The 288,358-nt window shown below is 43.8% G+C and overlaps 4 protein-coding genes and 1 pseudogene across 4 annotated transcripts; 2 read left to right on the forward strand and 3 right to left on the reverse strand.

Annotated features, from left to right (window-relative positions):
* The first annotated feature begins 16,116 nt into the window (after positions 1-16,116).
* Positions 16,117-31,618, forward strand: E2f6 (E2F transcription factor 6). The gene is made up of 7 exons (XM_021628292.2): positions 16,117-16,450; positions 21,628-21,682; positions 23,774-23,990; positions 24,959-25,114; positions 26,890-27,004; positions 29,310-29,457; positions 30,242-31,618. Exons 1-7 carry the CDS (start codon positions 16,343-16,345, stop codon positions 30,259-30,261), a joined length of 819 nt encoding a protein of 272 aa, XP_021483967.1. The 5' UTR covers positions 16,117-16,342; the 3' UTR covers positions 30,262-31,618.
* Positions 31,619-105,448: 73,830 nt separating this feature from the next.
* Rock2 (Rho associated coiled-coil containing protein kinase 2) lies at positions 105,449-200,339 on the forward strand. The gene is made up of 32 exons (XM_060366174.1): positions 105,449-105,927; positions 136,612-136,693; positions 138,824-138,924; positions 150,434-150,571; positions 152,748-153,008; positions 158,933-159,077; positions 161,176-161,314; positions 162,952-163,043; positions 164,043-164,202; positions 165,541-165,601; positions 168,045-168,124; positions 168,281-168,329; positions 168,859-168,994; positions 169,085-169,176; positions 169,395-169,641; positions 170,423-170,529; positions 172,638-172,797; positions 177,147-177,307; positions 177,806-177,990; positions 178,678-178,747; positions 180,324-180,427; positions 180,683-180,869; positions 183,161-183,254; positions 183,341-183,435; positions 184,766-184,945; positions 185,124-185,292; positions 187,001-187,071; positions 187,657-187,745; positions 188,258-188,336; positions 189,925-190,186; positions 190,272-190,485; positions 197,023-200,339. Exons 1-32 carry the CDS (start codon positions 105,787-105,789, stop codon positions 197,024-197,026), a joined length of 4,155 nt encoding a protein of 1,384 aa, XP_060222157.1. The 5' UTR covers positions 105,449-105,786; the 3' UTR covers positions 197,027-200,339.
* Positions 200,340-201,157: 818 nt separating this feature from the next.
* Slc66a3 (solute carrier family 66 member 3) lies at positions 201,158-212,354 on the reverse strand. Its single transcript, XM_021628238.2, has 7 exons — positions 212,050-212,354; positions 209,879-209,961; positions 209,738-209,807; positions 207,815-207,872; positions 205,176-205,296; positions 204,100-204,141; positions 201,158-202,339 (listed from the first exon to the last, which is right to left on the reverse strand). Exons 1-7 carry the CDS (start codon positions 212,190-212,192, stop codon positions 202,248-202,250), a joined length of 609 nt encoding a protein of 202 aa, XP_021483913.1. The 5' UTR covers positions 212,193-212,354; the 3' UTR covers positions 201,158-202,247.
* A 4,863-nt stretch (positions 212,355-217,217) lies between these two features.
* On the reverse strand, positions 217,218-218,462 carry LOC132653018 (uncharacterized; annotated as a pseudogene).
* On the reverse strand, positions 218,122-224,192 carry C1H2orf50 (chromosome 1 C2orf50 homolog). The gene is made up of 4 exons (XM_021643430.2): positions 223,619-224,192; positions 220,503-220,542; positions 219,208-219,425; positions 218,122-218,259 (listed from the first exon to the last, which is right to left on the reverse strand). Exons 1-3 carry the CDS (start codon positions 224,116-224,118, stop codon positions 219,234-219,236), a joined length of 732 nt encoding a protein of 243 aa, XP_021499105.2. The 5' UTR covers positions 224,119-224,192; the 3' UTR covers positions 218,122-218,259; positions 219,208-219,233.
* Positions 224,193-288,358: the final 64,166 nt, after the last annotated feature.

Here is a 288,358-nt window from a genome sequence, read left to right on the forward strand (position 1 = left end):
TCGGCAGCTGCTGCCTCCACTCTCCAGCCTGGCTTTCCTTCACCCCTATGGTGTCTTTGCCCAAACTGATCCCCACCCACAGAGATAAAGAACTGTTTCTGAGCTACCATGGCTGGCCCCTTGGTGAGAGGCCACTCAGCAGGACAGCCCTGGGGAGTCCAGATGCCTCTGGAGTCATTTTCTCACTGAAGTTCCCATCCCAGGACAGGGATATGAGTCACAGAGGCTGGATGGTGGTGGTGTCCCATAGCAAACCATTTTCTTAAATAATTTATTTTTCTCTATCTTATGTGCATTGGTGTTTTACCTGCGTGTGCATCTGTGTGAGAATGTTGAATCCGCTAGAGCTGGAGTTACAGACAATTGAGGGTGAGTTACACACACCCATGTGGGTGCTGGGAATTGAACCAGGGTCCTCCTGGAGAGTAGCCAGTGCTCTTAACCGCTGAGCCTTCTCCCCATCTTTGTCTCTCTCCAGTCAATTATCTAAAGAATCCCAATACAGTAACAGAGGCCGGAACAGAGGTGCAAGGCTTGGGCTTGGAAAAGGTGACAGCACACAGTTACTGCTCATAGGTCCTGGGTTCCTCTGAGGGTTATAAAAAAAAGTTCTGGAACCAGACACTGGGAAAGCTGTACAACTCTAAACTTATTTTCCTTTTAAATTGAATTGTGTACATTACACAATTCACATTAAATGTACACATTTACATGCAATGTAAAATATGATTTTAAAATATTTACTGTGGAGCCAGCAAAATGGTTCAGTGGGTAAAGGCGCTTGCTGCCAAGTCTGATAACCATACCCACATGGTGGCAGGTGGAAGAAGAGAACCAACTCCTGCAAGTTGTTCTCTGACCTTCACATATGTGCCGTGTCAAGGTGTGCACACGAATAAATAAATAAATGCAAAATTTTCAGTGCATACAAAAAAAGAGCCGAATGATATAGCCCCAATATAGGCACACTTTGGTACTGGTGGTCTTGGAGTGGGGAGTTGGTTTTTCTCCTTGAAAACTCTTTTATTGAGATATCCCTAACAAGCCACCTAAGCCTGCTCACTATAAAATACAAATAGCAGTCACAACTTTGCTAGGCTGTAAGGCCAAAGAGAAGTCACCGTATGGTCAATGCTGACAAAGAGGCAACTCATCCGCTTTAAGTCAGAAGGCCACTCAGTGAAGCAACCATGATGAGTAAATGAATTACTTTCATGGAACAAGCTTCTTGTCGATGATCTTCTCTTGCCATTCCATACTTTCTCTCAGGGTCTAGGACATCGCTAAACATACAAGAGACGCTTTAAGGTCTGAGAGATGACTCAGAAGAGCACTGACTGCACTTCTAGAGGACCTGGATTCATTTCCCAGCCCCCACATCAGGCAGCTCACCAGTGACACCAGCTGTGACACCAGCTCCAGGGAATCCACCATCCTTCTCTCACCTCCATGAGCACAAATCCCTACACATGAGACTGAACTGAATGATATTTTTGGCTCATACATAGGCAAGACCTCAGAGGTAAGCCTTTAATTTCTTTTTAGCTGTTGCTGCCTGTGTTCCAGAAGTCCCAGGCAGAGCAAATACTCATTGAGCTCCTACTGCGAGCTAGCCACTGCATAGGGTGGGTTACCACATTGAGCAAGGGATGCTTGAGCTTCTTCAGTGCTTCTTGTGGGCATCCTAGAGCAGCTGTTCTCAACCTGTGGGTCACAACCCCTCAGAAGGTCAAATGACCCTTTCACAGAGGTCACCTAAGACCACTGGAAATATTAGATATTTTCATTGAAATTCAGAACAGTAGCAAAATTACCATTATGAAGTAGCAAGGAAAAAATGCTATGATTGGGGGTCACCACAATATGAGGAACTGTATTAAAGGGTCTCAGCATTAGGAAGGTTGAAAGCCACTGGGCTAGAGGAAGGGGGATGGCAAACAAACACCATTGCAGATGGAGGTGTCATTGTAGTACGACTCAGCCTTTTAGTTTTGAATGAAACTGCCTACCCAGACTCCAGTCCAGAAATACTGCATCTCACAATTGCTCTCCCAAATCCTTACAAATCCAGAATGTGTCAGTTCTCAGAGTTCCTGAATGATGACTGACCCCTACCGCCTGTCATTTCAGTCAGAAGCACTGTATACATTTAACTTATACATTTATTTACCTTATGGGCCTCCATGCATGGAAGGGAAGAAAACATATACTGTTCAGGAGAGTCCAGGAATTGAACCCAGGTCCCCAGGCTTGCAAGGCAAGCATTTTACCAACTGAGCTATCTTCCTAGCCCTGGTTCTGTTCTTACCTTGGCTAGGTTCATGGGGTAATGGTTCTTAAACCTGACTGTTCATCAGAGATACCTGAAGTCACATTAAACCAAAAGTTTCTGGGTAGTTCTAGGTGGGGAGACCCAAGAACCCACATTTTGTAATACTAGTCCAAGCACTACAGTTCATGAGTTGTCACTGTAGCTTACAGGGCAAAGTTTACAAAAGGCCATTAACAAAGTTAAAGTCAGAAGGAAGCTTGTAGGTAACCTAGAGCAACTTCCTTAAGAGACAGATGGAAACAAGTGTCTTAAGAGAAGAACCAGGTCCCTCAAGGTCAAAGTGAACAGTAAAGCAGGTTCTTTGACTCCAGGACCTGGACCATTCTGTTACACAACCTCGTGCCCAATTTACCTCTGTCTACTTATCAGGGAACACTGATCCAGCTTCATCCACATTTATAATTTTACATAATAAAGGGTCATGAGAATCAATTATATCAGGATTCATACTGGGAGGCAGAGAGATGGCTCAGAGGTTAGGAGAATGATGCTCTTGAAGAGTCCCTGAGTTCTGTCCCCAGAATCCACATCAAGCCGCTCACAACCACCAGATCCACATGATACAACACCCTCTCCTGGCCTCCACAGGTAACTACACTTATAGGAATAGACACACAGGCAGGCACACTTTCTGCCCCGGAGACAGAGTTTCTCTGTGTAGCTTTAGCTGTCCTGGAACTCACTATGTAGACCAGGCCGGCTTCAAACTTATAGAGATCCACCTGCTTCTGTCTCCCAAGTGCTGGGATTAAAGGCATACACACATTTTTTTTTAAGTCTCATTTTTAAAAAAGATTTAGATTGTGTGTTCCCAAGAGAGTTTAGTTTTGCCATACAAACATTGAAATATATCTCTTCTACTCAAAAGAAAGCATAACAAAAACATTACCAACATCTATATCAAACCAAACTCTAGTAGATAAAATTAGGGCACAAGTTTTCATCCCCAAAAACTCTTAATTCAGCAGCAGCATAAATAAAATACAACTTGAATCCCATATGTCCTAGAGATGGACCGGGACCTAAAAGTTGGTTTAAAAACTAATTATTTCCACAGAGACTAAGAAAGCCAACACTAGTCTTCATTCATTTCACCTCTTGTCCCAAAAATTAATTGTTTTTTGCCACCTCCTAAGAGCAGGCAAATTTGATATACATTTCTTACCATCAGTCAGGGGTGTTTTCTCATTGTGGAAAAAATACACATAGGAAAGCTGTAAGAAATTGTTATTGAAATGGTAAAGGTATAATTTGTCTACACAATAAAATATACAATCATTATTTATAACAACAGTATAAAAATAATATAGCCAATATTCATAATCATTATGTAGAGAATTCAGATACAAAATTATATAAATTGAATATCTTACAATTTTGGCCAACTTCTAGGTGTGGTGGCATATGACTTTAATTCCAGCACTCTGGTGGCATAAGTGGGCAGATCACTGAAAAGTTCAAGGTCAGCCTAGTCTACACAGGAGTTCCAAGACAGTCGGGATACACACTGAGACTTGTCTCAAAAAAAAAAAAAAAAATTACCAACTTTTAGGAACTACTGGAAATTCATCTTTATGCCAAGAAAACATATGCCAAAGAGTTCAAGCAGTTAAATGAAGATTATAATTATAATTTCTGGTTTGCTTTTTTAATTCCTTTGCCTATTGGGGGTGGGGTGGGGTTGAGATAGTGTTCTCAGCCTTAGATGTCCTGGCACTCACTCTATAGGCTAGGCTGACCTCAAGCTCAGAGATGTGTCTGTCTCTCCCTCCAGAGTGCTGGGATTAACAGCGTGTGCCACCATGCTCAGCTCCCCTGCATATTCTTAAAGTTTTGGTCACAATATATATTGTTTCTGCAGTAGCCTTCTCCTGCCATATTTTCAGTATTATTAGCTTTCAAGTACTACAGTTTAGCACTGTATCTAAAAAAGCCGAAATTACCCATTAAGCAATGTCTGGCTGACAGGATTAACTGTGCCTTTACGGCACAGACTCTCCAGAAGAGCTTCCCTAGTCCTGACTCCACCAAGCCCACAACATCTCTACAGGCATCCTTGCCACGGCTAGCGCACCGAGCCGGGACGGGAAGCTCCCTTCTGAGGATGCAGTGCCATCAATAAGTAGGCTAGTTGTCAACCCCTGGTCCCAGTGGTTCGATTATCACACCTGAGCATAGGGCAGAGGGCAGCAGGCTTACTTCTCTCTGTCACCCTCTCCTTTCTTTTCCAACCTCTGCTTGGAGGTTGCCTCAGAACCTCTAAATAATTCAAACACTGAAGCCCCAAACTGGACACAGTAAAAGGGAAACTTCTAATGTCAGATGAAATAGTAGGGCCAGACGGAGCATGAGTGAGGTCGGACAAGCTCAGTGAGTGGTTTCCTGAATGGAAGAGCAATCAATGCTATAGTAATCACAGAAACTTTAGCTGGAGTGGAAGATTACAACGCCTGGTTAAAATTCTTAAACAAGGGTAAAGACACAAAGCCACATGAAGGATAATTCCAAATTACCCACCAGTCCAAGATTCCAACTGTTGTCCCCGAGTTTAAAACATTTTAAGTCAGAAGCTACATTAGCCACCTTCAATATCAAGAAGGGCCAAAGTGGGATGCCAATTTCAGACTAAAATAACTTCTAACTCCATGAAGAATACAGAATGAGGAGGAACACAACACCTGGAGCAAACGTTGTGGGGTAACCAAATGTCACAGATCCTACTGTAAACTCTAAATGAACCAGAGTTCGCATGGGGAGGGAGAAGGCAGACGCATTCCTTCACCCACCAAGGTGTTTTACATTTAAATCTAGTTTGCTTGTTGTAAATAAGCTTCAGAGCAAGCATCAGAAATGCCACCGCTGCGAGGTGGCAGAGAGGTCTGGAAAGCTGAAGAAACGCTAAGAAAACCAAGATGGAATCTAAGTGCTGTGTAAAACTCCCACCAACATCATTCCACCAAACACTGCAAACCTAGACCGGCGCGTGTCTTCTTGAGACTAAGTTCAGAATCCTCCTGTGAAACTTTTGCCTTTAAAGGCAAAAGAATATCCTTGGTGAGAATAAATGAGAGTTTGTTCAGGTTAAATTTACACATTCATCATTTTAAAGGGCTAAAAAAAATAATTCACTTGACTCTATAATGAAAGTTGATTCAAGAAAAACTTCAATCTATTAAGTAGGTAATTTCTTTTAGCTCCTCCTCAGGGATCAAATGAAGTTTGACAGCAAACTGACCCAGTGTTTTTCAGCGTGGAGGGTCTCCTGGCCTTCCCCCACAAACCCACCCCTGATCCCTGGTGGCCTGATGGGCAAGCGCAAGCTCTCTCTCTCTCCTCTCCCTCTCTCTCTCTCTCTCTCTCTCTCACACACACACACACACACACACACACACACACACACACCACTTACTTTCTCTCCGACTTCAGAACAGTAGCCTTTGTTTCAGGTTCCCAAATGGGATCCAGTAACCAAAACTCCTTAACCAGTGATCACCACCGTCACCAGCCTTTCATGGGTGTTCCCTAGCCACTCTGGGAAGAAGTCTGGTTTCTCCCGCGTCTCACATGCTGCAGAAGACACGGCTGCCATGGGGGAAGGGGGTCAGTGAACGACAAACATCCTCCCTAATTCGGAGCCGAGGCGCACTCAACCCGGAGCAGCCCTGTCTTTTTCCTAAAGTTCTTACCTAAGCAGCAGGAGCGTTCAGCATGTGCCAAGCGCACTCAGACTCTGGCTCTGCCTCTCCTTCTGGCTTTGGCTCTGAGTGTCTGCCTCACTCATTCACATGCACACACATGGACAAGGACGCCTCCCACAGCCCTTGGCGCACGACCGCCCCGCGGCCACCCTCACCTCGCGCCCTTTGTCCTCGCCCTGCGTCCTCGGAGCCCGCGCTGGCCGAGCCGGCGCTGCGCAAAGCCCGGAGCCGCGGAGCCGTAGAGTCCGCCCGTCCGGGTCTTGCGGGCCGCCGTGCTTGCGGGGGACCTGAGATGGGGCTGCGGCTCCGACCAGGTGTGGGCGGAGGAAGGGGGACTGACCAGCTGCGCGGGGGTCGCGCTCACTGCGTCCCGTGCCGGCTGCACGCACCCACGGCTTCGCTGCGCTCTCACGGGGTTTGCGGCTTGGGAGGGGTCCGCGCGGAAGTCGGAAACCTCCGGGGACAGAGGTCATTTGTTGCTTGGCCGCTGTTGACCGAAGAGGAGGAGGGGTTGGGGGAGACGCGCCAGGGAGAGAGAGACCCCCTCCAGAGGGCTACACCCGGCGCAGGGCGTGTCTGTGGACTGCAGGAAGACACCCTGGCGGTTCAAGCAGACAGAGGTAGGGGACTGGGCTCCCCAACAGTGAAAGCTGATTAAGTCCCCTACAGTGTGAAACCTACCTAAGACGAGCCGGGGAAGATTTTAAAACCCTGGACACCCGAGGGTGTAACCTGAACTTTCTCTGGTGCGAGTGTGGGTCAGAAGGATGGGTGCAGGAGAGAAGGAACAAACCTGCATTGCCGTGCAGACCTTTCTGGCCCCTGCAACCCAGAGGTGGCCACTAGCAGCCAGCAGAGGAAGTGGGGGAAATCCAGGAAGCTAGACAGCAGAAGGGCCCCATGACCATCATCCTCACCTCCTCTCTACCACCTCTATCCGGGTAGCCCTTGTGCCTTCAGAACTTGCCAGAGACATCCCAGCGCCTGGTACCCTCTGCCGTTCAAGAACCCCAGCAGGGCTAGTGAAATAGTTCCGTGGGTACAGGAGCTTGCAGCCGAAAACTGAGCCCCAGTGTTGGATACCTGGTACTCACATGAGGAAAGGCTAGAAGCAATTCCCGAAAACTGTCCTCTGACCTCCAATCTGCAGCAAACACCGATTTTAAAAAATAAGTAAATAAAACAATTTAAGGATACCAGCAGAGGGCTTGAGCCAGTCTTTAGAAAAACAGGGAGATGGTTTAGCTAAGAGAGGGAGACAACGACAACAGGAGAATGAGAGTCAATCTCTGACAAAAGTGGGCAGGTTGAGAAATGCTCCCTCATCCCCATTTTCAGAATGGCAGAGGTATCAGCTTCCTTTTCTTAATTAGGAAATACTCCAAACACAGGCTAGACTAGGGACAGTAACATGATGAGCCCTGTGCCTACGACCCAGCCAAGCCTAACTGGCTGCAGATGTTTCTGTAATAAATTTCAAGATGTTGGGACTGTAGTCCTATTGATAGAGTGCCTAGGACACAGAGAGTTCTACATAAGCGTAAGTCAAGCCTGGTGGCCCATGCCTGTAAAGCCAACCCTCCAGGAAATGGGAACTGGAAGATCAGACATTCAAGGTCATCTTAGGCTACGTTGAGTTTGAGACTAGTCTGGACTAAGTAAAACTGCAGCTCAAGAGGGGAAAAAAAGGAAAAACAAACAAAAACAATTTTTCCTGTACACTTGGAGCCCCTGGACAACCCTCTAGGCTGCAGCTTTTTCCTCCCAACCCAACCTTCCATACTGTTCCAAATGGTACTTCCACAGCTGCTGTAAGGCAGGCACAGCCCTTACCAGCACTGCAACTCTCCGTGTGGAATCACACTGCTGCAGTTTGTAACCTGCACCCTTTGTTCTGTTTCGCTCACGAGAATGCTTACAAGATTTACCTGATCTTACAGGCAGAGCCAGTTCCTTCATCAGAACTGCTGAATAATCCCTGGCATGAGCCTGGGACAGTTAATGTTTCTATTCTTCGGTTGATGGACATTTAAACTTCTCAAGAGTATGAACAAGACTGAAATGAACACTCTCAAGTTACAGAGTAACTGTTGCATTAATGGTGACCAACATGTTCACCTTATGGTTTGGGTCAGAAACTGCAGTTGTTTTTAAATTTTTGTACATTCATATAACTTTTTTATGTATAGTTTTATATGTATATGCATATATAACATACTTTGGTCATATTCTCCCATCACAATCTTATCGCATCTTCTTCCTCCTCATATTGGAATTCCTTCTTCATAAGTTCTCCTCCTGTTTTCATATCTGTGTGTGTCTGTGTGTGTGTGTGTATGTGTGTGTGGAATCTGTGGGTGTGTGTTCCTGCATTTAACTAGCATTGCCTGAATAATCCCTGGTTGACAGTTATTTACCTGAAGGCACCCTTACATTTTGACAGCTTATCTACCAAACAAATAACATACAGAGTGAAACTCAGCAAACGTTTTATAGAGGCAAGGAGTATTTGAAGTTTTCCCAGCTTAATTGAGGCAAAGTTCTTTTTATAAGTATTTAAAATGCAACCTTTTAAACTTGAGAAGAGGCTGGGTGTTGCTCAGTGGAAGAATGCTTGCCTGGCAAGTACATGGCCCTTGAGTCTATCCCCAATGCTGCAAAATAAACAAACAAATAAAGAAATAGCACCAGGCTTGGCTCATGGCTGTAAAAACACCCCCTAACAAAGCTGATCAGGCCCACCCGCCGCAGTCAGCTTGCTGCAGAAGAAAGAGACTCCAAATGGCTTCCTCTCAATCACAAGGCCGTCGCCACACACAAAAGGGCAATCACTTTCAATGAAGACAAAAGTACAACTGGGCTCAGCATTAAACTTAATATGACCACGGTGTTGCACTGAGATTGAAAAAAACAAAACTCACTCCTTCACACATATATCCCCTCTAGTCCTCATCCCCATCCTCACATATATTTCTTCCTCATGTGTCTATCTGTACATATCCAATGATCCCCAGCACATATAAGCACATGGATGCTGCCTGCAAACCTTCACTGGTTATTGTAAGGACTCTGGAAAAAAAAAAAAAAAAACAGAAACAAAACACTGCATCCTAACTTTGAAAATCTGTAATGAATTCTGCATAGACTCCTACCAATTAAGAATTAATTAGAAAACAAAGTGAGGCTCACTAGAAAAGGCATTGACTGTTTTCCAGCCTAATGAATCATGCTTGTTCCTAGTTCATTAACTTTAACGCCAGCACAAAGAGAAATGCTTTGGTTTAGTTTTCATGGGGCTGAACCTGACCTGTTGATTTTATGTCTTTATTGAACTTGAACCAAAACTTGAAAATTAAAAAAACAGGAATTAATTTCAAAATATATTCTTAAATGAAATGAGTCAACCTGATTTAAAATGTTACTGACAAGAATGGGGCCAAACCCAGATCTGTGTTGGTCAACTGCAAACTTACCAAGGAACTGTCACTCTCTGAGCCTATTCATCGATCTGAAGTCTTTCCCCAGAGGCCATGAGGTCAGCCAGGCAATTAGACATGGATTCTGGGCACCTTTGTCTCAGTGCCTAGCATTATCCTTTAAAAAGTCACACACACACACACACTCACTCTCTCACACACGCATTCCTCTCTGCCTCATTCATAACACTCCCATACGTTTCCTTCTTACACATCTATTCATGTGTGCTCCGCCTCCCAACACATACCTACATCTAAAAGTGCACAGAGCACAGTGTCCCTTTCCCACGTGCATCCATGGCTATCCATAGTATCTCTTTCCATACACACAGATGCTCTCCCACGTATCTTTTGACACAAACATTTCTCCATTTCATGACATCTTCTTCAGCTTGTGTTTCCTGTCCTCCCAGCTCCTCTCATAGCTTTTACTTTTTACCATGTACATGTTTTCACACCACTTTGCCAAATACAATTTCATTCATGCTGGTGTCTTCGTGTATTTGCATATCTGGACACAAGCACAGTTAAGTAAATATTTTTAAATAAATAGATAGAAATTAAGCCCTCACCCAGTTCCAGTTGTGGCAGTTATTTAAGCAGTTGTATCGGGCATGCAAGTGGATGTGGCTTTCAAAACCCCCAATTTGCCTGTCAAGCAGTTTAGAATCTTGTATGAGTTGCCTGCCACTTGTTTCCATACAAAGAAGGCTTTTAAATGGCTTGAGGGCTCTTGAAGTTTGTTCTCTGATGTCTGTAAATTGCACCCCATTTATGTAGTTAAACAGCATTCCCTGGGGGGAGAGTGCTTCTCTCCCCATAGAGAAATGCTTACATCCAGCTTCCTTAAATGATCCCAAGATGTAAGGGTGAATATTTACTTAGGCTGCCACAGCAGACTCACTGACTCACAGATGGGGACGAAAAAAGATCCCAGATCAAAGTGTGGGCAGATTGGGGCCTTCCCCTGGCTTCCAGGAAAATGTTCAAGCCCCTGTTGCTGGCTCTCTTCTTCCTGTGTTTCTTCACAATACTTCCCTCTAAACCCCTCTGTGTCCCAATTCCTTCTTATCATAATACTAGACATAGAGGAGTAAGTCCTACCCTCACAACCTCATTTGATGTTAACTCTTTTTAAATATCCCCTCTCTACATAAGGCCACGTTCTAAGGTACTGATATAACTGATGGGGATTTGGGGGAAGGGGCGACTGACCCATACATAGCAGCAGGCTTGTTTCTGCATTTGCTGCTTTACCAGCAAGAGGCACTAAACTTCACCTTAATAAGTCTAGGCTTATCTCAGCATCTCAGTAGGGTGCTTGTCCAGCATGCACAGAGTGCTCAGGTCAGTCCCCAGCGCTGTATTAAACCAGACAAAATGGTGCACACCATTCCCAGCTACACAGCAAGCTTTAAGGTCAGTCTGGGATCCAGGAGCCCCTGTACAAACAAATAGCATTATATCACGGCCTGATGTGGCATTTTCTCATTTAAACTTTAAGTCCAATCTAACTGAATCCCTTCCATTCCACTTCACACTACCACCTTTCAAGGGGTATAGCCCATCCAAAACAAAAACAAAGCATAACAAAAACCAGAGTGGGGGAGGGGTGGGCAGTTGAGGAAGGGAGAGGCTGAACTCCCACAGTGAAGTTGCTCCACCTGGTGGAGAGCCAAGGAACTTGATGGTGCATTTTCTGACCATGTGCCAGCTTGATTCCCAGTACAGGAGCACTAGATGGACAAGTGAAGAAATCAGAGGCAAAACCAGGATATACCCCAGAGGTATTGTGCAGAAAACTAGAAGTTAAACAAGGTATGTTTAGCAATAAACAGACTATCACCAAACGCACTAAAGCAAGTGGAACAGAAAAAGATTAACTCAACTCCTCTGACAAGACTTTCCTTCAAACTCTGGGTGCAGAGTTGATGAAAATCGCACTTCAGAACTGGACTTCCATAAAAGAAAAGTCACTCCAGTCTGAGCCACTGAGATTGCAAATTCCAGGGCAACCCGGGCTACATAAGGAGCTCAAGACTAGCCTGAGCTACATACACAGTGAGTTCAAGGCTCATCTGGGCTACGAGGTTTTAAAGAAAGAGAAGGAGCAGGAGGTGAGGGAGAAGAAGTAGAAAAAGAAGGAAGATAGAAAGAAGAGGAGGAGAGAAGGAAAAAGGAAGAAACTAGAAGAGGAGAAGGGAATTAAAGAGAAGAAAGGAAGGAAGAAGAGAAGAGAAGGGAGGAAGAGAGGAACAGGAAGAAGGGGAGGAGGAGGAGCAGGAAGGGAATATGGGGAAGAGAAAGTGGGGGGGAAGGAAGAGAAGAGCAAGAGCAGGAAAGGGAGGAAAGGGAAGAGGCAGGATGAAAGGGAAGAGGGAGAGGAGGAAGGGGAGAAGGAAGAGGGGAACAGGAAGGAGGGAAAAGAAAAGGAGGGAGTAAATGGGGAGGAAAAGGAGGAGGAAGTAAGGAGGAAGACAGGAACAGGAAGAAGGGAAAAGGGGAAGAAAGGAGAAGAAAGGGAAAAGAAAAGGGAGGAGGAATAATGTAAAGGTTTGAAGAAGGCTCTGTGTGTGCACAGAAACAACTCTGAAGTATTAGGCAATATTTAAGGACCTTTCTAGTTATAACAGTGGCTACAAGATAGCAGGAATGAATAAAACCCAAATGCTGTAAACACTCTCTGGGTGGGTGACCACCTTGTCATTCTCAGCATCATTCACTTGCCCTGTCTCCAAAGTATATTATGTCCATGACAACATGCCTGCTTAGTGACTGCACCCAGTTGTGTCCTAATTAGGAATACCATTTCTGTGATGAAACAACATGACCAAATGAAACGTGGGAGGAAAGGGTGTATGTGGCTTATGCTTCTATATCATTGTTCATCATCAAAGAAAGTCAGGACAGAAAGTCAGGGTCTTGGAGGAAGGAGCTGATGCAGAGGCCAGGAAGGGGTGCTGCTTACTGGCTTGCTCCCCATGCTCAGCCTGCATTCCCATAGAACCCACAGTGGGCTGGGCCCTCCCACATCAATCACTAATTAAGAAAATGTTCTACAGTTGGATTTTATGGAGGCCTTTTCTCCTATCAGATGACTCTAGCTTGTGTCAAGCTGACATAAAACTAGTCAGGACACCATCCATGTTTGTTCTAAACCTTTAATCCCCAAATATCACATCAGAGAAATTAACCTGGCTTTGATTTAACAAAGTATCAGTTTTGGGGACTGGGTGCTTGCAGAGCCAGGAGGCCCTAGTTTCCTACTTGGACAATTAGGACCAGACCATGACCCAGCCAGTATTTTACAGAGTACTCTCAAACCTCTGAGTTTTTAATGTGCTAGTTCTGGATAGAGCCATGGAACCTGCATTTTTAGCACCCAGCCCCCACTCAGGTAATGTCAATGTCGAACTCGTGACTCAATGAGATCTCTCCTGTGTTCTCATATTCTCTCTCTCTCACCCTTTCTTCCTCCCTCCGACCCCTTCTAGATCTCAAGTATCCCAAGCTGGCCTCACTACTCACTATTTAGCTGTGGATGACCCTGAACTCCTGACCTGCCTACCTCCACCTCCAAGGGCTTGGGATTAAAAGTGTGCTACCGCATCTGGTTTATATAGCGATGAGAATGAAATCAAGGCTTTGTGTACACTAGGCAAACACTCTGCTGATCTTCTTCATCCATGCTCCCTTCAGTGTCTCTTATAAGGACATCCCAATTCTTGAGAGGTTTTGCTAGTTCCCTTAACAACCAGTTCTTTGGGCACAGGTTTTAAGCACATGAATTTCAGAAGGGAATATGTGCATTCAGTCCCCAGTGACGAACACAAAGGATCCACTGGCTGCAGGCCCGCTGAGTCACCACAAAACCAGCCATCTAATCTTCCAGAGTCTCTGGACCTTCACTTACTGTCCCAGATCAGCCTGCTTTAAGGTCCCAAAGTCGTTTATTTTTCCCTCCTTCCCTGAATTGCCATTGTTAGACACGTTCAATTTGTTCTTATGCTTTCTCGTCACATATCTTCACCAACCTGAGAGCTCCTAGTACTCCAGGAATGTCCCTGTCAGAGTTAGGTGTCTCTTCAGCTCCTGACCTACTATCCACCACCTCCAAAAAAAAAAAAAAATGCAACAATACAGGAATGATTTAGACCTCAACCTACAGCCACATAACTGGGCTTCTTCTGTGACTGTGGGAAGATCGAACCCTGTTCTCCCTCTCTGCAGGCCAGTGCTCAAGGTCTATCCTTAGCCTCTCACCTGATATAAGCCACACCCCTCCTCTACTGGCCTAACTCCTTTTGACTGTAGAAGCATGGTTGGTCTTCAACAAGCTGCCCAAGGGTCCAAATACCAAAATGAATTATCCACGTGAACTCAAATCGCGTGTCTACCACTAACCAGCTGGCTAGCCCTGTAGGGTACATTTCATAATCTTACTGGTCTTCGATTTCCTGATCTGTAAAATCGGGAAGAAAACTGTCCTCGGAGTTTTGCTGGCAGTGGAAGTTTGATTTTTGTTGTTGTCCTGGTTTTTCAAGACATGGTTTCTCACTGTGTAACCTAGGCTGGCCTCCAACATCCCGTGGTCCTGCCTCAGCATCTAGAGTGCTGTTATTTCGAGCATACACAACCACACTTGGCCACACCCTTCAGATTTAGTTTGAGGTTTACATGAACAAAGGTATGCAGAGTTCTTCAACAGAGGGTGGATAAGGGGGCCTTGAAATTAGCCATTCCTATTCTCCAGCGCCGATCTCTCTGAGCTCCTTTCGGTAGAGGCACTCCTAGTTACTGTAAGAAACTCTCTGCCCTGCACAAAATGAGCTCTTCCTCTTCTAAGGATAATCCCCCCACAGCCGTATTCTATTTCTATCCTCTTTCCACCCATCTCTCCTTGCTAGCTGCCATGCTCCAAGTTAAATGCTGGAGTTCCTCAGACTACAGAAGACCTCTGAGCCCTAGAAGTGTATATAATCTAGTGGGGCCCAACTTCCTCCAAAAGTCCTCCCTGCCCTCACTAAGCCCCAGGTCTGACTCCTGCAGCTCAGGATCTTCCCTCCAGCCCCAAATTTCCACATTGCTTTACCCTTTCATTCAGACACACAGGGGATGGAGACATGGCTCAGTAGAGAAGAGCACTTTCTGCCCTTCCAGGAGGGCCAGAGCATTCACATCCAGAGGCTCACAACACATGCAACTCCAGCTCAGGGGGAACCCGAAGCCTCAAGCCTCCACAGGCATTGCACTCATGTGCATGTCCCCACACACATACACATAATTTAAAAGGAAGTAAATAGGGGCTGGAGAGATGGCTCAGTGGTTAAGAGCACTGACTGTCCTTCCAGAGGACCCAGGTTCATTCCCCAGTGCCGATATGGTGGCTCACAACTGTTTTTAATTCCAGTTCCAGAGGACCTGACGCCCTCAGTGCAGACATGCATGCAGGCAAAACACCAATGCACATAAGATAAAACTAAATAAAATATTTTTAAATGTAAATGAATAAATCTTTTAAAAAGTGTACATGTCTTACCAGGTACAGTGGCACACCCCTCTAATCCCAGCACTTGGGAGGCAGAGGCAGAAGGATCTCTGTGAGTTCAAGGGAGCTCCAGGATAAGCCGGAATACATAGAGAGACCCGGTCTCAAGCAAACGAAAAAATAGCCATCTCTGTTTAAGTAAATTATCCTTTAAGTCATTTTACATAGCGACTTGATTTGGTAAGAACTCCCTACTTAACAAACTAAGACACAGAGTCTTAGAAACTGGCTCGAGACCTTATGATTTGAAAACATACCTTATGGCTCCAGGTAACTTTTTTGTTCTAGTTTAGTTTACATGTATAGGTGTTTTGCTTGCTTGTATGTCTGTCTAACATGTGTGTCCCTGGTGCCGGTGAAGACCAGAAAAGGGCATTAGATCCCCCCCTGGGCCTGGAGTTAACAGATGGTTGTGAGCCACCATATGGGTGATGGGAATTGAACTAGGGTCCTCTGGAAGGGCAGACCATGCTCTTAAATGCAGAACCATCTCTCTAGGCCCCCAATTAAAAGTATTTTATCTATCTCCTCCACTGTCATATTCAAAACAGTATCTTCTTGAGCCCAGTCTAAAACCTGATACAATAAGGAATCAAAACCTGATACAGCAAGTGGAAAAATTTTTAAAAAAAAAAAAGGGGGGGTTTGTGGCTTTAGGACAAAGTCTGCTCCCACGGACACACTTCAGCTGGCTTCGATTTCAAACACGTGATCTTGCTGCCTGAGCCTCTATGGCGCTGGGCTTAGAAGCATGCGCCTTTTGGTCACTAGGATGGCTTGTTTACGAGCATGTGCTAGGCATCTTCAGATGCTTGATGGGTGCCCGACAGTCTCTCGGGACTCAGAACCTGCAGTCCGCCGGTGGGGATGTGGGAACGTCCGCTCCGGTCCCCCTGAATCCCTGCTCCACCTCTTTGTTTTCTTTCGCCATCCTTTCTGAGGATCCATCCTCCGGCATACCCGTGCGCCAGCAGCGGGCGAGGACTGGGGCGCGCGGGAGAGCGCCACGGAAGACAGTGCGCATGTGCAAAGGCCGGCGCACTGCGCATGCGGGAAGATGGCCGGCCCGGGAACCTGAGCGCCTCCGCGGTCACCCCTGGTCCCCTTCGCGCCTGAGCGCAGCGCTGGGCGAGAGGGGTCGCGGTGCTCCGTGGGTGGATCCGCGGCGCCCCGTGGGTGGAGCGGGCGGCCGGGGCGGCGCTGAAGGGGCTGCGGGGCCGGGAACGCGCGCGCCGAGCCCGCCGGGGAAGGCGGGAGGGCGCGTGGGGCGCGAGGGGCGCGGGGCAGCATGAGTCAGCAGCGGCCGGCGCGGAGACTGCCCAGCCTGCTGGTGGACCCGGCGCAGGAAACCGTGCGCCGCCGCTGCCGGGACCCCATCAACGTGGAGACCCTACTGGTGAGCGGGGGTCAGGGGCTACTGGGGGTCACGTGCTGCGGGGCGTACTCCTGGCTTCGGACCCTCTGCATCCGGTCGCTTGGTGCCCGGGGCTCAGAGCCCTGCACCTCCGATTCTTGAACCGCCTTGTGTTTTTTACTTGTTCCTATTCCATTTACTTACTTGGTGGAGGCAGGGGGTAGGTGCGGTCGCGGGTTCCAGGGAGTCGCGTTTAGAACTTGGAAGGCAACTTGGGGAAGTCTGTTCCTTGCCTCCACAGTGGTTCGCGGGCTGGAACTCAGGTTGAGTTTTTAAAGCTTGGTGGCAAGTACCTTAACCAACTGAGCGATTTTGGTGTTTGACAGGGGAAATGAAAGAGCGACAGTTCCCTCCGTTCTGTGCTTCCCACCGCTCTCAGGACCCCTGCTGGATCGTCCTTTGTCCATATCTCCTGATTTCTCTCCAAGGCAAGCAATATCCAAGCCATTCCGGCCAATCCTTGCCAGATAGTTCATGAGCTTTGCCTTGTCTGACTCCTCACAACAACCTTGAGACTGTTATTCTTGTCTTAAGTTTGTCAGAACAGTCTCAGAGATATGTGACTTGCCTGTGGCTAAGTAATGAGGAAACTGGGAGGAACCTCAGAATGACTGCAAGTGACAGCCTTTCCTAATTTCTTTCCCTTCTTTTGCTTTTTTTTTTTTTTAAGTGATTTCTATTCAGTTTCTACTTGATCGTACATTACCGCCAGCACTGTGCTGAGGATTTGGGTCCTAAGCACCCTCTAGATTACTGTAAACAAGATCACTGTAGGTTTTGTCAATGCTGGTATCAGTCTCATACCTTATCTTGTGTGGCAGCTAACCACTCACTCTTGGCTTAGAACTCTGTTGTGTCTTTAACAGCCACAGTGGGTCCCCTTGTCCCTTTCTCCTTTCTTTTCAGACATGTGGTGTCTCTCTACAGTTTGTTCATGTAGGTGATCTCTCACTACCCCTTAACTTGTGGCCTATAACCATGGAGTTTCTTGAGGATTTGATAGACACTTTACCTGCTCACACTGGTAAAACCACTTAGCTTTTCATGTTGCATGAGAAGATAAGGTCCTCCTAAGTCTTAGATATTCTTAGCCAATCTGGTGATATCAGTTGCTTCGAGGTAACTCCCAAATCTAATACATTTTTTTTTCCAGAGCATTCCAGCTGTAAGTTAGATGTCCCTACTTAGATATAAAACTTTTTAAACATATTATGTCTGTGTGTATGTACTGGTGTGTACTGTGTGTGTACTGGTGCCCACAGAGGCCAGAAGAGGGAGTCAGGTCATCTGGAGCTAAAGTTAACAAGTGGTTGTGTGCTGGCATGTGGATGATGGGAACTGAACTCAGCCCACTAGAACAGCAAACGCTTGTAACTGCTGAGCCATCTTTCCAGCCACAGATTTCAGATTGTTATATCCGATGCCAGATTCACGGTCCCCTTGCCTCATTCTCACTGTAATGTTGCCATGCCTGCTGTGGTGCCCAAGCATTGCTCTGTTACCTTTTCTCTCTTCAAGGATTGCCTCCAGATACCCAGGCCCACACTCATCTCAGGTCTCTGAAGTTATTGACATCAGTAGCTGTCATCAACTGCTATTCAGTGTTCTAATGCCATCTCAAGCAGTTTCCTGCCGCTGTTGCCACCCTTCACTGTTGTGTGTTTTTTTTCTCCCGTAATTGTCTCAAAAGAGTGTTTCTGATCTCATTTGGCCAAAGAATATAATTGTGATTCCTTAGTGCTCCCAGGACAGAGTAGAAACCTCTTAACATAATCTGGCTCCAGGTTTGTTGTTGCTAAATATTATTTTGTGTGTGTGTGTTTCCATACTCCATCCTTGGCCCTGTTTTCTCAAGTTAATATTGTCATCGAGGTGTCTGAAATCCAGATGTATAGATAACTTGTCTTTAGACGAGTATCTTTAGCCCTTCCTTAGCCTCAAGACTTGTTAGTCATACTCTGTGTGCCCTAGAGCAATGCTGTGCTTGACTGCTCCCTTCTCCGCAGAGCTTTTGTCTTTCTGTCCATTTCATGCTGTACTGAAGATCTATCTGGCCATGCACAAAATGATTAAGCAAAAAGTTAATAAAGTCAGAACTCTGTATTTTCTTGCCTGTAAAAGAGTGACTTAAGGCTGATGTAGTAACACACGCCTTTAATCCCAGCACTCAAAAGGAAGAGGTAGGTAGATTTCTGTGAGTTGGAGCCAGCCTGGTCTACAAAGTGAGTCCAGGACCTAGGGCTCTGTTAACAGAAGAAAAAGAAACTTGTCTGTCGTTTTAATTGACTAAGAAATGTGAAGATTTAATAAGCCGTTGTGCAGGGCAGTTATATGTCTTGCTGAGTTGCCAGGATAAATTGCTTAAACCAGATCTGGGCTTTGAGCAGGGAGACAATAGTGCTGGATGGAGGTGAACTTGGTTTGCACATTAGAATATAGGGAAGTTCTTGCCCAATGACATGAATGCAGTCACCTTGGAGCGGTCACCTTCAGTGAGCTCCTGAAGGAGCATTGCTCCCACACAGGGAGCTAGTACAGAGAGGCCTCTGCATAGAGAGAACTAGCTATTTAGGAGGCAGTGCCGAGGACATCAGTCTCTAAATGTCACCTTTTTATTTTTCTCTCCCACCTTTAAAGATTCTAGCCAGGTGTGGAGGCCCAGTTCTGTAATGCTAGTCCTTGGGCGACAGAGGCAGGAGGATGGTGAGTTAAAGGCCTATCTGGCCTGTGTAGCAAGCTCCAGGCCAACCTGGGCTGTACAATAAGATCCCGATCCCATCCTTATCCCATCCCTCCAAACAGAAGATTCTGAAGCTGCTCAAAGCTGTAGATGTAAGGGATGGGGCCCAGGGATGGTAGTGTAGCACTTTGTGTTCCCAGATGTAGGCACAGAGGTTTCTAGACGTGACAGTGGAGCAGCAAGGAAGTGGTTGGGAACATGTCAAATGTGCAACTCACTTACCGGATCACTGCTGAGTGTTCTCTGACAGTCCTGAGGTCTGTGATGGTATCCGCTGGGGTGGGGAGGGGTCTGGTCTTCTGCCCTTATGTCCATGTGGCCCCAAGATGGCTTTGTGGCTTCACAGAGAGTATTAGCCAGGCATGGTGAGCACACTTAAGTGTCCCAGCACTCAGGAGGCTGAAGCAGGAGGACGGCACGATTAAAACCAGCCTGACCTGCACAGGGACTTCTACAATAGTCAGGACAGGATAGCAAGACGCTGTCTTAGAAAGAGGAGGGATTTCATACCCAGGGGAGAAAACCAATGATGGTTTGGAATCCGTTTCCTGTGTCAGTGCAGCTGGTGTGTAATGGATCTGCATTTATTGCAGGTTGGGCATCCTTTCTCGTGTCTAATTGGAGTGCTGTCCCTGTACCAACCTGGGCAAGCAGAAGAGGTGCCCTTCTAAAGCAAATGGCCAGCCGGTAGGGAGGCAGTCTGTGCAGAGCTTGGCCTTGCTGCTGTACGTTAAGAAAGAAAGCTTCTGCAGCAGGTGGCTCTGAGTGCATACTTAAACCTCAGGATACCTGTTCACACACGCTTTTCACATCAGTGTGAGAGGCTGGGGTTATTTCTCAGTTCAAGAAACTTGCTTTGAGGCCAGAGTGTGTGCTCAGTTGGTAGTGTTTACTTAGCATACACGGAACCCTGGGTTCAATCCCTGGGACCAAATAAATGGGCATTGAGGCACACACCTGCAATCTTGGCCCTCAATGGAGACAGGAAACCCAAAAATTCAAAGTCATCCTTATGAACAGGTTGACTTTGAGGTTAGCGTGGGTGGTATGAGACCTTTCTCAAAAAGCCTTAGAGGCCAGCATGATAGCAAGGTAGGTTATGGCACCTGCTGCCAAGCCCGACAGCCTGAGTTCAAGCTTCCGGGAACCATATGGTGGGAGGAAAGAACCAACTCCACAGGTTGCCCTCTGATTTCCACATGTACACCATTGCACCTACACACACGAAATACATAAATGTAAGGGAGAGGGGAGCCTTGCTTCAATAGCTAGGCCCTGTCACAGTGTGTTTGGAGAAGGGTTACATGCAAAAATAGCAGTGACCATCGGTCACACTTGTCTGTGGTCGACTTTCACAGGACTGCTTCAGAGTTCTGATACTGGATGCCGTTGCCGGCAGAGTTGAGAGCTAGTCCCTGCCTGTGGGAGAAGCATCCATCTTCAGTGTTACACAGATTGTTATATCCGATGCCAGATTCACAGTCCCCTTGCCTCATTCTCACCGTAATGTCAGCAGGGGACGGGCTCATTTCAGTCCCAGACTGCCCTAAACTGCTTTTGTGGCAAGAAGTCATCTCAAGTGCACCTGCTACCAGATGTTCTCATCTTGTCAGAGGTGAAGAATCACCTACAGAGGCTCCGTAGCTCCGGTGTGAGCAGCTTCCCTGTTGTCCCCTGACTTCCAGCTGTTCCACTGCTGGCCTCCAGGTGCCCCACGCCTGGCCCTTTAACCAGCCTCCCATCCCATTTGTGCCACATTCATAGACCATGAGCGAGATTGTCATAGACCTTCAGTACGGTCTTTATGTGGTTGGTCCTCTTTCCAGCTGTGAAACTAGACTATTCCCACATGGCCATAGCGTGTACTTATGCAGGGAGCAAAAACAATTCGTAAATGTATCGCAAGTCATCCAAGTTTACTTATCTTCAGCAGCCTCCGAGTAGTCGGCAGCATGGCGAGAACAACACCGGGGCTGCCGCCAGTTGCCTGGTTGTTTCAGTAATTTAACAGTGTATTTACTTCTCTATCCATAGCACATACTGCTTCCCATTACTTCTTTAAGGCTTCTGACGGTTCGTTAATGGGGGTGCGTGGCTGACTGAGAGAGTTGGTGAGCAAATTAGCCTTCCTTACCGTCATTCTCCCCAGCGCCTGCATAGAGGAGTGTCTGTCAGAAGGTTCCCACTTACCATCTTCCGCCGGCCTTCCTTGAGTCACACGGAAGCACACGCAGCCTGAGAGGGTCCTTACAGGGGGTTACACCACAGACAAGGTGCAGCTTGGAAAGACCCTTTTTCTCACACCCTCATTACCTCAGGATGGGGGGGCTTTAAAAAAACTATCATTGAACAAAGTCAATTTATTTGCATTGCTGTTTATAAAATGTGAGTTAATTTTTGTTGGTTTTTTTCTTTCCAGCCATCAAAAATAAGGATTAATCTAGAAGAAAACGTACAGTATGTGTCCATGAGAAGTAAGTTGATTCCTAAGTAGGTTTGGATTTTATAGTTTGAGAGTCATGTGCTTGGTTTTGAGAAGTAGAACAGCAGCACAGGGTACCTTGGTGGCTGAAGTTGAGGGTGGATGGGGGTGTGGTGTCTGTGCCCCTCTCATAGTGCAGTGGCAGCACCACGTGGCAGCATAGCCTCCTGCCTGCATGCTTTCCTCTTCCTGGCTTTGCTCTGTCATGGGGTCTCGTTTAGGATACTGGATGATCTTTGTGCTTGGCGGCCCCTCCATTGATTTCCTCCTGATTTGGTCCTCCTCATGGGCAGATTTTTCCTTTATGGATGCCCAGGTATCTCTCTCAGAAACCATCTTGTGTTTGCCTGAGCATCTGCCACCATCTCCCCTGTGGCTGGTCAGTGAGTTGAGTCAGCTTGACCTTTGAAGTGTTTTTTCAACTGGCCCACACCAACTGATGATGACATCTGCATGAATGACCGATGCTTCAGAATACACCTGTGGATAGTCATTCATCATAAATGAGTAGGCCAAGCCCAGAAAGGTTAAGCAGCTCTCTCAGAGTCAGTGTTGCATCCCATGTGTACAGCTGTGGAGCTGCAGTCTTCATCCTGTCTGTATAGGCCGCACCTCTGCCTGTCGGCTCTGACTCCCAAGCCCAGTCAGGGCTCTGCTAGCAATTCTACCCCTAGTCTGGACGCCAGTGAGTGCCCAGTTCTCAGGTGTTACTTTGTCCCTCCTTGAAGTTGGGAGCTTCCCCTCTTCATCTTCCTGTGTTGCTCCCAACATCCTCCCAGTCCTCCACTCCAGCAAAGATTGCATTTCATGCTCTCAAGTGACTTTGAATACTGCTCAGCACATACCTCTGTTTAGAGCAGAGGTCCTTATCAGGCCCATGCAGTTCTCTTGGTTGGAGAGGTGTCCCCACAGCAGCCCTTGTTAGAGAGATGTTCCGTTAGATTTGTTCTTTATAAAATGGCTGACATTCTCGGAATGTGCTTATAACCCGAGCTAATAAGATTAAAATGTACCCAATAAACATCTAGCCAGTGAGTGAGTATAAAGTGAGAATACTGAAACCTGGCTTGTCTTGTGAGCACTATTGGAGTTTATGTACCCAAGTACTAGGATAACTCAGTAAATACTCCATGCATTTAGATGTGAAGCCATCAAGAATAATGAATTAAGCCAGGTAGGAGTGGTGCACCCCTTTAATCCCAGCACTTGAAGTCAGAAGCAAGCGAAACTCAGAGTTCAAGGCCAGCCTAGTCAACAGAGTGAGTTTCAGGACAGCGAGGGCAACACAGAAACCCTGTCTTGGAAAATGAATGAAGTATATTTGTTCATACATCATGATGTTCACAATAGTAAAAGAACATATTACAAAATGATACCTTCCTACTTTTGCTTTTAAAAACTGTATGTATGGATGCCTGGAGAGATGGCTCAGTAGTTAAGAGCACTTGTTGTTCTTCCAGGGGACCCATATTGATTCCCAGCACCTATACAGTGGCTCACAACCACCTGCAACTCCATTTCCAGGGGATCCTATGCTTTTTTCTGACCTCTGTGGATACTGGACACACACATGGTGTGCGCACATGCAAGCAGAACACTCTTATACATAAAATAAGTTGCTCAGTGATGAGGTGCTTGCCTGGCATCTGTGGGCCTGGTTCATGATGCCTCAACAACACCCCCAAGGAAGAATGACTAAAAACTGTATATTGTATTTTGGCAGATTACATGTATGGAACGAAGGCATTTAATTGTGAAATCATTTCTAGCCCTGTTCCTGTGTAGTGTGGAGATGGTTACAGAAATTTCTTCTCTGATAAGAGATACCAGACTTGTATAAATAAATACTAGTGGAAACAGGTAATTAGTGGAAACTCACACTGGCCTTTATTGAAACCTGATGCCTTTGCTTAGACCAGCTGAGGCTTTCATCCAGCTAGAGAAATGTTTCCATAGAAACTACTAGTGACGGATTATTGCAAGGGGGTTTCTGTGGCTGTCTGTTCTGATCCTGAGGGAATAAGCGTCTGATCAAGAGGGCTGAGAAGTGTGGGGTCATGTGGTCCTGTGTCCTCATTTACAGAAGCTCTGAAAGTGAAGAGGCCCCGTTTTGATGTGTCACTGGTGTACTTAACTCGAAAGTTTATGGATCTTGTCAGATCTGCCCCTGGGGGCATCCTTGACTTAAACAAGGTTGCCACAAAACTGGGAGTCCGGAAAAGGCGTGTGTACGACATCACCAACGTCTTGGATGGCATCGAGCTTGTGGAAAAGAAATCCAAGAACCACATACGGTGGATGTGAGTTGCTGCCCGTCATTCTCTGCTCCTTCCCCTTCTCTTTGAGTGAGTGGCAGTCCTGCCCAGCTGCTGCAGTGTTTGGGGATAGAAAGTGGAGTTGTTATGATTCTTCTCAGGCAAAAGTTGGTTAAGGTTTTCTTGTCTCACAGTACACTTAAATGTATGTGACTACTTAGGGGGAAATGGGAACATTAGCTGCAGAGTACTGTTCACATGCTGTGGAAAACCTAAATGGAATAAGGCAGTTAATTAGTTAATTTTCCCATTACAATCATAAAAATGAAACCACTGAGGGGATTTTTAAAATGGATTTCCTTAGTAAAAATTAGTAACTGAAGACATGATTCTCAAGAGCAGTGTAGTGCACAGCCCAAAAACCAGCTCCCCGGGTTGCAATTGGATCTCTCCAGGGAGGAGCAGGCATCTGCGTTCTGAGCGGGTACACTGGGTGACTGTGACGCTGACACACTGCCCTGGCTGTAATACCCAAAAGGCCCGAAGATAGGACATGGACGGAGCTGTGTGCATGCGCACACAGAAGAGAGCTGCAAACTTAGGAAAAAGAATTTCCGCATTCGAGTACATCAGAGATACCACAGGCAGATGTAAAACCCAAAGATCATCAGATGACTAAACGAATGTTAGAGGAAAGGGGTTCGTGAAGGACACTGGTTGAGGAAAAATACAGGCAACCTGATGCGACCATACTCCTTTAGGGTACTGTGTAGTCATTTAAATCCCAGCACTGGGGAGGCAGAGGCAGGTGGCTCTCTGTGAGTTCAAGGCCAGCCAAGGCTACATAGAGAGACCCTGTCCCAAGAAAAGAACAGGCATAACCACCCAGACAGTGTTAAAGGAAACGCAGACATGAGGTTCTAGCAGGTTTTCTCACTTGGCCAGCTGTCCCTCATAGACAGCCTTGCTCTCCTCCCAGCAGCTGCTGACCGTGTGTTTGTCTCCTTCTGCAGAGGCTCTGACCTGAACAACTTTGGAGCCGTACCCCAGCAGAAGAAGCTGCAGGCCGAGCTCTCTGACCTGTCGGCGATGGAAGACGCCTTGGATGAGTTGATTAAAGATTGTGCTCAGCAACTGTTGGAGTTAACAGATGACAAAGAAAATGAAAGATATCCTTCCATCCATACCTTTTTAGAATTTCTGCTTCCAAAGTAGATGATGTGTTAGGGAGAGCTTGGGGATACATATTCAGGATAGAAAATTAGGTCCTTAAAAGTTAGAGTAAATTGAAGTTTGGTGCTGTAACCTCAGACATACAGAAGCAATCATGTTGGTTGTAGCTTCTTTGTGTTTAATGGTTAAGTCATCGTGACAGTTGGCAGTGACAGACTCAGCTTGCTGTTGCTACTTAAATTAAGGAGTGTTTCTTTATTTCTGTATTTTCTGTCCTGCACAGTGAAGTGTTTGTCAGCTTTTGTGAAAGTCAGGTTTTCCCTAATCTGTGGGCTAATTTATTTCTAAAACATTGCCACTGCGTTAATGTCACCGGTTGTGGTGCAACACGCTGATAGAATTTGCTAAAAGAGGCAGAGGCAGGAGGATCACGAGTTCGAGGCCAGCCTGAATTAGTGTCTGAGCTCAGCACTCCACGCAGAAGCTCATGGAACAGGACCCAGAAGAGGCTGGTTGGTCCTCTGCGTCTGCTTCTCCCGGGCCCCAAGACTGTTCTGCTGTCTGTGACTTTCAGTGCCCTCTCTGAGTGCCTGTGAATTTGAGCTGCCCCTCGATTCATGCTCCCTCTACTCTGCACGGCAGCCAAATCCTATTACCACAGGACAGATGTTAGAAAATGGACGCCAAGGCTCGCAATGCCACAGCCAACCAGAGAGTCTGTAGTCTAAAAGAAAGGAAGCCAGAGAAACTGGATTGAGTGAAGCGTCCAGCAACATGTAGAAGGAGTTGAGAGGCATTGGATGATTGAAATGCTTTTAAAGGGAGATCACAGGTGCATGGCAGCATGGAGAACTTGCTTCCAGTTCTTCCTGTTCTGGAGACTAGTTTTCCCTGCCTTCTGGAGGATTCTTACCCAAACCCGGAGTGCTTTTTTCTCAAGTTCTCTTAGAAAGTGCTAGCATTAACTCTAGGAGTGAGAATGTACACTGAACGTACTGTAGGTGGGGATTTGAGCATAGTGGTCCCCCTGAACTGTGGTTTTGCTTTCTGTAATTTCTGCTGCCACAATCAGCTATGATATAAGAGTTTTAAGTCAAAATTCTAGAATTTGGTGTTTTTTTTAAATAATTTTTAGTATGCTCTATGTTGTAGCTGCACTCTTCTTATTGATTTCTTACCATGCCTAATTTATAAATTCAATCTTATTATAGAACTGTACTGTAGGAAAATGCACACTGCATGTTGGGTTTGGTATTAATCTATGGCTTTCGACGTCCACTGGGGATTTGAAACAGCTGTACCCAACCCTTTATGTTTAGGATTCAGGCTTTATTAATTTTTTTTCTCCAGGCATTGCTATAATCAGTATTTGGTATAAAGGAGCTCTTTGAATTACAAATATTATAAAACACCATAAAATCTTAATTCTTTTTTGAAATAATTATCATGAAGTTTTTTTTTGTTTTTTTTTTGTTTTTTTTCTGACTGCTTCCCTTCATTGTAAGGTTGTATCCTGTAAATGCTAAGCTATTCTAGTACCTGCATTCACTTAAGAGATGGTGATATGGCTGTGTGTGGTGGCACACACCTTTATTCCCAGCACTCAGGAGGCAGATAAAGGCAGGTCTCCGAGTTCAAGGCTAGCCTGGTCTATACAGTAAGTTCCAGGCCAGCCAGTGCAAAATAGTAAGACTTTGCCTCAAAAAAAAACAGGGACAGGGCTGGGGGTTGGTGATGCGCCCCTTTTGTCAGATCCTTGACCACGTTTCACACTAGCGTACGTGACCTATCAAGATATCCACAGCATTCAAGCTTTCCACGAACAGATTGTCATTGCAGTGAAGGCTCCAGAGGAAACCAGACTGGATGTTCCGGCTCCCAGAGAAGTAGGTAGCACTGTGCTGCAGAAAGGATTTTCAAAGGGAGGACCTGAGTTAGCTGCCATGTCTGTGACCACTACAGTCACGTATTAACTTTGTGCTTGTCAGACTATACCCCTGTTAGCTTAACTATGAGTGAGGTAGTCCTGGTAATCTTCTCAGAGATGAGAGAGCCAAGGACAGAGAGGGAGAAGTACTTCAGGAGCCCCCATGGTGACCAGCAGGACCAGGCATAGGACAGAGTTTGGCTTGCAAGCACTCTTCAGCCATGCTGCTGCTGATGGGCCATGGAAGCATTGGTCTTAAAGTTCTGAAAGTAATAGCTGTTACTGTCAGAGCTTCAGTGACCTCACCAAAGATCAAGAATGAGCTACGACACTGAGTCACAGGTGCACAACATTTGTAAGATCAGCCTTTGTGTCCACTGCCAGCTACTTCAGCAAAGTTTGTGTTGACAGTAATTGTCACCGGAAAGCTACTTGGTGAGGTGGCTTTCTGGGGTCAGATCCAAAGCCAGTGGCCCGTCTCAACACAGATCATGGAGTTCTGACAGCTGGGTAGCCCCCAGGCTGCACATGCCCAGCCCTTCATTGCGATAGTGAAGGATGCTCCCACCATCCTCCTTTCTTCTGTCCCCAGCAGAGCACTGTCCAAGTGAGACCCTGTTACCTGACAGTGGGTCATCAGTCATGAAGGAGCACTAGCTTTTCCCTCCGTCACATTCAGATGGTGACTTGATGGCATTCCCTAGTTTGATTCGGATTTAGGACAAGTATCCAAGTAACACATTTAGGATGAGTTACTCCACAGATGCTGAAACTCTTTCAAACTGACTAGCCACTAATCTTGCAGCACAGCTTTTCTTTGGGGTATGCTAATCCATCTACAGGAACCAATGGGGCTTGGTGTCTCGATGCTCTGATCTGCTTGACTGTAATTGCTAAATCGCTCTGAGCCTCTGAGCTCATCCTGAGCCTCTTTTGTTCCCATTTAGAACTCCGTGATTGAGGTCCTCCAGGCTGGCTGTTTTCAGCACTGTGCTGGGCCAGTGGATACTAGTGTGTACTGTGTGCCTGGTAGAGGGCTGGCACGGTGAACTTCAGCTCATTCTGGCTTCCTTCTTGTTCGTGTAAATAGTTTTGTTTAGATATCACCCATCCGCTTTTCTGCTACCATGGCAAAGTTAAGTAATTGTGACAGAGACGGTGTGGCCTAAAAAGTCCCTCTTTTTAATTTGTTTTAAAAGCTTCTGTGTAATCGTGTGGGGATATGTGCACCTCAGTGCAAATGCCCATGGAGGCCTCAGCGTTGGCTTCCCTGGAACTGGAGCTACAGGTGGTTGTGATTGTCATGATATGGGTGATCTTCCTCAAGAGGGACCAGTGAGCCATACCTTAGTTCCCCAGGAATCTGTTTACAGAATGATTTTGTGGCTGGCAAACTTTGAAGTCCTTTCTATTGACTGTCAGTTAGGAGCAACATTGTTTTCTTGCATTATTTAATGGTAAAAGGTTTCCCTGGCTCTCCAGTCACCCAACTTTTGTCAGTCTGTCTCAACTGTCTGGTACCAGGTCAGACATAAAGTTTAGAGTCTCTCTAAGGAACAATAACTCACCCATTTGCTTGGAGGAAACACCATAGTGGACAAAGAGCTGCAGCAACGGTGGTGTCTAGACCAACCTGTCCATGTGGATGTGGAAAGGGAGGGCTTGAGGAGAGCCAGGCCAGCTCCCAATGGGAAAGACAAGGAGTCGTAACTGAAAATGCCCCTTCCACGTTGAGCCGCTAAATACAAGCAAACACATTTTTAATTTCTTGTGGGAAAACCATTGGTACTTGCTTCTGGGTAAATTAAACTGAGGCCAGAGAACAACCATCATTTAACATAGCTCTCTTTGCACTTGATGTTTCGAATTACACAAGGCATGTTTTGATTGCATCCTTTCCTCTTACATCATTTAACTGGACAGGAGAATAGCCTTCCAGTGACCTCAGTACCTCTGCACTAGTTTGGAACCCAAAGCCCTTACTGTACAGCAGAGTTGGGTACTCCAGAGCTCTCTGCCACCAGAGGAGGAGCAGCTTCCGAGGACTCAGCTTTCAGTGCGGTAGCTCCAAGACCATTGCTGCTCACATGGCTAAGCAGAGGTCTTAACTGGGGAGTGGCCAGTAGTTTAAAATGTAGTGACAGTTGGAAGCATGCTTTTCTCAGATGCACAGTAGAAAGGAAACTACAAGAATTGAAGTTCATTGAAAAACTGTGATTAGTGGATGCCGTGCTCACCTGTATGGTTTCTGCATCCCTTGCTAGGATTCTATCACAGTGCATATCAGGAGCACCAAAGGACCCATTGATGTCTATCTGTGCGAAGTAGAACAGAACCACTCAAGTGGTAAAATGACCGATGGAATAGGAGCCTCTCCATCTAAAAGTAGACATCCGGAATGCCCAGAGAAAGGTAAACAGACCACTTTTACGATTAGAGAAATACCATGGTTCTAATACTTTGTATATAACCTGCAAACATATCTGTAAGGGTTTTTTTTTATGATTTATGTTTATTTTTAATTGTGTGTGTATGTGTGTCTGTGTGTGGGTATGTGCACATGAGTGCAGGTGCCCTTGCAGGCCAAAGAGACCCCCTGGAGCTGGATTACAGGCACTTGTGTGCTCACGTGAGTGTAGGTGCCATTGCAGGCCAAAGGTGTTGGCTCCAGTGGAGCTATAATTACAGGCGCTTATGAGATGTGGGTGCTAGAAAAGGAACCCTGATCCTCACGAACAGCAGTGGAAGCCCTTCCCTTCTGTGCCATTTCTCCAGCCTCTGTTTAAGATACTTTTGTGCATCCTATATCCCATGCACTCCTGAAATCCCAGCACTGGGAAAGCTAAAGCAAGAAGATCCAGATTGCAAACCAGCCTCAGCTACATAGAGGGCCTGACTCTTAAAAACTCTGTGACTGTGTTCGGCACCATTTTAGTATGGTGAAGAGAGCTTTAGAGTTGGTTTTGTGGGGGCACCAGCTCATGTACTCTGGGCAAAAGAGGCTGTCTGCATTCTCTAGCAGGTGCTTTCCAACCACAGGCTTGGAGTGCCTGTTGGTCTGTGAGCCTGAAAAGTTCATTTCTGCCATTGGTGTGAGAGTAGTTTCTTGACCAGGGGACTTCATTCCTTTTAAACTGCTGAATCATGTGCTCAGCTGCTGTTACAGCCACCACTCAGTCTCTTTGTCTTATTTCAGAAGACAAGCCTCCTCAGTGAGGTGAGAGGAACTACTCAGAGGGAGTGGCTGACAGCACTGCAAAGTGATGAAGGCTTTTGGAGCATCCTGCGTAGATGAATTATGTACCGATTTGATCCTCAGCAATAAGTCTCCGTGGAGTGCTCTTGTTCTCATTCTAAGTCCGTAGCAGCGTTGAAGGCCAGTAGTGTTCTCTAGTAGCTTCCTGCTTCAGTTCCTGGATGGTTTCCACATTCAAAAAAAGCGCTTTCGATAATCCTTCACTGCCTTTTGTCAGTGAAATGGACCTCTTGCCTTCTGAAATAATTTTATCACAAAGAATGTCACAAGAACAGACATCTGGCCAGCTGGCCGTGGACTCCGCCCTGCCCTGATGGATGGTGTTAGTTGCCTTACAGTGGTTCACATTTGCAGTGAGGTGCTGTGCGCTGGTGAGGCGCACACACGGGGCCAAATGTGGCACCTTTGTATATATCTGTATCATGTTTAGATTGCTTATGAAATGTGTCTGAGTGACACTTCTACCCTAAACAGCCAAAATAATGTATATAGGGAAAATGACAGACAACGCTCTACTTCCTCCGTACCCGTAACTTATTAGAACCCTCTGAATGGGGGTGAGAGGAGTTTTTTTTTAAAGTTTTATGTGAAGAAGTTTCACAGATGCCTGTACATTTAGCTTCATGTACTGAAAGTATTTTAATACGGTCCCCAGTGCTACAGTTGGAGTCAGCTACTTCTTGATTCTAAGCTGCCTACAGAGTCGTATGTCCCCGTAGATTGGTGGCATGCCTCAAGGCACTGGGGGAAACTACAGAAATGCCGTCTGGCAGTGGATCAGTTCACCACAACGTGAATTTGGTCATGGTGAAATTAAAAGCATTATTATGCTTCTTGTGAGCAGATCTCACAATGTGTTTCTGCGTGCAGCCTTGCTCCTCCACAGAGGGGCTTACCTCCCGTGCATTGTACCCTGCCCACACTCAACTCTCGTCCCGCCTTCCCAAGCACCCAGCTATTTCTACCTCAGTGGGTAAGTCATTTACCTCTCTGTGCCTCAGTTTACTCAGTAATCTTACCACTAGACTGTGAGCTCCGCAAGAGACCTTTTTCATAGTTGTGCTCAGTACCGTGCACCACGCCTAGTCCAGAACAAGTGCCCAATAAATGTCTAGCAAACAGGTGAGCGGGCGAGTGCGGCGTGGGGCTGATAGGACCTGGCTTGTTGTACAGGAGTCTGGGACGCATCATCAGTATGTTAAATCTCCCTTGCTTTACAAAAGATTTGAAGCAACTTGAAATAACAACTGTGTATACAAAAAAAAAAAAAAAAGATTTAAAATAGGGATCCAAAATTAAAATATTTTAAAAAAATAACACTGCCTGCCCTGTGTTCTTTATTCACAGTGAGCCCAGCAACCTGCTGGTGTATTTCAAGATTCCTCGAAAGTACCATTTTTGGCCTCCAGGTGTTCCCTCCTTATATATAAAAGGTTGTTGTTTGAAATTAGCCAAAGAAAGTCTTAGAACAGTGTTCTCAACCTTCCTAATGCTTCGACCCTTTCATACAGTTCCATGTTGTGACGCCTAACCATAAAATTATTTTTGTTGCTACTTTATAGCAGTAATTCTGCTGCTGTTATCATAATGTGAACATCTGTGTTTTCTGATGGTCTTAGGGAAACCCCTGTGAAAGGGTTGTTTGACCCCCAAAGGGGTTGCGACCCACAGGTTGAGCACTGCTGGCTTAGAAGGTACTCCGTTTCCTCATTGGACTAGTTGGTGGAATGATTTGATGAGACAGGGAATGCAAGAGAAACGGCAAATGGGTAACAGACTTTAGACACACATTTGATGAAGGGATAGTTCTGGCATCTGTGTATAGAGGCCTAAGCCCCCAGGAACTGCTGAGCTTTGTGGAGCACACTGGCAGATGTTGGTTCATGTGTGATAGTTAAAACCAGGAGAGGAATTCATCCAATGAGATACCACCACAGAGGAGCAGGTAGGTCTGGAGAATGTGGAAGAATGAGTAACAAAAGACAGGGCAAGCAGAGGGTGGTGGGTTTGGAGGAAGCATTAGCAGAGGTGAGCAGAGGTCTCTGACCTGTGGGGTGCAGCAGCTGCTCTGCTTTGCTCTGCACGAAATCCTGTGGACGGGAACTTCTCTAAGTAGTGAATGTCTATTCACTCCTGTCTTCTGCTGCTTGGCCTCTTCCTTTTAGAACTGATAAAATGGGGTTCTGCAGGTTAGTTTCCAGGGCTTTCCTCCGCTGGCCTCACGAGTATGCTACCTACTCTACTGCGAGTGACTGGGGCAACCCCCCTTTGAGCTCCAGTGAGTTCCTGAGTCTAGTCCTGAGGAGGTCTGTGGCCAAGTGTGCATGTACACTCGCTCCCTTCTTTCTCTGACTGTCCATCAGGAGCAGTGGCTTCATCCTTCCTCACTAGGGCCTCTCGGTCCCTAAGCAAGTGTTCACAGCAGCTCCAGGGAAATGGCTCTCTGTACAGAGACGTGTAGCAAAAGGAGAGAGCATTGGATAAAAACACCGTAGTGTTAGGTCTCTATGAAGAACTCTGGTATTACTCCTGCATCCTTGTCTTAAACACGCAAGAAAATGGCCTGGCCTCTCTGGTCAGTTTGAAGAAGGGAACCAAATGTTAAGGGTGCTATCGCTTTGGGCTAGTCTTTGAGAACTTCCTGCCTATGGAAATATACATTGTTGTTTTGAAGAAATAGTTTAGTTATTAAAGTGCCTGCTGCACAAACATGACCTAGATTTGGATGACCATCGTCTGCATGAAATGCTGGGCACCATGGTATATCCCTGTAACACCAGCAGAATCTGACCCCTGAAGCTCACTGACCAACTAGCCTAGCCAAACTGAGCCCCAAGTCCAGAGAAAGACACTATCAAAAGTAAAATGGAACATTACTGAGGAAGAGAGCCAGTGTCAACCTCTGGCCTTCATATTCAATACACAACACATTCACACATTTTTAAAAGCCATTCTTAGGGGGTGCATAGCTGTAGTTGTTGAGTTATTCCATACACACACACACACACACTTCGACATTCAGCAATGTCTAGAAATGCGTTGGATACAAGGCTAAGGTGCTACTAACACCTGGAAGGAAGTAGAGGACAGCATGTCACTGAACAATGTCACCAAACATGATAAACCTAGACAGTGGATTTCTCCTGTCCAAAGTGTCAGTGGCTTTGAAGATGAAAAGCCCAAGTTAGGGCAGAAACGGGCAAATATCCTGTCTAGCTCAGTGATGGCTTGTTAGGTCCATCTATCCACCAACCTGAAAGTTGATGTCCCCAGTCTTCTCTATCAGTAATGAGATTGTTTTCTGAGACAGGATATCTCTCTCTCTGTAGACCTGGTTATTCTGGAATTTGCTATATAAGCCATGCTGGCCTCAAACTAAAGGAGATCTACCTGCCTTGCTTCCCAGTTGCTGGGATTAAAGGTGTGGCTACCACAGCTGGCTTCATGATATCTTGACCCATCTCAGGCTTCTGTGTCTTAACAGTTGACGCCACACATGGAAGAGAAAGAAATGATTTACTGGAAAGGACTGTGACAGACTTTGTAGACACCCTGTACTACCAAGGACTATCTATATTCAGCCACTAGTAACAAAAGTCTTCAAATAACTGGCTGAAACTAGATTATATCGTGTTTAGGGAATCCAGAGTTGGCACTTTGTTCCCTTTAAGGCTTCTTCCAGGTGGTGTCATGCTTGTCTTCCATTAACAAGATTACTTCAGGGCTGGAGAGATGGCTCAGAGATTAAGAGCACTGGCTGTTCTTCCAAAGATCCTGAGTTCAATCCCCAGCAACCACATGGTGGCTCACAACCATCTGTAATGTGAGAGATCTGGTGCCTTCCTCTAGCACTCAGGCACACTAGGAGGCAGAAAACTGGATGGATGGATAGACAGACAGACAGACAGACAGACAGATCTTAAAAACAAAACAAAAAATCCAGGAAACAAAACAAAAAAATCCAGGAACACCCAGCCACTAGCCAGCTGGAAGGAGGAAGAGAAGAGGTCATGCTCTTAGGGCCCTTCTGCAGGCTCAAACTAACAGTGTTGACCACTTCTTAACCACAGACTTGGAAATGGAATCTTAAGGTGGACACAGCCATGTGTGGTAACAACCAGGAGTTAGCTCTGCCTCTGAAGAAGGGAGGAATAGATAGAGGGTGTAGTGCTCTTCCCTTCTGCGGACTGGGAGACGCATTAGTTTCAGGCAGTGGGCTGTGAGGCAGTTAGCTTCCACATCATGCATCTCCAAGACACAAGAGCCACAGCTGGCCTTGAGGCCTGACGGGCTGCATGGAACAGATCCTCTGCCAATCCCCACGAGGCATGAAATGTGTCAGATGTTCAGCTGCAATAATCTAGCCCATCTTAATGAATGTGTGCAGGGACAGCGGCCTTCTGCAGTCCAGAGAGGGAGAGAATAAGCCAGTCAGAATTTCCTCATCAAACTAGCGTTTAAATAAATCCCTTGGAGAACCTGGAACTGTTGTCATTTGCTTCTGATCAACAGGGTTGAAATAGTGGTCACTCAATAAACCAACTGAATCCAGTTGTTGTTCATAGGTAATATGAAAGGAATCCAACACAAGTCTTTGTGATTGCCATCTAGTGAGACATTAGTTATTCAGACTGAATTTCCTTTTACCTAAGTAGATATTGCTAGAGAACAGAGAATAACATGGCATAGATTGGGGGGGGGGGGGTGTGTTTGTTTTTGTTGTTTCTTTTGTTTTCTTTTGAGATGGTTTCTCTGTGTAGCCCTGGCTGTCCTGGAATTGAATCTAAGACCAGGCTAGTCTCGAACTCAGAGATTTGCCTTGCTCTTCCTGAGGTACCACGACACCCAGGTTACTGTGGATTTTCAACAGGCCTGTTCGGATAACATTTTGGTTAATGAGAGAATTGCCATGTAAGCCTAGGACCTATTTTATTTGATCCTCGGCGCTCATGTAAGAAAATCCCACTGGTGGGAGCCCTAGGACTCACTGACCAGCCAGCATAGCCAGTGAGCCCCCGGCCAACAAGAGACCCTGCCTCAAAAATCAAGGCGGGCAGCTCCTGAGGTGTGACACCAGTGGTTGCTCATACACACACACACACACACACACACACACACACAGACACACACACACACGTATACATACCCAAGAAGGGGAAAATGTGAGTATCAGACACTAGGGTGATGAGATAGCTCAGCTTCTTGCAAGCATGAAGACCTCAGTTTGGTTCCCAGTAACCACATAAAAAGGCTAGATGGGGGGGGGGGGGCGGTGGAGAGGGCTGGCACACGCCTTTAATCCCAGCACTTGGGAGGCAGAAGCAGGTGGCTCTCTGTGAGTTCAAGGCCAGCCTGGTCCATGAAGGAAGATTCAGGGCAGCCAAGGGTACATAGAGAAACCCTATGTCAAACAAAAGAAAGCAAAAGGCTAGATATTAGTGGTGAGCATTTGTAATTCTATTGCTGAGGAGAGAGATACAGGAGGATCCCTGGGGCTTGCTTGGGTAGCTAGCTTAGATTTCCCAGCAGGTTCCTAGCCAGTTAAAGACAGCACTTGAGACAATACATCCAAAGCTGACCTCTGCCCGCCACAATGCACATACATGTGCACCTGCAGACACACATGCACCTATACATGTATGACTACACGCACACACATACAAGAAGACAATATTCTGCTATAGTGGTTTGCCTGTTTCCCATAGGCTCTCGTGTTTGAACACCTCCTCCCAGCTGGTGGCGCTGTTTGGGAAGGTTGTGGAACCTGGGAGGTGGAGCTTTGCTGAAGGAAGTTATTGTTTGTTATTTTGTTTGTTTAATCAATCATGTATACAATGTTCTGCCTGTATGCCAGCAGGGGGCACCAGATCTCATTATAGACCCACCAAATGGTTTCTGGGAATTGAACTCGGGACCTCTGGAGGAACAAGCAGTGCTCTTAACCTCTGAGCCATCTCTCCACCCCTGAAGGAAGTTATTGATCTAAAAGTGACCACTGGGGATTTAGACTGAGTCTCACTCTTCCATACTGTTAGCTGATTGTCGATGCAATGTGTCCAGCCAGTGTCCTGCTCCCGTTCTCATGCCTTCCCCACCTGCTACCATGCCTTCAGCATTGTGGACCATAATATCCCCCTGGAAACTGGAAACCAAAATAAACTATATTTTTTCCTAAAGTTGCTTGTGGGGGGCATTTTATGACAGCAATAACGAAGTAACTAAGACACCTGCCTGTGAGCAGTTTTCTGTCCTTCAGAACCTCCTATGCAGAGACTTCGATTGTCACGTTGGTCTGTGACATTGGCCCTGTTGAACCGAAAGTAGCATCTTACTTAGATGTCTTAGTAAGACATAGACGGGCAAGAGGGCCACAGATAAATCCATCCCTGGTACCAAGTACTGTATCCTTCCAGGGGAAACCACAGATGGCGTGTTCACACGAGAAATGAGTTACTCAGAAGCTAGAAGGCTGTGGTAGCCAAAAGGGACATTAAGGTAACACATTCATAAATTCGGAAGTGGCTACTGCAAGGCTACCATAGCCCAGGTGTCAGAGGAAAGCCTCCGTACTGCTAGCCTTTAAACTCCAGGAGCAGAAGACACATAAGACCTTGGACCTCTGCTGGGAAAAACAGACTTTGTTATAGAGTTGGTGGTAGGTTGTGATTTTCTACTGTGCATGTCACTAAGAAGGCCGCAGTCAGTGGTGCCATTTCCAGTGGGTACCACAGCTACTCCTGCGGCTGCCAGGGGAATCTAGAAAGGAGCTGTCATTATCTTCTGTTGCCATGGGAAGACTGATGGAAGCTGGAGCTGAGAAGAGTGTTGCACCTCATGCCTTCCATTCGACTATTACTAGCTAGCATCCTAACCTGCAGGCAGCAAGGGAACTATAGGGGGTGTCTTTTGCAGAGCCCCAGTCCCACAGATCAGGAAGTAAAAGGGTGAACTTGGACATGGGAGACAGTAGGAAATATTCAGCATTCCTTTCCCACTCAAGATGGCTCTATGAAGTGTCAGTCTCCGCTCTGCCCCTGGCTCACTGCCACAGACACATCTTACAAATAGAAATGACAGATTTAAATGATAAAAATGCCTTTGCTGTTCTCATTCTGGAACCCTAAGTTGATTTTTCAGAGTGCGAATTGACACGGAAGTGAATGGTTTCTCAGAGATTTTTGTTCCCGTAGCATGTTGCATGACCCAAACTGCATGCCATGCTCTGAGCGACCTCGGCCACCTGCCTCATCTCGTTCTTCTCTATGATGATTGGTACAAGACTTGGCAATGACAACAGATGGTTCCCTCATCCCCAGGGTCGCCCTGCTCTCTGACTTTTTCTCAGCGCACATGCCCGCATGCCCTCAAACCACACCCCCCACCCTGCACACTGGGCCTCCTGGCAGTGCTGTCTACAAAGGTGGCAACCTCAGCTGTTTGCACTGTTCCGAAGCTCTATGCCAAGAACGCAAGCCCACCAGCCTTTAAGCTGGACGTGTCTCAACACGGAACCACAGCGCTCACAAAGGCAGTGGCCGCGCGGTCAGGGGCTGGGAAGTGAGCCCAGGCATTTTTGGAGCATTCCAGTCAGGGAGCTCAGCACCTATCATGCTGTGTAGGCGGAAGCAAAACAACCAGCCACCCTGCATCGGATGAGTATCCCCTTACTCTGCACATTTGTGCTAGGTGGCTAGCCCCCGAGGGCAGCGAGAGGGCCAAAGAAGTAAGCAGAAATCTAAAGAACACAACGAAATTAATAGGGGGAGGGGATTGTTCCAGATTTTTCTGAGAGGGTGCAGGGATTGCTTCCTCTAAGTGTTTGTTGTTGCTGATGGCTAATTTATTCAGAAAGGCAAGAACTGAGTCTGAAGCCCAAAGGTTGTTTGATTCATCTTATATTTGGGTTTCAGTCTCCCCAGGAGTTAACAAGCCTCCTTTTCAGTGTGTCTCTGGCTGCTCTTATGCTAAAAAAGTGCACAGGTTTCTGTTCCAGATCGAATTCTTGATTCCATGAAGGTTGTAGGGGTGGGAGCGAGGAAGCCCAGGCTCTGTGGTATTCACCGCATGTATGACGGGTCCCGGAACACACGTAAGTTGTCTTCACACTTTGTCATTTCAAGCGTTAATAATGCAGCAGTGATGTGTTTCTCCTGCTTGCTTGAGGTTTTTTATTATTGTATGTGAGGAAGCTGAGGGAGGCGTGTGGGCATGGGTGGGTGTGAAGGCCAGGAGACGACCTGAGGAGAGGGTTTTCTTTTTCCACCTTTACTTGGGTTTCAGGAATTGAACTCGGGTCACCATGCTTGTGCAGGAAGCACCTTTACCTGCTGGACCTTTTCACCAGCCTTGTATTTTTTTTTTTAAAACAGGGTCTAACTAAGTAGCCCAGACTGCCCCTTAACTAAGATGCAATCCTCCTGCCTGAACCTCCCAAATGTTGAGATTACAGGCATGAGCCTCTGTGCCCGGCTATATAACTTTCTTGAGAGACCAGAGTTATGGACTCAGAATGCATACTGTCCTGCTGTGCCAAGGCAAAGGGACAGGGTAGGGAGAGCACAAGAAACTTTGCTGGGTTTGAATGAGCAGCATCAGCGCTTCATGATGACGAGGACATCCTGCTGCTACGTGGGCAGCATCCTGGCTGTGATGCTGTGCTGGAATTTTCTGACTTCCCCAGTGGGGAAATTAGGTAACAGGCACACAGAATCTGTCCATATTCATTCCCAAAACCCCCGTGACTTTACAATTCCAGCAAACTAAGATTCAAACAGGAAAAAAAAAAAGGGAGAGAGAGAAGGCCTGAGGGCTTCTCTCATCTCTAATGAGTCTGTCTTCCAGGTTCCCAACCCTGTGGGTCTTCAGGCTTCCCTTTGAGACATTGCTCTTCTTCTCACAAGATCTTGGTATGTAACTACTGATTTAAAGTGGCCCTGTCCGTCAATTTTATTTGTAGCAATTTCTCTTTTTCTATTTCTTTCCAGTCGACTAATACAACTGGGGTCCAGTGAGGTGGCTCAGTGGGTAAGGTCACTTCCTGCCAAGCGTGACAACCTGAATTTCATACCCAACACCCACATTGTAGAAAGAGAAAACTTATTCTTAAAAGCTGTTCTTGATCGCCACACATGCACCATGAAATGTACATGTGTTGCAAAGGTGGGCACACACACAATAAATAAACAAATAAATAAATAAATAAATAGGTGGATTTAACAAATAATAATTTTAATTATCATATAATTAAATATATTAAATAATTATTTAATAAATAAATGTTTGTAGGTAGTCTAAGGATTCCAGTGTAAAAGCATAACAACAGCTGAGGAAAAACAGTGTAGAAAGTATTTTTCAGGAAGTTGGGGGGTCATAGCACAATTGAGTTCTTGCACAGTGCCCTGGGTTTGATCCTTGGCCCCACATAACAGCATGGTGGAACATGCCTGTAGTCCCAGCATGTAGGAGGTCAAGACGGGAAGATTAAAATTTGATGGTTGGGCTGGGAGATGGTTCAGTGGTTATAGCACTTACCTCAGAGTGGGAGAGCCCCAGAACCCATGTATAAAGAGGGTAGAGCAGTGTGCATCCATCACCCCAGCGCCCCTCCAGCAAGAAGGGAGCCAGAGTCAGGAGAATGCCAGAAGCTTGCACACCAGCAGACCTGGCATGCACAGTACTGAACAACAGAAGACCCTGCATCAAACAAGGGGGTCAGTGAGGACCGACCCATAGCCAAAGCTGACCTCTGACCTCCACACATGCCCTGTGCCACTGTGCGTATATGTGTATACCTACACTCACACTGCACACAACCAACATACTACACAACACCTACTAAAAGTTCAAGGTCAACCTGGGCTGCACGGTTAGTGCAAACCCAGCCTAAGACACATGAGACCCTGTTGAAGGAACAGAAGTAGGCAGAGGAAGAGGAGGAAGAAACGGAGAAGGTGGAGGAGGATGTGGATAAGAAGGAGGAGGAGAAATGGTCAGTCAATAGTGAAAATATATACATACATACAAACACAACCACTTTCTCTGCCCAACTCATGACCTCCCTCCATTGCACATGGCCACCTCACTGATGAAGATAACTAGAGATGAATATGTCAGCCATTCAGAGTCAGTATTCCTCATCTACATTCCTTCATTTCCAGGTCTGGTCCTCTCTTCCTCTTCACACTCCCTTAACTGATAGCAGAAGATCATGAGGACATGATGATCGGAGACCAATTAATAAGCTTTCAGGTTCCTTTTGTAAATGAGGATTTGCTTCTGTCTTCTCCCTAACCACAGCCTATAAGCTGAGAAAGACCTGCGGAGCCTGGACTTCAGTCCTGGAGAGGGCTGGGGCAGGAGGTACTCACAGTGCTTAGAGTCAGACATTCAATTTTCCTATCTTATAAAGCGCCATATGTCCTGGCTATTTCCTAAATAACTTCTGGTTGAATTAGGTGATAATATTAGGATAAATGAAAAGCTGTTTGTCCCTAGTGGGGAAAAATTAGTCTTCAAAGGAATATTAAAATGCTGCTCTGCTAAACCTCATTAAATGTGTTTCCATCGAACCATGCGATGGCTTATTCAATCACAGAGTCTAATGAATAAAAAAAAAATGCCGTTACTTGATGCTGAAAGCAAGGCAAGACATTGCTTGCCAGTTTCCTGGAGGAGCCAATCATCGTGTCCAGGATGTGACAAAAGTCTTTCAGAGCTTCTACCGATAGCGTCAGCCGAAAATACCCTCACACCCCTCAGCTGTCTGCAGACAGGCTCCATTTCACAGCTGGCTTAGGAAACCTATTTGTCAGTCTTCAAAGCATATTTATAACCACTTAGCTGCCCTGCTTCTCTGAGGCACAGCCAGATTTTGATGCAGAAAATTAAACAAGAGCTGGGGCTGTAGCTTCTTCCTACCACAGTGCTTGTCCAGCATGTGTGAGGCTGAGCGTACCATCTCTGAACCAGAAAAAAAAAAAAAAAAACCTCAAGAAGGAAGGCTGGGTTGAGGTAAATATATCCTGTTTAGACAGGTACTTGTAGCAGTTTCGGGCTACAATGCAATTGTACATTCCACAGCTGTTGAAACCATAGTCTACTTACAGTCACCACCCGCACTGATTAGAGCCACTGAATAGACTCAATTCCATCTTCCCACTTTGTCAGGGTAAGTACCACCATCCTTGTTTTAGAAAGGAAGGGTCCGAGGCTCTGGAGTACGAACAAGATGTTGCCCAGAGTTCCATGGCTGAGGAAGACTGAGTGCAGTGTGTACCCCCAAACAGGCAGTGTGATCCGAGAGCCCACACTCAGACCCTTTGAAAACAAAGGTGACCTCTGGTCAGACTATGTGATTTAAGGCTCTTAACACTATAGAGGAAGCCTTAAATTTCAGACAGTTCTTCATGAGTCGGGATGAAATGTTGTCTCTCTAACTGAGATACCCATGCTACCCATCCCAGTTTTCTGGCCACTGACCACTTTTCCATCCTGTAACCAGTATTATGAATACACATAGGAGGGGGAAGACAGGTAACAAGAAGAGGTGCATCAGTGGTCTAAGGAACACCCCCAACCATAAATTTATTTTTGTTGCTACTTTTTAACTGTAATTTTGCTGCCGAGCATTGTCTTAATTCCTAATAACATCAGAAATATGTGTTTTCTGATGGTCATGACCCACAGGTTGAGAACTACTGCTTTACAGCATGACTTCAGGAATCTGAAATGCTCCTGTTCATTAATATTCAAGGAGGGTATTTGATTTAAACTCTGTGGTACTTTAAGTAAACCACAGAAACTAATCTGCCACAGGACAGGGCGGAGGAGGGTTGGGGGTGAGCCCACTGAGAGAGCACTTACCTCCTATATGCAAGATCTTAGGTTTGAGCCCCAGTCCCACACAGAAGTAAGACTCTGCCACTGAGAATGTACAAAGTGGCCATTAATGCTCAGAGTAGGCATTTTTGCTTATTAATTCTTCGCAGCATCTCAAGTAGGATTCTCTGAACCTTGTGGAAAATATACAACCCAGTTTTGTTTTTTAAGAAGTTAAGAAAATTGGGGCAAAGGCTAAAGGAGAGCAGAAATTAGCACAAGGGGGGGTGGGAGTGGGGGTGAGCCCCGGAGAGCATGCTGTTGTGCCTATGTCACTCACTGCATTTTGGTCTAAAAATAACCAGCAGCACCACTTTTCTGAAAACATGGCTGCTGCTTTGGGAAACATTGTCCCCTTTGTCAGCCATGGACCCTCTTGTCCCCTTTGTACTTGGTTCTTTCTGGTCAGCATTAGAAAAGGTCCTCTTGATTCTGCCCTTTGTCTGGTTTCTGGTTTGGGGGAGGGGGTGGCCAGTGTTTTTGTTTTCCTCTGAGAGACTACCAGCAGCTGGGATGATGAAGAGTCGCTTGAGCTTTTTAAAACGAATGACCCTGAGGAGCATTTGAGGATTCATTTGTCAAGCGGAGTTGGAACGTCTTCTGTGGGCAAGCTCATGTTTCCAATTTGGGATTCCCGAGCAATCAGCTGCGGAGCGGCTCACATCCGCTTGACGTCAGCAGTGAGCCCTGTGGTATCTTTAGTAGCTCACTGTGCACAGTGACACCAAGGGATGAGCTGTCTCCTGAAAAACAGCCTGTTTGACATATGTTTATGGAGCTACAACTTGGCAGTGAGATCAGAACTCTCTTCTAGAAAACTCTACCACACACAATGGGCAAATCTGAAAGGGAGAGTTTCTGTTTCCTAATGGCCCTCCCTTTCCTGTTCGGGTCATTGCTACACCCTCGTGTAACCACAACCTAGGCTATACAAACATTGACAGCATTCCTTCCATCAGCATTCAAATAGATGAGCTGAACATAAAATAAAAATCAAAAAAATTTAGATATATACCAGTGTAGAGCCAAATTCTGTTGTACATAAAATGTCTCCTGTTTTCATTTTGTTTGCACAAATGAAAACATCAAAAACACCCAACGCAAATCCTAAAATCAATGTTATTTTGCCTTTAATAATGACTTTGGGATGTGTGTGTGTGTGTGTGTGTGTGTGTGTGTGTTTAAAAGTGTATGGGGTGTGGCAGTTGCATGAGCACAAATGCATGTGTGTGGGCATTCTTGTTGAAACTGCAGGAGGACCTCAGGAATCCCACTGACCTGGGGCTTTACGCTACAGCTATGTTAGCTGGCTTGCAGACCCCCAAGATCTGATCTGCCTACCTCACATCCCCAGCGCTGAATTACAGGTGGGCTGTATCTGGCTTTTGCGAGGTGTTAGGGATTGAATGAACGTCCTTATACTTACGGAGCAAGCACTTCATCTACTGAGCTGTCCCCCGGCCTCATCACTTTAAAACTCCGTTTTGTGGGAGCAGAGAGATAACCCTGTCTTGCACTTGTGTCTCATCACCTCTGCTCCTTAAGCTTCGTGGAGAGAAGGTCTTAGTCTGTCTTTGCTCTTGCTCTATCTAGAAGGCCTAAAGCAATGTACCATGTAGAGACTGCACCACTGCACTTATCTATCTATCTACCGTCTATCATGGTAGTCACTCAATGGGTGAATGAACGAGTTAACAAACTAGCATATAAAAACGCAGGGCAAGGCAGTCCGGTAAGATGGCTCAGCAGTTAAAGGTGTTTGCTGCCCAGCCTGACAAACTGAATTTGATCTCCAGGACCCACAGGGTGGAAGGGGAAAACCCCAAGTTGTCCTCTGACCCTAACATATGAAACATCGTCCTAGTACACACTCACATATACACATTAAATAATAAATGTTAGAAAAAAATAAAAAACGGAATGGTGGCAAATTTATTAGTCTGACCACAACAAGGACACACATGGTTTTGGCACAGGGCTTGGGTCGAGGCCATTTCAGCTGTGATGAGTTTAGCAAAGAGCTGCATTGCTCACAAAGGAAAGGAAAAACGTATTTTTTAATGTTTTCATGCTGGGAACACACTGTGATTTGGTTTCCCTTCCTGTTGCTATGATAAAGCAACTTAAGGGAGAAAGGATTTATTATAGATAGCAGTCAAAGCAGCAGGAGCTTGAAGCATCTGGTCACATCTAATCCACAATCAGAAAGCAGGGAACAAGAGCTGGGTATGGTGCACACACACACACACACACACACACACACACACACACACACACACCTTGGGAGCCAGAGGCAGGCAGATATTTTTGAGTTCAAGGCCAGCCAGGTCCGAATGGTAAGTTCTAGAATAGTTGGGAGTACATGGAGATACCCTGTCTTGAAGGAAGGAAGGAAGGAAGGAAGGAAGGAAGGAAGGAAGGAAGGAAGGAAGGAAGGAAGGAAGGAAAGAAGGAAGGAAAGAAGGAAGGAAGGAAGGAAAGAAGGAAAGAAGGAAAGAAGGAAGGAAGGAAGGAAGGAAGGAAGGAAGGAAGGAAGGAAGGAAGGAAGGAAGGAAGGAAGGAAGGCAAGCAGGCTTCTTATATAGTCTAGGATCCCTCTATCCAGGGAGTGGTCCCATCTACAATTAAGATGAGTCTTCCCATATAAATTAACATAATCAAAGTAACTACCCACAGGCCTGTCCAGAGATAGGTCATTCTAGATCATCCTGTCAAGTTGACAGTTGGCAGTAACCAGCACACTGGCTGTGTGCCCTTGCAGGTCCGTGGTTGACTGTTTCCTTGACCACTGGCATAGATCTACCAGATGTATAGCCTCAGACCTGAGACATCCTCAGGACTTGCAGAATGGGGGAACAATTCTAAGCACTTCATCTGCGATTACCATTTAGAGTCTCTCCAGAATCCATTTCACAGTGGACCTCCGGGAATGCCCAAGAAGGAATGAGCCCTGCAGGGGCTGCTAATGGCAAACATCCATTTTGGATCTCCTTAGTAAACCCAAGTCCAGAAATGGCTATGTCTTCAAGTGGAGTGGATTAAAGAGTCCATTGATTTTTATAATCAGTAATTTCTTACTCCTAAGAAAGTCAAAGATTCTTACAAGTCAGAATCTCAAGTGATCAAATTAGGTTTATCTAGTCTGTAGAAGACAGGATGCTATTGACTACCTCTGGGGCCACTTTCTCTTCATGTACAAATTTGGACATCCCTTTCAACCTTGTCTAAGGGCATGGCCAAGGTGGTGACTACAAATTATTTAAATGTAAAGGAAATAGTACCACACCTCTTCCTGGGAGAGCGTAAGCCAGCTCTCATCCATCCCTACGTGGAAACTGTGAGCTTGCTGAGAGAACCCCAGAACTTTGCTTCATGTAAATGAGCACCACACAGCATACAATGCGGTCCTTTCCTAGTAATACTAAACAAAGTGTGACTTGTTCCACTGGCCCTTTATTTACAACACTGGAGCTGGGTGACCTGGCTTGAATCTGCAATGCTCCTCTGGAGGCCCTGTGTTAAAGGCTTGGCTGCCAACTGATGGGCTTTGGGAAGTCACTGAATCCCGAGGGCTGTGATTTCATCAATAGATTAACCCAGCAATTGATTCATAATTTCCTGGCATTGTTGGGGAGTGATGGAAAGTAATAAGTAGAACCTGGTTGGGGAAAAGAGGTCCCTGGGGACATGACCTTGAAAGTATGGTCTGCCGTGAGGTGAGCAGCTCACCTGTGCCCTGCTGTGGTGTTTAGTTGTACTTGATTCAAGCTAAAGTCAACCTCAATTAAGAGAACGCCTCCCGAGGCCTGCCCACAGCCGTGCCAAGCATTGAGGCCCACCTACCTCCACACAACAAGAACAGAAGACACAGAGGCCAGTCCACTTCCATGCCACACAGCACGGGAAGGCAGAAGACACTCAGAGGCCCACCAGCCTTGTGGCCCACCTGCAGCAGGAGCCAGTGGGATGTGCAAGTATCTGGTGGACAGCTTGGGAGAGAAGGAGAAGTGGAAGTTTGAGCTTTATGAAGAGAGGCAGAACTGGAGATACCAGGGTGAAGAGGCCTGTTGTGAGTAGCCTGCCTGGCCCCACCTGAGATGGTGAGGTTCCAGCCCATGCTGCCACTGAAGGTCATGTTTGGGTTTGTGGCCATGCAACAGCAGGAGTCTGTGTCAATGCCCATTGCTCATATTGCCACTAAAGACCACGGGGCATCCCTTGTCTGGACTGGCACCTGGGACCCATGTTGATGTCCAAGGGCTGTGCAGAGCTGGCCCCGCCTCTTGCCAGCTGCAGCACTCAGGAGAGCAGCCATGCACCTCACCCGGGCAGCACAGCACAGCTGGCCTCGATGGAAAAGGGCCAGGGCTGGTGAGCCAGCCCCAAGGGTGCAAGAGCAGGAGAGTTGGTCCAACACTCAGGAGAGTAGTCCCCACCCCTCAACTGATCCTCACAGTACAGCTGCAGTCCCGAGGGCAGGAGAGCTGGCCCCGCCCCTTGCCAGCTGCAGCACTGGGGGGACTAGCTGAGGCAGTAATGGAGAGCTCGCCGTGGTGGTATGGGTGCTGGAGAGCTGGTGGGCTGACCGCTTAGCTACCACCTGGGCCCAGATCCAGGGCTTTGAGTAGGCCCACCCTACCATCTAGCCCATCTATGAACTGCTAGAGTGGCTGAGGTCCTGGGACCTACAGATCCAAAGCTGCAGGATCTCCATGGCACAGGGCAACAACACCTGAGAGGAGTCCCAGTGAAGATTTGGTATTGGTAGTACGGCAGAAGCCAGAGGCCTCAAACCATACTGATAACTCATTGAGGTGAACATTTGCAAATAAAGATGTGTGGACAAAAGGATATACTGTGGGACACAGTGTGACATTACAGCTTTCACGATGAGATTTTTGTTTTGTTTAATTTTTATTTTTATTTTCCTTTGATGGGGAGGTTGCAAGGGTGGAGGGCAGATGGGAAGGGATAGGGAAATGAGTGGGCTTGAGATGCATGATGTGAAACTCATGAAGAACCAATAAAAAGTTAAAAGAAAACAAAACAAACAACAACAACAACAAAAAGACGGTGCCTCCATAAGATTGGCCTGCAGGTAAGCCTGTGGGGCATTTTCTTAATTAGTGATTGATGGGGAAGAGCCCAGCCCATAGTGGGTAGTGCAATCCTTCTGGGTTCTATAAGAAAGCAGAATGGCGTCACAGATGTGAGCATCCATGTGAGTGCTGGGAATCAAATCTTGATCCTCTACAAGAACAAGTGCTCTAAGGCACTGAGTCATCTCTCTTGCCCCTCCGCACAACATTTTAAGGGAAGCCGGCAGGTAGATAATTGTGTGCCATTTTGTTTTAAGCCATGGACATAGATAGGTGGCCATTCTCTCATTTTCAGAGTCCGTATGAAATGATGGGCATTTTCTAAGCTTTAACACTACAGAGCGTATGAAATCTATTCCCAGACCTCTTGGGACTGCTTGGCTGGGCCATTGAGTCTACTTCCTCCACTGGCCTGAGGGTCCTTGTTTCTGTTGACAGCTGAAAAGGAAAATATGGGCTGTGATACTGAGACCATGCTGGAACAATGGCCGGCTCAGCACTGAAGCTCTAAGGCCTTACCTGCCTCTCTCTGCTGCCCTCGCTGGACAGCCCGTTTCCCCAGGCCCATCACAACATACCGAGCGCCATTCTTCCAACCTGAGCTGTTGAGAATTCAGGCAAGTCTTAAGAATTCATGTGGAGAGTCAATGGGATGGCGCAGTCGGTAAAGATGCTTGCTGTCAGGCTTGCGGACCTGTGTTTGATTCCCTACGACCTCTATGATGGAAAGAGGGAACCAACTCCCAACAGTTGTTTTCTGACTGCCACACAAAAAGACTCATTTGGAGAGGGATTCACAGCTATTTTCCCCCTTGGGTTTTTTGAAACAGGGTTTCTCTGTGTATAGCTTTGGCTGTCCTGGAACTTACTGTGTAGACCAGGCTGGCCTCAAATCACAGAAATCTGCCTGCCTTTGCCTCCCAAGTGCTGGGATTAAAGGCATGCACCACCACTGCCCGGTGCTACATTTTTTTTTTTTAATGAACTAAAACAACTACCAAAAATTACAAGAATTAAGAAAGTACCCTCAAAAAAAAAAAGAAAGTACCCTCAGCCGGGCACAGTAGCCCACATCCTGTAATCCCAGAACTCGGGGAGGCAAAGGAAGGCAGATCTCTGTCAATTTGAGGTGAGCCTTGTCTACAAAGCGAGTCCAGGGCAGCCAAGGCTACACAGAGATACCCTGTCTCAGAAAGGGGATGGGTGGAAGCAGTCATCTCAGTAGTAACACTAAATGTCAATAACCTTAACACTGCAATTAAAAGGCTATACTAGCTGATTGGGTTAAAAACAAGAGTCAAGATCCAACTGCTAGGGCTGGGGAGATGTTTCAGAAATTAGGAGTGCTAGCTGCTTTTTCAAAGCACCCCAGTCCAATTCTCAACATCACGCTAGCATCCGTAACTACCTCTGGAGGATACAGTGGCATCTCCTGGCCTCTGTGGGTATGCACACCCTGATACATAGATAAAAATAGTAAAAACAAATCTTTTTCTAAATCCAACTATTAGGAAGTTTGTTTTTTTTTTTTTGTTTTGTTTTGTTTTTTATTCAAAAACCAGGAATGCATACAAAACAGCAGGCACAAATGTACTGTGACTCAGCCCTGGAGGAAGATAACAGGTTTTAGATAGTTTCTAGAACCCTAAAAAGGTCATGGAGATGTAGCCCAGTTGGTAGTGTGATTGTCTGGCTGGCACCCTGGGTTCATGTCCACACTATATCAACCAGGTGTGGTGGGGTATGCCTGTCATCCTAGCATTGGGGAGGTAGTGGCAGGAGGACCAGAAAGAAGCCTAACGTTATCATAGTGAGATACATAGTGAGATAGGTGTTAGCCTGGGCTAAAAGCCTATTGCAAACAGACATCCTGTCCCAACACAGTTTAGGCTTTTGAGTTGCAGAGCCGGATTTGCACCTCGAGAACAATCTATGATGACTCATCTGAAAGGCTTTCTCCTGGGCCCTTGTCAACAGCTGAGTCACTAATTTGCTTGGACTGACAAATTGGACCGTGTCCCTTCCGAGCCTTTTCTATTCATGTGCCCCACCACTGCCAGACCATTGCTTTCCCCAGAAACAATGCCCAGAAGGCGTCACGTTAGGCTCTTTTTGGCTCAACTCTTTCCCAACACTATAAATAGCTGAAAGCAAAATTTGTAAATTCAGGGGTGTACTTCTGGACTCAGACTTACTGTGCAGCGAGTGTCTTTCTCTGCTTTAATTTGGCTTTCTTAGCTAGGCAAGACTTAAGACAGTTTGCTGAACTTGCATGCTCTCTTTGACATTTTTCCTTTTAAGCCAACACTCAAGGTGGGTGTTTAAAAATGCACCCCTGTGTCTCAGCTCTGTCCCATCCCTCCAAAGCTTTAAGCCAGAAATTTTCAACCTGTGGGTTGCAACCCCAAATGACCATCTGAAAACACAGATATTTACATTATAGTTTACAACAGTAGCAATGAAAATAATTCTGTGGTTCTGGGTCACAACCCACAAGGAACTGTATTAAAGCGTCAAAGCATTAGGACAGTTGAGAACCACTGCTTTAACCTATATCCGAAAAGAGAAGCAATCCTTCCTCTCTTCCCCATCCCTCATCCTCCTCACTTCCAAAGGCTTACCATGTCAAATGCCAAATTAAAGGCCCAGACTCAAAGGAGAAACTTTCAGCAAGTACTTCTTTCAAAGTCCTCTGTATATTAGTTATTCTCATTATTAGGAGGACAAGTCTCAGGACTGTGGAGATGGCCCAATTGGTGAAATACTTGCTACATAGCAAGCGTGGTGACCTGAGCTCAGACCCTGGGAATCCATGTGAAAGCCAGACACATCTGTAAACCCAGGCCTAAAGAAACAGAGCGACAGAAGGACCTTGGAGCTCATTGGCCAGCCAGTCTAGTCAATTGGGAAGTTCCAGTTTAAATATCTAGTTTCAAAAAAAATAAGGTGGAGGTGCTGGAGTGATGGTTCAGCAGATAAGAGCACTGGCTGCTCTTCCAGAGGACCCAGGTTCAATTCTGAGGAGATGGCTCACAATCATCTATGTCTCTGGTTCCAAGAGATCTGATGCCCTTGTTTTTCTTTTCTTCCTTTTCCTCCTCCTCGTCGTCCTCCTCCTTTTTCTCTTCTGGTTTTTCAAGACAGGGTTTCTCTGTGTAGCCCTTGCTGTCCTGGAGCTCATTCTGAAGACCAGACTGGCCTGGAACTCAGAGATCTGCATGCCTCTACCTCCCCAGTGCTGGGATTAAAGGCCTTCATCACAACACCACTACCTGACTCTGATGTTCTCTTTTGGCATCTTCAGGCACAGATATACATGCAGGGAGAACACTTATACAAAGTAATATTAAAATTAAGAGGTAGGAGAGACTGAGGAAGAACCCCAGTATTAACCTCTGGTCTCTACACAATGGGAACACACAGGCAAACACACAGACACACCTACAGATACAAAAGGACAGAGCTATGTGTGGTTCATAGGCAGAATGGGTGTGTATGGATGAATACCTATCCAAGGCTCAGAGGGGGACTGTTACAAATTGTTGGGTAGTTAGTTATTGTTCCTCCCTAGTGTTTTGGGGTACTACTCAAGTCCTCACACATGCTAAGTAAGTGGGCTTCTACTGAGATACATCTCAGCCCTTTTAAACATTTATTTTGGGGCAGAGTCTCACTACATAGTCCAGGCTAAACTGGTACTCCCAATCCTTTTGCATCTGCCTCCGGAGGGCTGAGAGGGTAGCTAGCCTTGCTCACACCATGATTTCCCACTTCTGGCTTCCAGAATTGTGAGAGAAATAAATGTTTGTTTTAAGCCAACTAGTTTGTGGTAATTTATTATGACAGTCCTCAGGCACTATCTTAATTCTCACCTGAACCTCCCGGCTTTGTCTTACAGTGAGCCACACCCTGGCCCACAGACCTCTAAACAGCAAACACTGACACAGACAATGAACTCCTGAGGCCTGAGAAGGGATCTGAAGTGAATGGATCAACACCCAGCGCGACCCACAGACACCCACTCAGTACCTCCTTCCCTGAGTGTCCTCACCACTCAGCCTGATGAGCCCCAGCTACCTCGGTTAGATAAGATTCATCCCACGAGCAGCCACAGGGACATCCTTATTCTTATTTCCCGGGTCCACACCCTACTCACCTTCAGGTTTTAGGTTCCACACCACCTAAGCAGCAAGTACACCTGACTCCATCCTGTATCACTGCATTGGGCATCTTTCTCATCGCTGCTACAACATTCCAGACACAAGTAACTTAAGCCAGCAAGAGTTTACTCTGCCTTACTACTGGAAGGTACAGTCACCCCTTCATGATGGGGAAAGCATGGAGGCAGGAGCAGGAAGCAACAGGTCACACTGTATCCACAGTCAGGAAGCAGAGAGAGATGAATGCTGGAGCTCAGCTGTGTCAGGTCCAAAACAAACTCCAGACAAATGGTGTCTAATGGCATGCCAAAGTGTCTGCTGGCCTCCAGACTCACTGACTACCTGTGGCTCCTTTCAGTTCTTCTCACCCAGTCCCCTATTCTAAACTCCAGCTCATGGGGTTCCCTCCCCCCTCCCTCCGTTTCTCATTCCTATATAATGCTGCCATTTTGACCATGCACTTTCTTGGCTTTTGGTTGCCTCCCTTGGCCCACTATGCCTGTGTTCTTTGCTCTGTCATCTTTTCCTCTCTCACTGTACCCCTCTCTCTCCTCTCATGGCCAGGTTCAATCTGCTGACCATGTTTAGTTTACTTCTTTCTCTCCCTGCTCTGGACTCTCCCTCGTCTCTACAACAAAAACCTTCTCAACCATACCGTGAAGCACCCATGTCCTCATGTCAACCAAGGTGACCTTCTCTTTTTTGTGCAGTCTGTTACCCCAGCCCGAGGAATGGTGATGCCCTTATTTGGAATGGGTCTTCCCAATTCAGTTGACTGACTCTAGGAATTACCTCCCAAACACACCGAGAGGCTTATCTCCCAGAAGCCTCTAGATCCTGTCAAGCTAATATTATTGCCAGGTGGTGATGGTGCATGCCTTTTATTCCAGTACTAGGGGGGCAAAGGCAGGCAGATCTCTAAGTGCAAGGCCAGCCTAGTCTACAGGACCAGTTCCAGGACAGCCAGGAATGCACAGAGAAACCCTGTCTAAGAAAAAAAAAAGGAAAGAAAGAAAAGGAAAAAAAAAAGAAAGAGAAAAAGAAAAAAAGAGTAATGTTAGAAATGTTAATCATCAGCATAAGCAAAGATGCTTGGTTGGGTTAGAACTCAAACAATAGGGGGATTTCTTGGCTGGTGGCCAAAAAAACAAAAAAACAAAAAAACAAAAAACCAAGGATAAGAAAACTTAGGCAAAAAAAAAAAAAAAGAAAAGTTAGGCATGGAAATGTCTAATGGGTCAGGAACTAGTTTCTGTCTGCTGTCTGCAGTTTGCAGTCAGCACACTGGAAATCTGTTTTGCCTTGTTAACAAACAGCTCTCAGCAGGTCCCGTGTCTTCTACCCCATCCACAACTCAGAGACCTTGATCTTCACTCTGATTAGTCCCGCTTGGAGGGTACAGTCACTTCTGGATCAATCAACTGAGCTCAGAAAGGACAGAGCGCTCTGCACACTCAAGCCAGCTGGGAGGAAGAGCTGCTTCTCTAGAACCATGTGCTCCCCCAAACAGAACCAGGCACAGTTGGACAGAATCGATGTTGGGATGCAACAACAGGACATCCATCTTGCCCACCCCCTCTTCTGAGTGCTTTTCCACTAAGACCCTGACCATCCTTGTCAGGTATTTTTAGTTCAATATCTGTACTTGCTCAGGAGACTGTCAGTCCCCTTGGAAGGAGTCTTTTGTCACATCTAGGCTTCAAATGGACCTTCACATGTGGCTGTTGTTCAATCAAGTTTTGTTGGAGGAAATTACATGGTGTGTGTGTGTGTGTTCTTTCATGTGGATGCAGGTGTATGATGTGGCAGAGTGAGGTCAAGTGAACTTGTTTGTTCATGCAATGGAGACCGGAGGTCAACCACAGATGTTCCTCAAATGCTGTCCACCTTGGTTTTCTGAGAAAGGGTTTCTCACTGCTCTGGAACCTGCCAATTGGACTAGTCTGGCTAGCCTGTGAACCCTAAGGATCTTCCTGTCTCTGTCTCTCCAGTGCCGGGCTTGAACTCTGGTCTTCATGATTGTATGGCAAGCGCTTTACCAAATGTGCTTGAGCCCTGAATGACATTTTAAAAAGGAAATAAAGAAAAGTTGTTTACATACTTCCAAACTCCCAGAGGACCCTGTTTCCCCACCCCCATGGTTAGTTAATCCCTTCTCCAGTAAATGAGGCTACTCACGGGCAACATTAGGCTCCCACGTGCTGGAACCTGATACATTCAGAACATTCCCGGCATTTTAAAATTAAGTCCAATGTCCCCTGCATTTTTTGTGTATGAATGTGTACAGATTTATAAATAGAAGTGGAAAAACAGTAAGCTATGTGAACTCAGTTGGTGGGGGCCCTGGATTTAGACCCCCAAATATAGCTGGCTGACAATTCACCAGGAGCAGGGTTTTTTGTTTTGTTTTGTTTTTTTTTTAGTTCAACTAAGCTCATCATTTTATACATTCTGAGCAACCATCCTGAATAGTTATTCAATAGTACATTTTTTTCCACGTTACTTTTTTTCCCCAAGTGTGTGGCTTTTTCTTTAAAAAAGAGATGAGAATCTCAGGCACAGATAAATATATACTCTCTGGCACTTGGCTATATTACAATTCTCTATAGGCAGTTTTGTCTCATGTCTGTGGGGTTGGTTTAAATTTGGAAACTTCCGGAAGGCCTAAGTCTCATGCTCCTTTTCCCATAACTTAAGTCAGTGGCAGGAGTCCTGTGAGTGAGACAGACAGAAAGAAGCTCAGCCCAAAGGTTCTCAAGGGCAAAGGCTTCAGTGGCACTTTCATTTATGACCCACCACAAACAGTCAAGCAGTTCCAGAACTTTCCCAGCATTCTCACACTTGTTCCACCTACATGGTTTGTTGTTGTTGTTGTTGTTTTTCCTTTGCTCACCCTGCTCCAAACCCCATACAGCTTCCAAGAGCTAGCCTTACTGCCGGATGTGACGCCACTGATTATAGTTGACTTAGGCATTTCCCAGCGTGCATTTGGCCCATGTTTAAAATGTCAGCCCTATCTCGCAACTTTTGCCATAAGTATCATGTTATTAACAAGGGGTTAGGTTTCTAGACCCTACACGTCTGTCTCAGTTTTTTTCCAGCCTCTATGGTAAAATACCCTGACAAACCAACTTCAGGGACAAAGGATTTTTTCTCACTCATAACCTGAGCTACAGTCCATCATGCAAGGAAGTCTGTAAAGCAGGATCTTGGAGTAGCTCTTCGAGTCACATCCACACCAGAAAGCAGAGAGTGATAAATGCCTGCTACTGCCCAGCTCCCACTTTCCATTTACTATTATTTCTCTCATGGCGTTTTGCCTGCATGTGTGTCTGTGTGAGGGTGTAGGATCTTCTGGAACTGGAGTTACAGATAGTTGTAAGCTGCCATATGGGTGCTGGGAATTGAACCTGGGTTCTCTGAAAGAGCAGCCAGTTCTCTTAGCCGCTGAGCTATCTCTCCACTTCCCATCCCCCCACCCCCACCCCTGCCTTTCTCCATTTATTCAGGCCAGTACCCCACGGGAAATGGTGCGACCACAGTAGGCAGGTCTTCCAACCTCAATTAGTATAATCAAGCTAATCCTTACCAGAGCTTCCTCAGAGGCCTGTGGCCCAAGTTGTTCCAGATCCTGTCAAATTGACAATAAAACTGACCATCACAGCATCCTTGTTGCCCAGATGGGCTAGGGGCACCCTGTGGGAGATTTGGGAAAGGAATGGACCGGGATAGTTTCATGTAGCCCTTCCTGCTCAGTGGTTCTTTCTTCCCATCACCGATGCTCGGTAGATGCCAAGGATGAACCACCAGGAATCAAAGGCTACAGATTTCTAAGTAGATGAAACAGTCCTGGGTTGGCAATGTCTAGGTCTCCTCATGAGGAGGAAAGTGGGGCTGGAGACATGGCTCAGTGGTTAAGTGCACTGGCTGTTCTTCCAGAAGACCCAGGTTTGATTCCCAGCACCCATTTGGCAGTTAATGATTATCTATACTTCCAGTTCCAGGGGATTTAACATTCTGCACACAAAGTAAAATTTAATAAAGTTTTAAAATATTTTTCAAAAAAAAAATCAGAAAAAGCTATTTAAATCATCCACCATTGCTTCCTATTTGACACAGCAAAGTACAGTCCTAAACTGACTCATGACATCTTTCCGATGCCATATTTTGGAGCCCAAAATATGTTGGTCATAAAGGAGCCATTGATTGACTTTACTAGTCCTCGTGTCCTTCCATGGCCATGCTCGGAAGGGGATAGAACAATGCAAAATCTACATGGATTAAGGCAGAGAAGCATTCAAAGGACATTCCCATGTTTTGAGACAGTCATGGGACACTAGAAATGTCCTCAAATACCCTCCTTTTCAGCTCTGGTGTCATCCCAGCTTCCCCCTGGCCATGAATAATCCATTAACAACTCTCATTATTATTCCAGAAGGTTGGAGCACTTGAGTCTCTATACCAGCTAATACAAAGCTAAGCCCCACCCACCTGCCCCTCATGTGCCTCCATAATGGAGTTCTAGTTCCTTTTCTTCAATAAAACACTATGACCAAACATACTATCAAGAAGGAAAGATTTATTTGACTTATAATTCTAGATTACAGTCCATCTTTGAGAGCAAGTCAAAGTAGGAACTCATGCAACAAATGGATCCTTGCTTACCTGCTAGGATGATTGTTTATGCTCAGCTAGTTTTCTTAATTTGTACAGTTCAAGACCACCTGACCGAGAAATAGTGCCACCAACAGGGTCTTCCCATATTAATTAACAATCAAAGACAAACATTTACAGACATGCACACAACTTGATCTAGACAATTCTTCAGCTAAGGCTCTCTTCCTAGGTGATTTCAGGTTGTGGTGAATCGACATTTAAAACTAATCAAGAGGTATGTGAGATAGCTCAGCCGTTAAGAGCACCCCTCCATGGCCTCTGCATCAGCTCCTGCCTCCAGATTCTGCCTTATGTTAGTTTCTGTCCTCACCGCTTCTGACGATGAACAGTGCTGTGGAAATGTAAAGCCAAATCAACCCTCTCTCCACGTTTTTGGTCATGGCATTGCATCGTACCAACAGTAACCATAGGACATATACATAAATTAAAAATAAAATAAATCATTAAGAAAACCTGATCACATATGGTTATAGACTGGTTATCAATTACTCCCTGCAAATGGAGCAGTAGCCCCAAAGATGGGACAAGGGCTGCTCTGAGGGACTGCAGCACAGACTTGTGCCCTCTATAGCATTTATCAAAGTGCACTAGCAGGACCTCTGAGAATGTTATGCTTTATCCAATCAAAGAGTTTCATCTGACAATGGCGTAGGACTTTTCAGGAAACAAAACAATGGTTTTGCCAATGAGCAAAGACTGAGTCACTGCTGTGATGTTGCTGGAGAGAGAAGAGAGGGAGCTGAGGGAGCTGTGGGCCCAGGCCATCTTGTTATTGTTTTTTAGTTTGTGTTGGAGTCAGTAGTGTATGTTTTTCCAAAGTATTTTCATACCACTTATTTGATTTTCACAATATCCCCCTGACATAGGACTGCCTTGGATATTCAATGAAGTCAAAATGAAAAAAATGGGGCTCAGAAAAGGATTATTGGCTGTGTAGGAGTCCATAAGAAAATCAGGCTTAATTTTCAAACTAAGTAACACCAGGAGCGATTGCCTTATGAGCATCCATGGCACTCTATAAAGGGGAGACTCATCACCACAGCCACCATACCCACACCTGCCAAAGCTGTCGCCACCTATACCACTACCATCACAGCCATCCCTGTCACCTCTTGGAGAGCGATGGAAGTGTGGCTAGGGCTAAGGGAACCCATGCAGGGAGCATGATGGATGGAGCCAGAAGAAACACAAAAAAAAATGTGTTGCCACCAATGTGCCTGGAGGAGCCAAAGGAGAAGATAGGGCCTGGACCCACAGCAAGAGCTCTGCCTGTAGGACAGGACCACTAGGAGAGAGCTGAGCGAAAGGCAAGAAATAGCTTCCTTCCTTCTGCCCTGTTGCACTTCCTGTTGATGCCTTCCATTAGCCAAAAGCAACTGGCAGCATTGAGTCAGTGAGATCAGCCCCCCACAGCCACAAGCCAGTGGATAAGAGCAGAACAGACCAGTCCAGAGGAAATGGAAGCTGTCCAAGAATGATCTACCATGCGCTCATTTCATGGCAGAGACTACATCAAGGAGTTTACACGGTGGCTTCCTGCTTCCTTTGTCCTCATCCTGTGCCATGGCTACGGACTCTCAGCTGCTCAACTCCAGCATATGAAAAGTGAAGCCTTATTTTTCTAGAATTTTATTTAATTTCTATATTGAACCTCCATGCTGGTGAATGGCAGAAACCTTATCTCCACCCACACATTAAAGCATTTTCGTTTAGTTTTGTTGTTTTAGGTGATACTAAGGATTGAACTCAATATCTCTATCCTTTGTGGCTTTGCCAGTGACAACATGAACACATAGTTTTACCAGGGACTTCATGGATGTTCACAGGGCTTTCATGGGATAGAGTCAACATTTGTTTTCATTCCCTTTCGACAGCAGCATCTTTCGAGGTGTCTTTGTTCTCATCTAGATTCTTGTCACTGGGGCAGTCATGATGACCTGCCTTGCTTTAGGACCTCTCTGGGCTGTATTCTCTTTCAGTCCTCTAGGGGACTCACTTGTCTATCACCCATAATATAATGAAGGTGGTAATTTAGGTGCTTATGGTTGTGGAGGTGCCTGTGGCAGAGGACACACAGGAGTAGGACAATGACTCAGGCTTTCACAAAAAAGCAAAGGGGGGGTGCAGAAAAAGAGAGAGACCAACTAATGTGACTGACCTTGAAGAAACTCCCACATAGGTTGACGGCCTGTGGGGTAAGAGCAGTCAGAGTAGGAAAAAACCAAGAAGGCCTTTGATCTGGTCTCTACCCAAGCCTCAACCAAGGGAGTATGAAATAAAAGCAGCTCACGTCCCAGGCATGGGGTGAGAATGTTCCATTTGTGTCCTTAAGTAACTCGAGGGTGATTTATTGTATCTCCATTTAACTGTCTGATCTGGGCCCTGCAGAATCCAGAGGGAACCTGGAGAAACACTGTAGGCAACCACAAACTCAGCCAAATATGGCTCCAGAGTGGCTTTGCAAGGGCCGAAATCACTGCTCAGGCATGTGGTCTTTGATTTAATGAGTGCATTCTTTTCCATGCCAATCAGACAGGATCAGAAACATTTTGTATTCACATGGAATAGACAAAAATATGCATTCATGGTTTCTCCTGGGTGCTATTTGGCGCACTTACTTTCTGTCATACTGCAGAGTAGGGAAGTCTGGATCAAAGGGGCCATGGAGCATTGTATTGACCCGTTTCATTGGTTCTGTTTTGTTTCTGAGACAGCGTCTCTCATTATGCAGCCCAGGGTGGCCTGGAACTCCCTACATAGTCCTGGCTAACCTCAAACACAGACAGTCCTGCTTCCCCTCCCAATCCTGGGATTACAAGTGTTTGCCCCAGCATATCAGTGATTCATTGCACTGATGGAGCTTTCCGCTTAGCAGGATGAGAAAAGGGTAAGTAGCCTGTGGAGGACTCAGTAATATCCATGTGTTCTTGAAGATTCAGAAACCAGCATGTCAATAAAGCCCCGAAAGAGGCAGTAGCCAGGAGAATGATGGGGTGCCGCTCCAAAGAAAAACAAAATTGCTGCACGTCATAGCTCCCATCACAAAGGAATCATGATGTTCCACAGCTGCCTGAGTGCTACAGCTAGAAATATGGACATGGGAGGCTGCTAACATTAAATGGTCCAAGAGGTCTGTAGCAGATTCAGGCTGTGGTGCAGCCCTCCCGCTTGGACCATGTAAACGAGCCAACCCTGTGGTGATGGAGGTGTTCATGGTAGAGAGGATGCATGCCTTTTGCCAAATAGTTCCTGCTATGTTATTGGGCCACGGTAGGAAGGGAGGAGTTACCTATGGAATGTCTCATGATCTGGGTATGTATCAGGTGATGAAAAGGTAGAAGGTAAAGCTGGAGCTGAAATAGATGCATCAGGAAAGGGGAACAGGCATCCAAACACCTGTATGTGATGGCTAATACTGTCAGCTTGAATGGGTCTAGAAGCACCTTGAGTACAAACCTCCGGGAATGTGCATGAAGATGTTTTGAGAGTGAGTTAACTGTCATGAGAAGACCTACCTTAAATGTCAGCAGAAGCTAACATGGGCTAGGGCCCCAGACTGCATCAAAAGGAGAGAGTGAGCTGGCATAGTGTCCATCTCTCTCTGCTTCCTGACTGTGGATGTAATGTGACCAACTGCCTCTCCCACTAGGACATCCTCAAACTGTGAGTCGAAACAAATGCTTCCTTCCTCAAGCTGCTTTTCTTGGGTACTTTATTACCACAATGACAAAAGTGCCAATTCACCTTGACATGCCCACAGTGGTGTCAGCTCGCCTTCCTCATCGCAGCATTTCTATGGCCATCCATTAGGTGGGAGAGAGTGGGAAGTCACAGAAGACTGGCTGATGGATGAGGAAGGGCCTGAATTTGATTTGCAAATGGGTTGCCTTTGCTTATGGATGCAAGCTGAATCTGGAGGACAGTTGCCTTATAGTACCTCTCCTGGATGGGCCATAAATGACCCTGGTAAGAAGTCCTCACAGTGGTGGACATCCAAGCAGTGTCCTTAGGCATGCACTGTGTGTATGTATGGGGGGAGGTGAGGAGGTGTGTAGGAGGAGTCATTTAGCAGAGGCAAGAAGAATATGATCTCATGGTAGTGGCAAATGTCCTGGCAGGCTGAAAGGAAGAGAAAGAATGGAGACAGCAGGTCTGGGAAAGGGACATACTCATAGCTAGAGTATATGCAAATGGACACAGAGAACCTAGGTCTTTGTATTCTGTTAATAACCAGGAAGCATTAATCATGGTATTAAATGCCCAAGTAGGAAAAATAGCTCCCCCATTGCAGCATGAGCCTGGAAACTGGCATCACAAATACACAAACAGATGGCCGCAGAGGCAGAAGCTCCGGGTGAGTTAACCACATCGCTCCCACTCAGCAAGCCCATGCCACCTTTGTGGACTGTGTTGTGCCTTCAGGAAAGAGCTTGTTCTCTGCTTCAAGAAGTGCAGTTGTGAGACTGAGGCTGAGTCCCCGTTCCCTGCAGCAGGGTCCTGAGCAGTCCTGCAGAAACTGAGCCCAAGAGACATTTCTGACCCTGCAGGACTCTTCAGACAGGCACTCTGTGCTCTGCAACCATCCTTCGGGCTGACTGTAAGTCCGTTCACAGGACCTGCACGGCAATGGGGAACTGTCACATCCATTTCTGCTCTCTGCCTTCCACCCTTGGCAGGTGTCACACCAGCTTGTCGGTCTGGAGACTTTTTCTGACCTCTTGATCTTTCACAAAGATGACTCCCCAGTGACCCAGCCCCCTTGCAACCTTACTCTGCTTCAGAATCTGCTTCTCAGAAGCTGTGACAAGATGCCATGGACCACGTGACCTGGGATTCCTTAGCAATGACATCAATAGGGCCAGCTGTTACAGGTTCCATGGAGGCTCCTGTCCCAGAGACCAGTGCACATTCTGGTGTGCAAATGCCTTGACCTGAATGTGGGCCAGAGAGCTACTTGCAGGGGAAACTGTAATTAGATCCTAGCTCCAGAGTGTATTAGGGTGCAAGCATGAGGCCTGCTGCAGGAGGAGGCAGCAGTGAGCCACAGTGAGAAGCCAGCTTTCTCATCTGACATAGCCTCACAGGAAATTCTGAGGATTCCGAGAATTCTAAATTTGAATCTGGCCTTTCAGGGTGTCAAGGTAGGTGGGTGGAACCTTATGTAACAGTGTCTTCACTTGACTGATAAGTTTCAAGTATTTATTTTAAACATTTAAACATCTGAAAATGTTAGGAGTCAGCCTTGAGATTAATTTCACTTGGGTCAGTGGGATGCAGTGATTGGTGCCAAAGTCACTGCAGTTATCACTGGCCATCCTGCATAGGGCTTTTGTGAATCCTCCTGAGATCTGTCATGACCTCTGACTGGGCACAGATACAATGTACAACTGAAATGTCACCTTGAAATGACCAATAGGTCATTAGACCCTAGACCAAACTAGGGTCTAAAGTGAAGTAACAAGTTATATGTTCATGGAAAAGTCTTCTAATAATGAAGACAAATTGAAATGTAAGCTGAAAATTTGTTTCTCAGACACATAATCAAAACTCTCAGAGCTGGGGGAGGAGGAGGGGAGTTCAATGGAAGAGAGCCTCAGTGGCATCTGCAAGTCCCTGGCCCCATCTCCAGCTCCACCAAACAGAAAACAATCAAAATCCCCAGACCTTCCAAGACAACCAAGGCTGTATAGCAGATCCTACCTAAGAAACAAACAAAGCCCCCTGGCTCAGTTGGTAGAGTGCTTGCCTAGCATGCATGAAACCCTGGGTTCAATTCCTAGTACCCTATGAAGAGAGCAGGGTGGTACATGCCTATAATCCCACCACTTACGAAGTATAAAGCAGGGGATCAGAAATTCAAGGTTAAAGGGCTTGAGGCCAGTATACTTGGTATACATGAGACCCTGTGTTTATGTCACCAGCCATACTGAGAGACTGATTTAACTTAATAAACTACATAAATTTTGCCTCATCATTTTCATAAGAAGAGGCTATCAGCTCTAAGCATCAGGCAATAATGTAGGGAAAAGTAAGAATGCTAGAGAAATGGCTCAGTCTTTAAATGCACTGGCTTCATTTTCAGAGGACCCAGGTTCGATTTCCAGCAGCCACACAGAGTGATTCAGAACTGCCTGCAACACTGCCTCCTGGAGATCCAATGTCTTCTTCTGGCCTCTGCAGTGACCATACACACACACACAAATAAAAATAATAGCCGGGTATGGTAGCAAGTGCTTTTAATCCCAGCACTTGGGAGGCAGGGGTAGATAGATCTGAGTTTGAGGTCAGCCTGGTCTACAGAGTCAGACCCAGGACAGCCAGGGCACAGAGAAACCCTGTCTCAAAAAACAAAAAGAAGGAGGAAGGAAGGAAGGAAAGAAAGGAAGAAAGAGAGAGGAAGGAAGGAAGGAAGGAAGGAGGAAGGAAGGAAGGAAGGAAGGAAGGAAGGAAGGAAGGAAAGAAAGAAAGAAAGAAAGAAAGAAGGAAAGAAGGAAAGAAGAAGGAAAGAAGGAAAGAAGGAAAGAAGGAAAGAAGGAAAGAAGGAAAGAAGGAAAGGTGTGTATTGCCACACACCTCCCAGTGCTCAGGAGGCAGTAGCGGGGGGATCTCGGCGAGTCTAAGGCTTTTCTACATAGCAAATGCCAGACTGCTCAGAGTTATCTAGTGACATCTTGTCTCAGTAATAATAATTACCACCATCATCTAAAAATTATTTTAAAATGATATAAGATGGTTATAAACATGGTTGTTTACTTTGGATGTGTTTTTATCATATTTATACTTACTATTGTGTGAGAGAGACTAGATGAGAGTGCGTGTATGCCATGGTGCACACGTGGAGGTCAGAGAACAGTGAGTCCTCACTTCCCACCTTGTTTCTGAGGAGATCTCATATTCTTTCCGCTGCTCTGACTACTCCAGCCTAGCTGACCTGAAAGCTTCCAGGAGACTCTCCTGCCTCCTCCTTCCATCTCACAGTAGGAATGCAGGAATACAGCTGTGAGCTACCACATCTGAGTTTCTATGGGTCCCAGGGATCAAACGTGGGTCCTCAGGCTTGCTCCTGCTGAGCCATCTCACTGATCCCATGTTTTCTCTTTATGATGTTCCTGCAGTTTGTTGTTGATGTCCCCTGAATAAATGCTCCTTTCAGGATTAGGACGTAGCCTAGCGGTAGAGAACTTGTTTAGCAAGTGCAGGCCCCAACCAAATCCCTTTAATGTTGTATTACAAATGTATCTCTTCTTTCTCTTAAAGGGCCCTCCATAGTGACTAAACCTCGGGCCTCATTACGCCTGGATTTACTCCTGAAAAACTATCGTGATTTTAGAAGGTGGTGTGGATTGTCCCTGGTTCACAGAAAAGCCAAGGGCTGGGATGAAGTTGCTTACTCACTCAGTCTGGTGGCTTTCTGCTAGACTCTGGCATTTCCAGGCGCCAGTCTGTGTGTGGACCCTCCATTTACTCCTACTCCACAAGTTCTCATAGAGAAAGCCAAAAGGGATCTTGCAAGAAAGAGTCCTCGATGAGCGAGCCTCGGCCAAGAGGCTATAGCATCCAGCTCTGCCACAGCCCACACAGAGATGTGAAGGTAGGGAGACAGACACCAGAACCAAATGACTCGAACAGCCAGCTTCTTCAGGAGCACAAGGCAGGTGCAGCCAGGAGTTCTGTGTCCCAGAGAAGGACCTCAGTGAAACACTGGTGTGGCTCCCAAACAATCGAGAGGGGGAAGGGCAGATGGCGGAAGGATTTCATGTCTGTACTTCCGGGCTCCTGAAACAGCCCAGCTTTGCAAAGAAATTGCTTGGCTGTGCAGGGCCAAGGCCACACCCAGGTTCAGGATTGCTGGCAAGGGGCCTGACTGACCAGTCATCTTTGGCCTTGGGCCTGTGGACACTCCTTTTGTTAATCAGGACTCTTGAGAATCACGAAGCATTGTCTATCCTGTGTAAACCCACAGATTTAGTCACTAGTACAGCAAACAAAATATATTTTGAAAGTAATAAAGTAAAATCACAAAAACATTGCCTTTGAGAGCAAAGAGGATCTAAATGTCACCGGAGGGTGTGACTCTTAAAGGGGGGACTCTGATAAAGTATTGACAAGGACAATGAAAATGTGAACAAGGGGCCAGAGAGATGGCTTAGCAATTAAGCACATCCTCACCTTGTGGCCCACAATCACCTGTAACTCCAGCTCCAGGGACCAATGCCCACTTCCGGCCTCCAAGCGTTCCTGCACGCACTTGCATATTCACACTTGAACTTACACACTTGCACGCACACATACATAAACAAGGGGCTGGAGAGATGAGTCAGCAGTTCCAAGCACTTTTTGCTCTTCCAGAGGACCAAGGTTTGATTCCCAGAACTCATTTGGGGACTCACAATCAATCATTTCTAACTCCAGTTCCAGGAAATCCGATGCCCTCTTCTGGCATCCGCAGTATGCACAAGGTATGCAGACAGATATGCAGGCAAAACGTCCATACACATAAAATAAAGTAAAAATAATTAAACATATATACATGTTACACTAAAAAATATTTTAAAAAGCATGTCAATGAGGATATTAAAGTCTTTTTTTCCCAAAAGTGAAGTGGACACTGTGAGAATCGCCGTCTCAGCTGAGGCTGGATATTGTTTCACTGATGTTAAAATCTCTTTTGTGAGATGGTGAAGACTGTGGTAATACTGGCCAGCAGCTGCTGGCTGTTGCCGTGTGCTGGGTGGACCCTGTGCAGTGTGTCTCTTTTAATCCCTAAAAGAACCTTAAGAGACAGACACTATTGTTAACCAAATTTTGCTTCTGAAGGAGCTGGTAAGCTTAGGGAGAGTCCCGTGCCTATAGCGTCACATCCTGACTCAGGACTTGAACCCAGCCAGTCTGATTTCATCAGGCATATCCTTAGCTGTCCCACCACTCTGCTGCAGTAGGTGATCTAAGATTTTTGTCTGTAACCCCCAGAAAAAGAAAAAGAAAAAAAAAAAAAGATATGGGACTGGGGAATATAGTTAGAGTGCTTGCCTTGTAGGCTCTGGATTCCATAAATAACCAGGTATGGTGGCACACACTGTAATCCCAGTCCTCAGGAAATAAAAGCAGGAGGATCAGAAGTTCAAGGTCTTCCTTGGCTACAAGGTTAGTTCAAGGCCAGCTTGGGATATATGAGGCCCTGTCTGAAATAACAAAAATAATGTTTTCTTCACAAAAGTTAGTATCTGGGACATCTGAAGGCCTGAGAGCTACTAATGCAGCCCATTCAAAGGCAGGACATTTAATGGGGGTAGGAGAGAGATGGTCTATTGTCATCCTGGCCAGATGGACGCAGTGTGAGATATAAAAAAAGACCTGTTTGGTGCATCTTCAGCATTTGTGAGACACAGGCATCTGGAGAGTTCTTCTGCTATAAGACAATAGCTGACTTTAGGAATGAATTCTGAAAATAATTCCAACCTGCATTCCCAGGGATATCCTGCCTTTGACAATGCGCTCTGTGCACACACAACCCCCACTCCCCGCCCCCCACCCCCCACCCTCGAGAACATGTTTGCATTCCTTTGCTCAGTGGGAATTTCCCGCACCAGGGCCTGGAGGCTCCACCTCCTCCCACTCAAGGTCTGGGCTTCCAGGTTGGCTGTCTCCATGGTGAAGGTGAGAAGAAGAGAGAGGTTTGATCATTTCCATAGCAACTACACAGGAGTGGTGGTTTCCTTGGCAACAGCGGGAAGGTAGAAGCAGCTGGGCTCAAAAGATCCCTCCCCCATCTCAGCTCCTCCACTACAAAGACCACACTGCAATAAAGGCGCAGGCAACTGGGATAGAAGGGCAGTGTCCTGTCTGAGATCAGAAAGCCAGTTGGGAACACATTATTTCATTACTTGGTTTCTCGTCTATTAAATGGTCTAAAAATAGGAGCAATTGAGTCGGATTGTGAGAAATGTCAACATGAACCTGTGCATGTGTGTGCTAAGGTAAATCATTGTTACTGTGAAGTACCTATGACTATCACACAGCGATGACCGTTATTGCTCAAATGCAGACAGGAGCAAAGCAAATTTTATGAAGCCATCCAAGAAACAAGGAGGCCTGGAGTCAGGAGCCAAGTGGGTCTTTCTGAGTCTTGCTGGAAAAAGCTGGTATTGGGGCTGGAAGCCAAGCAATGGAATTAAAGATTCAGTATTCCTCTTTTCCTTCCTCCTCTTCCTCTTCCTCTTCTTCTTCTCAAATTTTATTTTATGTGCATGAATGTTTTGTATCCATGTATGTCTGTGTGCCACATGCATGCCTAGTCTATACCACGGATGCCAGTGTAGGACCCCCTGGAACTGTAGTTACAGAAAGTTGTGAGCCACCATGTAGGTGTTGGGACTCGAACTTGGAACCTCTAGAAGAGCAGCCAGTGCTCTTAACCACTAACCATCTCTCCAGGCTCCCAATGTTCTTGCAACATACCCATGATCTTCACACTGTGGTCTCCCTGGCCTGACTGGGATGCCTTTGTTTCCGTACTTCAACCTTAACCCCAAAGCAGAGCTTCTACAGTGCTCCTTCCCCGCATCACCCAATCACCCATGGTTTTCACAGTAAAGGCTATGCAGGAAGTAGGTACAATAAGGGAGGAAGTCTCCCAACCCATCAACTGCTGATTATCAGTTTAGACCACAGTCTGGGCTGCCAGAAGATTAGCAGATACTCTGCTATGTTCCCAAGTGATGTGGCCAATATGAGCCTCTTGTGTCCTTCCTGAATCATGCACTATACGAATTACTATGGTTTTGTTCTGGCATCTATGTTGCTTAGAAAGTGAAGCATCACCCTGGAAAGACAAGCAGCTTTAGGAGCAACCTGATTCTTAGGATCCAATCTTAAATTCTGATACATCCTAGCAGTGTAGCTTTGGGTGACTCAGCTTCCCAAGCATCAATTTTCTGATATATAAATTTCTTATGCTGCTGTCCACAGATTTGTGCAGTTAAGAGATAGCATATATAGCTGAGCATATATATGTATATATACAAATATAGACACACACATATATATAGAGAGAGAGCATATATATCCGTGAATATATATGTACCATCTTTAGCTCCAGCACATCTTTAGTCCCATTATTCTAGAGGCAGAAGCAAGAAGATCTCTGTGAGTTTGAAGCCAGCCTGTGGGTATGTCTATGGGGGATTATCTTGATTTTTAATTGATATAGAAGGGTCCAGGCAGAACAGGTGATTCTAGGATATACATACATACATACATACATACATACATACATACATGCATATACACTTAAAGCTGGCTGGCTAAGCATGAGCCTGTGAGTGAGTGAACCAATGAGCGCCTTCCTCCATGGTGTGTGCTTCAAGGTTCTGCCTGAGTGTCTGGCCTAGTTTCTTTCTTCAGTGATGGACCGAGGACCTAGAGTTATACACTGAAATAAACCCTTTCCTTCCCAGGTTGCTTTTGGTCATGGTGTTTGTCTTGGCAACAGAATAAAACTTGAGGACATATACCCATGCTAATGGATACGCAGATGCAGAATTCCAGGACCGAGTAACTAGGCATATAGATGCATGGGTAGAATGTTTGAGCAGTGTACACAAACCCTGGTTTTGATCCCCACTACCGCATCAACCAGGAGAGTTGCTTCACACCTATAATCCCAGCACTTGTGAAATGAAAGAAGCAGGATCATAAATTCAAGGTCAGCCGTGGCTACATAGTGAGTTCAAAGGTCCCCTGGGCTACATGAGACCACATATTAAATAAATAAAGAAGAGGAGAGCAACCCATTAGCGTCCTAACTAATATACTTCCTTTTAGCAGAGAGGTGGTGAGGATGGGAAAAATGCTGCGCTCCCTTGAAGAACTGTAATTTAGATAGCCACTCCCCATCGCTGAGCAACACCAACGGGCCCTTCCCTCATCTCAGATCTCATCAGCAAAAGCACTCTACTAAAGCAGACAGGACCAGTCTTCAGGAATCCCAACCATCATGTCTAGTTCATTTTGAGCTTCCTTTGATGCCAGATAATCTTACACCCCTTGGGGTACATGTGGGGAGCAGATGAAGTCCTGAATGGATACGTGTTGTTCACATAAGCATGGCCATGTCAAGGATCCCAATGTCTCAGGTCCACGGAAATGGCAAAGCCCTCCCCTGGTCCATATGTGGATATTGACAGTGTGTACAAAAACTAGCAACTACAGCTTCCTCCTTTTGGATGATCACAACCTGACTGTGCTCCCCTACAAAGACACCTCCAACACACACACACACACACACACACACACACACACACACACTGAGATTAGCTAACCCTACCTTCTCATTTAGCTATAAATACAATACCCCCCTCCCCTGCCAAAAAAAAAACCATGCTGAGGGTCCTCAGTTTCTAGGCTTCTAATGGTGTGCCTCCATCAGAGGCCATGGGCCCACCCAATCCCAACTTTTCTATGTGTGTGCCTTTCATTTCTTCATTTCCTGCTACTCTAATGAACTCAATCCCTAAGCCACGTCAACAACATACATTCCCTGAGGAGTCCATCCATTCACTCCCTTCCGGGTGTCAACAACCCTTGGAAAGCCAGAGCTATGAACTCTCACTGCCTATGTGGTGAGGTTCTTTAGATTAAAGAAGTTCTTATGCTTCCTTAAGTGCCCAGAGCTGCTTGATGGACAGTCCCCATCATCAACGAGAACATCTCAGGCTCCTGGGACTGTCCCAGAACTCCATCTATCAACCCCAGTCATCCATCCTCACCATGCCCCCAGGGTTGTGATTCAGATGTCATAGGGAGAAGGGTAAGATGGCAGCCCACTCAGAAGCCAGAGCCATGCCAAGGGTGGAGGGGCTTGGAGATAAGGGAGCCTAGGGTTTTCTAGGCTCTGCAGGACCATGTGCCAGGGAAAGACGAGAATCCCTAATGTGTGTTCGCAGGCAGGGTGCTTATCAGGGACAGGGACCGGCCCTGGGAGGGGCATGGTAAGAGCAAGAACAGAGCACACAGAGAAGATGAGGCTCAGCCACACGTGATCAGGGGCTGAGATGACTTCGCCTTATCTAGCCTCGCCGGTTTACCTTCCCCGTGGGTACAGGTTACCCCAAAACATCATGACCTTGGACTAGCAAGCTATCCCGAGCTAATGTAAACCCTGAAAGGGGCAACAGGCCTTCCAGTAGCTTGGGAAGCAAGTGAGTCCACTAAGATTCCTCTTAAGAAGGCGGGGCAGAAACCAGTCAGAGATAAAACAGCAAGCCAGATGCTCAGCATAGCAGTCAGCGCTGGAACTCAGCCATTCGTCCTCTTGTTCAAATCAGGGATAGGAGGCTATCAGGCTGAGGTGGCTGCAGGGCCTCGTTCCTATGGAAACAAATAGAAATCCAGATCCAAGCAAAGTATTAAAAAAAAAAAAAGTTTCTTAAGCTTCACCAATCAGAGAGCACCAGCCAACCTCCACAACTCAGTTGAACCAATAAAATCTTCTCTTTGCCCTGCTTTTGCAAATACCTTGTAAAAGTTTGCCCACACCTCCGGGTGGAGCACCTGCAGCTGGGTGCTTCCCTGTGTGCTGATGACTGAAGGCTCTCATAAACTCTTTAAATTTATAATGTGCCCACATTTGCCTCTTAATGCTCTGAGCCCACTGGTGGCAGTAAGCCCTTTGCCCAGGCACCATACCAGCTAGCCTGTCCTCACAGGTGATAAGACATTTGAACACAGGGACAGGCCCTGCTCCTTTGTGCAAGGGCTATCTAACGTTCAGAGGAATGGGAGTTCAGGGCAAGGCAGTCTCTGAAATTGCCTAGGTGACACTGAGACACAATCAACAAATAAACCAAAACAGAAACTCATGCAGGAATGTTAGCTTAGTAATCAAAAAGTGTCCGATTGACGTTAGGCTTCCTGGCTGTGTGACCTTGGCCAAGTGTCCAAGCCTCTTGGAGCCAAATCTGAAAGTGATCACCATGTTATTTACTTTACAGGCTAGACATTCGATTTAAAATTAACACATGTTGCCAGGTGCAGTGGCACATGCCTTTATTCCCAGCACTCAGGGAGCAGAGGCAGGTGGATCTCTATGAGTCTGTGGCCAGCCTGGTCTACAGAGAGAGGTCCATGACAGTCAGAACTACATCGTGAGACCCTGAAAGTTAAGACATGTCACCAGCACTGTCCTTGACTGATGCAGAGACAGAGAGTGCTAGCCGTCAGCCTTTCCACCTGACAACCACTCAGCCACTGTGGGTATTGTGGAAAATGTTGTTCTGACCTGAGGGCCATTAACTCTGTTTGTTATGGCCTAATGAAGGCCAGGCGCCGAGTCCAGAACCATGGTGACTCCATGACAGTGGTTCTTGGTCTCTGCATAGAAATATCAGGCTATCCTGTGGTGGGCTCTGGTTTAGAGGTTGCCAAGGTCGGTCTAAACTCAGTTACTCCAAGTGACCCTGGCCACACACACACACCTGCATGCAATGGGGGAGGGTCGCACAACGAAAAGGCAATCAAACCCATATCAAGGGTGAGACCAGCCACTAGCAGCTCTCATAATTGGGAGAATTGGAGTCATCTTTGCCACCCAAGTTTGCTGAAAGTGGGAGGAAGCAGAATATTTTTATTCTTGGTAACCTAAAAAACGCTGTTATAAACAGAATAGCTGGAAGATTCCAAGCTACAGTCTTGTTCTACAGCTCAGGAAACCGAAGGCCAGAGAGGGTCTGTAGCTTGTCAAGGCCAAACAGACCATCTGTGGATGATTGAGGACTCTGCCCGCTGCATCATTTTATTTTATTTATCTATTGCTTTTCTTTTTTATGATTCTGTGAGGTTTTTGTTTATTCGTTTCTTTATTTTGAGATTAGGGCTTTTCCTTTTTTCCTTCTTTCTTCCTTTTTTTAAGTGTGTCTGTGATCTTCTAGCTCCCACTTTAAAAAGAGTTCAGAACAGCAAAGCGGGGTGGGGTGGCACTTGCCTGTGTGTAATCTCGGCCCTAAAGAAACAAATGCAGGATAAGCAGGCCTGTGGTTAGAGGGCAATGTGTGGGAGCTGGATCTCCCCTTCTACCCTGTGGGATTCAGCGGCCAAACTCGGGTCATCAGGCTTTATCTGATGAGCCACCTCCTCGGCCGGGTTGTTTCGTGAGAGACACAGTCTTACGGCTTAAGCTGGCCTGGAGCTCACTATGTAGTCCAAGGCCTCAAACTTGTGATTGTCCTGCACTTGCCTCCTTGGGGCTGGGATTACAGGCAAAAGCCGACACATCCAGTGTCACTGTGAGCTTGAAGAACACGGGCAGCCGTGCTCACAAGCATCGACAGCCCAGACTACCAGCCCCCCTGTGTCCTAACTCACTGACCTAGGCTCTTATAGATTTGAGAATGATAAGGAGAGATGGGGATGGAGGATCAAAAGTGAAAAAGCGGGGACTGGAAAGTGGTTAAGAGCACGTACTGCTCTTCTGAGGAACCTGGATTTTGTATGCAGTACCTATCCAAGCTTGTTTCCCAGCACCCACACTAATGTCAGGTGGCTTACAATTGCCTGCAATTCATGTTCCAAAGCATTGGATATCCTCTTTTTCCCTCCGTAGGTATCTAAACTCATGTGTATATACACCACACAGACAGTCAGACACACACACACACACACACACACACACACACACACACATATACTAAAATAAATTTGGGGACCTGGAGAAATAGCTCACTGTTTGAGAGTGTGTGCTTTCCTACAGAGGGCCCAAGTTCAGTTCCCAGCACCCATGTCAAGCAGCTGACAACAACCTATAACTCTAGCTCCAGAGAATCCCATATCCGATTCTGGCCACCAAGGGCAACTGTACACACATGGCAGAGATATGAAATACACATAAACAAAAGTAAATCTTATTTTAAAGATTTCATCGAAAAGGCAGAGTGCAAGTGATACAGTCTGCTTTTACTTAAAATCCCACAAATGGGGTGGCTTCATGACGGAAAGTTTATAGGCTGCAGCTGTCGCTCATTGGTAGAGCGCTTGCCTAGCATGTGTGAAACTCTGGGCTTAATAATCAGCACCTTAAAAACTGGATGTGGTGGTACTCACCCGCCATGCCTCCCTTCAGGAGCAAGAGGCAGGAGTATCAGATACTCAGGGGCATCCTCAGCTATACAGCATGTTCAAAGCCAACCTGGGATGTACCAGAACCCCTCCCAGAAAAACAAAACACGATAAAGCAAACAATCAAAATCAGAAATGTTCCTCTGCACAGTTCTGGGGGCTGAAAGCCTAAGATCTTCCTCAGTACCAGCAGACTCAGTCCTTCTGAGGGTCAGGAGAGGGACCGGTGCCATCATCCCTTCTTGGCGTGGGTGGATAGTTGCCTCCTCATCTACCTGGCCTACTCTGTATGTCTGCATCTAAATTTCCCACTTTATTAGGATACCCAGCCTCTGAGACTGGAGACCCACTCTACTCCAAGATCGCCTCAACCGAGCTAATCACACTGCAATAGTTCTGCTTTCAAATAAAGTCCCATTCTGAGGTACCAAGGCCAGGACTGTGGAGAACAAATCTGGAGACTAGTGGATATGCAAGTCAAGTTCTAAGAGAGTCTTTTCCTTCGAGAATTGGTTCAGAGTGACAAACCTTCATACTGCAGAGCCTAGACTGTACATTTAGAAGTTTGACATATGACATTGTAGGTCAATGAGAAAAGAGTGGTCTACTCCAGGTAGCCCCGTTAGTCTATCCTATGTCTGCTCTAACCGTATTTGGGGAATATGGTACCCAGTTGAATATGAGATTCATTCCATCATGGCTTCCATAACAAAACCTGTTCATGGGAGAAACAGCATAGATTAGAAGGAGGTGAACTGTGTTCCTCTAGAGTTGATAGCTGAAAACCTATATTTAGAGATGAAGACTTGGGGAGGTAACTGCTTTAGAATGAAGTCATTTGCATGGGCCCTGATCCAATATAATGAGAACCCCAAGTTTATTAGAAATACAAGATCATGTTAGAACCTTAAATCTGCAACAAGCCCTGGACAAAGAATAAAGTCACTATCGCCCAAACATCTCCCAGACTGAAGTTCTATTTGCCAGGGAAAAGGTTCGTTGGACATACACACTGCCTGAAAAGAACCTAGCAACCTGAGTTTGATCCTCACAAGACATGTTAAAACTAAAGAAACAAATGTGGCTCACATCTGTGATTGCTGCACTCCTGCAGGAAGACGGGGAGCTAGAGACAGGAGTGTTGCCCAGAAGCTCACTGGACAGCTATCCTGGAGTAGTAGAGCATGGGCAGAAACAAGAGAGACCCTTCTTCAACAAAGTGCAAGCCTAGAACACACTTCCATAAAGTTATTGTCACACACACACACACAAAAGAAAGAGAAGACAAAGGGAAGGAAGACATTAAAAATGAATGTATTATCATGCTCGGATGTATACATATAAAAATAATCACATTCTATTTGTTCCTTTTGTCTGTCACAATACTGACAGAAGCACTTTAAAGAAGAAAAAAACAAACAGACTTATTTTGGCTCACAGTTTCAGAGAGTCCAGCCCATTGTGTTGAGCAGACAAGGCAGAGAGATGGCAATGACATCATGGGGGTGGGGTGGGAATCAGAGAAAGGGGGGTGATGCCTGGCCCTCTATTGTAGGTGGGCCCTGGCCCACGAGCTGGTGGCACTCATATTTGGGTATATCGTCCTCCCTCAGTCTTCATCCCCTGCCCCCTAATTTTTTTGCAGTTCAGATTTTCTATAACACTGAACTGTCTTAATGGTAAAACTTAGCCAGCAACATGGCTCAGTGGGTAACAGTGCTTGCCACACAAGTCTGGCCTCCTGAGTTCCATTCTTGGAACCCAAATATATGCATATGTACATATGCAATACATATTATGCGTGTGCATATATGTATGCATATTTGATTGTCTTCCTTAAAGAAAACACTAGACATCCTCAATCATCGACAGACTGTGACAAGGAGATCCCCTCAGAGGACTCTGCTGAGGCTCTGCCATGTGGGCAAAGCAATGCTTTTGCTGGGCTCTTCTGTACTTGTCCTCAACAGCCAGGAGCAACACAGACTGGAACACTGGCCTTGAGCTGCAATCTTCCCCATGGCCTCTGCCTCTTTGTAAATGCCAAACAGCATTGCCTATTTGGACAGCGAGCATCTGTGCTTCTTTTGCAATACCACAGTGGAAGCCACCGGCCGTTCCATTACCCAGTGTCCTTTTTACAGGGACACACAGAGGAAGTTTTGGCAGAAGCTTCATTCCAGGAAAATGCCAGAGCTCTTGCGAATCGATTTGTATGCATTCTTTTGTCAGGAAAAAAAAAAGAAAAGTATGTAACTCAGTGTGTTCCTCCCTTCATTTTAGCTGCCAGGAAATGCAGACCCAAACTTGAGATCCCTTTAGAATAATCAGTTGTTAGGATTATGAGGTTCTAATACAGTAGGGCCAAAGACCATCCTCAGAACGCATGACCTGCTTTAGTACCTACAGAGAAGTCAAGGCTGGCTCCCTGTCTGTTGCTGCCTTTCTCAGGTGCTCAGTCTCCCTGTTTCCTTGAAATAGGCCTCTCTGAATCTATTCCCAAGTGTCTCCCTTTGCACTGTGGCTGCTGTGACTCTCCTGTGAATCCCCCTGTGTAACCTTAGACTTGTGCTACCCTGTACCAGAGCAGACAGAAATAGAAACAAAGTTGTGTTTTCCAGTAACCTACATCACAGCTGCCTTTCATGCAGATGCCATGCCTCTCTTAGACTGCCTCTTGTTTTATTTTACATTCTGTGCTGTTCTTGTGATATTTCCTAAATTCTCACAGCCCTAGGGACTCCACCTTAGCATGGCATCTTCAAGCCTTCCTGTTGTGTCTCTCTTCTTTCACAGAGGCCAGTTCCAGTTAGCTTCTGAGACAGTGAAGACTGGCTGTCCATGTGGACAACTGGTCTACCTCTAGAGAATTTCCCTTATATAGAACTTTCCAGACATTCCTTCTAACCCACGGTATTTCAAAATCCTAGAACACATATATCTGTGGGGTCTATCCTGCCCTGTGAAAATTATGTGAATGAAGGTAAGGAATATGTCTTTGGGGTCAGGGAGTGAATGTTTACACGTTTACATAAACATGGAGAAGCCAGAGATCAGTACTGGGTGTCTGCCTCAATCACTCTATACCTCCCCCCCGCCCTTTTTAAGGTATGGTCTCTCCCTGAACCTGGAGTTCACTGAACAGGCTAGGCTTTCTGTCTAGAAAGCCTCAGGGATCCTCTTACCTTTAGATACTCTAGTTTCTGAGGTTCCAGGTGCACACTAAGGCATCCAGCTTTCTTATGTGGGTCCTCAGTATCCAAATTCAGGTCCTCATACTTGTGTTTTCTAGTAACCTACATCACAGCTGCCTTTCATGCAGATGCCATGCCTCTCTTAGACTGCCTCTTGTTTTACTCTACACTCTGTGCTGTTCTTGTGATATTTCCTAAATGGAAAGCACTGTAGTGACTGAGCATCTTCTCAGCCTTGACATATCTTTTTGTTTTCGTATCCCTACAGCATCACAAAGCCTCCCTGCTGAGCACAAATTTACATGACATTTATTGAACAGAGAGTGATGGAAGGACTTCCTGGTTCAGGAAGTATACTCAGGCAGGATATGGGATGGGTCCACCTCCCTGGACTTTCCTCTATGAGGTCACAGCAAGAGATTGTGGCAGGTGAGAGGGAGCAGGCCGAAAACGTAGGCAAGAACCACCTAATTGCTTGCCAAGGCAGAGAGGCTTATAACGATGAGTCACCACTAATTAAAGGGCTGATCATTTGTTATCTTATTCAGTCTTTACCCCCAAAAAACTTAAGCCAAGAGGTACGCAGTTTGCTGTGTGATTAACAAATAGATCTAGAGAAGTTCAGTCTGATTATGAAACTCTCCAGTCCTACAGTTCAGGAGAAAGCCAGCCCAGGCCCCCTTCTTCTAGGCCACAGAAACTCTTCCCCAACTAGAGGCCTGAGGAGGACATTCTCACAAGGTGCAATGGCCATTTTGGGGGAAGGGGTCATCCTTCACACCACACAATGTAACCACGTGCTGCTACAACAAACATAGCTATTTCAGACACAGGAGACTTGAAAAAGCCATGGGAGGAAGGGCAGTCTAACACAGCTTGGGTTTATTTTTGTGAGTAGAATGACAGCCATAGATATATGACTGAAGGTTCAGGAGGTGTTGGAAAGAGAAATATTTGGGTTTTATCGCCAAACCCAGAAACTCCTGCAGAGTTCTAATCTTTGATGAATTCTGTCTGTTTAACAGGCAAAACTAATAATAATGAGGGGGAGGGCAGGGGACATTTCAACACATGACACATCAAACACCTGACCCCTGAGATGACTCCTCCACAGGCATAAAGCCTCTCTGGCTTCCGAGCCTGAGCACAGTTTAAATGGGTCATGTTTGTGACGCAGCAGCAAAGCGGAGGTACATACAGTTCTCCAGGGCAGTTGATGGCGAGGCACCTAACCAGAAAATGAATATGCCTTTCAACGGGCCACATTTTTCATACCTTGCCAAATGCTCTTATTTCCTTTGGTGGGTGTCTCTGTCTCTAACAATTCAAAAGTGGGCAAAAGTGGGCAGAAATGGAGAATTCAAAGAATATGACAGAGCTTTGGCCAAAAAGGTCAAAGAGAAAGAAAAGCCTGAGAAGTCAGAACCAGGTGAGGCTCTGAAGCCATGAATTCTCCTCAGGATACTATGCCAGGTGTTGGGAATATACAGTCTCACAGACTGGACTATTTTTCCAAAGGGTTTTAAAAATACAATCTTTTAAAGATACCTGCAGCTACTTTTTAAGATACCAGTCAACTACAGTTGGTACTCTAAAGAAATGCAAGGTCCTGATTGCTCCTGAGGAAACCGTAAGGTAGCTCTAAGCAAGGCAGGCAGAAAGGGAGGGGGATCCCATAGGTGGGGGTCCCACAGGTGGAGACAACTTCTGGGGAGAAGAGCCTAACAGGGGCAAACATACCCTCACCCCAACCCAACCTCTGCCCCCGACACTGTCTCTGAACTTGGTGCTTGCTTTGATCTTCCCTTCATTCCATTGCAAATCACTTCTGACCCACAGCTTTCCCAGCTTCCTAACAGCTCTTGAAAAGAGGCCATGAGGTTCTGAACAAAGCAAAGGCTTCCTGCACAGAGCCAGAGCTTCTAGACGAGGCACATTCTACTGAGGTAGGCTGCTTTTCCTTCTTGATTTTGGCACCTCAGTTTTGTTTTCTCATAAGGTAACATGCACAATGAAACACACACAGGGTAAGGTGTTCCCTCTTCATGTGTAGAGTTTCGTGTTTTTTTTGGGTAGTCATGGAGTTTGACCACCACTGTGTGGTGGTGGTGGTGGTGTGTGTGTGTGTGTGTGTGTGTGTGTGTGTGTATACCTATGTGCTGGTGTGCTCACCTGAGCTGTCATGTGTAGAAGCCAGAGGTCAACAATAGGCATTTTCTATTGTTCTTCACCTTAATTTTAGGTTTTGAGACAGGGTCTCTATTGTACCTGTGTCTTGCCTCTGTTTCAGCCAGACTTACAGGCTAGCCAGTCTTCTGGGATCTGCCTTTTTGGCCTGACTCCCTCAGTACACACTACCACACCCATCTTTCATGTGGGTCCTGGGGATCCAAACTAGGTCCTCCTTCTTGTACAGCAAGCACTTTACACTGAGTCATCTTCCCAGCCCATAATGCCAGAATATTTTCATGACCCTGTAAAGAAGTCCCATACCTATTTAGCAGTTGCTCAGCACCACACCCCTTCCTGGACCATCTTTTTTGATGGAAACAGCTGATTCTCTATCAGGTCAGAACTAGGACATCTTCCTGTTTTATAAATCCTAGGTGGGACCTGGAACCAGTGAAGACTGGGGCTGAGGTCCCATCAGCAGCTGGTGCCAGAGAAATGGGTGCGTGTTTTTTAAAATCCACAGCTGTGGGGGTCTCTGTATAAAGTTTAGCTGGTAAAACACCTGACCAGCTTTTGCAAACTTGGCTTATAAACTTGGCTTGGTGGCACGCCTTTATTCTCAGCACTTGGGAGACAAAGGCAGAAGGATCAGAAGTTCAAGAGTGTCCTCAGCTACACAGAGAGTTTTCAGCCAGTCTGGGTCACAGCTGTAAGAATTGTTGGGGTTGAGGGTGGATCTCAGATGTGCCTGGGAACTCTTACAACACAATAGATACAGAGTTCCAGTAGGGATCACTTTTTCTACCACACTCCCTGATTCTGCTGCCAGAGCCTCAGTGAGGCCTGGGCTGTGCCCATTACCAGGACTGCAGAGCTGCCTCACCAAAGAGAGTGCACAGAAAATTGAATGCCCTCTTCACTCCATGCCACTTTATTTTGAGTGCTACAGTTCTACCTCAGACCCAGCATGCCCCAGCATTTTCAGCTTGAAGTTCTTTTGGTCACAACCACAATGTCTCACACTGAAGGGAACAGGGTAAGTAGGCAGGAGAGGGAGCACTGCTAGAAGGGGTATCAGGGCTCAAAGCCCAGATCCCAAAGGCAAAGTCTGTTTTGTGAAAACTAGTGGTTTTCTGCTCTAGGCCCAGAAGCTGTGTGTGCCGTTGGGGGCAGGTGAATGAATGAGCAAGTTCAGCCTGGCTGCTCTCACAGGATATACAGTCACCTGGAGCATGCCTTGACACTCCTAGAAGCTCACCCTAAAGCATCACCAGAGGTTCACTGTCTCTCTTTCGGAAGCAACCGTCCTGCCTGGCTATCTCTGACATTGGTTCGGGCAAGGTGATCCTCAATAGCTGTTCCTGTCTATTAATATTAGGGGTGGGAGTGGGCTGCAACAGGGAACACGTCCCTTTCAGAGATCTTTAGGCCTCTCTGCCAATGGACTCTATTCCCAGAGCTCTGCAGATCATTGGGAGGGACTGGCTGTACAAGTCAAAGCTTGGTTGTGTTCACTGTCACAGTGAGGACACTCAGGATCTGGCCCACCACAGCCTTTCTTTGTCTCTCCATATAGCTGCTGCTAGAAATTTCCATTAAAATTTTCCCTTTTTGGAATTCTAATAGGGTATTCTGTTAACAAGAGAACATTCTGTTTCTAAAAGATAGCATATATATATCAGGAACCCAAGGGCCTCAAGAGTGACTGAAACAAGAAACAGGGAAACTGTCAGAACATCTCCTGGGTTTGGGGGGAGGTCAGTGTGAGCTCTTGCAGACAGGCTCCCAAGGCTTGTCACATCTGGCCAGCTCAGCTGGCCCTGCCTGACTTGACCAGCTTCCCCTTTCAAGGGCCTGGAAGAAGTAGAGAAACAAATCACAAATCAAAAGTCAGCATCTGATTAGCGAGCTTGGCTCCACCTCTGGTCTAGTTTGCTGAAGCAGAGAGAGCCAGAATCCCACGGCAGGCCTGAGCTGTGGGTGGGACTAGTGTTAAATAAAGGAATAGACACTGGGAAGATGGCTCAGTTGGTAAAGTGTTTGCCATTCAAGCATGAGGAGCTGGAGTCAGTTCCCCAGAATCTACCTAAGAATGGATAAGTAACCATCTAGGTATGGTATTTCATGCTTATAATCCCAGTGCTGAAGAGGCAGACAGAGAGACCCCTGGAGTCTGTTGGCTGCTCAGCCTAGCCTATTTGTAAGCTCCAGGTCAGCGAAAGACTATCTCAAAGAACAGCAGCTGAGGGTGTCTTTTGACCTCTACACTGGGGGCTGGTGACCTCTGAAGACCCCTCAGAGCCCCAATAGCTGCAGGAGGAGATATTAGCTCTACACAGCCTTGCCCAGGGCAGCTCAGCCAAGTACAGAGGGTGCCAACTCCACTTCCACACCGTGGAGGGGTGCCAGGCAATTCACAGGGTCGTCTCTGCAACAGTAACAGTCATAAATACTCAGCTATGAGATGTGCTCTCTTGGCCCTGGGAGGCTTAAATGGGCCTCTTTATTTCCCAGCCCCCCCCTGTTAAAGGGGGAGCACAGCAGAGCTGGGAGGAAGGACATTCCAGAAATGCCACAGAGCCCTCAGTGATCCTGCTAAAGGAAGCACTTCAGAAGGAGGGAGCTGCAGGAAGGGGCCCAGGCCCCAGGGCCAGTGGCTGCTAGGGTGAGGGGAGGGACTGTCCTTGCTCTCAGAGAAACCCCTGGGGCCAGGGCTGGGCTAGCTTCTCATCCAGACCAGTTTTCCACTACGTCACACCTTCTTTGGTTCAAATTGGTGGAATGTTACCACAGTATGGCATCTGAGTGAACTCCAAAGACAGTTGTGTTGGTCAAAGATCCTTGGGGGAAGTGTCCAGGATCAACTTTAAACCAAATCATTTTCAAACAGTCTCCACCCAAGTCCAGCTTGTTTACTCAGAGGGGGAAACACGCCATTTTCAGGCCTGCAGCTGTTGAGGAGTCCACTGGGGGCACAGTGATATAAAAGGAAAGAGAAAGCACAGCCAGTAGTCCCTTCCTCGTTCCTCCCGACTGACTTCTTTTTGTTTTCAAATGGTGGAACTGAGGATGGAACCCAGAGCCTCAAGTAAGCTGTATGAGTCTTCTCCTTCCAGCTACCTTTCCAGTCCTGAGTGTAGGGCTGGGTATAGCTATCACTGGCCACACAGACAGCCTATGCTATTCATGCTGGGGTGATAGCCCATTGGTAAAGTGCTCGCTTTGAAATCATGAGGAAAGAGTTTGATCCAACAGAATACACACACACACACAAAGGCCGTACCTGGTGGTGCATCCTTGTAATCCAGCACTGAGGAGATGAAGAGCCAGCCTAATTAAGATGCTCCAGACCAATGAGAGACTCTGCCTCAAAACACATAAGGTAGATAGTCCCTGAGGAAGGATAATAGAGGTTGTCTTCTGTCTTCCACATTTATCTATAAATACATGCACACGTGCACTCATGGGCACACACACATACACGGCAGAATACGAAGAAATCATGGGTAGGCAAGATAGCCCAGTGTGCATGAGGCTGAGGTGAAAGGCAGCTCCCCCTGTTACAGCTGCTTTTATTCTCCTGTCAATTACAGAAAATAGGGTGGGAAATTTGAGCTTATTGTCAGGAGGTCCAAGAATGGGACTACGGCTTATGTGGGCCTGTTAGGACCAAAGCACCAATGTTAGAACCGTAGGAATGTAGAGAAACGTGCGCCTGTGCAGGTTACACGTGGGTTCACAAATCACACCACGAAATCGGTTCCACGTGGGAGGTTTATTAGGGGAAAGGGGGTTGCAGAGAGAGAGAGAGAGAGGAAGAGAGAGAGAGGAAGAGTAAGAGAGGAAGAGTAAGAGAGAGAGAGAGAGAGGGGAGTGCTCCAGTTCTCTTATAGGGTGACCCAGGGCATGCGCAGGTAGTTCCAGGTGGTCAGCAGGTGGTCTGGGTGTCTTCACAAATGCCTGATAACTGGTCTGTCAGGTCCCTTGGGGCTGCCTGTAGAAGTGCCTGCTTACTGATCCCAACAGGGCCTGTGTCACCTATTTCATGAATGGGACATCTGAGTCATCATTTAAATTAAACACAGGTGTTCACCTCAGCAGTCCTCATGGCTGAGAAATGTCTCTGAGGGTCCCATTCCATTGGCTCTACTCTCTGGGGACTCTAGTGAAGAAACTAGGAGGGTCAGGACTGGGAGAAAAAGAACACAGACACTTAGGATGGCATCTCCCAACTGACATCATGGTAAATACTAAGTTGTAGACATTCTGTGCATAATGCCCAGTCTCAAATTCTGATCCCAAGCCAGGTATGATGATCTATGCCTATAATCTCAGTACTTGAGACGGGGAGGCAAGAGGATCAGGAGTTTAAAGTTAGCTTCAGTAAGTTTGGAACTAGCCTGGACTACATGAGACTTTGACAAAAAAAAAAAAAAAATCCTGATCCTAGAACTTCTTACTCTTTCATATATAGGACAGCTCATTTATCATAATTTCATATCTATAAAACAATTCAATGATTCAAAAACTACAAGGTCATTATCAAATGAAAGATGGGGACCGTTCAACACCTCATACACATGTAGGAGATATTTAGAGAAGGTATTTGTTCTTTTAACCATTATTATTCTATCTATTCCCTACCCCACCCCCCGTCATGTGTTGTGTGTGTCTCCGTGTCTGTGTCCACACATGTGTATAGGCATGTTTGTGCCACAGTGAGTGTATGGAGGTCAGAGGACACTTTTGAGAGTATCTCTCTCCTTCCACAAAGTGGGTCCTGAGAATCAAACTCACTCATGTCACCAGGCTTGGCAGGAAGTGCCCTTACCTACTAAGCCATCTCTCAGATCCTGGGAATTCGTTCTTGAATTGTCCATTGTGGCCAGTTGTGTTTTTCAGACTCTGAAGCTGCATTTGGGAAGACAAGGGCTGATTCTTTTGTGTGTAAGCAGCTGTCACTAGATCTCCACTGGTTGATCTACCTGCCCTTGGACCATCACCCCAACTGCGGGTCTGGACATCTGACCCACATCACAGTCATCAGACTGACACAGAGAGCAAGGAGCGGAACCTAAGGGGCAGAACAAGGAGGAAACACAGCCCTTAAGCTTAAAGCTTCCGCAGTGAGCAGGACAGAAAGCAGATAGGTATAAGTCCAAGCAGTGTGAGCTGAAGACTCCAGAGGAGCCTAGCAGTGAGGCGTGGGGCTCGGAGATGCCTGCATGAAAGGGTGTCTGCGGGTACAGGAGGGCAATCTCACTTACTCTAGCTCATCAACAATGTATTGCTGAGGACCTACTCCTTGGGAGCACTGGGCTCCAGGCGGCAGTTACAATGGAGAGTGAGACATGGGAAAACAGACCAAGAGGAGCTTTTTGGTCTTACTTAAGAGCTTCTTACTCCTGGTTGGTGCCAGTAACAAGAACATAGAGGATACTGAGGAAAGAGCATGAGGCAGCGAGAGCCCAGCTGGGCCTGGAGGCTGAGTACAGGACTCAGCCTGGCCAGAGGAGGAAACACTACCAATAAACAAAGTGGTCCTTAGAAGATCCAGGGACTCTTGGCTTAACTCTGGGAGTTGAAGTTTCCAGAAGCCTGTGGCTACAGGGACTGGCACTGGGATAGCAAGACCCAGCAGTAGCCTTTTGGAGCCTTTTTTCTGCATGTGACAGATACTCAGCACTCAGCTAGGCACAAAAGAGGAAAGTAAGAAATGCCCCGAGGATGACAGCAGGAAAAACCACAGGAATGGCTTCACCGTGACCGGTTTGGTGTCAGCCAGCTTCTGTCTCTTGTTTGCAGCTTTGGGCCAATAAAGGAGGAAGCTAAGCCTTTGGTTCGGCTCTCCCCTTGGCAGACTGGCAGGCAGTGGATCAGATTATGTTCCAAAGGTTAACTGCATGACCTCAGTCCTGGCACTGCCTCTGGAGCCAGGAGTGCTCAGACTCAGACTCTGTGGCATACCCGAGTTCCCCTGTGACATCTCTCAGCCTCTGTGGGCCTTCGAAGAGGCCAAAGGAGGGACAACTCTTGTGCCTAGTGCAGCACCTGGCAGAGGATAGCATATACCAAGTGTTCCCCCTTGAAAGTGAAAGGAGAACACACACACACACACACACACACCTACCTACACATTGCATCCTCTGTCCTCTCTTGTGCCAATGAGTAGTTAGAGGAAACAACGTATCCTGATAAGAAGGAAATGAAGCTCGAAGTGTGAGCCCTGCATTCACAGTCCTATCTGGACTTCTCTCAAGTGGCTCAGTCCCTGTCCATGTGGGTCACAAGGTTCAATGGATATTCAAACACACACACACACACACACACACACACACACACACACACACACACACACAGTGAGTCCGTGTGCTCTGTTTAAGGGTTTCCAGACAGCCAATGTCCCCATTTCAGGAAGGCTGTTCCTGCCACGAACAATGACTCTAGGTTGCAGGCACCAAGGCATGTCTTAGAGAAGTCAGGGACTTGAAGGTCCCTGCTCCCAACTCTCTGCTTGTGCAGGAAGCCAGAGAGGCCACAGTTGGCACTTACGGCAAGGGTGGGGCTCCCTGGGGTCAAAGTCAGAGAAAGGCGGAAATCGGTGGGACTGGGTGGGTCCTGCCGATGAGACTGAGCCAGCGTTTGTTTAGAGTCTCTAGTCTGTGCCAGGCCCTGAGCCAGCTGACTTACATACATTAAACAATTTATCTCCAGGACAACCCTGGGACCCGGGGCATGCTGTTATCTTCATTACACAAGTTCTGATGGGCCTGGAGACATGCCTTTGTGCCCACCATGCCAGTGTGGGTCCTGTCATTGCTCAGATCTCCCTTAAATCATCACTTTTTCAAACAGCCTCCTGGGTGCTGTTTCTAGCCCAGCACTACCGCCTGCCCCATCTTTTACTTTGCATAATGTTTTTAGGGTCCTCAAACCTTCATATATACTCCATGGCGTGAGAGTACTGCACACACATCACACCTACACATATGCAGATTGGAAAAAAAAAAAGCAAAAGAAAGACATTTTCTCCTGTTGCCCACCACTCCTCTTAGATTCAGTATGAGAAATGAGACTTTTCACTGATACACAGAGTCACCCACAATCTCAGCAATGTGGCTATGAAGTAGTGTTTGGGGCTCATAGCAAACTTCCTATTGCGTAGCTTACACAGCACTCAACACATGGCAGGTATTAGAAGAGGGCTCGTTGTAGCTGGGGAGACAGCCCTTTAAACCTGTTCCTTAGCTATGTACTCTACACACATCGTAGCTGCTTCTTTGTTTGAGAAAAATGTATTTTGTCTACAAAAGCATCTAATTTGTTCTTTTCTTTCTTTCTTTCTTTCTTTTTTATAAAGAGGGTCTCATGTATCATCCTTGGCCAGCCTCAAACTCGTTATAGAACTGAGGCTTGTTTCCATTTCTGATCCTTCTGCCTCTATCCCCCAAGTTCTGGGATTATAGGCAGGCACCATCACACTTGGCTCACAAGCATCCAGCTTGAATACACGCAGCCACAGCTCAGACCATGCCGATGCTACTGTAACTACAGCGCTTCTCTGCTTTGCACGCTCCCTTTCCTTCTCTTTTCCTACCCCCAGCTTAATGATCACCACAGGCATTGAGCTAGTACCCTCCCACTACCACTGACACATAGCAGGTGCTTGGTCACAGCTTCTCCCTTCCTTTCCCCATCTCTCTAAGGTGTGGCTGAATCACACATTCCCTCCACCTCAAGCTTTGGGGTGGCAGTCCCCTTCTGCTGAATTCTTATATCCTTATCCTCCTTCCCTGCCATTCAGCAAACTTTGAAAGGGGACATTTCTCTCTAAACATGTGTGTATCCAAACCCAGACTTCAAGTTCCTAGGAAATATGGATTATACCTAATGGCTCAAGGCCTTGCCATGTTTACCCTCTAACATGGTAAACACTAGCCCTGGCATTCATTGTAGCAGATCTTCTAAGAGCAATGATTGCCCTTACAGGTATTCATCAAACCTTTCGACAATGGGACATGATGTGGTCATCTACAAGGTTCATAACTGAGCACAACAAGGAAAGAATCACAAAAGAAAAACATAACATTTTCAGCAAGTTTATGGTTTTGTGTCAGGCTGAGATCATAGCCATTCTTGGCTGCACTAGGCTTCCTGCAGATGGACATTTTGTTTTTGTTTTTCAAGACAGGGTTTCTCCGTGTAGCCCTGGCTGTCCTGTAACTTGTTTTGTAGACCAGGCTTGCCTCGAACTCACAGAGATCTGCCTGCCTCTGCCTCCCTGAGTGCTGGGATTATAGGCGTGCACCACTGTGGCTGGCTCTGATAGAACTTTTTAAAGACAAGACATAATGGATATAGAGCAAGCCAAGAAAGAAAGTAACACTAAAGTGTGAATCAGATTGGCTCAGAACTGAGTTTTCTCTAGACCTCTGTAGACCAAGCCTGGCCTCCATCACCATAATGCTTCATTCCCTGCCCAGAAAATAGCATGTGCCTCTGTGGGTGGAATTTTAGGACCAGAGTTGGTCATGATGGGAAAATCCCCAGCATATAAACAAAGGCTGGATTAGAGGTAATATGGTTCAAGGGTTAAACCAGGAAAGCAGAATCAGGTCTCAGTGGTCTTATTGCCCCCAGAGTGTTGGAGCCAGAGGTGAGAGGCAGACCTGAGGGTCTCATGGGACAGAGAGCAAGAGGAACTGTGAGGATAGCTTGGATGGTCTGAGCAGCCCGAAACCAGCCTCACTGATGTTGACAGTGTCCAGATTGATGGCTCGGGGAGAGAAACACCCTTGTGTTAGGCGTCCAACTTGCTCACTGGTGACAAAACCAAAGGAGAAGATGCAGCAGTGAGATTTCAATTTCCTATTCCCTAACCATTGTGTGTGTGTGTGTGTGTGTGTGTGTGTGTGTGTGTGAGTTGGGAGGAATCTTTTTCCTTCAAGCACTCCTCACATTCGGTGCTCTCAGAAGTGTCCAGAGCCCAGAATCTGGCCCCTGGCCAGCTTGCAAGATTCCATTTCACTCTGGGATTACACTTTTGTCAGGCTTTGACGTTTGGGTCAAACTGCTCAGGAGACCTCATGGCCGGAATCTGCCACGGCTGCATTTTGCAAAACTGCCCTCTTTGCATAAGCTACAGCCTCAGAGTCTGTCACCGAGAGTCACTGAGAAGAACAAGGAGCTCCTTCATTCCTGACACTGTGACTCGGACCTGGAAGCCCTTCTCTAGAAAAGCTGCAAACAGCTTTTTCTGGCTACTTCTCCACAGCAGGAAAAGTCTTTAATGGGCGTTTGGATTTTCAAATCAGATATGCAAATAAGCTGATAGTAGCTTTTAAAATACAAAACAACAATCTTTAATGACATTGGCAAAGCCTTTGGCTTGTGAGTTCATGCTTCTCTGAGGAAATGGATTTACAAGGCCTAGAAGGAAATAAGGAGGCTGACTTTTATGTCTATTTTCATTTTCCACTGAAGTCCTGTTTCCTTTTGACTTTGTATACAAAGGAAAGGCGGGTTGCTGTCCTGTTATTACAGATAACCTGGATCGTTAGAGTCCACTAGTTTATCTAAATAGGTCTCTAATAAACCACTCAATGTTCCCAAAATATTGCTCCCTGGTTAGTAACAAGGATAATAGTACATAATGCTTTAGTGAGCAGCTGTTACATAACATAGCTATAATGCACTCAGCACACATCAGAAATACTGTGAGGTGTAGCTCAGCATGCAGTAGATTAAAAAAAAAAAAGTCATATTGTTACCTGGCTATATCTGTCCCACCCTGAAGTGCGACTTCTGAAGATCTGTTGCAAAGGCAATCATCAGTGTGACAAAGGAGCTGTGTGCATGTGTGTGTGTGCATCCAGTGTTATTTCTGGTTTTGTTACCAAGGACAAAAACTAGAAATACAGACACATATGGGAACAGATGGAAATATTACATTAATTTCTAATTGTGAAAAATTATGTGGTTGTGAAAATCAAGCTTGTCAGGTGACTGGGATGGAGTTCAAAAAATGTTAAGAAAGACTGGATGGGTGCTGGAGAGATGGCTCATCAGATAAGAGCACTGGCTGCTCTTCCAGAGGACCAGGTTCAATTCCCATCACTCACATGGCAGCTCACAACTATCTGTAGCTCCAGTTTCAGGGAATCTGGTACCTTCACAGACATGCAGGCAAAACACCAATGCATATCAAATAAAAATAAATAAATCTTAAAAGAAGGAGAAGGAAAAGAAGAAGAAGAAGCTACAAGTTTGGGGCTAGGGATGTAGCTCATGGTTGGTAGAGGATCAAAGCCCTGGGGTTGACCTGCAGCTCTTCGTAAAGTGGGCATGGTAGTACATGCCTATAATTCCAGCTCTCTGGAGATGCAAGCAGGAAGACCAGAAGTACACGTTAGAAGCCAGCCTCATGAGACTATCTCAAAAGCAACAGAATACAGAAAAACAAGCAAACAAACTCAAACCAAACGACAAGAGATGCAACAGGTCAGGCATAGTGCGCACACCTTTAACCCTAGCGAATGGGCGGCAGAGGCAGTACATCTCTACATAGAGAGTTTCAGGACAGTCAGGGCTATGTAGAGAGAGCCTGTCTCAAACAAACAGACAAACAAACAAACAACAAAATAATAGAGACAGCATTGGTGGTACAGTGGTGAGAACAGCTACCTTCCACCGAAGAGCAAACTACCAACCCAGAATGCATAAAAAATACTTTTGAAAATGACCAGAAGTTTCTCACGTAACTGCTCATATGCGCTTAAAGATCCATACCAACCCACATCTGTGTTGCTATGGAGGGAAATGAGGACATTACATTCTAGTTGTCACTGTGTCTGTCAGAGACACATTGTATGTCTGGTTCTGGCAGGAAGCTATGCTGTCAGAAGGCTGGACTGAAGGTCAGGGGTCAGACAGAGGCAGAGGAAAAAGGGTTCTCGGACAACAGGCTATATAATATAATGTTTATGTGTATGAGAAATGGTGTCAGTTACTAGTCATGAAAATACTAGAAAAAAAGTAATGGTTTTGAATACTCAACACCCTTGTGAAATAGTCCCTTCTCCCTATTTTATAAATAAGCGAATTGATGATTTGGCTCATAAAGGTTAAGCGAAAAGTCAAGGCTGTCTGATTCCAGAGTTTAATTTCTTTTCCTGAAAGCACAGTACACAATCACGGTAAGAAAAACAAAACAGACAAATCCACAGATACTAGACGAAGTGTAATGATGACTCTGTAACCCCTGAGCACCGGAGAGGCTGCTGTTAAAACTGGGGTAAACAGCTCCACAGACTGTGCGTATACTCTATGGCAATATCGATGTACTCTTGAGGTTTGTGGGGGCTGCACCCTTAAAGGAAGCCATGTTTCTGTGCTTGCTTACTCTAGAAGGTGGGATCCTAGGCAGGAAATAAGGTTTGTCTTAGGGAGGAAGAAGCAGGCCCAGGACCTGCCTTGCTCAGCCCAGTGTGGTTCTTGCGGAGGGAACCACTGGGACCATCAGCTCACCACAATGCAATGATGAGACAGTGGTGTTTACAGTGACCACTAGCCTCTAAGAGAGCGAGCCCCTGGGACAGCTGTGAAAGAATTAAGACCAGCTCTGAAGAAGTGTGGATATCTCCACACAGAGGTCTGGGCAGAGTCTGTGGCTGACCTCATGGTGCCTGTCGTGGCCACCAAGAGTCTTAGCTGTATGTTTTGATTAACACCAACTGCGTCTGTGCATCTGAAGGATGACCTGCTAGCCTTGTCACAATTATAGCCTCATTGCCAGTGGGAATCTCATCTAGAGGTAGCACAGAACAGAGATACCTCCCTCTTCCTTTGAGTTGACAATGGTGACATAGGCCTGTCTCAGCAAACATGTCTCAGCAGCAAGAGGGTCCTTCAGATGCTTTTGTGATTTAGAAAGAAGTGACCAAGTGTTTCTTCTCTCCACCCAGATTGTCTCTTCACAGGGAAGATAATGGGCATCTGCTCTAAGGGCAGCCATGTTGCCACCATCCTGGAGACAGCTAACAGAAGCAGGTGGTCAGCCCCCAAAAGCACAGTCAAGTTCATGTTGTTTAGAGGGTGGCAGCAAGGACTTGCACTGCTGATTTGAAGACTGGTACCTCCACACACTGGGATGGGGAATTGAACCTAGGACCTCATGTTATGACGCTAAGCTGTATACTCCAGTCATCAGATGAGTGGATACATGTGGAATATGTATATAAAAAAAATACAAAGCTAATCTTATTGACTCCTTGCTTAAAACCGGCCAGTGCCATCCCGTGAGATGAATCCCAAGCTCTTTACCACAGCCTCAAGCCCAAGGTGCTCTGTCCACACACACACACACACACACACACACACACACACACACACACCCTTTATTTTCTTAAGTCCCATACCACAGTGGCAAGGAAGCCTTCCAGGCCTTTGCACATGCTTTTGCTTAGAGTATTTCCTATCTGGGCACCTGGGCAATTCTGATGTACCCCAGAATCAGCTTAAAATGTCCCTCGCCTGGGAAGCTTTCCTTAAGCACACTGTCCTCAGATTCAGTTTCTTTTGCTTAGGCGTCTGGAGTCACAGCACTCGCTACGCATTGTTGGCATGTTTTGCCCAGAGACAAGGCCCTTACCAGCGTGTGCTTTATCCCCAGTGGTTAGTGTACATTAGCACTCATTAAGATGTCAAGTGTCTGAATGGTGAAGGGATATAGTTTTTATACAAAGCGCCATGCCATAGTTCCACCTGCCCATGCCTCTCACTATTGTTGATGACCACATAACAGGATTCAGATGACTGCACCTCAGTATGTGTGACTAAACCTTCATGTACACCTCCTTATTGAAATCTATCCCCTAAAGATGCACACCTTTTCACCTGCAGTGCCTAGCACACAATAGATGCACAAAATAAAACAAACAAACAAAACCCTCCTTACTACCCTGCCAGGAGAAATGGTTCTGAGTCTTTCCATATCCTTTCCATTCTTTATCTCACACCTGGCTCCTGCCCCTACCTTTAAGGCCCTTCTGTATCTTTGTGGAGCTGAGTGTGTCTTTCCCAGACAGAGTCCAGCTTTCCTCCAGGGAGCCCCTACACCTGATCATTGATCATCCTGAGATTGTGTTTCCTTTTTTAACGATTTATTTATTTATGTGTATGAGTACTCTAATTTGTATGTAGAGCCTGAACAACAGAAGAGGGTATCAGATCCCATTGCAGATGGCTGTAAACCACAATGTGGTTACTGGGAATTGAACTCAGAACCTCTGGAAGAGCAGTCAGTGATCTTAACTGCCGAGCCATCTCTCCAGGCCAGACTGCATTTTTTTGCATGTGTGAACCCTGCCTATAGACTACCCTCTGCCACTTCACTGTATTTAATGACTAAGTGAATGCATGGAAAGTTACATTCCTACTCTTGTGACCTTCCTGGTAAGGCTTCAAGGTACATTGCCATCTGCCTGATTTACTGCTACAGACCCAGGGACCCTGAAAGTCTGAGCACACCAAAACAAGGGAGAAATCTTTTTTTGCACATGACCAAACTGAGTTCCCCACTGAGAAGGTCACACAATCAGTTACATAACCGTAGAGCTGGCTGAGCTATCAAGATTGATACCCGTGCATTTCAAGAGTTGTGAGTCATCAAGATCTCATTCCTATTTCTGGTGTGACATAATGTACTTTTTATTTCTCAACAAAATAATGTTGATTATTAAAACTGTTAAGCACTGGCCTAGAAAGTTGGTTCAGCAATAGCAGGCATAAGATCTGAGGTTCCATTCCTAAGCATGGCAAAGAAAGACAGAAACAAGCACACAAAAACAAAAAATGTAGCAATTTATAGTTGATAGCATCTTGTAAAACAACAACAACAACAATAAAAACAAACCAAAAAACCATCAGCACTAGCTACTTATGGTGCCATGTATTAGAGTCACTTGGTTCCTAAAGAATGAGTTCTCCTGGTCGGACTCTGGCTCTGCATCTCTAACATTTTCCTGGATGCAGTATCTGTCTCCAGCATCATTATAAACAGTGGTTAAATATCGATTTTGGGCTCACTCATGGGAAAACGCTAGCATTTCTAATCATCATCATCGCTTCCTGCTTCTAAGAACTTTCTGAAGGCGTCGTAGACCAGGCTTGTTGAACTTTTACAGAAAAGCACTGATAAGATCCAAAGAGGTTACTAGGAGGAACCTGAATGTCATGTCTTGAGTGTTTGTACACGTGTAAGGCATGTCTGCACCTGCCTATGAAATACTTGGTGCTTTAGGGCTTTCAGAAATTCAAGGGTGGGGCTGGGGAGATGGCTCTGTGTGGGTAAGAACACTGGGGAACTTGAGTTCAGATCCCCAGCTTCCGTGTAAACAGCTGGGAGTAGCTACAGACCTATAACTCCAATACAGAGTCTGGAGCAGGGGAGACAGAGGGGTCACCGCAGCCTGTTAGCCAGCCAGCCTCGCTCAAAAAGAAGGCAAGCTCCAGGGTCAGTGAGAGGCCCTGCCTTAGGAGACGAAGCCAGAGAGTGACAAAACAGAGTACCTCCTCGGTGTGTGTGCTTGCGTACACATCAGCATATAGATGATTACACTGCACCTCAGGTAGACACATATGTGCACATTTGTGTGCGCAAACACACGCACGCACGCACGCACGCACAATGCCAATGTGAACAAAATAAGCAAATTCCTCAGACACGGTCCGTGTACAGAGAACGACCCTGACAGATGTTTACTAATGAACTAGTTCGTTTTACAAAAAGTATTCTCATACTGTTTGTTGGTACACGCCTATAATCCCAGCACTTATGAGGCATAGGCAGGCAGAAGAGACCTCATTCCTATTTCTGGCATGACATGATATACTTTTTGTTTCGACAGAAACAAGCACACAAAAACAAAAAATATAAGCCAAGGTCAGCCTTGGCCATCAGCCTGAACTACTTGAAGCCCTATCTCAAACAAAACAAAACAAAACAAAACAAAACAAAACAAAACCAAACCACCAACCAAAAATCTCTCAAAGGTTGAGTGTCTCTCAGAAGGCCATTTCCGGGGAACATGGTGTGTGTACAGTAGTGTTTTAGGGCTAGAAGGCAGGTCAACTCCCTCAGGTCCTGTCCATCAACGTGACAGTGAGACTGGCACAGGCCCGAGTGACCTCAAACCAGAAGACCTGCTGCATTACAGCAGGCATTGGGTCTTTCATCTCAGGCCAAAGACAGTCAAAGTGCCAGCTTGGAGCAGCTGCCTCAGTTCTCCAGCTTCTGTACAAGCCATCTGGGAGACAGATCAAAAGAGCCAAACTTGAAGTGGTCAGGTTCCCATTGGCCTCCCAGGAATGTTGTTCTCAACAAGGGTAGAGAGCTGTGAAATAGGAGCTGTGGTCCTGGAAGGCCATTGACTGGTCTATCTCCTTTATTTGGCATATTAGGAAACTGAGGCCTGAGAAGAGAAGGGTTATGGCTAGACTCACATCCTGAGCTGCATCTGTCAAACAGCTCTGTGGCTCTCACAGTGGTTTTGCATTGCTATTCTTACCATTAATATTTTACCTATTTTTCTTAGTACTTCTGAATTCCTGCCTAGGACTTTCCAGAATTAATGTGTCTTGTTCAAGGCTGTTTAACACACTTTCTGGTGGGTTCACTGAGTAAGGATGCTTGCTGCCAAATCTGATAACCTGAGTTCACTCTGAGGTCCACATGGTAATGGAGAAAACCAACTCTCACAGTTATCCTCTAACTTCTTCATGTGCACTGTGGCACACCACAACCAGAGTATACACACATGTACTGTATCTTAGTTAGGGTTTCTGTGGCTGTGATGAAACACCATGACCAAGAGCAACTGGGGAGGAAAGGGTTTGTTTCAGCTTATATCTCTCAGGTCACACTCCGTCACTAAGGGAACCCAGGGAAGGAACCTGGAGGCTTACTGGCCTGATCCCATTGACTTGTTCAGTCTACTTTCACTCCATGACTCCTGCCCAGGAATGGCACCAACCCTGTGGGGATCAGCCCAGCTATCCCAATCATTAATCAAGAAAATGCACTACACACTCGCTGACAGACAATATGATGGAGAGGCATCTTTTCTCTCATTTTTTTCTTTAATTTATTTGTTTGTTTTGTTTTTGAGACAGGGTCTCACTATACAGCAATGTAGCTCTGGCTGTCCTAGAACATACTATGTAGACCAGGCTGGTCTTGAACTCACAGAGACCTACTTGCCTCTGCCTCTCAAGTGTTGGGATTAAAGGCATGTGCCAGGCAGGGAGCCATTTTCTCAGTTGAGAGTCTTCTTCCCAGATAACTCTAGCTTGTGTCAACTTGGGGGAAAAAATCCAACTGGTACACACTAAAAATAAAATAACAATTTGTTTTTGGATTTAATTTTTGCAGTAATTTAAAACATGGCTTTCCTTTTACTTTCTTGCCTTTGACGGTGCTGCAAATGAACAGACTTTCCAATGCTAAGAGCATGGTGACAGGAACATGTACTTTGCCAAGATTCAAATAGTGCCCAAAATACTCCTTACCAAATGGCTGCCTCACCCAGGAAATCTTTACCCATTCTTGATCTGAGAAGCCACCTGCAAAGAACAAAATCACACAGGAAGAAGACAGCCCATGAGAAGGGAGCCCAGAGCCTGTCAATGAGACTCCTGCCTCCTCTGCCTTCTGGGCCTTTAAGGAGGCAGACTCCTCCCTTGGTAGCATCAGTTCATCAGCCTGATGGTTAGGATCCTTCAGATGTGTCCTCACCATAGAAACTCAGCTTCCTCCCTATGGGAAACTTTTGTTCCACCCACATTTCTTCCTCACTGGCAGTGTTGTGCCAACCTATCCCAGACTTGCTCATTCCAATGGCTTCTACTGGTCTAATTTTCAGTCTATTCTATAAGACGCCCTCCCCAGTTGTCCTCAACCTCTCTGATAGAAATTGTTGCATGGTTCTCTTGAATGCTTAGTATTCCCTCCATAGTATGTCTTCTGCAGTTAGGCCCTTATAGGTGATTACTACTAGTTTTATAGGCAAGGAAATAGGCCAGTATAGGAAAATAATTTTCTCAAAGTCAAGAGAGGCACAGAATGGGAAAAGAATTTACCCATGGACATGATGGCTTGCACACCTTTAGTCACTGTACTCAGGAGACAGAGGCAGGTGTATTTGTGAGTTTGAGGCCATCCTGGTCTATGGAGCAAGTTCCAGGACATTCAAGAAACCCTGGCTCAAAAAACATAACAAAACAAAGAAATCAAAAACAAAGAAAGAATTCAAAGACAGCCAGGGCTCCAGCAAGCCTTGCCTGTCTAAAGAAAAAAAAAAAAAAAAAAAAAACAAAAAAACAAAAAAACAAAAAAACAGCAAGCAAACAAGCAGGCAAAGACGTCAAGTGTTACCGTTATTTCCATCTCCTCCTGGTCCAGGAACTGACCATCAAGAGATGGTAGAATTGACTTACAGAGTAGAAATAGCTTCCATGTTGGAATCTTCTTTGATATGGACAAGATTAAAGGAAAACAGGGAATGTTGAGGCCCTCAGACATCAGCGACAATGAGAAGCCTGTTGGGGAGGGAGGATGCAGCATGTTAACCCAGGAAAAAGGAGTAGGCCTGCTAGAGTGGAGGGACGGGAAGCTGGTCCTCAGCCCCTTTCCAAGGACTCTCCTCAGTTGGCCCAACCAGAAGACAAGTCATCAGGAGCTTGGGAAGGCAGCCCCTGGAGGCCAGTCCTGGACACAGAGCAGGTGAATAGCATGCATCGAAGCAAATAGAACATTCAGTGAAGGTTCCAGCATCACTGGGAAAGCAGGAAAGCTGGGATGCTTGCTCTGCCCGTAGACCTCACCCCCACCAACCAGGGCCTTTCTGGTGTACCCAAGGTGGCTAGAAAGGATTCTAGTTCTTACGCTCATTGCTTAGTCAGCCCTTCTTCAGGCAACAGGTACTCTGAGCTTGCACCTACTCCTTGCCAAATCCTGTGTATCTCACTGCCCATCCCAAATCACCTTGACTTTCCTATCTGTAAAGTTCTTCTAATGCCAGGCATACACAGAGCATTGGACTCATTTTGATCAGCACTTCCCCTGAGGACCACAATGACCTGAGCTAAATGGGGTTGCAACAGTCACTCCTAAGATGCCAGGAGGGAGTGTTGGTGGGCTTCACCGCGGAATCATATCATCTTTGAGTGTAAGTGGGGTTGGTCATCATCAGGGCTGGGGTTTCTCAAAGCTGAGGGATTGGCATTGTGCCCATGGATGTAATGCTCTGAACCAGTGTTCCTGACTGGAAGCTCTCAGCACCAGCCAGCCAAGTCCCAGCTGCTGCTCTGTGTGTCAGGCTGGTGAAAACAACCCTTTCTGTCACAGGCCTGACTCTCACCTGCTATGTGGGGAAAGAAATGCTGAGATTTGAAGTGCCTTCCCTTGAAGGTCCTCCCAGCAACAGCAAACAGCCAGTAGGTGTTTCACAGCTGTGCAGCCCACAGCTGCTGAACTCTGCCAATGGGCAGATTGGCAAGAAATCTGGGTTCAGAGGCCATGACCGCTGGCTCTCAGCTTTGGAGTAGTTGCCACAATATGCATATAGGAAGGGGCAATGGAGTAACCAGGGACCACTTTACTTCAATATTAAGTTTGCTCTCTTTCACTGATAGAGACTGGGTAGTCTCAGGTCATCCTGACGCCGTCCTCCTCTTCCTGGAAACTTCAGAACATACTCACAGAACTGGAACCAGTAGGAACCATAAGAGGGTGTGAAAGGACAGAGTTCCCACTCTGTGTGTGTGTGTCTGTCTGTGAATGTCTCTTTGTGTGTGTGTGCGCGCGCCCCTTTTCTCTCTCTCTCTCTTCCTCTGTGTCTGTCTCTCTTCTCTCTCTCTCTCTCTCTGTGTGTGTGTGTGTGTGAGAGAGAGAGAGAGAGAGAAAGAGAGAGAGAGAAAGGAGACTTGGATATTTGCATTGCTCCTTGTGCTGTGTTTTCTGATTAGAATTTTAATACTACTTCTGCAAAGCTCAACAAGATTACAGTATGCACTCAGAGTTACTTGGTTGAAAACAACTGTCACTGAATACCTGTCCCTCTCTTGGATCACAAGCCTAATAAAGACCCAGAGGAAATTTAGTCTGTTGCCATCACTGTGCAATCAACTTCTGAGTAGAAGTGAATGAATAAAGGAAAGAGGCAGTGCTGAGGCCCATGAGATACTGGGAAGTGTGAGCTTGTCTTCACTGAGTGTGGACTCAATACACTGAATGCGGTATGAACTTTCTCCTATTTGTTCCCCATGAATATCCTAGGAGAGATATTGGGAGAGAGGGGGAAAAGGAGAGGAAAAGAGAAAGGGAGAGGGAGAGGTCACAGAAATGAGTTAGTTGACATAGGCAGAAAGGGCCCAAGTGGGATTTGAAAGGAAGTTTTTGTGATTCTATCAAAAGGACCTTCACCCCTACTGCTCATGACCAGAGAAATGACCTGACCATGCCCTCATCAGTAGGGCTGGGTTACAAGCAGGATGGCTTTTTCTATATTCATTTTTTGGAGGCCAAAGCAGTCAACGGAATAACACAAGGGTAGCCTCAGCCATCAAAGTGTCAGTCTGAAGACCAGAAGTACAAAGTGTTTCCTCGTTGCATAATAGGACAGGCTTTCATGGAAACTGAGTTTATTCCTGTGTGCTAAGGAGTCTCCACTTAACCTACAGTGACCTTTTCCCTTTGTATGGTTTGCAGATTTTTAATCAATCACAGGCTAAGCCACTTCATTATATATGGTAGTCTATGCATTAGTAAACCATTCTTTTGTTTGTTTTGTTTTGCTTTTTTGAGACAGATTTCTCTGTGTAACAGAGCCCTGGCTGTCCTGAACTCCCTTTGTAGACCAGGCTTGGCCTCAAACTCACAGAGATCCACCTGCCTCTGCCTCTTGAGTGCTGGGATTAAAGGCATGGGCCACTACACCCAGCATGGTAAACTATTCCTTGACTGGCTTCCTTGGGCCTTGAGCTGTTACCCTGCTTCTGAAGATTTGTTCCCAAGTTGTATCTAGTCACTTCCAGGTGACTTACTGCACATGGTTGTAAGGTCAGTAGGAGGTCCAGCTGGAGAGGGCTTACCTGATACCACTGCAGCTGGACAGTTCCAGGGTGGCATTGGCCTTCTTTCCATGTACCCTCTATGCTGTCCCTCCACAATTGCAAACTGCTCTCTCTAGTCACTGCTGACGTGTTCTTTTATTCACTTCCTGCTTTCCCATCTCCATCACGAAGACTGGGAAGGACCAGGTGAGAGAGGAAACACGGTGGACTAACATCAGGGGCAAACTTGGTGTATCAGGAGAACAGGGTAGAGGATTAAGGTCAAAATTAGCATATGAAAGCTGGAGCAATGGCTCAGCTGTTAGGAGTGCTGCTTGTTCTTCTAGAAGGTGGGGTTCAATTCCTAGTACCTACAGGGCAGTTCACAACTGTCTGTAGCTCCAGTTCCAGGGCCTCCAATGCTCTCTTCTTGCCTTCAAGATCACTGCACACAGATAGTACACAGCAGTACATTCAGGCAAAATGTCCATACACACAAAAATAACATTCTTTTAAATTAGCATATAAAAGACCCAGTTGGAAGAGACAAAGATTAGAGCCCTTGGAGAGTATCTTCCTCACATCCCTACCTCCTCAACAAGGCCAACATCTGACATCATGAGCAGCAAAAGTAGATGCTGTACAGAAAAGTACATGCTGAATGTTCCATTCCACTGGACCTGTACAGGTTATCAACGATTGTCTTACTCCTATGGTAGTACACTCTTTCTTAAGAAAATGTCCCTGAAGCTGGGTGGTGGTGGCACACACCTTTAATCCCAGCACTCAGAAGGCAGAGGAGGAGAATCTCTGAGTTTGAGGCCAGCTTGATCTACAGAGCAAGTTTTAGGACAGAAAGATCCTGTGTGTGTGGGGGGGGTGAGGGAAAAAACCGAAAATCCAAAAACCAAAAAAAGAAAAAGAAAGAAAAAAAGAAAGAAAGAAAGAAAGAGAGAAAATGTCCCTGCTTCTTCTACACATGTGTCTCAGTCTAATTTCTTGTTCTGGGACACAAAAACCTGGAAATCCTGGTGGATACCCAGGAGACTCTGACATCTGCTTGTAACAAAGGGTTCTCCATGGAACCACAAGCACCTTGCTAAGCATTCTCTTAAAAACTTACAGGGGACAAGAGCTTGAGCACTCAGAAGAGCCAACTCCTTCATTCAAAGAGCAAGAAGTGTTAGTGGAGGAAGAGCCAGGTCAGGGAGGGGTGGGAGTTTGGTGGGGAAAGGGTAAGGGCTTGACAAGTGGAACAAGAACACAAGGAGCTGCCCTCTGTGTCTGTGGGAATCAGTTTTATCAGAGAAAGAAGAGGCAGCTTTGTTCCATTTTCAGGAAAAGCCAGAAAGACTAGAGGAAACAGGAAAGCAGGCTGTCACTCCTGGCAGAAAGCCCTAAGTCCAGGCTGAAGCTTTCCTCCATAATCAAAGCTGACCCAACACTGGGTTGGGGGAAGAGAACTCACTTGAAACATCCTGGACCCGTGGCTATCTTAACTAATGGGGACAAAGGGATTGCCAGCAATGACATCAAGATCTCCTGCCAAACCAGCAACACTGGAGTCCACAAGCAGTGTTTCCCAGGACCCCAGACGTTTCTTGACACCATGATTAATTCCCAGACACCACAGGTCTGTGTTTTCAGAGTGACCTGCCATTTCCCTCTGAGGACAGATGTGAGCCCCAAACAGCTCCTTCTCCCCTGGGAGTCATTTCACAGCACACGGGGGAAGAAGCTGTATCTTTCATCTAGAGATCTTAAGGAGCCTTAATAACAACCACGCGTCATTATTCCTGCTTTGTGGATGGGGACGCTGACTCACAGAGGGCTTTGGTGATTCTCTCATTCACGTTGGGAGTTATTACCAGAACCATGAATGAGACTTAGGATGAAACTCTACTTCATAAACCTTTAAACTTGTACCCTTTATAGTAGTGGAGTTTACAAAAATAATGACCCCTTTTGCACTGAGAGTTCACGCCTTTGTTCTGTTATTAAGTCTGACTTATGTGCTGCATAAGCATCTCAGTATAGTCATCCAACTTGAATGCTTCGGTGTGAAGCAAGGTGGGAAAAATTGTGCATTTTATTGGCAATGCCTGGACCACTCATAGTTCATTGTTCATTTACCTACTTACCCATCTATCTATCCATCCACACGTCATTCAGTAACTCATTCCAGTGACACACACCTCAGTCTCTATGACATCATTTTAAAATAGGCACAGTGATATTACCATTGGCAAAAGGCTGTTTTGGAAATTAAGATAATTTCTATGAAGTACCCTGCCTAACATATGGTAAACCCTTAAGGTAATTATTATCATTAAAGAAGCAATTACAAGAGACATATCAACACACACACACACACACACACACACAAGTGAGTTCTTGAACAGCCCTTTATAAGAAAGGACAAAATTGCGGCTAAAGGGAGTTAATTCCTGGGCAAGAGATAGATCTTTCAAACTAAATAGAAATGAGTACATGGCCTTTCAGTAAACAAAAGAAGGAGTGTCCTGGGTCCTCACTTTATGCCATGAAGTGTCAGAAGTATTGGGAAGATAGTAAATCAACATGAACCACTTAAAATGTGCAGACAGAGGATAGAATTAGGGTGAAGCCCTAGGCACTCACAGGCCTGCCTTTATTCCCGATTATTCTTCCTTAGAATAGAACAAATACCTTTGCAAATTCTTGCTTGACTCATCTGAAGTCAGGACACCTGAAACTCAGCGTTAAAAAGGAGACGGGATGGGACAGTTGAGGTATAAGAGGAGAAAGCAGAAGAGGAGATACCTCAGAGAGGAGCAAGCACAGGGGGCAAGCATGAAGGCCTATTTGGAAGGAACTGAGTTAGCATCATTAGGAAGCTGCCAATTCCTCCTAACCTCTTGCAGCTCCAAGCTTCTGTGCTCTCTAAAACCTGGATCTGAAATTCTCCCCAGCCTAGACACAAAATCCTCAAGCTATAAAGAAAAGCATTCACAGATTTGACCTGGTGAAAAATAGAAATGTTTGTGTGACAAAAGATACCCAAGCCCAGAAAGAAAAGCCACAAACTGGGAGAAAAATCTTTACAAAATGTATTGTATTTTATATATTATGACAATGTGGAACATTCTCAATGCCAAGGTACTCCTACACACAGTAGGAAAGAGGCAGAGCCAACAAAGGATGTAAACAGGAGTTTGAGAAGAAATGGGCATCCGAAATACTCATGCCAGCAACAACTAAGAGAATGCAAAAGGAAACGGTATGTTATTGTGTTTGCTTGTTTAACTGACAAGATTAAAAACATTTAGAATATGTCCTATTGGCATGGGTGTAAGAATGGATGGCAATGTGAACTCATTATTATTATTAGTAGTAGTATTTATTAGTGTGGTATGTGTGCACACGCATACATACCAAAACACACATCTGAAGGACAGTTGTGTAGCCGTGGTTCTTGAAATCAACTCATATGGCCAGACTTTCAAGAGAGAGTCTCCTCCCCGCTGAGCTCCTGGCCAGCTCAAAGCCTTTTTAACAGATAGTTTTGCAGTAGCTGTGACTTTTCGGGATGTTGTATTAAATAATTTGCTTTTAGGAATTAGTCTCATTCACATCTATCGCCACACAAAGGCAAAAGTGCAAGAATGGCAATATGAAAAAACATTTATTTACTCTTTTTGTTTGTTTGTTTGTTTTGTTTTGTTTTTAGAGACAGGGTTTTTCTGTGTAGCCCTGGCTCTCCTGGAACTCACTCTGTAGACCTCGAACTCACAGAGATGCACCTCCCTCTGCCTTCCAAGTGCTGGGATTAAAGGATTGTGCCACCACTACCCAGCATGAAAACATTTACTAAAAGGCAGCACTCAGGACACGGAGACACAGAGAAATGATGTAACTTACTCAGCAACATCCAGGTAACGTGGTGGTGGCAGGTAGCTCAGGCAATTGTCCCCCGGGTCTGTCCTCAACTGTTGTGCTATTGAATACAGTAAATACAATGTAGGCTAGAGTACAATTGTTAGAGAATGAAGATTTCTGTCTACCCATGTGGGCGTGCCCCGGGACACACTAATGGGAATATAAAGTTGCAAAATGCTATGACATGGTACTATTCTATGTATACAAAGGATATATATATATGTATATATATATATATATGTAAAGGATATACATGATCTATATATGCAAATAATTGTAAGAATGTACAACAGCCTTGAGTAAGAAGACCATGCACATGAAAGAAGAGCCAGCACCAGGCATGGCGGGTCACATCTGTAATCCCAGAACTTGAAAGTTTGAGGCAGGAGGATGAAATGGGGAAGAGATAGACCCCTCAAGTTAAAAACTAGAAACCAGGGGGATGGGAAACACGGTCAAAATGTACTGTATCAATTTTTTTTTAAATTAAAAAACAAAAGAAAACAAGTAGAAACGGGTACATGGTTTTTCAATAGATAAAAGAAGGGGATTCCCCGGGCCATTAATTAATACCATGAAGTGTCAGAAGGTCTAGAAAGGGATTCCTAGCTGGCAGGTGTTAGTTAAGGAACAGTCATGAGTTAGAGGCTCTCCAGGACTACATAGTAAGTTTCTTGCTAGCCTGCGTTCCTGAGTGAGACTATGTCTAAAAACAAAAATTAAGACGTTACCAGATCGTGGGCGTAAAAGCACTAGAAGACAACATTTCAGGTCATAGTCTATATATATCTGGCTTGCTTGAACTTTTAACTAGAGTTCATATGCTTATTTCTTTTGTAAATAAAAATGGTCATGCTGGCAAAAAAAAAATTAAAAGGAAGAAAGGCAAATAGAAAGTGGTTTAATAGTCATCAAAACACAAGATTTTAGGTGCTTTTCTTCCAGGTAAGCAATGGTGTCTTGTAAAAGTATCTTTAAATAAATTACTTACTGTTTTGTGTGTCTGTGCATGGTAAGTGTGGGGGTTCCATGTCACAATGCATGTGTGAAGGTCAGAGGACAACTTTGTGGAAGTGATCCTCCCCTTCCACCTTTCAGCGTGTTCCTGAGATGAAGCTCAAATCACGAGGCTCGCGTGGCAAGCACCTTTACCTTCTGAGCCAGCAGTTCTCAATCTGTGGGTCTCAAGCCCTTTGAGGTCAAATGACACTTCCATGGGGGCTGAATATCAGACAGCCTGCACATCAAATATTTATATTACGATTCGAAACAGCGGCAAAGTTGCAGTTATGAAGTACAAGAGAAAATAATTTTATGGTTGGAGGTCACAACATGAGGAACTGTATTAAAGTGTCACAGCTTTAAGGATGAAAACCGCTGTGCTATCACAACAGCTCCCCAAATTTTCTGTACCTAATGGGTATCCACAGAGGTGTGTGTATCTTATTATTAGTGTTCTTTTATTTATTTACTCGTTTGTGTTTTGTGTGTACCTGTATGTATGCACATATTCAGACACACATATATGTGTGTGTGCCGGTATGTGTGGAGGTCAGAGGTTGACACTGGTTGTCTTTCTCAATTGTTTTACACTTTCTTTCTTATTTATCTGAGATCCAGTCTCTGAGCCTGGAGCTCCTCTGGGCTGGCTGGCTAGCAAGCCTCAGGGATCTTGCTGTGTCTGTGTCTCCAGAGATTACAGGTGTGTGATAGGCTTTTTACAAGTGTGCTGGGGACTGAACTCAGGTCCTCATACTTGTATGATAAGCACTTTACTGACTGAATCAGCACCTTAGCTTCGCATTTTAGGGTTCTTTGAGATAGGTTCTCCAGCAATCCAGGCTGGCCTCAAACTTGCTATGTAGCTAAAGATGGCATTGAACTCCCGATCCTCTTGCCTCTACTGCTTGAGTGCTGGGATTACAGATGCTCACCACCATACCAGGTACTACTGTTGTTTTAAAACAAGGTTTCCAAGAATTGAGACCATACCATGGCTACTCCACCAAAGTCCATAAAAACATAAAGCCTGTCACTTCAAAATTAATTTGTAACCTGAAGATCACAGTGTTCCTTTTGAAAGCTCATAATACTATTATCATCAGGAAAAAGGACTTGTAAGATCTGTAATCATGATTATCTAATTATCTTGCTCCAGTGCATCGATGGGAGGAGTAGTTAGCTGGCCCTGGCTTTGGGTCTGTGGAGGTATGAAGGAGTAAATTCACCCACAGGCTTGAAGAACTACTTTTGACCAGAAGCCAGTTTTATTATCTGCAAGAAAAAGGGCTCTCCTGAGTCATCAAGGGCCTCTTCCTGTCTTCGTCCAAGTCGGAATGGCTTCTCCCCAGAAGCAGAAACGTTCCTGGAACACGTGCTGGGTGAAGCGCAGTTTTGACAAAGCTAGGGCTGTAGCACACCTGCAGATTTACCTTGATATCCCCAAAGAGCTTACAGCCCACATTTAGGGGCGAACTGTAGCTTCTTTTAGAAAGACCCATCAATAAGCATACGTTTTCAAATTGTGAAATTCAATATGCTGTTTAGTATCTTTGTTGTTGTTTTCGAGACTATTTCTCCACGTAGCTCTGGCTGTTCTGGAACTTGTTCTAGACTAGGCTGGCCTTAAACCTGCCAGCCTCCGCTGGGATTAAAGGCAGTTATGAAGTAAATTGCCCTCTTCAGCATCTTTAGAAAGGGGGAAAATCCCATTTAATTAGAAACAAGTGTATTTTCATTTGTTTAGGTGCTCATTTCAAAATTTCTTTTGCATCTTTCACTTCAGTACTTTTCTCTTATTCTCAACCAGCCTGCAATACTTGCAGAATTCTTCCCGTGAATGTGACAGAGCTTGTTTGGATTATTCAGTTGCTGGACGACTGGGTCCACTCCCAGGGCTTTGGTCATTATGAACATTCTGAATAGCCCTGCTGTAAACATCTTCACGCAAAGTCCTCCCCTCTTTGGATCATTTCCTTACACTTGGACTTCCTTAAATGGGCTTACTGGGTCAAAGGGGCTCTGTGAACAGTTTTATAGCTCTTGGCACATAGTTTTCAGATTGCGCCGAGAGGATCGTCGACCAACGATTCGGGGGCAGCGAGAGGGCAGGAATGCGGAGAAGCGGCCCCTCTTTTACTCCTCAAAGCAGGGACTCCGAGAATGCAGAAGAGTTCCTCATTGCCCTCCTGTTCCCTCCGCCTTGCCCTCCTGTTCCCTCCGCCTGGCCAGTGCCTAAGCTCTAAGGCTAGGGACACACCGCGGTCAGGGAAGAACACAAAGGTTTCGGAGGGCACAAAGATTTCGGAGAGCACAGGAGTCGAGCCCCGGAGGCAGGAGCAACTCCTCCCTCCAGGCTTCCCAACCCCGGGAATCAAAAGAGTCCCAGACACCTAGCGCAGGTTAGGGGCGCGGCCTCCCCGCCCCCTACAGCCCCAGGCCATGGCCCCGGGCGCGCAGGCCCGGGTAGGGCGCTGACCCGGGGCGCTGCAGTTCGGCGCGGCGTGCATAGCTGCGCGCTGAGTCAGCGGGACACGGCGGGAGGGGGGCGCGGACGTCAGCTAGGCCGCGGGGTCCGGCGGGCGACGCGGGGCACGCGACGGGGACCACAGGGCATCGCGCGGCCACCCGTTCCGACTCCCAGCTCCGGGAGCGGGACAGACGACGCAACCAGACCAGTGGAGACGGAGCGGAAAAGAAGCTTCTCAGCTCTGCTCCGCGGCGGGGCGGGGCCGGAGGCCAGGGGGCGGGGCGTGCAGCGAGGACGCGCCGGGGTGGGCGGGGCGGGGGAGCGCGCGGCCGACCCGCGGGCGGAGGGGCTTGTGGGTAGCGGCGGCGCGCGGCCGGGAAGGGCCGCGGCGCGGACTGCGTGCGAGGGGAGCGGGCTTGTGGGCGCGCGAGGCAGCCGGCGGCGACATGCGGGCGGACGGGCGGCGGCCCTAGCGGCCTGAGCCCCGAGGGCGGGGCGGTGCGGCGCGGGCGCCCCTTCCCCGCGCCCGCCCGCGGGGTCCTGGCGAGCTCGCTACGGGTCGGGCGGCGCGCGTGCGGCTGAGGGGCGGGGACGCCGTGTGCCTCGCTGCACCCGGCCGGGCCGGGCGGCTCCTCAGACAGCGGCGCGCGGCGGGCCCGGGCAGAGGTTCCGCGGGCGGCGCTAGGCCGGGCGAAGCGGCATGAGCCGGCCCCCACCGACGGGGAAAATGCCCGGCGCCCCCGAGGCCGCGCCGGGGGACGGGGCGGGCGCGGGCCGCCAGAGGAAGCTGGAGGCGCTCATCCGAGACCCTCGCTCGCCCATCAACGTGGAGAGCTTGCTGGTAGGTGCCGGCTTGGGAGGGAGCTCCCCGCCCTGCCTGGTCCCCGTTGGCCCACCCGCCCAGCTTCCGGCTGTCCGGGGGGACTGGAGAGTCAGGTTCCGGAGTGGAGACCCCACCGGGGATTCCTCCGATCCACCCCCCTGTGCACGGGTGTCATCTCGGCCGCCCCCTTTTCTTGGAGCGCGCTGGGAGGAAACACCCGTGGTCTCCTTCCCGCCTACCTAGTCGGTTTAGGGCGGAAAGGTGGAGGATTGGCTGTGCTTCCTACCCCAGACTAGCTAATTTGAAAGTGTCACGCAGCGTGGGAGCTAGGGTGAAATCCAGGGAGAGAGAAACCCGATGCTCTCCCTATTGGGAGTACCACCTGGGGTACATGACAAAGAGCTGCCCTCCCTTCGTCCTCTTCGTCGGAAATCTGGGAGCGCACAGCTCAAGTTTGCTTCTTTTCAGTTGCCCTTGGACATTCCATAGTAGCTGTTTAGTGCATTTGAATTTATGTAAATTAAATTTCCGGAGATTGTTGCTCCGGAGCCAAGACATGAGTTTGAATTGTAGAATGGAATAAATCTTCTTGCCCTTCTCGTCTTGCCCATAGTATTCAAAATCCAAAATAAGAGCCTCGGGAAGGCTGCTGGCTGGAGCTCGATTAAGAAAAGAACGCGTTTTACAATAAACGCCACATAGAATGCTGTCATAGTTCTGGTCTTTTTGGGGGAAGCGATTATGTTTGGCAAGATAGAGATGCATTTATGGGAAAAAGTGTGACCACGTATCCTGAGGAGAAGGCGAAAAAAGATACTCGTGCTATCAGCTCTGGAGGGCTAGTCGTAGGGTGGGTGATCAGGCATTCTGTGCCAAAAAGCATGTCAGCTCTGGGCCCTACTAGGAGAAGCCTAGTGACTCTGTGATGAGAAAAACTGTCTCCTCCCTTTCCACTGACTAACTTTTCTTCTGAGGCCGTTGGTTATCCTTTGAGGTTTCTGGAATCATTTGCAGAGTGACTCAGTCCTGTTTGGCCACAATGCAGGAACTGACTAGAGAGTGGGTATCTTTCTATAGGATGTGTAGATGTAGAGATTTGGCTTTTGGGGGATGAGTTGGGGGGTTATTTATTTATTTTGCCTGGTAGTAGGTTCCTGTGTTCTTTTAGGACGGTTTTTGGAAGTCTTTAGCTCATAGTAGGATTAGTTGCATGGAGGTCATAGCCCTTCTGTAGATAAAGCAAAGCTTCTCTGGCGTCACTGCCAGCATTTTCACTTTGGTATTTCGCTAGCAAAACTTTGATCCTAGGCCAGAAAGTTCAGTTAAAAATAGTATCTGTAAATCTCAAATATTCACCAGGCTCATTCTCAATCCCAGATAGAAATGTCTTTACATTCACATTCATCTCTTGTATTTTAGTGATGTTAATCATCATTATTAGAATCATTCTGAGCTAGGAACTAAGCTGTTTAATACCTGTGACATGACAATATGTCTTATTAAAATATTTCTTGAATTATTACACATGGTCAGTAACAGTTTAGTTCCTTCATTGAATAATTAGTACAGCCAAGACCCACATTTGTTATTGTGACATTTACTGTTATGAGGGTTGACATCCGTTTGATGATTTGACAGCAGGCTTACTGCTGTTTTTAGTTGATTACATTTCATTGAGAGTCAGTACAAGTCTTGTTGATAGATATTGAAAACATTGGTAAAGTTAAAATAATTATTTCTAAGTTATGTATATTTTATTGTAGAATATTAGAATGAATTATGTGTTGGTTGGTTTCATGTCAGTTTGACACAAGCTGGAGTTAACTGAAAGGAAGGATATCAGTTGAGAAAATGTCTCCCTAAGAGCCAGCTATAGGATATTTTCCTAATTAGTGATTGATGAGGGAAAGCCCAGCCCATTGTGGGTGATGCCATCCCTGGGCTGACGGACCTGGGTCCTATAGACAGGCTGAGCAAAGCATGGGGAGCAAGCCAGTAAGCAGCACTCCAAGGTTCTGCATCAGTGCCTTCTTCCAGTTTTCTGCCGTTTTGAGTTCCTATCCTGACTTCCTGTGCTGTGGAAGTGTAAGCCATAAACCCTTTCCTTCCAAGTTGCTTTGGTCATGGTGGTTCATCACAGCAATGGTAACCCTGACTACGAGAATTTTTAAAAATTTTAATTGTAGTAGTAGTAGTATACATAAAACGTGCCATTTTAAACCATGTTGAAGTGCGCGATTGTATGATATTAAATACGTCCACATTGTTGTGCCAATCATCACTGCCATTCATCCTCAACCTTTTTATTCCTCCAAGTTTTAATTCAGCATATTAGTCTTTAAACTGACATTATAAAAAATGTTTTTTTTAATATTTATGAAATAGTAGCTGTTATTACTTTAAAGATCTGAAATCTTACTATGAGATGTACTTCACAGATAATCATTGCTTAACATAACCTTGTATTTCTTTTGGTTTTATTCTAGAAAAAATATCTTTAATAGTTTAATACAAACACAGCATGGAATTTAGTTACTGTTTTCAAAAGCTTCGAAAGTACCATGACACTCGATGGTGAAACATACCAGGATATTCTGAAACATGTTTTCAGTAGGCTAGGCACACCATTCATAGGAAGACAAGTTACACAAGATAGCATACAGTATCAGTGCATGGTACATCTTTACTCCCATCTGACTTCTGAGTGCACTTGACAAATTTTTGTTAGCTTTGTTTTCTTTGAGGTAGGAAATGATTTTTGTTACAGATATTTCTTGTCACACAGTTTTAGGTGCATGCAATTATCATTTTGAGTTTGCTGTCGTAAGTGCTAATCATTGTCAAGCTTATGTAGGGCTGGATTCCAGAACACTATCAGCGTGCAGACGAAATTATCTTGTTTCTGTGCAGAGGCTAGTTGCTTTATTTGGCCCTAAAATAAGCAACTCTTTTGAAGTTGCAGATTGTGAGCTGGTTGGTACTATTTAAAAATAGTTTCAAGAGAGATTTGCTTCTGTAATTAAAAAAACAAAACTATCTTGTGTGATTGAGTGTGGGCATGTGCCCTGCAGTGGCACGTGTGTGTGGAGGTCAGAGGACAACTGTGGGAGTCAGTTCTCTACTCCTATATCACCTAGGGATCAAATTCAGGTCAAGCGGTTTTCAGGCTTGATGGGAAGTAAGTACCTGTACAGCTGAGCCTTTTTGAAGGTCATTGTTTGAACTATTTCTAAGGGAGGACCTTAAGTGATGCTCGTTTGTAGAGTTTGAAACTTTTGGTATGTCTCTGTGTTGTTGTCACAGATCCTCACATTGCTTGCCCTATGGTTTAAGTTAATATGTATTCTGGAGAAATGTCTTAAGGTTTGTGCTTTGGGATTTTCTGTAGTTCTTTCAGAGTATGCAGTCATGGTAACCTATGGGTTTTGTGAATGGGTAAAGGTGATCAAGTATTTATTTATAATTTCAAAAGGTGGAAAAACAAAATACCCATTAAAACTTTTTAAATTTACGTTTAGTTATGTGTGTGTGTTTTGGGTGGGGTGTTGTGTGTCATGGCACAGGTGTGGAGGTCAGAGGACAATTTGCAGAAGTTTCCTTCTACCATGAGGATCCCAGTAATCAAACTAAGGCTATCAGGCTTGGCATCAACTGCCTGTAACTGCCGAGCCATCTGCTTGGCCCCAGAAACACCTACTAGGACTGGCACCTGCCATCTGTATGAAAATACTACTATATGGAAATTTTATTTTTGGTAATTGTGGGAATTGAGACCTTGCATATGCGAGGTGAATGTCGCCTCCATCTCCATGAAAATACTTACTGTAGTGTCTAGGTTCTTTCCATGTAGTGCTGGCTTTTCACCCGATTAAAATACAGTTGCACATGTTATGACTGAGACTATTTTGCAGATGTAATAAAAATGAGATAGAATAAAAGATGAAAAAATATTTTGTACATACTCTTGTGAAGTAGATGTACATTTAGAATGTACAGATTAATTACTTTAAAAAACACATTTAGGTTATTTTTTTACATTTATTTATTTGTGAGTACGTGTGTAGAGAACTGAGGAAAACTTGGTTGATTGTTACTATGTGGGCTTTGAGATCTAACTCAGGTTTGTCAGGCTAGCCACTAGTGTTCTTTCCTGCTTGCTAAGCCATTTATACTATAGATATTAGAAATAAATTTAATAAATGTTATAACCTGGGCAAGGTGTGCACACCTGATTTAATCCCAGCACTCAGGAGGCAGAGGCAGGCAGAGCTCTGTGAGTTTGAGGCCAGCCTGGTCTATAGAGTGATTTCCAAGCCAGCCCCAGCTACGTAGTGAGTTCTTGCCTTAAAATAAATTTTGTTATAAATGATTCGTGCTAAGTCTTTGTAAGGAAGGACTTGTTTTTATTTTTCTTGGGTTGATAATGAGGTAGAATTGCTGTGTCATAGGATATATGTATGTTTGCTTTTTTAGGAAGTGACCAGATCTTTTTAAAGTGGTTATACTATTTTACACTTGTGCCAACAACACAGAAGGGAGAATTCCAGTTGTTCTCCATCTTTCATAACATTAAAAAAATCCTGTGGTGGGTCATGGTTGGTCACTGTGTTGTAATTTGCACATTCTGATGACTACTGCAAATACTGGCTATTTATATATAAATATGTGAATCATCTGTTAGAGTATTTGCCCCTTTGAAAAGTTGGGGCTATCATATAAGTTTTTATGTGCTAGACATAGAAATGATTTTGTGTGTAAAGGAAATGCTGTGAGATTTGCTTTGTGAATATTTTTTCTTAGTGTGTGCTATGTCTGTTTCTAACCATTTCAAAAATTGTTACTGTTTTTTTTTCTGCCCAAGTAATTGTTGCCTAGTCCTATCTCTTGGAAATACCCTCTTTTGCTTTTATTCTAAAAGCTTTATGAGTTAACATTTATATATAGGCGTAGGATACATTTCATCAAGTTTAGTGTAGGTGCGAGTTAGGGACTGAAACTGATTTTCTTTTTTTCTCCACATGACTGGTTACTCAGACTACTTACTACTCAGCACCATTCTTATTATCATCATAATCATCATTGTCATTTTGGGAAAAGTGGTTTTCCTTTTTTGCTGGGTTGCTTTGTCATCTTTGCCAAAAATCAGAAATTAGAAATAGACTTTTGTGTGTTTTCTTAATAGTCATCTTCAAATTCTTAGTTATGGTTATGTTGTCTAACTAAGCTTTGTTTAAAACTGATTTTAGTTTTATCTGTGGAAATGGGCAGCTGGCCAGCCGTAGCTGGGAAGATAGGAAACATCTTACCTTTAAAATTATTCTACAGTGGTTGCTCATGAGGAGGGTTACTGGGAAAGAGAAAGTTGATGGCTCAGGATGACCTTATAGGCCCAGGATGACATGTCACTGAAAATCTAAAGGGCTCAGTTGATAGAGGTGCTTGCTGCCAAGCTTGGTGACCTTGAGTTTGGTCTTGGGACTCACATGGTGGACAAAGAGAATTGACTCCCACAAGTTATCCTCTGATCTCTACATATGCACGGTGGCACATACACACAAGAAATGTAAACAAACAAACAAAAAAAAAACACAGCTCACAAAAGCACAATTACTTTTAATAGGCTAGCTTATTATATGGAGCTTAATATGCAAGTTAGTATCAAGTCACAGTGCTTGCCTGTTCCTTATCCTTGCTGAAAGCTGCTCCTTCCATTTGTGCTTTCCTGCTCCTTGAAGGGGTGATCACACTATGTAGATGTTTTTGGACAGGTCTGCAGATGGCTTGTTTTAAATGACTTTCATTTACCTTTTTGGAAAGTATTCTGTTGACGGTGGCTAGTCTCTTCATTCTCACATTTCGTTTATTCTTCTCCTTTCTGATATTAGGGTTGCTTTTTGGTTCATTGGTGTTAACTCTTTTGGAGAATATTTCTAAGGATGTTATGGCTTGTTTTCCAGGTATCTAAATTTTTTTTTTTTATAATTGGTTTTATATTTAATGCCTCATTTACTTTATTCTGTAAAAGATTTTTGAACAATTTTGGTTATGATGTAAGTGATAGAAAATTTATTTTTAAGGGATTACAGATTGGGAACTAGTTTCTAACACTTCCCTACACATGCTACAGTACAGATGAACCTCAAAACATTCTACTGGGGAAAGAAGCCACATGCAGTGATGGCATATTGTGTGTGACAATTTAAGTAAAGGTTAGCTTTTAGCTCTGGAGATGAGAAGGGACTTCTTTTAGTAGAAGCAAGCCTGCTGTACTACTTGGGTAATAGTGCTGAGGAAGTCTTACAGTGTTAAAGTATTGCATTTTTAATGCTTTCTGGCCATTGAGGTTATTTATTTAATTTACTTATTGTTGTAAAGTGAAGAACGCACTGTATAGCCGACTGGTCTTGAATGTCCTTTGTAGCCCAGGCTGCCCCTGAGCTCAAGAACCTCTGTTCTCAGCTTCCTGAGTACTAGGGTGATAGGTATGGGGGCAATACCTGGCTTGTGTGTTTATTTTAATTTTATGCATAGAATATAAACTCTATTAGGATATAGCTGTTTTTGTCTTCCTGTTATGTTCTTTAGCTATTTGCTGAATTAAAAAGTAATTCAGTTTTAAGTAATAGGAGTGAATCTTTTTAATATAATTTATTTATTACAATTTATTCAGTTTGTATCCCAGCTGTAGCCCACCCTCGTTCCATCCCAGTCCATCTCTCCCTCCTTCCCTCCCTTTATCCCTTATCTCCTCCCATTCCACTTCCCCAGTCCACTGGTAGTGGAGGGCCTCCTCCCCTTATAGGAGTGAATCTTTAGAGGTGTTTTACCTCTAGAAGTGATATTACAGCAGACCCCAAGTAAACATTTTGATGTGTTTCTGTTATTTGGCCCTGGTCTATCCATAAGAAGGAAGATAGGCAAATATTTGTATGCTCAGAGGATAGGTTTGAGAGATTAGAATAGTTGGTTTTGTAGGAAAAGTAATTGTATTGTAGATATTTTCCAGGTTGTACTGAAATGGTGTGTCTAGAAAAAGATAAAAATTCATTTTATTCTGTGTTTTAGGTGAAGTTAAGACACTGTGAGCTAAATAGCCTCTAATCACTTGTGTGTCATCTCTTCCCCTGCCTTAGATTCTAGTCAGTCACATCTAGTTCCCTGTGGAGCCAGGTGATTTCTGTGTTGTCAGCTTTTCATGATCAAGAAGAGCTGAGATGACGGTAGTAAATTTCAGGTTATTCCTCAAAACAGTATATTGGCTGTTAGTAATAAAGCAATATTTGCTTACTGACAAAATTAAAAACAAAGTCAAAGGGCATGATTTTGATCAAGAATGCAGATGTCTCCCAGCAGTTGGGATGCAGAGACAGACAGATCTGTGAATTCGAGGCCAGCCTGGTCTGCAAAGTGAGTTTCAGGACAGCTGGGGCTAAACAGAGAAACCTCTTTCCAGAAAACCTGGAAAGAGAGGAGTAAAAACAAAGTCATTAGAAGTCATAGTGAGGGGCTAGAGAGATGGCTCAGTGGCTACGAGGTCCAGCTGCTCTTCAAGAGGGTTCAATCCTCAGCACTCATGTGGCAGCTCATAGCTGTCAGTTCCAGTTCCAGGGGATCCCACCCCAAAGCAAACAAACAAACAAACAAGTCGTGGTGAAAGACTATATTGAAAAACTTTCAGATAGCAAGCATATTTCAAAACAACTTTTATTACATTTTATGTTTATTTGTATGTATGTATATGTGTTCATGGGTATGTATGTGCCACTCGGAAGTCAGAGGACAATTTTTCAGAGTATCTCCTACCAGGGAATCAAACTCAGATTATCAGACATGGCAGCAGGTGTTTTTACACACTGAGCCATTTTGCCAATTCCGTGGTTATTAACATTTTATTTGACTTTTTTCCTATTTAGTGTTTGTAATGTTTCCTTTTCTAATAAATGTAATTGCCTGTTGTATATTTAAAAGTTACAAAAAAAATTGAGTTAGAGTTACCCTTTGTTAGAGGTATTCTATTAGAGAAAGGGAGTAATATATAATATAGTATTTGCTTGTAAATCCTTCATAATGGTTGAATATATAAGTATAATTTGCAGACATAGACACTGTCCATCTGTCTATCTCTTAATTTATTCTTAGAATAAATTAGATCTCAGGTCTGAGATCAAAGTCAGGCTGAGGAACAATAATACAATGATACTGTTGTTTTCTAGCTTTTCAGGCTATTTTTATTTTCATCAGTATTTTTTGTTTCAGTTTGTTTTTGGGGGTAGGGTGTTTATTATGTAAAGCTGGCTGTCCTGGAACCATGTAGAGACCAGGCTGGGCTTGAACTCACAGAGATCTACCTGTCTCTGCCTTCTGAGTGCTGGGAATAAAAGCATGTGCTACCACACCTCAGCTTCATTGAGGTATTCTTTATTTGCTATAAATTCATCCATTTTACATTTGCAGTTTAATTAATGTAGAAGTTCTCATTACCTCTAAAATTCTGTTGTGTAGGTTCTCAGTCCTGACTTAAGTCCCAGCTCCTGCTCTGCATCTATAAGTTTATCTTTGTGTGTGTGTTTATGTGAATTCTACATAAATGGTACTCTACAGTTATATTAGTTACTTTTACTTTTTTTAAAAAATTATATTGGTTACTTTTGTGTTGCTGTGATAAAACACTATGACCAAGGCAACTTGTAGAAGGTTTATTTTGGCTTACAGTCCCAGGGAGATAAGAGCCCATCCATCATGGCAAAGGAAGTATGACAGTAAGTGGCAGGCATGGAAGCAGAACAGGGAGGTGAGAGAGCTCACATCCCTAGCCACCAGCAGGAATCAAAGAGAACAAACTGGAAGTAGTTGAGGCTTTTTACTTTGCCTACTCCCAGTAACATACTTCTCCAACAAGGCTGCGCCTCGTAAAGGTTTTACAGCTTCTCCAAACAGCACCACCACCTGGAGTTGTTCAGATACCCACATTTGTGAGGGACATTTCTGCTTAAATTGTCACACACAATATGCCATCATTGCATCTGGCTTCTTTCCCCAGTATGTTTTGAGGTTCATCTGTATTGTAGCATGTGTTAGTATTTTGTTCCTTAGTATTGCAGAATAATGTTATTGCATGAATTACATATTACATTTTGTTTATGAATTTACCATATGTGAGGACATGTTTTTATCTCTCACGAATTTCAAGGAATGAGATTGTAGGGTAATGTGGTAGTTTATGCTTAATTTTGAAAAGCTGCCAATATTTTCTGAAATGGCTGTACAATTTCATATTCTTTTTATTAATGAATAATAGTACTTGCAGTGTACTTTACTAATAACATGAATTTTAGTTGGTGCTTTCTAAAGAGAGATTGTTCTTTTGATTTTTATCAGTGTACTCTGAATGTGGTCTAGTTTAAATCAATATATTTAAATTGTCTTTGTGCAAAGACATGCTAATCAAGTAATGAAGAGGGTTTTTTCCCCTGCACATGAGAGTCATAGTTAACAAGCATTTTTCTTTTATTAAAGATAAACTTTGTTAGAAAACCTTTTACTTCTTAGTAATGAAAAACTCTTCTTGAACTGTGAAAACTCTGGTAGAAGCACTGGACTCAACTAGTTGGGCTCCTTTCTATTCTCTTTTCATCTCTCTTTTTCTTGAGACAGGGTCTCACTATGTAGCCCAGGCTGGCCCCAAACTGTCTTTCCTCCTGTCTTAGCATCCCCAGTGCTAAGATTACAGGTATGTACCACCACATTTTGTTTAGTTATCGTTAAACAACACATGTTGAGGACTCTGATGTAAACATGGCCTTTTCACCTATTTTGGTTCTGTTTTGGGTTCATCTTTTAATTTTAATAAGTTGTTAGGAATAAATTGATAAACATTCTGTTATCTTGAGTTAGAGTGCTGTATCTCTCTTTTCTGCATACAGATTAGAAACAATTCTTATTGTTACTCTAATAACTAGGTTCCTGTAGAGTGCTAACTGCCATGCTGAAACAGTTGCATTGGCTTTGTCTTTAAATACCCCGCAAATTAGTATACAGATAACATGTCCACTCTTGTTCACAGCTGGCAACGCATGCTGATTTGTGCAGTTATGTTATTTGCACATTTTTGGGTCTTCTCAGATGATTCCTTATTTGAGAATTATGTATGCATAAGACTTTAGTATTTTTCCTTTTATTTAAGCATATTTCATCTAGAATCTATACTCTTAGATGATTGTAATTGTTTGGAATTTTTACTAAATACAGCCTTTGCCCTTGAGAAGAGGGAAGGGGCTACAAGGATGTAAAGTGAATAAAATAAATAAATAAATGAGAAAAAAAACCCAATATATTTGTTCTTGAAAAAAAGAATCAGGGAAATTTTAGCAAAGAATTCTTTATTTGCTTTTTCTCTCATGTTAAATTCATGTTAAAATTACTTTTGGTTGTAGGGTTTTTGTTTGTTTTTTTAAGACTACGAAGATATCCTCTGTAAAGGAGTGTGCCACCCTGCTGGCTTGGTGTTTGTGTGTGTGTGTGTGTGTCAAGTATATAACATACATTAACATAGTTGTCTTGAACTGATTTTTTTTTTAAGATTTATTTATTTACTACGTATACAGTGTTCTGCCTCTATGTATACCTGCATACCAGAAGAGGGCACCAGATCTCATTATGGATGCTTGTGAGCCACCATCTGGTTGCTGGGAATTGAACTCAGGACCTTTGGAAGAGCAGCCAGTGCCCTTAACCTCTGAGCCATCTCTCCAGCCCTGAACTGGTTCTTTTAAAAGCTACTGAAAATGAATTTTGTTATGTTGAATTTTTGCAAAAGCACTTGAAATATTAAATGTGGGGATACTACTGTGAACACCCTCATGTCGGGATCTCCCTTTGCAGATCCTTTTGGGGGAGCTCCCCAAGTCAGGTCTCCTGAAGTAGGTGACTGAGATAGCCAGGAGTTTCCATGCATTGAAGGAGCATTTCTGGTGATAATGATGCACGTCATCTTCAGGAAGAAGATGAAAGGTACTGTGTATATACTTTTTTTCTTGTACTGAGTGGTAAAATGAGACCCAGATGTTCAATATCTTTTCAGAAGATAGAGTTGTGTATGTGGCTGATATATTGAAGGATGGTAGGATCATAACATTTTATCTTTTAGGACTCTACAAATCAGATTAATTAAGGCTAGCCAGCTTCTCTGCCTTTTCTCTGTTCCTCCTTCCCTTCCTTAATTTGCTGGGCTTTCCTAAAAGAAGCATAAGTTGTTTTGTTTTTTAAAGAAATACTATGTGATAAGGTATACATAATAACAAATTTATCATTACATCTTATGCTAGTTTAAAAAGTGTGTACAAAAACTTATTTCTAAGAAGTTTTAAAAATTTACATTAATATATGTGTGTGTGTTTGTCTGTGTACATGGTATGTACTTGTATAGGTGTACACATGCCACAGTGCATTTGTGGAAACGAGGGAACAACTTTTGGGAGTTAGTTCTCTTCCTTCCACTGTGTGAGTCCCATGGATTGAAGGATTGAACTCAGGGCTTCAGCCTTGGTAGCCAGGGCCTCCACTGGATGAGCCTCCTTATTGTCCTCAAATGTATAATTTTGCTATGTGACTGCGAATGACCTTAAAGTTCCGATTTTCATTACTATGTTTATTCTTTTCCTGTTGAGATAGAATTGCATGTATACCAGAGTGGCCTAAATTTGCCATGTAGCAAACAACGGCCTTGAACTTTTGTTCTTTCTACCTCTACTTACCCCAGTCCTTGAGCTTACAGGCCTGTGCCATCATTCCCCATTTATGTAGAGCCAAAGATTGAAGCCAGGGTTTTGTGCATGTTAAGCAAGTATTCTACTAACTGGACTATCGCCTCAGCCCAAAATATGTAATTTTGATATTTCATATTTAATAAACAGAAAAGTAAAAAATAATGGTCATCGTAGATATATCATCAGCCTAATTTATGAGGAAAAACTTAACTAGAAATTTAAAATTGAATGTAAGTTCCTTCAAATTATAGCTCCCAAATCAGTGTGTCCTATTTCTATCCTGTGGTTATCCCTGTGTTTAGAAAACAGAGAAGGCTTCAAACATTCTTTTGTGGTATTGGCAGAGGCAGGTGGATTTCTGAGTATGTCAGCCTGGTCTACACAGCAAGTTCTAGGATAGCCAGGGCTACCCAGAGAAAAATCTGTCTCAGAAAAACAAACAAAAAACCCCCAAAACAACAATAAAAAGAAAACAAAAAAGTGTAAAATACAATCTATTTTTTTCCAGTTTTTGTTTTTTTAAGACAGGATTTCTCTGTGTAGCCTTGGATGTCCTGGACTTGCTTTGTAGACCAGGCTGTCCTCAAACCCACAGAGATCCACCTGCCACTGCTTCCCTGAGTGGTGGGATTACAGATGTGTGCCACTGCATCTGGCTTACAATCTTCATTTTTAAAACAATTTTGAATTTTAATATGCAAAGCAGCTTGGTTATATCAAGCAATACTAGAGTACTGTTTAGATTTTTAAAGTGTGTTAAAAATTTTTTTAAGATTGATTTATTTACTTTATGTATATGAGTGCTCTATCTGCATGTGCACCTGCACCCCAGAAGAGGGTGTCAGATTCCAGTATAGATGGTTGTGAGCCACCATGTAGGTGCTAGGTAGGAGTTGAACTCAGGATCTCTGGAAGAACAGACAATACTCTTAAACAGTGAGCCATCTCTCCAGCTGTATTGTTTAAATCATTTTCTCAACCGAGCATAGAGGTGCATGCCTTTAGTTCTAGCACTTGGGAGGCAGAAGCAGGTCGATCTCTACGAGGCTAGCCTGGTCTACAAACCAAGTCCTAGGACAGTCGGAGTTGTTACACGGAGAAACCTTGTATCAAAAATAAACCAAACCAAACCAGAACCAACCAACCAAATAATTGTTTTCTCCATAGAAAATTAGAGAAGACAGACAATTCATCAGTAGCTGATATGGTACCCATTTTTTATTAGTCCTTCAAGTACTTTTGATAATATAATACTTTAATTTTTAAAAAAATATTTATTTATTCATGTACATGAGTGCTCTATTTGCACATATGACTACATGACAGAAGAGGCATTAGACAGAAGAGAGCATCAAATCCTAGTATAGATGTTTGGGAGCCACTATATGGTTGCTGGGACTCTTAAACAGCTCCCCCATCTCTCCAGCCACTAGTTTTTTTGTTATTAAGGAATGTGTATATATTATCTTTTAGAAACTTGAAATATATATTGTAGAAGTTTGAAAAACTGTGCTTATTGATTTAAAAAAAACATTTGTATGATTGTTTTGTATGCAAGTGTGTCTGTGTACCACATGTACGCTTGCTGCCCTTGGAGTTCACAAGGGGGCATTGCAGCCACTGGAACTGGAGTTAGAGATGGCTTTGAACTGTCATGTAGGGTAGGTGCTAGGCATTGAACCTGAATCCTGTGGAAGGATAGTCAGTGCTCCTAATTATCTGAGCCATCTCCAGACTGCCTGTGTTTATTGAGTTTGGAGATAATAATTATAGAACTTAGAGGAGAATGGCAGCATATTTTTTTACCTTTAATATTTTGAGTTACCATAGCTAATAAAACTGCACACTTCCGGCCAGTATCTAATGAGTATGAAGTGCTAGAGTGGCATAGTAAAAGAATCTTTAGAGTTGTAGCAGTTGGTTCGGAAGATGTAGCTGAGTTGGTAGAATGCCTTGCCTAGCATGCTCTGGCCTTAAACTCCAGCACCACGTAAAGTCAGCACGGGTTATGAACCTCAACACTCAGGCAGAGGTGGGAGGATAAGAAGTTCAAAATCATCCTTGGCTCTGTAGCAAGTTTGAGGTCAGGCTGGGCTCTGTGAGAGGCTGTCTCAAAAGACCAAACAAACAATAAACCCTAAATATTTAACTACTTTACTTATTTTTATATCCTGGTCTATGTAGGGAGTTCAGACTAGCTAGGACTACATAGTAAGATCTTGTCTCAAAAATAAATCTACAAAATAGAATAAGGAAAAATACAATTTTTTGAAAAAAAAAATTTTAAAAGTTCCGAAAGTAATATATGCCTGTTAAAAATTATAAGAGATATAATCTATAACCTTTTCTCTGTGGCCTGTGTTATTCAGGCAATAGCCTATGATGTCAGGGCATCCCTCTTGTTTGCATTTAATAGCATAAGGCATTATTTTCTTTTTGGTCTCATGCATATAAAAGCAAGACTGCTTTCCCAGATAATCATAGCTTATGCGAGAGTCAGGTCTTTCTACCCTGTGGGTTCTGTGGACTAAGGTCATGAGTCTTTGCGTGGCAAGGACTTTTATCTTCTGAGCCATCCCACCAGTGTCAGCACACAGTCTTTTTTCTTCTTCCTGTTTACTGTGTAAAGTTTGTTAATATTTGAAGCACTCCTGTTTACACAGTAAATGAGACACTCTGGACAGGAAGAAGGTGTGGGAATTTACTCTGAATTTTATGGCATCTGTTTATTTTTATTTTATGACTATGGGTGTTTTGCTTTTGTGTATGTCTGCACCTCTTGCCTGCCTGGTGCCCATGAAGGCGAGAAGAAAGCATTGAGTCCCCTGGCATTGGAGTTGCAGATGGTTGTTAGCTATCATGTGGGTGCTGGGAATCTAACCCTGGTCCTCTGGAAGAGCAGCCACTGCTGTAACCCCTGAACCATCTTTCTATCTCCACCAGCACATATTCATCAGCCAACAAAATTCATCTAAACTTAATTTGGCTCTTTCCAGAGAGGCCTGTATCCCCCCCCCCCCCCCCCCCCCCCGCTAGAAACAGACAAATCCTTTTCTAATTGTAATTGTTCCAGGCACTGGCTGGTTGCTGAGATGCCTGCTGTCTTCTCTTTCAGAGAGCTCTTGGGATTTGTTTGAACCACCAGCCTCATTTCATAGCTGCCTCTTTCTGTCTGATGTGTAAGTCCAAAGGCGCTTCTATGGTCAGTCCTTTTCTTGGCTGTTCTTCATCTGCAACAAAGTTTTCCGCTTTTGTTCTGAGGTTGACATACTTGCTTGCATCTTCAAATTCCTTCCCAAATATCAGCTTTTCCTTGCCTTAAGTACCTGCGTTTCTCCTAAGGGGGAGCCCTCTTAGAACTTGGGAGTGTCTGCTCTCAGTGTGTGTTTAGGGTCCCTGCCATGTAGGGTTCTCTTCATTGAGTCACCCGTGTTATCTTTCTCTTAGAACCTTCTCAGTCTGATGTACTTGGGTTATCTATCTGCTTCCTCTCCTCACAGCTGTCACTTGTTGACAGCTTTCTTGTCTGTATCTTATTGTTTGTTGAAGATGTAGGCATCTGACTCACAGACTTTTCAGAAGAGATTGGCACTGGATTTTGTGTGTGTGAACTTAGTGTTTACATGGACAGAGTACTCAGAATCCTGCCTTTCATCTCCTAATTCCACCACCTCTTACTTTCTCCACATAATTCACTCACAGAATCCCATGTAACTGTTCTGTATCTCATTATTACCTGAAATCCACTTTGCTGTTCAGATCACAGATGTAAAACATTACGTTCTCTGTCCTGCTCTAAGCTTCTTACTGATCAGATTTTTGAGATAAAAGACTCTGAACCTCTAAATGCTTCCTTCACTAGTAGGCAAGAGTGCAGTGTCCATCAATTCAGATCTTTTTCTATATCCTCAGTTTCCTTGTACCATTGAACCTCTTCTATATGCATCTGGCACAATCTAGGTTCCAGATCAGTTTGTCTTTGATCTACACAAAAACTGTTTGTTGAGTAATAATGGAGGACAGTCAGACAACTAATGGATTGCTAACATTTCGTATTGCTGGTCACCAGTCTCTGAAAGCTGTCAAGGTGGGAGGGTAATCTTTCCTTCTCCTTAGGGGCTTTCATTTCTTTCAGCTTAGAAACAAACTCTCTTTCACAGATGGTGTTCCTGTTTCCTGGAAAATAGAAGTCATCAAAAGAAGATTCCTTAAGTTTCCTGTCACTTGACACACCAGTTTATCTTTTTAGTACCATTTGTTCTTCCTTTCCTTCTGTTTCACTCATGTTTTGCTTATCATCAGAAAAATCCTCAACTCCTTTACCTCTTTCCTTCTTGCTTGCTGATAAACTCTCATTGACTTTAATTTCTCTATTAATTTTTACTTCTAATTTTGCTAATGTGTTCAAATAGCTAACAAAACAATATAAATAACCAATTTGCCCCTTGAAAGAAACCTCAAGTACTATATAGCTTCTGTCTCTTGGATCAGCATATTTCCAGGACTTGCTTGATGGTTTATGTGTTGATGACTTTGTTTTATCCACTTTGGACTGAGATATATTTATCTGCTGGCATCTCTCCTTGATTCACTATAGTCTCTCAGAGATAAGATCACTTGCAAATCTGCTATGATTTGGTCTCAGACTCAGTGATTATTTCCTCTGTCATTTCTCCTGGGCCAACCCAGAAATCCAGTCCTGCTAGTCCACTTCCCAAACACAGTTCACATCTCTCCTGCCACCTTGCTTTCTCCTCTCCTGCTCAGAAGACTGTCATATCATTTCTGTATCAGCACAGGATTTTCCTCTCCAGTGGTCTTTGCTCCAGTTTTTCTAGTCCTACAACTTTCTGTTCTCTAGCTAAAGTACTTATTGTAAATGCAAGTCTTAATTTACTCCTTAACTTAGAATACTTAAACAATGAATTTCCCATTCATTCAAGGAAAGTTTAAGTGTGCTTCTCTGGACAGAGCAGGCTGGCACATCAGTTAGATCTAGGTTCCTATCTCACTCATTTTTTTTTTTCCTGATCATTTTCCGTTATACTTAGCTATCAGCTCTTGGAGGGCTTACTATGCTCAATACGAGCATACTTTCCTTGGTAAGGGTTTTGCCATAACATTTTTGGAGCATTCTTTTTTGAACAGTGCCCTTTCTTGGGTCTCCAGTGCACATTTTCTTGTAGATTTGCATGGGTGCACCAAAATAAAACACATTTCCTAAAAGGTGTGAAAAACAAGCCTCTTCTCTTCTCTTCCTTTGTGGGGATCAAATTGGCACATTACTGAAAGATGGTGCTTCCCGCTGTTTCATTCTGTGTTTACTGTCTGTGTTAGGTCTCCTTGTCTTCTGCAGTCTTCTGTCACATCCAGTGTACTGTGTATTTCACATATGGGTTTGTTTGTTTGTTTGTTTTTTTGTTTCTAGAATTTTGATCTCTATCATGTATATGTTTCTGCTGGACATTTTCAATGTTTCTTGAACATAAAAAATGTATTGTGGTCAGATCACATGACATAAGATTCTCTGTGTCACTTTAAATATGCAATTCAGTACCACTCCATACATACCTAGTATTGTGCAGCCATTAGCATGATCCATTTTTAAAACTTCATTACCTAAAATAGAAATACCTATCGAGCAGCAACTCCCTATCTTCACTGCAGCTGTTGCTATAGTTCTCTGCAAAGTGTTCACATGAAATCATTCAGTTTTTGCCTTTGTGTCTAGTTTATTTCAAAGAGTCATCCATTTGCTATGTCCCATAGCTCTTGTGCATGTAAGGAACATACTTATATCTTTAATCTTCTTGATCATTATTTGTGTTGTCTTGTCATTCATACATTTCTGTTCAGTGTGTGTTAAATTTTCCCACTCCTTAGCTTGCAAGTAATGTTTTATGGGTTGACTGAATGCTTCTAATTTCAACAGTGATTTGTTGTAAGGAGCTTGGGGAGGAAAAGTAAGTGATACTTACAATTTGCCCTTTTTTTTTTTCTAAACTTATTGGATTTTATAGGATGTGAAATATAGTAGAGAGTAGACCTTGCTTTACACACACATATATATATGATACATGTAAATATGATAGTGATATATTGGAAATTATGTGTGGTTCCCACCAATATAATTTCCAGTATGTGAAATTTGAAGCCATTCATAATAGTATTTTCAATGCATTTAACAAGTACAGTGTGTGAATGAATAATGCTAACAGGAAAGGCAGTACATGCAAAGTTGGAATCTCTTTCTTTAAAAGACAGGTAGACAGCACATACTCCATTCACAGTTACTATAAAGGAGAGATCAAAGGACAGATATTCACTATTGTGAAATGCAAAGACTTTTAGGGCCATTTTTATTGTATATAATAATGCTCTATTCACTTAACAGTATATCCCTTTTTCTACTAACCAATTTGTCTATTAACCATCACAACCAAGATATGCAAATGGTTTTATCATTCTAAAAAGTTTCCTCATTTTCTTTTATAGTCAGTCTAATCTCCCATGTCTTCTAACAGCTTCTTTAAAAACCTTTTTGTTTTTCCCGAGACGAGGTTACTCTGTGTAGCCTTCCTTTGCTATCCTGGACTCACTTTGTAGACCAGGCTGGCCTTGAACTCACAGCTATCTGCCTTCCCTGAGTGCTGGGATTAAAGGCATGTGCCACCATGCTTCGCTGTCTTCTAACAACTTAATCTTTTCTTTCAGTGTAAATTACTTCTCTCTTCTAGAATTTCTTAGAAAATTGAAATCTGTAGTATAAAAGCATATACTTTTGTGTATCTTTCATTTTGCATGTTTTTTTTTTTTTTTTTTTTTTTTTTTTGCAATTCATCCTTATTGTTGGATTTATTTGTCAAAATGTGCACAGGGAATAAAAGGTAAGTTAAGTATCTTATCAATTCTGGCAGAAAATTTGGGACTTTGAAGTCAGATAAGAAGCATTAACTTTGGAGATAGTAGCAACCAAAGCTGACTTATCATTGTTTCCTAGTGTGTTTAAAAAAAAAAATACTGCAGATCAAGTGCATCATGTTACTGAGCATTGAACTTGAAGTTGTGCTTTTTGTAAAAATACATGAAATAAAAGTCAGCTCTGTACTACTGTTCTTGCTCCATTTGATTTTATAAGGAAACTATATGTTTAGTCCTTTAAAATTTGAAACTTGTGGCTCAGTGTATGATCATTTTTGTACATCTTAACTTATTATTTTTATTTTATTTATTACAATTTATTCCCCTTATATCCCAGATGGAGCCTCCCATTCTCCCTCCCAGCCCTCCCCTTCCTCCAGCTCCCTCTTTTCCCTCTTCTCTTTCCCTGCCCCTCCCCCAGTCCACTGATTGGGGGCGGTCCTCCTCCCCTTTCATCTGACCCTACCCTATCAGGTCTCATCAGGACTGGCTGCATTGTCTTTCTCTGTGGCCTGGTAAGATCACCCCTCAGGGGGAGGTGATCAAAGAGCCAGCCACTGAGTTCATGTCAGAGGCAGCCCCTGTTCCCCTTACTAGGGAACACACTTGGAGACTGAACTGCCATGGGCTACATCTGTGCAGGGGTTCTAGGTTATCTCCATGCATTGTCCTTGGTTGGTCTCAGAAAAGACCCCTGTGCCCAGATTCTTTGTTTTTGTTGCTCTCCTTGTGGAGCTTCTGTCCCCTCCATGTCTTTTTTATCTCCCTCTTCTTTCATAAGATTTCCTACACTCTGCCCAAAGTTTAGCTATGAGTCTCAGCATCTGCTTTGATATCCTGCTGGGTAGAGTCTTTGAGAGGTCCTCTGTGGTAGGCTCCTGTCCTATTTTCCCTGTTTTCTCCTTCTTCAGATGTCCATCATGTTTGCCTTGCTGAATGTGGATTGAACTTCTTACCCAGGGTCTTTTTGCTTAAAAAAAGATTAAGTTTGTGTTTATGTGTCTATGGTATGTGTGTGCATGTATGTGTGTGTGTACATAGACACATATACCATCTTAGGTTGGAGGAGGGAATCCCCTGGAGCTGGAGTTACAGGAAGTTACAAAACTGCCAGACATAAATGCTGGGAATTGAAATCAGGTCCTCTGCAAGAGCAGCAAGTTCTCTTAATCACTGAGCCATCTCTCTAGCCTCTTTTGTACATGTTCTATGAAATCTTAAAAAAAAAAAAAATACTTGGAAGGCCAGTTGTGGTGGCTCTCACTTTGAATTCCAGTAGTTTTACTCCCTGTACAAGGGAAGAGGCAGGGAGATCTTTGAGTTGAGGCTACTTTGATCTACATACCAAGTTCCAGGCCAGCCAAGTCTGAATAGTCTGAATAGTCTGTCTCACAAAACAGCAACAAGACAATACATTTTTGGCTGGAGAGATGGTCCTGTGTTTAAGAGCACTTTTCAGATCCCAGCACCAATGTCAGACAATTTGCAACCATCTGTTACTTCTGCTCTAGGGTCTCTGATGTCCTCTTCTGGCCCTTGTAGGCACCCCCATGCAGGTGACATGTATTCACACACTAGCAAATAGACTCATAAAAAAGAAAATATAAATAAATCTTAAAAAATTATGTTTAACAGTTTTTGAGGACATCACAATCAGATTAAGTTATTGATGATTTTGACCTGTCTTACATTTGTTCCTTTTCCTACCTGTTTCTTTGACCAGGAAAGGTTTATTGCCTTTGTCCATTTGGCTTTAGTATTTGTTTTTGTTGAGTTTTGTTTGGTTGGTTGGTTTTTGTTTTAGATTTTTGCTTTTATCAGTCTTTTTTATGTATTTAGTATCTTCAAATGTAGAGTCATTATATTGTGACATTTTAAAATCCATTTCCTTAAAGTCTGCTTTGTTTGATGCTTGCTCTTTTAATTGTTTTCTTTCCCTCCCTCCCTCCTTCCCTTCCTTCCTCTCTTCTCTCTCTCTTTCTCTTTTTTCTTTCTTTCCATCCTTCGTTCCTTCCTTCTTTTCTTCCGTCCGTCCCTCCCTCCCTCATTTCCTTCTTCCTCTTTGAGACAGTGTTTCTTTGTGTAGCCCTGACTATCCTGGAACTCACTCTATAAACCAGGCTGGCCTCAAACTCAGAGATCCTCCTGCCTCTGCCTCCTCAGTGCTGGGATTAAAGTCATGCACCACCACTCCCCAGAGAAAAAGTAACTCTGGTTACTTTTCCTGTTCATAACAAATGTAATTATTGGGATTTTAATTTACCACTTTAGAATTTACTTTTTGAAAGTTGATTCATTGTTTGTGTGTGTGTGTGTGTGTGGCGTGTGCGTCTTTTTATTTCTCTCCTCAGTGCACTTGGGATTAATTACTTTGATTATCTTATCCCTTCAATCACTCTTGCTTATTATGCATCTTTTTCTTTACTGGCTTCTCTAGACTTGTTATTTTGGTTTTCAAATTCTTACACTTTTAAAAATACAAAGTTTCTTTATTTTAAAAAGTTGTTTTGCTTTAGTGTTGTTGCCCAAGCCGGCCTTGATCATGGGGGCTAAATGGACCCTCCTGTCTCAGATTCTTAGGCAACTACAGGTGTACACCCCCTTACCTGGCTTAATGATATATTTTTTTCTATTTTGCTTCTGACAGGCAATGGAAGGTCAGAATTATTATGGGACAGATCATGAGAAGTGAGCACTTGTGAAATGAAATGCTACTGAAATGAAATGCTACTGATTTGAACACTTTGTGTATAAAAGCGATAGTGTTTTCAGGTTTTTGCCCTTTCCCACCTTAAATATAGACTACTCAGTTACAATACTGACACTAACTGAAACCATTGTAGTTATTTTGTTTTTAACTTTGGTAGTTTTTCAAGGAAATATAATGAAATACAGAAGCCTTAGTTATACTTATCTCTTGGTTCACACCACTTCATAGTGAATTTCACGCCATTCTGTTTTCTCTCGAGGAATCTTCACCTGTAAGTACTTGAATTTTCTAATCAAGTCTGATGTAATTAGTTCTTGTTTATTTAATTTTTTCAGTGCTAAGAATTAAACCCAGCTAAGCCACAGAGCTGCATTCCTAGCACTACTCATTTGTTTGCTTTTAGATAGACTTTCATGTAGTCCAGTGTAGCCTTAAAATGCTCTATGTAGCCTTGGCTGGCTCTGAATCCTCTTGCCTCTATTTCCAGTATTTCAGGCATGTGACACCATACTTTGTTTCCTTTTAAAACTTTATTTTGATGCACGATATCATTAATTTTCACTCAACTTTAGCTGGAATTAATGGCATACACTATTATGCCTAGCCATATTTGGTGTTTTAATACTGAGTGTTCCTATAATGGGGGTATTTTCTTACTGTGTTAGCTGGCTGCAATACTAACTTTCAGATGGAAGGAGGTTTGCTCACTAAGCTCCTTACAGCAAGTCATTGATTTATGATGTAGACCCTTATTGAAATGATATACCAGATCTGTCAGTGGGTTTACCTGTTTCACATCTTTGCATTTTTTGAGAAAATGAACCTATTTTGTGATTGTGTGTTAATTTTTTATATCCTAAGAATCCGAGTACCTATTTATTCCTTCTAACCCCAGCTTAGCTGTAGGGTTGGGTCTTGGAGTTGTAGCAGTGACTCAAAACATCAACATTCCCTTCCTGCCAGTTTACATTTTAATGGGAGCCATATGATAATAGTTAGGTGACTTAGTATATAAGGTAAAGGGAAAGAGGGGAAAGGACAAGAAACCATTTAAAGTGTAGACAGTAAGATCTTGAAGAGTAGAGATCTGGTTGAGAGAACTGACTATACAAATACAGCGTGAGCCCTCCCAAGGAAAATGGCTTGTCTGAAGTCTGAGCTGAGAACATGCCTGGCATAATCCACTTTAAAGGCCTTTTATTTAAAACAATTGAAAATAACAAATAAATTTAAATAAAAAACAATTGAAAATAAATTTTATATACACTTTACATAGAGACCCCATTCAGATAGTGCCCAAGTAATCCTTATTGAATATAATGGTGATCACTGGACATGGCGGTGCACAGCTGTAATCCTAGCACTCAGGAAGGCAGAGGCAGGCAGATCTCTGTGCATTCAAGGCCAGCCTGATCTACAAAGCGAGTACAGGACAGTGGGGGAAGAAAGAAAAGAAAATAATGGTGATCTAGGATCATGTATTTCATCTAATTTCCATGTCCTTCTATCTTCTTCCATCTGGAACATGTCTGGGAGGCCTTTCTTTTGAGCTGCCTGCTCTCCAGAGTTTTGAAGATTCCAAGTCATTATCTCTGAATTTGGGTTTGTAAGTTTTTTTCTGGTGGTTAGAGCATGGTTGGTATTTTTGGCTGGTATCTCAGACATGATGCTGTGTTCTCAAATCTTTTTGGTGGGCATGTGATCATTGATGATATTAGCGCTGGCCTCTTGTAATCTGCTGTTTCTCAGTTTTCCTTTTTCGTAATAATAAATATGTTCTGAGCTGCCATGTGGGTATTAGGAACAGAACCCTTGTCTCCTGCAAGACCTACACGTTTTTAATTACCGAGCCATCTCTCTAACTTCTGAGTATTTTGTGAGGAGGCACTTGGAGTATGTGAAAACTGTGTTTTTATTTCTTTTTACCCACTAGTTTTAGAATCTATTGAAATTTTCCAATATAATTTTACTTTGCTCTTACTGGATGGTGATTTTCTAATTCAGTTATTTCATGTACATTTATTAGTCAAGTGTTTTTTTTTTTTTCTGTAAGATTTTATTTAAGGTGGGGTTTGATCCTCCATTACTATCATAACTACACAGGCTTCTACAGCACGTAGAGTCACACTAGAGTACCTGCCATTACTTACTTGATGATCAGGTTCCAAATATGCATATATATTTATATAATAAGTATTATATATTTATATAACAAATACAAGTTTTATAATTTATATAACAAAATCAAGTTTTGGTGACAAAACTTTAAAAAGGTCAGTGTGGCTGCAGCAGAATGAGTAAAAATAATAGGAGATGAAGTTAGTTCATAACTGGGAGTTTGTGCTTTATTCTCAATGAAATAGGAAGCTAGTGGAGATTCTGAATAGAGAATCTCCAGAAGCATTCTCTGTGTTCCATTAAATAATCTGAGAGGAGTGGGCAAGAAAGACTGCAAACAAGACCAGGTAGGCATTTACAAAAGCTCAAGCAAAGTAATGGTGGTTTGTAAGGGTGGTAGAACTGGAGGGACTCTGAATTCACTATGAAAGTCCTGCAAACGTGAATTTGGGCTTGAGAGATATAAGGTCCAGATTAATATCCAAATGCTTGAGTATTGGGAAGAGTAAGATTGCTATTAACGGAGATGTGAAAGACTGAAGTAGATGTTGTTGTAGTGAGAAGGGATAGGACACAGCTTTGGATGTTTGAGAGACTTATCCTGGATTTGAATTGCTTTTTTGGAGGTGGGGGAATTCATTGTGTTTAGAACCCCTTAGTGCACAGATGACATTTATAGACCTGAAACAGGGTAAATGCCAGAGAAGAAGTGAGTTTAAAATGCAAGAGGCCAACACAGGAAAAAAACAGTAAAGGTGACAGGACAGTCTGGACAGATACTGGAAAACCACTTATATTCACCAAAACCAAATGAAGAAAGATTTTCAAGAAGTTCATAGCAAAAGACCGTCCACAGATATGAACAAATTTGATCTTTGGGTGAATGATGTATGTAGGTCATTGATGAGCTTAAATTATTTTATTATTATAGTAGGTGGTGGTAGGAAAACTCAATCTTCCTACTGCTGCGATCCTTTACTAGAGTTTCTCATGTTGTAGTGACCCCCAACCATAAATTTATTTTTATTGTGACTTGATAACTGTAATTTGCTGCTGTTATGGATCATTACGTAAATATCTGATATGCAGGATATCTGATGAGTGACCCTTGTGAAAGGGTCTTTGGGGTCATGACCCACAGATTGAGAACCACTGTGTTGAAGCTCGGAAGATAAGATGTTGCTTTAAGTGCAGACAAAGTGTTTAAAATTGAAATTATGGAGGTGTTACAGTTACTGGTGGTGTTACCTCAGGACTGACTGAGTGTTTAATTATGATAAGATTAGTCTTTGGGAGAGTAACAGTGCATAAGGAGCCAAGATATCGAAACTGAGATTAGCGAGCCCTGGGGGTAATAGGTGATTAAACAAAGAAGTGGTAGTGAGTCACTGGTTATCTGATGCAAAGCTAAGTCAACCTGGTCTACAGAGTGACACCAATAACTACACACACACACACACGCACACACACATGCACACGCACAAACACGCTTGTCTTGTAAAAAACAAAACAAAATTTTCAAATTCAGTATGTCTACTCTAATGTTTGTATCATAATATCTTAGAGTCTTCCTCAAAAATAAACAAGACCAAAGAACACTTTCTTACACTCACAGAACATGGCTTTCCCCAGTAAAGAAGGGATGTTGACTGATGAAGCAGTGAAAGACCAGTTGAGCAGATAAAGAATATACAGTTGACTGTGAAAGATCATTGTCTAGGCAGGTCTGTATATTAGGTAAATAATGTGAACCACGTGTGTAGTTTACATTTTTCTAGTAGTTTCTTTAAAAACGTAGAAAGAGGGGTCTCAGAAATTGAAAACAGAGGACTCATGTTTAATTTTTGGCACCCACATGATGGCTCACAACTGTCTGTCTGTAACTCCATTTTCATGGTATCTGATGCCCTCTTCTGGTCTTCATGACCACCAGTCACACACACACACACACACACACACCTTTACAAATAATTTTTTAAAGTAGAAGTTAGTGAATAAAACAAATTTCAATAATAGATTTCATTTAACCTCATTAACAAAATGTGATCATTTCAACATGTGATTGGTTTTTTAAAATGTGAGTTTATATATTTTACACTCTTGTTTTGGTCCTAAATCCTGGAAATCTGATGTGTATTCTGTATTTAGAATGCATCTCAGTTCAAACCAGCCATCATTTAATAGCTTCATATGGTTAGTGGCTTCTGTAATGGACAGTAGAACTTTATAGCAAGTGTGAATGAAGGGTAGTAAAACTGTAGGTCAGAGGGTTACATGTCAGCTCAGTATCGCATTGTTTAGCCATTTGGAAGCTATTGAATAATTTTGATGAGGGACCAAACTCAAGATTGAGTATTACTCAGCATTGGAACCAGGTGTAGATTGGAGCAGAAGAGGAGAGGACAGGTTAGAAGTCATGAGAGCCTGAAAAACAAATATTGGAGGAAATGTCCTTAGTTCAGAGAGAATGGCAGAGGGAAGGCATTTTAAATCTGATTGTAGTCTGATTGTGACGGAATGGCACTGCTGATTAGATGGAGCTGTCAGCGCTGTGCAGAGTGACTCATTCACCTTTGCTATGTTGACACCAATGTGTTGGGTAAGCACTTATTTAATAGTTTGTGTGTGTTTATAAACATATATGTACGTGCATGTTTGGAATATAGAAAATAAAAGTTTTTGCTTAAAGGAAGATAATGAACTATTTCTTGCCTTCAGGGAATTTGTAGTTGTTAATTTCTAATCTTGTGATCCTGTTAGTAATAACTTTTTGAAAAAAATGTGCAAATAGATATTTAGTTATTTATATAATACATATAAATATTTAAAGATTATAAATGATACATAAAACAAGTTTTAAAATGAAAGGTAAATCTACAGATAAACAGTTAAATATCACTTAATTTTACTAATGTATGAATGAACCCTTTTCACTAATTGAAATATACTATTTTTAAAATTTGGTATACTGTCAGTGATTTTGAAGATGAGGGTCTCACTGGAATTTATATTGTTCCTAGCTTCTGAGGACTGTCACAGTTTTGCTGTTTTGTTTTTTTTATGATGATATAAATAAAGGGCACACAGCATACCAGTTACTATATTTGTTCATTCTGTTCATCATCTAGTAACTTTTTTTTGGTGCTGGGACTTAGTAAACTGTTTTCTCTGGTGGTGGGAGACAGATCATAAAAGTGAACTAGGTTAGCTTCATTTTTCTATTTTAGAACATAAGTTTAAAATCCACTCAACTGCTCTGGTTCTGTCACCATGGAGACTTAGTTGGTGCCCTTGACCTCAAGTCAAGGTGTCTGTGCACAGAGCTGTTCTGTAGAAGATTAAGGGAGTTTGAATTAACATTAGGCACAGTGTACAGTAGAACACTCCCATTAGAGACAAGGACGGTCATTATTACATCAAGGTGGAAGTACGCTCTCTAAAACTGTCTAACAGAGTTTATGTACATGCATCTAACAGAATAAGCAGCGACAGTGAGTGACAGAATAAAATAGTTTCAAAAATACATGCAGCTGCTTTTAGGTTTAGCTGGCTTAGAATATAATTTAATGGTTTTAAGTGTGCAAGTTAACATAGTTTATTCATCTGAAGACCCAAATGCATTTTACTCAGCAGTACTCACATATGCCTGGGGATATTTCTAGACATCTCTATAGCAGTAATTTCTTTGAAAACATTAAAGTGATTGCCATTTACTGCTAAGACTGTTGTCTTTACTTAGACTTTCCCCCAAACTACCCACCAGGATACTGTTGTTAATAACTTGCTGTCATGAGCAAGATCAGTAAATTTAGAGCAATTTAGCTTTTAATAGGAGAATATATAATTCATCTATAAGCCCAATGACTTTTTAAAAGATGTGTTGTGAAAGATTACCCAGAAACTTTTGTATAAAGCTGGAAGCTTTCTGTAGTTTTCATCTTACCACAAAGGGTTAAAAATATTTTCTTATACTTTTACACTCTTATTTTTACAAATTTTAAGTTTTGGTGAATATAGTGCTCTGTAGGTTTTAAAAGCTTGCCCTTTGAATGTGTGTAGCACTGTCTATTAAGTTTCTTTGATCTGTGATTGAGGACAGATCTTAAAACTTAGTTATCTGCATTTTTATGTATATGTATTCAAGAGTTTTATGTTTAAACCAAAGCACCACCTCTGCTACTGGTGACTGTTACAAAAGCTTTCTGCAGCGTTAATGTTTAAAAAGTACTGCTCTAACACTTTTGTTATAGCAGTGTCCAGTGTTATCTATCATTTGTTACCTATCTATAGATTAGCGCTTGTGGGTGCTTCCTTCCAGTTGTCCAGTAAGCCTCACTGCACAATTTATTTGCTTTATTTTTCTCTGATTTGTTTCTTAATCTTGAGTGCCTTTCAAGGACATGTGCTGTCCAAAAAAAAAAAAAAAAAAAAAAAAAGCCCCTTCATTTTCCATCAGTTGTTTCTGGTATATGTCAGTCAAAACAAAGGAAAACGCAGGGAGAAGTTAAAAGAGATTTCTCAAATCATTATCATTACATTTAATGAAAATTAGTTCAATGCTTGATTCAATTCAGGACATTAAATATCAGTGTCTAGGTCTTAAATGGCTGTTTGATAGTTTTTAATATGTGGTTGTTCTGTGTACATTAGAGGAACAACTTGAGAATTATCTCTCCTACCACATAGGGCTTTAGAGATTGAATCAGATTGTCAAGCTTGGTTGTTGGTGCCTTTTACCCATCTTGCCATCCTGCTAGCCCCAAAATAATGTGTCCTTAAAAAGTCATACAAAGCAATAATGGAGAAATTAGAATAGGATCAGGCTTTTAACCAAAAGAGTAAGAAACACTGTATTAATTAAAGTATAATTGTGATCACTCTAAGTCCCTTAGTGTGTACCTAGCATCACACGCTTGTCAGTACCTACAGCCTGGATTAAGTCCCCAAGGCTTGAGCTTTTGTTGTTGTTGTTTTTTGTTTGTTTGTTTTTGAGACAGCTTAATGTCTTGAACAGGAATAACAGGGAGCCTAGGAGGCTCTGTGCTTTAAGAAGGCATTTCTGCCTGACTTCTGGCTATTTCCTTAATGTTCTTTATAATACTGATAATGATTTTTCTTTAATTTGAGAACATTTGCTCATCATCGTTTTAAAAAATTAACATGCCAGAGAAAATTATATTCTCTTAGTTGTTAGTTCCTTCCCTGATTAGTCAAATCTGAGATAGCTGTACTGTTGAAATGCAGATTTTATCATTAGAGTCTATCAGGATAGACTTTGGGTGATCTTGAACATTACTGAGGAAGTTAATGTGAGTACTATTTCATTCTTTTTTGCCTCATATTTTTGGATATGAGAGTTTATAAGAGCTTAATATGTGGAAGAGGTGAAGGGCCAATTGCTGTTTTCTTTTTGTTTTCTGTTACTACTTGCATTTTTGGTTTTAATTTACGCCTGTGGTGTGTATGTCAATTTTTAAATAGTTGCAATGTAATGGACACTATACATATTTGAATTCTATAGTTTGCTAAGTTTTGACATGTTTTTTTTCTCCCCTTCTAAAATGGCATAATTTTAATCTGTACCATCCAGGCAGAGGATGAGAGGAAGAGTGCCTCCATGGGAGAGTGAGTGCAGGGCATGGTTGTTTGGAAGGCTAGAGGCCAGCCGGATGGGTGTTCCTCACTTGCAGGATCGTTTATACCTTCCTGTAGTTGAAAGTGCACATGCTTCTCTCTGTCCTTGGTATGAATGATACCTACTATTTCATCAGTAGGGAACTCACTGTCTAGACAAGGGTGGCTTTGAATTCATGAAGATCCACCTGCCTCTACTTCCCAAGTGCCTGCTCTTGGGGGAGGGTTTTTTGTTTGTGTATGTGTTTCATTTTATTTTCATTTTGACACAGGGTTTCTTTGTGTAGCTCTGGCTGTTCTGGAACTCACTGTATAGATCAGGCTGGCTTCAAACTCAGAGATGGCTCCAGAATACTGGGATTAAAGGCCTGCCCCACCACAGCCTGGTTTCTTTGGCTTCTTGGAGGAGGAGGGCATGCTTTAGGAGATTTTTTTTTTATAGTTTTAGATAAGAGTTTCATAAGAGGAAATAGGAAGACTATGCTTTATTGAGCCAGTGATTGGCTTTTATAATGAAGTTAATCCATGTGGCATGTGTTTCACTTTCACCTTAAATTTTTAAATATTTATCTATTATTATAGGTTTATATGATTGATACATATATGTGAATGCAAGCATACGTGTATCATGGTGTTTGTGTAAAGGCCAGACAACAACAACTGGAAGTTGGTTCTCCCCTTCCACCTTGTTGAGGCAAGGTCAATTGTTTTCTGCTGTTCTGAATACTCTAGGCTAGGGATTTCTGGAGATTATCTGTCTCACCTCTTGGTAAAAGGGCTAGAGTATACAGATATATCAGGCTTTTTACCATGGGTGGGTAGGTTCTGGGATCAAGCTTGGGTCATCAGGCTAGTGCAGCACTTTACCTGCTGAGCCATTCCAATAGCCTCTCTACCTTTTAATTCATTCCTTTGCCTGTGTTCCTTCGTATATCTTGTCTTCTTCAAGTAAACATCTCTTTTACTAGGCAATAAAACTCTTGTTGTTGAAGATGGGATAAAGTTAGTCTGTCATATTATTGGGCTTAAAAAAAAATCTTCCAATACCTACAAAACAATACAGTATTATAAATAGCTTTTGTTTAGCTCTTAGTAATAAATGACAGCAGGTCAGTTAATATTACTTGGATTTTTCTGGGTGAAATAGAAACCAAACATTTTTGTGTGACTATATATAAGCCTAGGCTAATATATAGTCTGCATTTATCCCAGGATATGTACTCATAATTGAAGATTTGGAGCTAGAAACCTCAGATGAGAAAAACATGCAGTGATTGTTTTCCTGGGTTTGGGTTACCTTACTTAGTATGATCTTTTTTAGTTCCATCCATTTACCTGGAGAAGGTGTCTGTCATCTTGTTTACTCTGGGTTTACTCTTCCCTTTTATATGCACTGAGCACAAAATTAATGATTGTTAAATAAGTGAATATATCTTTGCAGTATTTCAATGTGGGTTGGTATTTACTCAGTATGAACAGCATATATAATATTTAAAGACTTTTGAATGCTTGAAAATTATATAAACTTGCTTTTTACTCTTTATTTTTTAACAGGATGGCTTAAATTCCTTGGTTCTTGATTTGGATTTTCCAGCTTTGAGGAAAAATAAAAATATAGATAATTTCTTAAATAGATGTAAGTATATTTATTTTTGCTATTCATGTTTGGACACATAGCTGTGTTTTTAAATGGGTTGTATTTGGTTAATTTTTTTGGTATTTATATCTATTAACTTGTTAACTCATATCCAAGCCATAGTTACATTGTTACGAGACACCATGACCAAGAAACCTCATATATAAAAGAAAGCATTTAATTAGGGGCTTGATTATAGTTTCAGAGGTTTAGTTCATTGTCATGGCAGGGAGCATGGTGACACATACCACACTGGAGCAGTAGCTGAGAGCTACACCTTCATCCACAGGCCAAGAGAGGGCCATGAGGCTTGGCTTTTGAAACCCAAAGCCCACCCCCAGAGGCACACTTCCTCCAACAGGGCCACACCTACTAATCCATCTAATCCTTTCCAGTAGTGCCACTCCCTGATGACTAAGTACTTGAATATATGAGCCTACGGGGGCCATTCTTATTCAAACTACTACAACCTATTAATTTATTAAAATTTATTAAGTTTGCCATTTGTTTCATTTAAAAATAAACTTTTGTGGGTGATGGTGGCACATGCCTTTAATTCCAGCACTCAGGGGATGGGAGGAGGCAGAGGTAGGCAAATCTCTTTGAGTTCAAGGCCAGCCTGGTTTACAGAGCTAGTCTAGGACAGCCAGGGCTACACAAAAACCCTGCCTCAAAGGAGGGGAAAAAGCCAAAAAAATAATATTTTGTATTTTCAAAGTAATTTTGCTGAACTAAGTTATAATATGTAAAGTAGATAAAATTTAAAATTATGTATTAATTGTTAAAGACTATATAACTCTTTTGGCTATGGCTGATCTAAGCGAAATTTTAAGTTAATACTGAAACTCTATGACTTTGCTTTTATTTACCCAGAAGACTTGAATAAGCTTAGTTTCAGTAATTGTATACGTTTAGACCCCTTAAGGAAAAATGATCTGTTGGCAGTTAGTACCGTGTACATTCTTATTCTTCATGTTTGTCAGCATTATGTTGGTAAGTAGATTCTGAAAATATATTACCAAAATGAGTTGGGCATGATGGCTCGTGCTTGAATGTAGCAATACAACAGCCAAGGAGGTTTAAGGCTATCCTGGGCTATAAAACAAAACAGGGAGAGAGGGGAAAAGAAAGGGAAGGGGGAGGGGGAAGAAAAGGAGGAAGGGGAAAGAAAAGGAAAGGGGAAAGAAAGAAAGTTAGTTAATCCCAGGGTCTTGGAGAGGTGGCTCAGCTGTTAAGAATACATACTGTTTTTTGTGGAGGACCTGAATTCCATTCCCAGTTCCCAGTTCAGGCAACTCACAATCACTTCTTGCTAACTTCCTGGGGAATCGGATGCCCTCTTCTGGGTTCTGAGGGCAATTTGTTCACACACACAAACCCACAGTTTTAAACATAACACACAAAATTTAAAATTCTGAAAATGTGTAATATAAGGGGGAAAGAGATTGAGAATGATTAATGTACCTTCTTTATCCCCACAGCTAAGTCCTTCATTTTGAAGTTGTCATTACTAGGGTGTTGCTCATTTAATAGTTAGTTGATATATTTGAAATATGTAATTGCCATCTTTTAAAGAAGTGGGTTAAGCGTCAATTTCTGAATTTAGAATTGCAAGTGATATTATCTCTTCCTTCTCTCTTTTGAGATAACGTCTAGCAAGATGGCCTAAGCTGGCCTAGAACGCACAGTCCTTGTGTTTAGCCTCCTGGTCTTGGCTGACATGCTAGGCTTTTTGGTTGCTTTCTGTCATGCTAAAGCACATTGGAATTGCCTGGATCATTGATGTTACTTGCACACAGTAGAGTGAGAAGTGGAACAGATTTAGTCTGTGGACATGTGCCAACAAATCATGAAGCTTTGGTTCCTTGATGTGAAGATAACATACCTTAGAGTAGTTGTTTATTTCCGTGCTGGGGATTGAACCTAGGACCTCACATCAAGCAGTCTGTTGCCGAGCTACACTCCATCCCCACATTTTAAAGTTTTCAAATAGGATCCTATAAAGACTAACAGGATCAGCTAAAGATTAATTCTAATATGTAGAAAAAATGTTTATAATATGGTGACTACTTTAGAAAATTCCTACTATATATGATTGTTACTAAATGTATGGTGATCTTTTAATTGTAGATGAGAAAATTGTGAAAAAAATCAGAGGTTTACAGATGAAAGCAGAAGACTATGATGTCGTGAAAGTTATTGGGAGAGGTGCTTTTGGTGAAGTTCAGTTGGTAAGAAAGGATTTGTTTGGTTTTTACTACTTTTTTTTAACATAACAGCTGAATAGTTCTAAATTCTGTTCTCAGCCATTTGAGAATTGGTTTTATGTCTTTGGTCAAATCATTCTATCTCTGAAAGCCTCAGTGTTTCTTTCTTTAAAAAGGGTTAGCTTGCCACTAACTATTCCAGCTCTAAAACAGTGATTTGAAATAATTTCAGTTTGGTTTCATATGTGATTGCCTAGAAGTTAATACAATACCATATTATACTCTGGTATAATATTATATGAGAGCTGTGTTTTCATTAGGAATGGTCAGACCTAAACTGGACGTGATAGCGAATGCCTTCAATCCTAGCATTCAGGAGGCTGAGGCAAGCCAGTTTCTGATTTCAGAGCAAGCCAGATATACAGCAAGTTCTAGGTGAGTCAGAGGTACACAGTGAGATCCTGTCAAAAACAACAAAACATCAGATTGAAAGCATTTCTATTTAGCAAGCTGTTACATATTATATATAAATATGTAATATACACATATATGTATATATTATCATATACACATCCATCACAATGAAAGCATTCTTTATCTTTGCAGGTGAAAGTGCAAATATAACTTTGAACAGTAAATGTTATATTTATTTTAAGTGAGGCATTAAATTATTTTTCTGTTTTTAATAAAAGCATGAGACTCTAATTAGTTCTTAGAGTCGAGGTCTTGTCCTTTAACCTGTTTGATCCTCTTGATGGCATTGAGAACACTGTAAGTGAGATCACTGGAAGTAAATTCTTCTCCAAGTTCTGACTGGAAGAATAGAGACACTAATACCTATTTTGTGAGGGTTACTGTGGAAGATGACGATTTAAGTTCATTGATAAGGTAGTAATGCTACTCAGGGTTATTTGTTTTATTACTATTATTGCTTATTTGATATATAAAGCCAAATCACATTTTACAGGAACACATCGTTTTCTGTATACTTAAGATTTATTGCTGCCTGGTGATGGTGGCACACGCCTTTAATTCTAGCACTGGGAAGGCAGAGGCAGGAGGATCTCTGATTTTGAGGCCAGCCTACTGTACAGAATGAATTCCAGGACAGCCAGGGCTACATAGAAAAAAACCCTGTCTCCAAAAACAAAACAAAAAATGTTTATTGCAATTGTGGAAGAGATAACTAGAATTTAGAGTTGAATTTTGGACAGACGGGTGTCAGATTTTGACCTATCTTTGTGTCAGATTTTGACCTATCTTTGTTTTTCTTTTAGTTGTTGTTGTGTTTTTTTGTTTTGTTTTTAAAGACCAGATCTCCTACATTCTACGCTGGCTTACATTCTAGCTGGGCAGGGGCTAAAGCTGGGATACAAAGTAAATAAACTGTAATTAATATAAATAAAATTAAAAAAAAACAACTAAAAATTTTAAAATGTTGTCTGAGGGTCAAGGGAGGCTGGAGAGAGACTCAGTGGGTAAGAGCATCAGCTGCTCTTCCAGAGGACACAGGTCTTATTCTTGACACTTAAATGGTGGCTTGCACTGTCTGTAACTGTAGTTCCCAGAGATCTGACACCCTCTTCAGGACTCTGTGAGCACTGCATGCATATGGTTCACAGACATAATATGCAGGCAAAACACCCATACACATAAACAATTAAAATTTCCATTAAAAAGTAATACGAAAAAGCAATAGCTGCCTCTCTAGGGCCTATGACCTTAGTAGTAAAATGTTAAAAGACATTTTTGTGTAGAATATCTAAATCTGTGGAAGAAAAATGAGTGTTAACTACTTCTGTTGCTAGCCTACAGGATATTGGTTTCCTGTCATACAGGTTTTAGTTCTTGCATCTTGGAGTAGCATTAGTAACAATTTAATGTTAAAGCATTTTTGTGAGTACTAAATAGGATTGAACATATATTTCTCCTAGTGGATTTTGTCAGGTATTTAAGTGGGTTTTACTTTTAAATAATCAAGTATTATTTGGGTTTTAGATATACATAGGTATATTACTTGCATGGGGCCACCGTGTCAATATTAGACTGCATGAAAAACAACAGAAATTTCTTTTCATGCCAGTTCTTGGAAGATTTGGGGACCAGCTTATTGATTATCTTTTTTTTTTTTTAATTTATTTTGATGATGAGAAACATTTGGGACTGTTGGAAAAGTATCAGTTAAAATTTTTCCCTGGCTTGTAAGATGGCTCAGTGGGTAAAGCTGGCAACCTAAATTCAGTCCTTTGAACTTCCATAAGGGTAAAAGCAGAGAGGTGACTCCATAAAGTTGCCTCTTATCTCTGCATGTGTGCCAGGTCAGCTTCCCCCAACCCCACGCCTCCCAACACACAGAGTAATAATAATTAAAAAAATAGTGACTAAAGGGATGGTTCAGCTGTTAAAAGAGCACTTGTTTCTCTTCTTCCCAAGTTCTCAAGACACACAGAGTCATAATTAATGTCTCTTTTCCTTCATTTCTTATGTTTAATTTTTTAGACATAGTGTCTGTCTTTATATTTCTTCAGTCTCCACTTTTCTTTTTTCAGTATTCATTGCCTTTACTTTCATCTAAGTAACTCTTCCATTACTCAGTCGTATGTGAGTACCTGCTTTCTAGTCCACTCCTGCTCAGTGTTTCACCAAAGTAATGTTGATTTCAAGTTGTAAAGTGCTGATGGAGAGAATATTAAGACCATGTGTATTAAATATTTTTTTCCATATTTGTTCTTTGCCTGCTCCCCTGGACTGATACTGCTCTTTGGCAGACATTTCCTCATACTTTTATATCCTTATATTGTTAGGTACCACATCTACTCCCGCTCCTGGTGTGAGCATGTTGAATCTACTTAGGGGCTTTTATACCATATAAATAGGTTTTTCATTATTTCTGCCTCACCCTGTGTTAAGGCAAAAAACAGTTTTAATGTGTGATGTAACTATTGGCCCCTCCCTCCTTAGTTTACTCAATTAGTGTGATACCTTTATCCTGGTCAGCATTCATGGGGCTGGAGAAATGGATTAGCAGGTAAAAATAAGGATGCTGGTTTGCTGGTTTCCCCATAATGACAACAACCTTTAACTCCAGCTCTAGGGCATCTGATGCTCTCTTTAGGCTTCTACAGGCACTGCATTCATGTCCATTTCTCTTTATACACACACACACACACACACAATATTAAGAAATTTTAAAATGTCATCTTTCTTAGCTATCTATTCTAAGCCAGTTGCTCAGAGTGTGTTTTGTTTTTCTATATGCCTTTTAGTCAGTTTCACTCTGTGCCTGTCAGTCAGTACTCACCTTAAAAGAAAAACTTTGGAAATTAAGCACTTCTTTCATTTTACCCTTGTCTGGGTGAACTCTTTCCTCCATGTCTTTAATTCATGTTTTATTTATAATATTACATCCTATGTTGTGGTTTGTATGTTGATAATTTATTTCCTTATATATACATATGTGTCTGTATATATATATGTGTGTGTTTATGTGTCTGTCTCTATGAATATGTATACACACACACACACACACACACACATACACACACACACACACAGACTGTGTCTTTTGACCTTAGTAGTAAATGATAGCTCTTAATCTGAAAAGATTCATCTACACCTGGGGCATTGTCTTCTTTAGTAAAGTACATACTTAAAATAGTATCAGTAGAGAAGTATAGAGAAAAGAGCAGCCCTTCCCCTATAGCAATTGTCAGTTCATCCCTGCATTGTGTGTATGCATATGTAATTCTCTAATACTGTTCATGTAAACGCAGCTTCTTGATTTTTTTTTTTAATATAAAGCTGGATCTTTACTTTTATAAGGTTGTTTCTGAGCTGCAAAAATTATTTCCCTTCCTCAGATGTTTTCGTAGTTCTTGTATGTACTATTCAGTCTTGGCTGCCGTAACAGAAAGCATGAGGACATTGTTTTACTTGCATCTTTAGTGGAAGCTTCATTCACATCAAGCATTAATCCAGGTTAGTTTAGTATACAAATTGGATTTTCTTATAAAAATATGATTTTAATAGTAAAAAATAAATTTGAAAGCCTCGAGTGGCATGTCCTAATAAGAATGATTTTTCAGAGTTGTCCATGGGGTTCTAAGAATATCCTAAGTATGTTCTTGAGCTTCATTTAGGAATGTCCCATCTATTTAAGTCTTTCTTTTTCTCTCTCTTAAAAAGAAATACATCTTAACTATAGAAAGGATGGAGTGGGGAGGAAAGAGGAGTTGCTTAAATTCCATCAGTTAGGGTATAACCATGGTTAGTGTTTTATCTTTTCATCCCTTTTTTGGAGGGAGGGGAGGGGTGTCTTTGTTTCTCAGTTGGATGGTGTTTTGTACTCAGTGTATTTTCAAAGTTAAAAATAAGGAATTTTCCCCTGACCGGGTGGGGGGGGGCGGTGCAGCCTTACCAGGCCACAGAAGAAGACAATGCAGCCAGTCCTGATGGGAACTGATAGACTAGGATCAGAGGGAAGGGGAGGAGGACCTCCCATCAGTGGACTTGGGGAGGGGCATGGGAGGAGACTAGGAAGGGGGCTACCTCTCGGATACAAAGTGAATAAACTGTAATAAATAAAACAATAAGTAAATTTAAAAAATGAGGAATTTGACAGTATTTTCTGTATCAAATAGAACTGTTAGGAGAGGTTATTTTCCTTGCCCTTTAAGTACTGAGATTAGTGATGGGAGCACATGCATCACTTCATGGTAGAATGAGTCTTATTTCGTTTGCCTGTGGTAGACTTGTCTAATGTTTTTGTTGACTGTATTCTGTGTGCTAAATTTACAGTCATAATTTCTCATTTTGTCTTTGCTTTGAAAATTAGGAATTAAGTAAATTAAGTCACCTAATTCATAAATATCTGCCCTTTCCCAGGTTTGTTTACATCTGAACCCATGTTTTTAAACATTACTCTGTTCATTGTGACAGTGAATAGCAACTATGGCTTGACTGTTCATGTATCTGTCCATCTATATTGAATAGAAAAGGAGCTGGAGAATAAAGGGGAGTCTGCAGAGATGCTGAGGGAGATTATGATAGAATAACTCAGAGACATCCTCAGAGGAAGATGAGTGGAAACCTCCCTAAAGTAGCAGCCTTTATTGTGCTACTTTGTTCTATCACTGCTAATGAATTTTAAAGGTATGGTATAGACATTTGGCATAAGACTAATGCCTATGAGTTATATCAGAGATGAAAAGCTAGTGGTTCCCATCTTGTGCTGTGAGCCAGTAACTGTCCTAGCTCAGCGTTTAAATGAAATTCAGCCTTATAGTCAAAATACTCCTTAATATGTTCAAGGTGTTAGAGATACTGCATAGAGATAGCAATGTGTTGGATTGTTGAATTGGACAGTTTAGCATTGTGCCACCCACTGGGCAGTTCCACAGTGAAAGCATGATTTTGTTGAAAGAAACTAAGGAAGCAGGCCTGCAAACAGCATATCTGTGAGATGAGCAACTGAGTACATAGAATTGTACACTGAAGAGTAGCTGCCCTGGCAAAGATGAAAACAGTCAAGTTTCTCATTCAGAAGTCTTCTTGGGGCTACAGTGTATACTATTTATTCTAGTAAATGATTGTTGGTTTTCCACCAGTTACTAGATACCTTTTAGTCTTAGTTCTCAGCTCTATGATAGAGCAAAATTCTCAGAATTTTATATGTTGTATTCTAAGTATAAATAATGAAAATAATAATGGAAATTAATTGATTCTTAGTGCTCTGTGTATTGTTTTCTTTAATGAAGTTAGAGAATATTCAGATTCCAGTTTGTTTTTAAATAAGTGAAGGCTTGAAGAATATATATATATTAATATAACATATAATATGCATAGAAGAGAGTACCTTAGTAACTTCTAAAAATTTGTTAATAGGTTTTTTTTTTTTTTGTTATTTACTTTGAGCTAATCTGGTTATTGAACACAAGCCAGTTAGAAAGATAGTATGTCTGCTGTGGTAGAGTTTTCTAACTTTGCAGTTGTCATCCTTTAATTCCAGACTTTTGCCTTGTGTTTTTGTATTTATTTCTGGTGCATTTATTTTCATTGTTGTATAAACCTTATGTCACTATGCAGGCATAGTATGGATTGCGAGTAGAGTCTAGTAACAGCACAGAAGACAAATATAAGCTATAGCTCTCGTCACCTGTTGCAGTTTCTATTTTTATGTAATGTTACAACATTTCAAAATAATCAAATTTCAGAACATTTTAAGGGAGACATTTCTGATACAGGAATGCTTTATATGTTCTGTCAAATTACTGACATGGGAGTGTTATATTTTTCAGCTGAAAATGGGGATTTGTAGTTTTCTTTCTCTAATTCTGTTAGTTTTTACTTAATGAATCTCCAAGTTTATTTATTAAAGGTGCAAACATTTAAAATTATTACTCTTCTCCCCCACTGTGGTCTGGGACTCGTTATGTATGTATTATAGGCTGGCTTGGAATTCATAGAGATAAAGACTGTCTTTGCTGTAAGTCTGTTTTACTAGTTACATTCATTCCTATTGTAACTTTTTTCTCCTTGCTGTTTTCTATGGCAAACATGTTTATCTTTTTTTTAATCTTCAGATGATCTGGTTTATATCTAAACCACATAAGTTTATATTTTGCTTTTTAATTGTTTGGTAATTCATTAGTGGGTATATTTAGTCTATTATATTTGCACATATTTTAAACAGCTTAAAATTATCTTGGATGCCTCTGAATCTATCATTTTCATTTATTCATTTTTATCTTTATTTTTCAAAATTATTTGTGCTCAGATTCACTGAACTTCTCACTTTTTAATCAATGGTCTATTAAGCTCTTCTGAAGTTTTCATATGTTACCATATTTTTCAGTTACAGATTTTTAATTGATTTTTATTATTTCTATTACATGTGTGGTTTTTTTTTCCTCCCCCTCAAGGCAGAGTTTTTCTTTGTAGCTTGCCTGTCCTAGGTATGCTTTGTAGATTAGGCTTTCCTTGAACTCAGAGCCATCTGCCTGCCTCTGCCTCCCTGAGCGCTAAGATTCTGGGTGTGCACTACCGTGCCCGGCTTACCTGTGTTCTTTTACCTAAGCCTATTTCTAAGAGCTGTTTTTCCTGCCTTTTTTTTAATTACACTTTATTCATTTTGTATCCCACATAAGCCCCTCCGTCCTCCCCTCCCCATCCCACCCTCACTCCCCTTTCTGCATGCATGCCCCTCCCCAAGTCTACTGATAGGGGAGGTCCTCCTCTCCTTCTTTCTAATCTTAGTCTATCAGTTCTCATCAAAAGTGGCTGCATTGTCCTCTTCTGTGGCCTGGTAAGGCTGCTCCCCCCTGAGGGGGAGGTGATCAAAGAGCAGGCCAATCAGATTATGTCAGAGGCAGTCCCTCTTCTCATTTTTTTTTTTTTTACTTAATTGTAAGAAAGATTAAGCCAAACCTAACCTTTTCTATTGACTGCCTTTTTCTTAATGATAAGTTATGCTTTCTTTTTTTTCCTCTTTAGTAAGGTTTAAAGTATTTGCTAGATCTTGTAGATATGGTGTAGAGAGCTGAGGTTTGTTAATGTCTTTGAAGACTGTTTTTATTTTGATAGTCTGTTCAGTGACTTCCTGATTGGTCATCCTTAATTTGTATAGGCTCAGTTTTATACTTTGTCAGAGTAGGTGTGTTGACAGAGCAAGGTAGTGATATCAAGTCCTTTTACCTTGACAGGACTTAGCCTCTAGTTGAACTGTTGTTCTTTTTTGATATTTACATTTACTGTTAGGTTTTGTTAGGTAGTAGTAGAGCAGGCCTTAGTTTAGAACAGTGGTTTTCAACCTATGGGTTGTGACCCCTTTGGGGGTTAAACACTCCTTTCACAGATATCCTGCATATCAGGTATTTATATTACGATTCATAACAGTAGCAAAATTACCGTTAGGAAGTAGCAACAAGATAATTTTATACTTGGGGGTCACCACAACATGAGGAACTATATTGAAGGGTCACAGCATTGGGAAGATTGAAAACTACTAGAACATAATTTGACCTGTAAGCTGCATGCCCAGAGCATAGTTTGTCCTGCCAGGTGCATACCCAGGAAATATGCAAGGTATTCTTCAGTCTGCTTCAGTGTTTCTGTCCTGCTATCAAACCTGTTGTAGATGTGTTAGTAAACCTGGGATGATTTCTCTCCCATGAGAAAAATAGCCAGTAGCAGAACTCAGCTACTTCATTTCTTTGGGATTCTAATTTTGTTCCCACCCTCACTCCCCAACTCAGCAGGATCACTGTGCTCTGCTTAGGAAATTCTTGCTGTACATCAATTGGGATGTTGTTTTAAAGCTGTTCTGGGCCATTATAGGGTTGACTTGATGAGTTAGTCATGTGCTTCTCATTTTGCAAAGCCTCAGTGGAAACTGTTGCTTTAGCCTTGATTTTTTTTTTTTCTTTCTTTCTTTCTTTTTTTTTTTTTTTCTGAGACAGGGTTTCTCTGTGTAGCCTTGGCTGTCCCAGACTCACAGAGATCCACTTGCCTTTGCCTCACAGAGTGCTGGGATTACAAGTGTGCATACTATTTGCTGTTGGTTTACAGTGGAGGGCTAGCTGGTTCCTGTTACTCCATCATAACCAGAAGGGTATGATGCTGAGTGATGAATATTTGTATTGGTTGTGCTAGGGATTGTCTATTTTCTATAAGAGGCTTGTTAAAAGTCCACTCAAATAAAATTATTTGGTTTTGTTAGGAGACTTTCTGTATTAAAGGGAATATTTTTATGATTTTTTTATATTATATTTATATAGCATTGGATTTGCAAATTATGCTGTTTTCTTTCTTGTTTCTTCTGGGAAAGATAGGAGCATTCCTTTGACTTTCTTTATTTTTAATCAATAAAAGTATGATTCTAGATGTAGGTAGTATTTGACAAGAGGTAACTAGAATATTACTATTTATTCTTCCTTAATCCCAGCACTCCAGAGGCAGGCAGATCTCCACTTTCACGATTAGAGACAGAGACTCTACGGTCAAGATTAGCCTGGTCTATGTAGCAGGTACTGGGCCAGCCAGGACTATATGGTGAGACCTTGACTAAAAAAATCCTCTCAAATTCATAGTTGTTTAATCACAGAAAAATGTTTTTTAGATATTCATTTATCAGATATCTTTTGAGTGTGTGTCTTATTTTTACCAGTTTTGAACTTGTCACTGGGGATTAGTAGAGGACAAAACAGGTCTGAAGAATATCTGTCTTACTGAGTTTATTACACTGTCCTCTGGGGAACCTCCTGTAAGTAACAAACATCCAAAATAATTATAGATTGTAGAAAGGAAGCAACTGGAGTTGTGAGGGAATGGGAATGCTGAGATTCTTCCTTCCTTCCTTCCTTCCTTCCTTCCTTCCTTCCTTCCTTCCTTCCTTCCTTCCTTCCTTTCTTTCTTTCTTTTTTCTTTCTTTCCTTTTTTTTTTTTTTTTTTGTTCTGTTTTTGGTTTTTAGGTTTTTCTAGACAGGGTTTCTCTGTGTAGCCTTGGCTATCTTGGACTCTTTGTTGTAGATCAGGCTGGCCTCAGACTCAGAGATATGCCTGCCTCTATGCCCCAAATGCTGAGATTACAGGTGTGCACCACCACCCATGATGTCTTTATAGTTTCTAAGAAAATGTTTATTACCGGTTCCAAGCAAGGATCTTAGTTTGATTGGGTAGTCAGAGAAAGCCTCTTTGAAGAGGCTGAGTTGAAAGGAGCTCGTGTCCTTGGGTGAGAGGTGCAGTCACGGACTGTGATGGGATTTCTAATGAAAAATATATAAAGAAGAAAGGTTCAGTCTTAGAGGGACTAAAAGAAGATAATTGTGCTTAAAGTATGAACATGAACAAAAGGACAGATTTAAATTGGGAAGATGGCTCTGGCTAGTCAAGACTTTAGGCACTGTGGTCAGGAACTTAATCTCTTTTTAGCTTCTTCCTCCAAATGCCAGTGAGCTTCCCAGAAGGAGAGAACTGCTGGTGGGCTGGGGTATTGGGTTGGCATGAATCTGGCTCTGTTTGAGGTAGGTTATGCTAACTTTGGGTTTACAGGTATTTAAACAGACTCTGGATGCAGGGAACATGCCAGTCTCAGCTTGCCACCTTTATAGTCTTCAGGCAGATTGAGTTCTCTGTACCTTATATTTACTATTCTGACAGGTAGAAAGGATCCTTCACTGGGACTACTTAGATTAAGGTAATGATTCAAAACACAATAGTGCTTGGCACATACTCTGTAATAGCCACAAATCTTTATCTTTGGATTAAATTCTGGTGGTGAGAGATAGGACAAATAAGTTGTGGTTCTTAAAAGATGTAAGATTAGTAAGAGAAACAGAGCAAAAGCAAGGAAGAGAGAATGAATTGGAGACATGCTGGCAGGAGAGGGGAGACAGTGGGTTAAAGGTAAAGTTCCTTGATCAGAATAGGTGTTCTGAGAAGGCAGTGTTTAAACTGGGGTCTGAAGGAGTTAGAAACTGAACTCAGGAGAGAGGACTTTCCATAGAGAATAGCACATGCAATGGAGACAAGCTGAGGAGTAACCAGAATTGGTTTGTTACATGGCTCAGTAGACTGAGCGGATGTAAGAGAGAAAAACTAGTTGAGATTTTGTTGGCAATTGGAGTAAAAAATGTTGGACCTTGTTGGCAACAATGGGAGCAGCTAGACATGGCTGGATTAAAAACAAATTAAATCTAGAGCTGCATGAGTCTCTAGCAAAGGAATTTTTATCCTGATCAGCTTCAGTAATGGAATAGCCATTTGCCAGCTTAGGAGCTACAGTAGGAAAGAGATACATTCAGGAATACAGCTTGGATGTTTCAGTTTTATATGAATTACCAGTTGTTATTTATTATTATCTAGAATGTGTTAGCTGTTATAGCTTAGACTCTATATTTCTTGGCTTTGTGGTACTGTGCTATGTTTTAGGAATTAAGTGGTTGTGAATAGACCTTATTAATCTGAAGAAATTTGTAGTCTATTAAGCAAAATAGGAATTGATCAAATAACCATATTTTGGTTGTTTTTTTTTCTTGGACATTAATCTTTTAAGTAAATACTTAGAATAATGAGAATGAGTTTTTTTATAAAAAGTCAGGTTATTCCTTAAAAACTAATCTATTAGACTCTTAATGTTAAGATAGTGAGTGGTGTGTACACACATCCCCCCACATATACATACACACTGATTTCAGACTTAAAGAAACGTTTTTGCCCCTCAGTAAACATTTTTTTAAATTGCCTGTTAAAAAATAGTTAATTAATCTGAGGGAATTTATCTAGTTGAAAGAGATAGTTGCTTATTTGACTAGAATAAAAAAGTATTTTCTGAACTATTTGGGCCTTATGTATGTTCTTCCTCGTAAGTATTATACTTCTGCTTTGGGGACTTATGTCGAGACAGGATCTTACGTGCATTTATTTGGCAAAGGGTCAGTTTGCTTTGCAGCTAATCAGCAGCAGCATCTAGCACTATGAATCTTCTTAAAGCAATTAAAGTATTGCTCATTTTTGCTTCTTTTTTTTAAACTCATAGGTTCGTCATAAGGCATCACAGAAGGTTTATGCAATGAAGCTTCTTAGTAAGTTTGAAATGATAAAAAGATCAGATTCTGCTTTTTTCTGGGAAGAAAGAGACATTATGGCCTTTGCCAATAGTCCCTGGGTGGTTCAGGTAAGCATGCCAACTTTTATAAGTTTGTTCAGTTAAAGTGCCCATTCAGAAGAGTGTTTTGCGTGCTGAGTGTTATGTGCTTTGTTCGCATAGTAAAAATGCAATTATTTTTTATTAGACCTGATTCAGGATGCTTGTTTAATGTTCCTTGGTGGAATGTCTATATAGACATGGCATGCAATGATTACTTAGGTTGTTTATAAAAAAATGATTACTCGAAACTATTTCCTTCTTAATTATATGAAGATTTGGCCTGATCAACCAGTATGCCACTCTGAATTAATTCCTTCATTGGATGGATTTGTACATACTGAATTAAGGTAGACCTCATGTGATATCCTCAGCCTCTCTCTCTCTCTTTTTTTTTTTTTTGAGACTGTGTAGCCTTGACTGTCGTGGACTCTCTCTCTGTATAGACCAGGCTGGCCTTGAACTCATAGATCCACAGGCCCCTACTTCCCAGAGTGCTGGGATTAAAGGCATGCGCCACCACACCCAGCTTCTCAGCCTATCTTTAATGGCAGGAAAAGCTTTCTAAAGTAAGCATCTTAAAAATTTGACAGTCCTTTATATATTTTCTGTAATATATGATGTTCTCAGTGCTCCTGATTCTGCTTTATAACTAACTGTGAATTAAAGAATTGATTAATATATTGCTTCTTTTTCTGATATGTGCATCACTATCCTTGCTTCTCTACATGATATTTAAAATCTATAAACATATTGTGATGAGGTAATCACATACTAGTGTGTGCTCTAACATGCTTAAGTAAGCAAGGTGTGTGTTTCGTACTTGCTTGAAAGAGGTGGTGTGGAGGGTTTGTGTGTGTGTTTTGTTGTTGTTGGTGGTGGTGGCATTTATTTATCTATTTATTTATTTATTTATTCCCATGTGTCACTTAAAAGGTTATTAGTACAGCTTTAAAAAAATCATGTTGGGGGGGTTGTAGAGATATTCATCAGTTAAGAGCCAGGCTGCTCTTTCAGAGGACCCAGGTTTGATCAGCACCTGCATATTTACATAGCAGCCTACATCTGTAACTCCAGCAGACACCAGTCACACACGTGTAGCACTTACATACATGCAGGCAAAACACTCAAATATATAAAATAAAGTTAAAAATGAAATTGAGCCTTAAATCTCCTGTTTTTATTTGGTTAATTGTAGCCATTATTTAGAAATTTTGATGTGTATAATTTGAACTGTTTGTGTGAGGGAAGTGCCATTTATGGGCCTTGATAATTTGCTTAAATAAGGAATAATAATAATAATAATAATAATAATAATAATAATGAATGATAATGCTGGCATTGTGGATACAGCTGTAATCCCAGCACTTAGAAGACTGTACAAGGGGATTCTTTCTGAATTCTGCTTGATCTACATAAGGAAATCTTGTCTCAAAAAGAAGAAAAAAAAAAGGATAGCACTAAAGTATCCCAATTTTAGCTTTAAATCACTCATTGGCGATTTCTAGTTAACCATTCCATATATTGGTGTCTTTTGACCTTTGATCCTACTGAGTGGATTCCTACTGAGAAAGAAGAGATCTTTTTATTATTGAAATAGTCTCTGGGTGCTGCTTTTGTGGTGGGGTTGAGGGTCCCTGTGTTGTTCGCTGGTTTATACAGATACCTTGTCTTGGGATACTCTCTTTCTGGGGTCTGGGAGCAGGTGACAATGCTGCTTGCTGCTTATCCTGTATAAGAAGATGGAGAGGAGGAAAGAGGAGTTAGTTCTCTTCCAAGTGTGGCTACTGAGTACTTTTTCATTGAAATGAGTTTCGTTTCTGTCTGTTGAATTGGGATCTGTTAGATGTTTCTAAACTGCTCCTACCTCCACCTTCCTTCTGTGTAAGGCCTGAGCAATAGTTTGTTTAGTTTGCAGAGAGCTGTTCTCTTCTTTGTTTCTATTATCTCTTTAATTTTTTAAAATTTAGTTTCCGACATTGTGTTTTCCATGAGAGAAAAACATTTATTTATATATATTTTATAGTATGCCATGTAAAATTGTCTGCTGTTTTCTTATTAAACAGTCCTGACTCAGAAGTAAAGGATTTCATAAATTTTAACTGTTTTAGTTGTAGTCTGTTTTTTCACTAATAATAATAATTTTGGGGTTTTGTTTTGTTCATGTCTTTGTTTTTAGTATAATTTTGTTCTTCCCCTTTTCCAGCTCTTTTGTGCCTTTCAAGATGACAGGTACCTGTACATGGTGATGGAGTACATGCCAGGTGGAGACCTTGTGAACCTTATGAGTAATTATGATGTGCCTGAAAAATGGGCCAAGTTTTATACTGCTGAGGTAGTGCTTGCACTGGATGCAATACACTCCATGGGCTTAATACACAGAGACGTGAAGCCTGATAACATGCTTTTGGATAAACATGGACACCTAAAATTAGCAGATTTTGGCACGTGTATGAAAATGGATGAAGTAAGTAGGCCAGTAAAAAATGCTATTAAAAAATTTTGTCCATATTGTGTTTTTGTGTACGAAAGGGAAAGAGAGAGAGAGAAAGAAAAGAGAGAGCGAGAGAACATGTGCATGCAATGGAGCGCATGTGGAGGTCAGAAGACAACTCTATGGAGTCACTTGTCTCTGCCATTATATGGGTTCTGGAGACATGCTCAGCTCACCAGGCTTGTACAGCAATCACCTTTATCTGCTGAACCTTCTTGCTAGGCTTTGTGTGTGTGTGTGTGTGTGTGTGTGTGTATGTTAATAAAAAAATGCAAATCAGGACTTTTTCATTTTTGAGTAAAAATGAATTTAGTTTTGATAAGGGTATAAGAACACCAAAACAAACTAATTTAGAATATTTCCTTTACTAATCATTCATCTAGGCATAAAATACTTTATTAGTGGCTTTCTTATTGCAAGAGAAAATCAGTGCTCAGTTCATTTATCTTCTTCATAGAGTGTTGATGATTAGAGCTAGTTAATACTAGTTTAGGTGTGTAGAATTGGACCACAAAACTGTAAGTTCAAGTTCAGGAGTATTTGTACTACCATTATTATTTCTGTGTGGTTTCTTGTTTGTTTGTTTGGTTTTTCATTTTGTTATGATTTTTTTTGTCCCCTTTTAAGAAAGGAGGTGGGAGCTGGAGAGATGGCCCAGCTTTTAAGAGCACTGACTGTTCTTTCAGAGAACCCGGGTTCAATTCCCAGCATCAACATGGCAGCTCAAAACTGTCTGTAACTCCTGTTCCAGGGAACCCTACAACCTCATACAGACATACATGCTGGCAAAACACCAATGTATATAAAATACAAATACATAAATAATTTTTTTTAACAAAGAAAGGAGATGATATAAAAAGAAATTATTCACTGCTTCCCAAATACCACTTTGGTATCATAGGGTAAATACGGAGTCATCATTTAATATAATATTTTGCTGTCAGACACTTTATGATTAGTTGGTTCAGAAACATTAACTTCATGGCTAATTATGATACTGGTTTGTTTTGATTATTTGATTTTATATTTGTCCTCTGTCTGTACTGTTAATTCCTATGGAGAAGATGGCTTATAAATAGTAAGTACTCTGTAATCTATGCTTTCAGGAAACTGAATTTCACTTTTGGTATGGTTTTTGTGACCTTCCAGAATGCTCACCACCAACAACACATGTACACAAACACTTGAAGTGTCCATAGACACTGATCTTTTTTTTTTTTAAATTATATCGAACTCTTAATTTTCTAGTAATTGTTTGATGAATAATGGTGTTACAAGTTTGAGTTCTATCAATGTTTGCCTTTCCTTTATTATTGTCACTACACCAGAGACAGACCAGAGCCTAGTAGCCAAATCTAGTCTCTGGCTTTGTGGTCTACATGAAAAAGAGTGTTTTTTATGTGTGCCAGAGATGTTTAAGGAAGAAGATGAATTGATAGCTAGTATGCACCCCTTCAAGTTTTTATAGTTTGTCAGCAATATAGACATCAGTTTTCAGTGGTCCTTGCTTTCTCTTCCATGTCAGAGAAAGCGTGGTGCCTACAGAGGCTAGAAGAGGGCATTGGAACTTCTGGAACTGGACTTACAGGTCGTTGTGAGCCACCATGGTAGGTGCTGGGAATTGAACCATCTGGAAGAGCTCTGTAACTGCTGAGCCATCTCATTAGCCCATGACCTCAGTTTCTAATATCTGATGATTCTTCTTGTGTTTATTTCTGAAAAATTCTATTTTCCTCAGTTGCACATTAAAAAATGAAAATGGCAATACTTGCTGCATAGGAGCAATGCCAGTATATTGTTCAGAAAGTACATAGCTTAGACAGTTGGGGTGGCTTAGTGGGTAAAGACATTTGCCACCAAGTCCCTTCTTGGGATTTAGTGAAAGGACAAAACCAACTCCTGTAAGTTGTATGCTTGTGTGCACCCTCTCCAGTTATTGATTATCAATCAGTCAATAATAAAGGGGACAACAAAAGAAACTATGTAATTGTAATTAAATAAAAATAATTAGTATCCAAGGGACTAACTAAGGGAATCCGACTAGACAGGTTTATGCAGCTATGGGCAGGTGAAAATGTGTGTCTGAACACTTGGACTGTTTAGTTGGAACACAAGGACAGATAACACCTGTGCTGTACTGGCTGAGCACCTCAGGAAGTGGTAGGTGTACCTTTGCAGGGACACGGTGCTCAGTTCTAGTCCTCAGAAATGGACTGGAAGGCCTGATGCCTACTTAAGTCAGTCCAGGGCCTTTAATACTTCTAAAAATTAAGAGTTTTCATTTAAATTTTTCTTTTTTATCTTCATAGGAGGCATTTTGAATTGTTTGTAAGACCAAACTGAAGACTTATGATTGATCAATTTTTAAGTTTTCAGTAAACTCTCTGACTATATTTTGCCAATGACAAATCATCAAATATATTTAGAAAACATTTAATTTAATATATTCAAAGTAATTTTTGGGTTTATTTGTGGCAAATGCATGTGTGTGCAGGTACGCTTGGCTATGAGTGCATGTGTGGAAACGGGGTATGTTAGGTGTCTTCTGTCTCTCTCCACCATTTTATTTTATTTAGATTGTGTGTGTGTGTGTGTGTATATCCATACATGTGTGTACACCTGTGCATATCCATGAGGAACCCAGTGGAGGAGGTCAGGTGTCTTCTATCACTCCTTACCTTATTACCTTGAGACAGGGTTTCTCACTGAACTGGAAACCAATTTCAGTTAGGTTGGTCAGCATCTTCACGTGCGTGTGCGTGCACACGCTCACACAAACACACCACCCCCAGTTCGGAGATTACAAACATACATACAGTCATGCCTGGCCTTTTTTGTGAGTGTTAAGGATTTGAACTCAGGTCATTATACTTGCTCTACAAGTACTCCTACTCACTGAGCCATCTTCCTTGCCCTGCATGTTTTTTTGTTTTGTTTTTTAAAGCATAGTCTCTCGCTGTATCTTGAGCACACTCTTTTTGGCAAGACTGGCCGGCTAGTAAATCCCTGGGGTCTGCCTCTCTCCACCATTTCACCTCCCTTCTTCAGCCTGGAGTTTCAGGCATGTACTGCCACACCTGGCTTTTTTTACTTGGTTGCTAGGAATCCAAATTCAGGTCCTCACTCTTTACAACAAGCACTTTTACCCACTTTCCCAGCCCCCAATCCAAGTAATTTTGAGTAACCTTTTGAAAACGATTGCCTGGTTATCTTGTTCTCTAGCTCAGACTACTTCAGTAGATGCAGCAGGTTGATGAAAGGTCAAGCTCCATAGGCGGTGCTACAAAGCCTCTTAAGATATGGCTCTCTGTGCTGTCATGTGACAATGCCTTGGAGCTCCAACGCTGTGATTTATTATACAAGTCTTTCATAATGTTACTTAATGATTCATGTGCTTTATAGATGCTGGATGGAGGCCATTTTTTTTATTCACACGTGAAAACCTGGCTCAAAGTTTGCTACTTTGTGAAGGCTCCTTAGGTTGCTCCATATCCTCTCAGCACATCTCCCTTTACTGTATTGGCCTTGATTTTGACACTATAGAATATTACAAAATTGTCTGGTGTTTTTTTTCCTTAGCCCTAGAACCAAGAAGCTTTTGATTCCTTTTATTGGGGAATGGTATTTAGCAGTCATCTCTATGGGAGCTAGATGTGCTCATTGCTCCCAAAGTGTCACGACTTTCAGGCTCAGTTGGTGCGTAGAGCTAGGAGGCATGGGTTATACATACCAAGTATTAAGCCACATGCCCATGTGTTTACATTTGAGTCTCTGTCTCTATAGATAGTATATCAACTGCCACTATTTAACATTGATATATCTGGTATAAGTTGAACAACACAGGACTCAGTCTAATCTTCCTCTTTTCTTTCTGTAATTTCCTAACAGTTAAAAACAAAACAAATAAACAAAACCCCTCTGGCTCTCATTAGCTAGTTATAGATTTGTTTTTACTTGTTTAACCCTAGTGTACATTTAAAATTGTTTCATAATTACTGGTCCCGCTACTGTAATAAATAAATTTGTTAATACTGCATTTTGGATTGAAGATGTCTTCCTAAAATAGGTTTTCTCAAAGCTTCTTGTTAATGTCACTGTCTTATTTTATTCTATGTAGAAATCCTCACTAAGTATTTCTACATTATCTTTTCAAGCTTCATAGAAATTATTAATTCATATAATGAGTTCTATACCTCGTTTGCTGTATTTGGAAAAATAACATTCCACTTATTCTGCTAAATTAAGGATACATAATTACTATTTTTGAAATTAATTTCTCTTGTTTGGTATGCTTTATAGCATTTAAACATTTGTACAAATCATGTCCACAAAATACACTGAACTTTCCTTTCCAAGGAGGTCATGTTACTTAGAGCTATTTGTTGTTGGTTGTGGAGGTAGTGAATAGTTATGGAGAGTGAACCTAGGACTGTGCACACTAGGCAGACACTTTTAGCAACAAGCTGTGTCCTTAGCCCTAATAGCTTCTTAACAAAATGTTAGTATTTCTATAGTTTTCTTGTGAGAAATGTGGGATGCACCATTAGCAGGTAGAGAAAGAGAAGAATTAATGTATTAAAATCTTAACAAATTGGACAGAACTTGGGGTGAAGGAGCTTTACACTGCTAGAATAATTTCAGTTAACAGCAGACACTGTGATGCCTTTGTGTGCACATACGCGTGCTCACTTTCTCTTGCTCTTCTCCCTTCTTCTTTCTGTCTTCTGTGATGGATGATTCTTTCTCAATTAATTAATTAATTTATGTATTTTATGTATATGAGTGCTCTGTCTTCATGGACACCAAAAGAGGCAATCAGATCCCATTATAGATGATTGTGAGCCACAGTGTGATTGCTGGGAATTGAAATCAGGATCTCTTCAAGAAGAATTAAGTACTCTTAACCACTGAACCATCTCTCCAGCCTGTGATGGATGATTTTTATCTTTGCCAAAAAGACAACTTCAGTGGATGAGATACCCATCAAGCTTGAGGATCTGATCTCCCACAAAAGACTAAACATGGTGGTACATACCTATAACCCCAGTACTGGAGAGGCAGAGGGTCCCTGGGCTATGCTGACTAGCTAGTCTGGCCAGTTACTGAGCTCAAGGTTTCATGAGAGACACTGTCTCAGAAAATAAGGGGAAGAGTGAGAGAGGAACGTAGCCAGTATTGACCTATGATTTACATGCATACAGGCACGCATGCACACATTCCTGAACACATTGTACATACACAGACTCTAAGAAGGTACTCACAAAAGTATTTTACTATCCAGCAAAACCAAACACAGGTTAAAGGTATTGAATCACTTTGCCAAATATGTTGATGATATAGCTTTATATTAGAAAAATGTAAAACCAAGAAGTGTCAAACCTTATAGTTTTGACACATTTTAGTTTAAATGCTTACTACATTTCCTCAGTCTGTTCTTGATAAACTTTGGACCATTTCTTAATCCGATATCCAAGCTGAGAGTTGTTTTGCCATCTAAGTGCTTTTGTTTCTTTCCAAAGCAGCAAAGCTGCTTTTTTTCTCGTGAGCCATTTATTTTCCCCATGTTGTATTATTAAGATCTCATTTTGTATCCTCTTACTTTATAATGTAAGAAATAAACAACTTAAAAATTGTCAGTTTCTATAGTTTTGGTAGCCCACTGACATTACCTTTTTCCATGGATGAAATTTATCCCTGGTCTTCCTGATACAGACATTTCTATGCATTTGGTGGTTGATGTATATACCTCCTGAGTCTTGAAACCATGTCATCAGTGGCATTCTATTGGAAGTGATCTAGGCCACTGTCTGTCTGATAAATCAGTTGTCAGTGTATGCTCATCCCGCATGTTTGCCTTTGTTTTTTTGTTTTTTTTTTTAATTCTGCTCTTTACCCAGACAGGCATGGTGCATTGTGATACAGCAGTTGGAACTCCTGATTACATATCACCCGAGGTTCTGAAGTCACAAGGAGGTGATGGCTACTATGGGCGAGAATGTGATTGGTGGTCTGTAGGTGTTTTCCTTTTTGAGATGCTAGTGGGTGAGTCATTATTTGAATTTGTTCTGTTTTGAAAACCCTTCTTATAGTACCTTGTAGTTCAGTCAAGAATTGGAGAATATAAAGAAATTGTTGTGTTCAAGGGTGGAATTAGAATCTCTGAAAACTGAACTAGAACCTGATGTAGAACTGGTGAGATGGCTTAAGATAGTGGTTCTAACCAGTGGGTCATGACCCCTGTGGTGAGGTGTTGAGTGACCTTTTCATAGGGGTCACTGACCTAAGACTATTGGAAAACACTGATACTTACATTACGATTCATAACAGTAGCAAAATTGCAGTTATGAAGTAGCAACAAAATAATTTTATAGTCGGGGGTCACCACAACATGAGGAACTTTATTAAAAAGTCACAGTATTAGAAAGGTTGAATACCACTAGGGTAAGGTGTAAAAGACGCTTGTGGCTGAGCCTGACAATCTGAGTTTGATCTTCAGGACTCAGGTGAAGGTAGAAGAGAACCAACACCTGCAAATTGTCCTCTGACCTCCACCTGTGAGTGTGACCTGTGCATGCTTACACATGTACATGCCAGTAAATAAGTAAATGAAGTAGAATCTGATCTAAGACTAGCATAGTGATTGAAAAGAAGTATAACATGAAAAGAAATTAGAAGTATGCTGCATGTTAGTAGAAGTGTTCTCCAGTAGATCCTTTTCTTATTTTTCTAAGTGTTTTCATATAGCTGATGCTGCCCTCAAACTCATAATCTCCTGCTTCAGCTTCTTGTATGCTGAGATTGCAGATGTGCCACTGCTCATCACTAGATCTTTTTAAATTAAGGTAATATTAGAGCAAGAGCAAATTCACAGCTTTTTTAGACCTCCACTAATCTTTTTAATCAGCCCCCCTGGAGCTGAGCTGGAGTTCTACGGAACTGTGAGTCTCATGGCATAGGTGCTGGGACCCAAACTCTAGAAGTGTTAGCAGCAAATGCTCTCAACTGCTGAGCCCCTTTATTGTCCTAGCCCCCATAGATGGCAAGGTTGTTGTTTCTAAAGATTTACTTATTTACTTGTTTTGTATGCATGTGTTACAAGTGCCTAAAGAAGACACAGAAGGGCATTGAATCCCCTGGAGTTAGAGTTACAGTTGGTTGTGAGCACCTGACACAGGTGCTGGGAACAGAATTTTGGCCCTTTATAAGAGCACTGCATGCTTTTAACTGCTAAGACATTAATTGCTCCCAAGATTTCTTAATAATCTTATTTATTGTAAATATTTTAAAGGGTTGAGTAAATATTTAAGTAAATTTTAATATTTGTTCCAGTAGTTAGAGACCACTGAAACTGTTCTTTAGTTCATATACTGTTTTGGGCTTTTTGTTTGTTAGAGACAGGATCTCTCTATGAAGGCTTGACTTCCCTGAACTGAACACAGAAACAAATATATACTCTTTCCCCTCCTTTTCTCTTTTTTTCCTTCTTCTTTGTCTCCCCCCACCCACCTCCACACTTTTTTCTTTATTCTTTTGAGACAATCTTGTTATGTAGACCAGGCTGTCCTGGAATCTAGAAAAGATATAGCTGCCTCTGCCTCTGCCTCTGCCTCTGCCTCTGCCTCTGCCTCTGCCTCTGCCTCTGCCTCTGCCTCTGCCTCTGCCTCTGCCTCTGCCTCTGGAGTGCTGGTATTAAAGGTGTTCACCATCACAGTGAGATGAATCACATTGTTATTTTCAATTAGAATGTTAAGATATAAATTTTTTGTTTGTGTGTTTAATTCAAGACAGGGTCTCACTTTGTAGCTCTGACTGTCCTGGCACTCAAACAGAGATCTGCCTGCCTCTGCTTCCTGAGTGCTGGGATTTAAGGCATATGCTATTATGTCTGATCCCAAGATTTAATATTTCAATTAGAGAAAACTCAAAGGCAAATTTTTTTTTTTTAAGGGTAGAAGGTCTTTGGTGTGATTACATTTTAAGTGTATTTGTATATGTCTGTTCATTTTCACTGTGATTCTTGGCATGTAGGCCAGTTGCTCTTTCATGAAAGATATGTTTAAACCTAAGATATTTAAATGCTATATAAAAAGTTAAATTTGAATTCTGTATTCTAATCATTACTATTTTTTTTTTAACTTAGGGGACACTCCATTTTATGCAGATTCACTTGTAGGAACCTACAGCAAAATTATGGATCATAAAAATTCCCTTTGTTTCCCTGAAGATACAGAAATTTCTAAACATGCAAAGAATCTTATATGTGCCTTCTTAACAGACAGGTAGTGTACACACAGAGAGAAAACCCTTTCACTTTTAAAATCTGCAGAAGTGAAATCATGCTTGCTTTGTATGAATATGAAGTCAGCCTCTCTTGTTATACTATTTGCATTTCATTTTGGTTTAGCCCCATGCTTCAGCCTGACATTGGGTTACCTTCATTGTTTTGTGTCTACATCCTATTTATAATCTAAGTTGTACATCAATCCTGTGTCTATAAAAGTACATAAATGAGTTAGTAAATGACTACATTTGAATGATAAAGTTCACATTACTTGTTTTGCCCCTTTATGTAGTAATCCATATAATTCTTGATTATATAACTTTGGAGAGGCCAACCATTTCTATAGATAAATAGTTGGTATTTATAGTCTTAAGAACTTTAAAGTTAGGAGTGGTGACTCAGGTGTGGTGGTGCACGTCTGTAGTATATGTGCCGCCATCGCGAGCACATGGTGCTCGCCTTTAGTCCCAGCACTCAGGAGACAGAGGCAGTCAGAGCTCTGAGTTTGAAGCTAGCCTGGTCTACAGATAGCCAGGTTCCAGGATAGCCAGGGCTACATGGTAAGACACTGTCTTCCCCCACCCCTCAAACAAAGAACTATTTGGTTAAGATGGAAGTGTTTCTTTCCATCTCTTTAATTTGCATTTGTATGAACAAGTCTCTTATGGAAATTCTGTGATTTTTTTTTTTTCTCTCTCTTTTGGTTTTTTTGAGACAGGGTTTCTCTGTGTAGCTTTGTCTGTCTTGGACTCACTTTGTAGACCAGGCTGGTCTTGAACTCAGAGAGATCTGGCTGTCTCTTCCTCCCGAGTGCTGGGATTATAGCTTGGGCCACCACACACAGCTGAATTCTATGATCTGAAAAAAGCAAATAGATGAACAAAGGTGTGAATGCTGTCTTAAAAAGCGTGAGCAAGCTATTTGGTTTTTCCTTGGTTTCTCTAATAATTTGTTGAAAAGAACTGTAAACTTTGGTAGTTATATGGTTGATAAACAACCAGTGTTGACAAAATCAACTATAACCCAAATGGTGTTTGCTGGGGTGAGTGAGGATTTCATTATAACACAAGGTACAAACTGGAAATTCACCAGGAACACATTTACCTTAGATGATTTCTATTTCCATGTAGTTTTCAGGAATGCTCATGGGTGTTAAAAGAATGAAATTCTTAGCCTTTTTTTTTCTTTTATTCAGAATGATTATTTTAATATAAATGGAGAGAGAGCTTCTAGTAGTAAATAGGGATAGTTCAAACTTCATATCTGAGTTTTTTAAGAGGAAAGGGATTTTTAAATGGTGCTTCTGTGAGAGCAGCCTGAAGTAAATCTTTGTCAAGTGGGTCATGCAATTTGGTATATTCAGAGGGAGTTTTTTTAACCTGGAAATTTTGTACTTCTGATTCACAACAGAAAGATAATAGAAGTAGAATTTATTTCCCACCTAGTTTACTATGCATCCACACATCATTATGTGTCTTTATCTGTCCAAATGTCAGACACATAGCTTATATTTGAAAAACATTTAAGCTGAAACTCTTCATAAAAATATTTCAATTTATGATCCTTGTTTTGGTGATAATATTAAAAATTAATATTCTTATTTTTCATAATGTATTTTTTAACTGCATTGTTTAGGGAGGTACGACTTGGAAGAAATGGGGTAGAAGAAATCAAACAGCATCCTTTCTTTAAGAATGACCAGTGGAATTGGGATAACATAAGAGAGAGTAAGTCACGCAGTCAGAGTGTTTCCGTTTCATCACATTTTGGATCTTATAAATTCATTTCCTCTTCTGAAACAGCAGACATGTGATAGAGTGTATGATAACTCATTTTAAATTGAGAGATCTTTTAAAGGATTTATTTTATCTTATTTTTTTATGTGTGAGTGCTCTATCTTCATATATACCTCCGTGCCAGAAGAGGGCATTAGATCCCAGTATAAAGCACATGATTGTGAGATGTGGTTGCTGGGAATTGAACTCAGGACCCGTGGAAGAGCAGACAGTGCTCTTAAATGCTGAGCCATGTCTACAGCCCAGTATGCATTTTTCTTTATTTATTATGTATACAATGTTCTGCCTGTATGTACACCTGCATGCCAGAAGAGGGCACCAGATCTCATAGATGGTTGTGAGCCACCATGTGGTTGCTGGGAATTGAACTCAGGACTTCTGGGGGAGCAGTCAGTGCTCCTAACCTCTGAGCCATCTCTCCAGCCCCAGTATGCATTTTTTTTAAAGCAACATTTCTCAATTCTTTTTGTAATAGACAGTATCCATTTCTTAATTTTCAATTTTGTGGATCTCAGTAATGGAATATTATCCTTTAACTTGAGTACCTAAGTTAATAAATTAATAGTTAGTTGTTGAGACTGCACTCTGATAAAACATAGTAATTTACTTTATGTATATATTATGTTGATTAATTTTAAGAATATTTCTGCTTTAAAAATGTAGAAAATGAGAATTCTCTACAATATATATATATTATTGCTACTTGTAATTTTTAGCTTCTAGAGTGATATAATTGGCCTTCCTTGTTTGATATATTAACCCATATTTAAAACTGACCTAATATAGTAATAAACTACGTATAAAGTTTTAGTTTTAGGAAATGTTGAATAGAAGATCAGTTGCTAGGTTTTTGTATAAAATATGTTATCGTAAAAATGAGTTGATCTTTTATTTTGGCTATGAGTGAAATAATATTTTTTTTCCTTGCAGCGGCAGCTCCAGTGGTGCCTGAACTCAGCAGTGACATAGACAGCAGCAATTTTGACGACATTGAGGATGACAAAGGCGATGTAGAGACCTTCCCGATCCCTAAAGCGTTTGTGGGAAATCAGCTGCCTTTTATAGGATTTACCTACTTTAGAGAAAATTTGTATGTGATTTTATTTGTTAAGTGTTATTGTTATAATAGCCTAGCTGTCAGGCTTTTTTTTTTTTTCCTAATGGACTATCTAAACTACTTTTAATTTTATTTTTTATTTGATATTTGAATGTTACATTTTATTTATTTACAAATGATTGAAAGGCACTGTCATATATTCGTTTGAAGATATACAGTAAGAACAAATACTTTGAGTTTGTTATCTTGTGAATCACAGAATTGTAAAAAAGGTAGAATGTGATTTGCCTTTAAACAGATTATCTCAGTAGATGCTCTGTAAGGGATTTTTGACTGGCAACCAAGGAGGAACCACTGAAAACTGTTAAATATTGGGATAAGATGTTAAAAGTGTTTGAGAAACTTCCTGGTACACTCAGATGTAATGATGAGAATGACCAGGTGTCACAATTTGCCCAGGTTTGGGTGTTTCCTAGAATGAGATAACAAATCCAGAAAAAGCTCAGGCAAATGAAGATGGATTAGTCACCTTCCTAATAGTGATAATATTCTAAAACTGTTTTGAGTGCTGAACAAAATAAGGGTATTGTCCTGAAGGGATGGCACAGTGGTTAAGAGCACTGGTTGCTCTTCCAGGCGACCCAGGTTTGATTTCCAGCAGCCACATGGCAGCTCACCACCATCTGTAATTCCAGTTCCAGGGGATCTGATGCCCTTTTCTGGCCTCCATGGGCACCAGGTACGCATATGGTGCACGGACTAATATTTAGGCAAAATATCTATACACATAAAGAATATATGTTTTTTTAAAAAGCATGGATGAAAGAAACTTATCCATGTTTATAGATGGTGGGAAGGACACAACTGAAAAAGAAATTGACAGTAATATCAAAATGATGCCTTAAGGGCTGACAAGATGGCCCACTAGGTAAGGCCCTTGCTGCTAAGTCTGATGACCCACATGGTGAAAAGAGAGAACCAGTTCCCACAACTTATCTTCTGACCTCTGCATGTATCTCTTGGCCTTTGTGTACATGAACACACCCAATAAATGAGTGTAAAAAATTAAATATTTTGAAAAGAAAATGTATAAATTTCAACATTGAGCTCATATGTTATCTTTGCAAAAAAGAGGAAATGTTCCTTTCTAAGAGAAACGATAGAATATGATCATTGTGGAAACTCAAGTGGAATCAAGGGGTCCGTGCTGTGACTCTAGTCCTAATGAAGTTAAGGCCTTTTGTGGAGAGGCTGAGGGGGTGACTGCCTGCCCAGCAGCAGAGCGAGTGCTTCCCTCAGTGTGCTCAAGTAAGACCTTAAGGAGGCTTGGTTATGTAAGACAAGTGAAAAGCCTTTCTCCCGTTTTTCCAGGTTATTAAGTGACTCTCCATCTTGTAGAGAAAATGATGCAACACAAACAAGGAAAAGTGAAGTATGTATACATTTTTACTGTGTTTGCTACTTTAGTCACATGTTCAACACTTATGCCATTGATTTTTTTTTAATTATCTCTATTTTTGTATACAAGTGTTTTGCCTGTCTTTATGTCTGTTCATTAAGTACATGCAGTGTCAGCGAGGTCAGAAGAGGGAATGGAATCTAGTTCCTTTGCAGAGTAGCCAGTGCTCTTAACGACTGGACCATCTCTCTCACCCCATCATAACACTGGTTTTTAGCCATGTACTTGGTATTTCTTTATTGCTCATGCAATACCATTCTTAGAGAATAAAGCGCTGTGTCTGTAGCACAACGTTGAAGTGATCAATTACGTGACTATGCACTTTCAGCTTTGCTATAGATTTAACAGCTGCGATGCCAGTTAGAAGACGCTATGATCTCAGGGCTTTGAAAGAGCATAAGCAGCGGGGCACAGAAGTAGGGCAGATTCAAACCTGCGCTTCTGCTTACCGGTGTATTCATATAATGTTAAAATATTTTGTGACTGTGCTCACTTCAGCAGCACATATACCAAAATATCTTGTGACTGCTTACAAAGCTAAATCATACACATACAGGTATAAGTTATAATGCTGTTTTTTCTTCAGATGTAACAAAAGGTAGAAAACGTGTTGGATAATTTTGGAATGATATACATCATAGGTCTTTTATTAAATATGACAAGCATTAAAATGTGTCTTGTATGTTTTTTTTGACTAGGAAAGTCAGGAGGTACGTGTCAAATACCCTGAAAAGGAGAAACACTCATGTTTTACTCTAACCATAGTCTGCTCCCACTTGAAGTACTGCATCTGCTCAAGAGACTGCCCATCCTTTTTCCTATCAAGTACCCTTTCACTATTTTTCTTATGAATCTAGTGTTTAAAATATGAATTATGTAATTTTTGTTTTTATTTATCAAGGACATGTATGTTCATAGTATTGCAGCATCTAAAAGTACTTAGCTTGACTAGCTCATGAGCTTGTATTTTTTTTTTTAAAGTCCTATTGTGTGAAAGTCATTTGTGCTTTTTCTCTGTGTGTGTGTGTACACATACATGGAGAAGGATAAAGATAGTTAACTCAGCCTGGGTGTGGGGGTGCATGCCTTTGATCCCAGCACTTGAGAGGTGGAGGTAGGAGAAGCTTTGTAAGTTGGAAGCCAGCCTGGTCTACAGAGCGAGTTCCAGGACAGTCAGTTCAGTCAGAGCTCCACAAAGAAACGCTATTTTGAACAACAACAAAAAAAGATAGTTGACTTTATTTACTTACAAGTTTAGTGTGTGCAGCTGTGATTGGATGTGTTTATATGTACACATGTGTGGAAGCCAGTTGTCAGTATTTCCTGAAAACTCTACATGTTTGTTTTGTTTTGTTTTTTTTTAGAAAGTGTCTCAGTGTATCTGGAATTCAGAGATTAGTCCAGACCGACTGGCCAGTGAGCCCCAGACATTTGCCAGTCTCTGCTGCACTTTTCCCTCAAACTCCCACTCCCTCAGCACTGGAGTTAGAGACTCAAACTGTGTGCCTTGATTTTGTTGTTTCATTTGGTTGGTGTTCTATTTTGTTTTGGAGACGAGTTTCGCGTTGTAGGCCTATCTAACCTGAAGCTTAACATCTAGGCCAGGTTGGCCTCCACCAGCTTTAGCTTTAGTGCTGGGGGTTAACATAGCTGGACTTCGTGTGTGTGTTACTTAGTCCCTGGTGCTTGTGCAGTAAGCATCTTACTGGCTGAGTCATCTCCCTGGCTCCTAGCCTATAGTTGTTTTGAAACAGTAGAGGTTTTTGTTTGTTTGTTGTTGTTTTAAAGATAAATTTAATATTTAAGAAACAAACTCATTAGAACTTTGGTGTATCATTTTTGCCTTGGCCTGACAGTATTTACTGTTTTAAATTTCAGCCCTGGAGCTCAGTATATAGAGCAAGCTGGCCTTGAATTCCCAGAGATCCTCCTTCCTCTGCCTCCTGAGTGGTTTAAAGGCATGTGCCAATACACCTAGAAGACATTGTCTTACGTATTTTGTTCCTGTTAATGGGACAAAACTTGTTAACTCATGTAGGGCAATATTTTAAATGATGTAGTATTATTTAATTCTTTTTTATCATTTTAACTTGCTTTAAAACATAGCTAAAAAGGATTTGAAACTATTAGCTGTCTACTCAGGATTCATTTAATCCCTGGTAGTAGTGTTCCTGTTGCTGTGTAGGAAATCACAGAAGAGTATATTCCTATAAATGTGTTTGTATGTATATATATATGCTGTGAAGGAGAGAGCAGGAGGCAAGGGAGCTCTAAGTCAAAGTCATACCAAGCAGGTACAAATCCCATATTCTTACTGAGAGATCTAGTAAGTGGGAAAGGCAAAATAGGATCATTGTTTTCTTTAAGCCTCTTATCTTTATGACCAAAACTTACAACTTCTTATTTTTTTTGACAGATTCAGAAAAAATTATATGCACTAGAAGAACACCTTAGCAGTGAGGTGCAAGCCAAGGAGGAGCTGGAACAGAAGTGCAAGTATGCTGCCGAGCAGTACCTTTTAAAGTTGAAGCTCAAACACAGTGCTGAAAATGAAAAGCACAAATTGACTAGATAAATACTTCTTCAACTAATAGACTATGCTTTTGTAAATTAGGATTACTTTAGTTACTGTTTCTTTCTAAAATTTTTTAGATCTATTAATACTCGCCTAGAGAAAACAGCAAAGGAGCTAGAAGAGGAGGTAAAAATTTCCTGTACTTTATAACATTTCTGTTAGTAAAAATCTTTGAAACCCTTTTAGCTACAGAGTTCTCATCGTGCCATGCAATACATATTGGTAGAACTTATCTGTGTCATAGGTGAACAAGATGGAAATTATTATAGGGTATCTTTTGTTACCTAGATTTGTTTTGCCAATTTGAGTTAATTTAGTTTGTACAGGTATTCCAAGATTTAAAAAAAATTGTGATGGTATATATGTATGAAAATGCCATAATGAAACCATTACTTTGTATGCTAATGTAAAAATTAATTTTTAAAATCTTGTTTTTATATGATGATTGAAATGATGTTTCAATAGTGATAGAAAGTTCCAGAAAGCTTGACTGTAATAAATTAAATTTGCGAACATGAAGAACACTAAAACTTTAACAAAACAATGATAGTCTTTTTTTAAGTCTTTTTTTAAAAAAATGTGTTTGATATTACTGACAGTATTTGACTGATTTCTTTCCATATTTCCTTTTGACAATAATGTTAACTTATTTCAGATTACCTTTAGAAAAAATGTGGAATCAGCCCTGAGACAGTTGGAAAGAGAAAAGGCCCTTCTTCAACATAAAAATGCAGAATATCAACGAAAAGCTGATCATGAAGCTGACAAGAAACGGAATTTGGAAAATGATGGTTTGTGATATAGAATAATAAATACATAAGAAGAAAAACATTAAATGTATGTTATATTGAGGCTTTCTGCTAAAATGCTTTGTTTCATAGTTAACAGCTTAAAAGATCAACTTGAAGATTTGAAGAAAAGGAACCAGAGCTCTCAGATATCCACTGAGAAGGTCAATCAGCTCCAGAAACAAGTAGGTTGGTCTGTGTATGGAAAGTGATGGGTTTATCCATGCCTGTTAATACTGATTGTAATTGCAGTGTTGCTAAAGCTGTTAGCTATAATAATTAAAGGGGTAATGCCTGGGAAAATAGAGTTTCTTATTTAAATAGCTTGTAACAAGATAATAAATTGATGTATTTTCATTATGTTGCATTGTGGTTATCTGCTTGCTTATGAATTGGATAACAGCTGGATGAAGCTAATGCTTTGCTGAGAACAGAGTCTGATACTGCAGCGCGGTTAAGAAAAACCCAGGCAGAAAGTTCCAAACAGATTCAACAGCTGGAATCTAACAATAGAGATCTACAAGATAAAAACTGCCTGCTTGAGACTGCCAAGTTAAAACTTGAAAAGGAATTTATCAATCTTCAGTCAGCTCTAGAATCTGAAAGAAGGGACCGGACCCATGGATCAGAGATAATTAATGATTTACAAGGTATGAAAATAATGATTGTACTGATTTGATTTTGATAATTTATAATTTTGAAATAAATTTAGATGGATAATGCATTGCAGTAACCTGGGTTTAGGGGTTTGTTTGTCTTTTTTCTGTTTGTTTGTTTTGTGGTGTTTTTGTTTGTTTTTCGAGACAGGGTTTCTCTACATAGACCCAGATGTCCTGAACTTGCTTTGTAGACTAGTCTGGCCTCGAACTCTTAGATGAATTCCCTGCCTATGCCTGGGATTAAAGGTGTGCAACCACCACTGGTTTGTTTTCTTTTTTTAATGTGGTATTGTGTTAGTGAAGGTAGAGACTGGGCTGGAGAGGCAGACTGTTGCTGTGTAAGAGCACATATTGCTAAGAAGTTCAGTTCCTAGCATTTCTAGCAGGAGGCTTACAACTGCCTGTAACTTCAGGGATTCCAACCCCTCTTCTGACTTCCTTTGACGCTGCATTACATACAAAAACTTATCCTCAGACACAAACACAGACACATAATTTAAAAAAAAAATACAAAACAAAATTAGACATTACAAGTATATTGATAGAATTTGCGAACAAAAAAAATGTGCTTTTAATTAGTATCTCCTAGATTTCTGCTGTCAACTGAGTTCCAGCTAAATTAACTTTAAAGTAATCTGACAGATTATAAAAACTTACTCACAAATAGGAACTCTAAAATATGAGGTAGATAATTTTAACTCTTAATTGAATGCATTTTGAATATGTTATTTTCAACAGTGTTTTTTTTTTTTTTTTTTTTTTTTTTTTTTAGGTAGGATATCTGGCCTGGAAGAAGATTTGAAGACTAGCAAAGCCTTACTGTCAAAAGTAGAGGTAGAGAAGAGACAGCTGCAGGAGAAGCTCACTGACTTAGAGAAGGTAAATATGGTGTGCTACGCTTGTGGTAAGAGAAGGGCAGTGAGACTTTAGATGAGAAAGTTACCAAAATAGAGCAATGAAGTAATCCTTCGCTAGGTAGAGTATTTTTATGTATACATGGACTGTTTTTCTACTTGGACTTGACTGCGCAGCAAGGACTGTAAACTTTAGTAGAGGCAACCCTTGCTATGCTGGACTACACGAACTCGGCGTATATAACGATGTTGCTCTTTTAGAAACCCCGAGGAAATTAGGACTCATTAAGATAAATATTTTATTCTTTGAGAATTGTATACAGCATAGAATAATTCAAAAGTTGTCTGTGATATCTTAAAAATTAATATAATACAAAATTAAAATATGACTTGTGACGTTCATATTTTTTTTTTAAATACTGTGGATCCAGGGATTATTTCCAGTTAATATTTTATTTCCATTTGTTTATTCATTGAGCTGAATATTTAGTGCTTTCTGTAGTAGAAATATCAGGATACAGTCTGATAGGTGACCGTGGGGACACAAACTTTTGATCCCAGCTCTCAGGAGACAGAAGCAGGTGAATCTCCAAGTTAAAGGCTAGCCAGGGGCTACCTGGGGAATCTTTGGGTCAACAAAAAGAAAAGTAATAATAAAGCCCCTAGGTAATTTCAATGCATTGTATGCAAACAAAATGCCAGCTGTTTGGACACAGTAGGCCTTTCAGGTGTAGAGAATGATAGATCAGAGGTAGACAGGAAAAGATGTACACTCTGCCTTGAGGATAGCCACTTGAACAGAGCTGAGGATAGAGAACAGCAGTGGTTGGATTTGCTTGTTTTAGTATTTCTGAAGTATGTTGTCTGGGTCAACAAACTAACCTTTAAGGGTCAGATTATGAATACTTGAGGTTTTGTTTGCCATGTGGTCTGTATTCTAAATCCTGGGACACATGTAGAAAATAGACTTGACTTCTTTTATCTAAGACTTTCAAACTTAAAACATGTCTGGTTGGTCATGTAGCTCAGTGGTACAGTGCTTGCTTAGCATGTCTAAAACCCTGAGTTCAGTCACCAGCATCACAGAAAAAGACCTACTAATTGGGTAGTAGGACATCTTGAGGTTCTGTTGTTGTTGAATGTAGCTAGATTTGAAACACCACTTTTTGTTTGTTTGAGACAGTCTTACTGTGTAGGCCAGGCTGGCCTCAAATTTTCAGAGATCTGTCTGCCTTTGCCTCCTGAGTGCTGGAATTAAAGGTCTGGCCATCACACCTGGCCATTAGATAACATTTTTAAAGTTTGAAAAATAATACTTCAGGAAGGGAAACTTTGTGACTAAAGAATAGCAGCATCCTGCAGCTGGAGAGAGGGCTCATCAGTTAAGAGCACTTGTTCTTTTAGAGGACCCAGGTTTGGTTCCCAGCACTCACAAACTGGCTCACAATCTGTCACCCTTTTATGACTTATATGGGTACCAGGCACCCATGTGGTACACATACATACATAGAAGCAACATATAGACACACACATACTCACTTAAAACAAGTATTTTTTCTTTTAAGATTTATTTATTTATTTATTTATTATTTATATACAGTATTCTGCCTTCATGTGTGCCTGCAGAATCTGGCCAGAAGGCACCAGATTTCAATATAGATGGTTAAAAGCTACTACCTTGTGTTGCTGTGGATTGAACTCAGGACCTTTGGAAGAACATCCATCGCTCTTAACCTCTGAACCATCTCTCCAGCCAAAATAAGTAATTTTTTTAAAAAAAAGTAAAATTAGAGATAGCTGGGAACCTTCAGAGGTGACAGGAAGTTGAGAGTAGGGATACAGTGTCAAGAGCATCAGTAGATAGTGTCAGGGTTGCAGATGGAGAAATAGAATAAGAGGTGAGAAATACTGAATGGTGAGAATAGCACTGTAGTCATTTTGCTGGAATTAATAGGTTCAGTTCCGATCTCAAAACAACAGAGTGGATGGGTGGTAAAGTCCATTGGTAACTTTTATAAGAAACTTGGAGAAAGAAGGAAAGGAAAATACTGAACATTCATAGTGAGACTATTTAAAAGTATTTTAAAAGTTTTTGAAGTTCTATGAATAGTTACCATTGGAAATGTTTCATAGGAAAAGAGCAACATGGAAATAGATATGACGTATCAACTGAAAGTAATACAGCAGAGTTTAGAACAAGAAGAAGCTGAACACAAGACCACAAAAGCACGGCTAGCAGATAAAAATAAGATCTATGAAACCATTGAAGAAGCGAAATCAGAAGCCATGAAAGGTATGCATTGTAAGGAGTATTCCAGCAACATTTTCCAAGAGTTAATTATATTTTTATTGACAAGTCTTGGGAAGAGAAAGGAAGAAAATTATTGGGGAAACTTTATATATGTATTTTTTTAAATTAATTACAATTTATTCATTTTGTATCCCAGCTGTAGCCCCCTTTCTCATCCCCTTCCATTCCCAACCTTCTTCCCTCTTCTCCTCCCATGCCCCTCCCCCAGTCCACTGATTGGGGAAGTCCTCCTCCTCTTCCATCTGACCCTAGCCTATCAGGTCTCATCAGGACTGGCTGCATTGTCTTCCTCTGTGGTGTGGTAAGGCTGCTCTCCCCTCAGAAGGAGGTAATCAAAGAGCTAGACACTGGGTTCATGTCAGAGACAGCCCCTGTTCCCCTTACTAGGAAACCCACTTGGACACTGAGCTGCCATAGGCTACATCTGAGCAGGGGTTCAAGGTTATCTCCATGCATTGTCCTTGGTTGGAATATCAGTCTCAGAAAAGACCCCCATGCCCAGATATTTTGGTTCTGTTGCTCTCCTTGTGGAGCTCCCGTCTCTTCCATGTCTTATTTCCCCCTTTTTTCATAATATTCCCTGCACTCTGCTCAAAATTTGTCTATGAGTCTCAGCATCTGCTTTGATGTCCTACTGGGTAGAGTCTTTCAGAAGCCCTCTGTGATAGGATCCTGTCCTGTTTCCTGTTTTTTTCCTTTTCGGGTATCCATCCCATTTACCTTTCTGAATGAGGACTGATCTCTTACCCAGGGTCCTCCTTCTTGCTTAGTTTCTTCAAATGTACAGATTTTAGTATCTTTATCCTATATTATATGTTTAATATCCACTTATTAAGTGAGTATATACTGTGTGTGTTTTTCTGCTTCTGGGATACCTCACTTAGGATGATCTTTTCTAGATCCCACCATTTGCCTGCAAATTTCATGATTTCCTTGTTTTTAATTGCTGAGTAGTATTCCATTGTGTAAATGTACCACAATTTCTGCATCCATTCCTCTGTTGAGGGACATCTGAGTTGTTTCCAGATTCTGGCTGTTAATGAACAAAGCTGCTACGAACATGGTTGAGCAAATGCCCTTGTTGTATACTTGGAGCGTATTTTGGATATACACCTATGAGTGGTATAGCTGGATCTTGAGGTAGCACTATTCCTAATTGTCTGAGAAAGCACCAGATTGATTTCCAAAGTGGTTGTAGAAGTTTGCACTTCTACCAGCAATGGAGGAGGGATCTCCTTTCTCCACGTCCTCTCCAGAATGTGTTGTCACTTGTCACTTGACTTTTTGATCTTAGCCATTCTGTTGGGTGTAAGGTGAAATCTCAGGGTCCTTTTGATTTGTATAGGTCTTTTTTTTTTTTTTTAACCTTCGCTTCATTACGAAAATTTCTAAATACAGAATTTCTCTACCATAATTTTAGGTCTGAAAGAAAGTGATATTTCAGTGGCATTAATGGTGAAAGGTGTGCAGTGTGGTATTTTATATCTACTGATTTGGGAAATATGTTCTTTGACATATATTTACTATAGTTTGACACTTCTCCAGCTGTGTTGAAAAATTACTAATAGTTGTATAAGACAAGAACTTATGAAGTAGCTAGTCCAGTTGGACTCAGTAGTAGCTCACTGAGTAATTTGCACACTGACATAGTAAAGATGCCAGTCAGATTTTATTAAAGGCACGTTGTACTAATAGTTCCCAAAATAAGCTTCCACAAACCAGTCGTTGTTTTAGAGTTGTCTTGGCATAGTTTGTTTCCTCACTATGTATTATTAAAATAGATTTGAAATCACAGAAATAATCAGTTCTTGAAAATATTTGTGTCCAACTCTGGAACAGAAATTTTATTTCTTATTGAGGCATGATATTATGAATAGCTTTGCAAGAAGTAGCCTTTTAGTCTTTAAGTAAAATTAACATTTAGATTTTCTTATTCCAACTAATTTACCTTAAAGCACTGACTGAGGATGATAAGAAATGAAACAAGTCATGAACAATAGTGAACGTCTTTAATCCCAGGCAGAGGCAGGTGGGTCTCAGCTAGGCTTACAGTTGTGACTCTTTGAGAACAAAAGAGGAATAAGGTACTTTATTTAGAAATGTATAGTCTGAAGAGATTAAGTTGATGAACAGTGTATTTCTTGTCTATAACCTAGAAGAGAGTTAAGTTTTGAAGTTAATTTATATGCAATGAAATATAAACACTTTTGATGTTTGTGTTACAGTCATGTAGTTACTACCAAAGCTGTAGAATGTATCTACCTCCTCAGTAAGCTTTCTTGTGTTTCCTTTTATCTGCACCAATATTATGTGATTTTTAAAAAAATATTTGTTTGTTTGTTTGTTTTTAGATAGTGTTTCTCTGTGTAGTCCTGGCTGTCCTGGAACTCTCTGTAGATCAGGCACCTTGAACTCAAGAGATCTACCTGCCTCTTCCTCCTGAGTGATGGGATTAAAGGCATGTGCCATCACCACTCAGCTAATATTTTTATTTATTTATTGAATAAGTGAATGCATTTATTTATTTGTTGATTGCTTTTGAAACTGACAAAAATGAATCAATTTAATGTAATATAACTTCTTTGTTTCTAATGGTTACTTGGAACATTAATACATGATATGTGATGCTTGCTGATAATTTTACATATAAAGACATAGCACTTAAATATTACAGATTTTATTTAAGCCTGGCTCTAAAATTCTTGCTCTTCGTACTGTATGTTATCACCTGTATAGATTAAGAATGTGGCTTGAACAAGTAATTATTATCAGTATGACCTTGTTCAGTTGCTTAAACTTTGCTCATAACTTGTTCTCTGTAAAGGTATAATGATGGTGTTGTTAGGCTGTGAAAATCAAGAGTACATGTAAATAATTAGGAATACTGTCTACTTAGTAGCATGTAGAGAATGTTTCATTTGTCTGTGCACACTTCTAAAAACCCTTCATTAAATATTTTTAATTCTGGTCAGGGAGATGGTTTGATGGATAAAGTTCTTACTGTGCATGGATGAGCCCATGTAAAAGCCAGGCAGAGAGGTGATTCCTGGGGCAAGCTCACTAGCTAGATGCACCAAAATTAGTGGGTTCCACATGGACCCATAGACCCTGCCGCACGATCACTGGAGGTCAAACAAGAAAAATATCTGACATCAGCTTTAGGCCTCTACACACATGCAAGCACATGTACACTTTAAAAAATAAAATTTAAAAATACCCTTAAAATGTATGAATTTAATTTTTAAATAATGCAACGTTTTGTACTTAATAGTTGGATGTTAAACAGTAGGTATGAGAGGGCATAGGAATCCTACTTGGATATGAACTGAAACAGTTGCATTTAAAATTGAAGTTACTTGCATAGGAATACACTTGATCACCTTTAGAGGAAAGTGCTTGGGCTGAAGAGATGGCTCAGCAGTAGGAGACACTGACTGCTTTTCCAGAGGTCTTGAGTTCAATTCCAAGCAACCACATGGTGGCTCACAGCCATCTATAATGGGATCTGATTCTCTCTCTTCTAGTGTGTATGAAGACAGCACTCACATATAATAAATAAATAAATATTTTTTTAAAAGACGAAAAGTGCTTTTAAAGAGTTGCTTTTCTGATTGTAGGTTTATTATAAATCATTTAAAAAAATGAAGGAAAGTATAACTCAAAAAAAGCAAAGATTAGTTACAATCCTAAGTAAGCGTAATACTTTATAGATTTACTCCATTTTCGCTACCATTTTACTAATTCTTAAAAACAAAACAAAAAACAAAACCCTGTGAGCATTAGTGAGCACCAATGAAGTACCTGCCAAATACCTGGCAGTGTTTTACCTTTTTGCCATATTCAGGAGGTTAAATACTGTTACTCTCCTAGATGGAAGGAAATTGAAGAAAGAGAAGTTAACTTAGCTTCTCAAATAATTAATAAGTGGCAGAGTCAGCTCAGAAAGTTTGATTCCTGAATCTTACTACCTCCCAAAACATAGTTTTCAACACCTGCATAATAATATACTAACAGGGAAAGAGAAGTCATGGAATTTGCCTGGATGCCTTGAGGTAAAAATAGTCATACTGTTTATTGAAAGATGCCAGTGTCTTATAGAGAAACAAAGGCAAAATGTCTTTTTTTTATTAGAATAAATTTGATATCACAAGTAGTGTGATGCATTTTATACTCTACAAATAAGACATCTAATTTTTAAGCCAAAATTCATATTTCAAATATATTTGAAATGATAAAAATATTCAGTTAGAACCATAACTATAAGATAGTACCACTTGCCCTTAATTAAAATACATTTCAACTCATTTTTGTCTCTACTGTTGCTGTAATAGAAATGGAGAAGAAGCTGTTGGAAGAAAGGACTTTAAAACAGAAAGTGGAAAACCTGCTCCTGGAGGCCGAGAAGAGATGCTCGATACTGGACTGTGACCTCAAGCAGTCTCAGCAGAAGCTAAACGAGCTACTGAAGCAGAAAGATGTATTAAATGAGGACGTAAGTGTGACTTATACTAAGTAAAATGAGTGAGCCAGTAATAACCTAGTTTTAGTAGGAGGTCTAATGGTGACTGCATTATTTAATTCTTTTTCCTTGTAATATTCTGTAGTATACATTGGCTTTAATGGATTTTGGTGATAGAGTAAATCAGTTATTGAATAAGTTTAAGATACACCGTAAAGATTATGTTTTATTTAAAAATATTAGAATCATTATCTGTATTTTAATGTGAGATACATAAGAAAATCATTCTTGAGCTGGGCATGGTAGCGCAATGGTAATCCCAGCACTCAGGGAGGCAGAGGCAAGCGGATCTCTGTGAGTTTGAAGCCAGCCTAGTCTACAAGGTGAGTCCAGGACAGCCAGGCTATACCTATCTTTGAAAAACCAAATAAATAAATAAATAAATAAATAAAAAAGAAAGAAAGAAAATCATTCTTGTGAAAAATAATTCACTTAAATGTCAAGTAATTTTTTTTATTACCTATTTTTTAGGTTAGAAACTTGACATTAAAAATAGAGCAGGAAACTCAGAAGCGTTGTCTTATGCAAAATGACCTGAAGATGCAGACCCAGCAAGTTAACACCCTAAAAATGTCAGAAAAGCAGATAAAACAAGAAAATAATCATCTCATGGAAATGAAAATGAACTTGGAAAAGCAAAATGCTGAACTTCGAAAGTAAGTTAATTGGTTCATACAGTTTGATGGAGTGTTTCTGGGAGTTTTTGTGTGTTATTGGTATTTATTTAAAATGAAAGCTGTGTGTGGTGGTAATTCCTTTAATTACACTTGGGAGTGTGAAACAAGAGCCAGCTTATATAGCAAGATAAATGTAAAATAAAACTAATAATATAACACATTGCATTAGCTGTTGGATTAATGACATAATGTAGCCTTGGGAAAAGCCTGTATACAGGAATTAGTTTTTTTTTTTTTTGTTTTTTTTTTTTTTTAATGTGTGTTTTTTCATGTTTTGTTGTTGTTACTGTTTATAAAGTTTCACTATGTATCCCTGGCTGGCCACAGCCTTCCTGGAATCTTTTTTCCTCAGCCTCCAGAGATCTAGGATTAGAGGTATAACTCATCATATCTGGCTTGCAGTTGTTCAGATTCTTGTTTTGTGTTCTCATGCGTGGCCTTGTGAAAATTTCCAGGCTGGCTTTGAACTCATCATCACTCCCACCTCAGGCTCCTAGTTGCTGGGATTATAGGCTCTGGCACCAGGCCTGGTGGGGATGAGAGTTTTAAAAGGTAGTGATGAAGTTAGTGCTAGCATGAAAATGACTTGATTTCAGACATTCTTACTTTGCAAAATGGCTGGGTTAAAATGTATGTAAGCTATTAACAAAGACTTTGTGTTTACAGAGAGCGGCAGGATGCAGACGGGCAGATGAAGGAACTGCAAGACCAGCTTGAAGCTGAGCAGTATTTCTCAGTAAGGCACTTTCTGCAGAACCAGGAGAATGGTTGTCTTTTAACTGAAACAAATATTTATTTTACTTTATGTGTATTTGTATTTGGGAGACAGGCACATAAGTGCATGCCTGGTACCTTGGGAGGTCAGAAGAGGGGAAAATGCATAACTTTCATTGTTTGCCCTTGCTTGTTTTGGTTTTGGGTGTTTTAAACAGCTTCACTATCGAGCTGGTCTCTAGTTTGCAAACTTTCTGCCTTCACACCTGAGTGCTAGGATTATAGTAATTTACCACCACACCAGACAGATATGGATGGGCTCTTACATAACTCATAAAAAGCAAACAGGGATTGGGGATGTAGCTCAGTGGTAAAATACTTATAGCATAAAGGAGGTCCTGAGTTCAATACCCAGCACCATAAAGAAGGAAAAAAAAAAAAAGTACTGATAAAAGGCTGTAAATTGTTTAACAGGAATCCCTTATCTGCCTGGCTTGGTGGTTTGTGCTTATAGTTGCAACCACCATACAGACTGAGGTAGTGAGGTCACTTGAACCCACAACATTGAGGCCAGTCTCCACAACAGAAGGAAAGACACTGTCTCAAAACAAGAAATCAGCTGTTGTTGACATAATTCTAAGCATAGCTATTAACCAGCCTGTGAAGCTGGTTACAAGAATCACCTTTTGGAAGAATATGCATTTAGGTTTTTTTTTTTTAATATATAATTTTTTAAATTGTATGTGTTTTGCCTGCATACATATCTGTGTGAGGGTATTGGATCCTAGAGTTACAGACAGTTGTGAGCTGCTGTGGGTACTAGGAATTGAACCTTGGTCCTCTAGAAGAGCAGTCAGTACTCTTAACCACTGAGCCATCTCTCCAGCCCAAATATGTGCTTTTATAATTGTCATACTGACCTTTATGGATTTTTTGAGGCTACTTTAAAAATATGAAATATTTTCTTCCCCCCCTCCTTTTTTTTTTTTTTTTTTTTTTTGGTTTTGTTTTGTTTTGTTTTGTTTTGTTTTGTTAGGGACAATGTTTCTCTGTGTAACATTTCTGTCCTGAAATTTATTCTGTAGGCCAGGCTGGCTTTGAACTCAGAGATCTACTTGCCTTTGCTTCCCAGTAGCTGGAATTAAAGACATGTGCTACCTCCACCCAGCAATAAGAAGTATTTTTATGTAGTACTTTCATTGATCTGTCAACTGAAAGAAAGACAGAAAAATCAGCAGTATTATTTGCCATCTCTTCATTTATCTGACCAACCTGTATATTTAACTGGAATTGTGCTGTGGTACCCTGTTGAAAGTGATACTTTTACATTATTAACTGCTTCTTTTAGGGGTTGAGTTTGCTGGGGACTAGACGTAGGGTATGCAATCTACTGTACAGTTAGCCTACTAGTCAGATGTTTGTATTTTAATTTGTGACTAGAAAAGGGGAAAGCCACAAAACTACTCATTTCTCAGGACCCCAAAATTACCCAACATTAAGAAAATATTTCTATAAATTGAGGTTTTTGCCTGGCGAGGGTTTGAATATAAGTCATATTCTTGGTAATAACGGACGTGCATTTCTTTTTTGTTGCTTAGACCCTCTATAAGACACAAGTTAGAGAACTTAAGGAAGAAAGTGAAGAGAAGACTAAACTTTGTAAAGAGTTGCAACAGAAGAAGCAGGATTTACAGGATGAAAGGTAAGGAAGGGTCCTTATCCCTTGTCCATATGTAAGTGCCCTGTTCCAAGTCCGTTTTTTACCAAGTAAAAAAATCTGATGAAAAATGAAATAGACAAATCTTTTGACTTCATATTGAAAATGGATTATTAAAATGCCATCTCCAAGGGATCTGAGACTTCACTTATTTAGACTGTGTGTTTAGAATACATGATAGGCTCTGAGTTCATTCCCGTACCATATGCCGTCTGTGATCGGTCTATCTCGGAAATACAGAGACTCCTTGGCTGCCCAGCTGGAGATCACTCTAACCAAAGCAGATTCTGAGCAGCTGGCTCGTTCCATTGCTGAGGAACAATACTCTGATTTGGAAAAAGAGAAGATCATGAAAGAACTGGAGATCAAAGAGATGATGGCTAGACACAAACAAGAACTTACTGAAAAGGATGCTACAATTGCTTCTGTAAGTAAAATTCTTGGTGTTTGGATTTGTAATTAAATTGCTGTCTCATAAAATCTCAAACATTTGGGAGCTGTCAGTTGTAAATTTCAAATGACTATACTTATTAGCAGACTGTAACAGTCTAACTAAAGGTACATTTCAAAAGAAAGTAAAATAGAAAGCAGTTGGTCTTATGCTGTCAGTTGTGCAGACCTACCGAATGCTATGCACGGTAAGGGGGTTAATAGTCGACAGAAGAAGGTACATATACAAAACCTTGTGTATGCAGATAGTAATATAAAGCCAGTGTGAGAAGGCACAGTAAATACACAGTTTTAGAATAATGGTATTTTGGGGTGAATGGAATAAACTTGATCCTTACTAATTAGGTAAATTGTATCTAATTTAAGAACCAAATGTGAAAAAAAATTTTTTTTAAGTTATCAGACAGAATTAAAATTACTGTGTGACAGAAGACAGCCTAAATAACAAAGAGAAGATATTTGTAATGTGTATATTTAACAGAGGATTGATATCTATAACACATACAGAACACCTGTAATTCAGTAAAGTAGATGAAACAATTTAGAAGAAAACTGGCCAAAAGAGACAGCTCAAATATGTAAGTAGGTGCTTCACTTAACTGTTCTCTATCACAAGGTCAGGTGGATGTCATAGCTTTAAGGTAAGATACCATTGCATACCCTTTCCACACTGAAAATAGGAACCTAACAAGTTCAAGTGTCTGGAAAATGGCATTTTTTTTTTTACAACAAATGGAGTGTTAAGTTTAAATTGATAAGTATAATATAGTCAGCAGTATGACAGTTTCTGGCAAATTTTAAGTATGCAGTACAACCCCAAGAAAGTTCACAGGAAGATAACTGTGCTAAACAAACTAGCACTGTGTTTATAGCCACATGATCCCTATAAATAGCAAACCCTCTCACATGTCTCCATCGATAAACAGTTGTGAGGGATGGAGAGATGGCTCAGTGCTTAAGAGCACTGGCTACTCTTCCAAAGGACCCAGGTTTGATTCCCTGCACCCACATGGTAGCTCATAGTTCTCTTATAACTACATTCCAGTTCAAGAGAGTCTGATGTCCCTTCTGGCCTCTGAGGGCACTGCACTCACATGCTATAAAGATATACATTCAGGCAAAACACTTATACAGTTAATTAAAATAAAACAGGTGAAGGGATAACAGGTACATGCCTGTAGTCCCAACATTTGGAAGGTGAAGGAGTTATACAACAAGGTGACGGTCAGTCTAGAATACATGAAACCCTGTCTTAGCAAACAAAACTGGAAGATACATTAAGTATGGTAGAAAACAGAAGTAAACAGAAGTTGGATCTAAATGAATTTATATCTAAATGAAATTTATATACCTTCATATATATCAGCAGGGTAACACATTTTGTTGTTCTTTATTTTGATCTCAAGATGACCCAGAATTCACATTTCTTTTCCTGCCTCCCAAACAATGAAATTAGAAACATTCACCACTGTTCCCACATAGCATCTTCAGTCTCAGTATTTCTGGCTACCTGGGCCTTACTATGTAGACCAGATTATTCTGTCTTCTGAGTGCTAGGATTAAATGTGTGCCTTACCATGCTTGGTGAGTTTAATTCTTCAGTGTATTAAGTAAGTCATAATTTAAAAAAAATCACATATATTACTTCATGTCTATATAATGGAAATTTTCAGTATTTGGTGGGAAAGTGGAACATAATTTATAGTAAAACTATAGGAAGAAAGGATAGGAATATAATCTGAAAGGAATGTAGAAAAAAAGGATTCAACTTTTTCAATAAAAACACATATTTTGAGCCAGGTGGTGGTGGCCCATGCCATTAATCCCAGCAACTGGAAGACAGATCTCTGAATTTAAGATCAGCCTGATCTATAGATTGAGTTCCAAGACAGTCAGATCTACACAGAGAGACCCTGTCTCAAACAAAACTAAACAAAAATCTCATTTTTTTCTTTTAAAATAACATTCTGAAAGAAATACTACAGTTTTAAAAATTGTTCAGCATAATAGAAACACAAGCCTTTGTTTTCCCTTTTCTTGACTTATTGAGTGGTTTTGTTATTAAAAACAAAAACTGCTAAGGATTTTTGGGCTACATATGAAGTTTTGAGGGAGCAACATTTTTATCAAGGATAAGGCTGGTTTTGGTAACAGAAGGTGAAGTGAAGGTGTGAGAAAATGGTCTTTTGGTCTCAATTTGGATTACTATTTGACAACTAAAATTTTGTAAAGTGATATGTGAGTTTTCCCTCTGCTTCTTTTTCTCAGCTTGAAGAAACAAATAGGACACTAACTAGTGATGTTGCAAATCTTGCAAACGAGAAAGAAGAATTAAACAACAAGCTGAAAGATACTCAAGAGCGTATGTATTAGCAGGAGGTAAAGCTTATTGTGGTTATACCTAGTAGCTGTCGTTACTGGTGTAACTTTAATATTTGTTTATTTCAGAACTGTCAAAGTTGAAAGATGAAGAGATCAGTGCAGCGGCTATTAAAGCACAGTTTGAGAAGCAGCTGTTGACTGAGAGAACTCTAAAGACTCAAGTACGTCATCAGAATGAAAATGTGGTTTTGAATTTTGTTTTTATTCCAGTCACCTGTCTTTTCTAGCTCTACAGGGTGGAAGCTTTGTGTTCATCACAATATCACTATTAGAGCAATATCCTGTTTTTGTTTTTGTTTTTGTTTTTTTTTTGATCAAGAAAAAAACTTAATGTGTATGGAAATGTCCTGCATTCTCTCCCAGCTTCTTTTTATTATTTGCTAGTAGCCTGAAAAGAGTCAGATGATCTGACAGGGCATGTGTGATTACTGACACCCTTCTGCCAGCTTCCACAGTTGTAGTTGTAGTGTAAACATGTGGGTGCTAGGGATATTTTCTGTTGTTGGACGGGGTACAATGCAGAATTCACTCTCTTCAGAATAGGAAGAAGAACATCTACCTATTAAAATTTCACTTACAATAGAAAATGATATCAGATCAATCCTATAGTTCAGTGGGGAACACATCCAGGGACTGGCATATGCTAGGCAAGCATTTTACCTAAGCTATACTCACAGCCCTGTAAACACTTTAAACAGTCATTCTCAAAAACCATGAGATAGCTCAGTGAGTAAAGGCTTCTACTATCAAAAACTGAGAATGAAAAATTGTTTAGAATACAGAATGGGTATTAATAGAAGTATATTATTTAAGGTAAAAAGTATTTTGTGTGTGCATGTGTCATATGTGTGAATATGTTCATGTGTGTATGCACATGTAGAGTGTGCATATGTGCATGCATGTGGAGACCAGATGTTGGCTTCTGGTATCTTCCTATATTACTATCTGCTTAAAAAAAAAAAAAAAAGATTTTTCATAAATGTGTGTGCCCATGGAAGCCAGCAGAGGGTGTTGGTTCCACTGGAGCTGAAGTTACAAGTGGTTCTAAGTGTCTTACATAGGTACTGGGAACTGAACTCAGCTTTTCCAGAAAAACAGAAAGCAGTTTTAACCATTGAGCCATCTCTCTAGCCCCTCTCCACTTTACTTTTTGAGATAGGATCTCTCATCAAATCTAGAGATCACAATTGGTCAAGAGTAGCTGACTGGTGAACTTAAGGGATCCTTCTGTCTCTACCTCCCTGGCATTGAGGTTAGAAGCATGCACCAGTGTGCCTGGATTTACATATGGGTACTGGGGATCTGAACTCTGGTCCTTGTGCTTGTACAGCAGACACTTTTCTGACTAAGCCATCTTCCCAACCCCAGAAGTGTTCCTTTATAACCGTGTGTACAGGAAAGGAATTACTGGTGGTTATGTAGCTTATAATGGTGAGTTCCTGAGAAAACATTAATATAGCTTAATATATATATTATGCTTATTTCCTTAAGGCTGTGAATAAGTTGGCAGAGATCATGAATCGAAAAGAACCTGTCAAGCGTGGTAGTGACACAGATGTGCGAAGAAAAGAGAAGGAGAACAGAAAGCTACATATGGAGCTTAAGTCTGAGCGTGAAAAATTGACACAACAGATGATCAAATACCAGAAAGAACTGAATGAAATGCAGGCTGTAAGATTGCTCTTTTACAATGAAAACATTTTTTTCTTTTTAAAAACAATGTTTTTGTTTTTTGTTTTGTTTTGTTTTGTTTTTGTCTTTGGTTAAGGAGCATTTCTATTAGTAATTACTACTAAATCATGACCCACAATTACAATCTACATTTCATCTGTTAATACATTTTTTACAGCAAATAGCTGAAGAGAGCCAAATTCGAATTGAACTCCAAATGACCTTGGACAGTAAAGATAGTGACATTGAACAGCTGCGGTCACAGCTCCAGGCCTTGCATATTGGTATGGACAGTTCCAGTATAGGCAGTGGACCAGGGGATGCTGAGCCTGACGATGGATTTCCAGGTACACATTCTTGGTCAGCCCTTGCATTTGCCTTAAATTTAAGTCAGGTAATTGCTTTTAAGTTTCATGACTGACTTTGCTCTTGAGAAAAAGGTTTGTCATTTCTTTAAGTGAAAATCTACTTCTTGGAGTCACATGACATTTGGACTTGTTTCATTAAAAACAAACAAGTAAATATATTCGAATGTTTAGGTGTTTAACTCATTATGTAGTGTCTGTCTTTTAAGCTTTTATTTATTTATTTTTTTCTTCTTTCTGCTCACTTTCTTACTTGCGGGTGTGTAGTCCATATCACTCAGTCACACACTATGGAGTCCATGTCCTTCACCTACCAGCGTTCCTCTACCTCTCTCAATATTGCCACTAAGCCCTCCAGTTCACACATGCTTCTTGACTCTGACTCTGAAGAAGATTCTTTGCCTTACTCACCCATTTCATCGGAGCCTATTAGTACAGGTGATATCCTGAAAAGCTTTCTGTCTCTGCAGTTCTCCCAGCTATTTAATTTTGTCCTTTTGGGAAAAAAAAATTACATTAACTAACATCCACTCACTCCAACATGCTGTGTAGATGCAGTAAAAATAAACTGCTGCATGAACTATAATTTTCTTTTAAGGTATTTTTCAAATAGCTTGTGCTTGTATTTGCTGGATTGTTTGATTTTTTGCTGACTTTTCAGAAACAAAGGAGTATGTTCCAAATCCTTGAAAGTGCATGGCTTCATCTATTTTCAGAAAACTTTTCTGTAGTTCTGTATCAAGAAAAGATATTTTTGACAGTACAGAAAAGAACAAAAACATGTGACCTGTTTCAGAGAACATGTTCAGATTTTCATGGAGTATATACATGTCCATAAATGTGCTAAGCCTTCAGAGAACACATGAAACAGTTTGGCCTGGGTCACACACTGAAAAAGACTCACAGGTGAAATGATGGAGAGTCCTGAGTATGCCTTTTAAACTCACAGAGGTTCTCACTGATCTCTGTACTCCAGTTCTCTCATTTACATGAGGGATGGAATTCTATGTATGGAGCTGTGAGGACCTAGAGAACTTACATAAAGCATCAAGTACAGTTGGGGCATAGTAGTTAAAATCTGTAATGACTTGCACTATTAGAATATTCTCTTAGAATGGCATCCCCCCTGCCAATTTTATTTGAAAAATACTGATCAAATTTATCAGCACAGTAGTCAATGAGTTAAGATGTTAATTATGAATGGGTTTTACTGATTTTGGTATTTTGGGGCTTAGAAATTTTGGTTTTCCTGTTGCTTCTTAAACAAGTTTGGTCTGTATTTTACTCAGTGAGATTAGCCATTCTAAAATTCCCTGTTTTCTGAACACACTCATTTAACGTACTTTCTACTCCACAGTGCAAAGTACATGTCTAGTCAGCTTGGGCTCTCCAGGAAGAGTGAGGGGCTTGATGTAGACATGCAGTGAAAAGATCGCAGTGCTCGTGTGTTGTGAATTTTGCCAGTGCATGAATTTAATCAATGTGGTGTTTGATGTTATAATTCAGAGTATTTATTTCCAATGTGACATGACCTGGATTTTGTTTTCCGCTGTGTAATGTGCATTATTACAATAGCCCGGGTACTATATGGTCTAAATTGTAAAGGGCAGATTTGATTAAAAGTTTCATAAATTCCTCATTTTCAGGGAGAATCATTTTATTTATCTTCATATGTTATGCTTACTTACAGAATCAAGATTAGAAGGATGGTTGTCATTACCTGTGCGGAACAACACTAAAAAGTTTGGATGGGTTAAAAAGGTAATTAGTGCTTTTGAATATGGTTTCTTTGGCTTCTGGTTTAACTCTAGCCATTTTCCTTCTGGAGTTGTAGGGTAAATGTGCCTACACTTCCTGACATAAAAAAACTTATCTATACTTTCTGATGTGGACTGATACAATTTTGTTTATCTCTGTGGAAGAAATTTTACTGTTCATGGGTTGTTACTGAAATAGGTTTTGAGGTCATTATAGTAGCCTGTTCTGGTGCTATGGTGTCCTAGTGGGCAGCAGAACACTACAGCACCAAATATGGTAGGAAGACTGTATTTCTGTGCTACTGTGTATGTCTTGTTCACTTTGACTAGGCTGATGCAGATTCACTTTTTACATAGATCCCAAAGCTTAAAATATATCTGGTTTCAGTTTCATTGTTACAGAAAAATAAATAAAAGTCTGTAAGTAAGTCTGTTGTTACCTTAAGTAAAAGTTCCCAAAAGCATCGTTAGTACTTTTTATTTACTTTCATAGCATTTGACTTTATCACAAATACAAATTTTCCTGTAAAAGAAAATAAACACAGTGTATAGTAATTTCATCAGTTTCTTCTTTTCCTCTTTTTAATAGTATGTGATTGTAAGCAGCAAGAAGATTCTTTTCTATGACAGCGAACAAGATAAAGAGCAATCAAACCCTTACATGGTTTTAGACATAGAGTAAGTATCAGACTTGGGTTACAGTGTGGCGAGAGGATTAGGACTTTGTCGTCATGACAGTTACAGCACCCTCTCACTCTACTGGTGGGCCGTCTCCCTCTCAGCGCCTTTATAGACAGCTGGCACTGCGTGGTGTGGGAGACATCCGCATCTCATGGCTTTTTACTATGTGATTTTCTAACAGAAGCTCAACCTGGGCTTTCTTTATCTTATTAATTATCGAAACAGTAAAAAAAGCTAGTCATCAGCGTAGCGACTTTAATCCCAGCACTTGAGAGACAGACTGATCTACAGTAGTAGCCAGAACTACATTGGCTACTGTCTGGCTATTCAGACAGAGATTGACCCTGTCTGAAAACAATAACAAAAAGAAACAGACAAAAAAACCAAATGAGTCTATGAATTTCTAGGGTCAATAAGTAGCTGATTTTTAGCATCTGATACAAGATACCAATGTAGTATAATTCTTGGCTAATATTTTACTTATTCCTTTACTTAAAAATCTTCTATAGCAAGCTGTTTCATGTTCGACCTGTTACCCAGACAGATGTATACAGAGCAGATGCTAAGGAAATTCCAAGGATATTCCAGGTAAACACATTGCATGTTTTTTCCTTGTTAGAGGTTCACGTGTGACATGTTTTAAATTTCTTTCTTCATTGGCCTCGGCCTTTGTCGCATTACTTTTCTGTCCCAGCCCCAATTGGGACAATTGGGTGTTGCTTGTCCTGTGCTTCTGGCCATTGTTACCCATTGTACAAGATTGGCTATTGTTTTTTAGAATGTGAACTTATTTCTGTTTTGGTTTTATTCTCTAACTCTGGAAATTTTAAAAAGTCAAGTAACAAGTTGAAAGCTGTGGCACTTTTGCTTTTTATTTAAACTGAGGCCAAGCTTTTCCTTTTATTGTTTCCATTTAAAAGTTTTCCAGACCATAATTTCTGGAGAGATAGATGCCTAGGTGGTTAAAGAGCTTTTACTGTTCCATGAAATGACCATTGACAGCAGGTGGCTCACTGACACCTCGAACTCCAGCTCCATAGGTTCCAGTGCCCCCTCTGACCACAATGGGCACTTGTGCACAGGCACACAAATACACACTTAAAAATTTATTAAGAGTTCTGTATAAAGACAACTGTGCCCAGCCAAGGGTGGTGGTGTACGACTGTAATCCCAGCACTTAGGAGGCAGAGGCAGGCAGATCTCTGTGAATTCGAGGCCAGGCTGTCTACAAAGTGAATCTAGGACATCCAAGGCTACACAGAGAAACCCTGTCTGAAAAAGAAAAACCAGCTACTGTTTTACCTTAAGGTACCTAATCCACCTTAAGGGAGTTACTGTCTTTCCTCCCACCCTCAAGTGCTTATGCTCTTTTATTTGGGCATTTATTTGCATATTTCTTTTATCCCTCTACTCTCCAGACTTGTAAAATGAAAATGTGCATACAGTTCACCCACTCTTCTATTATTCAGGAGTATAAACAACAATTAGGATAGTTCTCTTATCAGACTTTTGTTGTTTGTTTGGATAAGGAGGGACACGGAAGACTGAAAACAGAGCTTTGACCTTCCAATGAACTATACTTCTAGCCCTAAATGTGGTCCCACAGGAGTGAAGGAAAAACCTACCTAATTAAGTGTAAATTTGCCTTTTGTTGGCCTATTCTGATAGTTTTGCTATAGCAAAATAAAAGATGCTATAAATAAGGAGATCCTGTTTAGTGTGAAGCAAAGCAACAGTCTCATGTCTCTTACATGAGCTCTGTCTTCCCACGAAGTGGAAAATTAGTTTCAGGCTTTTATGCATTCTAGTGAGCCATACTTGTGGCTTACATAAACCTTTCATCAGGTAAATCTGCTTAGGTTTGAACCTCAACTTCATTTTGCTCTCATTGGGTGATTTATCAGAATATGAGTAATTTATCAGTTGATAATAAAAATAACATAATGTGGGTCCTGGAGAGATGACTCAGCAGTTAAGAATAAGACGGGTTTTGGTTCTCAGTACCCCTGTGGTGGCTCACAACCATCTCTATTGCACTTTTAGGGGATTGATGCCCTTTTCTGACTTCTGAAAGTACCAGACGTATATATGGTACACATACATACATGCAAGAAAAATATTTGTAAAATATATCTTTAGTGTGTAACAGTCATTCCTGTCCTCTTGGTGTTTATAGATTCTGTATGCCAATGAAGGAGAAAGTAAGAAGGAACCAGAATTTCCAGTGGAACCAGTGGGAGAAAAATCTAATTATATTTGCCACAAAGGACATGAGTTTATTCCTACTCTTTATCACTTCCCAACCAACTGTGAAGCCTGTATGAAGCCGCTGTGGCACATGTTCAAGCCTCCCCCTGCTCTGGAGTGTCGTCGGTGCCACATTAAATGTCATAAAGATCACATGGACAAAAAGGAAGAGATAATAGCACCTTGTAAAGGTAAGTTAGGAAGCTCTTGCTGTGCTTTTCTTGGGCTTGGATCATTTTAAGCACATTAATTCATTTCAAATGATTATTTTTATAGTTTATTATGATATATCATCGGCAAAGAATCTGTTGTTATTAGCGAATTCAACAGAAGAACAGCAGAAGTGGGTTAGTCGGTTGGTGAAAAAAATACCTAAAAAGCCTCCAGCTCCAGACCCTTTTGCTCGATCATCCCCTAGAACCTCAATGAAAATACAACAAAACCAGTCCATCCGGCGGCCCAGTCGACAGCTTGCTCCAAACAAACCAAGGTAATCAATGAAATATGGTAAAAGTTGAAGCTGCTTTTTAAGAAATTCCCTTTTCTATTTAGGCTAAAAACTTTGATAACTATAATTTTCCTTTGCTTGATACTTTAATGAGTCATTGGGAACCAAATATTTTAAACTTATAGTAAACATGTCTTATTCACTGATATGGTAAAAATATATTTTATAAGTTATACATATTAAATACAACCAAAATTTAAAAGTGATATTTTATTACTTTGCTATATAATCATAGTATTTTCATCTTTAATAAGCACATGGACTGATTAGTGGTTTGGAAGATGGCATTAAGATTACAAATAGACTGTCACATAGGTAATCACACATGTTGCACGCTTCTTTTACTTAGGTGATCCGAGAGGCAGAACTGAAAGAAGCTTTAGTTTTAATTCACATCCATAAGTGCAAAACAGTGTTTGTGACTTAAAGAGCAATACAGTTCAGCTTGTAAGTGCACATACAGAGTGACGTGGGCAATGCTTATAATTGAAGTGGTGGTGTGGAGGGAGGTCAGAATGACCTTGGTACTAAGAAACACTGAATTTCTCATATGGCTGCACTGACTTCATTTCATTATGCATTTGGATTCAGAAGAGCCATTTTCTATTAGGTACTATGGCATTTCTAAACATTGTTTCTCATTGAATGTGAAGGTTGGTTAGCTAATGGACAAAGCATTAACCAAGGTCAGGGATCTGATTTCAGCCATCTTCTTGCCTAACATAGGACCTTCAGCATATGAATGATAATGTACACTGACTTTATCAGACCACAAACTTTGCATATGAAACTTTCTGGAAGTAATAGCTCAAGGAAATCATTTAGAATGACAAAGGTAGAATTGGTGTTTCAGCAGCAAAATGGTTGGATATTTTATGTGTGCAAACATGATAAAATTAGTGAGCATGGTGGGACATGCCTTTAGTCCCAGCACTCAGGAGGCAGGGGCAGGAGGATCTCTGTGAGTTTGGGTCCAGCTTGGTCTACATATTAAGTTCCAGGACAGCCAGAGCTACATAGTGAGATCTTGTCACAAAAGAAAAATAAAATCGTAAGATTAATGTAAAATAGTGACCACATGATAGTACTTAAACTAAAGACTCAAAAGGTACTTACTGAGCAGGTTCGATTTAGGAATGTGCACACACACACACAGATATGTAAAAACATGTTTAAAGGGGGCTAGAGAGGTGGCTCAGCAGTTACAGCCAACTCCTACTACTCTTGGAGAGGATGAAGTTAGTTTCCAGCACTTGCTTCAGGAGGCTCACAACTGCCTGTTACCCCAGGGCTGGGGTATCCATTACCCTTTTCTGGACTTTAACAACTGCACCTATTTGCACATAAGTACAGACACACACACACATACATAATTTAAAAATTTTTTTAACCTTAAAAGAATTGAGAGGCACTGAAGGCTATTTTGTGTGTGCTTTGTGTAAAATATCTGAAATTTAAGTTTCTGTGATCAGTATTGTACAACTGTTAATGCAAACATACTGTTTCAGTACCTAATTACACTCTCCTAGGGCTTGTACTCAGCACCTCAGATTGGAGGCTAGCACATCTAAAAAGCATGGCACTAGCATCCAGTGAGGGCCATTTGCACCATAACCTGGCTGAGGACTTCCTGTCACAAGACACAGAAAGCTTGCCCAAGAAAGCTTGCTCTGTATAACAGAACTACTTCCAAGGAACTGATTCATTCATTAAATGACTCAGTTATCTTCTTAGGATCTGTTTCTCAGCATTGCTACCTGGGGATCACGTTTCCAACAAAGAGATCTAAGGGTTATATCCACACAGAGATCTGCCTGCTTCTGCCTCCCAAGAACGATGTGCCCAAGGTCATAGTTGTGAGCATCAGACCAGGTTTCAGAGTCTTCACCTTTAGCTGTAAATTCCACTGTTTGATGATGATGTGAGCAGAAATTGATAGTTTAAAAATGGACTTGGAAGTGCTGCTTTTATAGTATTCTCTTGGTCAGGTGGTGCATGCCTTTAATCATAGCCCTTGAAAGGCAGCGGCAGCAGGCAGATCTCTGTGAGTTCAAGGTCTACATACTGAGCTCTAGACCAGGCAGTGCTATTGAGACCATGTTTTTAAAAGAAGAAAAAACAGCCTTATTTAGCAAAGGAATTATATTAAAACCACAAATTCTATTTGTAATTTTATGTTGTGCTGAGTCTGGGAGAGGACAGAGTAGCAGCTGATAGAAAATGATAAAGTGACATGGAGACGAAGCCTGAATCCAACGAAAAAAGGATGGTGGAATTTGCTAAATAACTTTGACTTAATTGTTTAAATTTAAGTTTTTCAATAACTTACCAAACATCTAAATTGAGTTCTCATAGAAAAAAAAGTAAAGAAAAAAAAAAAAAAGCCTGAGTTCAGAAAGATGGTATTTTTAACTTGAAATAACCAAAATTAGCTGACTGAATGGAAGAGAATGAAGGAGAGGTTTTTAGAGAGGTCTTATATTTTGCACTAATAATGTAGTGTATAGTTTTAAATATAAAATTGCAGTATTGGAAGGGAAATGGCCCAGTTGGTAAGAGGACATGTGCAATCATGACACCTGAGTTCCATTCCCAGTGTCCCAAGTAAAACTTCTGTGTGATAGCACATACCTGTAAGACCAGCATTAGGTACCAGAATAGGGTCCTGGGAATTTACTAGCCAAGCAGCCTAGCCAAAGTGTTGAGCTTCAAGTCTAGTGAGAGGTCCTCTCTCAAGGAAATAAGGCATTAAGTAATAGAGAAAGACATACCCAATACACACACACAGGTCACACAGCTGTGGTACTGGCACACATCTCAAAGGCTTCAAAAGGGCATAAAATACAGATTTCTTTAAAATATCTGTAAATAGAGTTTACTTAGATACTCAGGAAATTTGGAAGATTTCAGCCTTTCAAATATTCAACACTTTTGAAAGAGTAATTCGGATTGGTTTATCTATGTTAAGTTTATAATCTGTCTCCTTTCTTTTCCTTCCATGGCTTATAGTGCTGGGCACTTTGAAGGGGATGTTGGCAGATGTTGAACTTTCATACTTTTCAGAGTGTCAGAATAATTTCCCAAAGTTTACCATCTATATCAAAAATCACTCTGGTTAGTTGGACATGGTAGGACATGCCTGTAATCCTAGCACTTGTGAAGCAGCGGCAGGAGGATCAGGAGTTCAAAGCTAAGCCTAGTTTGAAGCCATCCTAGGCTAGATTAGACCTATGTGAAAAACAGAAACAAAAAGAAAAATTATTCAGGTTAGTTAAATATGTAAATACTGAGGCCTTTTTCTACTCCTGTTCAGTCATATCCAGATGTCAGAATGAGGTCTGAGAGTACTTAATAGATAAATCTTATACACTCAACTTTAGAGCCACTGACAATGTAACCACAGGTGTAACCTTGGGGACCAGAAAGTTCTTTGGCAGAAATTCATGAGCATCACAGTTATGAATAATTAAAGGCTTACCCCACCTCCCTGCTTTAAATAAAGGTGACTGCAATGTTACAGTATAGGTTGTTCAATTGGAACGAACTGGTCAGGCTCAGTGGATAAAAGTTCAAACCCATATGGTAGAAGAGATAGTATTTGCATAAATTGTCCTGACCTGCAGGCAATTTCTCATTCATTCCTTCAGTCCACTCATGGCATGTGTATACACACACACACACACACACACACACACAATAAATAAATAAATGAATGTAATTTTTAAAAAAGCAGAAGGTTTGTATAATCTGGAGAAGCTAGAGTATTAATTATTTTTTTTAATAAAAAAACATGAGGGGCTGAAGAGATGACTCAGCAGTTAAGACCACTGGCTGCTCTTCTAGGGGACCTGGGCTTCTAGCACCCACAGCATCTCACAGCTATCTGTATCTCTAGTTGGAATGGATCTGACACTCTCACACAGACATACAAACAAAACACCAATGCACATAAAATAAAAATTAAAATATTGAAAAGAAAACATGATTCATGCTCTGGTTTATGTTTAATTTATTTAGCCAAGTTAAGTTGACAGTGCCATTTAACATGCCTGTGGCTGTCTCTTGTTCCCTATTACAACGTAGCTATTGACCCACTCAGCAGGTAGATGTACTTCTGGAATTGAGAAAGCTGTGTTTCTGTTGTTGTTTATCGTTTATGGTGTTATTTATTAAACAACAACTTTCTCACATTGAGAATCAGGGTAGCTACATCTTTATCTGGACAGTAGGAATGAGTGCGAAGAGCAAATTATGTTCTTTGCCCAGACAGAATTTGTCTTGAGTTCTTTCCAGAGAGCCCTTCTGTAGTGTGCCTGGCCAACATGACCACACCTGCATACCCCAGTGGAAAAACTTCCCTGGTGCTTCCATCTGAACTGTTGCCACTCTGCTCCTGAAGGGGAACTTCGAGCGCATAGAGCACCTTCTAGCCACAGCGCTACAGTCTGCAGTTTATAAAGGATAGAGCATATAAACTTCTGAACCTCCTGTTACAGATTGCTTGATTTGGCATTTAAAGAATGGGATTGGTCATTTGATGATGTTGATGGTGATGATGATGATGACGATGTTTTTGATTTCTGAAGAAATAAATGGGTAAATCAAAAAAATGAATGAGTTTTTAGTACTTCCATCTAGTGCATGTGGTTTGCACTTAGTCTTTCCTTGTCTCTTTTTTGTTGGACTAGTTTTGAAATTTTATAATGTTTTTAATAGGGTATGCTTAAAAACTAGTTTTCAGAAACAATATTTCTAACTAGAATTGCCATGGCAAGTCTAAAAGTGAAATGCTATGTTCAGATTCTTTTTGTTTGTTTAGTTTTTCAAGACAGGGTTTTTCTATGTAGCCCTGGCTATATTGGAACTCACTTTGTAGACCAGGCTGGCCTCTAACTCACTGAGATATACCTGCCTTTGTCTCCTGAGGTCTGGGATTAAAGGCGTGCTCCACTACCGCTGGACTGGCTATATTCAGATTTTTTTATTGGCTATAAATATTCCAGTATTATTGGAATTAAGATACTTTATCTTAGAATTAAGCGTGTAGAAATAAAGAAAGGGTGGGCTGGAGAGATGACTCAGAGGTTAAGAGCACTGACTATTCTTCCAGAGGTTCTGAGTTCAATTCCCAGCAACCACATGGTGGCTCGTACCATCTATAATGAGATCTGGTGCCCTCCTCTGGCCTGCAGATCCACATGCAGGCAGAATACCGTATAAATAATAAATACATAAATCTTAAAAAAAGGAAACAAACCTTTGTTTCATTCTATAGAAATTATATTCAGAGAATTAAAACTTAACAGTGTTTTCAATCTCAGACTAGTTTGTGAACATAGCATGGGTTTGTTTCTTTGTTTTCTCTATGTTTTTCTCCTTCCTTCTTTCTAACTTGCAAGAATTAAAGCCATAAAAACTTTATAAGTCTGATACGGTGCAATGAAGTAGCTTTTTCTGATTTGTCTTTGTGATGTCGTAAAAATTTAACATTACTCTTGCTAAAAGAAAGGAAGTGACTTGGAAATGTGAAGCCCCAGGCATTGTGGCCCACTTTGAATTCCAGCACTTGTGGGGTGAGGGTGGGGGTCATCTTCCAGTTACATAGTGAATTTGAGGCCTGTCTAGGCTACATGAGAACTTGTCTCAAAAAGAGCACTAGGCATTGAAATATGCAAGGCTGCAGTTTTCCTCCCAGATAGCAGGAGAGGCTTGTGAGAGCTATACCAGTCAAGGCTGGTAATGAGACCCTGCCTCAGAGAACAGAACAGGAGAATGTAAAGTGGTTTGCTTAATAACGAGGTTGAATGAAAATTAAACCTCATGACTTTAAATCTTCACATAGAATAGACACATAAGAATGTGAAGTGAATGAATAAACAATGAAAAAAGTAATGTGTCAACTGAGCATGTTGTGAGGGCATGTACCTACATCATGTAATACTGTAACCTCTATATCCAGGCTTGTGATTGTCTTTACATAGGTATACTACAGTGTGTTTATTTCTCTTGTAGTTTCTTTGTTGTGTTTTGTGGTAAAGAGGATAGAGCCCAGGGTCTTGGGCTTGCTAGGCAAGTGTTGGACCCCTGAGCTGTACTCTAGTGGCTAAAGTCTAGCCCTTTATTTCTATTTTATAGATATGAAAAAATATGGCTTGAGGTCCTACAGCTATATAGAGGCTGACCATAAATAATGCTTTCAGCCACATAAGGCAGCGAGTAGTTCAGCACCATAAAAGGCCCTGTAGTGCTTTCTTTTAACTTTAATAGTGCCTGTTAACTGCATCGAATGTTGGTGGCCAGTGTGGGACTTAGAAAGGCGATTGTTGGCTTTAGAAAGAATGTAATTGCATGTACCTAAAACTAAGAAAAGTAATACAGTTGAGTATGTTAATGCATGAATTGCGTTTTAGAAATACAGAGGAAATACAGCTTAATGATAAAAATGAAATACTTTTTCAGGGAATTTAACTTTTTTTTATTTAACTGTATCAACTAATATTATTTTTCTTCCCTTTCTAGCTAACTGCCTTCTGTGAAAGCAGTTATTGAAGATGATTATATTCATCCAGCCACAAGACTGAAATATGATCTTAAAACATAACTAAAAAGCTATATTTTACCGAGAGACTGATCACACACATACATGCGCGCACGCACACACATGTGCGTGCTTTCTTCCCCCATGAAATAATTACAAATCATGGAGAGGTTTTCTGGGCTGTTTTGAAACAAGTTGAGCGAACAGTGATTGGTGAGTAAAGGTGTCGCGCAACCCTTCCAGATGTGCTTCATAAACCTCTTGGCAGTCACACTACATTGTACAGGATTGAGAAGAGTTTAAAGAAATCACATGTCAGCTTCAACAGAGGGTTTTCACCAGCACATTAGCCAGAAGAATTTGGGAGTGGATCCCACTATAGTGATGCTGACTGCATCTCTAAGGAGTGACCATGATGTTGTGTTCATGTATGTATGTACATATGAGTTGAGCCTAATATATGTGTGTGTGTTTGTGTGTATATAGATATATATATGAGGCTCAACTCATATATACATATACACACACACATATATATACACACACACACACAAACATTGTACTGTAATACTGCAAGTTTTTTTTTAACTTACCATTTTATTTTTTATACACATTAATCAGACATCATTCAGTTGCAACTATGCACTTGTATAAAGCCATAATGTTGGAGTTTATATCCTTCATTCATGTACCTGATAGGAGATGCATGTTTATGTAAACAGTAACTGTAACAAAGTTTGAAGTTAATTATTCCAGTTTCCTAATGCTTATGGTAGGCAACTTTACCCATTTTGAATGCCTTAATTTAATTTTCTTTCCCCCAAATCTCAACCCTTTTCTATATTTAAGAAAAGAACAAGTTTACCAGCTCTTAAGATGCAGCTTGCTTTGTGGGGAAAGTAGTGCACCATTTTACATGTAGTAGCTATATCAGTGTCAGCCTATTTGATGTATAACGGTTTTTAATGTATTTGGTCATAGAAACAATAATGGATTATATTGAAACTAATGTGTGTGATGTACATCTGTTATTTTTTTCATCCCTTTTTACAGACTTCAGCTAGTATGTGACTACAGAATTTTGAATTTGCTGGTTATCCTAGATGTATTTTTATTTATGGTAAAGACAATTTTTTTTTCACATTTTCATTCAAGATTCAGAAATTGTCTCAAATATAAAGAAAACTAACATGTACTGTAGATATATTTTAAATATTTAAATGTGTTCCTAAAACAAACAACTGTATGTGGCAGTATTTCAACTTTGATATCTGGGAAGAGGCAGCCTCAGAAATGGTTAGTTTGTTTTTTATTATTATTAAATGCTGCTGAGGTTAGAGAACAGGTAGGAGCTATCCTGCCATGCTGCTGGCCCAGGTAGGTGTGCTGAAGTGCACAGCAGTGGGCGGCAGCAGGCTCTGTACATATGAGAAGTTCACTATGGTAGTGAAATGTTTGCCTGATACTACAGTGAAGCCAGTAAACATTTTTTATTGCTTCCCTCTGGGGTCAGTGTAGAGATGTTGTAAAAAGTTTAATCCTTGTTATAGATGCTATTGTGGAAATAGTGGCCTTCGGCCCATTGATATACTAAATCCAGTTCTGTGACCTTCAGATAGCCCAGTTGCATCTTTCATGCTGTCTGTGCAGGCCATTTTCCTGGAAGTAGCTGTGCACTGCAGCTCTCGTTTGATACCCAGCTTCCTTCCTTCCTTCCTTTCTTCCCTCTCTTTTCCTTCCCTCCCTTCCTCCCTTTCTCTCTCTTCTTTCCTCCCTCTCTCCCTCCCTCCTTCAGATTTAAAAATGAAAATATATAAAATTTATATAGAAGAACTATTTCCATTCATTAGAGTTGTTTAAAAGGAGACTGATTTAATATTTTATATAAAGATTTTGTTACACTATGGAAGGTTCTATCCTATTCTGAATTGGAGAGTATATATATATATATATATTTTTAAATAAACTTTATTAAGGTGAAATAATGTCAAGTTTACACATGAATAATTGAAGTAAAAAAAAGTAAAAAGTTAAATTTTGGATGCTGTGTGTATATATGTATTAAGAGTTTGAAGAATCATGTTGTAATGCAACTGTGCAAGGCAATTGATGTGAAGGATTCAGGGGAATAAAACATTCTGAGGGGTGAAAAATCTCTCCATGGAGCTTCTTCACATATGGTTTAATAAGGATTTATAAGGTCATTTGTCCAGCTGACAGAATTGCATGTGAAAAAACACGTGACCTTAGGGAAGCATTTGCTTTTCCTCTTGTCATTTGCATGTACCTGCCACCCCCCCCAATCCAACAGATTACAAGAGTACCTAATTTTATGCCAGTTTCACTTTTTCTTGAGGCCCCCAAACCTTCAAGATAAATGCTAATCAGAGCAGATATTGTTCCTTTGCTCAGTTTCTCCCAGAGCTATAAATAATCCAGTTGAGACCTAAAAGACAGGGAATCCTGGATTTCTTTAGTTGGATGCTGTACTTTTGCTTTGTGGAAACAAAAAAAAGAAGTAAAAGAAAATTTTAAGTTACCAGTATTACTGTTGAAAATTAATGTAAAATTAATTTTTAAGCATTAATTTTCAGTAACATTATCTAAAAGCAAGAGTAAAACCAAACAAACAAAAAAACTTTCTGAAAGTTTGAAATTCCCTAACCAGCTAAATAAGTGAGTTAGTGATCCCAAGGGAAGGCTGGGGTTTGTGGCCAGCCTTTGAGAGGCTACAGGCCCTAGAGGGGCCTTTCATTAGTTTTATGATCCTAGTGAGATATGCTCGAGGCTGCCAAACCAGCTGAAAACACCATGCTGCTGCTGTCGGTCTGTTAGGATCCCAGGGTTAAGTAGGGAACTCAGACATTAAGAAACCTTACAGTGATGCTCTAAGTAGCATGTTGAAACTCTCAAGTAGAGCAAGTAGCTTCCGAGTGTCTCAAGCCCTTTATGCTACTGAGTCTCCTTTCCTGCCTGAAGGTGGCTTCAGCTCCCCTGGGCTCATGGAGGTGCCACAGCCAATGTTAAAGCACTTTGACAAGCACTGTGTGACAGTGCTGAGTATTGTGCCCTGGGCCCTTGCCTTGTTCCCTTCACTGTGGTGACATTTGTTTGGAACTGTAATAAGTTATAAACTGCATGATTTAGAGAGTCATCCTGGACCAGCTGCCCCCTCCCAACAAAAAAAATCATATCTTCTTGATTTATTTTTTATTTTATTGCATCTTTGTAGTAATGTAATTGTATTTTTATGCCTGCTTTTTGTTTAAAAAAATAAATAAAAGAAACTAAGATGTCAGCATCTTTTCCTGTGAAATAGTTGTGAATGAACTGCAGCTTTTTAACCTGTCTCTTCAAAAAGTGCCAAGAGAAAATGGGGATGTCATCGTAGTAAAACCACTTCTGCCTTAGTTCCTGGAGAGTTTGGCCCAGGATTCTGCCTGTGGACTTAAATGTCTGGTTTTAGGTGGGAAGGGAGAGGACACAGGGTGCCTTTCTGTCAGAAAATAGTGTGATGGCAGTCTTTAGAAGGTTCCTTACTGGTAATCCAGGGCTGCCATCAGGTCTGTGGTTGGGTGTTTTGAGTGGCAGCACATTGACTTGTAAAGTGGGGACTGTAGCAACCTTACAGGGATTGTTAGTTTGAAATAGGATGATAATTTGAGATGCTGCAGCAACTCAGATGTTCCTTCACTAGAGGGAAATGGCCAGTTGTGGTGATGTATGCTGGTAAAATATGCTGAAGAGATAGAGGCAGAAAGATGAGTTTGAGCCAGCTTGGGCTACAAAAGGGTAATGGTCTCCTCCTCGTCCTTCTTCTTTCTTCTCTTCTTCGTTTTTAAGTTAAAAGAAATGCTTTAAGTAGTGGTAAAATATCTAAAACACTTGTTGGGGTAAAGACCACAAATTATATTAAATTAATAGATTGTCAGTGTGTGTGAGGAAGGATGAACTTGGGTTTTGTTTTCTGACAATGGTTGAAATAACCATAGAATGATTTATGTTTAGATGTAGTATTTCTCTCCTGGGTCCAGGGCAATCTACCTAACAAGATAAGCTGTCTTGCTAAGGTGCTGTACCTGCCTAATTGAAAATTCATGACAGTTTAAGATTCAGTGGGGTTCAATAAATGAAAGTTTATTTTACATAGGAAACTAAACATTTTCCAGTAAACATCATTTACTTACTTGGAATATACCATGATAATGACATTCACATAGAAGAAGAAAGTGAGTTTTTAAATGTTGGGTTTATAAAACATCAGAGGAAGTACTGTAACCAACAATGCTTAAGATATGTTACGTTAGTAAGATATTGGTAAGATATATAGTAAGAATTGGGTAGGACTCAGCAATATTCCTTACTGTATACCTTCTAGTAGTTAAAACCTCTATTAAATTCCAGCAGTGGTAACTGTGAGGTATAGCCCTTAAAACATGGCAGCATTGTGCTTAATCCAGGAAGACCATTGGGATTTCGTCATCTAAACAGATCGGGCTCTGTTTAAGAACCCATTGAGGCACACTGTGAAGTGTCGGAGCACTGCTTAGTATATTAACCTAGTTGCATCTGTGCACAGTTCAGTAGCACTGCTTGGCATGAGGGGATGGCACGCCGCATTATGACATACAAGGCCAAGCTCTTGTTGATGGAAGAGTTAAACTGCCCAGGTGCAAACAGTTCCACTTCTGACTGGGCACACCTCACTTCTGGTGGGAAAACTGTTTAAGGTTCTGAAAGCCGCAGTGTAGATATGGCTGGCTCTTGAGCGAGAGCGTAATCATGACTTTGAGTCAAGATGGCCTTGGGTAGCTTTCATCATTGCGCTCTAGTCCAGCGTGCCCATTGATACCTTGGGCTATGTAGCGAGACTTTAGCAGGACAGAAAAACACACACACAAACTCAGTGTCTGAGCCCTCCCACAGCCTAAAGAGTGGGGGAAAGGAAGTTGGCATTTTAAATAGTGACTCTCCCCTCCCTCCTTGTCTTTCTTCTCTGAGTCTGCTGTGTAGCCCAGGCTACCTCAGACTCCAAAGTGCTGGGATTGTAGGTTTGCACTTCCATATCCAGCTAAGTGGCTTTTTACAAGCATGATTTAAGGTTCCTGAACATCGTTGACTAGTAAAAGATTTTAAATGTAGGAACACAAAGCAACGGTGCATCCCCTGGTTGAGTCATTTGAAGTCGCTGTGTGTAGAAAGGCTGTCATTCAGCCTTGGTGACAGGCTTCCGGTAGTGAAGTACTGTTGCTGTTACCCATATATTTAAAGCCAACATGATCACAAAACGGATAAGAACTGAAAGAAATAAAAAGAAAGTTCTAACATTAAAAAGAACTAGACATTATACTGCCTTAAGTAGAAACTTACGCAAGGTTTCATCCTGACCCCCAGACAAAACAAGAGTGTGAGGACAGTGGTGTTTCCAGGTATTTCCAGACCAAGGGCTTTCCTATGGAAATACCTGAGCACCCAGCCATGCATCCTTGGTACTTCACTGAAGTATTATGGCTCTGGCTAAGAAGTGTAACTAAGACCCCTTTGCTTACGCCTCCAGGACATGAGCATCTCAGAGTGCTGCGTTCTGCAAAGAACATTCCAGTAAAGTGTACCCACGGAACCATGAGGGAGGCTGAGGGAATTGAGGCCCCAGTGAAAAGCGAACCTGGGCAACACAGCAGAGACCTCATCTCATGAAATTATTTCTGAGACAGCAGCCCTGTGTCAGTCAGTACATGTTGTATAATGAAGTGGCCACAGAAAATGTGACTGTTAGATCATGAGAACAGTGACCTAACTTGTCCTTTAAAACATGAAGGCTTGTGTTTGTTTCATGACAGGTCTTCCTGACTCAAACTCTTACGTAGTTGAGGATTACTTTAAACTGACTGTCCTACTTCTGCATCCCAAGTGCTGGAATTACAATTTTAGGATGTGTTGCGGATTAAAGCCAGGGCTCCTCCCATTGCAAGGCAAGCCACCTTACCAAGTATGCCGTAGATACATATGGCATACTAGCACTCTCTCGCTCTCTATCTCTCTCTCTCTCTTGAGCTATGTCTTTCTTTGTTTTCTTTTTTTTTTGGACAGGGTCTCTTTATGTAGCCCTGGCTGTTCTGAAACTTTATGTAACCTGGTTTGCCTTGAATTCAGATCAGCCTACCTCTGCATCCTGAGTGCTATAACTAAAGTCAGTGTTGACAGAAGGGACTTCTGCAGCTTGCTTTCTCAATTCTAGTGCTGAGGATATTTGCCAATCATTGGATAGGTTTCTGTTATTTTCACTTTCCAAAGATGCTGTGTTGCAAATTAAGAACAGCCCAAGGGGTTAATTAATCTCTTTAAGTAACCAAAATATTTTCTTAGCTTTTTTGCATGTGCACACATGCATGTGCGCACACACACACTCCTACCCGTGTCCCTGTGAACACATAGCACATGGTGCTACTTGAACCGCTGCTTTAAAACACTGTTGGAGGTCTCAAAGGCATGTCTATAGTTCTCCTGTAGGAGTCTATAGACTGCTGTAGCCTCACTTATCTCCTCTCCTTCCCTCTCTCACAGCTCCCTGCCTCCCATGCCCTGGTCACGTTAAATGTTGCTCCCCTGATCAAATCCTTACTCAGCTTGTAAAACCTTGCTGCTCAGCAGATAATGCTCTCCGCGCCCTCAGAGTAGGCAGGGCTCCTTCAGCTACCTTCCCTGCTGCTCCCAGGCTAGCCTGGCTCTTTTGCCTCAGCTGGTTAAGTAAATGGGACTACAGGTGCATGCCACCACACCCAGCAGCCCTGCTATGAAAACCCACTTCACAGCATAATTTCAGCAGTTAATTGCCCTGTGGAAGTAGAAACTCCAGGATGAGAATCGACTCTCCAGAGAATGCAAGGAATAGATGCTTAATACAGACAGTCACTGTTGAAAACTAAATTTATACTATTTTGTTCTGAATCCATAGTCCAGTTAAACTAAATGGATCTGTTAAGCTTTATAATGGGTTCCAGGTGGATACCCAAGTCTCACCAAAAAATGCAAACAGGAAGTCAAAAGTTTCTGCTTACTTGTCAAATCATTGGTGGTCATTAAAGTTGTTATTATTCTTGCTGTAAAAGAAAATTCATAATAGTAAATTACTTCTCACACATTTTGATATTTCTGTTTAGGTCATTCTTTTCCATTTTACTGTAATGCTATATAGTATCTTCTTGAATGATGTTGATGGGCCCCTTTTTAATACTGTATTGTGTAACCATCTAATGAGCAGCCATGTAATGTGGCCCAGTCATATAGAAGCTGCTCAAAAAAGCGAAGTGATTTGCAAGAGTAGCTCAGCATTGCCAGGGAGGGCTCCTGTCTCTATGTGCTCACCCTAAAAAAACCAACCTTGAGTTCTAGGCAGTTTAGCTGAAAACAGGCTTTCACTAATTTAAAAGTATATGTCTGTGTGTGTGTATATCACACACACATGAAGATATAGGTAGATAGGCTAGAGAGGTGGCTCGGTGGTTAAAAGCACTGACTCCTCTTCCAGAGGACCTGGATTTGCTTCCCAGCACCCACGTGGGAGCATATAACCCCAGTCCCAAAGGATCTCACTCCCTCTTGCCTCTGAGGGCACCAGGCACGTATGTGGTACACATACACAAATTTAGGCAAAACACCCAATACATAAAACTAAGAAACAAAAATAATGTTTTAAAAATGTTTTTTGAGACAGGGTCTCACTGTGAATCACTGGCTGGCCTTGAACTCCCAGAGCTACCCACCTACCTCTGCTTCCAGATACTGTGATTAAAGGCATGTGGCAGAAATTCTGTAAGCATTAAAGTCCACTCCATTTTTCATAGGTAAGAAAACTGAATTGGTGAAGACAAGCTTTTCTTGTCTAACCAGGGTGATTTTTGTTTGATTGCTTTTGTTTTGCTTAGTTGCTTTCTCCATTGACAACCCCAACAGGACCTGGGTAACAGTTGAGCCAATACTTAAGTCAGCCACAGCCCGCAATATACCCCCTTGTATACAGGTTCTATTGAATAATTATAAAAGTATTAGTATGAAAAAGATCTCGGACAGTCAGTTAACACCAGAAAGACCCCGATAGTGATGAAGCCCAGTCCCCAGCGAGTGGTGATCTTACTTGCACAGGTGTACACAGAGAGGCCCCAGGTTAGTGCGCTCACAGCTCCAGAGTCCTGTGCCTTCCACAAATACTGCAGCTGGACAAATTTACTGGCTGCACTGATGACTGTGCATAAGTTCTGTTGTGGGAAAAAAAGTCAAGAGCCTAAAAGGTACTGTGTATAGTGCGTTCTCTCTCACTCTCATTCTCTCTCTCTTAGACACACACAATTTTTTTTTTCCTCTGGGGAGGGGACACAACTCATGGGAGCCAGTTCTTCCACCATGTGATCCTGGGGATTGAACTCAGGTCTTCAGGCTTGGCAGTAAGCACCTTTAACCAGTGAGTCATCTTGTCAGCCCAGATACAGCGCTATTTAAGCCAAAACTTTCAAGTCCAGCAATACCCAACCTGCCAAGGTTTGAAACATCAACTTGGTGAAGAATGACTCTCAGCTCCCTCTGTGGTGGGGAGTGGACTGGCCAAAGCTAGTTGAAGAATCAGAGACCTGGCTGCAGGCCCACCCTGTCCCCTCCCCTCCCCAGTATAGAGGTACTGTATCCAGCATGGCACTGAACTGACCAACTTCTACACTGAAGCCACAGGAGCCTTATGTCTATTCCCTGTCCTGAGTTTGGTCTTCTGTTACCACTCAGGTAAGAAAGCCTTGCAAACTGGCTGTTGACCAACCAGGCCCCATCTCTGACTGAGCTGCTTGCCTCAGACAGACCAGAGGGAGGGCCCTACAGTCACCCAGGCTGAGTAAGGTAGCATGAGCAGCACACAAGAAGTCAGGGAGATGAAGCAGAAAGGATCAGAAGGACCACAGAAAAGGATGTGTTTGAAAGCCAGGTAAGAGAACCAAGTGAATGGTATAGAGACCCTGATCTATAGTGAAATTTCAGGTATACTGCATGGAAATGGGGTGGGACTGGCTTTGCATGAGTGGCAGTCACAGGGCCCTTGACAGGCTCTGTAGTACCTGCTCTGCTTCCTGCTGGGGCAATCCTGCTGCAGGCACCTACCTAGCTGACCTCCAGAAGTCCTTGTGGGTGAGAGATGGAGCTACACAGGGAAGAATCATGGAGCAAGGAGTGTCAGTGTCTCTGGGCAGAAGAAGCAATGTCATTGGCAAACCTAAACTGACAAAAGTTACAGTGGGAACTGGGTACAGATGACCTGCAGGAATGCTAACCCCAAGCAGGGAAGCCTGTGAAAAAGGCTCTTGAAAAATTGGGATGCTGGATAAAGCAAAGGAAGGGGACCAGGCCAGGTCACTGTTGTTGTGAGGGGCCAAGAAGGGAGAGCCACCATGGCTGGGTTATGACACAGCCATGTCTGAATGGACAAGCTACTTGGAGTGTTTGTTTTTCACGAACAAGGCCACCCTTGAAATGAAGGGGTAGTCTGGGACTGGGCCCTAAGGGAACCCTGGTAGTGTCAACATACAGTCAAGGGAAAGCATCGTGTTTTTCCTACAAAACAGTCCAGTGCAGGCAAGGGACTGGGAAGAAGCTGCAATGTGGCCACGAAAAGTACCAGTTCCCGAGTCTGCCAGAGAGCAGGTGCACAGTAAGTGCTTGTTGAGGGATTGAAGCAGGGGTCAGAGTGGAAGGAAATGGGAAGGTTAATTCCTTAAAAATTAAGCTGTCAGGGATGGCAAGATGGTTCAGTGGGTGGGAAAGATTGCTTTGGGGCCTAATGACCTAAGTCCAGTCCCTGAAACCCACAAAATGGAAGGAGATAACTGACTACTGCAAATGCCTGCATGTAGCCCCACCCCCCATACACAAATAAATCAGGAGGGCAGCCCATCTTAGTGCTCCCATTGAGCCCCAAAACAAAAACCTTTCAAGAATGTCTTCTAATAATTGGCTGGCATTGCCTTTTCATCCTCAGCACAGCTGCAAAGAGTAAGTGAACCCCAGCCCCCAGTGCACTAAAGTAGTGGTTCTCAACCTGTGGGTCATAACCTCTTTGTGTGTGGGAGGGGGTCACATATCAGATATCCTGCATATCAGATATTTGTATTACTATTTATAACTAGCAAAATGATAGGTATAAAGAAGCAATGAAATTTTAGATTGGGGTCACCACAAATGAGCTATATTAAAGGGTCACATCATTAGGCAAGTTGAGAACTCTAGGCATCCTTGCTTACTTACTTGGCCAAGGTCACCTGATAATGAGGAATGAAACCAGGCCGGTTGGAGGGTTCACAGCAAAACTTAAGCTGTGGCCATTTTATTGAGAGCAATCAGACTCTATGTCTTTATCAGAAACAGACTATAGTGGCAGTTGCCAGGATCAATACAGTTGTAGCTGCCAGGATACCAAGACGTTTACAAACTATACAGGATACACAAGATTGGTGAGATAAATGTCCAAGGCCCATTGTTCTATCAAGTTTCCATGCTTCCTTGACTACTGAGGGAACAAGAGAAAGACAGCCTGAATGTTTCACTGCCTGAGGGACTGCATTGTCTCTCAGGAACTGAAAGGCACATTGTACCTTGGACTCTAACCTGCCTCTCAAGGCGGCTAGGCCAAGCCAACCAACTCCATGGTTCCCTGCAGAGGACCACTGCTCTAAAGCAATGTCGGGGCAAGGAGAAGGTATCTGCTATTTCATTCTCTCTGTTAGTGGTACCACTCACCATGGCCAAGTCGATGATCCATTTCTGCAGGCTGAGGATGAACCAAGAAGACACAAATCTGGTCAAGTGCTAAGGGATGCAGCAGTGAGTCATTGGCAGGCCCACCCACCCTTCCCATCTTGTCCTTCACAGACCAAGTCAGACCACAGGATTTGACACAGAGGCTGAGGGGAGGGGGTGACTTCTGCCAGACAGTGTCCAGTTTGGGAAAGATGCAGGGCTTTGCACGCAGACCTGCGCTCATAGACTGTAACCTGGGACTGGGAATATTCATAGGGCTGTACTGTCTGCTGGTTTCTTTTTGTTAATAATTTATTTTTGTTTTGTGTGCATTGGTATTTTGCCTGCATGTGTGTCTGTTTGAGGGTGTCCGATCTCCTGGAACTGGAGTTATAGACAGTTGCAAGCTGCCATGTGGGTGCTGGGAAATGAACCTGGGTCCTTTGGAAGAGCAGCCTCTCCAGTCCCTCCCCTTTCTGCTGTTTTTCTGACCATGTAGACATCTCTAATGCATCGTCAAAACTGAGCACTTACAAGAAAGGAGAGGTGTGCAATGCTAGGTAAGGAGGAACCATTTTCCATCAGGCTTGTGTAGGAAGCTCAGTGACTATATGAAACAAAAGGGCTGAACCAGAGCAGAAAGATCAAGCTATGAGGGCTGGGGGGTGGGGGGGATGGTCAGGCAGGAATGGCTGGGGGGAACCAGTCACTTCCCACTGCTTTACTTTGGGTTTCATTCCTCGCCTTGCCTACCTTCCACACGAAGCCAGCACAGACAAGAAACCCAAAGGTGGCTGAAAACAATGGTTACATTAAGTAGGTGAAGGGATTACTCCAGAGATGGCCAGCCTTAGGAGGCAGCAATGGCTAGCATCCAACTGTGTTAAACTCTTACCAAAGCATGCTCTATGCAAAATGTAGTGGCATGTGTCTGTAATTCCAGCATCTGGGTAAGTGGAGGCTTGATCAGAAGATCAAGGTCAACCTCAGCTACATGGGGGAAATGAAGGCAACACCCCCTTGAAACTAGTTTCAGGACAGAAGTGGAGCACAGCTATGCTCTCCCTCTTTCTATGGAGGGAGGGGAACCTGAGCCGGTTGGCTATTTGCCATCTGAGACAGCTTCTGATCAAGACTTGCCCAAGCCCTGGGGTCTGTTGCTTTAGGACAGCTGTGTGGTCATGTCTTGGAGGCAGCAGGATTGGCCGACTGCCACTGCCATGCAAACACTTTCTAGCCTTTGAAGGGATATGAAATTCAAAATTTTTTTACAAAAAGGGCTGGTGAGAAACCTCACCCTTTGCATAGAACATGTAGTCTGATGGCTGGCCATTCTGCACTGTAAGCCTCCAAGCCAACTCAGCCACCTGGATGACAAGGTTCAGCCTCTAAATTGGTTTTGCATAGGAGTGTGATTAGGAAAAAAAAGGCCACCATCCGGCTCATGCCTACCCAGTGACAAGCACCTGCCAGGTGCGTCCGGCATGTGACTTGGTGCCAGGCACTCTCATGTTATTAATCCCCTGGGGACATGAACTTGGAAGGAAGGAGTGCCCAAGATAAGCACAGGTGGAGCGCGTTGCTCTTAGCAGGGTAACTACACACTTCTCAAGTTCAACAGGGACACAGCAAATCTACACCCCACTGGGGTCTTGGAGGGCAGTGGAGCACCCCATTACAGGGATACCTCTGGCAGCAACTGTACTAACCTAAGGTTCGTGTCAAGGTTTGCATTTGTGGGTCTTTTTTAGTTAAAAATAAAAAAGGAACCTGTTTCATGTATGTATTAGCAAAAAACATCCCAAATCCTATTTTTTCTTTTTCAGTGTAGAGGGCAGACTCCAGAGCCTCTTGTATGCCACCACTGAGCCCCCTTCCTTAGCCCCTCCACCTCTATCTACAGCTCAGATGCAGGAAGGATACACAGCCATGTAGGGCAAGGCTTGCTTCACGTTCCCATTGAAATGAAAGACGAAGAGCAGGAGGACAATGTCTGAAAGATAGAGGCCCTGTGAGATGGGCAGGGCAGCAGGAGGGCAGGCTGGGGACGGGAGGGCCAGTTACCTTGTGCAATGAGAATGGGGTATTCCAGGTAGGTGAGCAATGGGTTCCCGTAGTAACACTGGTAACGAAGGAAGACCAGGAACCTGGAGATGGGATGGGCAGATATTCACAGCCCACCCTGTAACCTGCCAGAGCCCAGACACTGGCACCCAGCACTAGTCTGCGTGGTCTTCACCATTCTTGTGATTGATCCGAGGATAGACCTTTGGGGGTGTTGGCAGAGACCCATATGGCATGTCCAAGAGTCCTTGAGTATCAGTTAAACACCTTCAGGGGTCACCTACACTGCCTTCCACATCATAGAGATCACTTGGGGAAACTAAGATCCAAAGAAGACACAGGTACGTGAGAATTCAAGGATAAAATGGAGAGTCTCACAACCAGAAGTTGCCCTAGCTGCTGCTGTGCTTTTGAGAGGACCCAAACATCCCCCTGTGCCCTTGGGATTATGAGTACCTACTTCTCTGTTTTCAAGATTCCTGTAAAAAGCAACTGTCAACTAGGCATGGAGTCTCTGTAGTCGCTAAAATAGGCTCTGACCAAGATCCAATTCCCTCAAATCATGATTTTAGAGTTTGAGCGCTCAGATAGAAATCTAAGGAGGGTCTGTGCCCTCGAGGCAGGAGGATGCCGGCTGTCTGAGGGTGGTGGCCTTCAGCATCTTCCTGATGCCTCAGAGCCTATCTGGCCAGTAAGGGTCAGGCAGGCAAGCAAGCAAGCAAGGCAGAAAAGGGAAGCAGAATTGTAGTGACCACCCTGCCCATGCAGGAAGAAGGAGGGGGAAGGGAGCGAGATGAGGGGAGGAGAGAGGAGCCAGAAGTAGACCGGCTGGGTTTGGCTGGGTTACTCCTCCCATTCCTATTGTCCCTACCTCAGGATTAAAACCACTCTGACCTAAAGCTGCAGTGAGTATGTAAAAAACAATTCGTGTAGGGGCCCCAAGGGAACCTTCAGAAAGTTCTCACGAACTGAAGCGTAGGGATAAAAAAAACTTGGATTTCAGTGGTGGAGCATGAACTCACTCACGCCTTCTGGCCTGAGAGCTGCCAGACCTAATTACAGAGGTCGGCTGCACTACCCGCCCACTGCCTCGAAGGGAGGGAGGGAGGCCATTAGGAGTTCCAGAAAGAGCCTACTTTATCTGTTCTGCGGACTGCAAAACCCTTCCGGATCCCAGGGATCCGGAATCCCTATGGCCAGAGCTGTTTTCCCCTGGGGATTTAAGACGGTTCCTGATTGAATGAGCTACAGCATACGGATGTGGGTTGGCGCTCCGTAGGCGTCCCGTGAACTTTCTATGCAGTCTGCACCCTGAAGCCTCTGCTTTCGGATGCCGGTGAAGAAGTTAGCAAGCCAGAGCCCAAACAGCATTCCTGCCTTCACAAACCCGCATCCGCTGCCCCAGCCAGACGGCCACTTCTGCATCCTTCACTCTGACTCACCCTGCCTGTCTCTCCCTTCCACTCTAAAATGCACATGTTTGTACTACGCAACCAACCGACCAGAGCCCACCCCCATCAGATGGGCGCGCCCCTCCAAGACCAGTGGGTGACAGCGAGTTGGAGCTGGTGTCAAACGGAGGAGGGCTCTGACTGGTGCAAGATCGTGGGACCCAGAAACGTGTTTTCCGTTAGTTTTTTCCCAACCAAAGTTAGAACAACTTGTCCCTTACTCTTAAGTACTTAGCCTGGACCACAAAGAACTTGGCTCCCCCAGTAGTCGCTGCCCATCCCTGCGTGTTGGACCCCAGCCCAACTTTCAAACGTCGACCCGAGTTCCCCCTCCTTCCCACATGGAATCTTCAAATCTTGCAACTCAGATCTCAGCCCAACCTGTTTAAAGGCGGGGGACTCTAGGCAAGAAAAAAAAAAAAAATCTGGGTGGTGCCAGGTGAAGTTAGGGACAAGGGACTGCAGGTGCAAATGGCTTCGCCCGCGGCCAGAACGTGGTAGCTAAAAGGATGGGGGGGTCGGGGCGGAGGAGGAGGCGGTGCTGACTCCGCTGAATCTATAATATGGAGTTATAAGCAACTCGTACCTCCCGGGACTTAGGAAGGAGCAGAGGAGGTGGGTGGGAGCGCCCGGAGAAGCGCCTCCTAGCCCCGCGCACCCCCCGAGTTAACCCTTGGCCTCCCGGACTCCCAATTCCTCGCAGGTCTCCCGGGGCCTTACCCCGCCAGCTCCAAAAGTAAACTAGGGAGGCTGATGCCCCGCGCGCTGCGTGCCGCCAGCTGCGCGTAGATCTGCGGCAGCTTGAGGGCGGCGCACACGCCCAGCGTGCTCCAGTTGCAGAACCACAGCAGCCCGGCCTCCATTCTGTAGTCCCGGGCGTGCCAGGCCAGGTGGCTGCGGGATCTTACAAGTGAGAACTAGGGGCTCCTGGTCCAAAGAGTTCTTCCGTCTTCCCGCCGCCGGCCCCGCCCTGACCACGCCCCGAGCTGCTGCGCCCCGAGTGCGCCCCGCCCCGTGTCTGCTCCACTTTGGAGCCACTCCGCCCGGAGTCAGCTCCACTCCGGGTGACCCCGCCCTGATTCTGCTTGGCTCGGGGTACACCGTGCCCGGAGTCGATTTGGCCCAAGAGGCTCCCTGTCAAGAGTCTGTTTTTCTCTGCTCTGCTCCGCTGTGGGTGCTCACAGCCCGCTTGCTCCGTCTTTGGTCCTCCCGGCCCCGGGGCGGTGGATCTGCCCTGCCTTGCCCCGCTCTGCCAGCTGCTGATTCACTTTCCGGATTCCACCCACGGGTGCCCTTCCTAGCGGAATGGAAACGCCCGGATAGACTAGCCTCCCCAGGGGTTGGGTGGGCACAGGTCCTACCTCTCAGACCATTCTGTTGAGATTTTGCACTCTGTACAAGTTATCTTTTTTCTTTAAACTTTTCAGAAATTAAAACTTTTAAAGCCTCTGGTCCAATCTCGTCAGCATCTTCCCAGTCTCGATAAACCAGAGGACTCATTCAGTGCCCTGAAACCCAGACGCTAATCTCCTTTAGTGAGTTTGCTTCCCTAAACCCAGAGGCTCGTTTTCTTGTCTTGTTTTGTTGAAACCCGGTCTCATGCAAATGCAGACTGGCCTCGAAAGCTAATTGTGTGTGTGTGTGTATCTTAAGTCAGCCTTCAACTTCTGATCCTCCTGCCTCCGCTTTCCAAGTGTTAGGATTGCAAGTGTGTGCCATTACACTAGGCCTCTTATTGTGTGGTTTAAGACGGTCACGTGACGCAAGCTGGCTTTAAACTACTGATTTTCTTACAGCCTTTTGGCAAATGCTGGGATTACAATCTTGTTCCATTATAGCCATTTGAGAGCCCGCTCTTTCCTTCCTTCCCTCCTTTGATTAGTTTTTATTGTTGTTGGGACGGGTGTGTGTGAGCGCGCGCGCCAATGGACAACCTCAAGTGCCATTCCTTCAATCCTGGCCACCTTTTTTTCTGTTGTTGTTCCTTTTTGAGTCAGGTTCTCTCACTGGCTTGGGACTCACTGAACAGGTTAGGCTAATGGGGCAAGAGGCCCCAGGGAGCCTCATTCTTTCAAAGGTTCCCTCCGCACAGATTACAAATACAACAGGGCCGACTTTTTGAGTGGGTTCTGGGGCTCTAACTCAGGTCGTCAAAAGAGTTAATAAACAACCCTTGGTAAGGGTGTGGTGGTCCGTTGCTGTTTCCTCCGAGTCGGGCTACTGTGATCACGTGCTGGAGACATCCGCGCGGGCAGGAGGGGGGGGCATTAGCTTTCCTTTGGGAGATGTGAAGGGGGTGGAGGGAGTGGGGGGGGGGTGTTACAAGATCCTTCTCCATTGTTTATAAACTGTAAACAGCTTTCCCTAAGTTGCGTGGTGGAAGGGGGGGACAACTTCAGCGAGTGATGCAGTTTTCTCCAGTCACTTAAGTTCCCGTAAACTCATTCGTTGACCAAGCTGGACTTGGATGGGATTGGTTCTTTGATCTGGTGTGAGTTGGTGCCTCTGCATAGCTCCCCAGGAGAAACCACACTACACGGAGGAAACGTGGACAGGGCCCTTTAGGTTATGAGACAGTGCACCCCGCACATGCACAGCCAGTCTGTGCTAATTCTGTGCTGTTAGCTATGAACCAGCACACTTTTCTCCGTCTCCAGCCCTCACCTGTTGGCATATATATATATATAATTTTTTTAATTGAGTTCTTATATTTCTGCCTCCCTTCCAACCCTTCAACACCAGGTGGGAGGGAAAGAACATTAGAGGGGGAAGGGAGCACAGACCTCTCTAGGCTACTTCCTGCTGATTAGGGACTTAAGAGTTCCCTGAGGAAAGTCCCGTCTTTTCAGTCATCAAAATATCCAGCAAACCAGCAATTTGGCAAAGCAAATGCAGCAGCAGGATGAACCAGTGGCCACAGGGCTAGCACCTGCTACAGGCCATCTCAAGGTCTCCCATTTATACCCTCTCCAGAGTCCTCACAATTAAACTATCTGCAGATGGCAAAAATCACGCTCCTGCTAGCGCATGAGGCAAATCATAATCATCTGCTGAGAAGCAGCCTCTTACCCTACACCTAGGATTAAAACAAAATGTGTTCATGTAACACAACTGGGCTTTTAAAGCAACCAAAATTCTCATGCTTCCCATGGAAGAAGCCGAAAAAAGCTCTGTGGCTTCCCTCCTAAGAGGGAGATCTTTGGAGAGAGAGACAGAGACCCCATGCTATGGCTAGGTTTCTCATCAGTAGGCAATTCTGCTCCTAAGAAAAGGTTGCAAGTGTAAAGATCCCAGCCAGCCAGCTCTGCTCTGAGTTACTCCTTATTGTGTAAAGCAAACAGCCTCCTAGCTGGGCCTTGCCCTGAGTGACTCCTTTTTACAAGGTAGGAGTTTGTTCCATTTTGAGGGCAAATGCTAAGGTAAAAGGATTTCACATACCATTCGGGTAAACAGCAGCCTCAGCCTGTAGGGAGGTTATCTAGGCTAATCAATAGATACTTTCCACATCCACTTATGGCTTAGCAGTCTGTATCCATGTACTGGCACATAAGCTACTGGCCAGTGTGCTGTGGGCAACATGCCAAGTGGCCAAGTCCCTCAGCAGAAATCCTGGGAACAAAGGTGCTCTACACCTAAACTTTTTTTTAAATTTAAAACTTTTTCACTTTACATCCCAATTGTAGCTCCCTCCCTCATCTTATCTTGGTCCCACCCTCTCTCCCTCTTCCTCTCATCCCCTTCCCCTAGTCCTCAGAAAGGGGCAGCCCTCCTTCCTCCCCTATCAACTGACTGACCCCAGCCTGTTAAATCTCATCAGGACTGTCCGCATACTCTTCCTCTGTGACCTGGCTAAGCCACCCTGCCAGGGGGAAGTGCTCAAAGAGCAGGCAATAGAGTTCATGTCAGAGTTAGCCCCTGCTCCCCTTACTAGGCAACCCACATGGGGACTGAGCTGCCAATTGGCTATATCTGAGCAAGGGGTCTGGTCCTCTCCATGCACAGTCCTTGGTTGGTGCATCAGTCACTTCAGGACCACCTGGGCCCAGATTTGTTGGCTCTGTTGGTCTCCTTGTGGAGCTCCTGTCCCCTCTGGGTGCTTCTAACCCCCAGGCTTCCATAAGACTCTGTGCTCCGCCCAAAGTTTGGCTGGGAGTCTCTGCATCTGCTTTGATGCCCTGCTGGGTGGAGTCTTCCAGAGCATATCTATGGTAGGCTCCTGTCCTGTTCCCTCTCTTCATCTTGTTACTTAGCTTCTTCAGGTCTGTGGACTGTAGTACGGCCATCCCACCAGGGCTTCTCAGTCTCCTTCTGCTCACAGCCAGTGCAGCTTTCCTTTTTTCTCTGTCTTCTCTGTCTCTTTCCAAAGCATGCTTTTCCAGACACTTTGATTCCCTTACTTTCCCAGAGGCTCCCCTCCCCCACTTTTCTTACCATACTGCTTGTCTGCCATGTGGCTACTTACTGAAAAAAGGACATAGTTTCTCTTTTCCAAGATTTATGGTTTGCCTGCCCTCTGCTTTTCTCAAACCCTAAACATTCTTGAACTTTAAGAAATGTGTACAAATCGAACATTTGCTGATAACAAATAAGTTTAAGAAACACAATTCTTTGGTTTACACATAATTTTATAATTTATTAAAAATGAAAGAAAATTTGCATAGTGGGATGGTCATGTTCATTTTTACCTAAAGAATTAAATCTTGGCTGAATATTTGATAGAACAGAGAAAAAGAACATTTCCAACATTTTTTCAGAGCTGACTGATTTTTATTAAGTTTTTTAAAAATTCTATTTTTATTTTATGTGTGTGAATAAAATAAAATGTGTCTGCCTTCGTAGATATCCGTGCACCTCAGGCATGCTTGGTGCCCACGGGGGCCCGAAGAGGAAACTGGACCCCCAGAGGTGGAGTTACAGATAATCATGTGGGCGCCAGGAACCAAACCCTGGGCCTCTGGAAGAACGACCGGTACTTTCAACCCCTGCGCCATCTCTCCAGCCTCCTGATATTTTGATTTTTTAATCACCAATACTTCCCCTTTACATAAATAATACAAGATGACACGGTCCATTTAATGATATCTAGAAATTGTTGGAAACTGCTCTAATTGCAAGCCACATTGATTTTTAAGAAACGAAGCTCAAGTCAAGTAGAGCAGCAGTCGTATGTGTGTGCACACATGTGCACGTATGTGCCTGTGTGTAGTGTTCCGTGCAGCATCTCTTGAGGCTGTGTGGTGTGACAACCTGCCAAGGACAAGTCGTGCACACTGCATGTTCAGAGCCACAGCCGCAGTTAAGTCACGTGATACAGCAGTGGCCAGGGCTGCCAGGACTCTTGGGCTCCACTGTGTGTGTGTGTCTGATTTTGAACACTTACTGTGTTATCATTTGGACACTTGTGTTTTGCAGGCCCCACATGCAGTTACATGACCCCCACTCAGGTTTGGAAGCTGGGCTGTGTAGACAATCATAGTGTGACTGCCCCACTCCTTACCATGATGCTGATGCAGTTGGCTGTCTATCTGTCTCATTCCCCGGGGTGGACTCCATACTCTTTGGCAGGGTTCTGGACCGTACTGCCTCTAACCTGGGCTGCTGCCTCGGCTCCCTTGTCTTTCACAAAGTGGCAAGGATGTGTCTCTCTCCTTTCCTGGCAGCTCTCAGGTCACACTTACTCCTTCGTTGTCTGTCTGGTGGGAGGGCTCCTTGGGTCATGCAGCTGATGTCTCCAGAGTGTTACGGGAGTCATATCCTGTCAGCCACCTTTCTACTGATGGGGTTCTCTATGAATCTCTAAAGGTTTCTATGGCCGTTATTAGTTCATACCTAATTCAGCTAGGACTGTTAAGCATTAGATCTTCTTTATTCTATAATCCACAAGAGAGTTCAGTATTTGTAACAATGTAATTTTTTATTTTTAATTTCTTTGAAGATTTATTTATTTATTATTTATACAGTATTCTGCCTGCACATATACCTACAGGACAGAAGAAGGCACCATATCTCATTATAGATGGTTATAAGCCACCATGTGATTGCTGGGAATCGAACTCAGGACCTTTGGAAGAACAGCCGGTGCTCTTAACCTCTGAGCCATCTCTCCAGCCCCAATGTAATTATTTTTAATTATGAGTATGTGTGTTTGTGTGAGCACATGAGTCAACGGTGTAGGGACAGGTTTGGCTTTCTACTTTTTCTTCATTTTGGTGTCCATATTGCCCTAAATTTGGTGAGTAGGCATCTCCCAGCCCCCCGGGCTCATGGGTCCCTTAAACATTACCTCATCATTTCTAATATATATATATATGAAGATGTCTAAGGGTTGCTCGGTGCCTCCATGTTAGTGGTCATCCTTTATCACTAGAAGCAGACAGGCAGCTTCTGCCACCGAGCAGAAGCAGGCAGAGAAGCTCAGAGGAGCAGTGGCTGGAAGTGAAGGGGGCTCCCTCCCGCTCTGCTGTGGCCCTCTGGACCCCTGGTGCTGCCGGCCTGAGGGTTCTGAGCTGCCCTGGTTTGCTGTCGTGATGAAGCTCCCTAGGCTTTCCAGTGATGCTGTGGAGATTTGGTACCACCTCTCCATGCCTAGGTCTGGAGTCTGCCTGCTCATCCAGACTTCCTGAGAAGACGCTCGTGGACCCTCCACCTCCATTCCCTCAGTCCATGGATGGGACGGTGAAGGTCGGAAGCAGGCACCCTCTTGGAGAACCTGAAGATGAGGCAGGGCTTGGAAGGCACGTGGGGCTGGCTGTGGCCTTCAGAGTGAAGGGGACACTGGATGTCTTAGTTTCCTGCAAGCTCTCTTGGTTCAGCTGGCCCTGGCACTCTGGTGATGAGCAGGGAGAAGACTGTGCCCCAGGAGTCTGTTGGTCAAGAAACTGGGAAATGGGCAGACAATATCTTCTCTCAGTGTGATGTTCCAGCCAAGGTCTGTGTGTGGGAAAGGAGGCGGTGAGCTACACTGTATGGTCCCTGCTGACCAATGAACACACTCTGACGAAGACCGGCCCCCTGTGATGCCCTTGAGATCTACCTCCTCCTCTCTCGTGTCCATCCTCTAACTGTGGAGATGGAGGCCTGGAAGGGTATGGCTGTCTTGAGCCACACAGTGAACTGACCAGGCTGGTCCACATGTTTGGTGTGGCTTCCAAACTTCTTGGGTGGTGAGAAAAAAGAATGCCTATGAACATGATTTGGGCTGAAATGTTGCTCCAATATGCTTCCAGGCTTGAGAATGCTCAGGGCTGGTCCCAGGCCTAAGGGAGTTACAGTTATATTGTAGCAATATTACATGACCATCAAGTGGCTGCCTTGGGTTGGATGGGTACAGAAATAACTTTGAGGGGCTCAGTAGAGGTGAAGTGTATGTTTCAGGCACGAGCATGCTTGGTGTGACTCTGCTCACCACACCACTGCGTCCCAAAGAGCTATTTCTAGTCGAGTGAGCAAGAAAGGTTAAGTCAAGACTGGAGCTGGAGAGATGGCTCAGCAGTTAAAAGCACTTGCAGGGGACCTGGGTTCCATCCCTAACACCCACATGGTGGCTCAGAGCCATCTCTAACTCTAGCTCCAGGGTATCCATTGCCCTCTCTGGCCTCCTGCATGCACAGACACGTCCGAAGTACCTCAGCACCTGCAGGCACACAGACAGACCGAGGCAGAAGCTGTGAGCAACTCGTGGTCCTGCCTTCAGACTGAGCTCAGTAGACACGCTCCCCACCTCGACACTGGGGTCCTTTCCAGAGTCTCTGAGGCCCTGGACTGGAAGGGCTGAGGTTCTGACGTCCTGGGAGGGTTTCTGGAATCCCCCTCCTGCCCGGTGTGGGACTGAGCCAAGAGCTCTGACAGCTGCCTGCGGTTAGTTCGCTCCCTACCCACCTGCTGTGGTCGGGGCCCCGAGATCTCTACGCAGGCTGCAGCTCGTCCTCCGGCTTCCTCTTCCGGGTGCCTTCCATAAAGAAGAAGTCCATATGGCTGAGGGCTCTCCCCAGGGGCGTCTCCACCCTGCTGCCCACCTCACGGCTCGTGGAGCTGGGGAGTGTGTCTGAGAAGAAGGGCACGTGTGCGGGCAGCTCCTCCGGCTCCTTCTTATTTCCCTGGAGAGAGGAGGCGTCCGGGTCACACACCCCAGGGGATAACGAAGAGCCTGTGCACCACACTTCAGGCGTTCTTTGTGTACTCACATCCCAGTTTGGAACCGGAAACTAGGATGGGAGCCATAAAGCATCCTGACAACACCCACCTGAGGCAGAGGGGAGGGTGGCCTGGATGTGTAGATTCAAGGAGAGCATTTACCCACGTGCATTTTCCTCGGGGGGGCCTGGGCACACCTTCTGACACACGGCAGACTCCTCAGCTAGGGACCAAGTCTCCGCGGCAAACGAACCACCTGTAGTTGCTTGTGCTATTTAGTTCTGGTTTTGAGACACGGCCTCACGCCGCAGCCCTGGTTGGCCGGGGACTTGCTCTTCAGAACATACTATTTTGGCACTACAGAGACCAGTCTGCCTCTGCCTCCAAAGTTGCTGGGGTTAAAGATGTGCGCATCCACAACTGGCTCACCTGATTTTATTTTTATTAAAACCAGTGGGGACGGAGAGGCGGCTCAGCCATTCAGGGCTAAGGCTCACACTTCTAAACATCAAGAGTTCAGTTCTCAGCATCCACATTATAAAAATCTACTTTTCCAGCTTGTCCTTTCTCTCCTACGAGCTATATTAAAGCACACACTGCGAGAAACACATGCACAGATGCATACCAAAAAAAATGAAATACATATTTGTTTATTTATTTACTTATTTGATTTTGAGACAGGGTTTCTCTGCATAGCCCTGGTTGTCCTGGAATTCTCTGTGTAGAGCAGGCTGTCCTCGAATTCAGAGATCCACCTGCCCCTGCCTCCTGAGTGCTGGGATTAAAGGTGTGTATCACCATCTCCCAGCAAAAAAATACATCTTTTATAAATCAGCAAACACTGGGTAATTTTTTTCTAAATGTTCCATTAAATATTTTCTTTCTCCTTAGACTCCTACTTACTTCGTACAGTGCTTCTACTTCTTACTCCAGCACAGAGCACAGGCTGGGTCCTCAATAAAGTCAGTTAAATGAAGAAAGAGAAAAGGGAATGTCTATGCTGCAAGCAGTTTTCCAGAGGGCAGGGAATGCTGCCTTACCATTGGGTCATAGTCTTTCAGGAAACCCCAGTTCTCAGCCCTGGAAAGGAAAGCACAGATTGCAAATGTTTTCTTTGTCTGCTTGCTTCCTGGAATATCCTGAGGATTGACTCCCACCATGTCTTCAAGTGTTTATATCACCACGGAGGGGTTAAAATGCTGTGTAACCATAAAAAAATGCCAAGTGCCCATACCGTATTTATGGAGCAGCCCACAGCATGACCAGACACTTTTTCTAACTTGTTTCCATAATTTCCACAAATTCTTATCCCAGTTGTGTTTAACACTTCAAGTTTACATTGCCCTTATGTATTCGTGTTTGTTTTACTCACCATGTAGCTGAGGCTTGACCTTTTCTTTCTTTTTTATTCCTTTTTTAAATCTGAGATGGGGGTCTTACCATGGTCCTAGCTGGCCTGGAAGTTTCTATGTAGACCAGGCTGGCTTTAAAAAAGTCACAGAAATCTGCCTGCCTAGGCCTCTGAGTGAGGGGATTAAAGGTGTACACTGCCGTACTTGGCAACCTTGAACTTCGGATCCCCTTCCCAAAGCTGTGATTACAGGCTTCAGTCATCACCGTTATGATGGTCCATATACACTCATTTATTTGAATGCTTGGTTCTTAGTTGGTGGAACTGTTTGGAAAGGATTAGGACCAGTGTCCTCGTTGGAGGAGGTATGTCACGGGGGGGGGGGGGAGAGGTTGAGGCCTCAGGCACCCATGCTATTCCCAGTTGGCTTCTATTGCCTTGTGCTTATGGACAAGTGTGTGAGCTCTCAGCTCCTGCTCCAGCACCACGCTGGCCTGCCTGATGACATGCTCTCCACCACAACCATCATAAACTCTAACCCTCTGGGACCGTGAGCCCCAAACGAAATGCTCTTTTTTAAGCTGCCTTAGTCATTGTGTTTTTATCACAGCAATAGAAAGGTAACTAAAACACCATGTTAGGCCTCAATTTTACGTATTAAAAGTTGTTAACGAATGTATGTGTATGTGTGTGCCTTGTCTGTATGCGCATTATGTGTGTACAGTACCCGTGGAGAACAGAAGAGGGTGCCAGCTGCCTTAGAGCTGGCATTGCAGGCAGTCATGAGATGCTAGATACCGGTGCTACCGGATCTTCTGAAAGAACAGGTGATCTTAACCATTGAGGCATCTCTCTAGTACCAAGTTTAAATATATATATATATATATACTTAATATATATATATTTATATAAAAATATATTTATATATAATTATATATATATATTTAATGAAATCTTTTTGGGGGGTCAGAGGGCAGAGGAGCTGCCCATTCCATACAGACTCTTACCCCACTTCCTGTTTTCAGGCCATGTTGGGGAAAAAGTGAATGGCCTGTGTCTGTGCTTCCCCTCTGGTCTCACACCACAACCAACACAGAGGACGGATGCTGCCAGATATTCATAGGAACCCCAGATACTTAAAATCACTTCTGTAGCCTCAGAGAGCACCCTCCACACCCACTTCTGTCTCCCTAGAGACACTGTCTGATCACACAGCTTGAGAACAGTGTTATCCTCAGCTATAAGGGTTGTGCTTCTGACCACGTGGGAGTGGGGGGCTGGGACCAAAGACAACCATCGAGCACCAGCAGGGTTGTGGAGAAACAGCAATCCTTGCACTCTGTTAGTGGAAGTGCAAAGTGGTGCAGCCCTGATGAAAACCAGTCCCTCCAGACAGAAAAAACAGAACTGGCTTCTTATTCCACTTCTGAGTATTTATCTGAATGATGGGAAGCCAGATCTTGAAGGGAAATCTGCTCTCCCATGTTCTCTGTGACACACTTAACACCAGCCAAAATGTGGAAATGATGAGAAGTGAAACGGATAAGAAAATGTGGTATATCCACGCAAAAGAATACCACTCTGCCCTGAAGAGTATGGAAATTCTGATATCTGTTTATATGGGTGAACTCTGTGACAGAGTGCCTGCTGCCTTTACAAAGACCTGGGTTTGATCGCCAGACCAAAGGAGAGGAGAAAAAGAAACTGAAACTACAACCACGGGCATGTGCGGTTGGGAAACTAGACTTTTGCAGCAGCTTTGGGTGGTCATTCTGTAGCCATCTTCCTTCTGGTTGTGTTTCAGCCACTCCACATTCTCTGGTTTTTGTCTTACAAACTTCAAACTCACACTGGGCAGACAGCTCAGGGGCGGCACACTTGTCCAGCCTACCTGCTTCCCTTGGAGTCCTTGAAGGGAGGCCCCCTTGGAACAAAACCTTCCCGGCTTCCCCTGCTACCCTTTGAAAGGGTTAGACTAACTTGGTAACCTGTACATCTTCTAAAGCCTATAGCTTGGAGTTTTAGGTTCAGGTTAAGCTAAAGCCTCTTAGTACCTTTCCAGAGAATGGAGAAATGTGACCCTGTCTATGAGGACAGATAGAAAAACAGCAAGCAAGAAATGACCTTCACTCAGCAAAAAGAACGACCAGACCCTTGTCTTCAAGATAGTGTTTCTTAGCAACGAACCCAGACTTCTTCTGAGTAGCTTTTGACCTCCAGCCAAAAGTCCGAAGCCCCCAGTCTTCAAGGATGAGCTAACCACCCCCACCTTCAATTGCAGCTGCATCCACACTTGGCAGGACTGGCCAAGCTTGAGCACCTAAGACTAACCAATTATCTTACTTTATAACTTCCTCATCCAATCCTAAATTGCCAAAACTGCAACTTCAAATTTCCCGCAAATTTTCTTTTAAAAACCTAAAGGCCTTTGTCTCCCGGTGCCACTCTTTGCTGACCAGCAGGGGTGACCCCATTGCACAATGGTTAAATTAAATCTCTTGCTTTTGCAACAAGTAGTGGTTTGGGGGAGTTTCTGGGAAGGGAGCGATCTTGAACTCCTGAGCTGTGTGACCCCAGGTCTTACACCTTCACTGAATGAAGGCATGGAGGAGGCCCTGTCCCAAGACCACCTTCCCATGGCTTCCCGCTGCCAGCTTCCTCCCCTCTAATCTTGACCTGTCCAGCTGGAGAGCTGGTTGTGGGATGTGAGCCCTCTCTTTGTCTGTATTCCCAGCCCTGGGCCCAGCACCGTCTCACACTTGCAGGCAGGTACCAGGAGAAGCTAGGCAGGGGCAGGACACTCACCAACGCCGTTGGCCTCGCTCTTCGGCCTCCACAAGCTCCCTCCACAGCTGGTCCTGCTGCACACCCGGGGCTGGGATCCTCTGGCAGCCACCAGCGAGAGCCCTGCTTGCTGCAGGGCCATCCCGGGCCCCGGAAACTGAGGCAGGCGGCCTGTTAGGGGGCAGTCGGTACCTGCCTGTAGTAGTTCTTGGGAGCCCAGTGTGTTGGCTGCCCATGGCGGACTGGAGAAGCAGGAGAGGAAGAGAAGAGAGAAAAGAGAGACCGGCTGAGACTCTCGTTTTAACCCAGGAAAGCCCACACGCGGGCCTCCCACATCGTCCCCCGGCGGATCCGGAGCTCAGTGTGGCTGGTGTGGCTAGAAACTCTCCAGGCTGGCGCAGCCTCTGCACCCAGCTGTGTTTTGCGGCACTGCTTGTGTTGACCGTCGCCCAGGGAACAGGAGACTCCCAAGTGCGCACTGGGCGAGGGGGCGGACCTCGGTGTGTGTTCTCTGAGGACATCTGAGCCCCTCTGTGGGGTGCTGACGGTCATAGCTTTGTCCGGCTTTTCCCCTACCCGGGAGGGCGGGACAGTGTCTGACGTTGGGTTCTCCACGCTGCAAGAGCCCGTAAACGATCCTGTGCTGCCCCCTGGTGGAGATCTCGGGCCCCCAGGGGCCTTGACGGGTAGGAGGGTGAAGACATCAACTGTCCTAGGATTTCTATTGCTGAGACGAAGCACCTTGATGAAAGCAACGTGAGGAGGGAATGGTTTATTTGGACTACTTCAGCGCATCACTGAAGGAAGTCAGGCCAGGAACTCAAACACGGCTGAACCCTGTGGCTAGGAGCTGATGCAGGAACCATGGAGAGGCGCTGCTTACTGGCTTTCTCCCTGTGGTTTGCTCAGTTTTTCTTACAGAGCGCAGGACCACCAGGCCAGGCATGGCACTACAGCAGACTGGACCCTCTCCATCAATAACTAATTAAGAAAGTGCCCTACAGCTGGATCTTATGGAGGCATTCTTTTCTTAACTGACATTCCCTCTTCTCTGATGACTCTAGCTTGTGTTAAGTTGACATAAAAGTAGCCAGAGCAGCAATGGGTGCTCCTTCTGAAGTTCAAGGGCTCCCACAGAGCCTGCCATCAATACCGCTGAGCCTCTCCACACCCCGGGGCGGCATTTGTGGGCATAGGCTTTACTCCGGAGTCACACTCCAGCCCACGATGAAAACAGCAGTTCTCAGATAAGAATGCAACAGCGGTTAAGTGACTGTCCAGATGGCCTTGAGTTTAACTCATTCAAGGCACGCTGAGGACCTAAAGGTGGGAGTCCTGCTGTGGACCCTGCTTCTGTTTCTTCCCTAACTCCGAGCCGTCTAGCTCCTTGAGTGGCTTTTTCGTCCAGCTCAGCCAAACTCAGACGAGGCCCACACTACACCGGGCTCCTCTTAGACAAGGTGCTCCTTCCCTTGGTGGCCAGAGAACAGAAACAAGGTGGATAACTCTTCCAGCTTCTGCTCTCGGGAGTAACAGTTTCCTTTCTCTCCTTAACTTAGAATGTAAACAACTCGGAAGAGCTTCAGGAAGTCCCCGAAACTGACCAGATTCACTAGGCTCACCTTTCCCAGCCAGCTGAGAGTCACTCTTAAAGGAGCCAAACAGCGAAGGAGACTCGGAGACCACCCAAGGGGAAGAATCAGAGACCACCAGAGCCACCTGCAAAGCACACTCTCCCACCTGTTGAGCGGCCTGCAGGCTGTGCTGTGTGCTCCGGGTTCCCAGCTTTTGTGAGATGTCACGCTTGCTGGGGCAGGCTTTGGTGATACAGATGTCTTTGAATTATACCTACATCTGTAAGTAACCCTCACCCATCGAGTTTGATTAGGTCCAACCAATGAGTTGGACCTATTCATCTAGTTGGACTTTGCTGGTGTCCATACTTTGGTCTGTCCTGGGCTCCCTATTTGGGGTGAACAGATGTATGTTGTTTCTCTCCAGAAAATTTTTATTATGAAAGAGGCAGCAGGGGTTTGGTCTTTACATGTGAGAAGGATTTTTTTTTTCCTGTGACGAACTAGGGAGTGCCAAAATCTTAGCTACGAGAGAGAGAAGATGGGAGGAGGCACAGTCTGTGGGCAGGAGGTTGGATGTGAGGCAGGCAGGCCTAGGGATGTTTTGGACTTTATTCTGCGCAGAATGGGTTCTGATAAGTTATAAGCACCAAGGTAACTGCAGAGTTAGAACCACCAGAGACGAGAGACAATGAAGCTGTGTAATAGGCCTTTTCTCTTTCAGTGACACAAATAGAGGCCAGATCAGACCAGATTAAAAGCAGATAAATGCAGGTTTGTTAGGCACTGCTCCTGGGAGGGTTCACTGGTCCCAAGGAATGGGGCTAGGGCAAGGAAGTGTTATAGACTGTAGGCAAAGAGTAAGGACATCTTATCCATAAGCTTGGTTAGTGCCCAAGTATGGTCGAGAGCTGAGCACTTACGTGGGGATTTGGGTGGCTGGGAGCATCAGGGAAGGAGGTTGCAACATCTGCCAACAATGCAGAACTGAGCTTTTGGTTCCTTTTCTTTGTCTGGAGGCTTCCCAGTGCAGGTAGGGTTGGGGGTGTTGTTGGGTCCTCTTAAATCTGGCATAAATCAGATGGACAAAAATGTATTGTAATCAAGCTGCTACTGATCAATAGGGCCACAGAACCGACTCAGGAGCTGAACTGAGAGCTTGAAGGGACATTGTGCAGCATATTTAAAGGATGGAACCATAAAGCAAGAGGGACCAAGGTGGGCTGTCTCATTGTTTACATCGTTTGACATAAGGAGTTGGGCAAGGGAGTTTCCATAAATCAGGATAGGACTAGGTTCCTGGGCCTGGGAACATCATCTTAGTTTGATCCTGCCAGCAAGATACAGAAGTTGTCCCCGAGAGGGCTGGACTCAGACAACTGTCTCCTCACAAGTTCTCCCTGAGATGTCTGAAGGAGGGCAGACGGGGTTTCCCAGCTTGTGCAGGGGCAAGCAGGGGTTCCAGCTGAACAGCATCATCCCTAGGAAGGGCGGTGCTGAAGCCACATTTGGGCTCAGGCAGAGGCCGATGTAGAGGAGACCCAGTGGGCTGGGGCAGGAAGGACTTATGCCTCATCTTTCAGTGTTGGCATGAGGCAGGTGATTGTGGCATGTTGGAGAATATGGTGTAGGGTAAAAAGCCTGAGCTCAATTCTGGGACTTAAAAACCCACCAATCTCCACCCTGGAAATCTCCACCCTGAAAAACTTTGCTCCCCAAGGAACCCTATATAAAGCTTGCCTCCCACTTAGTTCTTTGCTGTCTCTGTCCCCGACAGAGGCAGCCCCCTTCCTGCATTTCCCCAATAAATCTGCTGTGTGAGGTTTGTTGTGCAGTGTGACTTTGGGACCCCTTGAATCGTGACTGCCAGGATACCTTCTCCCTCAGAGCTGTTACACTTACACGTGGGTCCAAGCGGAGTGATGGGTTGTGGTTCTTCCTCCCATAACTGGGCAGGCTTCTGGTGGGTGTTGCTGCCTCTGAGGTGGCTGCTCTGCCCCTGCACAGTTCCGTGATGATGAGTCCTCACTATGCCTGGGGATAACGGCTCTGGCATCCCTGCAGCCCGGGGGGGGGGGGGTTCCCTTTATTGGAGAGAATGGAGGCTGTTGCCCCTGAAAGTCCTTTCTGTGTGCCCAGGGAAGTCCTTATCAGGCTGATGTGGACCATGGCACTCAGCAGCTAAGGACAGCCATGGGGATGCTTCAGCCCTGGCCTCCTGGCTGTTCTCCAGTGACGGAAACTGCAACAGCACAGGCTAAAGTGGCTAGCCAGGTATTTAGACTAGCTCTCACGAAGGGCCAGGATGTTATCAAGTACGGAGGCTGAATATTTCCATGGAAGTCAGTTGTTTATGGCTAAAGTTCAAAACTGAAAAATCCAATCTCAAACCAGCTGGATTGGTTCTTCTCTGAGCTGATCACAAACACCCACTTTAAAGACAAACTACGAGGCGTGAAGCAATGCACTAGCTATTCTATTGTCATATTTCTTTACTGGCCAGGATTGCCTCTTGAATGGAATTGTTCTGTGTTCTCGGCTTCAGGAAGGCTGACTGTGTCCCCACGGAGCCCAGGGGCACTGTGTCTTCTGGACATGGTGAGATCTGTAGAGTCAGGAGGCCACTTACCCTGAGGTACACAGCTCCAGCTATGGGCATATTAGTAAGAGTAATTGGGTGGGTATTGGGGTCTCTCTAAGACATTACAATGAACCCAGCTTTGGAATTTTTTGTTGTCACTAAAGTCTATTGGAAGAGTTCCCAGATGCACACTAATTAATTAGAGCTGAGCGAACGCCTACAGCTTCCTGGGAGCCTGGGAAGGGGCCAGAGCCAGGCCTGCCTGGCTTCCGCTTGGATGTGGAGCCATCTATGTGGATGGGGAGCAGATTAACATGCCCATCATCCAAAGAGCGTTCTTTGTTAAGTGTGTGTTTGTTGGTTTGTGGATGGGGCACACATGTGCCAGTCACCAGCCACAAGAACCAGCTTGGGTCATATCTATCATCCTGTACCCCTCGGAAACGAGTACTTGCAGACATATTCAAGGAAGAATATTGGTAGCGATCCACCTGTGATGGTTCGAGTGTGAAGCCGTAGACACACTTAAAGACTGCCACAGGCATGTGATGCTAACTGCTTTTACTATCTTCACACATTTATTCTGTAGAAACACTCATCCAGACGTGCCGTTGTTTAGATGGTTCTCTCTTACATGATTTATGCTAGTAGTTGGGGGGAGGGGCGGGGCACGGCAGACAGCCCAGCCGCCAGGATCACCTGCCGCTCTTGCGCTCTTGCCAAGGACTCAGGTTCAGTTCCCAACATTTACACCAGGCAACTAACATGCCTTGTAGCTCCCATTCTGGGGGATTCAACACCTCCATTTGGTCCCTGTGGATACCTGCACACCTGCACACACATGTGGTATGCATAAACTCACACACACACACACACACACACACACACACACACACCCCTTAGGAAGGAAAGGCAACCCACACACTCCATTCACTTGTTAAAATACAATCCTCTCCAGCTTTTGTATTTTAAATACAATCCTCTCCGGTTTTGTCGTCTCAGTTTTTGTTGAAGGCTGAGTGATGACTGCCTTTGTCTATGATTATCTTGAGCTAACACTGTGGTTCTCAACCTTCCTAATGCTGTGACCCTTTAATACAGTTCCTCACGTTGTGGTGACCCCCAGACATAAAACCACCTCATTGCTACCGGTTGGCTGTAATCTTGCTACTGTTATCAGTAGTAATGTAAACATCTGTGCTTGCCAATGGTCGTAGGAGACTCCTATGAAAGAGATTGTGACCCATAGGAGGAAAAAACAAACAAACAAACAAAAAAACAACAGTTGGAAGCTGGGGCTATAGCTCAGTTGGCAGAGCGCTATGCAAAAAGCCCAGGGTTTATCCCGGCATCCTGTAACCTGGGCATGGTGGCACAAGTCGGCAATTTCAGCACTTGGGAGGTGGAGACTGAGGTTCAGAAGTTCAAGTTGTCCTTGGGTACATAGTGAGTTTAAGGCTAGTCTGGGAACATAAGATCTTGTTTCAAAAGATTATACAAAAAAAAAAAAAATCAGTTTTAACATAACTTCAGTTTAGACGTCTTCACTAGTATTTCTCTCTAAAGTGAACTAAATTCTTCGTGCAGATCAGCTGGTTACATTTAGGGGCAGACACAGGGGTCAGGGGTCAGAAGACCACAGCCTATCTTGGTACCCCCCAGGCAAGGAAGCTGTTGCCAGGGTCCACACCTCTTCGTCCTGGTCTCCGATAAGGGGGAGGAACAGCCTGAGGTTTAACTTTGATTTTCTGAAATAAACGAGAACATTTAAAGCATTGGAAAAATTCTGGAGCACCATCTTCATTTTCGTTAATTTCCCCCAAATCATGCTTTTGATGATCAGCGCAATGATGAGAATGCCAGAGTAGGCAGTGCTTGCAACGCATACTCTGGACACCAGGAGGCGCCCTGTAGCTTTGTAGCCTTCATGCCGCCGCGTTATTACTATTTTCTCCCATCTCAGGGTGGCTGACTGTGGCCATTTCTCTCTCTCTCTCTCTCTCTCTCTCTCTCTCTCTCTCTCTCTCTCTCTCTCTCTCTCTCTCTCTCTCTCTCTCTCTCTCTCTCTCTCTCAGAAATAAGGTTTTTCTGTGTAGCCCAGGCTGCCCTGGAACTCTCTCTGCAGACTAGGCTGCCTCCAACTCGGAGATCCACCTGCCTCTGCCTCCTGCATGCCGGGATTAAAGGTGTCGGAGAAGAGATTTAATGACCAGCGGAGGTGTCAGGGAAGGACTGGGGACATGGAGCCAGTGTGAAGGGGCGAAGGGGTCACAGACTGCCCTCACTGTCAGGGCATCAGGAAGGTGATTCTAAACTCTTGCTGACAGGTAAGCCTAGCCACTGCCCTGAAGGGCGCCGGAGCCTGGTGTGCTGTGTGAGGAGGGCTTGAGGGACTGGGCTGAGTGGCAGCTGTTCGCCAGTTGGAAGGATGTCAAGATTTTAACACCTGCGTTACTCCTTACAGGGCACGTGCATCCATCCTGGGGGAGTGCTAGCGGGGTGCTGTCAGGATCACTTTCAGTTCACGTTCTGGTTCCCGGTGGCTCATGGGATTGCTGATGAAAGTGTGTGAGTTTGGCTCCAGATCAATGGAATGAGCCCGTGGGCCTCACCTTTGGCGGTTTAAGTCCTCACCCGAGTCTCAGGACAAATGCAGCCCAGATTGCCAGCCTGGGCCAGGCCTAACCGCTGGGAGAGCTTGGCCTAAGTGCCTGGTCAGAACCCAGTTTGCTCACTAGTTGGGGTGATTCAGGCCCCTTGGCTGGGTGCTCTTGTAAGGGCTACACGCTACCTCGGAAGATGCATGCTGGGTAAGGACTGGATGAGAGTAGAGCGAGGGGCCTTCTACTCCGAAGTGCAGCTCACGTCCACACTGAGCCTGTCATGGTACAGACTAGGTCTGGACACCCACCTTCACAGGCCCCCAGGACACCCCACCTTCGCAGACCCTCCGGATCTGGGGGTGTCTCAGCCACCATGACCACTTGAATCGATTCCTTATTGCTCCTCCCACTCCTGAGCTCAGGGTACCCTCCTTGCTTGGAGAACATTCTAACCTAGAGTAGGTCTGGGGCAGCTCTCTGCCGCTGCCACCTAGCTCCTTGTGAAGTACTGAGCCCTGCTTCCGGAAGAAAGAGGAGCCGATGCCCAGCGGCCACCATGAACACTGCCACCTCCAACGAAGAAGCCTGGGACCTGGAGGAGCTCAAAACAGGGGCACATTTAGTTATCACAGTAGCCCTGGTTCTGGGAACACAGGCTCGCTTTATCAATTTCAGGGGGCAGCGGCCCTGTGCAGGTCAGGGCCCTTCCAACCGGCATGAGTTGGACTTCACTGTGCCCTAACACATCCCTGTTTATAGAAGGAGAAAATGGCTCAGAGAGCAGCAGCAGCAGCAAATCTAAAGCTTCCATTACAGAGTTGGGCCACTTGGACTCAAGTCCAAGGGTTCAAGGGCTAGCGTCTCTTCTCCCACCCTTTACTCTCTTTCAGAAAGTGGAGTTTCTCTTCTTTCCTAACCATGGGAGGCAGGAGGCAAGTTTTATCTCAACCTGACACAGACTAGAGTTACCTGAGAGGAGGGAACCTCAATTGAGAAAAGGCCTCCAGAAGACCCAGCTATAAGGCATTTTTTTTTTTCAATTAGTGATTGATGGGGGAAGCCCAGCCCGTGGGTGGGGCCATCCCTGGGCTGGTGGTCCTGGGTTCTATAAGAAAGCAGGGGCAGCAAGCCAGGAGGAGCAAGCCAGTCAGCAGCACCCCTCCATGGCCTCTGCATCATCTCCTGCCCTCCAAATTCTTGGCCTTTGGTGATGAACTGTTACATGGAAATGTGAGTGAAATTAGCCCTTTCCTCCCCAACTTGCTTTTGGTCATGATGTCTCATCACAGCAATCGGAACCCCAGCTAAGACAAGTTGCTGCAGGGTTGTGGGGTGTTGCTGTGACAGACCTGGCCCTGTTGTTTTGGGGAGGATTGTGGAGGGACTTTGAAGTGTTGAGAGCTCACTGGGCTGTCCTGTAAGGGCTTGGGAGATAGTGTCTGGCCACGTCTCACCATGGCGTCTCACCACGGCAAGCAATAGTAACGCTAGCTGAGACGCTGATCTCTGAGGAGGGAGTAGATTTGGAAACAAATAACGGGGTATGAAAGAGCATGGGGGCTGCAAGCCCAAATCAGATGGGGAAATCCTTCATTTGCTGAAGGATTATTACGTTGCCAGTATTGGCCTTGTTTTGGTTACTGAGAGAGTTGTTGATTGCTGCTTCCTCAGATAAGTGTTGGTTCTACAAACCGGCAGGGAACCTGTCAATCAGGAAGGGATCCACAAACAGAACCAGCCCTCCTCTTCCGGTACAGGTGCCCAGTTGAGGAAGGCGCTTTGCTCTAGAGTTCTTTGCTAATCTGGTTTTAATTATGAGTCCCTGCTCCTGTGACAGTCATTTTGCTCAGTGGGAATGAGCATGTGTTTGTATTTACGGGGTCCCATCGTTTTTCCTGGGAATATTCTTTTTGAGGTCTGTGTTTGCGGCTTAAATTCTCTCAGTGAATTTGAGTTGTGCAGAGAAAATACAGTGTTTAAGAATAAGCAGTGTGTGTGTGTGTGTGTGTGTGTGTGTATCAGACCTGAATGGGGGAGGGGCCTCCCTCTCCTCATTAGCACTCAAAACACAAAATGTGGTTTTGCAGGCCGGACAGGAAACTGTAGCTGGCTTTGGTAGGAGCGAGGCCAGCCTGGGGATGCCCGCTTCACTGTGGAGCAGATCTCGTAGGAACCTGCTCCTCAAGAGATCCCTTCTCTAAGCAGCGGCCCACTCCTTTGTAAAGACGTGGACTCTAGCAATCACCTCCGAAAGGTTTGTGGGCAAGAACGAACCTTGTCAGATTGTGCATGATATTCTTGGTAAAGTGTGTGGCGTCTCACAGGACTAGCGCTGGCTAGTCCGCTGTGGTGAGTGTGGAAATGCAAACTCTAACAGATGGCCCCAGGCACGCAGCAGCCTGTAGCATTGGGGGCGCTTGGTCTGCTGCTCTGGGGGTGGGGCTGGGGAGAAGGTACCTCCTCAGGACTTCAGGCCACAAGCTAGCCTGCAGCTGTTGAATCTCAGGAGGGAGCTGCAGTCATGTCTGTGGCTACGGTGTAAGCTTCTGGGGGGGGGGGGGGGCGGGGAGGGGATTCTTTCACTTTGCTGTTTTGCTGTCTTCTGGGTGCTCCGCTGGGAAACCTTGCTTGTCGGTTGGCCTTCCAGCGGCTAATTGCCATTTTCTCAGCTCTCTACAGATCTTAGCTGTTACATTGGTTACTTTCTTTGTTATGGTGATCAAATTCCTGACAAGAAGCCATTTGGGGGAAAGGGATTAATTTGGGGCTTACAGTTTGAGGGCACACAGTCCAGTGGTGGAGAAGGTATGGCGGCAGGAATGTGAGGCAGCTGCTCGCAGTGTGGGCAGGAAGCACAGGAACAGAGCTAGGCTATAAACCTCACAGCCAGACCAGGCTACACCTTCTAGAAGTCCCACAACCTCCCCAAACAGCACAGCAGCAGGGGACCAAGTGTTCAAACACATGAGCCCATGGGGGACATTTTGTATTCAGCCACCATAGCTGTCACAGCCTGGGACATCACTTACTATTTCTAAAGATTTTTAAGAATTTGTGTGTGAGTGCAGTGTGTGACGGAGCCTGGAAGGTGTCGGATCCCCGGAGGTGGGGTCATAGGCCAGTTGTGAGCTGCTTATTGGGCATGCTGGGGATGGAACCTGGGTCCTCTGCAGGAGCAGCTCACCGCACAAGGCTGGTTTGTGGGGTGTCTAGGGACAGCCTCCTGACTGACAGATTCCCCACAGGTTCTTAGAACCAGCATGCCTAAGGAAATAGCTACTGACCCTTGAAGTAATCGAAACAAGGCAAATACTGGCAAAGTAACAGCTGAGTCATCTGTCCAGCCTTATTGTTGTTGAAAATATTCTTTTTATTGTGGTAGGAAAATTTAGTATAACCCCTGACCTTTACAGAAGCTTTTAAAATTTAGTTTTGTTTTGGTACAGGTCTCTTGGTGTCTCTGGCTGGCCTGGAACCATGCCAGCTCCCAACCATCTGTAACTTCGGTTTCAGGGATCCCATGCCCTCTTCCCAGCCTCCTCAGGTGTGAGGTCAAATCTTGGCCGTTTGCTTCTAGAATTTACCTTTTACTCACTCCTGGGAACCGGAGCAACATTTCCTGTCTTCATGCTTAACTGGCCTTTTCGGATGTCTTCTGGGTTCCTCTTTTTAAAGACTTTTATTTTTAATTACGTGTGTGGGTGGGTAGAGAGTGTGGCTGTGCACATAGAGCTGCAGGTGCCATGGCAGACCAGAGGTGTTGTCTCCCAGCGGAGCTGGAGTTACAGGACTTGTGGGCTGCCTGGCATGGGTGCTGGGACTTGAACTCTGGTCTTCTCCGTGCTCTTAACCCTTGAGCCACCTCTCCAGGCCTTCTGTGCAGCAACCCCATTGGCTCCCTTCACTGGCCTCATTGCTCTGAGTTGATTGGCTCTGTAAGATTGCAGGAAGTAGCCAGGAAGCTCTCACCTTTCTCTTCTTAGGCGATTTCAATTCCTGGGATGTGACAACACCTGACAACAGACTTTATAGCTCAAATAAGCAAATAACAGTAGAGTGACCTATCGGCTGCTGAAGGTGGAGAACTGATCTAATTGCAAAAATGGGTTTTCTGTGTGGAGTTACATAGAGTCAGGTGAAGAGCCTGTGGCTGGGGTAAAGGGTCCTGACAGAGATTTAACTCCTTTCCCTCAGCCTATAAGGGAGGGGAGAGAAGTCTTCAGATAGTCTTGTAACTTGTAGAATTTAATTAATTTGATATTCGTACAGGCAAGCATCAAACTTTAAAAAAAGGTTTTTTTTGATTATTTGCATATGATGTGTCTCTGTGTGTATGTACACGTGAGTGCAGTTGCTCATGCAGTCCAGAAGGGGGCACTGGATTCTCTAGACCTGAAGCTCTAGGTAGTCTCTGGGCCACCTGGTGTGAATGCTGGAACTGAACTCAGGTCCTCTGCCCTAACCACTGAGGCACCTCTCCAGCACCAGGCACCCATCTTTTCAGAATGTTAATTCATTAATGTTAGTTAATCAATTAGTTGCCATGTAAACAACACCTGCCCCATGTGCTTTACTTTTGTCATCTGTAAAATAAAGGGAAGGAATGGATTAAAGTGTAAGGCTTATGGGCCTTATACTTTTGAGCTATTATAATTCCTGCTACAAAAATAGAAAAACTCAAGGCTTCATATAAAGAGCCAAAGTCAGCAAGAGGTCTGGCTGGTCCCCATGTGAGGTGTCCTTAGAGGTAGTCGGGAATGGTTCCTTATGGTCCCCACTGTAGTCTCAGAGTTGAGGCTCATACCCACTCTCTCAACTGTAGCCTAAATGTAGCCCAATGTAGGCTGTGTGATACTTAGTGCTGAGGGCAGGAGCAGCTGGACTGACTAATGAGCAGCTCCCGCTGTTAAATCAGGAGGGCTGCCCCATCTGTAGGAGACATGGAGGTCTTTGTGCGCTCACAGATAAGCCCTGGGGGAACCTGGAATATTAGCACACAGGGTTGTTCCTTCAAGAGAAAAAAAAAAAAATACTCACCCCTCCTACCTGCCCAGAAGGCTGGGAATGGATGTGCATTCTATCCTGGTAACCTTTGTGGCCAGGAACTGCACCAGACCCTCTCCCAGGCCCTTACCATAGGCTTGGTTTTCTCAGTCAATCTATAGAACCCATCTTTATGGAACGTGTCACATGTCCTTTACAAGCTTGGCTGTAGTCACATCCAATCTTTATTTAGCCTGCTTTGTTCCTGGGAGAGATTTTTGTATGCTTTATTGTGCACACAGGATTGAGCTAATTATCACCAGAGTTAAGTTTTCACCAAATCGTGCTGAGCTTAAACATGCCTGAAATAAACTGCTTTGGGGTCAGACTCCTGAAGTTTGAACCGACACCAGCTATTTGAACTGAACTGCCTTCTTGCCTCCCAGGGTTCGTCACTCTGCTGACTGTGGCGGTCACAGAGATTCCCCCTTTCTCACCCACTCAGCCCCTTTCTTCCTCCCTGTGCTCATTTGCCTTCCAGGGAGCTCAGATGACAGTCACAAATGCACAGCAAGACGCTGGCAGTGCAGAGACCGAAACCCACAAATATTTCTTTTAATATTTTGGTTGGAAATGCAGACAGCTGTGAGAGGCTCTGGTGCTGAATTCCAAGTGAAGTGACTGACTGACAAGCTGTAGCTGGCGTTGGGCAGGAAACTGCCTTTACTTTTCTCTGAGGATAGCACCTTGGCATGGGGCTTGCGCAGGGACTGTGCAGCCTCACAAGGCCCGAGAACGTTTAAGGCATTGTGGTTCTCCTGGAAGCTTCCTGGTGTTCTTGCAGTGCCTTGTTTTCTGTGCAGGGGTGACAGAGGGTCCTGGGTGCTTTCTGTACACACGAGCTGCTTTGGCAGTATCTCTCCTTGGTCTCTGGGTTCACAGTGATGTGAGTCCTCTTCTCCTGTCCTCCCCAGAGGGTGCAGTCCTCCTGCTGTACCCTCTGTAGAACGGCTACCCTCTCCTGTTTTTATTTTTAATTATTTTAATTATTTTTTTTTTTTACTGCATCTCCACTTGCAGGGTTTGAAACTGTCCCCCAAACTTCATGTCTCAATACCATCCCCAGTGTAAGAGTGCCCGCTGGCAGGAGCTGTAAGAGGTGACTAAGTCACGTCACCAGGGCCGAGTCCTCATGAACTGATTGGCAGTGTTATTCTGGAAGTGGGCTTGTCATGTGGTTGAGTTTGCCTCTATCCTGTTAATCTTGTGTGGTCTCTCTCCTCCCACCATATTATAGAGTGACAAGACCTGCATGGCCTCCGTAACTGTCAGCCAAGTAAACTTTTATCATTTGAAAGTTTCCCAGGAAAGAGGCCAATGCACCACTCGTTCTCTCTGGCTCCAGCCACAGAGAACTGCATGCCCATTGTAAACCGCCAGGAAGTATGCTCTTCTGGAAGCTACTGTCTTCCTTCACTGATCAGCAATGTTTTCCTGCCCACCATCTGGCTTTGAGGCCGTTCTTTCTTTCCTGTTTACGTGGGTCTGGGGTTTGAACTGCAGTCACCAGGCTTGCAAGGCAAGTACTTTACCTGTAGAACCATCTCCCCAGCTCAATCTTCCTTTTCTCTAGAATTTTGTCCCAGCAAAGAGAAAGTTAATTAACACAGTGTCATTGGATGCAGGCTTCCCCAGAAATGGGGACAGTTGTAGGTTAAGTTATATCCTTGCAAAAAGATGTGCTCAAGTCTTTTGGTTTATTTTTTACCTACATGTATGTATGTACAATGCCCACAGAGGCCAGAAGAGGGCACTGGTTCCCCTGGAATTGCAGTTACAAATGGTTAGCTGCCGTGTGAGTGCTGGGAATTCAACCCGGGTCCTCTGGAAGAGCAGCCAGTGCTCTTAACCACTGAGCCATCTCTCCAGCTCATAGGTTCCAGTCTTCACCCTGGTATTCATGAGGGTGAAAGAAGCTGCTGTGGAAACCCAACACTGAGATCCTGTTTCTGCAAGAGTGGCAGTGGCTTCCCAGAGCCTCGGTTTCACAGGCAGGGCTTGCAAAGACACTGTGGAAAAAATTACTCTGCTCTGGATCACCTGAGAAAAACTCATTGACACATTCCCATTTACTTGTGGGTCCTTTAGATAAAATGAGATGACGTTGAGGAATCAGACTGTTTATGTCAGAAGGGGTTTGAGGTGTTTGCTGAATTAAAACAGGTTGTTGTAGAACCACACAGTGGTGCCTCCTGGAGCCCCATATCCCAAGTCAGGTACTGGATGACATAGACACAGCAAGGTGGCCTCTGCCCCAGCCTGCGCTCTCCAGGGCTTGGAACATCTCAGCTGGCTGTGGCTGCCCATCCTCTCTCCTCTGTCTCTTAAAAATAATTTTTTTATAATATTAAATTATGTGTAGATATGTGTGCCTTCCTGTGTGTATGTGAGTGTAGGTGTCTGTGGAGGCCAGAAGAGGGCGTCAGGTCCATGGAAGCTGGAGTTGCTGATCATTGGTGAGCTGCTTGATGTGGATGCTGGGACTTGAACTCAGATCCTCTAGGAGAACAGCAACTGTGCTTAACCATGGAACCCACCTCTTCATCTCCATGGCCATTCCCTTCTTGGGCAGAGGTGCAGGTGTATCTCCATGGGGAGCCTCTCATGGATACCTGACCCAAGCTCATGCTGTTTACCACAGTGGCCTGCCTTAGCAACCGACTGTAGGATGTAGTGGCCTGGTCCTCGCCCCTATTTGTGACGTGACCAACCAGAGCTCAAGGTATTTGGCTCTACACAGAAAGAAACTGTGAGAAGGCAGGAAGTAGCTCTTCCAGTGCTGGTGGATCTAGGCCCTGGAGTGCTAAGGGCTTCTGGATAGACTGACAAATTTGGAGGCTTGTAGCTCATATATATATTATATGTATGCGTGTATGTATGTATATATATTTGTATGTATGATTGTTTTGCCTACATGTATGTATGTACATCAAGTGTGCCTATGGCGGTCAGAAGAGGGTAGTGGATCCCCTGTAATTGGAGTTACAAATGGTTGTGACAAAGTTGTGGGAACCCTAAGATAGAGGTGGGAAGGGCAGGTGGCCTTTTCTAAGAGCCTCAGATGAGAATCAGGACAGGTTCCTGCCTCGGCTTTCAGCTTTCTAAGCTTTGTGGACCAAGAAGGAGGTGGTTGCCATAGCCCCCTGCATGTGCTACCCACCTCTCTCCCCTTCTCTCCTCACCATCCATATGATCGGAAGGCTCACAGCTTTTCTTCTGCTCTCGAGAATAACCTCCTAATCTTTTCTACCATGAATGATGACTTTAGGGTCTTCTGTCATCATCTCTGCCTCCCCAGGAGTCCCTTGAGGACACAGCCTGCTGTTTGTTCATCTACCCACGGTACCTGGTAGTCCATCTGGGAAGCGCTGGCCTGAAAATAGAAGCCGTCCTCCAGTCACTGGGTAACCCAGAGGCTGTCTATATGCCCTGGTCTTTCTAGCACCAAAGGAAAACACACTTTGACTCTCTCCTAGAGAATTCTAGACACACCGGCAGCGTACCTATGGGAACCTTGGGAAGCACATTGAGAAACGCTGTTCCGGATATTTTTGTGACACTGCAAACGACTTTAGTTTTCTCCATCCTAAAGGTGAAGTCTACCCTACCAAGAGCTAGTGTGTTGAGGTCCTCCTTCCCAGCAGGTGGCGCAACTGAATCCTGAGCGCTCTAATTCAATCAAACCATGAGTTCATACCACAGGGCTATGGAGAGACCTGGGGCAGGGTTGGAGAAAGTGTGTCCTTGGGGACATGCCTTTGGGGGGTTATATCTTTTCCCTGAGCACTTCATAGCCTCCCTCTGCGTTCTGGCATCCCCCATTCCTGCCGTGAAGCAACAGAGCCAAGTGACCATGGACTGAAGTCTCTGAAACAAGCAGCCACACTGCACCCTTCCTAGTTTAATTTGTTTGTCCTTATTATTTTGCTACTGCTATGGAAAGGCGGGTGAGCACATCCCCAATGCTGTTATTATGATTGTGACAAGCCAGAATAATTTGGGTGTAAAACTCAAGGGGAGACAAAATCTGGGCATCAGTCCAGAACCTTCTTTCCAGTTGATGGATCTGTCATTTTTTGCTCATAGTTGCTGATGTTAGGGTCAGGGCGAGGCATTCTTTGGGAAGAACCCTGCATAGGAGTGAGATTACAGTTAGAGGGCGGGAGTGGACAAGGCAAAGGCTGGTGTCGTTCATGTCTCTAGAATGGTACAGTGGATGTGAGCTGGTCCTGGTCCCGTGAGACATGGGAGGTCTGTTCTGTCCTCTCTGTACTCTGTGGCAACAGAGAACAATTAATACCAAGAACTCTATCTGCAAGCAGGAAGGACTCCTATGAGGACCTCTGGCTTCAGGACCTTCACAGAGGGGACCTCTGCCCCTTGAGAAAGAGAGACACATGATTTCTGGTAGTTTTGGGCTTTCTGGTGCGAGGAAAGGCTCTCTTACACCTTAGGTGAGGGTTTTCTCAGTTCTCCCTCAGAGCTCTGTGATAGATGGCTGTTACTGATCATGTGGAGAAAATACACGGTTAGAGAAGGCTGAGTACAACGTTCCCAATCTGGGACTCTGTACCGATGAAGCTATCACCATTCCTGACCAAGCAATAGTTAAGAGATGACAGACATTTGAGGAGAAGAAATAAAGCCAATTTATGAAGTCAGTGGCAAGCAGCCCTCCATGTGCCTTGAAGCAGCAGAAAGGGCCAAACAGACTCATAGTTGATGTTCTATGGCTTTGAAAGACCCTGTATCTGATCAGTTGGATGAAGAACACGGAGCATGTCAGAGAAACCAGAAACACACTGTCTGTGGGGCACTCATGGACACTATGGAGATTGCCTCTCTACACAACTGCACAGTGGCCACGGACAGTGAGCATTGCTGCCTGGTGTTTGACAGGGAGTTGGACAGGCTGGCTGTCCTCAGACCCTGCAGCTGGCCTCAGACGGAAGGCACAGAGATTCAAATCCTTGGCCTCTCCACCTGGGATGCGGGCACCCTGGGTGCTGTCATCACTGTAAGTGACAGGCTGTTCAGAATGGCAGGAGCGGGCTGCAGTGTTTTCATTCACTTGTTCGTCAACCCTGCACGCTTCATTCGCTTGGCAAGTGTGTTACCATCAGGCTGGAAGGGCTGAAAATGATTCAGAAAAGAGGTACCTTGAGTCCCCCAGCCACAAGTGAAGTGGCTTGTCGGGGGTCAAGAGCTGGCTAGGGATGCTTCCCTTCCATGCTATACAATAACACATGCAAGAACCTTCCCCTTAGGGTCTGGACTTGCAGGGCTACATTCTAGGCGACTTCTGTAGTCCTGGCTATGCACATTAACTGTAACACGATGACATAATTATAGAAACAGAGAACACCCTTCATTTCCTCAGCCACCTGCCCTGATCAGCGACAGCCCTAGAACATACTGGAACATCTTGGAGGCACCAACTCCTCCTTGCAAGCCTAGGCTAGCAGTGAGCAAAATAAATATGCATTGGAGGCTGAATGCCATAATTAGCGTTCCCATGTGGCTAATGAAAATGAGAGACGTTTTCATTCCAGGCCTCTGCTTGAACGTTAACTCACTGCTAGGGAACCACCCTCGGGGGTTAGCCTGTGAGGGCCTGAGGGACGGGCAGAGTCTTAGGATGCCTGGTGTAGAAGGGATTCAACAGGGCTGCTTATGCCATTGGAAAGCTCAGGGCTGTGCTCACGTCCCACAGCCAAATGGACAGTCCCCACTGTAAGAGAGGCTTAAGTGTGATGTTTTAACTGCTGTTTTCTTAAACTCACTGCTGAGGACAAATCCTAAAACATTGCCCTGCTCTGCGCTGGGAGTGGCCAGCCAGCCTGTGGATTTTGTGTTTTCTTGATTACTGAATGGGAGATGCTGGCCTTGCTAAAAGAGAACAGGCCACATGATCCCAAGCTCATCAACCCAAGGAGTGATGGGACTCTGCACCCCGATTGCTAACCCAACAAAGGGTTTTTAAATCCCAACAAAGGGATTTGAGGTGAGCAGGTAGACAGTCTGGGGTATCTCCAGCACGGAGCCCAGGAGAGTCATGGAGAAGACTGTCTTCTGACTTCTGGGTTCCCGGGTACCAACAAGTGCTTGGTAGTAATGGGGACAGCCTGCACACATGGTGCTATATTTAGCTTGTTCAGCTCCAGAATTCTGTGAGTGAGGCCAGTGTTCCCATGCCTCAGTGGCCACCAGAATCTGAAAACAGGGGCTGTAGCCTCACCCAAAGCAGGGTGGCTACAATGGGGGAGTGCAGTGTCCAAACGCACAGGCATGAGGTGTCTTATCCCATGTCAGCTAAGAGGATTGTTCACACTAAGAGCTTTTTAAAACCAGCTTAGGAATGTCTGAAGAATTTCTTCTTTGCCATTCTAGACAGGAACCACACAGGAAGGGAGGTCCTGAAGCTCAGCTCTGCCAGCTGGAGTACCCTGAGACCTCACCTACCATGCTTGTGCTCTGTGGACTGATAGAGCTCCCTGCAGGACAGCGCCCCCCACAGGACAGCACGCCCAGGTACAGACGTGTTTTGCATGCTTAATGTCCCGAGAGCCTTCTATTTTATGAGGCCTGGGCCTGGGTATTCATCCTGGAATTTCTAGAAGTTTTTCTCGTTAGCTCAAAGACAAATGCACTTTTAAACTTTTGTTTTGAAACGGAATCTCACATAGCCCAGGCTGCCCTTGAACTCTCCACATAGCTGAAGATGACCTTGATCTTAACTTACTGCCTCTGTGTCCCAAGCGCTGGGATCACAGGCAAGCAAACAGCACCCTGCCTTGTACTCTTCCTTAGGTGGCTGTGGCTGGATCACAGATGGCTCTAGGAAGTACCAAAGCCACAGCAGCACCCAGAGGTGACCTGTTGCGGGATGCCATGGAGGCTCAAGGTGGCAGCCTGGGAAAAAAGATCTAAGGTTCTGAATCCTGGAGCCGAGAACTGTCCCTGAGGTCCTGGTGACAGAGGCACAAACTGTCCTCACCCTCTGGTTTCACCCATGCATCCTGTTCCTTGGCTGAGACTCTCTGCCGAGAGGGGAGGCCCTCCGGGCTGCTGTGCTCATGCCTGGGGCGTGCTTTGTGCAGGAAGTAAGGTGCGTGTGCTCAGGGAGAGCCGTTTTTCCATCTGTGCTGTCTGGAGAGCTTTCAGAACCATGTCTTAGAGCACAAAGCCGAGGAAGGAGAAGTTTGGCCAGTGGGTCCTCAGTGGGAGCCCCCAACGGATGGCTTCCCCCCTGAATGACAGCTACTCCAACCCACCCACGCTTTCTGGGGTAGCTGGCACTACTGCTCACTCAGGGTCCAGGTTGGCTTTGACAAGGACATAACAGAATGTCCTTTCTGTCTTGATTTGTGGACTAGAGAGGGGCGTTGAGGCATCACCCCTGAAGGGAGGAGTAGATTCTTGACAGTGACACGCTTTCTCCCAGGCCTGTGTTTGCCTGCTCAGGATTCCTGTGTACCCCAGCCTGTGGGCGGCCTCCTTATGGGACCCTAGAGAATTACTAGTGAGTGGATGGATGAGGAAACACGGGGTCTGGTGCTCAGCGTGCAATTAACTACTGCTAATTGATTCAGATGACTAAACCAGGGAGGAGTGAGTGGACTAAAAAACCCCATGAAAATGATTTGGCTCAGTCCATCAGCAAACACACACACACACACACACACACACACACACACACACACACACACACACGATGACTGGCTTTGGAATGGTCTTTCCCTCTGGGGTTCCTTTTAAGCAGAGTGTCTTCTAAGCACATCCCAAGCAGGGTGCAATCAAACTGTGGATTCTTTAATGGGGAAGGGGAGTCAGGAAATCTCTCGTTGCACAGTGTGTGACACACCTGCCTGGCAGTTTCCCTGGGCACTGCTGGGTGGGTGCTGTGAGCTCTGCCCTTTAACTCCTCTGACACGTTGTCACCTGCGGGATTGCCACTGTTTGCTGTCACCTCTCTGCTTTTCATCCTTTCTCCCAGACACAGCTTAGACACGGTATGCCCTCGTTTGCCTGCGGCTTGAAGCACGCTACATTTACATTCTTCTTTCCCTGGACTGCACTCCGCTCTGTGCCTGTAGGCATGGAGCTGAGGGAGGCGCTGATAGTGGCTTTGAGGGAAAAAAGTGCCACTGAGTATGACTCCCCCCACCCCCACCCATTTCATGTGTTTGGACTCAGTGGCTGGTGGGAGATGCTAGGCTCAAGGTGGCAGACTGGGGGAAAGGAGTTTCTGAAACCGGACCCAAGAACTGTCCCCAGCCTCACACCCTGAAGCTCTGGTGATGCAGGAACAAACTGTCCTCACCCTCAGGCCTCACCCATGCATCCTGTTCCTCTGCTGCCAGGGGAGCCTCTCTGGGCTGCTGGCTCTCATACCTAGGGACGTGCTTTGTGCAGGAACTACTGGTTAGCTTCAGAGCAGAAGAAACACTGATAATTAGCAGTCATTCTTTACCGTGTAGTTGAGGATGACCTTGGACGTCCGATCCTCTTCCTCCCCCTTCTCAAGCCTGGAGATTTCAGGTGTGTGCTTACCAAGTCCTTCTCAGACATAAGTTTTTAATTTTGGAGGGTGAGTTGTTGGACCCTGTGATGGTGCCATCTCCGTGCTTTGAGAATGGCCTATCAGTTTACACCAGTTTAGGACTTCCCTGGCCGGAAGCGCTAAGCTCCCCCGCATTCCACACCAGCAGGTTTCCCATGGTAATGATCCCACTTCTTGGTACCCGTGTGAGCTACCTTTCTCATTGCTGTGATGTGATGCCTGACAGAAACAGCTTGAGAAGGACTCACAGCGCTTTGCAGCTTGAAAGGACACAGTCCATCACAGACTGATCAAATAGCAGCGAGAAATGAATACAGGTGGTGATCCTCATGCTTTCTATTAAAAAATAATTCATTTATTTTTATGGGTCTGGGTAGTTTGCCTGCATGTATGTTTGTGTGCTACGTGCATGCCTGGTACCCCAGGAAGCCAGGAAAGAGTATAAGATTCCCTGGGAATACAGAACAGATAGTTCTGAGCTGCCGTGTGTGCTGAGAATTGAACTCAGGTCCTCTGGAAGAGCAACCAGTTCTTTCAACCACTGAGCCATCCCTCCAGCCCCCTCCACCCTTTTTAATCTTCTATTCAGTCTGGCTCTCAGCCTCTGAGATGGTGATACCCCACACTTAAGGCAGAGTGTCCTTCTTCTGTTAAGCCTCCCGGAAGCACTCTCACAGACACACCCATATGTGTGTCTCCATGGTGATCCTAAATCCCACCGAGTCGATAAGACAGAAGACTGTGATGCCGGAAAGCTTGCCCAGTACACTAAGAAGCTTGATTTGCATGAGCCAAGCGAAGCAGATCATGTAGCCAGCAGGAAATTCACATTTCAGTTTCCCAGTGTACTAGGAGACCTTTAAGAGTCAACCCATGTTCCAGGACACAAATAGGAATAAATGTAACAGGGATCAGCATGATGCAGACCTTCATGGTCAGGGAAATAAAATTCAAAAAGGCCAGTAGGGCTCAGCCAGGAAAGTGCTAACCATGCCACCATGAAGATCTGAGTATGTGGGTTCATAAAAAACTGGGCAAGGTTATGTGACCCATGATCCCAGGAGTGGGGAGACAGAGACAGGAAGATCCCCGGTGTTTGCTCGCCAACTGGTCTAAAGCTGAACTCGGGTCAGCGCAAGACCCTGTATCAAATAAGGTGAATGGTGATAGAAAAACACACCTGTGACATCAGCCTCTGGCCTCCACACTAGCGTATGTGCATGCACACACACAAACACATGCTCGAGTGTACATGTATATTCAGTCACGTGTCCATACATGTTTATTACATACACACACACAACTGGCACAAAGCAGGCTTTCTACCAGTCGGGTATGACAAAGCCATTAGTGATCTTGGACTTCATGGGGATTTACAGGATTATTGGTTTTGTTTTAATTTGACCAGGTGATAACTTGTTTTTATTTGGAGGGATGGGGGAAGGGAGCCATGGTGAGATCTTGCTTTCCCGTAATTTCTGGGGTGAAGATGAGACTCTGGTCACCCTGGCTTAGTGAGCAGGCACAGTGTTGCAGTATTTTCCTGAGCGAGAGGTTCTGGCATAGGGGACGGAGGATGGTGCTCTAAAGCCCACCATGAAATCAGCACCTCACACTCTCCAGCATGCCCAGCTGTGCCGAGATGCTGTGGCAGTTAGGCAGCCCCCCTCCCCGCCGCCCAGCTCCAGGGAGAGTGCTTGAAAATTGGATTCATTTTTGTGCTAATGGTTGAAATGATGCCCTGGGAATGTTGAACATATTATAGTGATTGCTTATTCTCCTGCAGATGTAGAAGTCCATTACTGAAAAAAAAAATACATGTTTTTAATTCCCTTCATTACCCGTCTGAGGGCTTTTTCCTTGTCTGGACAGTTTGTTTAAAAAGAAATTATGCTGGGGGTAATGTTGAGAGCCGTGCTGGGTGAGGATAGTAAATTCTAATGATCCAGAGTGGAGCAGGAGAGGCAACACGAGAGAGATAAAATAAACTTGGCACCAGCCTCAGTCTAACAGCTGCATCTACGAGTTCCATTTCAGGGTCCATCATGTAAGGAGGTACAGTTTTTAAGGTTGTGGAGCCTGGCATGGTGACTCACGCCTGTAATTCCAGCCCTGGGCAAGCTAAGGCCAGGAGGATCGCATGAGTTCCAGGCTAGCCTGGATTACATAAGCTAGCTGTAGGTGAACCTGGGGTATAAGCCTGAGAACCTCTCAGAAAGCCAAGAAAGGATCAGTGGGGTGGCTCAACAGGTAAAGACCCTGGTGCCTGATTGCACCCACAAATAAAATAATAAAATAATGTAATCTCAAAAGGCCATAGAATCTTTAACTTCTTTAGAACAAGAGGGAAAAATAGAGATCTTTCAGCCTGTCACTTCCCATCCTTTGAATACTTTATGTAAGTTGCACAGAGCAGGCTGTGGCCTTAATTCACACTTAATATTCTCCCCCTTCCTCTTAGTGACGGAGCATACTTTCTCCTGTACAAAGTTCCAGGTTTTGGGCAGGCTTACTGCAATCAAGGTTGATATTTTTGTGACTTCATTAAGAGATATTCAGAGTAACTTGAGAAAATGAGTTTGAAATTGCACGTAGAGAACATTCTCGGGCTGGACGTGACTGGGATTCCACGGGGGATGCAGACAAGCTCCAGTTTCCACCTGAGACTGACCAAGACCCCACGGCACTGATCATTCTAAGTGTGGACATAAGCAGACAAACTACAGCAGTCTCTCGCCATACCTGTGACAACCACAGAGAATCCAGATTCACAGACCCACCAGATCAGATCTGCTGGACATGCACCCCTTATTAACATATAGCCGTTATGTTATTTTGATGGACAGCTCTAGCTCTATTAGTTAATTTTCCATTAAGAGATCCTGCAATAAAAGACCTGACAAAAAGAAATTAGGAAAGAAAAGTTTTACTTTGGCTTCAGCCTGGAGAGGGGGAAGAGGGAGAGAGAGCGAGAGAGAGCAAAAGAGAGCTAGAGAGAGAAATTAGGAAGGTGGGGTCAAGAAGGTCAGGCTATAAAACCCAGGACAGCTTTACTTCCTAAAATATACCCCATACCCTCTCCAAAACAGCACCACCAACTGGGGATCAACTATTCAAACACATGAGCCCACGGGGAACATTTATCATTCAAACCACCACATTCAGGTGTATTTTCAGTCGTATGAGCTAGCTTCCCATTGTCTTTCTCTTTAGGTCTATCAAGTGGGAGCCAGACGCTGGCCCCTGACTCTGAGATGGGTGGGACCAAGGTGCCTGTTCTGTGTTGTGGCTCCGTGGTCATATTAGAACATCTCTAACCTCATGCAGCTCTGTCTCAGGCCGCATTCCTTCTGATGCTCCACCCTATGGTCTATAACATGTAACAATTCTTTTTTCCTCTAGGAATAAGCATCTGGCTGCTAAGGCTTCAGTAGTTTCCTGTCAAAATGATGATGCTGTGAGGTTCCTGGCTGGTTCCAACTTTGGGACATCTGAGTGTCTGTGTCTCCTCCATCAGCCAGCCAAGAGAGCTCTTTTCCCTTCATGGGCATGGCCAGCAGCCCCGTGTCGGAAAGAGTTACAGAAAACTGGTCTTTGCCCCTCTTCAGCATAAGACTAAGAGGTGGGACTCTCCCAGAGGTAAAGTGGTGGTGGAGGTGTAGGGAAAGGTGGGCAAAGTGCAAGGTGACCAGATGCAGGTACAGCTGATGTCATTTCCATCCTGCATCCATGCTGTATGCTTTGCTACAGCGTACCTGCAGACTCTTAATGAAGACAGAGGAGGAAATAAACCGGCTATGGGCAAACCTCAGCCACCCCTGGAAGTCCTGGAGTTCCCTGCCTCACCTCCTGGATAATCTTCTCTCTGCTGAAATTTGCCCCTAAAGTGAGCTAAGATCCCAGCGATGACAATGACACTCTTAGAAACCTGGAAATTAGCTGGGTGGTGGTGGTGTATACCTCTAACCCCAGCGAAGGCAGGTGGATCTCTGAATTCTGAGTTTGAGGTTCGATGCCAGCCTCATCCACAGAGTGAGTTGCAGGACAGCTAAGGCTACACAGAGAAATCCTGTCTCAAAAAACCAACAAAACAAAACAAAACCCCTCTCCCCCACACAAAGGCCCGAAAACTGCTGGGTGCAGTGGTCTCACCTTTAGTCCCAGCATTCAGGAGACAGAGGCAGGTGGATCTCTGTGAGTTGGAGACCAACCTGGTCTACATAGTGAGTTCCAGGCTAGCCATGCTTACATACAGAGGTCCTGTTTAAATAGCCTGCACCTACCCTTGGGTGTGTTTTACTGTTTTTCCCCCTAAACAACAAACCTTCTATACATAATAAACTACAACTTTCCTTAAGGAAAAAAGTGCTAATTCTGTTCAGAAAGACAATGGAGGCAGACATGAATATCAAATCTGCGGGAAGGCAGGGTCGTATGCTCTTCCATAGGTGCCTGCATGTGGACACTTGATTCCCCAGCTAGTGGTGTGACTTGAGGTGGGACTTAGCTAAAAGAAGTGAGTCACTGAGGATGGGCCTTGAGGTTTCTCAGCCTGCCCCCACTTCCTGACCTTTCTCTGCTCCCTGACTGCGATGAAATGTGACTGGCCACCATGCCGTTCCTGCCGCCATGCTTTTTTCACCATGAGGAACCGTAGCCCTTCAAACTGTGAGCCAAGGCAAACCCCTCCTTACTTAACATTGCTTCTTGTGAGGAATTTGGTCACAGTAGTGAGAAAAGCAACTAATCTGTATGCAGAGGACATGAAGGTAGGTACACAAGAGTGCAGCTTGTTGCAGCCACTGCCAACTTGGTGAAATTTTGCGTGAGGCAGAAGAGTGATGAATCCAAAAGTGACTTGGGCTTTTTTCCATCACAAGATGTAATGTCTCCAGAATCCTGGGAGCTGCTAACAATGGTGAGGGTGATTCTGTGAGGTCTTTATTTTGGATGCTCTTCTGCACTTCTCTAAAACTCAGATTTGTCCTTTGAAATGAGGACAGGGAAAGAGAAAGTGCAGGGGAGGGGATGGGGAATTCTGTGTTTTGAGAAAGGTGTGACGGTCAGCTTTATTTTTATTTATGTGTATGTGTGTGTGCGCGTGTCCCCATGTGTGTACACACAGAGGCCAGAAGAGGGTGTTTGATCCTCCAGAGCTAGAGTTACTGAGGTCCTTACATGGGTGCTGGGGTTCAAACCTAAGTCTTCTGGAAGAGCAATACATACACTTAACCATGGAGCCGTCTCTCCAGCCCCTGACATTCATCTCTGTCAGTGTGACACAGCCCAGAATCACTGGGGAAGAAAGTCTCAGTGAGGAATTGTCAGGTCGGATTGGCCTGTAGGTGTGCCTGCAGGGGCTTGATTTAATCACATCGATAGATGTAGGAAGACCCAGCACATGGTTCCTGAACTGTACAATAAGAGTGGAGGAAGTTGGCTGAGCACATGCAAGAGAGTTAGCGTGTGTCCACTCACTTCTCCCTCTGCTCTTGCCTGTGGATATGATGTGACCAGCTGCTTCAAGCTCCGGTTGCCATGACGCCACTGCGGTGATGGACTGTCCCCTGGAATGTTAAATGAAAATGAACCATTTCTTCAGGGCATTTCATCATGGCAACAGAAATGAAATCAAGGTGGAAAGGATTTTATCACATTGCCCAGGTTGCTTTCAAATTCACAGGTTTGACTGGCCTCTCTGCTTTATCCCCTTGAGTTGCAGGCATGCACTGTGAGGCCTGGTGATGGGACATAGTGAGTGGATGGAAGCCTGGAGGTGCTGGGTGAGCCTGACTTTACAATTCCATGCACCTGTGGGTAAACACTGCAGGTTACCAGCTGTAGGCTCTCAGGAGATTACTTTATAAACTTCTGAGTCTTTATTAGCCAAAATATCGGCCAATATCTTTATTAGCTTTATTAGTGGCAAGGTGTCTCCATCAAGCCAGGCAATGGTAGCACACACCTTTAATCCCAATACTTGGGAGGCAGAGGCAGGTGAATCTCAGGGTTCGAGGCCAGTCTGGTCTAAGAGTGAGTTCCAGGACTACACACACACACACAAACCCCTGTCTTGAGAAAACAAACAAAAGAAGACAAAAATACGGCTCAATCAATAAAATCTTTGCTAAACAAGCATGAAGACCTGGGTTTCATCCCCAGCACCCACCTACATAAAAAGAGAAGCAACAGCTTATGCCTGTAATCCTAGTGCTTGGGAGCAGAGACAGGAAGCCCGTGGGGGCTTGCTGTCCAGTTAGTTGAATCAGTGAGAGACCCTGTCTCAAAGGATAAGGTGGAGAATGACTGGGAGTGACCCCTGTCCCCAGCCTCTGGCTTCCACAGCTACATTTTCTCATCTCTAATCTCTACACACATGAACGTGTATCCACACATACGAACATGCAGTTTAAGACATGTGCTGCTTATGGCTGCTGTCAGGATCCAGAGGACCTGGTGTCCTTTTCTGTCCTTTGCAGGCACCACGCAGTCATGAGGTACACAGCCACACATGCGGCGAACACCCTTGCACATAATCGTCTTAACGCATTTGAAGACGACAATACAGAAAATGTACACACGCTGGAGCATTTTAAGAAGCCCGAGGGTGGCAGTGACGGTGATGATAGCGACAAGGATGACAAGTTCTTGAATTTGTCCAACTTTCTGCACATGATTTGTTTGGAAGAATGGAAGTCAGAGGTATGTCAAAGGTTGCTGACTGAGGCATGCGTCCAAGCAGCTTCCTGGTCTTGTGGAGTCTTCAGAGGGGAGCACATCTTCTGGAAAGTTCCACTCCCTGCTCTCCCTACTCCTGTGAGCAGTAGCTTGGTACTCATTCTTCTCTTGTGTCTGGAACTGCTGCAGAGTCGTGCTGACACATACGCCACTTTATTGGAAAGCTGTTGGCAGTGTTCATGGCTGGGTCTAGGCTTCTAGAATGGAAAAACAACATTCAAGTGAGTGGATGGTTTTATAGCTCACTCATCACAGAGCCGGGCTCTGCCAAGAGCTGCCTGACCCCGGGGCCCTTGACCCTGCTCTGTGATCAGGTTTGCTTTAGCCAGTAAGAGACCTGTTCGGTCCTCCGCCCAGAGGCCTCCCACTAGAGGTCACTGGCTGCATTTCTTTGTCATGTGTGCTTTTAAGTCACTCCCTTCAATCCTGCGTCCAAGCTGGTCCATGCCCTGCTAGAAGCAGCTGGTTTGTGTGTGTGCTGAAGAGAGAAGGTTAGAGGTGTTGCATGCCTGTTATCAATGGCTGCCCCCCAGCCCTCATTTGGAAAGCTCCACCTCTGTCAGACCTCCCTCCACCCTGTGTTGTGGGAATGCCTAGATGAAGGCGGTAGTTTCTGGTGAGGTGCGTGGATGAAGGGCAGGATGGGGTTGAGTAGAGCCAGAGGTTTGGAAATGCAGGAGGCAGCTTGCCTGAGACTAGGTGTTAGGGAAGGGAGCTACTGGCCATGGCTGTGGCCGTGACGTGGGTGAAAGAGAGCAAACTCAGCACCGCCCATTTCTGCCTCCTCCTCCATCTCCTCAGCACCCACACGCCTCTCTCAGGGGCCTCTAAAGAAGTATGCACAGACTGATATGTAGAAGGTGGCTCAGTGTGTCACTGGGGGCTTTACAAGGTAGGAAGGTGAGGGGAGATCTGATACAGGCGATGATGGAAGAAGCTGACGTGATGTGGGGGCTGGGTTTGAAGCACAAAGGCTGATGAAGATCTGTTTCCAACATTGCAAGTGATTATTAACTATACTCTCTGTCTGTCCAACCAATGCATCATTTGTGCAGGCTCTGTGGTATGGCTGTATGTCTTACTGAACCCGTTACTCCAACACAAGCCCCCACAGTAGTGAGTTTAGAGGGAGATCCCCTAATGGCAAGCGTCAAGGATGAGCAAGGAAGGTCTTGTTCATCAAAAGAGATGCCTGGTTTAGTGGCTGGAATGAGATAGCCCCATAGACTCATATATTTGAATGCTTGGTCCCTAGATGCGGGACCTGTTTGGGAAGGATTAAGAGGTGTGGCTTTGTAGAAGGATGTGTATCACTGGAGGTGGGCTTTGAAGTTTCAAAAGCCCAAGCCATTCCAGTGCCCCATGCCATTCTCTCTGTCCCGTGCTTGTAAATCAAGATGTAAGCTGTCAGCCACCGCTCCAGCACCGCGCCTGGTATTTTGCTGCCGTGCTCCCCATCATGATGGCCATGATGGCTACAGTATTAGTATACTGTGAAACTGTAAGCTGCCAAGTGAAACATTTTCTTGTGTAAGTTGCCTTGGTCATGGTGTCTTTTCACAGCAATAGAACAGTAAGTAGTATACCTGGGAAGGCAGGCTCTTGTTGACCTTACACTTGATATCACTCCTACCTAAGGTGTCAGACTTTAGCAACCGCCTTGCCAGGGAGAAGACACGCCCATACTGTGAGCCAAGCCAGCAAGGGAAAAGGGACGGGCAAAACCTTGGCTGTGCGTGACCTAGATGAGTTGGCCCAGAGCAGCCTCCTTTGAGCTGATTGATGCGATGGGTAATAAATCTTGCTCCCCCTGGAACCAGTTGAGTCAGAGTTTTCAACAATTGAGTCAAAACTTCCTGGTGAATGTTCTGAGAGTGTGATATGAACTGTCATGGAAATATAGAGTGAACGTATGTCAGAGATCTCACTTAACTCATCAAATAATCCGGGAATTGGTGAGATGTACGAACAGTGCAAAGGAAACCCCAGAACCAATCACACATTGGGGAATAAAGTACACTATGAGAGAAGGTACTGGCTGGGGCTACAGCCCAGCTGGCAGAGTGCTTTCTTAGCATGCAGGAGACTATGGGTTTGGCCTACCAGTACTTAAGAAAACTGGGCATAGTGGCACAGAACTCAGGAGGTAGGGGCAAAGGGATTGGATATTTAAAGTATACCCAAAGCTGGATAGTGGGTGTGGAGGCAGCCTGGGCTACATGAGACCCTGGAGAAATAAATGAATAAATAAACAAGTTACAAGGAGATCAAGCTTTCACATGGGAAGAGAAGATGGGAACCATCCTTCCTCCTAGGTGGTAGAGCTTCGAAATGGCTCAAGTGAAATGGCAGGCAGTGACTCCACAGAATAAAAAGACTCTGGATTGGAGAATGTCTGGGTTTCCCTGTCAAGCAATCATTTGGATCTGTCTGTGATGGTTAATTTTGATTGTCAGTTTGGTTAAGAAATATCTAGGCCGCACCTTTGAGTTTTTCTGCCTTCAGACCCCACTGAGGCCACCAGAGAAATCCATCCTTTGCAGTTCTGTTTGGTACCACTGCTGGGACGTGTGGAGGGAAGAAGGAGCTCACTGGCTATGCAGGGAAGAGGCCAAGGCAAGGGCATAGGAGGCAAGGGTGTGTCTCACTGAAGAGATGCTGGGGCAGAGTAAGAAGAGGACCCAGGAGGTACTTAGGAATCTGAGCAGGCTGGAACTAAAGGCATTTCATAAGTTATCGTTAGTGAAGATGCTGACTGTCCTGTGTGTGTGCTCACTCCTCTTGTTGCTGTGACAAAAGTACCTGACAAAGCAACTCGGAGAAGGAAGGCCTTGTTGTATGTAGCTCACAGTTATAGCGCTCAGTCAGTTATGGCAGAGATGTTGTGGAGGAAGGGCCGTGACCACACTACAGCTATAGTCAGAAAGCAGAATGAGGAATGCCAGAGCTCAGCACATTTCTTCCTTTAGTAACCCAGGCTGGCCTTGAACTCATGATCTTTCACCTCCACCCCTTCATCATATCCTACGGGCATGTCCCACTGCACATGTCTCACTTTTTCTTTTGGATTTGGCTCAGGGCCGCAGTTCATGGGATGGTGACACACACATACGTGTGGGTCTTCCCTCCTCAGTTACAGCTTTCTGGAAACGCCCTCCTGGACACACCCCCAGTGTGCTTCTCTGAATCCTGTCAGGCTGACCATCACAATGAACTTGTTCTGTAAAGGTTTAGGTGGGAAGCCAGGTGCGGTGGTGCATGCCTGATTTCAGCACTCAGGGAGGCAGAGGCAGGTGGATCTCTGTGAGCTCCTTTAGGCCAGTCTGGTCTACAAATTGAGTCCACAAAGACAAGGATATACACAAAAACCCTGTCTGGAAAAACAAAACAAAAGGTTTAGGTGGGCACAGAAGACATATGAGGGCATATGAAGACATACTCCAGATGACACTAAATCCTCATTTTAAGTATTTAGGGTCTATTTATGTAGCTCTCCAAATAACGGAGTGCAAAGAATGGAGTCAATAGGGTATAAATGAGAAAGTGGCTCTTGAGGGTAGGGAAGAGTGAGAGAGAGAGGAGAAAGGGGAGGAAGGAGGGAGGAGGGAGGGAGAGAGAGTGGGAGGGAGGAAATCCCGACAGGCAGCTCCCGGGACAGTATTTGGTGCACTGTGGTATGCTCTGACTGTGATCTGTCTGGGTGACAGGGTCACTCACTCTCTTATGCCAAATCCTCAGCAAGGGCTGTGCCTGTCTAGAAGGCATTGAGCAGGGCCCCATGGCAGGTGTGGCTTCTGTGGTTGCTTTAGAACCTCAGGGAAGTGGTCTGGCCCCTACTGCCTGTCCATGGAACTTTGGGTCAGCCCAGGCCTAGGCCGCAGGAGCTCCATGTACCCATCGTTGTTCTTGGTCTGGAATAGCCTCCATCTCCCACCCAGACCCTCTAATGCTCTTGTCTTGTCAGTCCCCCGAGGGCAGCAGAATTGTCATGCTTAGTACCTTGTGCCAAGACTGCATTTCTCTACACACACATGCACACACACACACGTACACACACACACACACACACACACACGTACACACACACACACACACTCGTCTCTTTCCTGGCTATCTCAGGTTCCAGAGATAGGTCCACAGAGACCTGTATTAGCTGGGCTGTTATATACCAGCTGGTGGAAATATAGAGACACAATTCTGCTAGGGGTGCGGGCTTCCTGCAAGGGAAGAAGCAAGGTGGCTTTACAAAGTATGTGTATGGGTGAAAATATGTGTTTATGTGTACGTGTGTTTATGTGTGCATATATGCGAGTGTACAGACATGTACCTATACCATAGGTCAGTCTTGGGTGTTATTCCTCAGCTACCATTCAGTTTCTCTTTTGAGACAGGGTTTCTGACTGGCATGGAGCTTACCAAGTAGGACCTGGTGGGCAAGCCCCGAGATCTGCTTGGCCCTGCCTCCCTGGTGCTGGCATTACAAGCACATGCTATCATGCCTGCCTTTTTCAAAACGAAGCTTTGAAGGATCAAACAGCAACTCGCGTTTATAAAGGTGTGCTGGTTAGTTTCCTGTCAACTCGACACAAGCCAGAGTCACCAGTGAGGAGGGAACCTCAACTGAGAACATGCCTCTGTAAGGTCAAGTTGTAGGCAAGCCTGTAGAGCATTTTCCATCTTAGAGATTGATGGGGGAGGGCCCAGCTCATTATGGGGGGGAGACACTTCTGGGCTGGTGGTCCTGGGTTCTGTAAGAAAGCAGGCTGAGCAAGCCGGTAAGCAGCACCCCTCCATGGCCTCTGCATGAGCTCCTGCCTTTGAGTTCCTGCCCTGCTTGAGTTCCTGTCCTGACTTCCTTTGATGATGAGCAGTGATGTGGAGGCCAAATTACCATACCCCCAGTTGCTTAGGTCATGTTGTTTCATCACAACAGTAAAGCCCTAATGAAGATATCAGGAGAGCAAACATGTAATTATGAGCTGTCTACCCAGCTCATCCAAGATGGAGGGTGGGGCGGGGCAGTTCACAAGTGTGGTGTATCCATGTTGGAGATGGTATAGTGGCCAGTACAGCTGGGACGAGTGGCTCTGTGTGACCTCAGAGGGGTCAGCTGTCTGTTCTGTCTGCTGTGCTAGTCCGTGGGCTGCTGCAGGTGGAGCTGAGCTTCGTGCACCCTCCAGTATTGATTGACTAATGAGGTGACAGATTGCATCCGCTGCAGCTGTCTTGTCAGCGAGGAAGCCAAGTCATTAAGTGTTAAAATTGTATTGCTTCACTGCCCCAAGCTGTGCTTGCTTCATGTAAATTGAATGACAATAAGAGGTCCCATGGTGGCTTTATAAATGGCCTGTCACCTCCCATGGGGAGGGAACTCTATGGCCACCAGGACCCGCTGCACTTCAAATGTTCAAGATGACAAATGGACCGTGCCTTCCTCTTTAATAACAGTGATCTGCCGCTGCTGGTGGCAGAGCAGCAGGCTGGGGCTGTTCGTCTGCCAGCTCTGCTGAACACAGCTCCATCAGGGAAGCTGGGGGCTCAAAGTGGTTCCAGGGACCCCGGAGGTGAGCATTGGTAGCCAGCAGATCCCAGTTGGGTGGTTTCTCCATGGATCCTCAACACCCCAGCAAAACCTCCCCCAGATGTTTTCATTCCTGGTGGAATGATCATCTGCCTCGTCTTGTGCCTTGTCTTGTGCCTTGTCTGTTGTTTTATTTGGGGATTAAACATATATAGACCATGTGCTGATAAGATGGCTCAGCCAATAAAGGTGTTTGCTGCCAAACCAGACGACCAGAGTTTGATCACCGAGACCCATGTGGTGGAAGGAGAGTGCTGACCCTCCCACGTTGTCCTCTGAACATTGTGGCATGCATGCACCCAAACATGTGTATGCATGTACACACAGGAATATAATAAAAACATAGCATAATGGTTGTGGAATGTTGGCTGTAGACATGACATGGCTCTAGCCATCTTGCAGTCCGAGGAGGTATGATTTTCTCGAGAGATCTGGCCCTAATGGTCCTTGGTGGAAGGAGTGTGGGAATCTCATTCACACCACCTGAGATTCCAGCCACTTGCTTTCTCTGTCCCCAACCCTGCCAGCATCTTCTTCTGTTCAGGCCACCCATGGTCTTACAGGGTGCTAGGGTATGTAGAAAGTAGAAGGGTATGTGCTTCATCTCTGCAGATGACCTTTGTCATCCAGGCTGGGTGATGTACACTTTCTAAGTAAGCCCAACAAACCCATTCATCTGCCAAGCTGGGCAGAATAAATGTTTGCCCATTCTCAACATGTCAAGTGAGTAGATGTTTGTCATGTCTCCCCAGGAAAAGACATGTAACAATAATATTTATCATTGCAACCCCTCATGAGTGTAAGTTTCAGTGGCACTAAGGACATTCGCAGTGTTACATAACTATCCCTTACTGTCCGGACCTGAGGTCTCTCCACCATTTCCAACATTACCTGTACCCTCATTTCACAGTAACCCCCACAGCTGGGATCATCCACTGTTCTTTCTACCTCTGTGAACTCTACTGCTTTCACTATGTCATGCAGTTGGAATCCTGTAGCATCTGTCGGGACTTGTTTCAGAAAGAGTTGTAGTTTCAAGGCCTATCATGTTGCAATATATATTAAAATTGTGTTTCTTTTCCTGACTATGTGATGTTTCATGGTATGGCATCCCACCAAGCTGGGTTTAAAGACACCAAGCAGCCACTGTTGGCTGCAACCTCAGAGCTGGGGGAAGCTGAGGTCTTTGGTACAGAAGCATCTCAGTAGCAAGTTTCATTGCTTTCTGTCCGTTTTGACCCTATCTCTGCCAGCCCAGGGCATGCTGAAAGAATCATAGAGCAAGGGTCTGGGCAACCCAGGGAAGCAAGAGCAAACTGGCCTGTGCTGGAGAAATGTCAGTCAAGATGCTGATGAAATGAGGAAAACACTCCTGTTATATACAGAAAAGCACCTAAATCTGTTGCCATGGGGACCGCGGCGGCAGCGGCTCAGCTAATCAAGATCCCCAGTGACATGCAGGGCTGAGAATCACCGCTGAGCACTTGCTCCCCTCTGTGGACTTCAGTTTTGTGCTGAGTGACAGGCGACTTGTGACAGGCACTTGCCACTTCCATCGGGTCCATGAAATCCCTCAACACTGAACCTCAGAAGAACCCAAGAAACTAGGAAACTGAGGCTCAGAAAGCCGTGCATGTGCTCATGGCCCTTGGTTGTTGATGAGAGATCTTTATTCCCCTGGCTCCAAGCTTCTTTCGCTCTCATAGAATGGCAGATTCTATGTCTGAATTGACAAGTAACTGAGGGGGTGTGGGAAGGATCCCCACAATGAGGGAGTGTAGTGAGATGGCAATGGCTGGCGTGTGTGTGTGTGTGTTCATGAATGTGTGTGCCCATGCATGTGGAAGCTGGAGGTGAACTTTAGGTGTTAGTCCTCAGGTGTTACCCGATATATTTTGAGACATGATCTCTCACTGGCCTGGGGCTTGCATATTCGGCTAGACTAGCTGGCCAGTGAACCCCAAGGCCCACCCCTCTCTTTCCCCAGTGTCACCATACCTGGCTTCTTTTTTTAAATTAATTAATTTATTCATTTTCTATTCTGATCATAGACCCCTTCCCTCCTCTCTTCCCAGTCCGTCCCACCCTGTCCCTTTCCCCATTCCCCCTCAGCTATTCCTCAGATAAGGGAACATCCCCTCCCTTCCCAGCCCATTAAGTCACATCAGGACTGAGTGCATTCTCTTTTCCTGTGGCCTGGCATGCAGGGCTTCTTTATGTGGGTTCGGAGATTGAACTCAGGTCCTCAAATTCCTGTGATGAACACTTCATCATCTGAGCTGTCTCCCTAGCCCAGCTGCTGTTGTTTTCTTAGACACATCACTAAGGTTACACCTTTAGAGACATCTCCTGTCTATATGTGGCTAAATACAGAGGAACTAATCCAGAGGGGCTTGGAAGTCCCTTCTGCCTGTGTTTCAGGCAGTGCTGTGAAGCCTTCAGGATGGCACTGTGCGCTTTGGCTGGGCTCTGGATTCTCGAGAAGGTGCATGGGCTAAATCTGTGCGTAGGGGAGGGGAAGGCTGGGGGAAAAACCAAGTTGCCTGCTCCTCTCACCAGAGAGTCCTGGTTAGAGAAGGGTCAGCCTCGTGTACCTTCACAGGTGGGCACCTGGGTGGAGAACACTGGCAGGAGAGATCACCTGCCATATCTCCAGCAACGGACTTAAGGAATGGGTCTCGGGAGATGTGGACAGGGCAGTCACACTGTGGCTGTGGGCTGCAAACATCGAGCTGGGCAGGATTATCTAGAAGCTGAGCAGGACTCCATACTCCTGTGACCTAGACACTGCCTTCAGATGTGAAGCAGCCAGAGCTTACCCTTGGATGCTGGTTTGAGCCAGCAGAATCATTTCCCTGGCCACCACCAGCCACTAATTCTTAGGGCCACTTAGGGTTTTTTCTATACTGGGCCCTGGTGAAGGGGAAAGGAAAGAGCTGGCCACTGCTCAGAGCAGAGCCCAGAAGCACAAGGGCACTGCCACAACAGCAGTGCCACAAAACCAGACTCCACTGTCCCTCCTCCTCTCAGACTCATCCCTGAAAATGCCTCCAGGCTTTTGATGCAACAGCTAAAAAATTGCTTCAGTTTTTTTTTTTTTTTCTCCGATCTTCTGGACACAAACCCTTGTGGACTGTTCACCGATGAACACATTTCTACCATCAGTATAATGTTGCTTGGTGTGCTGGCCCTCACTTTAATCCTAGAAATTGGGAGGCAGTGGCAGCAGCTGTCAAGTGAATGAGTTTCAACTCTACACACAGAAAAACACGAGGTAGACCCGAGGCCCAGAGCATGGAGCACAGGACTCATGGGTCCTGTATTAGCAACTTGTGTCATTGCTGTGATCAGAGTACCTGACTAAATGCAACTTATGGGAGGGAGAGGAACAGAGGCAGCTGGTCACAGTGTACCCATAGACAAGGAGGAGAGCAGGGTGTGGGGGAGGGGTGGACAAACAGTCAGTGGCAAGGGGTGAAAAACTCCAAATACCATGGCCAGCTTCCTCCAGAGGCATTCATTCTCCCACCCACCCACATCCCCATCCCTCTTTTCTCCTGTTATCATGAGGCATTGTCTTACTAAATTGCCTAAGCTGATCTTTACCTTACTCTGTTAAAATTAACAGGCAGGTTGAGAAAGGAAGCTCAAGCTAAATTTCTGGGCTGAGGTTAAAGTGAGGCTTACAGAACATTTTATGGTATTGTGTACTTTTATCAGAAAAAGAAAAATGGCTTGAAGCAACAGTCTAAGCCTCAGGGATTAGAAAAAGATCAGAGTAAAACCAAACAGATGGCTAGAACAAGTAAAGACATCAGTACAAATCAGTGAAAATAAAGATGAAAAATAGTGGAGTAAAATCAATGAAGCCTGAAGCTGGTGCTTTGGAAGGGTCAGTAAGATTGATAAGCTTCTAGACGCGCTCACCAAGATAAAAATAGAAGAGAGGTACAGCTTCACATAGTGAGTATAGTTAATAGCGGTGGAATCGCTCAGAACGCTTAATGTTCTTACCGAGAAAGAGAAAAGCATGCGAAAGAATAAATAAAAGCATGTGAAGCACCTTGATTTAGATAATTCCATAAAGTGAACACATGGAGAAGCACTGAATACCATCAACGTTTTATTTTTAATCAGTTAAAAATATTTTAAAATATGCAAAGTTTTAAAACCAGTTATGGCGGCCAAGGGTATAACTACAGATCCTACAGCTATTCAGGGATTCCAAAGACAAGTATATGCCTTTTACTTTGACAACTTACACAAAAGTGACCTATTCTTTGGAAGACAAAAACCTATCTAAAGTTATTCAAGAGGTCCAGAGAGATGGCTCAGTGGTTAAGAACACTGGCTGTCTGTTCAGAGGACCTGGGTTTGATTTTCAGAATCCACACGGCGTCCAACACCATCTGTAACTCCAGCTACAGGGACCCAGTGCCCTCTTCTGGCCTCAGTGTGCACTGTGCACACACATGGTACACAGACATACGTGCAGGCAAAACACCCTTATGCATAAAATAGATAAATCTTTAAAGTTTTTTTCAAGAAGAAATAAGCTACTTGCATATACTATAAGTACCCACATTTATTAAAGAAACTGGATTTTACAGTTAAAGTTATCGTTAAAGGATCAGATGGTTTTATTGATAGAGTCTAGCAAACATTTGGGGTAGCATAGAGTCAACTCTGTCTTATCTTTTTCAGACATGTGACGAGGAAGGAACAGTTTCCCTTTGTTTTATGGGGCCAGCTTTGCCGTGATATTAAAACCAGACAAAAGTCATTAGATGAAGACAACACTGCAGAGGAACACCCTCCGTTACCAACGTCCAAAAGCCACCAACGAGCTATTAGCAGACAGAACCCAGTCATTAGTCAGATAGTACAGCATGGTTGTATGAGACTTATCACAGGAGTGCAAAGCTGATTGACCGCTTGAAAGAAATCAGTGCAATTGCCATTCTAATAGACTAGAGAAGACAAAGCTATAGGATGATCTCAAAAGATGAGGGAGAGAGACTTTTTTAACATTATATTTTCCTCTGTCAAAAATAGTTACTCTTTGGCAATTTCATATATATATGCAAGGTATATTGATCCTATTCCCCTCTCTAATAGCCCTTTTTCTACACACCACCCCCTACTCTCCATGTCTTTTAAAAAAATTTTTATTTTAACGACCCACTGAGTTTAACGATGGCTGCTTGCCCTTGTAAGGGTGTGGGGCTAGGTACTGGAGTTTGGGTAACTTACCGGTTGAAGGAAAAACCGACTCCAGCAGCAATCAACAGCCAAGAACTCCTCACGGGAGGTGGAGCTTTGTGATCTTTTGTGTGCTGGAGTTTTGGCATGATAACACCCACAGCTGCTGTGGGACCGTGAGTGCACTGGCCGTGGCACGTCCAGGAGATCACTTTCCCTGGCACTCCTTCCCGTCCTTCTGCTCTTACAGTCGCCCCCCCCCCACGGTAATTCCTTGAATTTCAGGAGACCACCAGGTCTTTCTCAGAGGCTGTTTCTGTTTATCCGTGTCCTTTGAATATGCCACACTTTTCTTTCTTTGTGTGTCTTGTGATGGTTTTGGTTGTAGACTGGCAATTTGAGTCTTATGATGGGCGACACATCTGGAGAAGAGAGTCTCTCCTTCCTGGGAACTTAAATTTTAAACATCAAGCCAGGCAGTAGTGCACACTTTTGATCCCAGCACTCAGGAGGCAGGGGCAGGCGAATCTCTGATTTCGAGGCCAGCCTGGTCTGCAAAGAGAGTTCCAGAACAGTCAGAGTTACACAGAGAGAAACCCTGCCTTGAAAAAGAAAACAAAACAAAAAAGCAACAAAGTATGTGTATATGTGCTTTCCTGCATGTTGAGTGCTAGTGACCTCAGAGGCCAGAGATAACCAGTCCCCTGGAGCTGGAGTGGTTGATAGCCGGTTGTAAGCCACTAGTGGGTACTGGGACCTGAACCTGGGACCTCTGCAGAGAGCACCAACTGCTGAGCCACATCTCCAGCCTTGTAGACTTACTTTTACTTTTCTGTCTCTGTACTGAGGATTAGATCCTTCTCTGAGAAGGACAGGGTTCCTCTGTCTACCCTGGCTCCTACAGGGGTGTACACGGCACTCTGGGAGTATGTGCTCACTTACCGGGTATACAGTAGTTGTTTTGAGCTAAGATCGGAGCTTGGTTGTTATCAACCGTACTAACTAACCTTCCAAGCCTTCCCCTGAAAGCTCAGCTTTCCGGGACAAACTCTGCAGGAGCAATCACTGCGTGGGCGTGGGCGGGGGACCAATTCCAATACCTCCCATTGAGACATCCTTTCAGCTTTTTTTCTTCTCTTGCCCCATTTAATCCACCCATTCAGACTTAAGCCTTTGAAATTCAGAATCACATTGATGTTCAAGCTCATTATTGGCCAATAGGCATCTCTTCAGGTTCACCCTGCAGTTTTTTTCCCTGATAACTTCGCGGCCTCTGGCACAGCAAGATTCTCTATGCGCTCTCTTCACATCCTGCCTGGAAATTATCCTCTAAGGAGCCCTGATTCACCTAGATAGGAATTAATACTTCGGACCAGTCTTGTGCTGGGTGCTCATTACTCCAGGATTAGTCATTGTTTTTAGTGGGGAGAGCTAGCAAATTACAGACCTGCACAGTTTTTGTTAAGCTTGTGGATCTCACATCTGCTCCTCCTCTTATTCCAAAGCACTCTAGGTCCACTGATTCCATCTTAATCACATACACCCCACATCCTGCAAAGCCCGAACAGTGGTTCCACAATAGTGTCAAGTACAGTACTTACAGCCAACAATATGAAAAGAAGGTTTAGGCTTTTTTTTCTCCCTCCCAAAGGGGGCAGCTAGCTCCTTTGTTCAGAGGTTCCATCCCACTGGTGGGTGGTAAAAGCCAAGGACTGCTCTTTAAAAGCAGGTGGATTACTGCCTTTCTGTGGAGAGGCTCCACCATGGAAACAATGTGATTGGTGGGTTTCGTTCTGCTGTTGATTTCAAAGGCATGCTCTTTGAAGTCTTATGTTACTTTAAAATAGGTAAAATATTTATATGAAAGCTATAAAGCGGGCATATTCAAGGACTCCTGACTTTCAACCTTGTTCTTGCCTCCTGTAAGTAACAATAGTTAATATTTTATTACTTATCCTTTAATTTAAAAAAAAAAAACCTGTAAGTACAGGGGGCTAGAGAGATGGATGCGGTTATGAGTGCTTGCTGCTAGGTCGTGAGGACTGGAGTTGGATACCAGCACTCACATCAGGTGACTCACAAATAGCTGTAACTCCAGCTCCACAGGATCTGATTTGGGCACACGCGCACACATGCACGCACACGCATACCCACAGATTCACAGGCACATATGCATTATTAAATGAATAAGTGTCCACTTTCCTCTCTTAGATTAATCCTCACCTTGCTGAGTAACAACAAATGCTGCCGTTGCCCATGCGCTGGGTACATAGATCATGCGATGGCATGCCACAGCTGGGCAGCAGTCTGTGGTGTATCTGTAACTGCCACCGACTTCATCCAATTAGCATTTGAGTCTCTTCCTGTCTTCTGCTATGACAGGGCTGTGATGAGGATGTTGGGTGTCTGTCTTGCCTTTGAGGGAAAACCTATCACCCAAATTTATGTAAAATTTTTGTTTATGTATGTGTTTAACATTACATAGTATGTAAATATGTTTATTTCCATTTAGACAGGGTCTCAAGAAAGCCAGGCTGGCTTTGAACTTTCTATGTAGATGAGGCTAACATTGAACTGTTCTGCCTACCTCCACCTTTAGGGTGCTGGGACCACCACACCCACCTGCCTTTTTGCTTCTTCATGTGTCAAAGCTTTAGTTTTTCTTATGTACTTGAGTTAATCTTTCTTTCATTTTCTTTACTGCTTCTGGATTTTGGGTTTTTGTTGTTGTTTGTGTGGTGGTTTGAATGAGGAATGTTGCCCATAGGCTCAGACATTTGAACACTTGGTCCCAAGTTGGTGATGGTCTTTGAGGAGGTTTAGGTGGTGCTAGCTTGCTGAAGGAAGTGTGTCACTAGAGGCCGGGCTTTTGGAGTTTAAATCTCAAGTCACTTCCTTTTTGCTTCTCTGGTTCATGTTTGTGGTTGAAGATGTGATCTCTCAGCTTCTTTTTCTTCAATGGTATGCCCACTGCTTGCTGCCATTCCTCTTCAACCATGATGAACCTTTATCCCTCTGGAACCAGAAATCAAAATCAACTCGTTCTTCCATTAATTGCCCTGGTCATGGTTTTATCATAGAAACAGAAAAGTAACAAGAGTCGTCTTTTTGTGATCCGCTTTTGGACAGGCTCTCACTGTGTAGCCTTGACTACAGGCTAGTCCTGACTCTGTACTATACTGCCTCAGCCTCTCAAGTGCTGGGACTATGGGTGTGCACACTCCACATGGCTGAGGCATTAAGAAAAGTATTCACACTTCCAGGCTTGGACTTTACCCCTGTTTTGTTCTAGATCATATGGAAGTTGGTTTGTTTTCTATTTGTATTGTATCTCTTAACCGCTTTTCTTACTTAGGATTTAATTGCTATGAAAGAGACACCATGACCATGGCAGCTCTTCTAAAAGAAAGCATTTTACTGGGGCTAGCTTACAATTCATAGGTTTAGGCCATTATCTTCATGTAGAGAAACATGGCGGCATGCAGGTGGACATGGTGCTGGAGAAGGAGCAGGGAGTTCTACATCTTGATCCATACACAGCAGGAGACTGTGTTCTCCACTGGGCATAGCTTGAGCATACAAGACCTCAAAGCTAATCTTCATAGAGACATACTTCTGCAACAAGGCCATACCTCCTAATAGTGACCGTATGGGCCAAGCATTCACACACATGAGTCTATGAGCGTCATTTCTATTCAGACCACCACACCACTTAATATATATTCTGGTGAAACAGGCCCATTCTTGTATTAGTCTAATGTTTGCATATATATTCATTTTACTTATTTAAAAGCTGGTCTTGGGGCTGGAGAGATGGCTCAATGTTTAAGAGCATGCTGTTCTGGCAGAAGACCTGGGTTCAATTCCCAGCATCCACATGGCCACTTACAACCATCTATAACTTGTTTCATGGATCTGACATTTTCTTTGGGCTCTGTAGGAACTAAGCAGGCATCCATACAGGCAAATGCTTATAGACATAAAAATTAATATATTTTTAAAAGCTGATCTTATGTGTTTGGGGTTATCTGAAGGTGTGGAAGCGTGGAAGGGGGTGGCTAAGGGGTGGATACTATCAAGATATATGGTTTACATACATGAAATCGTCTAAGGACAAACAAGAGGATAATATTTTAAAAGAAGCTGAACTTCCCCCCAGAGTCTTGGAACACTGGCATTATTTTATACCACACATGGGTGTCTAGCTTAATTCTTCTGTTTTAGTTCTCCACATATGAATTCATGCACTAAGAGCTGGGATCAGATCCTAGGACTCTGTCCTCATGTTCCTCTCTAGTCTGCAAGAACTATTACCTTCTCAGTGTGGAGGAACACATGACAGATTACTATTTGTTCAAATTTTCTTCTGTTCTCTCTGGAGTATCTTCCAGTGTTTTTCTTTTTTTCTCTCAGGTGTTAGATATTATAACTGACACAGACTCATGCTGCTCAGATTGCCCTTCAAGAAGGGCCTGACAGCTGAGGAGATGGCTCAGTTGGTAAAGTGCCTGCCGTGCCAAGTGTGAAAGCCTAAGTCTGGGTCCACCGCATCCACATAAAATCCAGACATTGAGAGGTGTGTGTGTAACCCCTGTGCTGGCGGTGGCAATGGAGACAGGCTCTCCAGAGCTGGAGTCTGACTGAACTAGCCATGGCTGTATAGTGAGCCCTTGTCTAAAAACCAACCAACCACAGCAAAACCAAAGAAGGTACTGGCAGTTTGGGAGCAGAGTTAGCTGTGTGCGCTGGCCTGTGCATGCATGTACAACATAAGTGTGGAGGTCAGAGGATGATTGGCAAGAGAAGCTTCTCTCTTTCCATCCTGTGGGTTCTGGGGATCGAACTCAGGTTGACAGGCTTAGTAGCAAGTGCCTTTCCCAGCTGCGTCAGCTCCCTACTGCCCCCATCTTTTTCTTTGTGAAATCATTGTTAGGTTAGCATAGGAAACTGGATTTCATTATGGAGCTTCCCTACCATGGAGCATGCCATTTTACTTTGTTCTTAGTTGTCTCCATCCTCCACTTAATTTAAGTGGTGGAGAGCTGTTTTGGGTGCTTAGCAGGCAGTGATGAGATTTTCAGGCTTTTCCCCGCTTCTCCCACAGCCCAGCAGGACCCCAGATCTCCTGAGGCTTTAGCATTTGGGAGCAGATGAGACAAGAAGGAAGATGGGCGCTTCTGAGTTCTTTCCACCAGAAACAGAGGCCATTTAGGGGGTGGATCGTAGCAATCCCCACAGCAGATTTCATTTCTAAAGTTGTCTTTGAACAGACGGGCTTCGTGTACCAGTTTTCTTGAAGAAACTACGGAAAACAAGCAGATGCATTTATATCTAAAGAACTAATGGTTAAAAAAAATCTTTGGGGACCGTTCTGAGGCTGAACACTTGGTGAGTGATTCTTTTTTTCAAAGGGAAAACTTATGTGTTCGCTCTGGAACCTATAAAAGCTTTTTATGACCCCGCATTAAGCAGTGCTGCTAATGGAGCAGGAGCGGTCTCCCTTTGATAATTGCCTATTGTTACTCAGACACTAGCATCTTTAGAAACGCCTTGGGGCTCTCTCTGCTAGCCCCAATCCCATGGCTGATGGGGCACCCGAGTCTCTCTGCACAATCATCAGCATTTTTAGGGACTGTGGCAAATGCACAGCCACTCAACTGACCCCAACACACTGAGTGCTCTGAAGAGGAGGCTGAGCCAAGCCCTCCGTGCTCCAGCCATTCCTTGCAAGGGGCTACCATAGGCTGAGAGCCAGATGTTCTCAATTTAGCTTCAGGTTCCCCATCGGCTTACTGTGTGCACTTGAGCAAATCACCCGCCTTCCTGTATCCAACTTTCTCATCTATTGGAAAGAACACACATTATCTCAGAGCATAGCCAGCAGGGTGGCAGACAAAACCGCATAGAAAAGCACTCAGCACAAAGACTGGCATGTGGTGATTGTCTGCTGAATTGAAATCTGTGGCCATCTGTGGTGTGGGACACCCCCTCCCCTCGACCAGTGGTTCCCACTCTCTTTTAGCATCACCTGGAAATGAACGCTAACAACAGCATGGGATTCTAACAGACACAAAGCCCTGTGCTTGCCCTGCACCCATCATCTACGCTCAGGATGTACACTCAAAGATGGCCAGCCCCTTCCTGTCCCCATAGTACTGTGAGGAAGTACTCCTTGGATATTATTAACAAGCATCTGATTATCATTTGGAAAAGAGATATACCAGTATTAGGAGGAGCTAATTTTCAAACAGAACTTGTTTGTGTAGCGAGGTGTAGTGACACATGCCTATAATTTCAGCACTTAGCAGGCAGAGAAATAGCAGGATTGCAAGTTTAAAGACCACTTGAACTACATGGTAGAGACCAAGTCAAAAAGCTGAGGGAAAAAAAATAATACAGCAGATATCGTGTCAGACAGCAGCTGGACTGGAAGGCATCACACTGTCTATGGGAATTTGTAGCCCTGTACATCGTTACCAAAAGCTCTGTAAGAGGAATGTCTGCTCCAGGGAAATGTCTCCGTGACCCTAACTAAAGCTTCTGAGGGAGCCAAGTTCAGATGGAGGGATTACACCAGTGCTGCCCGGGCCTTGCATGAGTGGGATGTGCCACAAGCAAGCACACAACCATCTGCCTACATGCAGAAGGGTTCCAGCCAAACCGACAAACTGCTAACCAATCCACGTGCCTTCTCCCTGAACAGGTGGCTCTGGGTGGCTGGGTTTAGATTCAAGATTCTCAGGAACTTCAGGGTTTTTATGGAAAGGTTGTCCATGCCATGCCTGCAGGTCCCTGCTTCAGTTGGCCTCAGGGGAAAGGTGGCTACTCCATGCCTGCTGGTCCCTGCCTCTATTGGCCCCAGGGGAAAGGTGGCCACACTATGCCTGAAGGTCCCTGCCTTTATTAGATCCAGGGGAAAGGCAGCCACTCCATGCCTGCAGGTCCCTGTCTCCATTGGCCCCAGGAAAAAGGTGACCGTGCCATGCCTGAAAGTCCCTGCATCTATGGACCCAGGGGAGAGGTGGCCACGTCATGCCTGAAGGTCCCTGCACCTTTTGGACCCAGGGGAGAAGTGGCCAGATCATGCCTGAAGGTCCCTGCCTCCATTGGCCCCAGGGGAAAGGTGGCTACGTCATGCCTGAAGGTCCCTGCATCTATTGGCCGCAGAGGAAAGGTGACCATGCCATGCCTGAAGGTTCCAGCATGTATTGGACCCAGGGAGAGGTGACCATCGCGGACCGTGGGTCTGGGATGCCTGCCGTTGGAACCTGGGCTTACACCTGGGCTTGTCTTACAGAACGAGAGAGTGCCTGCCAAGAAACCCCTCACAGGTGCCTCTTTGGGCACAAACTAGCCAGTGTCCGTTTTAAGAGGTGGAGCTGGGGTTAGGCCCTGACACACAGCATCTGCAGTTGACTTAAAATGCTAAGTGGCAGCCTGAGATGTGGTTCAGGAAGGGCTAGGAATCTAGGCTGCCTCCTAGACCTGTGCTAACCCCGTTATCCACATTCTCACCCGTAAGGACACAATCTGGGACCCGGAGTCATATGTAAGGGCAAGGGTGACTATATGGTAGTGTGGGCACAATGAGAGCTTGCCCATGGCATGGTGTCCTCTCACACGCTTCTTCATACAGGCAAATGGATTGCTGTGGTGGGTTCTGGGTTCTACAGGTATGCATCTGTGTTTGGAAGAGGCTTCAGTGAGGGAGGGGAGTGGGCTGCTCAGCGGACAGAGAGGGCAGTGGTGGTGATGGAGTGCCCGTGTAGGATACAGGGGGCATGTGTGCAGAGGAGGAAAGGATGAGGAGACAGTGAAGCACAGCTGGGCTTGTAGCCAGTGTGGGTAGGATGAGACTTAGGAAGGATGAGGCCTCAGGAAGCAAGAAATGGCACCTGTGCTCTGTATCAGGGATGGGAACTGGAAGCCTTTCCCAAAGATTAAAAGCCAGGGTCCAAAAGGAGTGGCCGGTATCCCCGGCTCAGGCACGTGTTCATGCCCATACAGTGTTGTTCCCTAAGGGCACTTCAAATGCAAAGTGCAGGAGACAGGACCCTACTTTGTGGCACAGAGACAGAACCTTCCCTGCAAGTTAGAACGCTCAGATTTTGTTTTTTGAAAAGGAAAAACACCAAAACAACCTACTGGATTGCAAAGAAATCCAGTCTCTCTGGGATTCTGCTTTTAAGAGTTCCGTTTATTAGCTGTTTTTGTAGCACCAGATGCTTCTACCAGGCTTTGCAAGCCTGTGTGTTGTTCCAGATAAATCAATTCAGGTTCTGCCCTGGGATATGAAGGACAAATAGCCCAGAACTCTTCCCAACTTTCCTTTTCATTTAGGTTAGGCGAAAAGCTCATCTGTGGGCTCCTTGTGAGATGAATCAGAACAGCAGAGCCCCCTGGGGGAGCAAATTGCAAGTTTTGAATATGAATTTTCCACCAAATGAAACAAAGTGGGATTTCAGTCTGGTATAATCAGCTCCGGGGCATGCCTGTTGTCATGGAGCGGCTGACAGCCTTTGTGGCAACCGTGCTGTTTGCATTCAAGCCCTCGTTTCTGGTGATGGAAAATGAAATGGTGTAGTGGGGTGACAAGGGATGCCTGGGGTTGGGGAGACAGCTTTGCCAGTAAAGAATGTGGCTAGCAAGCACAAGGACCTGAGTTCCCTCTCCAGAACCCATCAAAACAAAAAACAACAAGCAAGCAACAACAAAACTGGACATGGTAGTGCATGCTTATATTCCCAAGACTGGGGAAGTGGAGACAGGAGGTTCCTAGGGGCTCAGCAGCCAGCTGGTCTGGATGAACTGTGTAAGCTATGCCAATGAGAGTCCCTGTCTCCAAAGGACAAGGTGGCCATCGCTGATGAATCACAACTGAGGCTGACTTTGGGCTTACACACACACACACACACACACACACCATGTATGAAAACATGCACACATTGGGCTGGAGAGATGGCTCAGTGGTTAAGAGCACTGCTCTTCCAGAGGTCCTGAGTTAGATTCCCAGCAACCACCTGGTGGCTCACAACCATCTGTACTGGGATCCGATGCCCTCTTGTAGTGTGCAGCTGCACATGCAGATAGAGCACTCAGAAAAGTAAACTAAATAAATCTTACCAAAAAAAAAAAAACAAAAAACAAAACAAAACAAAAAAAACATGCATACACAGATGTAAGAGGATGCACACATGCAAATTAAATTAAAAATTTAAAAAGGAATTTTTAAAAGGAGAGCTAAGAGGTACTTAGGCACAAGCCAGTGGGTAGATCCTTACTGCACTGTCCATGTATCCTTCCTCTAGGCTGATGTCTAGCGCACCCACAGGGCTCAGGAATGGTCTTCTTAAGACACTTTGTTCTCATCCTGCTCTGCTGTGATTGCTTTAGATTTAGTATAACAACAATTTGGTCAATGAGAACTTGTATCCTCACTGCAGTCAAGAAGTGACCCAGCCTTATTCCAGGTCCTCACTGCTGAGAGTACCAAGGAAAGCAAGTGAAGGAATCAAGGTCTTGGAAGATTGCCAGAATGTCGCTGGGATAGTGGATCCTAGAGCCATCTTACCCTGAAAAATTTTCCTAAGTGAGTAGCACATTTTTCCTTCCCCTAATTGACATTGTCCTCTCCCATAGAGGGGCAAGGCATTCTCCAAGTCTTCCCCATTTCTTTCCTTGGGTATTTATGCCTGTAGTAATGTCATCAAGTGAAAGAGAAACAAGGGTGTTTGAGCTATCTAGTTTTCTAGCATGATGAATTTTGGTTCTGTTCACACATAACACTCTTCATAGTGGACCTGTCCAGTAGTCAGAGCACTGGGCTAAGAGTCCAAAGGTGGAATTCTCAGTTCTTGGACACTGAATGAGCTGGTGAAGGAAGGACATATTTCTGTCTTCTGGCCCCCTCCTTCCTCTTTGTAGACACTGAGGTTACCCTGGCTCTTCCAGTTGGCTCTTCCTTTCACCTAACCTGTGCCATCCCTGGGTAATCTCTGAGTTGCTTGCCATCTATCTGTCCCAGGAAAACTTGATTTTTCTCTTATTTATGTGCCAGTGGGGGGTCTGGCCCAGCCCACTTGGACCTGGGCTAACGCTTCATTTTAATCGCCATCATTTGGGAGCTTAAGGTAGCGTTCACACGAGGGAAAGTGTGTGGGTCCGCAGGATCGTGTCCACAAAATCACCATGGGAAACACAGGTGCATGCAGAGTATTGTCCGAGTTTCATGGGTGTTGTTTGGACCTGCATTGTAGCAGTGCGTTTGAGGTATAGGAGTGTGGTTCTGCTCTCTTCAGATTGTGACTGTGCCCTGGTTCTTCTCTCTTGAAGAAAGTATTTACTTCTGATTTTACAGGAGCCCAGAGTTGAGAGACTCTGGATTATTAAAGAGACTTTGGATATTAAAAGGGACTTTTGATATTTTTTTAAGAGACTGAATTTTAAAGTGTTTGAATTTGTAAAGGACTGTGGGACTTTTAAAGTTTGTAAAATGTTTTATGTTGTGATGTTGATATCAATGTGTGATATTGGTGAAGACCAAGAAAGGAAAAGTTGTCTTGACAGTGATGCATGTCAAGCTGACAAGGGATCATTTGTGCTGGTCATAGTTTCATGTCAACTTGACACAAGCTAAAGTCATCTGAGAGGAGGGAACCTCAATGAAGAAAATGCCTCCACAAGATCAGGCTGTGGGCAAGCCTATAGGGCATTTTCTTATTTAGTGATTGATGGGGGAGGGCCCAGCCCATGGTGGGTGGTGCCATCCCTGGGCTGGTGGTCCTGGGTTCTATAAGAAAGCAGGCTGAGTAATGAGAAACAAGCCAGTAAGCACACTGCTCCATGGCCTCTGTGGAAGCTCCTGTCTCCAGGTCCCTGCCCTGACTTCCTTCAGTGATGAACAATGATGGGGAATTACAAGCCAGATAAACCCTTTCCTTTCTAAGTTGCTCTGGTCATGGCATTCATCACAGCAGTAGTAACCCTTACTAGGACATTTCACTCACAGTTTGTTAGCTTTTAACACATTCCCCACCTTTCCAAATCTGCTAGCGCTGTTTGAGAAGGTTATGTAATCTTTTTGACGTGGGGTTTTGCTGGCAGACCTGGGGTCATAGGGGTGAGGGTAGAGGGTCGGAACTTAGCCCCCCTTCTGGTCCAAGTCTCTCTCTGCTTCCTGGTCTATGGAGATGTGAGCAAGCTGGGCTCAGTGTCCCACCACCACAGACCAAGCTGGTTCCATCCTGTCACAAAACTGTGAGCCCAAACCAATCTCTCTTCCCTTAGGTTGCCTCTCGTCAGGTTTTAGTGACAGTGTGGGGAAAGGTAGCAAAGACCGAACTTTTACTTGGTGCCCATTTTGAGGAAGGTTGTGTTTTGTAAGGAGATAACTCTTGAGGCAGGCCTGGCTCTTGGAATTCTCAGTATCCAGCACAGTTTAAGAATTAAATACATGTTACTAGAGTTGACCAATGTGAGGCGAACTGTAAGTGTTCATGACCAGTTTTTGGTTCTGGAAATAAGAATGAGCCTGGTGGCCCCTCACCATGGGCCCACTACTGTCTGCTCTTGCTCTTTGCCCACCAGCCACCTGGAGCCATGTTTCTTGATTTTAAGTAATCTTCCACCTTCCTGCCTCAGGACAGCTGTGCGGGATGTGGTCTTATCTCTGGCCCTCTTTTCTCCGTGTTTCACTCACGCCACCCTGGTTAGTTTGAGAGCTCAGAAGAAAATCCAGCTATTTAACAACCTATTGGGAATATATAACAAGCAAAGCCTAGGGCCAGGGGGTGTGAAGCCTCCATACCATCCCAGTCCCGGCACAGACCCACCCTAGTGTCCCCTCCCTGGGTTCACCACAGTTGGCTTTTCCTGATTTGTGATTGTTGCCAAATGTCGGAGTCTGTCCTGATCCTGTGGACAAAGCCCTTGCAGGCCGGCAGTGCTGTCAGAGCAGAACTTCATGCCTGGTGTGTGATAATGACTCACTCAATAGGCTTTGCATGGGTGTCTGGAGTACTGGGGACACTCTGCTGTAATCTAGCCAACCTCCGATATGTGGGCTTGTCTTTTAATTTCCCAGGTGAATGGAGGGCTTGAGTGGGTGGTGTGGTGCTAAGCAGAGACTTTGGTCTGAAACACCAAGGAATTTGTATATTTTAGACTAACATTTCTTCTATCTTCGCTTAGTATTTTGACCTTAACTAAAGCATGTGCAGAAATGTCAGGCTTTTGTTTGTGGGGAGAGGGTAGGTGTCAGAGCTTTGGAATGGGTCTTTATAGTCTCTGCGTGGGGAGTGTGTGTGGTTGGCTTTGTTCTTGGGGAGATTGTTCTGAAACCTGAGGAGGAGATAGGCAGGTATGCCACAGAATTCGTCACAGGAGGGACATCTGTCCCTAGGTTGCCTCCTGAAACTTTTCAGGGATCCTCTGTTGGAAAGAATGAAGAGAGCATGAGTGAGCAGTCCAGCCTCCAGGAGCAGGTAGCAATAAACTGTGGCAGGTGTCAGGGGAGGAGCAGGACTTTAAAAATGAATTAGTATGTACTGACCGTCTTTATGGCCAAAAGCTTACTCTGGAGGCTCTATGGATTCTTTCTCAGTCTTTCAGGAATGTGTGTATCTTTCTGTGGCTGTCTTTTCTCTGTGCTCACAGTGAGGAAGAGAAGAGTCAGCAGAAGGACACGGGACACACACAGGGATGGTAGCACGGGGAGGATACTGGAACAGAACAACAGAAGGAGGGATGCTGGCAAATGAGAGTAAAGGAGGGGATCTGGGATTACACATCAGAGAGAGGGGTCTGGAAAATGCCCATCAGAGAGAAATGTTGGGAGCGGAGAGGTAGAGGGAAGGGTTCTGGGGATATACCATCAGATAGATAGGGATCCTGGGGGCTGGGATGAAGTTGAGTGGGACAGGGCTTGTCTGCATGTGCAAGGCCCTGAGTTCAGTTCTCCAAGATGAAAACACACAGACACAGACACACACACACCAATGCATGAGCACAGAGAAAAATCTTTATCTATACATAGAAGACTCTGTAAAATATATGTAATATGTATGTATGTATGTATGTATGTATGTATGTGTGTGTGTATAGAGTGTATCCCTAGAGAGAGGGGTCCTGAGAATATATTATCCTGAAAAGATGCTAAGTAATACACCTGAAAGGGATGCTAGGACTGCCCATCTGAGAGGGATCTGGGGAATGTCCCTTGGAGAGAGGAATGCTTGGAGTGTTCATTGAGGTGCGATCTGGGGGACCGACTATTAGAAGAATTATGGGAGTGGCATCAGAGGAAAGAGCTTGGAAATGCTATCAGAGGGTACTCTCCTCTTCTCCTCCCCCAGCTTCTCCCACCTCTTCCTTCTCTCCTCTCCTTCCTTCATTCTCCCTCCCCTTCCTACCTCCTCCCCACCATTTCCTCCTTCTTTTCCTACTGGGTGCCTGTTACTGCTGGCCTCTTGAGTTCTCATTTAGAAGAAGTTTACGATTTTGAGATCTTTGAGACACTCAGCATTACAGACAGTGTGCTTGTTACTCATTTTTGGATAAAATTAAGAATGATTGATATTCACTGTCCTTTGATAGTGGGGGAGAGGGGGTTACTATGCTATTTCATCTAAATCACAAACGCACACTGTGGAACCTCCCCAGTCACGCATCGCACCAGCCTGCCTTCTTCAGGGAACTCAGCAAATACCAAATCCCTCTGGCCAGGAATGCACCCCACCATGCCTGGGGAGCCATTGTGTTTGATCATCATGTGGGAAGGGTTGGGAAGGCACCGCTGGCACCTTTAAAGCTACTCTCAGAAGAAGACCTCTAACCAAGCAGGACAGCAGGCAATTGCTCATTTACTTCTATGTTAATTTACCGAGCTCCTCCTTGATAGTTTCCTCAAAGACTTGGGCTTTGGGTCTGTCTGTTCCTACCCGCTGCCTCAGGAAGGCCAGCTCTGTGCTTGGCTTTCCAACAGCAGCAGGGTCCAGCTCCCCACAGTGGCAGGTACTCTGCAGAGGTGCCCTGAACAAAGCCGGCGGGAGGAAATGTGGTAGCGGGTAGCATTCATGGACAGCTGTGGCCAGTGGCACCTCAGGAGAAACGGTACAGATTTTAGATTAAGACCCAGCTAGCTTCAAATCTTTTTGGTGACTAGCCAAGTGGCTTTGGGGAAGTCAGTCAACCTCCCTATGTTTGTGTCCCTGGCTGCAAATGGCGTATACTGTGCTTTTGCTGGGGGTGTGATGTGAATCTGGAGGATTCCTGTCCCCGGGTTCATGAGTAGGTAGAACCGTGGATCACGGTGTCCAAAGATGATATTTTAAACTCTTCTTTTTAAGCATCTGTATCCCTGCTTCCTGCTATTCTGTGGCATCCCTTTTCTGTCCCAGTGCCAATAACGTTTACTCAGCAAAGCTGGACTTTATGTCAAACTGTGTGAGCCAGATGCCCAGGGAGAGATGAGCAGATACAGCTGTACCCCAAGGCCCAGGAGGCAGGAGCCAGGACTGGCACGTGCTGGCAGAAGGTGGAAAGCAACTTCTGATGGAGGCCTGTGTCTCTGGTGCCCTGCACATGGGAAGCAGCCAGGAAGCATCACTGGGCCTTCCACCCACTGAACACATTTCTATGGTTATTCTAGAAATGAACCCTCTCATTAGTCTTGAGTCTTGATTCTGGGCCAGCTCCTGGCAGGAAACACACCCGTGCGCATGTGTCAGTGCTGAGAACTTTCTCCCTCCACCTCAGCTTTCTCCTTTGCACAATAGCAACTTAGCATATAAATCTGTCACACACCAGTGAGGCCTGCCTGTGTTAGCAGATGCCTGCCTGCAAGTCGCTTCATTTATATTTAGGCTTGCCATGCCTTTCTAGTGGCAGAAACTTAAATTTGGTCACCTCGGGGTCTCTCCCCTCCCTGGTTAGTATTTAGGCACCAGAGTATTTATGCCACACCAGGGTACATGTAAGGTCAGGTGACTGCTCCATGCCTTGTACCCACGCTGCTGTTGCTGTCCTGCTAGGTCCCTGCGGTTCATCCAGCCTGGAAGGGTCTAGAAGCCTGGATCCTGTGGCTTATCCCATGCTGTGCTTGAGCCATGCCTTCTTGGTCATTTTCCCCTACATACTCCTAGGTATGGCTGATGGCTGATTCCTCCCTGTATCTTCTGCTTCCTGGACATGGAGGCCAGTTTGGAAATTCCACACACTGCTTTGGGCTTTAGTTTCGGGTTGTGTTTGGTTATACTTTTAGGGTAGGTATCACCTGACTTGGGACAAAACCATACCTGACCTTCACCCTATAAAGCCAGGCCAAAAAAAAAAAAAAAAAAAAATTATCAGTTTCTTTGGGGACAGCCAGGGCAGCCAGACAGTGGACCTGCTTGTGGGGTGGGTCCTGCCATGGTTGAGGTTCTTTGGGGAGGACATGGCAGGGAAAGAGTTGACAGGCCCCATGACCCTGTTGGGTCTAAAGCAGTATAAAAGCTGCCCACACATCCCCAGCTACTTGCTGCCTCCCCCCATCCGTTGATGTGTGCATTCGTGCATGTGTGTGTATGTGTGTCTGTGTATGCACATATGCTCTCATGCATACAAATGCTCTTGAAACACGTTATGTATGCCATGCATCTGTGTTAAAGTCAGATGACAGCTTTCAGGAAACAGTGCTCTCCTCCTACCAAACTCAGGCCTTTAGGCTTGCTCATCAAGTACTTTTACCCACTAAGCCAGCTTTCTATTCCTTTTAAAGGTTTGTTAAAATATTAGGGTTTTTACATTTTTAAGATGGAAACATAATTTTGACTGGACATGGGACTGTAAGGCAGGAGGGAGCACACTGTTGGGACACATTGGGGGAAGGGGTTATGTCCTTTCTGCCACTCCCTCAGAATGTGTAGCCCATGAGGGAGGTGCGGTCTTCTAGGGCTGAGTCTCACTATTACCAGCATTACTGGTGTCATAAGCAGACAAAGCTGATATTTATGGTTCTGGGAGGCTGGAAGTCTAAGAGCAAGGTAGTAGGTGGTCCAGCCTCAGCTTCTGGCAGCTGCCTTTTCATTCTGCTTGCTTTGTCCTTCCTCAGCATCCACATTTAGAGATAGCACCAAGAATCATTTTGCCCTCTCTCTATACCAGTGGTTCTCAACCAGTGGGTCATGACGCCTTTGGAGAGGGGGGTCACATATCAGATATTCTGCATGACAGGCATTTGTATTACAATTCATAACAGCAGCAAAACTACAATTATGAAATAGCAAACAGTAATTTTATGTTTTTTTATTGCATGAGGAAATACATTAAAGGGTTGAAACCTCAATTCTCAGAGCCGTCTGCTATGGGGCAGGCACAGGAAGACAGAATGCCTAGCGACTGCTGTAGAGTATGACTAGGCATGCTAGCTGTGTTAACATATTTAGGCAGGTGACCAACAGGCCTGCAGGTGTACCTGCTGGGAGCTGTGGCCAGCAGGGGGGAGGAGCTTCCTGTCTGGGAAGCAGGAAGAACCTCCCCAGACTGGAGTATTGAGTAGAGCATGGAAAGGTAGCAGTGGAGAAGGAGCAATGTGTAGATTCAAAATCCCAAATAATGACTGCTTGGCGATTGTCTTAATAAGACAATGGACCAGAGAGCTGGAAGCTGGGTTCATGTCCAAAAGGTCGTGAGATGCAGCCTTCGAATGGCAGCTCAGGCAGGAAAGATATAATGGGCTTAGCCCACAGAGAAAAACCAGCACTCATGAAGTGTGGGACTCAGCATTGCTGCTTGCAGTCCTGGCATCTTCCACTGGATGAGGCGGAGGCAGATGGTGCTTCCAGCATGGGGATGGGAGCAGGGAGCTGAGGTGCTAGACCACTGCTGTGCGAGCTTCCTCTTCTTTCAGAGCTGGGTGTGGAGCCCTTACTATCTGCAGAACATCAGAAAGTAAGACAAATAGAAGCACACTAAATCACCTAGCATGGAAGGCAGGTAGCTGGGGGTGACACATTCATTCTAGGATTTAGTAAATTTGGCTTCCTGTATGGCTAAGTCAACAGAATAATGACAGTTTGTTCAGATAAAGCCCTGGGAAATTTCTGGTGCAGTTTTTAACATTTCTTGTTTATGTTCCTTGAGCCCTTGCCTTCATTTTCTAAGGCTGGGAGGTGGACACTTAATATTTGCAAAACTTTTCTTGGCCTGAAAATCAGCTTCCAACTCCAAAGGAGAATGCAAGGTTAATGCTTGAGTGACATAGCATTGATTCTATGCCAATTATTTCTCACCAGGGCTGGCTGGAGTTTGTGGGGATAGCACTGTGGGATGGAGATAAGAAAACAATCAATTTTGCACAAATTAAAAATATTCCCTACTCAGTTTTCAAATGAGGAAAAAAGAGGGAGGTGTTTGTCCTATATTGGACAAACAGATCTGCTCTTAAAATCCAAGCATAATTGTAACATTGGTTCATTTGTTGAGCCTCTTAATGGTATTTTTCGGAGAGCCGTCCACTCATTGTTGCCTCTCAGCTGTGCTGTGTCATGCTCTGTGTCGTGTCAGGAAGAAAGAAATGGATTCCAGCCTTCGCAGGCTGACCTTGTCATGGGGCAAATGCTGAAAAGATGTAGGAGGAGTAGAATGGGCTGCAAAACAGGGAACCCTCCCGTTCTGTCTCTGGTGAATCACTAGACAAGATTTTGGACTGAGCTCTGGTTCAGAACACTGGGCAGGGCGCACCAGCCCAAGTCTCACAAAATTAACTTGTGACTAGGACTCAGCTGGCTGAATGCTTGCCTGGTATGCACCAAGCCTTGTGCCCAGTCCTCAGCGCACACACACCAGGCACAGTGGTTTGTGTCTGGAATCCCAGCATTTGGGAGGTGAAAGCAGGTGGAACAAGCCAAGGTCATTCTCAGCTACATAGAAAGCTTGAAGCCAGGCTGGGATACATGAGGTCCTGGGCAGTGGGGGGAAGGGTGGTTGAATGGGGAGAGGGAGGAGAGAAAGACCGTGGGATGATATAGTGGCTGATTATTAGGAGACAAAAGATTTTCATGGATTTCAAGCAAATGGGTAGCAGATGGGTAGAACAGAGTAGAAATGGCTGCTGTTACTTCTTTCTTTCCAAAACGGGGGAAGGGAAGAGAAGGGGAGGTGTGAGGTCCACAGCACTGATGCCAAGTCACCAAGTTGACTGGGTTAGAAGCTGAGCAGCCCACCAGGGTGTTGTTCTGTTACAACTTGAAAGCCCCAGGGTGGGGCACTGTCTAACTTATGCCTTGTCACTCTAGACTTAAGCAAAGCCTGCGTCCACATGCGTCAGCCCAATGCTTGTCCATCCAGTCCCAGGTACCACGGGGAACAGCCACGTAGAAGAAAAGGCACTTTAGTCGGCGCTTTGAAAGCGAGTGACCATACAGTAACAGAGGAAATAGAGGGGAACAGGGATCGCCTCCAGGAAGCGCAAATCTCAGAGTAATTAACTAAACAAGAACCAGAGGCCACAAGGAGAGAGAGAGAGAGAGAGAGAGAGAGAGAGAGAGAGAGAGAGAGAGAGAGAGAGAGAGAACTCAGCTTCTGGGAAAAATTCAGGTCAGGGCAGTTCTTTATCTTATCTGGGAGAAAATTCTGGAATAAACTGTAGGTTAGGTCAGATTATATCAGTTTACCAAAAGGTTATGGTCTGGATTGGCCTGACCCTGGCAACATACAGACTAAACTCTGAAAACAGTGATTTTGTTTTTTAATTGATATCTTTACTTATTGAAGTTTATAAACTCAATATCTGAGAGTGTATTTATAAGGACACACCACCAAATATGTTCACTGACCCTCAGAGAAACTTTTCACACACCCACCAATACCCCTCCCCCTTCATGATGATCTTTCTTCTGTCAATCCCTCCTCCCAGACAACTGTTGAATAATTCCTATTTCTGGGTTGTCTGTTCTGAACAGTTACTGTAAATGGAGTCCTATAGTGTATGTTCTTCAGTGCCTGCCAGTTTTACATGACGTCATGCTTTCAAGGTCCAGGTAGAGCCCAAATGTGAGTGTTTCATTCCATGGCTGAGTAATATTCCATTCTATGGATGTAACACCCTTTGCTTTCTCATGTACCAGCTGATGGAATTTAGTTTTAAACATTTTTTTGGCTATCCTAAACTAACTTGCTATAAATATTTGTATGTAAGTTTTCATACAGCTTGTGTTTTCATGAGTGTATTTATAGACCCAGGGCTGGAATCGCGGGGTCCTATGGTGAGTTCAAGTTTGCTGCTGACACAAGTGCTATATGTGCCACCGACGTTCTCACCCAGCAATGACCGAGGGTCCCGTGTTCTACACGTCTTTACCAGCACTTCCTGTGTGTGAGGCGACATCTCAATGTGCTTTCCTCACCTAATTCTGTTGGCTGTCCTCTCATTCCCCCAGCCTCAGCCAAGCAGATGCTGACTCCCATTCTTTACTTCCTGTGTACCCTGACCATCATCAAGGTCGGCATGGTTTCCTGGAGGTGAGGTGTTTTTCCTCCGTGGATGAGTCATTCTAGGTTTCCTAGAACTCTGGGGGAGTGTTCCCAAGCCCCTGTAGACAGCTCAGCTTCTCCTTTTAAGTGTCCCAGCCAGCTCCTTACTGAGCTCTCTGGCGTCCATGCTAACAGTGGCAGCTGCTAATTGTCATACGCTGGGGTATCCAGTTAGATGTGTTCCCCTGAGTGTGAAGTTCTACCGCCGAGACTCTGTCTTCCCGCTCTTGCAAACCTTGGCTTAACGTCCAGAGTTCTAATATATAAGGGAACTTTTTGGAGCAATTGACCTTATGAAGGAGCAGATATTTGAGGTCCTGACTCTGTTATTGCTGCTGATGTCATCCTGGAATTTGGTGTTCTTGACCCTATGGCCATGGCATAGGATTTATTGTTGTCAATCCAATTGATCAACACTTACTGTTTAATTTGACCAAAATATGTTAAGAGATACTTTCCTCTGAGTAACATATGCTGTTGTGGGCCAGGACTGAGGTTCCTGTCAGACCCACACATTTTTGAGCAATGTATTCCTTTGTCAGGGAAGTGGTGCCATCAGGCTATTATGGGTTGTGCGTGCAACCTGAATATTGTACTATGTCCACAGGTGATGGGTTCCAGGATCCTCTGGTCATATCCAAGTCTACAGGTGCTCACCTTCCTTACATAAAATACATTATTTGCATAGAAACTAACATATCTCATAGATTAGTTATGACACCCAACATGATGTGAACGCTATGTACGCAATTATTTTACTATATTGTTTAGAGAATAATAACCAAAAAAAGTGTATATTCAGTAAGATATTTTTAAAAAAATCTATGGTTTGTTGGATTCACAGAGCCACAAGTCAAGTATACTTGCCCTCTATGCTGAAAAGCAGCCCAGCTAGCTGGTGAAGCCTGGAGTCTAAGCAAAAGGATTCTGATGACAAGAGACATCTTAATAATAAGAAAATACTTTGATTTCTTGTTTCCTGGGAGAAATGCTGTTAAGGTAATTGGACACGTTAGCAAAGTGAAAGAACACAGGAGCCTCAAAAGGTGTACACCAAGCCTTCAATAAAGTTCAACATTCACTTAATGATGTCCTAAAAAAGACACAGCACATAGAACTATAAGCAAATGTCTTTAATGCAATAAAGAATATCTAAAAAAAAAAAAAAAAAAAAAAAAAAAAAACAGAAAAACCAAACCCCAAAGGTATCATTGTACTTAATGTGAGGCATTAAATTAATTTCTATTAAAACCCAGAAAAAAATTAATGGTCCCACGTTCACAATATAGTTTAATGTGGAACAAAAAGTTCTACCTAGGGGAGTAAAAATAGCAAATAGAAATTTTGTGGATTGTGGGAGAAGAAATAAAAGTGTCATTTTTTTTCAGATGAGATAAATTACCTAGAAAATTCAAGAGATGGGGAAAACCATTAACACTAGTAAGATATCAGCAAGAGGTTTTTTGTTTTTTGTTTTAAATTAAAATTGTATTCCTGGATACCAGTCATCAGCTATAAAATGCCATTTGAAAGGACACATCACCCAGACATGGTGTCTCATGCCTACAACCCCATTACTTGGAAGACGTTGACTAAGGCAGGAGGATTGCTGTGTGTTCCAGGCTAGCTCGGACTCCGGAATGAGACCCCCAGCACTGCGCAAACTGGGCGTGGTGGTACAGGCTTGTAATCCTTGAACTGTGGAAGCGGAGGCAGGGGGATCTGAACTTCAAGGTCACCCTCAGCTACACGTTGATCAGAAGACCAGTCTGGGATGCACGGACCCCCTCTAAATAAAACCGAAGGAAGCTAGCAACCACGCAGCCAGCCCTGCAAGTGATCCACCGGGCCTCCGTGTGGTTCCAGTTTTATAAACAGCAGAGGGATATTTTTTCCCCCTCACAAAACTCAACAAAATGATTCTAAACTTAGCGTATGGGAGAATATAGTCTTAGAATAGCCTGGGGCGTGAAGGTTGGTAGTGGTACCCTCTGGGTCTCAGCATCTCACACAGACCTTGCAGTTTACGCTGCCCGTGAACTTGGGGTCCATGGAGGGGCTTCCCAATGCCTGTGTGCATTCAGGAGTGTGCCACCCACAGAGCCTCGGTGGGGCAGTGGAGGGAAAATGGACTCTGTAACGAATGGTGTTGGGGCGAGTGGTTATCTCCAGGGCACACTATAAAGTCAGAGCTGTGCCTCATCTCCGAGCTAGGTCAGTGTCAAACAGATAAACGTCTTAATGTTGAAATCTGGAGGAACTCCTTCATGGCCTCAGAGCAGAGAGGGCCTACTGGACTCCCGACAGAGAAGACTTACTGCTCATGCAAACATTCTAAGGGCATTGAGAAGACAAGTCACAGGGCTGGGGAGATGGCTCAGTCAATAAAGTTCTCGCTTGGCAAGCATGAGGATCCCCAGCCCCCTCACCCCCAACCCCTGTGTAAAACGCTGGGTGTGGTGACGTGTGCTTGTATTTCCAGTTCTGGAAAGATCGACAGGTGGATCCCAGGGTTCGCTGGCCAGCCAGCCAGCTGAATCAACCCCAGGCCAAAGAAAGTCCCTGTGTCAAAACAAACAAAACAGGTGGACGACCGTTGTTGTCTGGCCTGCACACAGTGGCACGTGCATGCGTGCACAGACACACAAATGTGCACGCACATGCTCACACAGAAAGGCAAGTCACAAGCTGCAGAAAGCATTTTAAACGCATAGCTGACGAAGGATCTAGAATACATAAAAAAAAATTCTAAAGGGGCAAAAATAAACTACCCAACAGAGTAGAAAAACACAGAAGGTAAACAAGTCATAGGGAAATTGAAGACGATTTTAATTTCTGGAGAAGGAAGTACAACCAAATTGGCAAATAAAGGGATGCAAACTCAGGCCCCCCTGGGGCATCACTCTGCACTCCACCCACTGACCACAAGTGAAAGTCTGGGGAAGGGGGCACTGTGTTTGTGAGATTCAGACTGGTAGGACAGCTCACCCAGACACCAGTGGGACCGAGAATAGCACATCTGGTTTAGAGAAATTCAATACTATTTAATCATCTAGAAGACTGAGCAACTCTACCCCAAAGGGAAAAGAATCTTATACATGAACACTCTGCAACAAGGAATAACCTCAGTGACAGGGTATGATTTACAAAAAAACATGGAGAGAAAGACCCCAAAGTGGTGACATGTCTATTCAATGGGACATTACATGTGCTGTGCTCAGGAGTGGACACTCTGAGCCGAACAGATTGGGAAGACACACAGCTGAATATCGTTTTTTTAGTTATAAACCTGCTAGGCCTACCAGTGAACATCTGTCATCCCAGTTACTCAGAAGGCTGCCAAAGGAGTTTCTACATTCAGGACAAGCCTCGACAGCAGAGAAAAGTTGAAGGCTGTTTTGGACAACTCTGTCTCAAAAGAAAAAAAAAATTGTTTTTAATTTAAAAAAAGCTAAGTTTGTGTGTTAAAGATACAGTTTTCATACAGGCTCTATGTTCACTTCCCAGCATTGCAAGAAGGGGGGAAAAATAACAATAAAAAACCATACAAATCTGACCAATACAGAACTATTGTGGCTGAGGAAGGCTTGCATTGGCAGATGGGCCGTGTCTGGCCCTCAGTGTTGGGTGTGAAATGTTGGATGGGCCATCTCCATGCAGATCTGGGCTGTGCATGTGAAACCAAGACCTGCAACCCACAGGTCTTCTGCCCCTAGATGGACTCTGAGACCAAGGGTCGGGGCTGGCTTTCGTCTCCCTCAGAATTCCTTTGTAGGCTAGAACAGCTTGCTGGGCAGCTGCCTTGTCCACGTGGTTCTGTGAGTCACTTCTGGAAGCGAGGCCTTGAGTCTGGGCCTTCATCCCTCCCAGCAATGCTGTAAGCCCACATGTCACGTTTCCACCCTGACAAGTTAGGAGAGTGGTTTTTACTCTTTGGAGTAGAATTGTAAGAGACACAATGGTTGTGGCTTAGATTCCCATGACCCCAGGGAAAGGTAGCATTGTTTGGGGATGGAGTGTGAAGAGAATCTGTTTGCTAGTGTTCAAGATTGTCCTTCGAGAACATTTAACTGGGCTCCAAGCTCTCATGCAGCTTCACTTTTGGGCATGGGCTCTTCCATGCTTCGCTTTACAAATTCCAGGCCATGGATAGGAGAGTCAAAAGCATTCTACTGGCTAGATGTATTCAGAAAGGAAATTGTGTATGTGTTGGGGGGGGGAGCATTAATTTCGTGTAATGGATCAGTCAGGAATCTTCCAACAGAAACCAGGAGTTAGGAGCTCAGTTGATAAAGTGCTTGCTGTACAAGCAAGAGGGATGGAGTTTAATTCCCAGAACCCACATATAACCAGGGTATGATAGGTGCTCCCTTATAATCCCAGTGCTGGTGGTGAGGTATGGAGAGCCTACCTAAGGAGCTCCAGGCCAGTGGGAGACCCTGCCTCAAAAAGGAAGTGGGTGAAGCCTGAGGAGAGACATTTGGGGTTGACCTTTGCCCTCCATATGCACATCCATATATGTGTGTCCTTCCAAACATGAACGTGTGTACACACACACAAAACTGAAAAAAAAAGCAGGAGTAAGAGGAGGCAGCAGGAACTACTGTGGAGGGTGGGTTACCTCCAAACTGTCCCCCAAGCTGCTGGGGGACAAAACTGGTCCCCAACATTTCATCTGACCACACAATGAAATCCAGAACGTCAAAACATGGTTCCCAGTCTTGAGAGGGTGCAGAAATTAACACGAAATTGTCGGCAGAGCAATGGTTCTCAAAAGTCCAGTTCCCTCTTGTAAGTTCCCCGATTCCTTGCTGAAGATGGACGGAGACTTACACAGCGCTAGGTGACAGCCAAGTTGAAAAGAGGGATGGCGGAAGCCCTCCACCCCAGCAGTGTCCCCCACTTGTTTAGGGGAAGCTGCTAATAACGTGCAATTATGTGTTCTTCCCCACGGAGCAAATTGCAATGCTTTGCAGGGAAAGATACTTACATAATGATCATACAAACTCTTATCGGCTTTTGTTTTAAAAAATTAATCTTCAGGCAATTAGGTTGTTAACTTGGGATTTAATTAACATGAGTTCTAGATACAAAACAAAGTTGAGTTAGAGTTCTAAGGCCTGACAAGTGCAGAAAAATGACAGAGGGGTGGCTGGGGAGATGGCAGGGCTGGGGAGAGAGGGGTTCTTTACCTTGTGTAATGGGAAGCAGGTATTTTGTGCAGTCTGTGGAGGCAGGAGGCAGGGGCCTCTGTATTTTCAGAGATGTTAAACAAACATACAATTTGCAACTAGAAAGTTCTAGAAAAGAAAGGTAGGAGACGGCATGAGTTCGTTGCTGCATTTCCTGTGGTCTGGGGTTCAATATCAGAGTAGAGGGAAAGTCGTAGGATACACAGAGACTTTGGGGACCACGGTTGGAAGATGGGGGTAGGGAGAAAGGAGACATGGAATTTTAAAAATATCGCTCTTGGGCTGGGGAGACTGCTGTGTGGGCATAGTGTTCATCCTTCCAGCACAGGGACCTGAGTTTGGAGCCCACATCTTCCCTCAAGAGCCAGGAGTGGTGCAAGCTTGTAGTCCCAACTTTGGGGAATTAGAGACTAGCAGATCTCTGGAGCTGACCAGCCAGTCTAGCTGAATTGGTAAATTCTAGGTTAATTGGGGACTCTGAAAAAAAAAAAAAAAAAAGGCAGCAACTAAAGATAGCTGAGATCAACCACTGGCACACTTGCATGAGCTAGTGAACACACATACTGCACACACACATGTGTGCACACACGTATGTCATATCGCCCTTGATTATCTAAGCTTTTCAAAACCAGTGTAAATCTGTCTTTCCCCCCCTTTTCCTTTCCACCCTCTTCCCCTCACATATCCAACCCCTCATGGATGTTTAAAAAAAATAAAAAAATAAAAAGCAGCTGGTCCTTTTCCAAACCCGGCCTCTTGAAGCTGAGGATGTGGGAACAGAGCGCCTGAGGGGGAGTATGGCATCAGACCAGGTGTTTAAGCTGAGGGCCCTTCAGAGGGCTCTGTGATCTCAGAGAAGGTACCAGAATGTCCCCTCTGGTCCTGTTGACAGCCCATGTGAAAATCCTGTGAGCAGAAATGTTTTCATGCCTCTGTGGCTCTGCGCTCTGTTTGAGGACGGTGCCCCAGCCACTTTCGTGTGACCCTGTTTGCATCCTTGAGGTCTCTTTTGGAATCGAATCGCCTTCTCCGTAGTCAGCTCACAGGGCAGAGGAGGTGGGGCATACACTGTACATGTGGCTAAGCGTTGGCAAAGCCTGGGGGAGGGTCTTCTCTGGTTCAGCAGGTTGTCAGCTTTGTTTGACATAGCCTGCCAGAGCCGGGCATGGTGGTGCACACCTTTAATCCCAGCACTCAGGGAAGCAGAGGTAGGTGGATCTCTGTGAGTTCGAAGCCAGCCTGGTCTATAAAGTGAGGATAGCCAAGAAACCCTGTCTCAAAAAACCAAAACCAAAACCAAAAGCCTGCCAGGTTATACATCTTTAGTCCCAGCAGTTGGGAGGCAGAAGCGAGTGGGTATCTGAGTTTAAAGGGAGCCGCAACGCCCAACTCCTATTCCACAGACAACACCCCAGGGCAGTGGAGCTTGGCAGGGTCAGCTGGAAGCAGAAGCAGGTGGCAAAGGTCCCAGTGATCTAGCAGGAGGCCACAGGTAGATGGGGGTTCTGTGGCAGACGGAGTTAGCACCAACTCCCTCCTGATCTGTGAACAATACAGGGCCCCAGCTTTCCCCTCCAGGACCCCTCAGGCTGCCTCAGGAGTGGCATGGTTACAGGCGGTCTTGAGGGGTCAGGTGTTCATGTGAGCCTGTGGCTGTCCCTGCAGATGGTGACAGCTGTTTTGTGGACAAGGCTGGCCATTAGGCCCGCCATGTCGGGCCGTCGCTCACCTTCTTGGCTCATTTCCCGCTCCATCAGCTGAAGGTTTCAGAAGTTAAATTCAAAGTTGCTGGTGATTTTGAGTCACCTTTTTTTTTTTTCAATAGCGCCTCTTGAGTGAAGATTAGGCAGCTGTGTGGGCGGCTGTTAAGGGTGCCTCATTTCCACACTGAGAGCTACCCACACAGCAGATTTTAGTGGTACTTGAAACGGGACCTGATTTTGCCTCTCAGCTATTACATTAAAATAAAATGCCTTTCGTCTGATTACGAAGACAACCAATTTAAATGTATAGATACCATTTCCCCAAGGGGAAGAACGTCTTTATTGATTCTGAGACCTCATGTCGCTTTGTGTGACACGTTGGGTGTGTGCCACGTTCACTGTCTAAGAGAGAATGGCCCAGGACAGAGGAAGGGGATGATGGTTTGAGTCATGGCTCTGTGGCTGCCTT

Source organism: Meriones unguiculatus, chromosome 1, assembly GCF_030254825.1.
Source record: "Meriones unguiculatus strain TT.TT164.6M chromosome 1, Bangor_MerUng_6.1, whole genome shotgun sequence".
Taxonomy (NCBI): Eukaryota; Metazoa; Chordata; class Mammalia; order Rodentia; family Muridae; genus Meriones; species Meriones unguiculatus.

Coding starts and splice junctions, on each gene's coding strand:
- E2f6 (XM_021628292.2), top strand. CDS start 16,343: ATGAGTCAGCAGCGGCCGGCGCGGAGACTGCCCAGCCTGCTGGTGGAC. Junction 16,451..21,627: donor TCAACGTGGAGACCCTACTG/GTGAGCGGGGGT, acceptor TTTTCTTTCCAG/CCATCAAAAATAAGGATTAA. Junction 23,991..24,958: donor AAGAACCACATACGGTGGAT/GTGAGTTGCTGC, acceptor CTCCTTCTGCAG/AGGCTCTGACCTGAACAACT.
- C1H2orf50 (XM_021643430.2), bottom strand. CDS start 224,118: ATGTCCTCAGAGAACACACACCGAGGTCCGCCCCCTCGCCCAGTGCGC. Junction 220,543..223,618: donor GAGCGAGGCCAACGGCGTTG/GTGAGTGTCCTG, acceptor TTTCCTTTCCAG/GGCTGAGAACTGGGGTTTCC. Junction 219,426..220,502: donor TGAAAGACTATGACCCAATG/GTAAGGCAGCAT, acceptor TCCTCTCTCCAG/GGAAATAAGAAGGAGCCGGA.
- Slc66a3 (XM_021628238.2), bottom strand. CDS start 212,192: ATGGAGGCCGGGCTGCTGTGGTTCTGCAACTGGAGCACGCTGGGCGTG. Junction 207,873..209,737: donor GCCTTGCCCTACATGGCTGT/GTATCCTTCCTG, acceptor GCACTTGACCAG/ATTTGTGTCTTCTTGGTTCA. Junction 204,142..205,175: donor CTCTGTGTACACCTGTGCAA/GTAAGATCACCA, acceptor TTTCTTTTACAG/CAAGAATAATAACAACTTTA.
- Rock2 (XM_060366174.1), top strand. CDS start 105,787: ATGAGCCGGCCCCCACCGACGGGGAAAATGCCCGGCGCCCCCGAGGCC. Junction 177,308..177,805: donor AAGATGTATTAAATGAGGAC/GTAAGTGTGACT, acceptor CCTATTTTTTAG/GTTAGAAACTTGACATTAAA. Junction 180,428..180,682: donor CAGGATTTACAGGATGAAAG/GTAAGGAAGGGT, acceptor TCGGAAATACAG/AGACTCCTTGGCTGCCCAGC.